The sequence below is a fragment of the Mixophyes fleayi genome, chromosome 4 (assembly GCF_038048845.1).
Source record: "Mixophyes fleayi isolate aMixFle1 chromosome 4, aMixFle1.hap1, whole genome shotgun sequence".
NCBI classification, from domain to species: Eukaryota; Metazoa; Chordata; class Amphibia; order Anura; family Limnodynastidae; genus Mixophyes; species Mixophyes fleayi.
Genome location: NC_134405.1, coordinates 124,819,274 through 125,067,481, shown reverse-complemented (window position 1 = coordinate 125,067,481; position 248,208 = coordinate 124,819,274). Strand labels below are relative to the sequence as shown.

General features: G+C 39.8%; 2 protein-coding genes and 1 long non-coding RNA gene across 3 annotated transcripts; 2 read left to right on the top strand and 1 right to left on the bottom strand.

Annotated features, from left to right (window-relative positions):
- The first annotated feature begins 38,839 nt into the window (after positions 1-38,839).
- Positions 38,840-50,789, top strand: LOC142149951 (uncharacterized). The gene is made up of 3 exons (XR_012690940.1): positions 38,840-38,903; positions 39,099-39,132; positions 50,507-50,789. It is a non-coding gene; the product is annotated as an uncharacterized LOC142149951 (long non-coding RNA).
- A 2,985-nt stretch (positions 50,790-53,774) lies between these two features.
- On the bottom strand, positions 53,775-110,075 carry LOC142151978 (dual oxidase maturation factor 1-like). Its single transcript, XM_075208135.1, has 7 exons — positions 109,919-110,075; positions 77,901-78,066; positions 69,588-69,645; positions 68,189-68,323; positions 62,334-62,547; positions 61,248-61,462; positions 53,775-56,085 (listed from the first exon to the last, which is right to left on the bottom strand). The coding sequence occupies exons 2-7, from the start codon at positions 78,039-78,041 to the stop codon at positions 55,910-55,912; spliced, it is 939 nt and encodes a 312-aa protein (XP_075064236.1). The 5' UTR covers positions 78,042-78,066; positions 109,919-110,075; the 3' UTR covers positions 53,775-55,909.
- On the top strand, positions 110,025-224,053 carry LOC142151976 (dual oxidase 1-like). Its single transcript, XM_075208132.1, has 33 exons — positions 110,025-110,285; positions 133,338-133,417; positions 134,299-134,382; positions 135,460-135,624; positions 138,323-138,510; positions 141,850-142,051; positions 143,085-143,251; positions 144,178-144,238; positions 147,008-147,101; positions 150,148-150,238; positions 153,733-153,835; positions 155,769-155,941; positions 163,864-164,039; positions 168,778-168,896; positions 175,996-176,133; positions 176,836-176,952; positions 178,197-178,399; positions 186,138-186,311; positions 191,602-191,827; positions 193,269-193,362; positions 194,205-194,380; positions 196,257-196,329; positions 197,100-197,284; positions 203,404-203,634; positions 203,996-204,095; positions 205,805-205,854; positions 211,037-211,164; positions 215,630-215,783; positions 216,551-216,783; positions 218,183-218,341; positions 219,495-219,650; positions 221,134-221,262; positions 223,686-224,053. Exons 2-33 carry the CDS (start codon positions 133,354-133,356, stop codon positions 223,806-223,808), a joined length of 4,536 nt encoding a protein of 1,511 aa, XP_075064233.1. The 5' UTR covers positions 110,025-110,285; positions 133,338-133,353; the 3' UTR covers positions 223,809-224,053.
- Positions 224,054-248,208: the final 24,155 nt, after the last annotated feature.

Below are 248,208 nucleotides of genomic sequence, written 5' to 3'. Positions count from 1 at the left end.
ATAGACTGAAGAGGGGCAAAACATGATTCGGGTAGGCCAGAAAGAAGGAGGTTACAGTAATCAGGGTGAAAGGTTACAAGGGAGTGAATAAGAGTTTTGGTTGTGTTCACTGTGAGAAAGGGCCAGATCTTAGACATATTCCACAGGTGGAAGCACCAGGAGTTGGAGAGAGACTGAATGGGAGGTTTGAAAGAGAAGGAGGAGTTGAGGAAGACCTTTAGGCAGTGGACTTGAGGGACAGAGAAGAGAGTAGTGTTATCAACAAATAGAAAATGGGAGGGGGGGGAGTTGAGGGAGTCCTGGAAGGGGAGGACATGGTTATTTCAGTCTATATCAGGAAAGTAATAAAGTGTTGAAACATCCAAGATGAGCTGGTCTAGAGATAGCAGGAGACACAAGACATAAGGGAAGGGGAGAGGTCAGGGGAGGAAAGACAGATGTGGGTCTCATTAGCATACAGATGGTACTGGAGGCCAAAGGAGTTGATGAAGTTCCCAAAAAAGGATGTGTAGAGGAAGAAGGGGGCCAATAACGTATCCTTCAAGAGAGTATATGTAAGAATATGTATACCAGAATCAGTTATGGCAAAATCCAACAAGATATACTATATAAGTAAAATGTTAAATCACCATTTAGGGAACTTTCATAGCTATATGCACACAGGCCTATATATCCTCTTTGTGTAGAAGATGTGAGTATTGCATACTGTGTGATATGGCACTAAACCATATCAATCAATTAGCCTTTATCTGTCATGTTCAGCTTAGATGATAAAAGTAAATTGTGCACCTGAATACAATATTAGCAAAATGAGCCTTACTGATAGAGCTGAAGCTTTAAAAGCTCACATATTAAAAGATTAATTTTGCCTTGGCTTTACTGAGAGTTTATGATATTCATATCTTTTCTCTTTGTTGGCCAATATTACACCATAAATTATTTAATTATATTGTATACACAGGTATATTAAAGTAACTAATTAGCTACTTTTTATGTCAATGAAAAGCTGAAAACTTTGTGCAATGCAGAATAGCATTAAGTGTGGTAGTGTTTGAGGGGCTGGTGCAAGTCCTGGGGGTGCCCCCACCCCCACTGCCTCTTATCTTGGCAGCCTTTGCTCCTCAGACTAGGAGTGTGGTGCTTTACTATGACATCATAGTCAAGTGACACATTCTCAGTGCAACACTGACATTGAGGAGCAGCAGCCAGCAGGCTGCTTCTCCTTCATGTCAGCTACTGGTTGTCTGTATGGGGACACGCATCATCATCATCAACATTTATTTCTATAGCGCCAGCAACTTCCGTAGCGCTTTAAAATTGGGAACAAACATTGATAAAACAATACTGGGTAATACATACAGACAGAGAGGTAAGAGAACCCTGCTCGCAAGCTTACAATCTATGGGACAATGGGAGTTAGAAACACAAGGGCACGTGCTACATCATATTGCACACTGGACCAGCTAGAATGCAAAGAAAAAAGTATTGAGTGGGCTGTGTGATCAGTCACACAGCAATGTTAGTCAGAGGGTTGTTGTCTTGTGTTAGCTGTATAGAGGTTGATAATATGGTAACCTAGTGAGATTAAGATGCTGGTTGAGGAATATCATAAGCTTTCCTGAAGAGGTGGGTTTTCAGAGAATGCTTGAACGTTTGAAGACTAGAGGAAATTCTTACTGTAAGAGGGAGGGAATTCCACAAATTGGGTGCAGCCCGAAAAAGTCCTGTAACCGGGAATGGGAGGATGTGATGAGAGTGGAAGAGAAATGCAGATCTTGTACAGAACGGAGGTGTCGAGTTGGGAGATATTTTGAGATAAGTGAGGAGATGTATGTCGGTACAATTTTGTTGATGGCCTTGTATGTTAGTAGAAGAATTTTATATTGAATTTGTTGAAATACAGTCAACCAATGTAGAGACTGACAAAGTGACTCAGCAGAGGAAGAACTGTTTGCAAGGAAAATCAATCTAGCCGCTGCATGCAAAAAAGATTGTAGGGGCTCAAGTTTGATTTTGGGAAGACCAGTAAGGAAGGAACTGCAATAGTCGATGCGGGAGATGATGACTGCATGAATTAAGGTTTTTGCAGTGTCTTGTGTGAGATATGTGTGTATACTGGAAATGTCCTTTAGGTGTATGTAAAATGATTTAGATATAGAGTCGATGTGGAGAATAAATAATAGTTGTGAGTCAAGGATTACACCTAGGCAGTGAGCTGGCAGGGTGGGATTTATGTTATCAAGAGAAATAGAAATGTCAGGAAGGAAGCTTCTGTTTTTGGGTGGGAATATTATTAATTCAGTTTTTGAAAGATTGAGTTTGAGTTGGCGAGAAGAAATCCAAGATGAAATGGCAGAAAGACAGTCAGTAACGCAAGACAACACAGATGGTGAAAGATCAGGAGAGGATAGATAGATTTGGGTATCATCCGCATAGAGATGATACTGAAATCCAAAGGAGCTTATTAGTTTTCCAAGAGAAGTGGTGTAGATAGAGAATAGCAGAGGACCTAGCACTGAGCCTTGTGGTACTCCAACTGATAAAGGAAACGGAGCAGAGATGTATCCAGAGAAATTAACACTGAAAGAGCGAATAGATAGGTAAGATGAGAACCAGGATAGGACAGTGCCTTTAAGACCTAGGGATTGTATCGTTTGTATGATGAGAAAGTGGTCAACAGGGACAAATGCAGCAGAGAGATCCAGGAGAATTAGAAGAGAGTAATGGCTTTTACTTTTTGCTGTGATCAAATCATTGACAACCTTGGTCAGCGCAGACTCTGTGGAGTGTTGAGAGAGAAAGCCTGACTGAAGAGAATCCAGTAGGTTGTTTGCTGTAAGAAAGTGTGTGAGGCGAGTATAGGCAATTCTCTTGAGAAGCCTGGAGGGGCATGGGAGCTGAGAGATGGGGCGGTAATTTGAGAGAGAGTTTGGATCAGAATTGTGTTTTTTTTAAAATCGGAGTAATCACTGCATTCTTGAATAGTGATGGAAAAATACTAGTAGAAAGAGATAGATTACAGATTTTAGTTAGAGGTGGAATGAGCACAGCATGGGCATTTAAATGACTGGATGAATGACATTACTCTTTCACTCTTTCAATGTTTTAGCCCACCCCCAAACCATTGGTGTACTAGTCCTGGATGTTTGCTCTTGTGAACACCTAGAGATGAATGGCTCCCCTAATAATCTGTTTAAATATTTAGTCCAGGTTCAGATGGCACTAAATGCATATTGAAACATATTGGACCTGTGTTAGGAACCCCTCCAGCTGGTACAACAAAACCCGGAGTCTGCTCCGAAAGCCTGGTGTTCACTGGAGCCCCTAGTGGTGGGGACAGACTTGGCCGCAGACTAACAGAGGGTCGTGAAATGTGCACCGGCTGGGGTGAACCTAGGATAGCGTAGGGAAGTCCAGGCAAGGGTCGAGGGCCGGCAGCAGACAGCGAATCCAATAAACAGGCCGAGGTCAGAGGTCACAGGCATGGTAGCAAGGTCCAAGATACAGGCAAGAAGGGTCAGGGTCACGAGCAAACAGGCAGGGTCCAAATCCAAGCAAGGGGTCATACACGAGAGAACAATCAGAGGTTAAACACCAACAGTGCTCAGAAGCAGGCAGCAGTACTGTGAACAGAACGCTATAACCGGCAGTGAGGCTGCAGACCTCACTGCCTTAAATACTGTTGGCCACCAATCAGAGCCTAGCTCTGAAAACACCAAGCCCCCTTACATTAATCAGCCCACAGGCTGTGTCTATTTGCGCGCATGCGCCCGGCTTCCAGCACTGCCGGGACGCGGCGCTATACAAGAGGCGTCCGGCTGTTGCCTTGGCAATGGGCAGGCAGGAACCGGAAATGACGTCCCTGTCGTCAAGGTGAAGGCCGGGACGCCAGGGGGCGGAGTAAGTGAGCCGCGGTGGCTGTGAGTACCACCGCGGCTCGTGACAGCCTGATTCATTAAGGAAAGTAAGACAAAAAAAATAGTAAGTTTTCTGCTGGACAAAAACCATGTTACAATGCAAGAGGTGCATATTAGTTTATTATTTTGCACATAAGTTAAATACTGGCTGTTTTTTCATGTAGCACACAAATACTTGATAACTTTATTTTTAAACTGAAATGTAAAGTTGATCTAGGACATGCCATACCCCAACTATAAATCTGTCTCCATATTTTAAATTTATCTCCCCCTCCAAAGCAACATGGTTTTGCCCAGATGCATAGTTACTAATTTTTTTGCTTTACTTTCCTTAATGAATCATGCTCATTCTGTAGTTATTTTTAATGAAATATTTTCAGTAGTTAGATGTAGGCTGAACTCTATGTAACTAGTTAGTTGATTACTTCAAGGAAGACATGGAAAAATCATTTTATTACACTTTGGTGCGAAACTACTGAGATTTTGTTCAACAACATAACTGTTTTTTATCTGTTACCTTTGCTACTTTTTAACAATAAAGATTATTTTTATTACTGTAACTTGGCACCAGTTCCCTTTGACCTAAGAAAGTGTTTATTCTATATGGTTGTTATCAACCATTGGGTAGCTGCAGTAGTGTTCTGCACCACAGACCACTGATTTATTAGGTTGAGCTAAAGATCTCCTACAGTAGCAGCACTAAGAAAAACTGATCCCTTAAAAGGCTGCCATTCTCTACATTTAAGGTGTTTATATGCCTAGCCTTCACTCAGCAAGGAATGACTCAATCTGCCCAGACCTTACTAACAAATTTGCAGCAGACATTGCCATTTTGGCCGGGAAATTCATGTGCTTCCATATTTGGGCAACAATTAGTGCAACGTGTTATAAAATTACATTTATGCTACAGGCCTACAGTTTATTGGGTCTGCTTAATAAATGTGATGCCGAAGTGAACCTTTCTTATATGGACTTTGATCACTGTTTATTTTCAGATCTTCTCCAATAATATTAGAAATTCATGTATGGACACATGTTTCTCGTAACAGTGCTATGAAAAAATATTCATCCACCATCCCTTTTTTCGTGCAAGAATCACACAGTCTGGATTTTTTAGAATGGGTATATTGTGAGTCACTTATTCATCTGCAAACTCTCCTCAACAAAGAAACATATTAAAACAAAATAAAGTAATTAAAAAAATGAAATACCTTTGGCCGCTATTACAGGCAGTAATATTTTTCTCTTTATTAAGTTGTACTCTGAGATTAATAACTATTTGCCCAGATCTCATTGCAAAATTTCTAAAACTGGGATATGCTAATAGTGAGGGTGATGAAGAGCAAGTTTGAAGTCGTGTCACATATTTTCAGTGGGATTAAGGTCAAGATTTTGACCTCAAAGACATATTTTTTTTCATTTTAAACCGCTACAGTATTGCTCTTGTAGTGTGCTTTAGATCAGAGTCCCATTGAAAGACAAACTTTCAATCCAGACAGAGCTTTTTGGCAGAGGGTAGCAGGTTTTTTTCCCATGATCCGTTTGTACCATTCATCTCCCCATTGATCCTGACAAGATTACTAATCCCTGCTGCTGAAAAGCATACCCATAACATGATGTTATGACCACCATACTTCACAATTGGATAGAGTTCCCTAGATGGTTAGCAGTGCATGATTTGTAAGTGTGGAAGAGACAACAGCCTACCCAACAGAATCAGCTTTTCTACAAGACCCGCAGAGAACTAATGGCAAAAAAATGTGCCAAAAAAGGTCTGATTGGCTGTTTGTGCACTTGTAAGGGGTGCAACGGGAGACAAAGCCACACAGACTACAATCCCCTCCCCTACACCCCAATGACACACCCGATCCCGAGGGAACACAATGATGTACACCGCCCTGTCCGCGACCTGTTCTAGCCGAGGATCAATTTTACGTTCCTCCATCACATGCAACGTCAACACACAACTTTCCACCTACACTAACCACGGGACTATAGTGTACCACCCACAAGATTCTATTAGCTCAACAACAGGTGCCCTGATCCTACAACAACTAATGACCAGTCAGCGCAACTCTGCTAGCAGCTGTATGTGGTGTACTGCCTAAGCCCCCACCCTCTTCCTGGGAAAGCACCAGCCGGTACTTACCCTCTACTCCGACATATAGGCTAAACCCAAATCCCAGGAATTACGAAGAAGACTGTCTCTTCACTAGGGGCACTTACACAATACCAAGGACCAGTTGCAGATGCTGGACTGGGGCCCACTCGAACAGTGTGCCACCTGGCAAGACGCCTCTGCCTGGAACCATTAGTGGCCACTGCCAAAACTCAGACTGGACACGCCCAACCCTGTGGTAACACCGCCTGTACTGGAGCCGCCAGGCAAATCTGCCGGAACTCAGGGTCAGGCACCCAAGTGGAACCAAAGGAAGAACCCCTGGAACTCAAATGGGCCGTGCTGCACTGCCATTGAGGTACTCTATCACTGCTTTGATAACTCTGCATGACCCAGGGAACTAGAGGTCAGGAAAAGTAACGTGTATCCTACACCTACCGTATGTGATGTGATTTAACTCTCTACTCACACAAAGGAACGGATAAACACAAGGGAGAGGACAGGAAACAAGAAGTGGAAAACTTACCAGCGCTGGAACGCAGGTCTGGTGAGCTGTCTTATTTCTTGTGGAGTTCCAGCTTTACCCTCTTCCAGGGCACGGCAGCGGGGCACACATCCACACACTGAACCCTTGAGGTCAATTAAGTTAAATAATTCTTGTGGCGGCTCTACTGGGGGAAAGTATCACTGCTTTGTTATGGTTTTTTTGTTTGTAATCCCAATTTACACCTCACTGCCCTGTGATTAAGCCCAGCCCAGAGAAGGCTCCAATAATTATTTTGAGAAAGTGAACTGCCCCTTGCCATGAAAGATTCATCCTACTCTGCCAAAAAGTCCACATCAGTTTCATCAGACCACAAGACTTTCTGACCAATCTCTGCATGCAAAGGTATGATTGTACAGGTATGATTTTTCAGCTATTGCTTTCTCCTATGAAGGCCCTGTTGTGGAAGGCCTTGGAGATTCCTGACCAATGTACATCAACTTCCATCACACCAACCAACTTCTGTAGCCTGTTCAATGTTATGATTGGCCGTACATTAGCTCTCTCATAAGTGCCCTTCTTGTTTAAGTTGGGTGGGTGTAGTTTCATTGTGCTTCCTCTTCTGGACAATGACCTGCAATGAGGTTTGAGGAAAATTCAGCCATTGAAATGGTTTTGTAATCTTCCCCAAATTTGTACCTCTTTTTAATCATATCTATGGCCTGTTTGGGATGCTGTTTTATCTTCAATTTCTATCTTTTTTTATGTACGTTCCTGCTATGCTGTTGTTACTCACAGACAAATGGATAAAAAGCTTAAATAAAAAAACAAAAACCTGTATGTCTCCAAAATAAGCAACCAGAACCATTGTTTTAGCTAGAGTTGGCTACAACTACATCAGGGGAAAACAAGCAGTAAGTACTCCTGCAAAAGTAATAACCAGCACCAGGTTGTGCTAGAGAAATTGGGCCACAAAAATATGTACTCATCCCTCTAGGCAGACCAACAACATGCTGAATAAAACTGTAGTTTATCCTTGATGCTGTGAGTTCTGAGGAAAAATCTAAAGTGAAAAAGAGATTACATACAATTGTGGAATTACAAGTCCCAACAAAACCTGGCATCCATTGACTGTACGTACATGCTAATGTTTGTGGAACAAAGCATCAGCATGCTTATGGCTTCTAATGGCTGAAAAAACATGCTAGTGTGTGTGGAACTACAAGAACTAGCATGACCTGGCAGCTATGACCGGCAGGAACATGTAGTTCCACAATAGTGCCTACGAAAATTGTAGAATGGCTGCAAGCCAGTGATGGCTGCATAGTTAGTGTGTATAGTTCTAAGTGTGTCAGTTACAAATGCAACAAATTTAAACAGCATAATTCGGAGTTATACCGGAGTTACACAGGAGGAAACAGGAGAAGAACATTCTGCCTATTATCACAGGAACACAAGGACAACAGTCAGTATTCACTGGAAACTCCATATTCTACCTCTGATGTTTTCAACTCACACTGGCTACAAGCTACATGCAGCATGAGGGCTGTTTTGGACTCTGATCTTATTTTCTTCTCATCTCATGAAAGATTGTTTTATCTGTCCGTTTGTTTTCACTGCAAAATCCCCTCTGTTTAATCAGCCTGCTGTACTACTTGTTCAGCCACTCCCTACCCATGCTACAGCTATTTCAGTCCCCTATCTCATCACTGTACTTCAATTCTACTTAATGCTATGTCTGCCATTACAAATAAGAAGAAATGATACTGAATTTGAAACACTCTCCTCTCTCATGACTCTGCAAAAACTCAGCTACTCAATCACCTGCTCTTTATTACTCTCCATTCAACACTTCCACCCATTCCCCCACATGGCTCCCACATCATTACTTTATACTATTCAGACATTCATGGATAAACTACATCTACTGCACCCTAGCTCTGCACTACTTATCTGATTACACTGAACATTGCAATTAGGTAATTCCTTTAATTCCCTCATTTTTGCTACTTGACTCATAAATCCCAATGCTTGCCGAAATATTTTTCTTTCTCTATTTACATGGCATTATCTTTAGGACTATATCATCCCTCACCCATCCTGCAACACACACCTCCTTCCACATTGCCCCTTCATTACTTCACTCACCTCTAGTGAACACTCATGAATTGTTTTCCTATTTAAATTCAATAACTTTAACAGCCGCACCCTGTCGCCAGAAACTAAAAGGACACACATCTTACAATCATCTTTCCTATCTTTCTTTCTCCCTGCTTCTATTAGCTGGTGATATATCACCTAATCCAAGTCAATTCTCCCACACTAATATATCTGAACACTACAGAAATCTAGCAAACCTCAAACGCATCACCTGTTGCTCCTCTCTTCCAAAGTCCTTTAAATGTGCCCTTTGGAATGCACATTCTGTTTGTAACAAACTTACCTCCATTCATGATCTCTTTCTCTCAAACAACCTCAACCTTCTAGCAATAACAGAATCATGGCTCACGCAATCAGACACTGCCTCACCTGCAGCCCTTTCACATAGTGGCCTCCATTTCACCCACACCCCCAGTCCGGGAGGCAGATAAGAAGGGGGGGGGGGGTGTTGGACTACTTCTCTCCCTACAGTGCACATTCAAAGTTCTACCAAATGTCCCATCACTCACGTTCACATCTTTTGAAGTACATGCTGTTAGGATTTTTAACCCGTTCTCTATGCGTGTTGCTGTCATCTATCACCCCCCTGGTCCACACCAACAATTTCTTGAACACTTCTCTGCATGGCTTCCTCACTTCTTATCTACTGACATCCCCACCATCATCATGGGTGATTTTAACATCCAATTTCTTATCCACGTTCCAATGCTGCTTCCAAACTACTCTTTCTAACATCCTCACTTGACCTCTCCCAATGGACTGAATCCGCTACTCATCAGGATGGCCACTGTCTTGATCTTGTTTTCTCTAGACTATGCTCAGTTTCTCATTTCCTTAACACTCCTTCCCCCCTCTCGGATCATCACCTTATTAGCTACTCGCTCACCACCAGTTCTTTACTCTCCCTAGTGTCAAACTCTTCCAAGCCTCCTCACAACTGCAGGAATTTCAACTCTATTAATTTTCAACAGTTTTCCACCTCTCTCCAACACCTTCTCTCCCCAATTTCTACATTCTCCTCCCCTGATCGAGCAGTACCCCATTTTCATCATACCCTAGCAACTGCCCTTGATCAAGTGGCTCCAGCGACACTACATACTTTGCGTAGAATCCGTTGCCAACCGTGGCACTCTACAGTAACACGATCTCTACAAAAACTTTCTCGTAATGCAGAACGTCACTGGCGTAAATCTTGTACCTATAATGATTTCATCACATATACTGATATCTACCACTCCTATAGAAATGCTCTGGACACTGCTAAACAAACCTACTTTCAATCTCTCATCTATGCTCAGGCTTCTAACCCCAAAGGCCTCTTTAACACATTTAAATCTCTTCTGAATCCTCCTGCCCCAAATCCTCCAACTACCATCAGTGCACAGGATCTTGCTTCCTATTTCAAGGACAAAATTGATAAGATCAGACTTGAAATGATATAATCTCCCTTGACAAGCAATCAGCTCAATTCCTTTGTAGTACCCTCTGACACTCTCTCTTCATTTGATTCCACAAATGAAGAAGAATGTTCTACTCTTTTCTCATCTTCCTACTCTACAACCTGTCCTCTTGATCCCATTCCCTCACAAATTGGTATGTCCCTGTCTCCCGTGCTCATTCCCCCTCTCACTAAAATCTGTAATCTATCTCTTTCTACTGGTATTTTTCCATCACTATTCAAGCATGCAGTGATTACTCCCATTTAAAAAAAACAGAATTCTGACCCTAACTCTCTCGTAAATTATCGCCCCATCTCCCAGCTCCCGTGCCCCTCCAAGCTTCTAGAGAGAATTGCCCACACTCGCCTCACACACTTTCTTACAGCAAACAACCTATTGGATCCTCTTCAGTCAGGCTTTCGCTCTCAAAACTCCACAGAGACTGCGCTGACCAAGGTTGTCAATGATTTGATCACAGCAAAAAATAATAACCATTACTCTCTTCTAATTTTCCTGGATCTCTCTGCTGCATTTGACACTGTTGACCACTCTCTCCTCATACAAACACTGCAATCCCTAGGTCTTGAAGGCACTGTCCTATCCTGGTTCTCATCCTACCTATCTAATCGCTCCTTCAGTGTTAATTCTCTGGATACACCTCTGCTCCGCTTCCTTTATCAGTTGGAGTAGCACAAGGCTCAGTCCTAGGTCCTCTGCTATTCTCTATCTACACCCCTTCTCTTGGAAAACTAATAAGCTCCTTTGGATTTCAGTATCATCTCTATGCGGATGATACCCAAATCTATCTATCCTCTCCTGATCTTTCACCATCTGTGCTGTCTCGCGTTACTGACTGTCTCTCTGCCATTTCATTTTGGATCTCCTCTCGCCAACTCAAACTCAATCTTTCAAAAACGTAATTAATAATATTACCACCCAAAAACAGGAGTTTCCTGCCTGACATTTCTATTTCTGTTGATAACATGACCATAAATCCCACCCTGCAAGCTCGTTGCCTAGGTGTAATCCTTGACTCACAACTGTCATATTCCCCACATCAACTCTATATCTAAATCATGTTACCTACATCTAAAGAACATTTCTAGAATACGCACATATCTGACTCAAGACACCGCAAAAGCATTAATTCATGCACTCAGCATCTCCTGCATTGACTATTGCAATTCCCTCCTAACTGGTCTTCGCAAAGTCAAACTTGAACCTCTACAATCTATTGTGCACGCAGCGGCTAGATTGATTTTCCTTGCAAACAGTTATTCCTCTGCTGAGCCACTCTGTCAGTCTCTACATTGGCTGCCTGTATTTCAACGAATCCAATATAAAATTCTTCTACTAACATATAAGGTCATCAACTAAATTGCACCGACATACATTTCCTCACTTGTCTCAAAATATCTCCCAACTCGACACCTCCGTTCTGCACAAGATCTACGTCTCTCTTCCACTCTCATCACATCCTCCCATTCTCAGTTACAGGATTTTTTTTGGGCTGCACCCACTTTGTGGAATTCCCTCCCTCGCACAGTAAGACTTTCCTCTAGTCTTCAAACCTTCAAGCGTTCACTGAAAACCCACCTCTTCAGACAAGGTTATGATATTCCTCAACCACCATCTTAATTTCCCTAGATTACCCTATTATTATCCTCTACACAGCTAACGCAAGACAACAACCCTCTGACCAACATTGCCACTCAATACTTTTACCTTTACATTCTAGCTGGTGAATTGTGAAATATGATGTAGCACATGCCCTTGCGTTTCAAACTCCCATTGTCCTATAGATTGTAAGCTTGCGAGCAGAGTTCTCTTACCTCTCTGTCTGTATGTATTACCCAGTAATATCTTATTAATGTTTGTTCCCAATTATAAAGCGCTACGGAATCTGCTGGCGCTATATAAATAAATGTTGATGATGATGATGATGATGATGATGACGACGACGACAAGAATGCCCCACAAATGCTTTAGAAAAATTATTAGATTAAAATAAAAACTCCACTAGATGCATTATTTACCTCTATATTGAACTCTTAAGTCAACAGGAAATCTTCAGTCTCTGTTCCTGAAGTAGTAAATTGGGATTACAAGCAAAAAAACCATAACAGAGTAGTGATACCGTCCCCTAGCAGAGCCTCCAAGAGAATTAGTTAACCTAATTGACCTCGAAGGGTCAGTGCACCAATAGCCAATCATAACTTTTTTGGCACACTTTTTGCCATTTGCGGGTCTTGTAGGAAAGCTGATTCTGTTAGATAGGCTGCAGTCTTGTGTAATGTGCACACATCAGTGCTAGAATAAACAGGATAAACAGAGAATAAGCACTGATAGCTTAAACAAACATTGAATATGAGACTGCACAGGTTACACATACCTAAATCTGATTTTCTTTTCATAGCACTGTTTGTATATTTAAGCGCTAAGGGGCCTATTTATTATAGTTCATTTACATGTAAACTCCCCGAAAACAGCTGTTTTTGGGGAATGGATGCAAATTGAAGTGTTTTTCTAATCTATCAACACTAGTTATCATAGATATCTGCTGCTTTGCATTTTTTGTCGAAATACATAGCAGTCCCCAAAGCTGTCTTTGGGGACTCCTATTCAAGAAAGTATGAAAATATCTTTACACATGTGGTACTGAACGCCAACTCAGGCTGGCGTACATTACCGTAATTAAAACTTTTCATTACTGTCAGATCTGCTCCGAAGAGCAGAGCTGGACAGCGCATACAGGGGCGGACTGGGCCGGACACAAAAAAGGCTATTTTGGGCCGGTATAGGGACCGGCCCAAATCTCTATTACTTTGTGGCTGGCAGCTCCTCTGGAACCAGCCACTTTACATCATTGGCCATGGATCCACGTCCCCTTCCCTCCCTCCCCTTGTGTGACCTATCATATGACCCGGAGTCACATGGGACGTGCACCACATGACAGGTGACGTCCCATGTGTGAAGATCAGTGCGCATGGATTGAATAAGCCAAGTGGTGTGTGTGTGTGTGCTGTCAATATAATGTGTGTGTGTGTGTGTGTGTTGTCAATACAGTATGCGTGTGTACTGTCAATAAACTGTCTGTGTGTGCTGTCAATACAGTATGTGTGTGTGCTGTCAATACAGTGTGTGGGTGCTGTCAATAAAGTGTGTGTGTGTGTGTGTGTGTGCTGTCAATACAGTGTGTGTTTACTGTCAATACAGTGTGTGTGAGATGTCAATACAGTGTGTGTGAGATGTCTATACAGTGTGTGTGTGTGCGCTATCAATACAGTGTGTGAATGTTTTGCCCCAAAATCTGAGTACCCTGGGGTGTATCTATATGTTTTTAATTTGTTAAATTAATTTGTTAATTGTTAAAAGTGTTTATAAAGATTTAAAAAAAATAAAAATAAAAATATATTTCTTGAGGGAGAAGTGACAGTTGGGAGTGGTTGGTGGTTGCCGGGAGTAGCAGGAAGGAGGAGTGTGTGGCATAGCAACAAGTCCACTGACTTTGGTAATAACTGTGAACTCCCAGAAGGCAGTGGTAAGAGGAAAGTTCTAGACTTCTGAGGGAGAGAGATCCCTGTGTCTGCATAGACTGAGAGAGAAAAATAGGAACAGAATGAAAATCGGACAAAGTGATATATAAGCAGATTAGAAGTGAAGTAAGTGTAAGAAGAGAAGAAGTGAGCCAAAGAGAGGTGTGAGTAAAAAGGAAAGTACTGAAAACAAATAAGCAGTATAGAGATCTGTGACATCACACCAAACAGACTGAGCTATGTACTGAGAACAGTGTGAGAGGAGAGAAAATAGAGAGGTCTGTGAATACACACAAAAGAGACTGTGCAATACAAAAGATCATCAGTTTATTTGGCGTGAAAAAGTAATTTATGGGCCCCAACCACGTGCAGCACTTCTACTAAATTCCTGTGCACAGTTCAACCCAGGACTGAGTGTAAAATATGGTAACGTTACCAAGATAATATTGGTGCACAAATGTTTTAGTTGAATATTAATGTTAAGTGATTTACCTGAAAATTGATTTATTGTTATTATATGTTAAATGCTATTGTGCTCTATGTTGATCAAATTAATATTTTGTCATTACCATTGAGTTGAAGGGGTCAGTGGCGCGCTTGCTTACCAAAATTATCTTTACCGCATTATTAATAAACCCAAGTTATTTGTCCATTCCATGTCCCTTTCATTGAAGAATTTATCTCCTGACCACAGGATATCCGACCAAAAAAGAACCTGACTCGTGTCTGGAGGACAAGGTAAGGGAAGGAACTCCCATCAAGTACTCGGCCACCACATAACTTTGGCGTCAAACCGAACAGGATCCGAGTGCATCAGGAGAGTAATACCTTCAGTGAAAAATGGATCAGCAACAAGGCGGGGGAACAGCGCAACCGGCAGGGCCACAAAACCCAGAACAGGCCACCCCAGCAGCAACACCTAATATGCCCATAACCTTACCGTACTATTTCGGGGCCCCATGGCTCCCGAAGTACAGCGGAGACGACGACAAGCTACAGAAGACTTCATTCACAGAATTCGAGAACAAACTGGAATCCATGTTCCGGCTATACCCGTTGAATGAACAGCAGAAAGTGGAGATCGTAATAGGGCAACTCACAGGGTCGGCGCTCAGAGAAGTAATCTCATGGCCGAGGGACGACAAGAAAGAAGCGGCACAAGTTTTAAAACAAATTTCCACAACGTTTGAGACAAGAACTCTTCCGGAGTTGAAGATGAAACTATATGCTCGCAAGCAACAACCAAATGAGACACTGCGGGACTATGCCCTGAGCCTACAAGAGATGCTAAGAGCCATTCAGGCAGTGGACAAAGAGGAATTACGAAACGCGGACGAAGCCCTGACCGTACAGTTCGTAGAAGGAGTCGCCCAAGAAAGCGTTAAGATTCAGCTACGACTGATGAAGGCACAGATGCCAGGCAAAACCTTCCGAGAGTTTAAAGAGACCGCCATCGCCATTGTCGGTAACCAACGGAGAAGGGAGGAAGAATACCCAGAATTGGTGGGCTACAGAGAAAGCGCAAGCTCGAGAAGAGCCATGGCAAGCAGCACAGAAAAATTAACACAGGCCCAAGAATCGGTAATACAGAGCAGTCAGTATCCCACCGAAGACCCAATACAAACGCTCAAGAAGCAAATGGAGGAGCTGGCCATCGGAATGGCAGAAATCCAGCAAGAGATGCGCCAAATGGCGAGGCCACCGGCACCCACCTACGGGGAACCAAAGTGGAGGCCCGAAAGACAAAGACCAGTCCAAGGCAGGTGGGAACCACCTCGCGAGTATGTACGGCGATCGTCTAACCAATTTGATGGTCAAGGGCGCCCGATATGCCGCCGGTGCCATGGGATAGGACACATAGAACGAAACTGCGACCAAAACGAACATTTAAACTCCGACACCCCGAGATTCGAGGGCCAAATCTCGGGTCAAGCCACGGGAATAGATCCGCATCCAGAAAATTGGAGGCCCCAGTTCATCGGACAATGTCCCACTTTACCCGTTACAAATAATGGAGTGGAGACCCTGGCTATGCTTGACACGGGGTCGCAGATTACGACCATCCGGCTCCCTACATTCCACAAGTATTGGGGCAAAGAGCAGCTGTTATCACCACCCCCAGCCTGGCTGCAGCTGATCGCCAGTAACGGCCTTGAGATTGCATGTGAAGGGTATTGGGAAGCGGACATCCAGATCGGAGCGACCTTGTTGCCAAGACAAGGCTGTCTTATCACCACCCCCTGTGAAGGGAAAATAGCCCCCATCATCCTGGGGATGAATGTGCTACAAAGATGCCCGGGTGAGCTAGTGGCGACATTGAAGGGTAAATTAACCCAAGCGGCTTTCCCCGGTCATCAGGCCTTACAGAAGACAATCAAGGTCCTACAAGGACATCAGCGTTTTCTACAAAAGACGGGAGAAATCGGCAAGGTCCGTCTGACGGACGGAAAACCCGTAAAACTCCAACCCAACGCAGAAACGATTGTGTGGGGAAAAGCCCACTGCGGACCCAGTGGCTGCAGATATGAAGCCCTGATTGAGTCATGTTTGCTCCCAGCTAGACAAGAGGTCGTGGTAGTCAGCGCCTTGGTGGCAGTGGAAAATGGGAGGGTCCCAGTGAGGGTGCTGAACCCACACAACCACGTGGTCAAGCTGTATCGGCACCAACCATTGGCCACCCTTTTATGGACCACGTTCCAAGATGTGTTGCATACATCCTGGCCCGCCCAGCAGGGCCACACGATGGCTGAAGAGAGCCACAAAACTGACACAGGCACCCCGTGGTGGGACGAAATACATATTGGTGATGGAGCAACTCATGAAGACCATAAAGAAGGAGTCCTAAAGGCCGTCCGAGAGAATGCCGAGGCCTTCAGCAGGAATCCATCCAAATTGGGGGTAGTAGAACGGATCCGACACCAGATCCCGACGGGAGATGCCCGCCCCATCAAAGAGCGACACCGGCCAATAGCCCCAGGACTGTATCAACCAGTCCGACAGATGCTGAAGGACATGAGGGCCAATGGGGTGATCAGGGAGAGCTACAGCCCCTGGGCGGCGCCCATGGTACTAGTAAAGAAATAGGACGGACAATTGCTCTTCTGTGTAGATTACTGGAAACTCAACAGCGTAACGCACAAAGACGCGTACCCGTTGACCCGCATTGAGGAGTCACTGACGGCTCTCAAGACGGCCAAGTACTTCTCCACCCTTGACTTGACCAGTGGCTATTGGCAAGTGCAGATGGCAGAGGAGGATAAGGAGAAGACGGCGTTCGTGACGCCCATGGGGCTATAGGAGTTCAACAGAATGCCCTTCGGGCTATGTAATGCCCCGGCCACGTTCCATCGAGTGATGGAACACTGCCTGGGGCACAGGAATTTCGAGACTGTACTCCTGTACCTGGACGATATTATTGTCTTCTCCCGAACATACCCCGAGCATATCCAACATCTGCAGGAAGTCTTCCAGCAACTAGCGAGATACGGGTTGAAACTGAAGCCAGGTAAATGCCACTTGCTGAAACCCGAAGTCCAGTACTTAGGACACATCGTAAACGCAAAAGGCATCTCCCCTGATCCAGAGAAAATACGAGCGGTGCTGGAATGGCCTGTGCCACGAACCGTTAAAGATGTTCGCCGGTTCCTCGGCTTCGTCGGTTATTACCGAAGGTTCGTCCGTGATTTTGCTAAAGTGGCCACCCCGTTAACAGAACTCCTTTGTGGGATCCCCAAGGACGGGTATAATCGCAAGATTCTGATTGAGTGGAGTGACGCCCGACAATCTTCGTTTGACCACCTGAAGAAAGTGCTCACAGAAGCCCCACTCCTGGCATACCCGGATTATAGCATCCCCTTCAAGTTGTACACGGACGCCAGCAAGCAGGGACTGGGGGCGGTACTGGCCCAAGTGCAAGGAGGGCAAGAACGCGTGATTGCCTATGCCAGCCGCAGCCTAAAAAAACCCGAACAAAATGACGCTAATTACAGTGCGTTCAAGTTAGAATTTCTGGCTCTGGTGTGGGCGGTGACTGAAAAATTCCGGGACTATCTGGCGGCCACCCCCTTCGTCGCGGTGACGGACTGCAACCCCATGGCTCACCAGGATACCGCCCGCCTAGGAGCATTAGAACAACGCTGGGCCTCTAGGCTCGCCAATTACCACTATACAGTCGAATATCGGAGCGGGCGCAGCAACATAAATGCTGATGCGTTGTCCGGGTTGCCGCTACCCGAAGAAGAGGAGTTAGAAAGCGATGCCAGAGACCAGGATGAGATCCCGGTTTTCCGGGGTCCTGTGCAGGCACCCATTCAGAATGTAATGGACGTCGGGGACATGACGAGGTCAGACCCAGTGGGCCACGAAGAATGGACCAAATGGCAACAAGGGTGCCCACACATCCAACGGGTGAAGACTTACCTGATAGCCCGACGCAAACTATCCCCGGTTGAGAGAGACGTGGCTCCCGCAGAATTTCTACAACTATGGAGACAGCGGGATCGATTAGTAATCCGTGTGGAACTGGTGTATTGCAGATGTATCGACCCAAAGACGCACCTGGCCAAGGAACAAATCCTCCTACCCAGAGTTGCAATAGACACAGTGCTGCAAGCCTACCATGACGAATCAGGGCACTTTGGGAGTAAGAAGACCGAAACTACCCTGCGGAACCGATTTTACTGGCATAACTTGCGCCAAGACACCGAAGATTGGTGTAAGGCCTGCATGGTTTGCACGGCCCGGAGACCAGCCACCGCCACAGAAAAGGCACCACTCCATCCCATTTGTATCCGCAGGCCCCTCGAGCTGGTGTCCCTCGACCACGTGAAGATGGAACCCAGTCCAATGGGATACACATACGTCCTCACCATGGTGGACCACTACACGAAATTCGCAGTGGCCGTGCCAGTAAGAGACCTAACAGCCCGAACCACCACCGAGGTCTTTTGGAGGGCATTTGTCCGACCCTATGGGTTCCCGCAGAAGATCCTGACCGATCAAGGTCCGTCTTTTGAATCTCAGCTATTCAAAGAATTGTGCGCTTTCTACGGGTGGAACAAACTATGCACGACCCCTTACCACCCCCAAGGGAATGGCGCTTGTGAGCATATGAACCAGACGCTTATCCACATGCTACGAGCACTGACCCAGAGTCAAAGATCTGAGTGGCCCAGGTTGCTTGCCGAACTGACCTTCATCTATAATAATACGTGTCACACCTCGACTGGATACTCACCCTACTACTTGCTGTTTGGACGAGCAGGGAAGCTTCCAGCAGACATGCAACTCGACCTCCCTGACACAGAAACCCCTTTGCCCCCACAAACCTCGTGGGTACGTGAGCATCAAGACAGGCTGCGGGAGGCCAGCCTGATCGTCCAGCAACGCCTGGAAGAGGTGCACAAATGGCAGAAGAAAGACTACGACCGGGATGCGCAGGCCTGCCGGCTGCCAGAAGGGAGCATCGTCCTCAAGAAGAATAATCGACCCCGGAGTAAGCTGGATCCCAAGTGGGAGTTGAACCCGTATGTGATTACGGCCGAACCCATATCAACGATGGCTGTTTACCAGATCTCGAGACCAGACGGCACCCGTCCACAGTGGATTCACCGAAACCAGTTCAAGCTCCGCCCAAGGCCAGATCAAGGGCCAGAAGAAATATCAAGGGATGACTGGGACGAAAAACCAGATGATGGCGAAGGGACTCTGCCTCAGCTGCCCACTGACCCTTTCGAGCTACTATTGGCGGTAGGCTGGGCTACTATGCCACTGCAGAGTCAGTCTCGGCCGCCAGTCGAGTTACCATTATCCCTTGCGCCTGTGGAGGTGGCCCCCTATCCCGAACTAAGACGCTCCACGAGGAGTATGAGGGGTACACTTCCACGGCGGTATCAGGATTAGAGATCTTTCTCACTGAAACTGTTGTATATAATGTATATAATGTATATTAAAACTGTTGTCATTGAAAATGTTTGCTATTATAAATGTTGTAGATATGTGATTTGAGTTGATAAAGAACAACCACCTTTATGTCTTAATGCTTGAGGACACGCACCTGAAAAAGCGGGGGTGAATGTGGTGCCCCAAAATCTGAGTACCCTGGGGTGTATCTATATGTTTTTAATTTGTTAATTTAATTTGTTAATTGTTAAAAGTGTTTATAAAGATTTAAAAAAAAATAATAAAAAAAAAATTATTTCTTGAGGGAGAAGTGACAGTTGGGAGTGGTTGTTGGTTGCCGGGAGTAGCAGGAAGGAGGAGTGTGTGGCATAGCAACAAGTCCACTGACTTTGGTAATAACTGTGAACTCCCAGAAGGCAGTGGGAAGAGGAAAGTTCTAGACTTCTGAGGGAGAGAGATCCCTGTGTCTGCATAGACTGAGAGAGAAAAATAGGAACAGAATGAAAATCGGACAAAGTGATATATAAGCAGATTAAAAGTGAAGTAAGTGTAAGAAGAGAAGAAGAGAAGAAGTGAGCCAAAGAGAGGTGTGAGTAAAAAGGAAAGTACTGAAAACAAATAAGCAGTATAGAGATCTGTGACATCACACCAAATAGACTGAGCTATGTACTGAGAACAGTGTGAGAGGAGAGAAAATAGAGAGGTCTGTGAATACACACAAAAGAGACTGTGCAATACAAAAGATCATCAGTTTATTTGGTGTGAAAAAGTAATTTATGGGCCCCAACCACGTGCAGCACTTCTACAAAATTCCTGTGCATAGTTCAACCCAGGACTGAGTGTAAAATATGGTAACGTTACCAAGATAATATTGGTGCACCAAATGTTTTAGTTGAATATTAATGTTAAGTGATTTACCTGAAAATTGATTTATTGTTATTATATGTTAAATGCTATTGTGCTCTATGTTAATCAAATTAATATTTTGTCATTACCATTGCGTTGAAGGGGTCAGTGGCGCGCTTGCTTACCAAAATAATCTTTACCGCATTATTAATAAACCCAAGTTATTTGTCCAATCCATGTCCCTTTCATTGAAGAATTTATCTCCTGACCACCGGATATCCGACCAAAAAAGAACCTGACTCGTGTCTGGAGGACAAGGTAAGGGAAGGAACTTCCATCAAGTACTCGGCCACCACATGTAAGATGTCAATACAGCATACTTGCCTACTTTCGGTAAGTTCTATCGGGGAGAGGGGCGTGACTGGAGGGTGGGAGGGCATGGGGCACGGTCAAACGCGTCATTTTGGCCCCGTCCCTGCGTCAAAAATACCGTTTTGGGGCCAACAATTTGACGAATCGCATAATTTTGGCCACGCCCCTAAACGATTGTCACCATTTTGGCCAATTACAGCAGGGGGCGGGGCTAAGATGACACAATATTTGCGTAATTAAGCCCCGCTTATATATTGCGGGGGGCGAGAACCGGGAGAATGCCCTGCTCTCCCGGGAGATCTTTCAGAAATGCGGGAGTCTCCCGGACATTCCGGGAGAGCAGGCAACTATGTGTTAAAGAAAAGCAGCTACTGAATCCCTAGAGACTGAAGTGTCTTTTACATTTCTGTCTCTATTTCTAAAGTCATGTTGTCACCCCTATTTCAGGGAGTCTCGGCAAGTACGGTGTGTGTGTGATGTCAATACAGTGTGTGTGTGTATGTGTGTGTGGAGAATGTCAATATCATGTGTGTGGAGCATGTGTGTGGAGCATGTCAATATAGTGTGTGTGTGTGTGTGGAGCCTGTCAATACAATGTGTGTGGGAATGGGGGTCTTAATTTAGTGTGGGAGATAGGCTATTTAATAGTGGAGTGCAGGAGGGGACTAGTTATTTTATGACTGCTATTTTATTTGTTGGGTGGTGGAGGGGCAATTTAGTTTATTGGTGGGGCTATTTGGAGGGAGGGAAATAGGTTTATATATTAAATGTGTTTTCTATTTAATGTCAGGATTGGTTGGAGGGAAATAGATCTATTTAGCCAATGTGAATATTATCATTTTAATGTTGGGGCTGGAGGGGGGCCTAATTATAAAACGTGGTTGCTATTAATTTAACAGCGGGACAGTTTGGAGTTTTTAAATTTGATGTACCCATTTTTTTTCCAAATAGGGCTTCCAACATTCCAGAATCCAGTGTACTGCAGCAAATGAGTTAAGGAACCAGCAGCCACAAGTGGCGGCAGTGACAAAAACTGGTAGGTGAGAGCAGGACAGTCTACCAACTGTCCTGAATCTGGTGGGAAAATCCAGAATTTTGGTGACTGTCTAGCTTAGAACAGTTGGGAGGTATGTCCTGCTTCACAGTATACTGCTGGTGAAGGCAGAACTGCGTGCACCTAACAGTAGGGCTAAAGTCTGCCAGCCAGCCCCTGAGCGCATGTGTGGAGGGATCATGTGATCCCTCATTGTCACATGACAAGTGTCCGTTCTTCACACTGCATAGTAGGGTTCTCTGTGCGCATGCCCAATTTTTCGTTGGTTGCATGCACTCAAGGATTCAAAGCAGGAAACCAGATCGCATTCAAAACAGCAAGTGAAGAGCCAGTGTAAAGGTAAGTGTTACACGTCACAGGAACAACCGTTTTTTCATAACGGCTGTTCCTGTGGAGATTTAATAAATATTTAATGAATAAATATTGGAGATTTAATAAATAAATTTAATAAATAAATATGGAGATTTAATACATATGAGAAATAGTTAAATCCTTATCAATGCCATAAGGATTGAAAACTATTTTTAATTTTTTGCGGTGCTTGTTAAATATGCCCCTTCGACAGAGTGAAGGTAGATACATGAATGAAAAAAACACTTGATACTGTGGGGGATATTCAATTACAAATTGTGGCCGCGAATACGCAACATCGCAACATCGTGGATTTGGAGTGCTCACAGAAATTCGCAATATTTCATCATAATGACGCTTTATACGCGCGGCGACGCTTAATCGCGGCTGCGAATTGTAATTGAATACCCCCCTGTATGTGCTCTGTATATCCAGACTAAAAGCTAATTTACTGCATGTAATACAGCACAATCATTATGCTGCATATAGTAATATAATTAGGTTTTTGTCATCCTATTTGCCTTGCTGCATCTTCCTTTTGTGGTTTTACCCTTCCTCTCACAATCTTGCTACTCTTCTTGCTTCTTTTTATTTTTAAGATTTAAACACTAACATGAAACTAGTCTTACCAATCTAATGTACAAAATCTAATGTTGTAACAAAACCACAGTATTGTGGTTATTTGGTGCCCTCTGCTGGTAATAATAATGTTTTGCAGTTTAAAATCAGACTGTTTTTTAATTATTAATAGAAATGAAAAAATGGTAATTGTATATTCTTGTGGTAAGAGCAAAACTATGCAATATTATATGCTTATAACCCATTTATCAATAACATATTGAACAGAGTGGAAGATTGGCTGGTTTGGAGGCTTTTTTTTTAACTAACACAAACAAGTAATGATAACACAGGTCTGCAAAAAAAATTTTTGGACAGCTGTTTTGATTTAGTTGACTGATTCTTACGTTTTTTGGTGCGCTGAATCCAAAAATCACAGCTGTTTTGTCCTGGGACGTCAGGTTTTCGAACAAACGGGTGGTCATCGTTTAAAAAAATCTCTTTACGCAAATATTTTATTTACATGAAAAATTTTAACTCATTTGCACAGGTGACGACAAAATTAACACCACACTCAAGTAGATTGCTTGTGAAATCCTCTTTTTTTAAACTATAAACTTCTTTTTGAGCTTTTCCTCTTGTAGGTGGCTTCCGGAAGATCCCTGTACAACATCCAGCAGTAGTCAACCATCATCGTAACACTCCATTTCCCTTGATACCATTTATTTTATATCTTGATAGAAATGTTCTCCCTGCTCTTCACTCACTGCTCTAAATATTCAGGAAAACAGTCAAGGTGTGAGTTGAGAAAATAGACTTTTAAGCTCATGGAGCAACCAAGCTTGTAGAACGCTTTCAACATTGTTTCCACCATTTCCTTGTAATTTGGGTCCTTTTGGTTTCCCGAAAAGTTTTTTATGGCCACAGTAAAGGCAACCCACGCTTCTTTTTGAGTTGGAGTCATTGAACTGATGAAGTCTTTGTCGGATATGAGTTTTCTAATATTGGGCCAACAAAAACCCCCTCTTTCAGTTTTGCCCCTGTTAAACCTGGAAACTTGGATCCCAAGTACCTGAAGCATTCGCTATCTTTGGGAAGTGCCTTAACAAATTGCTTCATTAATCCTAATTTTATATGGAGTGGTGGTAATAAAACCTTCTCAGGGGGTACCAATGTATCTCTGAGAACATTTTTTTCACCAACAACTAGACTTCTTGGTGGCCAATTTTTTTTGCTTCCAGTGATTTTGTTGGTCTCTACTGTCCCATAAACATAGAAAACAAGGGTATTTGGTGTACCCAGCCTGTTGTCCCAGCAGCATACAAAATACTTTTAAATCCACACATACCAACCAGTTTTGGTTTTGATAACCCACTTTCTTGAGTACCAACTCCAAGTTCTCATAAGTCTCCTTCAAGTACACCGATTGAGCAACAGGAATGGACGTATAACGGCCACCATTGTGAAGTAAAACTGCTTTTAAGATTCTTTTGGATGAATCAATGAAGAGCCTCCATTCAGAAGAATCATACTGAATGTAGAACTGAGCCATCAACCCCTCTAAATCACCATGAACTCTCCACATATGAAACCACACAGACAATAGCAGGATGACGACTGAAATGAAATACAAGATTGTGGAGTAATCAGAGAACAAGTTAATGCATGAAAGAACATGTCCGGGAAGGCCCTAGCAAGCACACTCAACAATGCAGTGATCACCATCAGGACCAATAAACATGTATTTTCATGTTTTGGGAGCACTGGCAGTGAAAATAAATTTGATTTTCCATATTCAGATTTTTTCCCCCAAGTATGATGAATTTGAAATTTAGCGATTTCCAGCTACCTGTTTGACCAGGGCACATTTCGATTGTGGAAAAAACTTGACGTCCCAGGAAAAAACGTTGATCATTTTCCAATTCAGCGCACCAAAAAACATAAGAATCAGATAAAATGATGAAAACAGCTTTTTGGTTGCAGACCTGTGTAATTATTGTTGATCCAGCTTCCAGAAAAGGCATAAAAACATCCTTTACCTTGACAAAACTTCTTCTGTAATGAGGCTGCAGCCCTAGCTTTTATCAAAAGCCATTCACACATGTGGATAAGAGGAGAATTATCTCACGTCTTTTTACTTATACCTCTTAGCAGCCGTAGCTCTGATTAATGGTAACTTGCTTACATGGAGTTTCCACACCCCTCTTCTCCGTCTCAGCTGCTTGTTGCTCAGCAACCAGGGCGCTACTTCTGAGCTCAGTGGTAGTCATATTACCACAATACATAATCATTGCGGTGGTCTAGTTCCTAAGGATCGTTCTGATTGATTTTTGGATATTTCAATAGCATGGGAAGACAGAAACTCTGTGCTGGAGATAGCGCTCTATTGCCACTCTGCACCTGCTTGCTGTGCATACTTGTTCTGCTGCTGCCTAGTCTGCTGTCTGGTACTTGTCCTGACTTTTGGCTACTTTATTGGATTATGCTGTTTGTTGCTTGTTCTGACCTTTGGCTACATTTTCTGGTTTATGCTTACTAACTGTTCGCCGAGAACCTTTTGGCTTGTCTTACTGGGTACCCTTTTTCCACTGCCTGCATTGAGTCTTTGCCTGTTACTGGTATTTCTCTTGTCCACCATAAGACTGATTCCATTGCCCCTCTCAGCTCACAGACGGTATGTACCTTGCTATAGTCTCCATACCCCTATGCTAGTTGCCACTTAGATAAATTCCTTCTATGTTGAGCTAAAGTCCTGTGGACAAGCAAGTACCTGTAAGTATATTATGCTCTATGGGAAGGTTGGCTTCTATTATCATTAGGGTAGATTTGTAAGGCGCCACAGTACTCCGCAGCACCGTACAGTAGGGAAAACAGTATATGCATAAAACAGGGACAAATAAATGCCGAAATGAAAACAAAGGGTATGAAGGACCCTGCTCATTAGTGAGCTTATATTGTAAGTAGAGGAGAGTACATCTGAAACAAGAGGAGCAAATGTGGTTCAGAGTGGAAATTAGGACAGTTGTGAGTGTTCATTAGTGTGAATAGTGTTGTCAGGGATAAGATCACCTCTAAAAAAAAAAAGAGATGAGTTTTCAAAGAGCACCTAAAGATTTGAAGGCTGTGGGAAAATCTGTTTAAGCCTGGTAGGGAATTCCATAAGTCGGGAGCATAAGTCAGGAGCAGCACAGGAGAAGTCTTGTAGGCGGGAGTGAGAGGTGGTTATCAGCGACGAGACAAGGTGCAGGTCAGAGCTAGATCTAAGAGGGTGGGAGGGAGAGTATTTTGATAGGAGATTTGAGATGTATGCAGGGGTAGTGTTGTTGAGGACATTGTAGGTAAGAGTGAGTAATTTGAATTGGATTCTGGAGAACACAGGCAGCCAGTGAAGAGATTTGTAAAGTGGTGCAGCAGATGTGGAGCGGTGAGAGAGGAAGATCAGTTTTGCAGCAGCTTTTAGGATGGATTGAAGTATGGATATATGGGTGTCAGGAATGCCAGATAGCAGGAGGTTGCAGTAGTCAAGACGGGAGATGATGAGAGAAAGGATAAGAGTTTTGATAGCATGTTGAGTAAGTAAAGAGTGTATTCTGGCAATGTTTTTAAGGCAGAGTCGACAGGACTGGTAGAGAGTCTGGGTGTGAAGAATAAGGCAAAGGGTGGAGAATAGTGTGACACCAAGGCAACAGGCTTGGGAGACTGAGGAAATTGTGGTGTTATTGACAATGAGGGAGATTGGAGGGCAGGTGGTGACTCTGGCAGGAGTGAAGATAATATGCTCTGTTTGGACATGTTGAGCTTTAGGTAGAATTGGAATATCCATGTGGAGATAGTAGAAAGACAGTTGGTTACACAAGATAGTACAGAATGGGAGAGGTCAGGGGAAAATATATAAAATTTGGGTGTTATAAGCATAGAGGTGGTACTGAGTGAATTAGTGCCCCAAAGAGATATATAAGGAAAGAAGTAAATGGCCAAGAACAGAGCCTTGTAGGACCCCAACAGATATTGGGAGTGGAGAGGAGTATGTGCCAGTGGTCGAAACACTTAATGAGCAGTTCGATAGATAGGAAGTGAACCAGGAAAACCTGTGTTATGAAGGCCAATGGAGTGAAGGGTGTGTAGGTGAAGAGGGTGATCAACAGTGTCAAAAGCAACAGGAGAATGAGTATGGAGAAATGACCCTTAGACTATGCAGTAAATAGATCATTAATAACTTCTGTGAGAGCAGTTTCAGATGATTATTGGGGCAAAAGCCTGATTGCAGAGAGTCAAGTTTCTTTAAAATTGGTGAGATGAGCACATGTTTAGAGGAGGATGGAAATGTGCCAGGGGAGAGAGACAGGTTGAAGAAGTGAGATAGAGGTGGGCATGCAATGGAGGAGAGGGAGTGGAGAAGTTGGGATGGAATAGGGTTGAGATGATGAGATGGGTGCAGAGACTTCGTCTTCAGTTACTGAACAGAATGAATTAAGGTTGGATTGGGGAGTCTAGGTAAAGATGGGTAGAGTGGGTGAAGTGAGTGGAATTTGACATGAGGAAATATCCTATTGAATAGTGCCGATTTTGTCTTTGAAATAGGTGGTAAAATCATGGGCTGTGTGGGAGGAAAGGGGAGGAGGTGCAGGTGGGCAGAGAAGCAACGTGGGTTAGAAGACTAGGTGGATATGGGAGATTTTAAGAATGTTTGTTTGGCCAAGGGCAGTGTTATAAGATGAAATGATGAATTTATAGTGGAGAAAATCAGGATAGGAATGGGATTTCCTCCAGTGGCTCTGTAGTGCGGTAGCACTTTTGCAGGCACCGTGTCTGTTTGGAGTGTTATGGTTGGGGTTTGGATCGCCAGAGTAGTAGCTGGAGCTGCATTGTCTAGGACTGAAGTGAATGTTTTGTTATAGAAAGAGGCAGCCTAATAAGAACAGAACAATACAGTCATTGGAGAAAATAGTTGTTTTATTGAAAATAGGAAGTGGATTGGGTTAAGAGTGCTTAGGTTTCATTGTGTACGTGTGAATTGGGTGCAGGAGGAAGGGCATGAAGTAAGGTGAGGCTGAAGGAAAGGTGAAGACCTCATAGACCTCATCATGTTGGTTCTAGGGATTTATCTAGGGTCTAACACTAGCACCTAACACTGCCAAGCTACTCATATTTTTTGTCAACACACTTATGGTCATATTGGGAATTTAGAGTGGCCCTAGAAAAAATTCTGAAATTGGCCTCATTTAGGCAGGAGCAAATAAACACAAACACAAAAGTAAGTGGGGTTAAGATGGAATTATCCCTAGCCACAACAGTATATTACAATAGATAGAAATGAGATGTACACACAATACAATACGGCAAACATTTTATAGTACAATATTGTATTCTGCAATACAAACTAAAATAAAATAGTAAAACTTCAAAAATATCTATAAACTACCAGTAACAGTGACAGAATGTGCTGTTCTCTCTTACCTGTTCTTGAGGTTTAATGCTACTTGAATGGCTACTGGAAATTTGAGGTCCTGTTTTGAAAAATTGACAAAATTGTATTGTAATAAAAAATGTTAACAAACGTTGAATGATTAGGCTCTTTAGTTGAAACATAACAGTCCATTGTGGCCAACTAAAACTACCCCCTAGCAAATGCATGTAAAAAATGTGGCCATACTTGCCAACTTTCCCGGAATGTCCGGAGTCTCCTGGATTCCGGGTAGGTCCATTTGGCCCTGCCTTCCGCTGTAAAATGATGCGTTTACATCATAACATCGCGGAGATTTGGGGCCAAAATGGTGCGATTTGCATAGCCCTGCCCCCAAAACGGCCACCTCCTCCAGGCGGCTCCTGGACGCAGACTTCAGGAAGTCGGCAAGTATGCATGTGGCCCATGGGTTAGGATACGCATTACTCACTGCTCTGCAGTCTGGAAATATAACCTCCTGATAGGCGAGCGGTGTCTGTCCCCTCCTCCCTCCTGGGACAGGATAGTAGCAGGGGAGCTTTACTTGCCAGTTAGTGCAGCTGCAGACAAAGGCACAGAGCAGTGGCCACTGATTGCATCTCCTATTTCTCCTCCAATCACATCACATGCTGGAGAAGGATATAGGCACAGCAGCTGCAGACCCTGCAGTACTATACCCCAGAAGATGCAGCAAAATCCTTATCTTCTCTCCACTATGGATTGAGCAGAAAGTAGTGAGCAAGAAAATCATATCTCCTCTCCTAGACCTCAGAGACGAGAGGTAATGCTCCTACTCACCTCACCTCACCCTACTGTGGAAAGAGGGTAAGATTGGAGAGGATGAAATGGAGAGGAGGATGGAGATAAGTGACTGAAAGGAGGGAGGATGGGAGTTAGATGAAAGGTAGAAACATAGCAGGGGATGGACTGTGAGAAAGGTGAAAGATGGATAGCGAAGGAGAGGGGGAGAAAACAAGGAGAAGAGAGAGCAAGGAAAAACTACATTAGGAGACCGAAAGGATGAGGCTGTTGGTGCATTGTGTTGCTCTCTCCTACTTGGTATAGCAGCATTCGCTACCTGCTGCTGGTTTGTTGTTTGGATCTTGAACGGTTGGGGCCTCTTTGGAAAATGTACAGATACAGGTAATGTGGGCAGCCTAGTAATAAGTGAACACTATAAGCCTCCACCCCCACCCCCCCCCCAACTAGCCACAACCTTAAATTAATAATATTCACATTTAATAAATAGGGCCATTTCTCAGCATCATTGTATAATTTGTCTTGGATCCTGAACACCTGTGCCTGATCTTTAAAAGTCTGCTTTTTCCAGCTGTTGCCAGTTCATCATTTATCGCTGATCCTGAATGCAGTATCTCAGCATTACCAAGTGCTCTGTTCCAGTCTTCAGTATTTCCTACCAGCATTACCAAGTACTCTGTTCCTGTCTGCAGTATCTTCCACCAGCATTTCCCTGCCATCCTCCATAGGGCCCTGACACCACTGTGATTAGTAGTAATGATGAAACAATAAGTGTATGCATTGCTCCAATGGTGAATGCCAGGTAGCAAGGTGTTGTCAGAAGGATAATAGAGGGCAGGAATTGGCCTGGTGTAACATAAATGGCAAGGTTGTTAAATATTGAAGAAAAAGAATTGAGTTGAGCAAGAGTTAACTTAGTATTATGGTCATGAGTTATTAGCCAATGGGTATAGAGAGTAAGGGAGAGATCCAGGAGATTCAAAAGATAGAGGGGCCTATTTGTCATGGAGAGATCTTTAGTGGCAATATGTAAGATTTTTTTAACACAACTTATCATTGCGAAATAAAAAAAATCCATTATTGACACAATTTATCAAACAATATCGCCAAGACAGCTTAGTAATACTCATACTCTGACATGTGCACAATGCTTGCAGATTTGAGCTTTATAGAGAAAAAAATATTGTTATTATTATTATGATTTATTGAAAAAATGTTTCAGAAGTTTAGAAATGGACACAATTTACTTAAAAGTTTAAAAAATATTTTATTTTATATTTTTAAAAAATGTTCTCCAGTAACTGAAGATGAAGCTTCTACAGTCATCTCATCATCTTGCCCTACAACCTGTCCCCTCGACCCTATTCCCTCCCAACTTCTCTGCTCCCTCTCCTCCACTGCATGCCCACCTCTATCATCACGTCTTCAGGCTGTTTCTTTCCACTGCCACAATTCCATCCTCCTTTAAACATACGCTCACCTCACCAATTCTAAAGAAACCATATATTGATCTAGCCTCTCGCTCCAAATACTGCCCAATTTCTCTCCCACCCTTTGCCTCCAATTAGTGTACAAAAGCCTGTCTCTCCTCTCACTCCATTCTCGACTTTCTGCAATCAAGCTCTCTGTTCCCAACATTCCACTGAAACTGCTCTTACAAAAGTACTTACTGCAAAGTCTAAGGGCCATTCCTCCATACTCCTGGACTTCTCGGCTGCTTTTGACACTGTTGTTCACCCTCTTCTCCTACACACCTTTCACTCCATTGGCCTACATGGCACAGTTCTTTCCTGGTTCACTTCCAACCCATCGAACCGCTCCTTTAGCGTTTCTACCTCTGGCACATCCTCCCCTTCACTCCCACTATCTATTGGGGTCCCACAAGGCTTTGTTCTTGGCCCTTTAATTTTTCATTGTATACCTCTTCTCTTGAGGCACTAATTCACTCATTCGGCCTCCAGTACCACCTCTATGCTGATGAAACCCCAATCTGTATCTCTTCCCCGACCTTTCCCATTCTGTACTATCTCGTGTAACTAACTGTCATTCAGCTATCTCCATATGGAAGTCCCAATGCTACCTAAGGCTCAAAATATCCAAAACAGAGCTTATTATCTCCCTCCTGCCAGAGTCACCACCTCCCCTCAAATCTTCCTCACTGTCAATAACACCACAATTTTCTCAGTCTCCCAAGCCCGCTGCCTTGGTGTCACACTTGTCTCCGCCGTCTGCTTTATTCCTCACATCCAGACTCTCTCCCAGTCCTGTCAATTCCACCTTAAAAAAGTTGCCAGAATACGCCCTTTTCTTACTCAACATGCTGCCAAAACTCTTATCCATTCTCTCACCATCTGCCGTCTTGACAACTGCAACCTCCTTATATCTGGGATTCCTGACACCCATATATCCATACTTAAATCCATCCTAAATGAGGCTACAAGGCTGATCTTTCTCTCTCACCACTCCATATCTGCTGCACCACTTTAAAATCCCTACACTGACTCAATGTGTCCTCCAGAATTCAATTCAAATTACTCACTCTTGCCTACAAAGTCTTCAACAGCACCACTCCTTCATACATCTCAAATCTCATTTCAAAGTACTCTCCTTCCCACTCTCTTACACCTCTGACCTGCACCTTGTCTCATCTCTGATAACTACCCCTCACTCGCGTCTACAAGACTTCTCCCGTGCTGCTCCCCACTTATGGATTTCCCTACCACACCAAATCCAGCTTTCACACAGTCTTCAACTCTTTAGATGTTCTCTAAAAACCCATCTCCTTTTTAAAGCTTACCTTATCCCTGATGATACTATTCACACTAATACACCCTCACAGCTGTTCCAATCTCCACTCTGAGCCACACTTGCTCCTCTTGTTTCAGCTGTGTCCTCTTCCACTTAGAATGTAAGCTCTCTAATGAGCAAGGTCCTCCATACCTTTTGTTTTCATGTCTGCATTTATTTTGTCTGCCTTGTATGTCCTTGTTTTATGTATGTACTGTTTTCCCTACTCTACGGTTCTGCGGAACACTGTGGCACCTTACAAATCTGTGATAATAATAATAGAGTGAAACAAAATAAGCTGTTTTCACTGGTAATAGAGCTTTTCACCATTTGATAAATGTAGAATGTATGTCTGACCAGCAGGGACTAAAAACCCAATTAGAGCGTGTGCTGAGCTTACTGAATTGGATTGTCTTCCATTTTGTTGGCAACATTGTAGTAATTTACTTTATTTAAAAAAGCATGAACAATAGTGTATTTCCACATCTCGACAGGCATCTGCCTCTACATCGGCAGCATATTCACCTTCCTTAAGACAAGTCACAGTCATCAGCATGTATTTGCAGCTGTGCTGTAGCAGGTATAAAATATATGATTCCGAACAGGCATATATGCATGTTTCTGCAGGTCTACATGAGCCACAATTGCTTAAACATGCCTTTACTATACTTGACCTACAGTAGCAGTGTCAAATTGGGGCACTGGGCAAATGCAATGGTAGGGGTCCAAGAAATAGTATGTGCCAGTGTGCTGCTGAAAGCACATGGCCAGTCACTAGAAAGGGGGTGTGGCCAGCTGTCAGAGGGGGTGTGATTAGCACATGGAGGATATGGCTAGCACCATAGTGTAGTACATAAAAACAATATTAAAATCAGAAGATTGTGCTTACCTGCCAACCTCAATCTTAATTCTGTGGTCTTGGACATGGTTGTACCTCCTTTCATCCACGTTGTTTCTGACCAGCAGCCACCAGGACACGAACAAACTTCAGCAGAGAAAAGGAGGAGGATGGTAAGACAGTTAGAAACAAAGAGGGAAAGAAAGAAAGGACACAGTTATGTTTCTATTAGTCCATGTTGCTTATGATTGGTAGCCACCAAGTTACCATCATAAACTTCAGCAGAAAAGTAGAAGGAAGGTAAGGGAAAAAAAGGGGAGAAGTGGAAGCAGGAGAATATGTCTGCCATATCAGCCTTTATTGGTTTGTACCAGTTGGTCTGTCAGGACTACACAGAAGAGATGGGCAACTCATTATATATATATATATATATATATATATATAGATATACCAACAATCGGTGCGTACAAGTCCAATAAAGTGGATAAGAAAGTCTCAGCGTGCTTTTTCGTGAACAGTCTTTGTTTTCACTCTTTTTCAAAACACCAGCAGGAGGAAATCTGCGCGTCCTTCCCTTCTATCTCCCGATCTCCACAGGGGAATAACCAACACTCCTAAAACTTTAAAAAGAAAAACCACATATGTGGTTTACTTGTTGGAATGTGGTTGTGGGAAAAAATATGTGGGTAAAACTAAAAGAGCAGTAAAAATACTAATTTTTGAACACTTACGTAACATCCAGCACAAGATTGATAACCATAGTGTACCGAGACATTTTTCAACCTGTCATAGTGCTAACCCCAAGTCATTACGTTATAAAGCAATTGAACATGTTCAAATAAATGCTAGAGGAGGAGATTTATTGTTAAAATTATCTCAAAGGAAAACCTTTTAGATTTATACGCTTAACACCTTTGTACCCTGGGGACTTAATGAAGGATGCGAAGTGACACCCTTTTTATAAGAAGTTGGAATATTATGTGCTTTCCATATCTGTGGTTTGCGGTTCCGCTTTTCTCCGTGGTCTGCTTTCCGTTTTATATTTAATGTTTTTTATTAATTACATTGTTTTTATATATTGTGCATGTATAAGGCGATATATACTGTATACATAAGAGTTTTTAAAGAGAATGTAAATTTGTGCAAGTACTGAGAACTATAGTGAACTGGTTGAATGTGATTCACCTGTGAAATAATTAACAATTCCCTAGAAATAGGTGAGTTGTGATGTAATAATACACGCCTCCTGATGAAGTCCTAAGTGATGAAACGCGTAGACGTGATTGTGGAGACTCTCTGATTTCGAGCTGCTTCAGATAGAGCTGTTCGTATGTGGATAACAGATTTGAGCTGTTGTACTATCTATGCCTGAATATTTCTACCATCTGGTACGTGCAATTTTATTGTTTGGAATAAAACTTTTAACTTAGATAACACACCATGGAAGCGCCCCTTCTCTTTTGATGTTTTAGATATATATATATATATATATATATATATATATATATTGTGGCAAGAGCCCGCTACTGCTGAAGCACACGCGAACAACTTCTTCCTTTTTATGTAGTTTTATTGTCAGGATGGTAAATGTTTTGACACCATACAGATTTCACAGCAATACTTGGAGACCCTAAACGCTAGCTAGACATAGCTCAGCTCTCTCAAGACCAGCCAGCTTACCCAGCGTTGATCTCCCTGCACAAATGATATAAACAAGCTTTTATACCTGATACTCCTCCCCCAGCCTTAGCTTGATGTACAGGCGACACACCCACCTTCTCTTTAAAAGTAAACGCCCATCATTGGCTCTGTAATTCAAACAGACACACCCTGTCTGTTTGCTGAGAGGAAGGATTTCAAGTCATGTAAGTTAAACCAAATTTAAACTATTGCTTTTCATACATAGGTCTTTACATTCAATCTAGGTGCATTACTGCACAAATGTTTTACTCTACTTCCCTGCTTTCTCTGCATATTGCCAGCTAAATGCCTCCTTTTGTTACAATATATATATATATATATATATATATATATATACACAGAAGTAGGATCTACAGCAGCCAGATTTCTTTACATGTTAATTACAGGTTACACATTGTAGGGGTTAGGTAAAATGAGCTACATCTGGGTATCTTAGTAGCCAAGTTAATTATTGTTTCCTAGGTATTGTAGGGGCCCAAGAAATAGTATGTGCCAGTGCGCCAGGCGCGGGCTGGCGAACGTCATTGATGACGTGGCCGCATTGCCTGTCATGTGATGCGGCCGCCTGTACGCTGTCGCAGCTGCATCGCTTGTTTTGTGATGCGGTCGCAGGTAAATATTAAAGAAAATGTGCATTCACGGGGGGTGGGGGCGACCCGAACAGGGGTCAGACGGAGCCCCCTGGGGGACCGATGCCCCCCTGCCCCCCGGCCCAGCCCGCCTTTGAAAGGACATGGCCAGCCACTAGAGAGGGGGTGTGGCCAGCTGTCTGAGTGGGTGTGACAATAATAACTTATTATGTTTTACTATAAAGTGTGACACAATAACTTATCAAATGCTGTGAGCTACCTTAGGCAAAGAATACATGGTTTGGCCACAGGAGCACATTGATGACCACTTACTGCACAGAGGCACATCGCCCTTTACCACTTCCTGTAACAGGGCTCAGCACACAGACTTAGATTTTAAATGCCATGGCACAAGCCCCCTAGCTCTCACACACTGGGACCCTTGGAAAACTGAACAGGCAAATACTCTTTATCCATCCCCCCACCACATCCCCTTATTCCCTTATGTATTAATGGAGTGTGAGTCAGCATGTAGGGCAGTTTGTGCCAGTGCAGAAAAAGTGAGAAAAAAGAGTTTGAGTGTATGCATGGATGAGATTGTAGCTTTTATGTCAGACTGTAGGCAATGGAGTTGGTATTGTGAAGTGCTGTGTTTCAATGTAGTGTATAGTTTATGATGTATGAGAAGTTGTGAGTGATTTGTCTGTGTGATTGCATGTGATATGAATCAAGTTATATACATTGATATAGGACTGTATGTACTAAATAGCAGCAAAGGATTAAGACTATCATCTGTATATGGGTTATGCTATATACTGGAATTACACTATGTCTGCCTATGGTGTTGTGTACTGGGAGACATTATGGGAATATATGTAGTATATATGAGCACCAGAGCCAGATTTAGACCTCATGGGGCCCTATGCAAGATACCGGTTGGGGGCCCCCCTCCCTGAAACAATCCATAGAATGTTAAGAGCCACTTATTGTTTCAACCTGATTCAACCGTCTGTTCATTTATTATATTTTTATGTTGTAAATATCCTTTCTAATTATTTGACCAATTGCATTCCTATTCTTGGTATTATAATTATTATTAGATTCATGTTTACCAGCCTGACTGGCAGAGCCGGATTTAGACCTCATGGGGCCCTAGGCAAGATACCAATTGGGGGCCCCCCTCCCTGAAACAATCCATAGCACTATGTTTTTTTTAGCATACCATATACCCTTATTGTTGAATCAAAGGAAAGCTATGTGCCGCTGCTCAGTGGTGGCGCGATGTCAAAGGAGGTGTGGCCATATCATTGGAGATGTACCTAGTAGTAACAACCTAGTGTACCTAACAGCAACAAACAATGTACCTAGTAACAACCTAGCAGTTGTTACGTTTGTCCCTCCCTCATTACATGTGCCCCTTCACATTAACACTTTGCATCTTTACAATATCATATGTGCCCTTTCACATCAACTCTGTGCCCCTGCACATCACTTCTGTCCCCCTTCACATCAACTCTGTGCCCCTGCACATCAACTCTGTCCCCTTTCACATCAACTCTGTGCCCCTGCACATCACCTCTGTGCCCCTTCATAATTTTTTTGGGAAAAATTTGTTTCCCCTTTTTCATAGTGTGCCATTGTGCCTCTGTTAGTTTGCTTACCTTTTTATTGCTTTCTTCTCTTCTGTTTTCTTCTGTTTTCTCATCTTCTGTTTTGTTTTCCTTCTTGCCCTATCGCACGAGCTGCTCCTCTCCGCTTCTTTGAGTCTCTTTAGTGATTGTGTTGTTGTTCTGCGTGATGACGTCACGCCCGACATTCAGTGGAACTCAACTGAGCAGGAAGGAGGAGAGTAGGCTGCCGTGGGCCGCTGCAATCATGGGATTTTTTTTGATTTTTTTTTCCTCCCTCGGGCACAATATGTTTTTTCCCGTGGGGACCACTAGGCCCTAGGCAAGTGCCTAGGTTGCCTAGCTGTAAATCCGGCCCTGATGAGCACAACGTGGAATGTGTGTATTGGCCGCTGTAATGTATTATGAAGATCATACTTTGGTCAACATGAAGTTTGGTTAAGATAGGTAGAAATAATGTGAGAAATAATAATGTGAGAATATAAGGTTTAAACCTAGTCTGTCTGGTTTTTATTTGCATAAAAAGTTTACAGTGCATTTTGAGCTGTGTTCAAACATTAACATAAACTCTGCTAGTCTGAGCTCTAATCTAGTGTATCCTACCAACACTGGTACATGTTTTATAAACTGATGCAAAGAAAGTAACCAGACAATATGCCTAATTTATTTTACCATACAACGTACAAAGAGCAGTACATATATAAAACATTAGTCTTCATGAACATGGAGCTTTTATGTAGTTTAAAAGGTAATTCCACCTACAGCTAAAGAGATTATATCCCTGTCTCACAGCTTACCCTCCAATGGCTTCTTCTGTCCACTTACAGCAAGGAAAAGGGATCATAAAAAGAAAAGTCAAGAGTTTACATTCATGTATACGTAGCTGGACTATGTGGTATCACGGTGGCTCAGTGGTTAGCAATTCTGCCTCACAGCGCTGGGGTCATGAGTTCAATTCCCGATCATGGCCTTATCTGTGTGGAGTTTGTATGTTCTCCCCGTGTTCGCGTGGGTTTTCTCCAGGTGCTCCGGTTTCCTCCCACACTCCCAAAAACATACTGGTAGGTTAATTGGCTGCTATCAATATTGACTCTAGTCTCTCTCTCTGTCTGTGTTTGTGTATGCTAGGGAATTTAGACTGTAAGCTCCAATGGGGCAGGGACTGAAGTGAGTGAGTTCTCTGTACAGCGCTGCAGAATCAGTGGTGCTATATAAATAAATGGTGATGATGATGATGATGATGGTAGTAGTATAGTACCTGACATCCATATGGAATAATATAGTACCTGATATTCCAGAAATCTTATTATCAGTGTTACTTCCAAATTGGGAGAGTCTCATGAGGGCGCAGGCTGTAAGTTGCAGAAAGGAAAACACTCCTGACCTGTCTGTGGGAAGACCCATTACCTTCGTTGCTGCCCATTATACACCTCATAAGCTGCCTGCATAAATTAAGAATGCGTAGGGGGAATAAGACAGTGTAATGAAGGCTAAGCCAGAGTTTTAATACTGACAGTGGTTAAGTCCCTGTCCAATCAGTGTTTATGTTAGGGGCACACATGGCCCAGTGGAGGAGGCATAGAGGTGAGGACATGGGGCATGCATGTAAACTGGGTACCTGCAGAAAGCAGAGGAATGGTGGTACTCCTGTTGCCAAGCTCTCCTGAGGAATATAAAATAAATACTTAGGAACTGAGTCAATAAGGGACGTATATCCATTTTCAGCGTGTATCATACGCAAAAGTCATGTGCGCATGCTCAGAAACCGAGCTAACGATCGGGTAAAAACGCCAAACCTGTACGGTTGCGAACGCAATTGGTATTTCCGACGGCCTATGACTTTGGGGTGTGAAAGGGCGGTGACGGGGTGTGGTGCCGTAGTCAATACACAATGAGGGCCTATCCATGTAGGGACGTAAAAGTCAGACTTGAGCGAACGTATGCAATCGCGTGTTTTTCAGCGTATAGTATGCACCTGCTCGGGGTCTAGTTTATCTGTCATTGCCAAACCACTAGTAGACACAATTTGGCATCCGGATCGCCATGTGATCGTGACGTATGCTGCTTCTCACCTGCATACTCTCTGCCAATTAAACAGTGCTATAAAGCTGTGATTATAGCCTGCGCCCTGTCTGCTGCTATGACTGATTTACTGGTATGTTTGCTTTTTATATTTTAAGCTATTACTAGGGTTTGTTTGGTTTCTACTTTTTAAAGTGTCTGTTTACTGGTAACCTATTGTTTATCATTTTATTATTTTTTGGTGGTCTTTCCCCCTGAGACATATGTATCTTTTTTTTTGTCATACTTTGTTTCATATTATAGTTTCCATGTTGGGGCTGTTTACTAGTTTTTTTATTTTTGCTATCTTTTCTTTAGTTTTCCATTGACATTACTGGTTCCCAGGACATTAACGGCACAGGATCACCCTCCATTTTGTGGTAAGTTACATGGCCCTAGGTCTGCAATCTGACATAGCATATAAGGAGAAGGAATAATTTCTTATCCCTCTGAGACATATGTATGTGTTCATTTGTTTTTTGTTTTTTCTTGCTTTGTTTAATGCCTAGTCATGTGGCACAATGGCAAATTGTGTTCTCTGTTTTTCGTTAAAATATTTTTTTCTCTTTTTTCAGCCCCATTATGAGTTTGGCCAACTCACTTGTCGGTGTAAGTATATTGTAAAATTTTCCTGTGCAAACAGTAGTGACATTTCCAAAATTATGTAATGTATTTTTTTTTTAACATCCTCCTCTCTCAAATATAGTGTTTCTTAGAAATGGCCGAGGCACATGTGGCAGGACAGGAGGGCAACCAGTGTCAACACCTCAAAAACCAGAAAATAGTCTATCGTCGCCAGCCCAGGGAGTGTGTCTTCAGGCCATGTGTCAGCCTCTTTGGGATGTCTGGTGCGGAGGTGGTTCGTCGTTATCGGCTCCCGCCTCCTGTCATCCTGGACACCCTGCGCATTGTGCTGAGTGACCTTGAGCCTGTTGAAATATGTACAACAGACTATGGGTCTGTTTATATGCATGTAGTTACCATGGAGGGTCAGCAGATGGCGCTGTATTCATACAAAGGTGTATTGTTTGTCTGCTGTATATGCATGTACTTGTTTGTATATTTCCTGTCTCAACTCTCTGTGTTCTAGAAGAAACTCTCTGGGAAAAGGAGGTGAGCTGAGCAGCTCATGTTACTGATATGTTATGTTAAGAAGCTATTACTGAAAGCTGTTGTTATACTGATCCTGGTACTTAGTACTATATAAAGAAGATATACATCTCATGACTCGTTCTGTCTGAATATAAGGTAACTCCTGAGGTGATTCTTTATCTATGAGACCTCCTGCTGCACACCTATGGTATCATCCATCGCAGAATGCCAATAGGTTATGGGCCCAGACTGGAGTCTATACAAGATAAAGTTATCAGGAGTGCATCCTAAGCAGCATCCAGATCACGAGCTGCACTGCAAGTCCCAGCAGGCACAGACAGCAGACTGTGTAACGTACACAAGAAATACCCAGGAGAACCTTGGAGAGAAAACTGTGAGTAAAACAAGTTTAATACCACAGAAGAATAGAGAGATTCATACAAGGAAGGGTTATGGCCAATTACACAGATCTCAGACTAGCTGCTAGCAAGCTTTCTAATGAGAACTATCAGATATGGAAGTTTAAAGTAGAAATGCTATTAACCAGAGATGATTAATGGGAAGTCATAAGTGCAGACAGACCTAAAGGAGAGGATCAGCAGTGGATTAAGAAGGACAAGCAGGCAAGAGCCACCATAAGTTTACTGGTGGAAGATGATCAGCTTATACACATAAGACAAGAGAGTACAGCTAAAGACATGTGGATTGCATTACAGAGGGTGCATGAAGGATCAAGTTTGAATAGCAAACTATTCCTATTAAGAAAACTATAACAAATGAGATTTAACAAAGGCAAGACAATGCAAGAACACATCATTGCACTACTAGAGATAACCATACAGCTCAGGTCAATGGGAGAAGAAATCAAAAGCAACCACATAGTAGCTATCCTCCTGTGCAGCTTACCAGATACATACAGTGCACTAATAAATGCACTAGAAATGAGACCTGAAGCAAAAATCACACTAGACTTTGTGAAGAACAGGCTTATAGAGGAGTATGAACGCAGAAAGGAGCTTGCAGAGTGCAATACTGAGAGTGACATAGAGAAAGCACTTAAAATGGTGGACACTAAGCCAGACACCAGGGAAACAAGAGCATGTTTCAGATGCAAGAAAGTGGGTCACCTGAAAAAAGATTGCACCATATGGAAGACAGAGCAGCACAAACCACCAGAAAGATTACACAAACAAAGAGCCAAAGCCACACTTACAGATACAGGAGCACACAATTGGAATGGAACATTTAAAGCGACAGTAACCCAATTGTCGGAAAAGTGGTTTGTAGACTCAGGAGCGACTAGTCATATGACAAACAACAAGGACTTCTTTACTGAACTTGATTTGAACCATAAAGAAACAATCTACCTGGAAGATGGAACAAATATCATTGCAGAAGGGAAAGGGAATGGTCAATTCCTATGCTCCAAGGGTAATGGCAGCTATGCAGAGATACCCGTAACAGATGTGCTATATGTTCCCAAGCTTGAAGGAGCACTGCTGTCAGTAAAGAATCTAGTAGAAAAAGGACTTACTGTAAAGTTTCAGAATAATAAGTGTTTTATCCAAAATGGAAGAGAAACGCTAGCTACAGCCAGAATAAGAGAACATTTATACTGTCTGGATATCGCAGAACAGCAGGCAAAGCTGAGCGCACAGAAACACGCTGACTGTATTCACAAGTGGCATAGAAGATTAGGACATAGACACCCAGATTGCAAAAAGGAAATGCAGAGGAGAGACCTAGCCAGGGATCTCACAGTGTCAGACTGTTCGGAAATGATGAAATGCCAATGCTGCATAAAAGCAAAAGCAACAAGGATAACAATTCCTAAGAAAAGTGAAAACAGAGCTTCCAGACCACTAGACCTGGTACATAGTGATGTATGTGGACCTATGAAAACGCGAACCGTAGGAGACAAAAGGTATATGCTGACATTCATTGACGACTATTCCAGGTTCACAGTCGCTTATATAATACAAAGTAAAGATGAAGTCTTAGAAAAAGCTGCAAGACTATGTGACCATGACCGGAAACAGGTTCAAGAGGAATATGCTAACTCTTCACAGTGACAATGGAGGCGAGTTCACAGGCCAGAAAATAGAACAGTACTTAAGAGGACTCGGTATTGAGCATCAGAAGACAGTACCATATACACCAGAGCAAAATGGTGTATCTGAGAGGAAAAACAGATCACTAACAGAAATGATAAGGTGCATGCTTACAGATTCAGGACTACCTGACAAATATTGGGGTGAAGCAGCAGCGACAGCCACCTATCTTCAAAATAGACTACTTTCCAAGGCAGTAAGGAAGACACCATACGAGCTGTGGTGTGGTAAGAAACCCAGCTTAAAGCACATTAGAGTTTTTGGATGCAGAGCCTTCGCCTACATTCCCGCTGAAAAACAAAGCAAGTTGCAATACCGAACAATAGAGCGCGTTCTAGTTGGCTACAGTGAACATTCAAAAGGCTACAGAATCTTAAATCCAAAAACTGGAAAAGTAATTATAAGCAACAGTGTGACATTCATAGAAGAAACACGAAATGATGTCATAATTCCAGTAGACTCTACTGAAGAAGAAAGTACAGAATCCAAAGAAACAGATGAAGTAGAGATCACTCAAGAAGTTGAAGTACAACACAAGACAGATACCAGCGACACTCGGGAAAGTACATCCGAGGGGGTGAGACGCTCTTCAAGAGAAAATAAGGGAAAACCACCTGCACGTTTATCTTACAAAGCAAAAGCTATTAACATACAAGAACCTACATCATGGGAAGAAATTGCCAATTTTTCAGAAAGAGAAGCACAGAAATGGTTAAGAGCCGCAAAGGAAGAAATGGAATCAATGGAAGACAACCAGACATGGACATTGACCAGACTACCAGTAGACAAAAAGGCCATAGGATGTAAATGGACTTTTAAGGTCAAGTATGATTCTGAAGGAAAAATAGAAAGATACAAGGCAAGACTGGTTGCTAAAGGATATTCACAGAAATTTGGAGAAGATTATGATGAAACGTTTGCTCCAGTTGTGAAGCACACTACCATTAGAACCTTACTCCTAACAGCAGCCATAAAAGGTATGCAAGTGAAACATTTCGATGTAAAGACGGCTTTCCTACATGGTGAACTAAAGGAAGATATATACATGGAACAACCACCAGGCTTTGTGAATTCTCAAAACCCAGATCATGTATGTAAGCTTAACAAGAGTATATATGGTCTTAAACAAGCAGCAAGAGCATGGAATACAAAGATAAATGGAGTTCTGACAGAGAAGGGATTCGTCAGAAGTAAAGCAGACCCATGTCTCTATACAAAGTTGGCAGAGGAAAGATGGTTCTATGTATTGATCTATGTGGATGATTTGCTAGTTTGTTTCGAACAAGAAGGGGACGAAATTGAATTGCTACAAGAACTAAACCGTCAGTTTGAAACAAAAGACCTCGGCCACATAACACATTACTTGGGAATGCAAATCTCAAGAGAAGATGATGGAACATTCACACTAAGTCAGAAATACAAGATTCAGGAAACCATTGAGGAATTTGGTATACAGGAAGCAAAGACAGCAAGCACTCCTATGGAGACAAGTTGTGTAAAGGAACCAAATGATCAGAGCAACCTGTTACAGGATAACCATCTATACAGAAAGGCCATAGGAAAATTGCTATATATTGCAACCGTCACTAGACCAGATATCTCCACAGCAGTCAGGATTTTAAGCAGAAAAGTTTCTAAACCAACCAAGATGGATTGGAATGCAGTTAAGAGGGTAATTCATTACTTAAAGGGAACGATTAACAAAAAGCTTAAGCTCTCAGCAAGCACGAGTGACAAGTTAACAGGATATGTTGACGCAGATTGGGCTGGAGACACAAGTGACAGAAAATCCACAAGTGGATATCTATTCTCTATCGGAGAAGGATTAATCAGCTGGACAAGCAAGAAGCAGTCTTCAGTGGCACTATCTTCTACAGAGGCTGAATATATCGCGGCAGCTCACGCCAGTCAAGAAGTGGTATGGTTAATGCAACTACTATCTGACCTAGGAATGCCTCAAGAAGAACCTATCAAGATATATGAGGATAATCAAGGATGCCTTGCATTAGCGCAAACAGAAAGAGTGAACCCAAGAACCAAGCACATTGATGTCAAGCATCACTTCCTGAGGGATCTACAGGAACAAGGTCTTATAGAGTTGAACTATTGCCCAACAGAAGATATGACAGCTGATATCCTGACTAAGCCTCTTGTCAGAGAGAGACATTGGAGACTTACGTCAAAGATGGGTCTAACTGAAGAAACCCAGTCTGTTGAGAAGGGGTGTTGAAATATGTACAATGGACTATGGGTTTGTTTATATGCATGTAGTTACCATGGAGGGTCAGCAGATGGCGCTGTATTCATACAGAGGTGTATTGTTTGTCTGCTGTATATGCATGTACTTGTTTGTATATTTCCAGTCTCAAATCTCTCTGTTCTAGAAGAAACTCTCTGGGAAAAGGAGGTGAGCTGAGCAGCTCATGTTACTGATATGTTATGTTAAGAAGCTATTACTGAATGCTGTTGTTATACTGATCCTGGTACTTAGTACTATATAAAGAAGATATACATCTCATGACTCGTTCTATCTGAATATAAGGTAACTCCTGAGGTGATTCTTTATCTATGAAACCTCCTGCTGCACACCTATGGTATCATCCATCGCAGAATGCCAATAGAGCCAACATCCCAACAGCAATTCCGCCATTGACAAAACTGTTGGCGGTATTGCACTTTTGCGCCACTGGGTCTTTTCAGACCACTGTGGGAGTTGTGGCAGGGATGTCCCAGAAGTCCTTCAGTCGTGTGCTGCAGGTTGTCCTGGGGGTGTTTCTGACGCAGCTCATGCAGGTCATACATCTGCCCATTGATTAGGAGTCTCTTGTGCAGATAAAACTGCAGTTTTCCACCATAGCCGGTTTTCTGCACGTCATAGGGGCAGTAGATGGTACTCATGTAGCCTTGGTCCCCTCAGGTGGGAATGCTGCCAATTATTTGAATCACAAGCATTTCCACTCGATAAACGTGCAGGGTATATGTGACGTGTCTCTCCAGATTCGTGACTTGGTAGATATGTGGCCAGGGAGTGTACATCCTTTGCGTTCCGGCAATCAGGGATGTGGCAAAGATTGCAACAGAGGCAAGGCCAAATGGTAACGTGTGGCTATTAGGTACTATGTTTTTTCTTTTTTAATAGACGTCATATATGTAGTACTTTAAAGTGGTAACATTCATGTCTTAAGTTTGATAGCCAAGTAGACATATTACAAAGGAGCATTGCAATATCTTTCCCAATTACTGTTGCGGCTAACTGTCTTATCATCAACCTGTAGAACCAGGTGGGAAGTTCTTCACCTATAGCAGCCGCCTTTCCCTTAGAGCTCGTTATGCTCACTGGTACTCGGATGCCCCCAGGTCTTATACTCACAGTAGTACAGGTGTATGAACATACTGCAGCGCAGAGTAGCAAGGTGTAGGGTCTAGTGAGGTCAGGAAACAAGCCGAGGTCTAGGTTCGAAGCAGGTATCGTGGTCGGAGTCAGGCAAGGTGTCAGGGCTGGCAGCAAACAAGGAGAATCCAGGAACGAAGCAAGGGTCAGGGCAACAGGTAATAATCAAATCCAATTTAAACGAAGCCAAGGGTCATACACGCAAAATCCAAATAAGCAACACAGGTATTAAGCACAGGAGAAGGCTAAGACAAAGGAACTGGAACTATAACCGGCAGGGAGGCTAAGCCCTCACTGCCTTATATACAGATACTGGCCAATGGGAGCAGGAATGTAATCAGCCACAGGGGCTGCTTCATGGATGACACCTGGAACATTTGTGCACGCGTCCAGCTGCACCTAATACCGGGACGCGGCGCTACCTACTACAGCGTCCCGACCGTTGCCTAGGCAATGGCTTGGACGAGACCCGGAAGTGACGTCCCAGTCGTAATAGCGACAGCTGGGACGCAGGTGAGAAAGGCCAGGCTTGCCTGAACGGTGACACTTTTGTGGAAGTTTTGCCATGTCCCCCAGGACAGCATTCCGGAATAGCAAGTTCCCATCACCAAGATTTACATGCTGTGAGTTCCCTGGCAGATCCTTTAAGACTGGGCGTCCGACCAGTGTTTCAATTGCCGGCATGTCCAGTCGGACCCGCTCACCGTGAACCTCTTTCCGATCCTGTTTATGGGGTTTGTTGCACCCGGCTTTAAGGTGTCCCCGTTGTCCACACCTAAAACACCACAACTTCACAGCTGGACCTTGAGCAATAGCAACACCACAAAGCATCCCTGACTGGACAGCGCTATGAGGTTCCACGGACATGACAGCGAATGAGGTTCCACGGACATGACAGCGCCATGAGGTTCCACGGGCTGAACAGTGACAAGCTCTTGTTTCATCGCAGCAATCTCTTTGTCTTTCTCGGCTACTGTCTCTTTAAGAGATTTCAATGTTTTTCCCTCTTTCCTCATTCTCTGCTTATGTCTCCTTAAGAGCTGCAACTGCCCTTTCTTTTGCTTCATAAAACTCTTGTAATTCTCTTCTCAGGGAATCAGAAACAGTCTTTTGGATTTTTAGCTTTTCAGCACAATGCTGCTTTGAGTCCCACAACTCTTTCCCCAGCCAGGAGATTTCTTCTCTAAAAGTTCTCTCCATGCGATCATACTCTGCCATGCCATGCCTACATAGTCTGATTCAGGTAACACCAGGCTTGCACAGAAAGTATGAGATTCTTCAACTTTTTTTCTCATTCTGCAAACTACCATGCATTTTTTTTTAAATTCACCCTGCTGGGAATCAATTCCAGTCCCACCTGTTTGTATACTTTCCTTCTGAAACAATTCTTTTTCCTGCCCATCTTGACTGGAGTAAGAAAATTTAGGCTGGCAGCAAATTATTATTGCAGTTTTTTTAAAAACATCAGACTTTGTTTTGCTTTTTTTTTAACACTACCAGCACATTCCACAGACAATTAATAAAACAGATGCTTTAGCCTGCACGCACAGGAAAACAGCAGACTTCTGAGCACCACACCTAAATCACATTTCAGAGAACAAACAGGGTGTGACCAGGGCTGCCAAGAGGAATTCAGGGCCCCGGTACAACAAATTCATGGGGCCCCCCTCATAGCTGAGCATGGTAAAAAAATTTGGGGTTGTGGTCGTGCATTTGGGGGCGTGACAAATTCGCCATTGGGGCGTGGCTAACACATCAAAATCACTCGGCTCTCAATTCGCACGAGCGTCACATATGTCTTAGCACTCCTGACTTTCAGGACGTCTAGCACCAAAGTGTAGTATAGAAAAAAATGCAGTGTGTACACAAAGAGTTCAGTCTTGGCCTCCACCTTACATTGGGCACAACACTCACCAAAAATTGACATTGTCCCTACTAGAATCACAACATTTCACATACTGTCCTGCTCTCTCCTACCTGTTCTTCTCACTTTCACCACCTGTTGCTGCATGTTTCTTTAGTTGCGGCTTGTCTGGATCCTGGAATGCTGGGGGCCCTATTTGGAAAAAAATAGCTACATTTAGATAATTCCAAACAACCCTGGCGTTAAATCAATACCATCCACGATTAAAAATTAGGCCTTCCTCCAGCTCCAATATTACAATAATGTGCCCCTTCATCATCGCCATGCCTTATGATCACACTGCGCCCTCCATGCTGCTTTTGCCCCCTTCATCTGGCTCCCCTTCATCACACTATACTATGCTGCTCCCCCCTCTTTTTCAATCCCACTGTGCCATGCCTCCCCCCCTTTTTAACCCCACTGTGCCATGCTGCCCACCATTTTTTAACCCCACTGTGCCTTGCTGACCCCTGTTTTTTAACCCCACTGTGCCATGCTGCCCCGTTTTTTAACCCCTCTGTGCCCCCCTCGTTTTTTAACCCCTGTCATGCTGCCCCCCCTTCATTTTTTAACTTCTCTGTCATGCTGCCCCTCTCCCCGTTTTTAAACCCTCTATGCCTCCCCTCGTTTTTTAACCCCTGTCATGCTACCCCCCCTCATTTTTTAACTTCTCTGTCATGCTGCCCCTCTCCCCATTTTTAAACCCTCTATGCCCCCCCTCGGTTTTTAACCCCTGTCATGCTGCCTCCCCGTTTTTTAACTTCTCCCTGCACTTACCTTTTCTCCTTTCTTGGTCTTCTCTGCTGCTCTGTGCTCCATTGCTCCAGACTGACTGAATGCTGGGCATGACATGATGACATCACACCTGGCATTCAGACAGTCTGAATGGAGCACAGAGCAGCAGAGACGGGGGATGCCGGCTCCGCAATCAGGTGAGTATGTTTTTGTTTTTTTTTAAACTAGCCTGCTCCCCCCACCAACGACCGAGCAGCAGTGCAAGGGCCCCCTGACATGCCCGGGTCCGGGTAATTAGTACCCGCTCCCCCCTCCCTCTTGGCGGCCCTGGGTGTGGCACTACAATGCCCAGCAATTTTTAAAACTTTTGGTTTCTTTTGCAAAACAACAGACACTGCACAGTTCCATTAACATTGCTCATATATTTCCCTCCATAGAAAAAAAAATATTTGCTTTCTCAGCAATCCAGCAATTTTCCTCTATAACTGACAGCTCAATACACAGTTTGGTGTGTGACAGTGGCAGTCAATATTTTCCACTCACCAACCTCTGGAGGTTGGGCGGACAGCTGTGCGTTGGCTGTCCTTGGCGATCCCACTTCTGACACCACTTGTAACAAACGCGTCCTTCTTGTGGTACTTTTGTCACCTTCTGTTGCAAGAACACCCAGCAGATATCAGCAACACGAAGAACTTCTTGTTGTAAATCAAAGATATTTATTGTTTGCATCGCAATAAATGGCAATACTTCTTGTCAGGATGACACCAGCAAGCAATACCATTTGCTTACACCTCCTAGTGACCCTAATGCTAACTATACAGAGTGCAGCTTTCTACTGACTGGCCAACTAGTTCAGCATCACTCACCCACATAAAATGAACAACTCAGGATTAAATACACAAGTCTCCTCCCTTTGGTCTAATTACTTCATTACACCTGTGTGTTTTTGTGGGAAAGACTGTGTGGGAAATAACTCTGCATGCAGCTTTCCCTTGCCGACTACCCAGGACCTCACCTGTCCCTATGCAGAAGAGCTGTGGCAAATAGGCCTCTTTGCTACAATATATATATATATATATATATATATATATATATATATATATATATACCTGGAGCTGTGATAGGCTCCATGACGGGTGGGCTGCATCCGGTGTCAATGCGGCCCACACCTTGCCCCGTCTCCGCATCCAAACAGGTCAATGCCCTGGTCTCCAATGAGGTTAGTTCTAGTTGGGCTGGGGGTCCGCCACCTGTCCTTTATGCATGCCTCCGGTGCTCTGGGAGTTTGTCCTTAAGGCGACGCTTAAAGTCTTTCCACTTGTGTGCAAAATAGACACATTAGAAGGATGCAATTATACATAAAACCTTGACACATTTTATATAAGAACAAAGAGCTAATTGTTTCACGATTCCATATTTACCTTTTCTGGACCTCATTCACCTTGTGTCTTATTGGAGCTACAGCATTGACCTCATTTGTTATTTCTTCCCATATTCTTGATTTGGATCCTGCCGAGAGCTGACACGGAGTGGAGTGGAGCCTGTCAACAGCCAATTCCACCAAAATGTCAATTTCGGCATTACTGAAATTGGCTGGCGTTTTCTTTTGGCCGCAACGGAGGATGACCCGGAAGGCTGACTTGCATCTTGTTCAGACATCTGTACAAATTCAAATAAAATAAGTTTAGTCCATCACTATACCAGAAAGGTGCATACCTAGGCCCATGTTGCTTACCACAAAATTGAGGGTGGTTCTTAGATGTAAATGTCCTGTAAGACAGCAAGCACTGTCATGCTATAGAACAGATAAGAAAGCACAATTATTCCTTTTCCTTATATGCTAGGTCAGGTTGTAGACCTAGGCCCATGTTACTTACCACAAAATCAACCGATGAAATCCTATTCCTAACAGCAAGAACTTTGTCATCCATGCATAAATTGTCAGGGCCAACTATTGAATACAGTGTACATTTTATAGTGGTACGAGCGCATTCTCTTACGTTGGTGCCAGCACGTAAGGCCCTCCCATTGGCAGGAAAGTCTATGTAATTGACAGGTGAGTCAGCCATCTTACTAATGGTTCCACACATGACGTGTAGACGCACCGACGTGCACTGAGAACCAAAAGCTAGGCAGGATATTAAAGTCAGTCATTTGTGAGACAAAATGAGAGCTGCGACTTTCTCACATACCGAACTGCGGGTCCTTACAGCAACACTGGACCGTTGTTTTCAACCCGCAGGTCAGTATGTGAGCAATGAGGAGAAAGTCGCTGGCTATTGAGCCATGCGCAGGCGTCTGCGTTTGCAATTGGGAAGGCGCCGCTCCATCGAACAATTGCAGCGCAGATGGAGCGATCTGTGGAGAAGGCAGCCCGACCTCCTCGCACAATTAAGGGCAGAAATCGATACTCTTAAGTCTGCCCAAAACACAGTATAATATGCAAATGGCTCAGAACACAGAAAATATGGAGACATGCTTGCAAAGGCCTCTTTTGGGTCCATTCCCCACGAATTATCATATCATTATTATTATTATTATTATTATTATTATTATTATTATTATTATTATATATTATTATATATTATACTTTCTACTGCTTATTATGGTTCTTTTGTTTCAAACGTTAACCATTTCATTTATCTAACATGACTGGTATTTACCATTGAAAGCTACCATTAGCTGCATGTTTGTGTATGTTGAAGAAAATAAAAAAATAAAAGTAATATAACACATCATGCTCTCCAACAGGACGCAAAAGCAGCTCCCGACACCACCACTGCAATGAACAACAAGGGGTGGTCCCACAGGAGGCGGCAGGGGTGAAGGCAGCAGTGGAAAGAGATCAGTCACAGAGGGAGCAAGCGGTGGAGGAGGAGTCAGCTGTTGGGGAAGACCTTACTATTTCACCAGTACTCTTCCAGAGTCAGCCTGAAGCCCCCTCTCAGCAGCTACAGGTGCTGGTGGAAGAAAGTAAGTACAGGGTAATTTTCATATAGTTTAAGTTTGACTTTTTTTGTTTTTTACAAGACATGACATGAGAAACAGTTTTCCCTGCCCATTCACAGTAGAGGCCATCCTAAGCTGCTCCCCCCCACTTCTTGTCTTGTGTGCAGCTGGCTGTCTTCGAAATTGCAGCCTAAAGGGTGAGAGAAAAAAAACAACCACACAATTATACTATATACTTCTTATTACTACTACATTCAGCAGAATTAAAAAAATTGGGCCAGTTTTTGGGTAACATCCCATTTCTGCACTATACCTCTTATTGTTCCTTGTGAGAATAGACTCATATTACTACTACTTTTTACTATATTACTATTACTGTGCACCCTGTCTAATTTTCTGAAGTACTGAATTATTTTTTTATACAAAATCTCAACCAAAAAATAATATTTAATAAAAGAGACCCTGATTGAATAACACACATTATTATATGCATTTACTTAGTAAATGAAAGTTAAACATCAAATGCCCGACATGTGAAAAAGTATTCACTAAGTGGTTATGGCAGTTATTGATTATTATCTCTCATATCTGTGGAGGAATGTTGGCTGACTTGGCTGAAATAAATCCAAAATTTACACAGGGGGCTCATAGTTTTGTGCACTACTTTATATAATTTTCTACTACCACAGTTTATACGTGGAAGAATCATATAAGATTCTTTAATGCACTCTCCTTTTTAAAGCCATATGCAATCATTAGGTTAAATTACTGCAAATCATAGACAGACCTTCTCAAATGATACTCAAAGGCATATACAGTACTATAGGCACATTCTATGTCTGGTCTTTTCTAACAATAGATGGCTGTCTGAATAATCATGAATGTCCAACTTCTAAGCTTCTCCACTGAGTTTGTTTTCTGGGCTGCGGTAATCACAGCCATGATCGTTGACAAAAGGCTTGCATAGGTGATGGATATAAATACATATCATAGCAAACACAAATAAACTAACACTCATAAGTGTAACACTCCCTGACTCTGGCTCTCTGAGTGGGGTGTTCCTGAATGTGTGTGGTGTGGGTTACGCATCTTCTCTCCTCTCTCAAGCATAGTGCCTCCACTATGCTGGGAAAAAAAAAAGGCCTTCACTCAAACAATAGCTAGCTAGCAGATTCTTTATGTAATTTATTGGTACACTTATCTAGTAACTAGTGTTTCTGAAATGTAGTGGACTCACATGTAGTGACTTTTACCAGGCCTCATCTTCTCACTCGCAATTCATTGAGGTCAGGAGTCTCCCTCTCTGACCAAGGACTAGCTTGAAAAGTCCACTGCAGCAAGAAGCCACAAGGATCACTTAGGGTCTCTCCAAGTTTGGTCACATATAAAACATCTCCCACATTTTCAGCTGTAATGCAGACTTCCTCTATGATACTCTCATAGTCACCTCAGCCATGGAAATGCTAACAATGTGCTCCACTTCTCTGCTGGGGCAGCAACATCACCAGCGGACCTCTGATAGCTCCTGCTGCTAACACTAGAGCCAAGGAGCTTAACGATTCTGAAGTAGACTCACTCTTTCCAATGTGTTCCCCCCCATCTCTCCAGCTTGACAACGCTCTCTCCTCTAATGTACTGCACTCATTCATCTCCAGCCTCCAACTCTTTGGAGCCGGTGGAAGCTCCGACTCTCCTCCTCTTTTAGGCACAATTGCTCCTACTCCTCCCTCATGGGGAGGGGCTGCCAGTATATGTAGTCTTGTCCACTGCTGTGGGACCATAAAACTCACTCCCCGCTTGATGGATAAAGAATTATCTTCAAAACTCCTGTTTGTGTATAGAACTATTCAACTAGTATTAATTAAACATATCTGTATAACAGACCACATTAAGAATTAAGCCAGATTTTGCCATCAATAATAATATAAATACCCCTGTACCCGAGAGAGAATTAGAACTACCTTAGTGTCATTTATCTACACTAAACTAAAGTAACACCTACTTAGCCCATCTAACAGTTAATGCACATTCATGTGACCTGAAATGCTATAGTTGGAACCATTGGACACCAGTTGAGCACAATATTGAATTAAAATAAAATACCTCACCACATTTTTTAAAACCATTTCCACCCTCCTCTGCTTATATTCAAAAGTGTCACTTCTGTTAACCATGAAAAAAAATCTCTCATAGGAGGCTCCAAGCATCAAACTACAAGAAAAATGTCTAATTATTCAGTTACATGTAAAAGAAAAAAGAAAAACCTGTTCTATAAAACAGCCCCAGCCCTTTCTATGGGAAAGATAACACAGGTGTTGAAGGTTTGTCGCTTAAAGTGTTTGCCCATGAAAATGTTTATTATATTAATTGCCTCATACTTATTCCATTATTTGTTCTTAATGTGTATTATATAAGCCAGTATTCTTTAAATTAACTATTTATAATTCAATATAATTGTATTATGAAGATATAACCAAGGCTGTATATAAAGCTGATGCTTCCCTAGTCATTGTGAATGAGTACACCTCACATTAGCAAATATGCACTGCCCATACTTATGCTTTCTTTATCCAACACCATTATTATTAAGATAAATAGGCGGTTGGTAAATAACAAGTAGCAACAAATTAAACTTACAAATAAAGTACAGTAATTATTATTATTAACAAAATGATCTTTGTGTTGCTCCCTGAACAATGCTGTCCTAGGCTAGTTTTCCTCTATGGTAAATAAACCCTGCATTTAATTGCAGACATTTACTTTCCCAAAAGTAAGATGTCCCTGTAAATTGTTTTTCTTAGTTGATATGATGGCAATTTTATTGTGGTTCAATAGTCTATAAATTTTACAGAACTCTTGCCCCCGCATCACTCTTGTTCCTTACTATGTAAGTATTTCATTTGTTAAACAGCCACTTACTATAACACTCCGTTGACTTTTGATTAGCACAATAATCTTTCTTGATGCTGCATTCTCTGTTGCTACCAGATGAATTCCCACAGTATTCTTTCTTTCTGTATGACAACACATTTATTACAAATATAAAAAGTCACCACATCAAAATATAACACAATTTTGCTAATCATTTTAATACAAACAATTGAACGGCATAATTACAGATGTAGCCATAAACTGCGGCTTGTGGTGCCTTTTCACAATCTCCAAGGACAACTGAGAATGTAATAATTATGATATCCTTTCAATTTGTATGATGAGTAAGCACAACTGACAAGCAGCACTTTGAAAGTCTGCATATATCATTCCTCTTTATAATAAAATGAATATTTTTTTATTTTAATATCTACACTTAATTTTCTTCATCATCCAGAATAAAGTTACAACCCCTTGATAACTTACAAATATACAACAGCTATATTACCTTAAAAGCGTCCTTCACTGTCCTACACCCATTGGTAGTCATTTATGAAGCAACCTCATTACACACCAGAAAACTCAATGGTTTTACATAGTTACGACTGGATAGTCCGTCCAGCTGACTTCAAGGGGCACATCTACTCTGCACTCTCAAGAGACATCACAGGACAAGCACTTGTGATTTGATATTCTGAATATATTCTGAATATTGGTTACCCCAGAGAAGGGATATCTCTACTGAATGTAGGTAACAGGTATACTTTGCAAGACAAATATGAGATAATCGTTTTATTAAACAAAATCCAAAACACTTTTCTAGTGACTAAGAGGGTATTCATTGAAATGTTAACACCACCTTTCCTGCGTTATTGCATCTGCTTCAGTATTGAAGGATTGTTTGGAACTTTGCTTAATCAAAATTGATAAATATTTGCAGTGATGTCATTAAAGTCTCACAGACAATAATAGGTGGTGACTTGGAAACATAGTTACATCAGATATGGTATTACAAAAGAATATCTAGGTAAGACAAGCATTTCCGGTCCTGTAGTACAAAAGCATAAGCCAACAGTATCTTATAGTGATATTTTTTTGTACAAAATTTTAATGGACAAGGAAATTTCTAGACGTAAATATACCAGGAGGAATTCTGATTAGAATTTTACAAAATCTACCTCTGTCAAATAGGCCGTTTCACAGAGTGAACTTCCAGCGACACAGTCCTACTTTTGCTATCATCCTGTAGAATGGAGTTCCACTGTATTGATCACTTCCGTCTGCTGTGCGGCATGACTAGTGTAGGACTAGGAGCACTTAAAGCCATATTCTGTAGCGTGCAAAATTTGCCACCAAATGCTGATCAAGGAAATACTTCACAGAATGGTTTTGAAAATTTAACTTATCTCTAATTGCAATCAGATGGGGGTTGTAAAATGCAGGAAAAATTATGCATTTGGCCTTAAATATTCAGAGCCAGAGATATCCGTTAGTAAGCAGGAAGCCATTCACATTATTCACTTGCAGTTTAGAAGATGTTTTCACCCTGAAACAACCATAGTTCATTATTGAAATACTTTCTTTCCAAATATGCATGTAAAACAGTAAAATACAACATATATGTTTATGTTAGTGCAGCGGACAATTCGGAAGAATGGGAAAAATGTGTATGTAAAATGATTCTATTGGTCTTGTGCAGACAATATTATTATAATATTTATAATATGCTTCCAACAAGTTTGTAGATTTTTTTTTTAGAAAACTAAGCCAATCATGCCTAATTGTGTGAAACAATAGTTTGATGTGTTTTAAATGTATTTGAATCTTCTGAAAATATACTAAAGACAAATATATTGTAGGAACACTAATAATGATAAATTGCAGACACAATATTTGGTGAAGGCATAAAGAACGAATTTCAAACTTGTCTTTTTTTTTTTGTCTTGTAGTGTGTACTGTTTTTTACTCTCTTTAGACTAGTTTACTTTTTAATCACAAGTTTAATTTTTTACTGGTGTTGCTCCGACCGATACACAATGCTGACTGGGCCAGGAACATGCAATACTGACAATAGGACATCATTCAGGAAAAGCCAGAAATCCAGGAAATTGGAGCGGGGCTGTGCATTGTATAATGTACATTAGAGAGTGTCTCTGCATTGTTGCATTGCAGTTTGCAGTGTTCCTTGCTTGACATTGCTGCAAAATGGGATCCCTCCTGGGACTCTTGTCCTGGGACTGATTCTTCTTTAAAATCAGCCCTGAATGAATGTTCATAAAATTGCAATATATGTCCTTCCAAAGATATGCAGGTTCAAAGAAGTAGCATCAAATTTCATAACATCGGGGAGAGAGCAACAGCTTTATCATCATCCACAATGCTGCCCTCCTCTGGCTCAGATTTAGTACATACATCTTCATTGTCTTTACAGTTGAATAAACGACGAAGGATATTTGGCTTCATTATGTGCAGCGTCAAAAGCACAATGCTAATAAAAATGCAAAGTAAACCTGCAACATTGAATAAAAATCAGTCAAATATAATTAACTTTCAAAATAAAACAACTTATTGTCAAATAAAAGAAGCATTAACTGTGAGTAATTGAACCATGAAGAAAGGAATAAACCTAATTAGCTAAGATCTGAATTTTGTAAAGTGAAAGTTACATTTTATGCTACCAGTGGAAAATTTACCATTTGCTTTGGAAATAAATAAATCTACATTTAAAATGGTTATGCTCTAAGCGAAGTGTTTTTTGTTCTGTAGTTTTCTTGTTAAAAAACTACAATGTTAAATTAGAAAAAATACCTAGCTAAAAATACCTAGCTGTGCTATTACTAGCGAATAGCCATGTTATTGCATATGTCCCAATAGACGCAATTTATATTGCACAGTCCTGGTTTCTGTGCCTTATGAAGAAGACAGCTACTTCATATTAAAGGGGCATGCTCGGGGTGGTTTGGAACAATTTTTTTTTACTCTGGAATACTGGGAGGTACGCCATCTAAATGTTTCTTTTATAATGGAGAGGCTAAGCCAAGGTCACTATTATAACAGGATACATATAGGATGGCAGCAATCTTTCCCTATAATAAAACAACCATGCGAGTTGGATGTATTAACTTTGTTTCATATAGAGTTCTTTAAAGTGCTCTTGAGTAAGCACTTCAGAAATGTTTCAGCTGTGTTTCAAACGTGTGCCTATTTCAGGCAATTGTCAGGATTTAATATTGGAATGGAGATCTGTTTAATGCTTGAAAAGCAGGCACCCCTGCGTATACACAATTCAATTAAAATAGGCTGTTGCACCTTAATGTAAAGCATCTAAAATTAATATATTTGGTGATTTCACTTTAAAAGCATACAGTTGTTACCATCATTTAAAATAATTTCCAGAGAAACTGTTAAGTAGATATCTATATATAAATATGCACTCTCGGATTTATGGAACTGCAAATCCAGGGGTGGTTGTCAGCCACCCCTGCATTTACCAGGGGTGGCAGAAGAGACGCGGCTCTCTCCTATTTGTCTCTGGCATCCCGGCCCTCACCATGACGACCGGGATGTCACTTCCGCCTGCAAGTCCCAACTGTTGCCAGGGCAACAGCTGGGACGCTTTTCTCTTATCACCGCGGCCCGGCTAATCTGACAGCCGGGTGCGTGCGCAACAGGAGGTCCATTGATTAATAGCCTGCTAGACTGATTCCTGCAGGTGTGGGGGCTGTGTTCCCATTGGCTCAACTGTGTATAAAAATCAGGGAGGGCTTAGCCTACCTGCCAGTTATAGTCTGCAGCTTCTGCTACCTGACCAGCTCCTGTGCTCTGTATCTTTATTATTGGAGTCCTGTGTTTGACCCTTGGCTTTGTTTCTGGACATTGATTCTCTGCCTGAGCCCCCTGACCTCTGCTACGTTTCCGGACTCTCCTTGTTTGCCACCAGCCCTGACATCTTGCCTGTCCCTGACCACGGTATCTGCCTCAGCCTGTTTCCTGACTACGCACCTTCCATCTCCCGCTACTCAGTGCTACAGTACGTTTCATACACTTGTACTACTCAGAGCATAAGACCTGGGGGCATCCGAGTACCTGTGAGCGCATCTAGCTCTAAGGGGAAGGCGGCTGCTATAGGTGAAGACCTCTCCACCTTGTTCTACAAGCTTATGATCATACTGATAGCCGTAACAGTGGTACATGGCATTATTGGGCTTTATAGCAAAATTTGGGGGAGAGCTAGGCGACACCGGTTCACCATCCTGGCGCATGTGCAGTGAATCCCAGAATGAGGGGCCTGAGAATGGTGGAGCGTGATTGCCAGCCACCTCTCACCTCTGTGCCCAGTAATGGCTGCACCTCTGGCTGTGACAGAAGTAGCACCACTGTGTAAACCCTGAACATGACATGATCATTGAACACTATTATATATATATCACAATACATTCCAATCTTGCTTCTCTATTACTTAATTTATACACTCCACATAATAACAAGAGCCGAAGCGGAAAATGTCATCCAACAGGCAAATGGATACAAGAAGAATGTTATAATTAGGTAAAATTAAGAGTCAGGGACTTTATTGAGAAAAGCATCCCGGAGGGAAGTATAAAGAAAGACAATCCTATTTTCAACTCCCATGATAATAATGTGGAATTAAACAAAGTTGATAAATATGTAAATATTTAACATGTGATAAATTATTGAAGAACATGATAATAATACATTACACACATTTCTAATTATATAGAAACATTTGTAATTGCACAATTTATAAAACATGGTATATAAAACACAGAGAAATCAAATTGCAAAACTGTATCTATCAATGTTTAGAATTGTAATAAAATCACTGAGACGGAGAAGGACTTAGGAATACTAAACTAACTGAAAGCTGAGTAGATGCATAACAAGAGGATAATTGCATGTGAGGAATACATAGTATTGCCATTGTTTAAGTCACTAGTTAGTCCGCATCTTGAATATGGAATATAGCTTTGGACGTCTCATTGTAAGAAGAAAGTAGGTCAACTCAGAAATCCTTGTTAATAAAGGGATAGAAGGATTAAATTATAAAGAGATGCTAGAAAAACTGTGCGTTACTTTGGAGTAAAGGCAGGTTAGAGGTGGCCTAATTAATATGTATAAATATGTTTAAGGTCAAAACAAAAATGTGTCTAATGAACTTTTTAGTGATAATCATCTGTGAATGGAAGAACTAGGGTTTCACTATCAGCATAGGAAGGGGTCCTTTAAGGTAGAATTCCTTACCACATGAGATGGTGACAGCAAATTCACTAGCATAATTTACAAGAAATGGTATCTGTGGCTATAATTATTAGAGAACATTGTTATTATAAACATTTCCTTAAATAGCACCAGAATACTACAGAATGCTTTACAATTGGGAGCAAACTCAGTAATAAAGCAATACTGGGGATTAGTAGACACACACAGAGGTAAAAAGGTGATTGATCCAGGGAATTTATCTGATGGTCGGCAAGGATTTTTTCCCCAAATGTGAGGATAACTTAGCAACAGCCATACTCAAGTTTTTCTTTTGCCTGCTTCTGGATCAACACAATCAGAGTTTGGTTGAACTGTGTCTTTTCTCAACCTTACTAAATACAGGTTGTATTAAAGGATCTACAATATGTATTAAGAATAAGTAAAATATGACATAAGCACTCACATCAACATGCATGAGTAGAGTTATTTTATTGACAAGGGACACATGGTATCAAATCTAGGAAACTACAGGGCTAAAACAGGCTATGTTCAGACAGGAAAGGAAAGGTCAAGTCAAGACAGGTTCAGTAATAGACTGGTAAATGGTGCAATAAATAAGAATCCAAAAGCAAGGTCAGAGTCAATCCAAGGTTAGCAACAGTTGGACAATGGCAGAACCAGAACAGCATTCCAAAACATAGTCCAAATACAAAGTCAATGTAAGGTCAGGCAGATAACAGAGTCAGAAGTCGGAAATGATCAAACACCAATGAAACATTAAGGATAAGCGCATGCTTATTATGGTCACCTAACTGGATTTATTAGTGTGTGTGTTGTCTATAAATTACTTCCAGGTGTACCCACATAAGCAATTTCCGGTAACAGAGGACAGTGCTGAAAGTGCACCTGCCAATCACTCTGATAGAGTAACCTGCCAAACCTGCAATGATGTTGCTATAATAGCATTTATTCGACTTGTTGATTTCACATGTAATACCCCCTCTGGTGTTGTTGGCTGGTATGACCTGAAGAGAACCAGTGTGGGGAGAGTGACAGGGACTGGGGAACTGGGGAGGAGGTCCAGGATCCCTCTGCGAATTTGGGAACTGATGTGTGGCCTGCTGCAATGAGGGGCCAAAGAACAGCATGACTGAGAGAATATGAGTGAAATGTGACTGATTTGAGGGAGAAATTACCTCATGCCTTCATATAAAGAGAGGAAAGAGTCCACAAGGTCAGAAAGCCACAAGAAGGGGAAGGCGCCCCATAATAGTAAAGAAAAGCTCCTGTGAGTAAAAAGGGGGACCCCAAAAAAGCAGTGTGGAGCCAATCAATAGTGGCAGCATTGAGGATCTGACCTATAGGGTCCCCATGTCTAGAGAGGAGAGAGCATGTAAAGAGACCCTATGGAAAAGGTTGCTGCAAAATGCAGTGTAGCATTATTTTTTGTGGCCCAGAGGGGTAGAGAAGATGTTATAGCCTAAGGGGTGAATAAAGCTGCAAGAGGACACTAGTTAGAGTGTCAGACCTACCAAACAAGGCTGAGAGTGCATCGGATGGAGAGGGTGTCAGAGTCTGCGCAAATTCCACTGTGGCTTAGTGGTTAGCACTTCTGCCTCACAGCACTGGATTCATGAGTTCGATTCCCAACCATGGCCTTATCTGTGTGGAGTTTGTATGTTCTCCCCGTGTTTGTGTGGGTTTCCTTTGGGTCCTCTGGTTTCCTCCCACACTCCACAAAACATACTAGTAGTTTAATTGACTGCTTACAAAAATAATACTAGTGTGTGTTAGGGAATTTAGACTGTAAGCTCCAATGAGGCAGTGACTGAAATGGATGACAAATATTCTCTGTACAGTGCTTCAAAATTGGTGGCGCTATATAAATAAATGGTGATGATGACTAGTGTGGGAATACTAGTAGGGGCACAGCGAGGATGTGTTATAGCCCAAGGGATGCTGACCCCACAGAGGAGAAGTGATTAACAGTGCTGGAGTGAGAAATGAGGTGTTTATATTCATTTTAGTGTTCTTTTTAACTCAAGCATTGTGCTGGAGTGCAGAGGTATGTAAATAAAGAGCTTATTTTTATACAGATTGTCTGGTGCCCAAATAATTGAGACATCTGTTTGCACAGCACCCTAAATTACCAAACCTGTTTTATAACATCTAAAAGAGATATCGCTGAAAACATGCTTGTACGGGGACCAGAGACCTAGCTAGGGAAGAGGAAAGTACAAGTGAGGAAGTGCATTACTGACCTCTGCATCCCAGGACTGAAGACAGTGACACATCATTTCTTGTACAATTATTATATAGCCTTACTGATACCTGTACTTTCTACACATATTTTTCAAACATTTGTTTGTAAAAATTATTTTTGGAAACACTTTCAGTAGATAAGTTGGGTTAATATGGTTGAACAACAATTTACAACATAATTTTTTTTTACCTGTTGCAAAACTTAACCAGAAGGAAAGTCCAAATCTTGTATGTAGAACAGAACTACCAAAATGAATGTTGCATGAAGGTACATGTCTAACAGTTGCAAATGATATGAGTGAGAGTGCCATACACACTGCAGTTGCAAACATCATACAGATTCCATAGAGCGGGACTGGTATTAAGAAGAGGACATTGCTGAGAATCCAGGAACAAAACGCAGCCCTACAATTAAAAGCAAATTTAGAGATAAATATAATACAAATACCATAATTTGCTTTCAGACTGATTGACATTTGATCTAAGGGAATGCAATGATGACAGTGATTTCTGATATACCGCACCCGCACCCCCCCCCCCCCCCCCCAAAAACACAAAACAAACATTTAAGCAGATCCTAATGGAAGCACTACACATTCAGGGAATTAAAGTATGTTTGGCCAGGACCCACATTAAGTCTAATAATCTGCTTCTGGACCAATGATTCAGTTTTGCATTAACAATATTTTCCTTCTACTTACAGCGGTTAGGAAAGATATGAAATTGCATATTTCATACAAAAGTTTATTAAATTCTGATAAATAATGTATGTGATTGATGGATAGATAGATTGCAATATGCTTACAGTAGACCTTCCTTTGAAGCAGGGAAAAAAAAAATCTTACTACATTTATAAATAAATCGCTTGCTCTCCCTATATCATATTTCAGCCTATCATATTTAAATTGAGGTACGCTTGCAAAATTGTTGTGTAAATCCAAAGGCAAACTTAGCATTACATGTTATAACTACTACGCATATTTGTTCTGGTAGCCTACGTAATTACTGTCAATGCTGATTTCTGGCCTGACATCTCACAGTCTGGACTGATTTAATAAAGTCCCTCCCATCTCACCAGTTGTTTCCTCAGGACTCCCACATCAATAACCAGTGAATGGCCACCTATATACGTAATAACTGGACCTAAATTATAACATAAGCTCAAGTTTACTTATGCTACATTTCTGAAACATTTACCAGGTTATATAAAAGCCTAATAAAACTAAATACAAAGTCATTATTTAGCGATAAGTGAATACAGTCTAAATCATCTTACCACATTAATGCGGAGGAGTAGTAGGTGGATATGCAGTATTGATGATGAAGTCTACATGGACTATCACTGTTGAATTTTTCAGCCACATATAATATTGGGTTGGGGAGACCTCTTTCTAAACCTTGATGATAATCTTTGTCATACTGTATCCTTGACTCCCAAGCAAATTTCTCATTGTAATTTATGGTCTCATTCAGTTGATGTACAGGATGCCCTGTGAAGAGAAGGAACAGATGTAGTGTTTCAAAGGGGAATTTATATGTCAGCACTGCTTTTATAATTATTTCGTGTACTAAACCTTTATCAACCAGTGTGCAGTGAACATCGCTAGTAAAAAGTGGCTTGGACTAAATATTTTTGGACTCCTCTTTAGATTTTTTTATACTCTGTTGTGAATTTTACCTCCTATAGTGAATCTGGTCTTCTGGGGGGAGATTTATCAAAGTGCTGTTTTATGAAGCCACAACATTTCTTGTTTTTGTGGTGGCTTCCAAACCGACAATATGCTGTTAAACTGCCAGAAAAGTGCCAGTTTACAAAGTGCCACTTTTTTTTTGCATGCAAAAAATACAAAATACTACATTTTTCAATATTCGCTTTGTCAAACTACCAGAAAAATGGACAATATACACTATATGGACAAAAGTATTTGTATGCTTGACCATTATACTAACAGGGACTGTAATGATATTGTATTCAAATACATATACTTTAATATGGAGTTGGTCCCCCTTTTGCAATGATAACAGCTTCCATTCTTCTTGGAGGTGTTATGGCTAATGACTACTATCATGAGCTTGTAGAACAGGATGTACAGGTCTTCACTTATAGCAGCCGCCTCTCCCGTAGAGCACATTGTGCTCACAGGTACTCAGATGCCCCCAAGTCTTACACTCAGAGTAGTACAAGCTTATGAATGTAGTGCAGAACTGGATAGCGGGTGATGACAAGTGAAGCGAGGTCAGGGACAGGCCGTGGTCTAGGGTCCGAAGCAGGTAATGTGGTGAGGTACAGGCAAAAGATCAGGGCTGGCAACAATCAAAGGCAAAGGGAGTTCAGATAACAAAGCAGAGATCAGGGTAATAAGCAAACAATCCAAAATCCGGGAAATCCAGCAGAGGGTCATACACAGAGAATGAATTCAAGGATTTCAACAAAATAGGCAGCTAACAGAAAACTGGAGGCTATAACCGGCAGAGAGGCCCTGTCTTATAAAGATAAGAGGGCCAATGAGGAGAGGAGAGCCACTGGGGTGGCAAAAAGGCTCAAATGATGATTAATTAATAAATACAGAGGGCACACGCGCCCAGCTGTCAAACTAGTTTGGCTGCAGCGGTGATATCAGAAGCGTCCCGGCTGTTGTCCTGGTGACTGCTGGGGTGCATGGCAGAAGTGACATGATAGTCGTCATGATGACGGCCAGGACACAAGGTGTGAGCAGAGAGCGAGCTGCGGTGGCTGCTGGAGAAGCCGCAGCTCATGACAAGAAAGCTTTCCACAAGATGTTGGAGTGATTGCATTGGCATTGATTTTGGACGAGAAGGCCTGACTCAGAACCTCCGTCCCAGTTCATCCCAAAGGTGTTCGATGGGGTTGAGGTCAGGGCTCTGTGCTGGCCAGTCAAGTTCTTTCCTTCCATGCTCATCGAACTATGTCTTTGTAGTCATTGCTTTGTGCACTGGGGCACAGTTATGTTGGACTAGAAAAGGGTCTTCACTAAACTGATGCCACAAAATTGGAAGCATGGCATTGTCCAAAATGACTAGGTATGCTGAAGCATTAATACTGCCTTTCACTGGAGATAAGGGTCTTAGCCCAAATCCTGAAAAACATACCATTATCCCTCCTCCACCACACTTCACAGTAACTGTGAATGGATCACTTATAAGTAACTTATGGTATAAATTTATTTAAAGGAAATAGCGCAGGGCACTTATTTATATAATTGCAATTGCACTTATTTTTGATGTTGTGTATATTGTGGTAAAGGAAATCTTTATTTCTGAGACCAGGGAAGAAACTAATTTTTTAAACCTTGCTAAAGGAAATTTATGAAGTATATATCTGATACAGTAAACCTTTGTGGAGGAAGTCTTTTGTGTATCGTGATGTGGGGGAAAAGACTTGTTTGGGGTTTTGTGACTCTCTTTGGGAATGTGTATTCTGCAACTGACTGAAGAAAGGACCCATGCTAATCTTATGTTAATTAGACCTTTTGATGTGTGAGGGTTCAACACCTGAAGTCACAGGAAGGTTTAATTTTGGATATGCTACTAGATTTCCTGTGTCTAAAAACAAGATGCAGGAAATCACAGCAAGTTTTAGGATATCACAGATAAGTGTAAATATTGTTAGCATTGCATTGCATGTAAATCCATGTTTGGGTAAACAAATTGAATCCTGATTCTAAAAATAGCTCAGACCACAGGGGGCTGGCTTACCCTGTTAGACTGTGTTCAAATCTGTATAAAAAGCACTGTCTTGTAATGAAAATTGTTCTTCTTGTTCCACCTGACCTGTTCACTGATACCTTCAATCAATGTGACTGCAAATAAACATCACTTGCCTCAAAGACCTGCTTGAAAACGTTTTCCATGCTGAAAATCCTGTGACCTACAGATTAGAGTCAAAATCTAATCCGTTTCTGGCTGTCTGAGGTTTGGACCCAGTTTCCCAGCACCACTGCTCTGCTCGCTACCCAGCATATCTGACCAGTGTGATAGGCCAGTGGGGATCTATCCACAGCAACCCGGATCTATAGGAAGAGGTCAGGAGTACCAGCCCAGGTACACCAGTAACAGGTTACATTAGCAGCCACAATTATCCAGAAGAAACCCAGTTCTAGATGCCGGTAAGGAGTCCAGTGGTGGCAGCATTTGTAAGCCCCTCCTACTGCAGTGAGGCAGAGGCAGAGCGGTGGTACTGGAAAGCTTGGGTCCAAACCTCAGAGACAGCCTGAGAACGGATTAGATTTAGGGTCTAATCTGCAGGTCACAGGAATACAGCAATACTGAAGATGTTTTCAAGCAGGTCTTTGAAGCAAGTGATGTTTATTTGCTCTCACACTGGTTGGAGGTACCAGTGATCAGGTCAGATGAAAATCAGAAGAACAAGTTTCCAATACAAGCTAGTGCTTTTTATACAGTTTAGACACAGGCTATTTTCAGCATCAGGATATAACCTGTTTACACAAACATGGATTTACATGCATGCAAAGCCAATAATATTTACACTTAGCTATGAAATTCTTAAAAACCTTGTGATATCCTACGTCTTATTTCAGATGCAGGATACATACTAACAAGTCAAAAGGCCTGTCTGACATGAATACCTTCTTCAGACATTTGCCGAATACACATTCCCAGAGAACAACAAAAACCCAGAACAAGCCACTTCCCCACATCACAATACACCAAACGCTTTGTAAACAAAGGCTCATTGTATCAGATATATACATCAGACATAATGCATTTCCTCAAGAAAGGCTAAACAAAAAAAAACACATTTTCTACCCTGGTCTCAGAAATAACGACTTCCTATCTCAAAATATACACAATATTAAAAATAAGTGCATTGGCAATTTATATAAATAAGCGCCCCGCACTATTTCCTTTAAATAAATCATACCATAAGTTATTTATATATGAACCAGTCACACCTACATATATACTTCATGTATGGATCACTATTTGTTTTATTTACTGGGCATGTCTTCTTTTAATTAGATCTAAGAGTCTAAGAGGACACTATTAGTTTTAATTATATCTCAGGGGGCACAAAATTCACTTTATTTCCCTGGAATCCACTCGATAGTGGTACCAGGAGGGACCCAATGCTGAGCTGGGAATCTGTAGGTGTGGGGGCCCATTACTGAAGAGGGGGGAGGTTTTTAATGGCTGTTTAACAGCATGTGAATTAAGGCTTTTAAAACTGCTCCACTTAAACATCGCTGATGTAAATGCTCCAAGCTGCTAGATAAAAATCTGGTGGTGTGGAAGGCAAAAACGCCATCGACGTGCGGCGGTTTTGGATCCACCAAAAACCTCTGTGCCACTGAGTGGTTTTGCAGTGGCACAGATAATTCACATGTTATCCTTGATTGGAGTGCTGTCTCACTTTGCTATATGAGAATGATTTCAGACTTTGAAGGTGATAATAGCTGAAAATAAGTTTTTATTTATTTATAACGTATTTTACCAGGAAGAAACACATTGAGAGTGGATACATCACAAAGATGCAAAGCTCATCCCAATTACCCATCCATATAAAAGATTAGTTAGGGATTGATTTTCCACCCATTTAAGTTCTGTATTTCTGAAGATAGAAAAACAAAAAATAGCTCAGCAAATAATGAACTATAACAGAAACAATGTCATAAGCTATGAATCAATATATTTAACAACACTGAACCAAACAGATAAATAAAGAGCACATACATTCTACTTGATCCACATGTACAAGTACATGTATGTATGCAAGACCTGTTTTCTTAGCAATACTGTTATCTGCAGTACAATTGTAGTCATCATGTGGCTTAATGGAGCTACAAAACACCATCAGAACTGGCCCAAAGGTGCATATTCAGCTCACATTATTATACAGTAATTGCATATAATTTTATTATTTAAGACAGTCATGGACAACCTGATGCACTTCATGGGTCACACATGGGGCCCTCCAACCCTTCAAAAGAGCCACATATTACCGTTAATTTGAGTAATAAACAAAAACCAGACCCACATTGACCTCCATATCCTCACATCTCTCATAGTACAGAATGCACTAAACTCTCTCCTCTGATTACATGTGGACCTCTGTGCGTTATGTAGAGCAGGTCGTCTGATGCTGAAGCCTAATCCTTTCTTTCATCCTTGTTTTCCGCTTGATGGTAATAAGCAGAGAATAAGTCAGACCAGGGCATAGAGTTTAGGGCCGCAGCTGAAGGCTCGTCGGGCCTGTTGGCAATAACTGATTAAACAATTTCTTTGTTCATCTTTTGATGGTATATACTGCCAATGATATAGATGAACTTTATTACTTTATATATGTTATTTAGCTGTTCTTGTCCTTGTGATTTCAAGTGTATATAATCTATACATTTTATCACTAAGCACCATCAAGATGTATGTATACCTAATGCTCATGTTATACTAACTTGGGTACAACATTATAATTTTATATAATTGCTCAAACTTGAGCCTGTTTCAGATAGAGCACATTTAACAGTGTAGAAGATTCAAAAGAAAACTAACTGCTGTAGGAATGATAGATCTTCTGAGAAGTAAGTTTTATTCAGGCTGGTAGTAAATCAGGAAACACAATATCTCAGTAACCAGGCCTATGAACCAGATGAATGTTAGTGACAATTCAGGCTGTAAACCTGGAAACACAATATCTTAGCAATCTTGATGAGTTTTAGAGTTTGTTGTTCTCATGTCCTGCTATAAAAAGAATATTAACGTGCAAATTTATTTCCCACGTTTATTGTAAAATCAATCACCAGGCAGACAGTAACATCTGCTCTACATATACACAGACATTGTCCACCATCTTCTACGTATATAATTGGGTAGGAAAATATACACTTTTTATAGATTAGGTTTTCGTTTGCATTATTTTTACTTACATATTTTCTGCACATAGAATATTTTTCTCTGTAAATACACATTTATTAATGATAAAAGGATCCAGATTGTTAGATTAAAGTATCAATTTGTCCTTAAACATGGAACACAACTGCTAATAAAACCTCTTTAAAATGCTGATATCATCATGAGGACTAATGAACACATACAGTCATTCAGTACAACCTTTCTGGTTGTTGAATGCTTAATACAAGGTGGTTGAAAAAGTACCTGCCAGGGTAATGTTTACACCCTTTAAGCCAACCCATAATCCAATACTGGCATTCACCATGGCATTGCTGAAAGATTTGTACGCAGTCTTGGTGTTTACGGATCCAACCTCCCAATCATGGGTGAAGTTAACAGCTACAGGGAATGATAAAGGAACATAAAATTATATATTTTACATTTAAAGAACATATTGCATATCCTATCACAGACCAAATTACTATTGAGTATTTGTGTGAGTTTGTTCATTTTCCAATTCTGAATCCATCACATGATCCTGTCAATATGCAGAATCATCAATAAACCCCCTTGTATACATTTATGATTACCTGTCCTGACTGCCTGTGTTTGACAGAATTGCATTGTATTTGTGTTTAACTGTCGCCTCATATGCCACAAAGACGGCAGCTATTGATCAATTCTCTACAACAATGGGAACTGCAGGATGTTAGCTAGATGCAATTAGTTTTCCTCTATTTTGGCACATAAAACTAGCTTAGCCAAACTACTGAATTCATTTTTAAGGTGCTTTGACAAAGCAAACATGAAGAATTTCTATGCTGTCCACACAATTCTACTTCTTCTACAACTGTCCGTTTCACTAGGGGAACTTTTTCACAGCAAGTTTGCAGTGTTTGTTACTTTCAGATAGACAAGCATACAATATTTAAAGAGCAATTGAAGCTGCTTTTTAAAAATACTATATTTCCAAGCCCATGCTTTAATTAGCTAAATAATATAACAGAAGTTAAAATTTAGGTTGTTGACTTGCAGTTTCCTAGGTAACAGAAATGATCTGCACAGACAGTAGCTTGGGGTATTCATACAAAGGGAATTGCCAGTGGATGTACAGAAAGCATAACTTTAATATTATGTTCTGTCATTTAAGCTTTTACCCTGCATCAGTACTGTAAGAGCTGTGATTGTAGCTGTTTGTTAATATGGGAGAAGGAACTATCTATCTTTAATATTTTAAATAAAAAAAAATTCATTCTAAGTCAGAATGAAATAACATTGTATTTCAACTTCATATATAAGCAGTGACATTTTTGGGTTTAGTGCTCTGACACATGAATACAGAACATCACCATACGTTTTATTTTACTTATATTTTTACAACACAGACCACTTTCATATTTTCACAGATTGAATTGATACATAATCCTAGTGAAGACACAATTTCAAATAAAAACATTTATTTTACAATCTCTTCTAATGACATTCTACCCTGGGTACGTTTCTGAAACTGAACCTCTTACAATTTACATGTTCAAGATAAACATTGGGAAAATGTTGATTTAGAAAGACGCCTTATACTTTATACTGTATAATAATTGGATTATAATATCACCAAAGTTTGTTCTAATCTGTCTATCAAATAACACTTCCAACAAAAACTTACCTAAGATAACAGTACCAATAAGGAGACTTGTCAGCACTCTCGCGAGCCAGAAGGTTCTCTGTGAATAGGGAGTGCTGTTTTATCAACTGTAATAAAATTACACATCTCCAAAAAAACAAATTATTACATTATTTCATTTAATTCCAGCTCAATAGTCAGTATGCATTTGAATTCTTACACATATAGTTATATAGGGCCTAATTTTGAGTTACACTTAAGTGCTCTTGTGTGATGAAAAAATGTGTCTTGGTTCAAAACTGTTGCACTGCATATGCACAAAACCTGCATCTATATTTAGAGTTGCATGTATGTTGTACTTTTGGCTCCTTGTGTTGGGAAAGACAGATCAGGGGGATTATCATGCAATTGTGGTATAGTACGGGCGTGCAAACGTAACCTAAATACATTCTTTTAAGATTCCTCTTAATTTGAGTTGCCCAGATCTTGAAACACGCTGGTTGTGAGATGTAAACAAGGCACAGAAAAGCAAGTTCACCTTTTGCAGTTGATAATGATAATTGTCACATATTTATTCTGGATGCATCCATGTACTAGATTAAGCCTGCAGTTTTCAATAAGATGTATGAAGATGAAAAAGCAGACTTGCGAACAGAAGTGTACAGATGCATTTTGACTCATACCCAAACATCGCATCTTTACATTCAATTGTAAATTAGACCTAAAGTTAGTGAGGTTGAAATAATACAAAAATCGATCAACCCTTCATAAATTCTAATTATATTGATTGTGTAGAAGACAAATACCCCAGTATTGCTGTACACTGATTTATGTTTTTTTTTCATATTACATGGAATTTAATTTAAAAACCTTGGGCCTGATTCATTAAGGATCTTAACTTAAGAAACTTCTTATTTAAGTCTCCTGGACAAAACCATGTTACAATGCAAGGGGTGCAAATGAGTATTCTGCTTTGCACATAAGTTAAATACTGACTGTTTTTTCATGTAGCACACAAATACTTGATAGCTTATTTATACACTGACATTTAAAGTTGATATTTGTGTGCTACATGAAAAAACAGTTAGTATTTAACTTATGCTACATCTTAGCTTCATTCTATGGGGAGACGTATGTGGGGTTAGACGTGTGTGATTTCTGCACTAAGTGGGATTTTCTCACAAAGTGGACGAAAATGCACAGTTAGACAACACAGCAACTAATCCTCATCTTTCTCTTCTCTTTTCATCTTCAGGTATGTTCATCCATGCTGCTACTACTACTACTCTGATCATTATTCTGTGAATTTCATCCCTGCAATCTGTGTTTAAGTATGTTCATCCATGCTGCTACTACTACTACTCTGATCATTATTCTGTGAATTTCATCCCTGCAATCTGTGTTTAAGTATGTTCATCCATGCTGCTACTACTACTACTCTGATCATTATTCTGTGAATTTCATCCCTGCAATCTGTGTTTAAGTATGTTCATCCATGCTGCTACTACTACTACTCTGATCATTATTCTGTGAATTTCATCCCTGCAATCTGTGTTTAAGTATGTTCATCCATGCTGCTACTACTACTACTCTGATCATTATTCTGTGAATTTCATCCCTGCAATCTGTGTTTAAGTATGTTCATCCATGCTGCTACTACTACTACTCTGATCATTATTCTGTGAATTTCATCCCTGCAATCTGTGTTTAAGTATGTTATAGGAAACTGTTATCTGTTTAAACTTAGGTTGGCACAGTCTTTTATTGCTGCCTAATTTATGATAGGTATCTGGCCTCTATCCTTTCCCACAAATGTTTTCTTTTCCTTTGATTAGCTGACCAATTAGCACATCTGTAGTGTATTCCTAAATTAGACTGACTACATCTTAGCTTCATTCTATGGGGAGACGTATGTGGGGTTAGACGTGTGTGATTTCTGCACTAAGTGGGATTTTCTCACAAAGTGGACGAAAATGCACAGTTAGACAAACATTGGACTACATTTGACTTGCTTTTACTCCCAGCAATAAGCAACATCTGCCACAGCCTATTTCTGCACTACTTGTCTATTTATATGGAATACTGCTAAGAGGTAATTCTTAAAATACCCTTGCTTTTTGCTTTTACCCCTTTTATCACAATGTTTCACAAATTGCTTTTCTTAGTCTCATTTCATGGCATGATCTTTAGGACTGTGTCATCTTTCACCCCTCCACCAACACACAAATTTGTTCATATTGCACCTGCATTACTCCACTCACCTCTATTTAACACCCATGAACTGTTGTCCTATTTATTATCTCTAACAAGTACAGCCTCCACCTGTCGCCAGAAAATAAAAGGCCACACATCTTACAATCCCCTTGCCTATCTTTCGCTCACTCTGCTTCTATTAGCTGGTGATATATCACCTAATCCAGGTCCCCCACACTCCTCACACACACATACATCGGAACACTACCGTTCTATAGCAAACCTCAAACACATCACCTGTCTACCCTCTCTTCCCAAGTCCTTTAAATGTGCCCTTTGGAATGCACGATCTGTTTGTAACAAACTTACCTCCGTTCATGATCTCTTCCTCTCAAAAAACCTCAACCTTCTGGCAATAACAGAAACATGGCTCATGCAATCAGACACTGCCTCACCTGCAGCACTTTCACATGGTGGCCTCCATCTCACCCACACCTCCAGACCTGAAGGCAGACAAGGAGGTGGGGTTGGACTACTTCTCTCCCCACAGTGCACATACACAGTTCTACCAAATGTCCCATCACTCACGTTCACATCTTTTGAAGTACATGCTATTCGCATTTTTAATCCATTCTCCCTACGTGTTGCGGTGATCTATCGTCCCCCTGGAGCACACCAACAATTTATTGAGGCTTTCTCTGCATGGCTCCCTCACTTCTTATCTTCAGACATCCCCACCATCATCATGGGTGACTTCAACATCCCCATTCATAACCCACCTTCCAAAGCTGCTTCCAAACTACTCTCTCTAACATCCTCACTTGACCTCTCCCAGTGGATTGAATCATCTACTCATAAGGATGGCCACTGCCTTGATCTTGTTTTCTCTAGACTATGCTCAGTTTCTAATTTTATTAATACACCCTTCCCCCTCTCGGATCATCACCTTATCAGCTACACTCTCACCCCCACTGCTCTAACCTCTCTACTGTCTAACTCTACCAAGCCTCCTCATACTCGTAGAAATCTTAATTCTATTAATCTTCAACAATTTTCCACCTCTCTCCAACACCTTCTCTCCCCTATCTCTACATTCTCATCCCCTGAGATGGCAGTACCTCATTTTCACCTAACCTTAGCAACGGCCCTTGATCAAGTGGCTCCAGTGACACTTCATACTACACGTCGACTTCGATGTCAACCGTGGCACACCAAAGCAACACGAAATCTTCAAAAACTGTCCCGTAAAGCAGAACGTCACTGGCGTAAATCTCGAAGCTCTAATGACTTCTTCACATATACTTCTGTCTACCACTCCTATCGAAATGCTCTGGACACTGCAAAACAAACATACTTTCAATCTCTTATCTATGCTCAGGCTTCTAACCCCAAACGCCTTTTCAATACATTTAATCATCTTCTCAATCCTCCCACCCCGAACCCTCCATCTACTATCAGTGCTCAGGATCTTGCTACCTACTTCAAGGACAAGATTGATAAGATCAGACTAGAAATGGTATCCTCCTCCTCAACAAGCCATCAGCTCATTTCCTTCCCACTACCCTCTGACACCCTTTCTTCATTTGACCCCACAAATGAAGAGGAAATTTCTACGCTCTTCTTATCTTCCTACTCTACTTCCTGTCCTCTTGATCCTATTCCCTCGCAAATTGGTAGATCCCTGTCTTCTGTGCTCATTTCACCTCTAACTCAAATCTGTAATCTCTCACTCTCTACTGGCATCTTTCCATCACTATACAAGCATGCAGTGATTACTCCTATTCTAAAAAAACAAAACTCCGACCCAAACTCTCTCTCAAATTACCGTCCCATCTCTCAGCTCCCTTGCCCCTCCAAGCTTCTAGAGAGATTTGCCTACACTCGCCTCACACACTTTCTTTCCGCAAACAACCTGTTGGATCCTCTTCAGTCTGGCTTTCGTTCTCAACACTCCACAGAGACTGCGCTGACCAAGGTTGTTAATGATCTGATCACTGCTAAGACTGAACGCCATTACTCTCTCCTAATTCTCCTGGATCTCTCGGCTGCATTTGACACCGTTGACCACTCTCTTCTCATACAAACGCTGCAATCCCTAGGTCTTCAAGACACAGTTCTATCCTGGTTCTCATCTTACCTCTCTAATCGCTCTTTCACTGTTAATTTCTCTGGAGCCACATCTGCTCCGCTTCCCCTATCAGTTGGAGTACCACAAGGCTCGGTGCTAGGTCCTCTGCTGTTCTCTATCTATACCGCTTCTCTTGGAAATCTAATAAGTTCCTTTGGCTTTCAGTATCATCTCTATGCGGATGATACCCAAATCTATCTATCCTCTCCTGATATCTCGACATCTGTGTTGTCCCGTGTAACTGACTGTCTTTCTGCCATTTCATCTTGGATGTCCTCTCGTCAACTCAAACTTAATCTTTCTAAAACAGAGTTAATAATATTCCCACCCGCCAACAAGAGCATACCTGACATTTCTATCTCTGTTGATAACATGACCATAAATCCCACCCCACAAGCTCGCTGCCTAGGTGTAATCCTTGATTCACGCCTATCCTTTGTTCCCCACATTGACTCTATATCTAAATCATGTTACATACATCTAAAGAACATTTCCAGAATCCGCACATATCTCACACAAGACACTGCTAAAACCTTAATTCATGCACTAATCATCTCCCGCATTGACTATTGCAATTCCCTCCTTACTGGTCTTCCCAAAAACAGACTCAAACCCCTAAAATCTATTTTGCATGCTTCGGCAAGACTGATTTTCCTTGCAAATAGCTATTCCTCTGTTGAATCACTCTGTATGTCTCTACACTGGCTGCCTGTCTTCTACCGAATCCAATATAAAATACTTTTACTAACCTACAAGGCCATCAACAAAGCTGCACCAACATACATCTCCTCTCTTGTCTCAAAATATCTCCCAACTCGGCAACTCCGTTCTGCAAAAGATCTGCGTCTCTCATCCACCCTCATTACATCCTCCCATTCCCGGTTACAGGACTTTTTTCGGGCTGCACCCACTCTATGGAACTCTCTCCCTCGCACAATAAGACTCTCCTCTGTTCTACAAACTTTCAAGCGTTCTCTGAAAACCTACCTATTCAGACAAGCTTATAATATTCCTCAACCACCATCTTAACCTCACTACCTTTAGCCTGTTACACAATTTCACACAAGACAACTACCCCCGGACCAACATTGTTGTGTGACAGGATCATTTAGCTTATGAGTCACCCTACCTTTGCAGTCTGGCTGGGCCAAGATGCAAAATGTATACTTAACCTCATGTGTCAATCTCCCATTGTCCCATAGATTGTAAGCTTGCGAGCAGGGCCTTCTCACCTCTTTGTCTGTTTTACCCAGTTTGTTTATTAGTTTATTACGTTTGTCCCCAATTGTAAAGCGCTACGGAATATGTTGGCGCTATATAAATAAATGATGATGATGATGATGATGATTATGTGCAAAACAGAATACTAATTTGCACCCCTTGCATTGTACCATGGTTTTGTTCAGGAGACTGAAATAAGAAGTTTCTCAAGTTAAGATCCTTAATGAATCAGGCCCCTTACTCTTATCTTTAATGAGCTGAACACGTGGGTATTGCTAAATTTTATCTTGGTTTGCCTATATAAAAAGTTCATATTTTTAACATGCTTTTTTAATATTGTTTTGTTTTTTGTACACTATTTTATTTTAGATGAAAATGCTTAATGCTGTAGCAAATGTAATATAACTGAGATCCATCACAGCATGTAGATGCGTTTGCTGTTCACTGAACAGGCACTGCTTAGGACCATTCAGGGGCAGACTGGCAATGGTGACAGGGGAGCAATTGTATGCATGTTTATCCCTAGTCTTCTACTGTGGATTGCTGGCAGCAGACTCTGGGCCATGCTGAAAGATTCATTAAAAAATTGGTACAATGTAAAATGTACCATGTAAAATGGACGTAAAGCGAATAAATTAACTCAAATGACCTGGAGGGGTCATTATGCACTCAGTCAAAATCAGAGCAGTTTATCAACGTTGCATCCAATCAGACATTAGACACTCTGATTGTCTGAATGTATGTTGTGGTCGTTTTTCCTTGGGGTTCAACGGATGTTTTTTCAAAATACACATATATAAACAACTAACTTTCTTGGATGAAAAAAAGACAACTGGGGAGCACTATTGGACTTTGTATTAATAAATATACCTTATATTATATCTAAGTGATGGAGGCATTTAGGTAATAGTAATTAAACCATGATGATAATTGTCAAGTTCTAATAACATCTTTTGTGTGGGGAATACAAAAACCATACATTTTGGAAAGGCTAAATTTAATGCGCTTAGAAAGCATTAAGGTTCATAGACTGGGGTTGTCAGAGGCAAAATGGAACATTTAATAAAATGATTAACAACTGATGTTGCAGTTATATAACTTATGGCAGCAAAACCTCTAGCAATAGAAAGAAAGTGATGTGGCTAAATAAAGTGTTAGAAGTGACAGTTTTAAATGTGTCAAAATTAAAAGGGACAGGAAGCTTTAGTTACATGCAGGGAAATCAGCATAGAAAATATAAAAACTGCAGAACAGACTGCAAAGAAAGTAGGTCTAATACTATAAAATATCAAAGTACATAATTATAACAAATTAAACCTTATAGTATTGGGCCACTAAACAAATAACTAGAGAGATTAGTTGGTGGAGATAAAGAGAAAGTTGTGTTCACAATGTTCACACAGAAGGAAACAATTCTATGTATAAATAACCCATTCACACTTGTTAGATACTCAGGTGGAAGTAGAAAAATGTCTAACCAAGCATAAAATAAATGATCACTTGGCCTGGATGGAATCCACATATAGGTTCTGAATGAATTATGTTCAGAAAGATAGACCACTGTTAATTATATTTATAGATACCTTACATAGGTTTCCAGAGTCCTCCCTCTATGCCAGACACACTGATTGTTGCATGGCCTTTTAGCATTAAAGCAAGTTCTTGTTCTGGCTCCTCTTCGTAGTGCAGTGTTAAATGTGGGATTTCAAGAGCAGAATTTATATATTATGTTGGCTATATATACTGTATTTGAATATGCATATATGTCAGGATGCACCAGCGCAGATGCAGCTAAAAACTTGCCAGATTCTAGATATCCCTCTTTGAAATTAAGGTACCACTGTATTTTCAGGAGCCAGGTTGAGGCTGATTAGAACTTCCCACCATTCCCCTTAGTGCTGGGGATGTTCAGAATGCTCTGTGGCATCATCGCACATGGGTTAAATGACTATTCCACTACAAGGATGAATTGGCAACTTCCTTATTGGAGTTTTATTATGCTGTCCTCTGGATAGACACTGCTAGCGCATATATTTAGGATAAACTTGATGAGCATTTGTCTTTTTTCAACCTTGGTAACTATTTTACTACATTGCACAGAACTTATGTATATGACTGTTGAGGTTATTTAATAATAAGATGCAAACCTACGTATGTGTAAAACTATGGCAACTAGTCAGACATTTGATTTCACTGCCAATTTGCACTAGAGCAATTAAACTGTTTGGTTGATTGATTGTTATGAGCTGTTGCACATTTTTTCTAGCCTCTCCCAAGAGCACAGTGGTTGAGGCCACAAGTATTCTGCTGAATCTGTCTCACACCCTCTCCCTTACTGTATCCACTGCCGTAAGTAAAGGTAAGAAGCAGAAAAGGGCAGTGATGCTCTTGCTTATTCTAAAGTGCTTTGTTTCAAACACTAGTGATTTAGCCACACACCAGTTTCTCCTCTGCGCATGAATGGTAAGGAAAATGCTTGTGTGTATCTGCAAAATCATGATCTTCTCATCCATTTAATTTATTTACAGAATAATTTGTTTTGGGCAGAGTTCGCTATGGTAAGCTGAAATACAAAATCCTACCTAACTTCTTTGTGGACTTACCCAGATCCGGCAGGACCATGTGTCAAGCACTGTGCTCTTCAGTCGGACCAGAAGAAAAACAAATAACGGTTTTGTTGATGACTCTCTTTTGTGAATTTCCACCCCAGACAATATTGTAGTTAATATCAAGCACATAAGTACTGTATAAAAGTTAGTGTGCCCTGATCTTATGTCTGTACTGTCTTTAACTTTAACAATAAAAATCCTTACCAATTTCCCTCTGATTCCAGGAAAAATGATGATAAAAGTGCTAGCAGTAACCAAGCATATAATGATGATTTCAATAATTTTGGTGTCAAACAGAAATGGTGTTCTGGATTGGGGATAAAATGGGAAAACACTGCCATCCATGATGATATTCTTTGGAGCAGAAAACCTGAAAATAACCAGATGGAAGATTTCATAACATTTTTACTTTACATTTATGTAAATTCAGACTTTCAGCAAATACTACAAAAACTAAAATTCGTTATTTTTAAATTACCACTTCAAGTCAGTTATTGCACATTTTTATTTTCCACTACACATAAAACAAAATAATTACCATAAGTTGCACAAAACATATTACTTCACGTGGGATATTCTGTTCTGCTGATGTAATTTTCTCTTCTAACTCATTATTTTTTGTTCAATGTCTGAAGAAGTATAACAATTACAGTTTAGCTCGACCATAATTAATCATCAATCACTTAGACTTGTGCTTTTGCAATGGCATCACTCCATTCCATACCCACTCTCAATGTTAATCATGTTGCATTGCTGTAAGCTGCACTTTTGAAAACGCTGCCTGTTCCATTCAATATATTTCACACAAGTTAAACGCATTGAGGTCAATGGAGTGGCCACAATTGACTTCACAAATGTAAGGAAAACACAGGTTAACAACCACGCTTTAAGTGCTTTTGCATTTGACATGTTGTTCATTGGTGTTTGAACATGCTTATTTAAATGCAAATCATAGTGGATACCAGGTTTACACTTGATAAATATGTGCATGTTTCATCACTTGCCGGAGCAGATACATCACAATAACATTACTGTTAAAAAAATATATGTAAATTATATTGTATGGTTTTATTTGCCAATGGTAAGGATCAACTATAATCCTTAGCTGGCCGGGCCCAGGACCATATACTCATGTGGCTGAAAATGGATTCTGAAAATAAAATGTACAACAGTTAGCAAAGACCAGTCCTGTACAGGTATACAGTATAGGTATATGGTCTGACTCCTAAAACCTGCTTTGCTAAATGTACTCTAACATTATTATCTAACATTATTATGTAACAACATTTTTCTAAAGATAAACAAAGTCATACTTTTTTCCTTAAAGAAAAAATAATACTTAAGCAAAATGAACCATGAAAGAGTGTTAACTGGCTGTTTGTACTGGACCACTTAGTTGTCCACTAAAGCAATATCTTATCCACTGTTGCATACATAAGAGGATGAAACAAATACATTATCAAGTTCCTCAGCATTTATCCATGATTTGTATTAAATACGGCAGTGCTAGGCTGATTTTGTAGGCCTTCACAATTTTATATTGGAAAACCTTAGAAAAACTGAAGCTAATATAATCTATATATCATATGATGATGTATTTCAATAAGCAGGGCTGGATTTACAGCTAGGCAACATAGGCACTTGCCTAGGGCCCAGCGGTCACCATGGGGCCCGGTGGGTGGTGAAAAAAATATTGTGCCCAAGGGAGGAAAAAAAAAAATCAAAAAAAAAATTACGTGATTGCAGCGGCCCCCGGCAGCCTCCTCTCCTCCTTCCTGCTCAGTTGCGTTCCACTGAATGTCGGGCGTGACGTCTTCACGTGGAACGGCATATTCACTGAAGATTTAAAGAAGCGGAGAGGAGCAGCGAGTGCGAGGGGGCAAGAAGGTAAACAGAACAGAAGATGAGAAAAAAGAAAGAAGATAACAGAAGAGAAGTAAGCAAACTAACAGAGGCACAATGGCACACTATGAAAAAGGGGAAACAAATTGTTCCAAAAAAAATTATGAAGTGGGACAGAGGTGATGTGAAGGGGCACAAAGGTGATGTGAAGGGGCACAGAGTTGATGTGAAGGGGAAGAGATGATGATGTGAAGGGGCACAGAGTTGATGTGAAGGGGGACAGAGTTGATGTGAAGGGGGATAGAGGTGATGTGAAGGGGGACAGAAGTGATGTGAAGGGGCACAGAGGTGATGTGAAGGGGCACAGAGGTGATGAGAAGGGGCACAGAGTTGATGTGAAAGGGGACAGAGTTGATGTGAAGGGGGACAGAGTGTCACGGTTGGCTTACAGGAAATTGATCCCTAGGCTCTGCTTAACATTGCTAGGCCCACCCACGAGTCTAACATACAGGTGGTTTTCACCAGGAACCCCCGCAAGAAGGTATGATCTTAGCTGCACCAAATCTGCAGGTCGCGGTCCCGTGAGTGGATGTACAGCAGAACGATGTGGGGGAGCCAGGTGAAGTGGATGGAGATGATGGAGTCCACAGACGAGTGGTATAAATACAGGCACAACAATAATATAGGCTGATAGTCAGCAGCCAATGAGTCACTAGGAGAATAGCTGCTCTGTGGTATACAACGAGAAGACAGAGGCTGTCACTATGAAGTACTCTGGAGATGGTAATGGAAGTACAGGAGCAGCAACTTGTGGAGGTAACTCATAGTAACAGCTGATGAGTCCCAGATGAAATAGCAGATCTCAACGGTAGTGATGAGAGAACTGGAGCTGTCACAATAGAGTACACTGGAGACGGTAATAGATGTACTGGAACAGCGATAGTTCAACACGGCCGCAGGCTGAGAGTGAACTGGAGTAGTGGAGGTAACTCGTAGTAACAGCTGATGAGTCACAGATGTAGTAGCGGCTCTGAGTGGTAGCGATGAGAGAACTGAAGCTGTCACGATGAAGTACACTGGAGATGGTAAGAGAGGTACTGGAGCAGCGATGGTTCAGCACAGGCCACGAACTGAGAGTAGACTGGAACACAGGCAAACCACGAGGAGAACAGGAACCAGAACCACAGGCCCAGGAAGAACAGGCATCAGACAGGTGAATCCAGGAGTTTTAAATAGTGCTCCAGAAGTGCTTAGCCAATGAAAAAGAGGGAGGAGGTCCTGAAGTGCAATAGGCTTGCACATGCACAGATCTGAATATAGCTGAATGAATGAACTGAAGAATGTCTGATGCTGGGACATGGCAGTTTCCAGATGAATGGAATGCAGATAACGAGACAGGTACTATGTGCGGGACCAGAGCATTACACAGAGTTGATGTGAAGGGGGACATAAGTGATGTGAAGGGGACAGAAGAAAGTGATGTGAAGGGGCACAGAGTTGATGTGAAGGGGTACAGAGGTGATCTGAAGGGGCACAGAGGTGATGTGAAGGGGTACAGAGGTGATGTGAAGGGGCACAGAGGTGATGTGAAGGGGCACAGAGGTGATGTGAAGGGGCACATGTGATATTGTGAAGAGACAATAGTGATAATGAAGGGACATAGTGTGATGATGGAGGGAGAAAAGTGACAATGAAGGGGCACATGTGATATTGTGAAGGGGCAAAAGTGATGATGGAGGGACAAAAGTGACAATGAAGGGGCACATGTGGTATTGTGAAGGGGCACAGTGTTAATGTGAAGGGGCACATGTGATGATGGGGCAAAAGTGACAACTTCTAGGTTGTTACTAGGTACATTGGTTGTTGCTGTTAGGTACACTAGGTTGTTACTACTAGGTACGCCCCCAATGATGCAAGCCACGTCCCCAATGATATGGCCACACCTCCTTTGACATTGCGCCGCCTCTGAGCAGCGGCACATAGCTTTCCTTCAACTCAACAATAGGGGTATACGGTAAAAAAACATAGTGCTATGGATTGTTTCAGGGAGTGGGGCCCCCAACCGGTATCTTGCCTAGGGCCCCATGAGGTCTAAATCCGGCTCTGCCAGTCAGGCTGGTAAACATGAATCTAATAATAATAATACCAAGAATAGGAATACAATTGGTCAAATAATTAGAAAGGATATTTACAACATAAAAATATAATAAATGAACAGACGGTTGAATCAATAAGTGGCACTTAATATATCACTAATCCAGTACTGTATTTCAGGCTGACACTATGGGCCTGATTCATCAAGGAATGTATCTGCTGTTTGTTGTGTGTATCGTCCGCAAAATCACTTTGCACATGCCCAGAACTGGGAGATACGGCCATGAAAGCAGTCCTGTCCGCTGCATCTTTGTACGCAAAGAAAACTTACTACAGACTACGATTTTGGGGATTGAATTGGGTGGGGAAGGGGCGTTTGGCGGTAGTAAATTTACAGTAGGGGCGTGCCAAACTCAAGTGCACATAGCACGTCCGAATCAAGCTCTGAACGTCTGAAAGTTACTTGTTTTTCTGCCGTATCTCTTGCTCCAGCTAAAGGGTTGGTCTAAGTCCTGAGCAGTAGTGTTTAAAATTTTCTATGCATACTAAAACATGTGTTTGCAATCAAGGCAATTGAAAACATTTTATGCTCCGTAGACAGTAAGATTTTCCTAATAAATGTATTTAATGGAACAATTTTTAAAAAAAAAAAAAAAAAAATAAATTTTTTTTTAACTGTTTTATCATTAATGCCTATATGCCAGGTGACATTAATTACATTTTTTCTTTGTTTCTTGTGCATTCTTTTGCAAATTTATTGATCCACATCCTGCAGCGCCTTGTGTAGTATAGCACAGCAGACTTGTTCCCGATTTCAAAAGCACACATTTCTTGAGAATTTTGGAGTACGCAAAGCCCAAATACATATGTATAATTCTGAACATGGGTTGCTCTCAGAATACGTGATGAATCAGGCCCTATAGCTTTAGAATTTCATTAAAGATCTATAAAACCATTAGTTATTCCCCAACAAACAAATAGATTCTGCCCTAATGAGTCAAGGTTTCCAATGAATCAGATAAATTGTTTTTGTGTAACAAATAAAGATTAATCAAGTGATAAGAAACAAAATGAATACTTTAATTGCTCTTGAATTTCAATAATGCAGTTTAAATCAAACTTTAATTGCACCGATAACAAAATGTACTCTCTAATATAGCCTTTACTACCTGGCTCCAACTGCAACCTTAGAAGTCATTGCCAATTTAAACTAATTTTGTGAGATGCTGCCAAAAAGGGCAGCTTCTCAGAATGTATATGTGCTATTCCTTGAACATGAAATGTGTATTCAAGGAAAAAAGGGTGCAAGCCATTTTGTGATCTTTAAAAATATTTTATCATAACTTAATAGCGTATGAAGTGCAGGTAGTGAATTTTCAGATTACCAACTCCACACACACACACACACACATACTTGTTTTTATTGCATCGTGAGGACCCATGTCTGGAAAATGGCGCTTAGGTTCACCCCTGTCAACAGAACAATCATATTGGTATGCGTAAAAGCTGTTTGTCACCACTTGAGATTTACAGTTTGAGTTTGCTTGAAGTACTGACATGGACTGCATGGTGGGGAAAGTTTAATGTATTTTGACCATCTGAGGACATCCACATGCCCACATACACCGACATCTAGCCATGGAAGTTACAGCCCTGTTCAACCAATGCATATAATTTCAACAAGTTTGATCCCTTTTTAAAGTTGTTATGTGGTTCTTTATGTAGAATTTCACCCCAGACCACTTCGGATCTCTCAGTATTGATGGTTTAGCCATGAGGCATGCGACACAATCATGCTTGCCGGGGACCCAGGATGTTTGGATAGATTTGATCATGTGTTTCTCCACAGCTTGGATCTCCCTTCTATCCCAGATTTTCTCCGCACTTTTTTACAACCTGAACGGAAGTACAACGGTCCATTAGAACTCTGTGAAATACAGAGAAGGCAAAGTGCTTTTGCCTAATGAAACTGTCTGCTACACCGATCTGTGGAGGCCTTGGCTGGACACTTTTCTGGTGTGTCCGAGTCCCGACACTAGCTCTTTTCTGACGTGGAAGTGTCGACCAAATGCTTGACCACTTGTCCCTCTGTCACAGGGGATTGCTCATCATCCGACCTGTCACTCTGAAGCTGGATCGGTTCTGAAAAGAAACAATTATGTAAATGACCAAGATAAAAGTCAAAAGCATACATCAGACGCAAGATTTCAAACTTACTGTCTGTATTAATGTGCATCTCATCCAAATTTTTGCCTTTCATTTCAGCCAGTCTGCCACTCTTGAGAGCCATTGATAGTTTGCTGAACTTGGCGAGTTGGAGGGTACCGTCTTGGAGGCGGTAGTACTGCTGGTTCACCCTGATGTTGTGCCCAATGAAGTCCACCAACTGATCTAGTTCTGTGTCATTTAGGTTGAGGACCTCTGAGAGAGTGGCAATGTTGCTTTTGAAGCTTTAAGGAAGTAACAGTGTGTGGGGATGTTTGGCCCCACATTCTCAGGCAAACAGTTGAATGCAATCGGAGCCTCTGAAGTACAACAAGGCAGCTGGTCTGGCAAACATGTAGAAATTTTGGTTATCCACCCCACATTCTTCTCACTTCTCTGTAAGAACTTCCATTGCTCCATGCATGGATGGTGCCAGCAGGATGGGGACTTTTCTCCATGGTTTTCCCTAGATTTCAATGCAAGAGAAGTACTGGTAGAGCTTCCTCTCAACCTCGGAAAGCACTAGGGCCATATCTTAGTGGAGATACGAAGTATCTCTTGAGGAGAAGGTATTCAGCAACATCTTGGAAACTTCCTCTTCCTTTCTTTGATTGAACAAGATCACCTGTGCCATGGTGACTTTTGCAAGGAGTGCCCAATAGTTAAACGTAGGCTCAGTGGACAGACCACATTGGTAGGCTTGCTGCTTCTCATCAAGGTACAAGTGCATCTTTTTCACATCTTCCATGAAAGGTAAGAGCTGAGGCATGTTCCATGACTCCTTAAGCATTTTCAAGGGTGCAGATGACATCAACTTGTTCCGTCTTGCAGCCCTTCATCATGGCTCAGAACGCCAAAAAGCTCGCTATCTTTTGCAGGCCATGCCCAACTTTGAGTGCCAATGATGGTGTCTTAAATGTACCTGTCTCCTCATTATAGTCAGCTACCAGCTTCACAGTGTCTACTACCTACAGAAAGTTCGATGGGGTGGTAAAGTCTTCCATCTTCTCTAAAGGGGCAGTTCTTCTGGTCTGTAGCAATAGCCTGCCCATTTCCTAAGCTTCTGACAAATGTATCCGTGCCTACATCTGATCCGACCCGGTTGAACAGATGCTGTCCCATCTGCATGAATCATTGGTCATTATTGACTGCGAGTAAGACTTCATCTAAAATCATGTCACTCAAGAGCTTTCAAAAGCCACCTATGATGTCGGCGGAACAGTCTGAGCAAAGGCGCAGAATGACTGGACTCTGTTTATGCTAGTTGTGGGCTTGTTGCTCAATTGGTTTAGCTTGGATCCTTTTATGTGTCACCACTGGTATTTTCTTGCAAACAAGTCTTCAGGCTGCACAGTGTATTAAGCCTTCGGCATCCATCTCTTTGCCTGGAAGTTTGCATGGGACCAGAACGCCATGTCCTATCCTCATTGCGTCAGCATTGTGAGCAAAGTTGCCCCTATTGCGATGATGTGCCAATTACATGCACCTTTCTTTCCAGAGCTTGGGGAACTTCATGGCCCAGGCTACTTCATTCTCATTGCAGTGAACATGCTCAATATGCCGGTCTATTTTTGAGAAGGCCTTCTCACAGTACAGGCAGTACTACTGTTTGTTATACGAATTGGAGCCATCACTGTTTCTGGATAGCGTTTGGACAGACACCGCACCATTTTTCCAATTCCCTGTATTTAAAACGTTGGCTGCCAGCAGGAAGAGAATGGTTATGCATAAAACACATCTCTGCACTTTGCTCCATTGTCGAGCAATGGGGCATCACTGCTGGTCTGAATCACTCTCCTCCAAAGTGTCAGGGGCATACTCATCTCCACTGCTCTCTGGGCTATAATCAGAGCCTACGGTGGGCTCTGTCATGCTTCACTGTCCCCACTTTACTTTCAGCAGCAGAGGGATGCGACCGAAACTGTATTGCCGTAGAGTGTAAAAAGCACAAGAACGCTGCACGTGCCTGCTTACATATGACCTCTAGTGGTGGAGTGTACACACTCACACTCTCCCCTTCACATTGGAGACACTCACACTTTTGGTCCGACAAAAGTGACTCATGGGGACATGCCATATTTTTAGCATATTAGCAAGGTCTCCTGCATTGATTAGCCTTGGTAACCTATGTGGGGACCTCAATTTTTGTCCCCACTACGACCAGGATCCCCACAGTGTTGATGTGTAAACAGGTCAACTTCCCCACAAGTATAAAAAATGTGAGTACACACACACTTACACACACACACACACACACACACACGCACAGACATACACACACACACACACTTACAAATAAAAAAATAAAACCAATAACTAAACATTAAAATCTTTTTCCAGGGAAGCATGAAAGTCAGACTAAAATATACCCAATCAGTCAATTTACTGTAGGTTTTCCCCTGTAACCTCAGCCCTCTAGCAGCCCCAGGCTTTTACACAACACACTTCTTCTCACAGGACCTTGTTTGGCCAAAAATAACTTAACCCTTCTGCCGGCTGTAATTTAGAAGGTTGACCAAATGTAAACTATCCCATCTCCAATAGCGACACATACACACCATGGATAAGCAACTTTGCTTTTCTACAGGCCTCCCACGAAACAGAGGCTTGGACACAGAAGATGCAGAAAACAAAAGGCTAATTCTAAACATAGTATGACTAGTCAGTCTATATCCTTACTGAAATCCCCTAAATTATGTACCGAATTAATATACTAGCCTGCCATGGGTGAGCTATCATTATGCAAAGCCGCAAATATTGAAAACATTGCAAAAAATAAAATCTGTAGCTGCTCCCTAACTTGAATATATTCAGCACAATCAGCACAATGATACTTTAGGAACATAAACATTCAAGCTAATTATTTTGTCTACAATTGTTTACTGACAACCACGGAGGACCCATAGCCAGTACCTGATGTATCTAGGAAGAGTTACAGAAAGGTAAGAAAGTAATGTACAATGACCCACGACTATAATTGCCTTTTCATTTGCAGAAAAATACTCACAGCAGTCCATGTCCCTTGAAACTTTTTGTTATTCAGCATGTACATGGAGCTTTCATGTGAGGTCAAACACCACCACTTTTCCTGGTTCTCTGCTTACTGGACTCACTAGCAATACTGTTCGTTAATTAATGTTCACATTGACTATACTTGCAACATTGTAACATTGCAATAAGTCATTTTGAAATCATAGCCTGTGTCGTTGAACAATATGCTGTAAACAGAAGGTATTGTTATGAAATACATGATTTTTTACAATTTTATTGCATTAATCTGGAGTATTTTATGAATGAAGGTTTGGCTGTGTATATTGAAATATAAGTAAATTAATCAATTATAATCAAGGTTTTATGAACAAATACCAACAATGATAACTAATGTAAAATAAATATAAAAACTAGCTTAGGAATGTGAGCTGTATACCACGCAGACACTCCAAAAGTGTTTCAAATGTTGCTATTTTAATGCTGGAAATTTAAGTTTATTGTATTTTATTTTCAACTGATAAGACAGATTATACAACTCTATAAAAAACACCATGTGCATGCTCATAAAAGCAGAGCAGGATCAGCATAGAGGGTTGATTGGCATCGCCCAGCCCCACTCAGCTCTGGACCCCATAGCCGTGGCACCTTATGAGAGCTATAGCTCTTCCCCTGCTAGCAAGTTAACCTATGTTGCCTGGACTCCTTCAAGACCCCTTCACTTTAGGTCTGTAGCAGCCCTGTGAGAACATTTGGAATTAATTTGTGCATGACAAACGACTTTCTTATTTTGTTTCCCTCTACCTTCATCTGTTTAGGCACCACACCAGAATTAGTTATTCTTATGTGTTTAATTTGGCTCATGTATGTGGGTGGAACTCTATCTCAATGGGGCCTACTTGCTCTATTGTAATGCTCATATATAATCGCGTATGATGGGTGCTTCAAGGTAGTCTGTCATCTGTCTAAGCTTATTTTTCTAATTAACTAATATTATTGAACATACATTTTAAACCTAGATTTCTTAGCCATTTTTATTGTATTACATATCATAGAAACTATAACATCCACCCAAACCCAGGCAGGCCTGGATTTATATACCCCCACTACAGGGGCGCACGCAGGATTTTTAGGGGGGGTTACCCCCCACCCAAAAAACAAAAAAAGCGAGAGAGCTGCTGCGCAGCTGCACATGCTAAAGACACTGAGATGAAAGTTAGACTGGCCGAGTAAACACAGTTTCCGCATCTGTGACCACAGTGCCACACAAGCCTTTTTATGTACCAAACCAACAATGAGGCCTTTCAATTTGCAGGGAAAATGTGGCAGAGAGCTGCTGCGCATGCAAAGTGCAAAGTGCCCCACATAGCGGCACTGTACTATACAGCAGCCGTGGCGATGTCAAAGAAGCGTCCGCGGCGGTGCTGTATACAATACAGTACCTCCGTGGATGCTTCTTCGACAGCGCCGCGGCTGCTGTATAGTACAGTGCCGCTATGTGGGGCACTTCGTTAGCGGAGGTGAGGGGTTTCTGGAGACCCAGAAACCCCCCCTGCGTGCACCCCTGTACTACTTTTTCATGCTTCACCACCCATTGTGTCTGCAGAGCTGCATCACCCCAAACCACAGAATATAGCTGCCATATAAATTAATTAAATGAAAATAGTTCAGCCATAATTCAATCCTTGATTAAATGTTTAATATATGAAAAAATACTTTATTAATGTACACACTCCTCTATGATCAGCTCATGGTTAAATTTGTACACTATTTCTCCTTTCTACTGATCCAGGTCTGAGCATAGGCTATACATTACAGTATCACAGTACAGCTAAGCAAGTTTACTGGCTCCCCTTTTGCTTCTATTAGCTGGAGGACAGATATTAATTTATATGCTTCATCTAAAGTGGCAGGGTTACTTTCATGGTGTCATAGCAGTCAGCAGGACCACCATCCTAATACACCTCCTGTTTCCACCTTTCTCCAATATAAGCTTCAGCTTCCATATTAATTACAAAATAAGGTGGTAAATAGTGTTCCTATGAAGTTTAGTATTAACACTGTTAAAAATATTCAATATATCCCCATTTGTTAAATTTCACTCTCTTCTCCCTCATATTTATTGCTTATATTTTTGTGTTTCTTTCTTTATATTTTCAAATAAAGTCTCTGTATTACACAGCAACTACAACAGAATTTGGATTTCACCTCTCTAAGACCCACTTTTCCCCTGCTAACTGCCTCATTGTTGGTTTGGTACAAAAAAAGGCTTGTGTGGCACTGTGGTCACAGATGCGGAAACTGTGTTTACTCGGCCAGTGTGACTTTCATCTCAGTGTCTTTAGCATGTGCAGCTGGTGGAGACATGTGGGAGACGTGATAATAGGAGCTGTCCCTTCTTCTGTACATTTTGTAATGTACAACATAAACAGGATCCAAAGTGGTTTTCTGCATAACCATTTTGTATTTTATGCTCTACATTCACAAAATATATCTGTGTCATTACCTTTGTGCTAAACAGAATTATTCTAGTTTGGTGACATTTGGTGTTAGCATTAGAGTGAGTAACACTGGCCCCCTTATATCCCTGTCTACCATAATCTACAGAAATGATTTTTTTTTATAAATCTGCATAGATGTTTAATTGATTTCTGCTGTAGTGGCAACAGTTTGGATAATGTGATGCTGGGCCTCAATATACCCTTGTTCACAAAAATATTATGTAAATATGTATATATTTAAGTGATATTTGAGTGCTGTAAGTACAGAGAGTCTGGATAATGTGATGCTGGGCCTCAATGTACCCTTGTTTACAACATACTTGCCAACTCTCCCGGAATGTCTGGGAGACTCCCGAAATTCGGGTCTCACGGACTCCCGGGAGACCAGGCAAGTCTCCCACATCCCGCAACTGCCTCTCCGAAATGACGCGATTCGCTGTGAATCGCGTCATTTTGGCCCCGCCCCCCTCGATAAAACTGCATTATCGGCGCGTGGGGCAAGGCCAAAATGACGCGTTTGGCCGCAGCATAACAAAAACTGGGTCTATATATTAGAGATGAGTGGCTCAGATTCGGGAAAATCTGACTGATCCGAGATTTTGGGTTCCGAGTAAAATCAAGTCATTTATTTCACGCCCCAATTTCAGATCTCAAAATGAGGCAAAATGTAATTTTAGGAAACATATTGATGCCAAACATGTGGGGGGTTTGATTCCTCATCATCATCTCCATTTATTTTTATAGTGCCACTGATTCCGCAGCGCTGTACAGAGAAGTTATTCACATCAGTCCCTGCCCCATTAGAGCTTACAGTCTAAATTCCCTAACATACACACAGACAGAGAGAGAGAGAGAGAGAGAGTGAATTTTGATAGCAGCCAATTAACCTACTAGTATGTTTTTGGAGTGTGGGAGGAAACCAGAGTGCCTGGAGGAAACCCACGCAAACACAGGGAGAACATACAAACTCCACACAGATAAGGCCATGGTCAGGAATTGAACTCATGACCCCAGTGCTGTGAGGCAGAAGTGCTAACCACTTAGCCACCGTGCTGCCCCAATTGATTCAATATCTTTTATATATAGCCCTCCATCGTTTGTCTCATATGCCATTTTGGAACAAGCAGCATATAGCGAGGAAATAGTTCTGCACTGAAAATATTGTTCAGGGTGAAAGAGGGACATAGAAAACAATAGATTATTAAAAATTGTGATTATTGTAAAGCAGTTCAGTAGAGATCAGTCAGCTACAATAGTTTACTGATCAATTGGTTTTAATTTCAATCTTTCAGAGAGTTTAGACGGAGTAGTGACTACTGGTTGTTCTTAATGCATATATACTAGTACTAATATATAGACTTAGTTAGATATTATTCTGAACTAAGTAGTATATTTAGTCAAAAAAGTTTGTTTTTGCTGTATGACTATTAGCAGCAGAATCCAAACAACAAATAGATTTATTTCTTTTAAAATTTAAAGTTTTTCTAGTGAAAGTAATCTTGTGTGAGGCAGTGACATTTGAATTAATTTTGTCAAAAATGGATGTTTGCTTTTAACTATTTTGCAACACTTGTCAAGTTTTAAAGGGTCATTCATCGCCATCTATATTAAGAAAGGGTGTTTGCGTGTGAGTGTCAGTGCAGCTGCACATCCCAGAAACACGATATATATTCTAATATTTTCTATTTTGAAATTTTTAAAGGGTCATTCAGTGACATCTACATTAAACAATGGTGTTTACATGTGAAAGTCAATGCAGCTGTACACTCCAAAAAAAAGTTATGCATTCTAAATTTTTTCTATTTTTCAGCACTTGTCAATTTTTAAAGGGTCGCTCATTGACATCTATACTGCAAAAGGGTGTTTCTGTGTGAGTGTCAACATAGCTGCACACCACAAATAAATGCTATATAATCTAATCCGTCTATTTTTCAATAGTTCACATTTTTTAATAGTCATTCAGTGACATCTATATTGAAAAAGGGTGTTTGTGTGTTAGGGCTTTTTCTGGACATCTTCAACATTCAGCGACCGCATGAAGAACATTGCAGCGACTGCAAAAGAAATGTCATCTGCCATGCCACTAACTGAAGCAAGCCCATTAGATAAATTAAAAAACAAAAGAGTTAATGTAAGGTGTAAGAGATAAAAATGGTGAAATGCTGCGCACACACTAAATTTGGAATGTTAGCATGCATCATGGAGAGTGAGGAAGCAGTAACAATCAGATGTCATTAGATGGACAGAGGCATCAGTAGATATATAGATAACGTGCTAGGTAATCTGCTGTCGCTATATAAATAAATGATGATGATAGACAAAAGTGCCCTGCAATCATAGCAAAAACTTTAAAGCCTGGTACTATGCATTTCTCAATGGGCAGAGCATTTATTGCCAAGAGTGGAGCTATGAGTAAGGTAGATCTGTGCCATAATACTGCCCTTCTACATCAAACAAGGGAACTTTTATATATTTATGGGGAGGGCTGAAGAATCAGTCCCCCAGGTGAAGCTTTGTCCAACCCTGGGGTAAAGGGGACTGACCGAGACTTGCAGGGAAGGTGGTCCCCAGGACCCATGTATATGAATATGGAATGTATATAAATATTATTTAAATGTTCTATTAGTGAAGTTCAAAATATATGTAAAACAGACAGTTCAGATAGGCCAATAGTTGCCATTCCCAAGTATGGATAATACCAACATTGATGCAGATTTGGTTGCCCAAAACCTGTCTTGACAGTACAATTGAAAGTCCACATTCTGAGAAATTAAGAGGACAGATTTTGGCCCTGGCAAAAAATAGATGTAGAGATGGAGATATGATGGCTGACATTTACACTAAGTGACGGAGTTAGAGAACCTTAAAGACTGATTAATTATTTTTGGAACTGAATGGGAGAAAGCAAATGCAATGATGGCAAAATGACAAGATCCTACATTAAGACAACTCGTTGCAGTTTTGGCCAAAATTGATGACATTCAGGACAGTTGTAAGGGCTCATTAAAAAATAGACTGGAAATGACTGTAAATCATATTGGTATGCGTAGAAGCTGTTTGTCACCACTTGAGATTTACAGTTTGAGTTTGCTTGAAGTACTGACATGGACTGCATGGTGGGGAAAGTTTAATGTATTTTGACCATCTGAGGACATCCACATGCCCGCATACACCGACACCTAGCCATGGAGGTTACAGCCCTGTTCAACCAATGCATATCATTTCAACAAGTTTGATCCCTTTTTAAAGTTGTTATGTGGTTCTTTATGTAGAATTTCACCCCTGACCACTTCTGATCTCTCAGTATTGATGGTTTAGCCATGAGGCATGCGACACAATCATGCTTGCCGGGGACCCAGCATGTTTGGATAGATTTGATCATGTGTTTCTCCACAGCTTGGATCTCCCCTCTATCCCAGATTTTCTCCGCACTTTTTTACAACCTGAACGGAAGTACAACGGTCTATTAGAATTCTGTGAAATACAGAGAAGGCAAAGTGCTTTTGCCTAATGAAACTGTCTGCTACACCGATCTGTGGAGGCCTTGGCTGGACACTTTTCTGGTGTGTCCGAGTCCCGACACTAGCTCTTTTCTGACGTGGAAGTGTCGACCAAATGCTTGACCACTTGTCCCTCTGTCACAGGGGATTGCTCATCATCTGACCTGTCGCTCTGTAGCTGAATCGGTTCTGAAAAGAAACAATTATGTAAATGACCGAGATAAAAGTCAAAAGCATACATCAGACGCAAGATTTCAAACTTACTGTCTGGATTAATGTGCATCTCATCCAAATTTTTGCCTTTCATTTCAGCCAGTCTGCCACTCTTGAGAGCCATTGATAGTTTGCTTAACTTGGCGAGTTGGAGGGTACCGTCTTGGAGGCGGTAATACTGCTGGTTAAACCCTGATGTTGTGCCCAATGAAGTCCACCAACTGATCTAGTTCTGTGTCATTTAGGTTGAGGACCTCTGAGAGAGTGGCAATGTTGCTTTTGAAGCTTCAAGGAAGTAACAGTGTGTGGGGATGTTTGGCCCCACATTCTCAGGCAAACAGTTGAATGCAATCGGAGCCTCTGAAGTACAACAAGGCAGCTGGTCTGGCAAACATGTAGACATTTTGGTTATCCACCCCACATTCTTCACACTTCTCTGTAAAAACTTCCATTGCTCCTTGCATAGATGGTGTCAGCAGGATGGGGACTTTTCTCCATGGTTTTCCCTAGATTTCAATGCACGTGAAGTACTGGTAGAGCTTCCTCTCAACCTCGGAAAGCGCTAGGGCCATATCTTAGTGGAGATACGAAGTATTTCTTGAGGAGAAGGTATTCAGCAACATCTTGGAAACTTCCTCTTCCTTTCTTTGATTGCACAAGATCACCTGTGCCATGGTGACTTTTGCAAGGAGTGCCCAATAGTTAAACGTAGGCTCAGTGGACAGACCACATTGGTAGGCTTGCTGCTTCTCATCAAGGTACAAGTGCATCTTTTTCACATCTTCCATGAAAGGTAAGAGCTGAGGCATGTTCCATGACTCCTTAAGCGTTTTCAAGGGTGCAGATGACATCAACTTGTTCCGTCTTGCAGCCCTCCATCATGGCTCGGCACGCCACAAAGCTCGCTATCTTTTGCAGGCCATGTCCAACTTTGAGTGCCAATGAGGGTGTCTTAAATGTACCTGTCTCCTCATTATAGTCAGCTACCAGCTTCACAGTGTCTACCACCTACAGAAAGTTCGATGGGGTGGTAAAGTTTTCCATCTTCTCTAAAGGGGCAGTTCTTCTGGTCTGTAGCAATAGCCTGCCCATTTCCTAAGCTTCTAACAAATGTACCCGTGCCTACATCTGATCTGACCCGGTTGATCAGATGCTGTCCAATCTGCATGAATCATTGGTCATTATTGACTGCGAGTAAGACTTCATCTAAGGTCATGTCACTCAAGAGCTTTCAAAAGCCACCTATGATGTCGGCGGAACAGTCTGAGCAAAGGCGCAGAATGACTGGACTCTGTTTATGCTAGTTGTGGGCTTGTTGCTCCTTTGGTTTAGCTTGGATCCTTTTATGTGTCACCACTGGTATTTTCTTGCAAACAAGTCTTCAGGCTGCACAGTGTATGAAGCCTTCGGCATCCATCTCTTTGCCTGGAAGTTTGCACGGGACTAGAACGCCATGTCCTATCCTCATTGCGTCAGCATTGTGAGCAAAGTTGCCCCTATTGCGATGATGTGCCAATTACATGCACCTTTCTTTCCAGAGCTTGGGGAACTTCATGGCCCAGGCTACTTCATTCTCATTGCAGTGAACATGCTTAATATGCCGGTCTATTTTTGAGAAGGCCTTCTCACAGTACAGGCAGTACTATTTTTTGTTATACGAATTGGAGCCATCACTGTTTCTGGATAGCGTTTGGACAGACACCGCACCATTTTTCCAATCCCCTGTATTTAAAACGTTGGCTGCCAGCAGGAAGAGAATGGTCATGCATAGAACACATCTCTGCACTTTGCTCCATTGTCGAGCAATGGGGCATCACTGCTGGTCTGAATCACTCTCCTCCAAAGTGTCAGGGGCATACTCATCTCCACTGCTCTCTGGGCTATAATCAGAGCCTACGGTGGGCTCTGTCATGCTTCACTGTCCCCACTTTACTTTCAGCAGCAGAGGGATGCGACCGAAACTTTATTGCCGTAGAGTATAAAAAGCACAAGAACGCTGCACGTGCCTGCTTACATATGACCTCTAGTGGTGGAGTGTACACACTCACACTCTCCCCTTCACATTGGAGACACTCACACTTTTGGTCCGACAAAAGTGACTCATGGGGACATGCCATATTTTTAGCATATTAGCAAGGTCTCCTGCATTGATTAGCCTTGGTAACCTTTGTGGGGACCTCAATTTTTGTCCCCACTACGACTAGGATCCCCACAGTGTTGATGTGTAAACAGGTCAACTTTCCCACAAGTATAAGAATGTGAGTACACACACACTTACACACATACACACGCACAGACATACACACACACACACACACTTACAAATAAAAAAATAAAACCAATAACTAAACATTAAAATCTTTTTCCAGGGAAGCATGAAAGTCAGACTAAAATATACCCAATCAGTCAATTTACTGTAGGTTTTCCCCTGTAACCTCAGCCCTCTAGCAGCCCCAGGCTTTTACACAACACATTTCTTCTCACAGGACCTTGTTTGGCCAAAAATAACTTAACCCTTCTGCCGGCTGTAATTTAGAAGGTTGACCAAATGTAAACTATCCCATCTCCAATGGCGACACATACACACCATGGATAAGCAACTTTGCTTTTCTACAGGCCTCCCACGAAACAGAGGCTTGGACACAGAAGATGCAGAAAACAAAAGGCTAATTCTAAACATAGTATGACTAGTCAGTCTATATCCTTACTGAAATCCCCTAAATGATGTACCGAATTAATATACTAGCCTGCCATGGGTGAGCTATCATTATGCAAAGCCGCAAATATTGAAAACATTACAAAAAATAGAATCTGTAGCTGCTCCCTAACTTGAATATATTCAGCACAATCAGCACAATGATACTTTAGGAACATTGACATTCAAGCTAATTATTTTGTCTACAATTGTTTACTGACAACCACGGAGAACCCATAGCCAGTACCTGATGTATCTAGGAAGAGTTACAGAAAGTTAAGAAAGTAATGTACAATGACCCACGACTATAATTGCCTTTTCATTTGCAGAAAAATACTCACAGCAGTCCATGTCCCTTGAAACTTTTTGTTATTCAGCATGTACATGGAGCTTTCATGTGAGGTCAAACACCACCACTTTTCCTGGTTCTCTGCTTACTGGACTCACTAGCAATACTGTTCGTTAATTAATGTTCACATTGGCTATACTTGCAACATTGTAACATTGCAATAAGTCATTTTGAAATCATAGCCTGTGTCGTTGAACAATATGCTGTAAACAGAAGGTATTGTTATGAAATACATGATTTTTTACAATTTTATTGCATTAATCTGGAGTATTTTATGAATGAAGGTTTGGCTGTGTATATTGAAATTAGAGATGGTCACTGACCCCCGTGTTTTGGTTTTGGATTCGGTTTTGGATCTGGATTACCGTCGTGTTTTGGTTTTGGTTTTGGTTTTGCAAAACCGCCATTGCGTGTTTTGGTTTTGGTTTTGGTTTTGTTTGGTTTTGTTTTGCAATTTGTTATAAAAATTACATTTATTGGTGCTAAAATAACATAATTTAGGTATTATTTTGTAGCTACATTATTATTAACCTCAGTAACACTAATTTCCAGTCATTTTTTATTCAATTTTGAACACCTCCTATGTCACAATATGATTTTCATACACTTGAAAAGAAAAATTGCTGCAGTTCTTGCCAGTGATAACAAAAAGGCCATTGTCATGCCTGGGCATAAGACCAAAAATCCACCTCTTAAGTGTGGAATTATTTTTACACGAATCCTGGCAAGAGTTGTCTATCCATTTGTAACATTTTGAAAGCCACACTCAGTAGAGGTAGGGACCTTAACCATCTGGGATCCTCATCCATGTTTCGTCATTTTTCAGCGAGTTATTGGCAAACTGTTGGGAAAATCAGAAACTTTGGTTAAAAAAAAATTAACAACAAGCATTCCAGCATAATCTACCTCCCTTCTCTCATCTACATCCCAGCACCTGCAATCTTCCCCCCCAACAATTGGCAAGTAAACAATCCTCTGCAAGAGGAAGCAAGAATGAAACCTGTCACCCAGTCGCAAAGCGGATCACAGACGCCCTGGGTACTATGCTAGCGTTAGATCTGTGTCCAATGTCCACTATTAATACAGTTGGTTTAAGACATTTAATTGAGGTGTTATGTCCCTGTTAGCAAATGTCATCACTATACCATTTTACTAGAAAAGCTTATTCTCTCCTGTACCGGAAAGTTCCTAAAAATGTCATTATTGGGTGACAAAATGGTATTCTACCCACTGTACACTTAACCACAGATATGTGTACAAGCGGAACTGGGCAAACAAAAGATTATATGACTGTGAAAGCCCACTGGGTTGGTCTTTCGCCTTCCCCAGCATGGACAGCAGCAGCATGTACCCAGGTGCATCACATTTTTGAGAAGTAGGCTACTCTGTGTATCAGCAGCTTCACTAAGAGGCATACAGCTGACAAACTGTTCCAAAAACTAAGGGATGTCATTGAAAGATGGCTAATCCTGCTTGGAGTCTCCTGAGGATATGTCATTTCTGATTACGACCCCAATATTGGTCCAGCATTACAGCGGGGCTGAATTCCATCACATTTCCTGTTTTGCACACACTATCAACTTGGTGTTACAGAACTTTTGAAAAATGACATGCAGGAGATGCTGTTTGTGTCCATAAACATTTAGGGTCAATTTGTGGTTTCTGCAACAGCATGTAGGAGAATACAGCAGCTGCAAGAAGACTAGCATTTGAGGGGAATATACTTTAGTCCAGCGAAGTAGTTACCTGTGAAGAAAGTGCAGACACAGTTAGCTTGAGTCAAGTGATTGCCTTAATAATAGATTTTGAAAAGGTGCTACATAAAATTATAGTGTGCAATAAAACAAAGTAAATGTGCTAACTATATTTTAATTGTAGATGAAATACTTAATTTTCTTTGCAAGGATCCCAGACTTATCAACATCTTGTTGGGACGTCTTCTCCTTCAGTTTCTCTGGCAACTGCTTGTAATAAAAGAAATTGCTTTACCAAGACACCCAGTGGTGATGCAGATGAGTCCGCTAAACATTTTGATATTTGCTGTGCTGTAAAAGAATTGCCCAAAAACCGTGACAGCTCTGCCCTAAAATCAACTAGTCATTCCCTTTGGAAGGCCATTATCAGCAATTACATCATACTACACAGACTTCTATGATATTGGGATATTGGGATGAATTAGTATTGTTGGAGGAAGATTATCACTAAACCCTGCCACCTCTCCAGTTTCGCAATGAGCTATGGTACAATAAAATGTAACTGCAGATTTAGACCAAGACTGTCAGCCCTATTATTTCTATTTCAGCAATTACAATTAGCAATGGAGCAATGGAGCTCTTCTCTTTGGGTGTTACCTATATAACGCAGCACAATTTGCCTGCAAATTCTACAGACAAGCCTGCTTGTCTTCCTCTCCATCAATGACTCTTAGCAATTGAGCACTCGTCTTTGGGTGTATATTACACCCAAACATTATTAGTGAAAATTATGAAAAATACAGTTTAATCCCTGATAGGCCCTCCACCATCCTTTGCATGTTAATAGTAGGATTGGTTGGAATTATGGTCAAGGTCACACATTTTTTTGACAAATCCTTCAAACCAGCCCAGATGTCAAACTGTTGTGGTCTGCCCCCTGCGTCATCCCTGCTTGTGTTTGGAAAGTGCATATTGGTGCCAGAACCTCACATGCCAGAACTGCTCCCACTGGTGCCACACTGCTGCAGGACTTACACAATCAACCGCATCCTCATCGTCGGATACCCAAATCTCCCCCACATCCTCTTCTAAAGACAAAGTGTCATCCTCACTTGGTGTATCACCGGCTACACTCGGGCTGTTCAGGCACACATCAGCAGAACTGCTGAAAGGGCCCTTCTTTATGGGTAGACTAACAGAATGGTCACGATTAGACATCCCACTGTTGGATGGACTCTCCACAGGGATTGTTGTCATTTGTGAATCAGAGCAAATATTCTCCTGTAATGCCTCACTGTTATCTTGCAGCTCGGCTTTGACGCGTAACAGTAGTTGTGCACCAATTGTAGGCTGGGTAACTTTTTGGGATCTGCCACTAATAGCCAAAGGTGAAGGCCTCATTCTCTCTTTGCCACTGCGTGTGTAGAATGGCATGCTTGCAATTTTTTTTTTATCGTCACTTAACTTTTGCTCAGTTACACTTCTTTTTCGCTTCAATACAGTAAAATTTTTTTGGGTTTTTGTTTTTTGCACTAATTTGAAAATACTCTGTTGTTTGACATCGCCTTGGCCAGATGACGTACTGGGAACACTAACATCAGGACTGGTGACAGAACCTGGTTGCTCATTTAGATCATATGTGGACTGCTTTGAATCCATTCTGAGCGCAAACCACTGGGGAGTGCTAAAAATTATTTAGTAGATTCTGCTGACAGTTATGACTTTTGACAGCCAGAAATATTAATGCACAATTAGGGAGGACACCCCAAAAACACTGAGGAGTGCTAAAAATTATTGAGTAGATACTGCTGACAGATATGACTTTTGACAGCCAGAAATATTAATGCACAATTAGGGAGGACACCCCAAAAACACTGAGGTGTGCTACAAATTATTTAGTAGATACTGCTGACAGATATGACTTTTGACAGCCAGAAATATTAATGCACAATTAGGGAGGACACCCCAAAAACACTGAGGAGTGCTAAAAATTATTGAGTAGATACTGCTGACAGATATGACTTTTGACAGCCAGAAATATTAATGCACAATTAGGGAGGACACCCCAAAAACACTGAGGTGTGCTACAAATTATTTAGTAGATACTGCTGACAGATATGACTTTTGACAGCCAGAAATATTAATGCACAATTAGGGAGGACACCCCAAAAACACTGAGGAGTGCTAAAAATTATTGAGTAGATACTGCTGACAGATATGACTTTTGACAGCCAGAAATATTAATGCACAATTAGGGAGGACACCCCAAAAACACTGAGGAGTGCTAAAAATTATTGAGTAGATACTGCTGACAGATATGACTTTTGACAGCCAGAAATATTAATGCACAATTAGGGAGGACACCCCAAAAACACTGAGGTGTGCTACAAATTATTTAGTAGATACTGCTGACAGATATGACTTTTGACAGCCAGAAATATTAATGCACAATTAGGGAGGACACCCCAAAAACACTGAGGAGTGCTAAAAATTATTGAGTAGATACTGCTGACAGATATGACTTTTGACAGCCAGAAATATTAATGCACAATTAGGGAGGACACCCCAAAAACACTGAGGAGTGCTAAAAATTATTGAGTAGATACTGCTGACAGATATGACTTTTGACAGCCAGAAATATTAATGCACAATTAGGGAGGACACCCCAAAAACACTGAGGTGTGCTAAAAATTATTGAGTAGATACTGCTGACAGATATGACTTTTGACAGCCAGAAATATTAATGCACAATTAGGGAGGACACCCCAAAAACACTGAGGTGTGCTACAAATTATTTAGTAGATACTGCTGACAGATATGACTTTTGACAGCCAGAAATATTAATGCACAATTAGGGAGGACACCCCAAAAACACTGAGGAGTGCTAAAAATTATTGAGTAGATACTGCTGACAGATATGACTTTTGACAGCCAGAAATATTAATGCACAATTAGGGAGGACACCCCAAAAACACTGAGGAGTGCTAAAAATTATTGAGTAGATACTGCTGACAGATATGACTTTTGACAGCCAGAAATATTAATGCACAATTAGGGAGAACACCCCAAAAACACTGAGGAGTGCTAAAAATTATTGAGTAGATACTGCTGACAGATATGACTTTTGACAGCCAGAAATATTAATGCACAATTAGGGAGGACACCCCAAAAACACTGAGGTGTGCTACAAATTATTTAGTAGATACTGCTGACAGATATGACTTTTGACAGCCAGAAATATTAATGCACAATTAGGGAGGACACCCCAAAAACACTGAGGTGTGCTACAAATTATTGAGTAGATACTGCTGACAGATATGACTTTTGACAGCCAGAAATATTAATGCACAATTAGGGAGGACACCCCAAAAACACTGAGGTGTGCTACAAATTATTGAGTAGATACTGCTGACAGATATGACTTTTGACAGCCAGAAATATTAATGCACAATTAGGGAGGACACCCCAAAAACACTGAGGTGTGCTACAAATTATTTAGTAGATACTGCTGACAGATATGACTTTTGACAGCCAGAAATATTAATGCACAATTATGGGGGACACCCCAAAAGCGCTGGGGAGTGCCAAATATGAAGAAAAAATAATAAACCTCTATCCTCCTCTCTGCACTAGCGATTTTGGTTAGAGCAATTGCAAGAACAATATGGTATTCTCTGTCCCTGCTCTAATTAGCCTATGACTACACCCTGCTCTCTCCCTCTGTCAAATGGCGATGGATTGCTGTGGAGGCGTGTATTTATAAAGTTGAAGTATCGCGAGAACCGAGTCCCGAGATCCGACGACGTCACAATGACGTTCGGCCTCGATTTGGATTCGGAATGGGCGGGAGAGTACCGAGCTGCTCAGCTCGGTACTCGGATACCCAAAGTTCGGGTGGGTTCGGTTCTCGGAGAACCGGACCCGCCCATCTCTAATTGAAATATAAGTAAATTAATCAATTATAATCAAGGTTTTATGAACAAATACCAACAATGATAACTAATGTAAAATAAATATAAAAACTAGCTTAGGAATGTGAGCTGTATACCACGCAGACACTCCAAAAGTGTTTCAAATGTTGCTATTATAATGCTGGAAATTTAAGTTTATTGTATTTTATTTTCAACTGATAAGACAGATTATACAACTCTATAAAAAACACCATATGCATGCTCATAAAAGCAGAGCAGGATCAGCATAGAGGGTTGATTGGCATCGCCCAGCCCCACTCAGCTCTGGACCCCATAGCCGTGGCACCTTATGAGAGCTATAGCTCTTCCCCTGCTAGGAAGTTAACCTATGTTGCCTGGACTCCTTCAAGACCCCTTCACTTTAGGTCTGTAGCAGCCCTGTGAGAACATTTGGAATTAATTTGTGCATGACAAACGACTTTCTTATTTTGTTTCCCTCTACCTTCATCTGTTTAGGCACCACACCAGAATTAGTTATTCTTATGTGTTTAATTTGGCTCATGTATGTGGGTGGAACTCTATCTCAATGGGGCCTACTTGCTCTATTGTAATGCTCATATATAATCGCGTATGATGGGTGCTTCAAGGTAGTCTGTCATCTGTCTAAGCTTATTTTTCAAATTAACTAATATTATTGAACATACATTTTAAACCTAGATTTCTTAGCCATTTTTATTGTATTACATATCATAGAAACTATAACATCCACCCAAACCCAGGCAGGCCTGGATTTATATACCCCCACTACAGGGGCGCACGCAGGATTTTTAGGGGGGGTTACCCCCCACCCAAAAAAAAAAAAGCTGAGACACTGAGATGAAAGTTAGACTGGCCGAGTAAACACAGTTTCCGCATCTGTGACCACAGTGCCACACAAGCCTTTTTATGTACCAAACCAACAATGAGGCCTTTCAGTTTGCAGGGAAAATGTGGCAGAGAGCTGCTGCGCATGCAAAGTGCAAAGTGCCCCACATAGCGGCACTGTACTATACAGCAGCCGCGGCGCTGTCAAAGAAGCGTCCGCGGCGGTGCTGTATACAATACAGTACCTCCGCGGATGCTTCTTCGACAGCGCCGCGGCTGCTATATAGTACAGTGCCGCTATGTGGGGCACTTCGTTAGCGGAGGTGAGGGGTTTCTGGAGACCCAGAAACCCCCCCTGCGTGCACCCCTGCACTACTTTTTCATGCTTCACCACCCATTGTGTCTGCAGAGCTGCATCACCCCAAACCACAGAATATAGCTGCCATATAAATTAATTAAATGAAAATAGTTCAGCCATAATTCAATCCTTGATTAAATGTTTAATATATGAAAAAATACTTTATTAATGTACACACTCCTCTATGATCAGCTCATGGTTAAATTTGTACACTATTTCTCCTTTCTACTGATCCAGGTCTGAGCATAGGCTATACATTACAGTATCACAGTACAGCTAAGCAAGTTTACTGGCTCCCCTTTTGCTTCTATTAGCTGGAGGACAGATATTAATTTATATGCTTCATCTAAAGTGGCAGGGTTACTTTCATGGTGTCATAGCAGTCAGCAGGACCACCATCCTAATACACCTCCTGTTTCCACCTTTCTCCAATATAAGCTTCAGCTTCCATATTAATTACAAAATAAGGTGGTAAATAGTGTTCCTATGAAGTTTAGTATTAACACTGTTAAAAATATTCAATATATCCCCATTTGTTAAATTTCACTCTCTTCTCCCTCATATTTATTGCTTATATTTTTGTGTTTCTTTCTTTATATTTTCAAATAAAGTCTCTGTGTATTACACATCATCTACAACAGAATTTGGATTTCACCTCTCTAAGACCCACTTTTCCCCTGCTAACTGCCTCATTGTTGGTTTGGTACAAAAAAAGGCTTGTGTGGCACTGTGGTCACAGATGCGGAAACTGTGTTTACTCGGCCAGTGTGACTTTCATCTCAGTGTCTTTAGCATGTGCAGCTGGTGGAGACATGTGGGAGACATGATAATAGGAGCTGTCCCTTCTTCTGTACATTTTGTAATGTACAACATAAACAGGATCCAAAGTGGTTTTCTGCATAACCATTTTGTATTTTATGCTCTACATTCACAAAATATATCTGTGTCATTACCTTTGTGCTAAACAGAATTATTCTAGTTTGGTGACATTTGGTGTTAGCATTAGAGTGAGTAACACTGGCCCCCTTATATCCTCTGTCTACAATATTCTACAGAAATGATTTTTTTTTTATAAATCTGCATAGATGCTTAATTGATTTCTGCTGTAGTGCCAACAGTTTGGATAATGTGATGCTGGGCCTCAATATACCCTTGTTTACAATGCTCTAAAGAGCACAAAAATATTATGTAAATATGTATATATTTAAGTGATATTTGAGTGCTGTAAGTACAGAGAGTCTGGATAATGTGATGCTGGGCCTCAATGTACCCTTGTTTACAACATACTTGCCAACTCTCCCGGAATGTCCGGGAGACTCCCGAAATTCGGGTCTCACGGACTCCCGGGAGACCAGGCAAGTCTCCCACATCCCGCAACTGCCTCCCCGAAATGACGCGATTCGCTGTGAATCGCGTCATTTTGGCCCCGCCCCCCTCGATAAAACTGCATTATCGGCGCGTGGGGCAAGGCCAAAATGACGCGTTTGGCCGCAGCATAACAAAAACTGGGTCTATATATTAGAGATGAGTGGCTCAGATTCGGGAAAATCTGACTGATCCGAGATTTTGGGTTCCGAGTAAAATCAAGTCATTTATTTCACGCCCCAATTTCAGATCTCAAAATGAGGCAAAATGTAATTTTAGGAAACATATTGATGCCAAACTTGTGGGGGGTTTGATTCCTCATCATCATCTCCATTTATTTTTATAGTGCCACTGATTCCGCAGCGCTGTACAGAGAAGTTATTCACATCAGTCCCTGCCCCATTAGAGCTTACAGTCTAAATTCCCTAACATACACACAGACAGAGAGAGAGAGAGAGAGAGAGTGAATTTTGATAGCAGCCAATTAACCTACTAGTATGTTTTTGGAGTGTGGGAGGAAACCAGAGTGCCTGGAGGAAACACACGCAAACACAGGCAGAACATACAAACTCCACACAGATAAGGCCATGGTCAGGAATTGAACTCATGACCCAAGTGCTGTGAGGCAGAAGTGCTAACCACTTAGCCACCGTGCTGCCCCAATTGATTCAATATCTTTTATATATAGCCCTCCATCGTTTGTCTCATATGCCATTTTGGAACAAGCAGCATATAGCGAGGAAATAGTTCTGCACTGAAAATAGTGTTCAGGGTAAAAGAGGGACATAGAAAACAATAGATTATTAAAAATTGTGATTATTGTAAAGCAGTTCAGTAGAGATCAGTCAGCTACAATAGTTTACTGATCAATTGGTTTTAATTTCAATCTTTCAGAGAGTTTAGACGGAGTAGTGACTACTGGTTGTTCTTAATGCATATATACTAGTACTAATATATAGACTTAGTTAGATATTATTCTGAACTAAGTAGTATATTTAGTCAAAAAAGTGTGTTTTTGCTGTATGACTATTAGCAGCAGAATCCAAACAACAAATAGATTTATTTCTTTTAAAATTTAAAGTTTTTCTACTGAAAGTAATCTTGTGTGAGGCAGTGATATTTGAATTAATTTTGTCAAAAATGGGTGTTTGCTTTTAACTATTTTGCAACACTTGTCAAGTTTTAAAGGGTCATTCATCGCCATCTATATTAAGAAAGGGTGTTTGCGTGTGAGTGTCAGTGCAGCTGCACATCCCAGAAACACGATATATATTCTAATATTCTCTATTTTGAAATTTTTAAAGGGTCATTCAGTGACATCTACATTAAACAATGGTGTTTACATGTGAAAGTCAATGCAGCTGTACACTCCAAAAAAAAGTTATGCATTCTAAATTTTTTCTATTTTTCAGCACTTGTCAATTTTTAAAGGGTCGCTCATTGACATCTATACTGCAAAAGGGTGTTTCTGTGTGAGTGTCAACATAGCTGCACACCACAAATAAATGCTATATAATCTAATCCGTCTATTTTTCAATAGTTCACATTTTTTAATAGTCATTCAGTGACATCTATATTGACAAAGGGTGTTTGTGTGTTAGGGCTTTTTCTGGACATCTTCAACATTCAGCGACCGCATGAAGAACATTGCAGCGACTGCAAAAGAAATGTCATCTGCCATGCCACTAACTGAAGCAAGCCCATTAGATAAATTAAAAAACAAAAGAGTTAATGTAAGGTGTAAGAGATAAAAATGGTGAAATGCTGCGCACACACTAAATTTGGAATGTTAGCATGCATCATGGAGAGTGAGGAAGCAGTAACAATCAGATGTCATTAGATGGACAGAGGCATCAGTAGATATATAGATAACGTGCTAGGTAATCTGCTGTCGCTATATAAATAAATGATGATGATAGACAAAAGTGCCCTGCAATCATAGCAAAAACTTTAAAGCCTGGTACTATGCATTTCTCAATGGGCAGAGCATTTATTGCCAAGAGTGGAGCTATGAGTAAGGTAGATCTGTGCCATAATACTGCCCTTCTACATCAAACAAGGGAACTTTTATATATTTATGGGGAGGGCTGAAGAATCAGTCCCCCAGGTGAAGCTTTGTCCAACCCTGGGGTAAAGGGGACTGACCGAGACTTGCAGGGAAGGTGGTCCCCAGGACCCATGTATATGAATATGGAATGTATATAAATATTATTTAAATGTTCTATTAGTGAAGTTCAAAATATATGTAAAACAGACAGTTCAGATAGGCCAATAGTTGCCATTCCCAAGTATGGATAATACCAACATTGATGCAGATTTGGTTGCCCAAAACCTGTCTTGACAGTACAATTGAAAGTCCACATTCTGAGAAATTAAGAGGACAGATTTTGGCCCTGGCAAAAAATAGATGTAGAGATGGAGATATGATGGCTGACATTTACACTAAGTGACGGAGTTAGAGAACCTTAAAGACTGATTAATTATTTTTGGAACTGAATGGGAGAAAGCAAATGCAATGATGGCAAAATGACAAGATCCTACATTAAGACAACTCGTTGCAGTTTTGGCCAAAATTGATGACATTCAGGACAGTTGTAAGGGCTCATTAAAAAATAGACTGGAAATGACTGTAAAGGAATGTTAATGCTATACACAGTAATATAGGAGCAAAAACAGCTCAAAATGACATTATTTTACATATTTTTCTGAACTTTTAATTAAATGATCCAACACCAAAACTTTTCTTTTTTTGTCAAAACTAGTTACAAAACCAAAACACGGGTGTCAGCGCACATCTCACTTTATGTTCTCTTCGTCTTCAGGGCTCAACAGACTACAAAATACTCAGGATTAGAATATGCTAAAAATATTAGAAGGCCAAGAGTTAATATATGTAGTGCATGACCAGAAGTATAATTAGAACAAACCTGAATCGCTTATACCTAAAATCAATACTTTTACTAATAATTCATAAAAAGTTATTGTTAGTAGTCAATTATTATTATTATTATTATTATCCTTTATTTGTTAGGCGCCACAAGGCTTCCGCAGCGCCGTACACAGTACAAACAGTAGACTATACAGGGTAAAACAGTACAGAACAATAAACAAAAAGTACCAATACTTCAGAAACTCCAGGCAGGCTGATGCAAAAAACACGGAGCAGAAGAACAGGTGAGGAGACCGGAGGGAAGAGGGCCCTGCTCATGCGAGCTTACATCCTAAGGGAGGGTTAAACAGACCAGGCACAAGAGGAGCCAGTTGAGGCAATGGGAGAGAGGGGAGAAAGAGCGGAGGAGATGGGGGTTAAGTGGATGGTTGGTAGGCTTTGAGAAAGAGGTGAGTTTTGAGTGCACGTTTGAAGGAGCACAGAGTAGGAGAGGGGCGGATGGATCGAGTGAGGTCATTCCAGTGAAGGGGGGCTGCACAGGAAAAGTCCTGGATTCTGGAATGGGAAGAGGTGATCAGAGTGGAGGAGAGGCGGCGGTCATTGGCCGAGCGCAGGGAGTGGGCGGGAGTGTCAATGGAGAGGAGGTTAGAGATATAAGGGGCAGTAGAGTGGGAGAGAGCCTTGTAAGTGGTGGTGAGGAGTTTGAAAAGAATTCTGTCAATATTTATAACAGAGACCAGCAAAATAATTAAAATATATTAGTGAAATAAAATATGCTGTCAGGCATTATACACTTTAATTATAATTATATCTTCCTTTATATATTTAGAACAGAAATAATTTAGCATCACTAAAGCTAAAGACCTTTAATTTTGTTGTGGATTGTTTGACACAGCGGGCAATGACCTTAAGTAGGCAAAAAAAGGTGACCTCAATAAAAAATTACTTTAATAAAAGATCTTCTTATACCCCTATCTATAGGTGGTTAATGCCAGTCATACTTATTACAATGAAATTAAAAGCACTGTACGTTACTGCCGCAGTGATTAAAAAAAAAGCAAACAGTACCTAGGGAACTTGGCAGTCTTTAAATCTTAGGTCATGTGATGTATCTGTGCATTCTGATTTGTTTTTTGTTTTTCAATGCAATATTCACAATCTGATCAGTTCCATATCATAGATATATGGAGAATTTAGGAATTTACAGAATTGATTTGCTCATCATTAATGGCATCCCATGAGTGCTAGGAGGCATGGATAGCATGCAGATAGTTCATTCAGCCTTGTATTCCTGACTAGGTAATTACAAAGCAGAAATCATTATGGGAGTGGGTGCTCTAACATTTTATGGACTGAAAGTTAAGAGTACACCTTAAGAATTCCTCAACACATGACCTGCTTTCCATTTTTGAACTATTAAAATAAGTTCCCTACAATTTACCAGTAAGCTGACTTGCACATCACATATAATCAAGGTAGAGAAATTTTGAAGACTGAATATTCACCTCATTCCACATTTGAGCACAGGATTGTGCAGGCTTCCTTTGCAGACTTTGGTATTAAGTGTTCCAGTGGCATTCCCTACTTATTCCCCAACCACACCACAGAATGAATTGATCCGTTCATCCCTGTTCTATAGATCATACATACCACAAATTGTGTAATTCAGTATTTACAAATACAGTACAGAGTGGCATTCCCTGGGACGGTGAAGCAAAAGCAGAATTTGAAAATTGTATCTTTGGAACTTGGCCTGACACAAAATTCAATTGGCTCTAAAGTCCACTGCAAATTTGCTCATCTCAAAATTAAACACACGTTGTAAAAATCATCTGACATACAATGTCTAAGATGTCAGAGATGCTACTATGCCATATGTAATATTCACAAATATTTTTATAAAAATGTCTCAGTTTTTCAAATAACTAATGACCATGGGACTAGACTTTCTAGCTGTAAGTTTATTGTAGGAAACCTAAAGTGGTATAGAAACGTGTATCCCAATTTCATATTTGTACTTGTTCTAAATTGTATTTTAAATAGTGCATAGTTTTGTATTTTCGGTTTACGGTCCCATCAGGTGTAGCACTATTCCATAGTAAAAGAGTGGTCGTTTTGGAGTAAGTTTATGTGGGGTTAAGAATAAAATCCTAAAATGTATATAAAAACAATCTCAATCTTATACACAGTTCTAAGAATAAAGAACATATGCTTAAATCAGGGCAGATCCTGATATTAATGAGAAATACAATTGTAGCTACAGTGGTGGATTATTGAAATTGTTACATAAAGTAGGTTCATTATAAAACAATGATAACATAACAACAATACACATGGGTTTCCTGTGTTACAATAATGATCCGATTATGGAAACGGTTTAAAAATACAGCACCGCAATGGATGTATTATACTCACATTTGCCAAACCCATTATTCTCCTGAACACAACCTGTTATTTTTCTAATTTGGATGATTAAATAATTGTGCCGCTTTGTTAAAGTAAACTCCACGTATATCTCCAGAAACTGAAAACTGTCCCAGAAGTTGCATGGAGAGCCTAGAGGGAGATTTTCTAGTATTCATTCACTAATGCAGCATCGTAAATAAACAAAACTAGAAAACTCTGCAATAGTTACATTCTTTCATAGAGATGGCAGAGCATTGTTGATAATACAACAGTGGCAAATAATGCCAGAGTAAAAAAAGCAAAAAACTAAATGATGTAGAGAAAAAAAGTCAAAGAAGTTGCCTTACCTTGTTTCTGTTTTGTGTGGTCCAGCAGTTTGAACTATTAAGCTTGTGATGAGTTGTACTGCTTTGTGTCTTTATTAGTGAATGCTGTGTTCACAGACCTCTGCACAATGACATCTTCACATCCTGTCTATGCAGGGAGGTGTAAAGCAGATACCAAAGGCTCAAACTTTGTATGTACATGTCTGGAGCTGTATATTTAAATGAGTATTTCTGCAGCCCTGCCCAACAACATCAACCCAAAGTTTTTATTCTAGGAATTTCTTGTCTCACAGTCATGCACACGGCTTTAAGATACACACACACAATGCTGCAAGCTTGAGGGAGGCAAGAGAGACAAGAAAAAAACCTCAAATATTCTTCAAAGGAGGTCAGTGATCGTATATTTACACCTCTGCAGCTATGCATTCCAAAAAATTGTATGTAAGAAATATTTATTTTGGTATTTTCTGGTGTTTTAACTTTTTTTGTGTGCAAATTATTACTTTTTAGATTTTGTTGAAATTGTATTTGCATGGGATTGGTAGTTATGCACCATAATGTTCTATCTATGTTTGTGTGTATGTCTATCTCTATTACTCACATATGAATAATGATTAGCAACATATCCACCTGCTGGTATCACTATCTGTAAAGTAGGCTACATGCACCCACAACATCCTAGTTCCTGCCATATGCCTTTCACACAAGGGGTTAAAGTCAGGTATTCTTTTAAAGCCTGGTAAACACCCTACAAAACTTTTAGTCCCAAAAAAATATGTAAGTGAATGGACCTGTACATGCAGACTTTATTTTTACAAGCGCTCACCTTTCCTAGCTTGCAGTAGTCATAGGCATTTAAACACTGTACAACATAATGGAGTTCTACAAGAGGTCTTATGAAGTACATACTAGATTATGCAGCAAGGACATTTGAAAACACACGTTGGTTGCTCTAAAGACAAAATAAAAGACTTCGTTTTTCAGCACCTTTATGTATGTGACCTTACTGGAGTACTATCATCAGATTATACACTTTAGTAGTATGTGTGTAAATTAATACACATGTCAATAAATATGAAACTATATTGCAATGTTTTGATTATATGCATTGTTTCTTGTTTCTAAACCTTTATTATATTCAATATTTTATTGAACAATCAATTGAAAATAATTATAGAGTATTGTATTAAAATAAGAGATGCTCACTGACCCCCGTGTTTTTGTTTTTGTATTTGTTTTGGATTTGGATTACCTTTGTGTTTTGGTTTTTGCAAAACCGCCCTTGCGTGTTTTGGTTGTGGTTTTGTTTGGTTTTGTTTTGCTGTTTATTTAAAAATTCAATTTTTTTGGATAAAATAACATCATTTAGGTATTATTTTGTACCTACATTATTATCACCTCACTAACAATAATTTCCAGTCATTTGCATTCAATTTTGACCACTTCATAGGTCACAATATTATTTTCATACACTTTCAAACAAAGATTGCAGCAGTTCTTGCCAGTGATTAGAAAAAGGCCATTGTCATGCCTGGGCATAAGACCAAAAATCCACCTCTTAAGTGTGGAATTATTTTTACACAAATCCTGACAACAGTTGTCTAGCCATTTGTAGCATTTGTAAAGTCACACTCGGTAGAGGTAGGGACCTTAACCATCTAGGATCCTCATGCATGTTACGACATTTGAAGTGAGTTCATGGGAAGCTGTTGGGAAAACCAGAAACTTATGTTAAAAAAATAACAACAAGCAGAAAAGCTATTCCTCACTTCTACCAGAAGGTTCATAAAAATGTAATTATTGGGATACAAAATGCCATTCTACCCACTGTACACTTAACCACAGATATGTGGAAAAGCGGAACTGGGCAAACGAAAGATTATATGACTGTGACAGCCCACTGGGTTGGTGATTTGCCTTCACCAGCAGGAACAGCAGCAGCATGTACCCAAGTATGTAACATTTTTCAGAAGTAGGCTACTCTTTGTATCAGCGCCTTCAGTAAGAGGCATACAGCTGAAAATCTGTTACAAAAAGTAAGGGATGTCATTGCAACATGCCTAATCCTGCTTGTACTCTCCTGAGGATATGTCATTTCTGATAATGACGCCAATACTGTTCAAGCATTACAGCAGGTGGGATTCCATCACATTTCCTGTTTTGCTCACACAATCAACTTAGTTTTACAGAACTTTTAAAAAATGACAATGACATTCAGGAGATGCTGTTTGTGTCCCGAAAAATTTAGGGTCATTTTCTGCAGCAGCATGTAGGAGAATGCAGCAGCTGCAAGAAAACTGGCATTTGAGGGGAATGTACTTTAGTCCAGTGAAGTAGTCACCTGTGAAGAGAGTGCAGACACGGTTAGCTTGAGTCAAGTGATTGCCTTAATTATTATTTTGAGAAGGAGCTACAGAAATTTAAAGGATGAAATAAAAGAAAGTAAATGTGCTAACTATATTTTAATTGTAGATTAACTACTTACTTCACTTTGCCAGGATCCAAGAGCTATCAACATATTGTAATGACCTCTACTCCTTCAGTTTCTCTGGCAACTGATTATCGGAAAAAAAAGTAGCTTTCCCAAGACACCCAGTGGTGATGCAGATGAGTCAGCACAACATTTTGATATTTGCTCTGCTGTAAAAGAATTCGCCAAAAATCGTGACAGCTCTGCCCTAAAATGAACTACTAATTCAATTCGGAAGGCCATTATCGACAATTACATCATAGTACACAGACTTCTATGATGGTGGGATGACTTAGTATTGTTTGAGGAAGATTAGCACTAAACCCTGCCACCTCTCATGTTTCTGAGTGAGCTATGGTACAATAAAATGTAAATGCAGATTTAGACCAAGCCAGGCCAGCCTATAATTTTTATTTCAGCTATTACAATTAGCAATGGAGCAATGGAGCTCTTCTCTTTTGGTGTTCCCGATATAAAGTTGTAGAATTTGCCTGCAAACTCTACAGACAAGCCTGCTTGTCTTCCTCTTCATCAATGACTCTTAGCAATTGAGCACTAGTCTTTGGGTGTATATTCCACACAAATCTTATTAGTGCAAATTAGGAAAAATACAGTTTAATCCCTGCTAGGCCCTCCACCATCCTTTGCATGTTGATAGTAGGATTGGTTGGAGTGATGGGCAAGGTCACACATTTTTTGGTAAAATCTTTCAAACCAGCCCGGATGTCAAACTGTTGTGGTCTGCCACCTGCGTCATCCCTGCTTCTGTTTGGAAAGTGCAATTTGGTGCCAAAACCTCATGTGCCAGAACTGCTGCCACTGGTGCCACACTGCTGCCACTGGTGCAGCACTTACACAATCAACCGCATCCACATCAGCGCCCTCGTCGGCTACACAAATCTCCCCCTCATCCTCTTCTAATTCTAAAGTGTCATCCTCACTTGGTGTATCACCGGCTACACTCGGGCTGTTCAGGCACACATCAGCAGAACTGCTGAAAGGGCCCTTCTTATGGGTACACTATCAGAATGGTCACAATTACATATACCACTTGTTGATGGACTCTCCTCAGGATTTGCTGTCATTTCTGATTCTGAGCATACATTTTCCTATAATGCCTTACTGTTTTCTTGCAGCTCGGCTTTCACACGTAACAGTAGTTGTGCACCACTTTTGGACTCCAAATTACTTGGTCTTGCTTGGTCACGAGTTACCTTACAAGAAGAATCCTCAGTAACATTTTTAGATCTCGCACTAATAGAGAAAGGCGACGGCCTCATTCTTTCCTTGCCGCTGCGTGTTTTTGTTTTTCTCCCTGACTAGCATCAGTACTGGTGCCAGCAGCTGCTTGCTGATCCTGCTCATATGTGGACTGCTGTGAATTCATTTTAATGTGACCCAAAGCAGTTGTAGTGCAAATTGAGAAAGATATAGTGTTGCTAGATAATAATTTCAGCACCAGAAAAATTGTTTTTTCTAAGAGGGGAATATCTGACACCCCAAGCACTTGTAGTGCAAATTCAAAAATATATACCGCTGGTATATATTAATTTCAACACCAGAAAAATTGTTTTTTTTAAAGAGGGGAATATCTGACACCCTAAGCACTTGTAGTGCAAATTCATAAATATATACTGCTGGTATCTAATAATTCCAGCACCAGAAAATAGATTTTTGGAAACAGGGCAATATGTCACACCCCAAATGCCTCATCTATCCTCCTCTTTTCCTGCTGTAATAAGTGCTGTAATAACTGTTCTCTCCCTGCTCTAATGCTGCAACCTAACCCTTCTCTCTCCCTCTGTCAAATGGCGATGGATTGCTATGGAGGCGGATATTTATGCATTTCAAACATCGCGAGAACCGAGCTTCGAGATCCGACGATGTCACGATGAAGTTTTGCCTCGATTTCGATTACGTATAGGCGGGAGAGTACTGAGCCTGCTCGGCTCGTTACTCGGATACCTCAAGTTCGGGCGGGTTCGGTTCTCGGGTAACCGAGCCTGCCTATCTCTAATTAAAACATAATAGGGGAAATAGAAAGTAAGTATGTAGACACAAAAGCATTTTTAAATATAAATTAGCCATTGTTAGACGGAGGGCTGCTATTGAAGCCCATAGACAGGTTTAGAACGGAGCAGACCTGTGCCTGTGTAGCATGGTGGGATTGCAGAGTGGTCCCTATTGTTACACCATTGTATGGGTGGTTGGTCACCAGGTGGACAGCTTTTATGTGCTAATAGCTCAGGACTTCTAACTACATTTCCACTTGATGAAAACATGTGACATGTACAGTAAATGCACCATACTTTCCCAGAGCATTCACAATACTTCACAGCTCCTTTATAGAATATGTGACAAGAAGTGCTACTTACTGATTTACATCGCTGATACCAAGGATATATTTGGTTTAGAAGGATACAATAAATATATGCTATACATCCTGTACTATATAACAATGTTAGACAAGTGTTCTATCTACTTTATAATATTTTCTCTTTGCTTGTGGGGGCGTAATATCATGTTTCACTTGGACCGGTCCTCATGCCCATCCTTCTTGGCTAGTTTCTCCTCTTTTGAATATGTAATTATTAGTATTGGTTGAGACATGCTGTATTTGCTCATCATTTCTCAGAGGTTACTCAGATAGGCATTTCCCAATCTGTTGTCCCCCCTCCCTCCCAATTAGACTCTTGCTGCCATAGCAATGAAAACAATCATACATCTGTACTTCAGAACGTGCAGAGAGAAGCCAGCGCAGTAATTGCAAGTTGCCTCTTTGTGATTTCCATCAGCACATTGGCCATTTTGGCTGCATCTACAAGAGAGGATATGCAGCCAAACACAGAGAAACTACTTTAGATTAAAATAAGGTCTGCCCCTCTTTGATTCCTAACAGCCAGTTGGCATTCATTTACACTGACTGGCACTTGGAGATGGCAGGGTGGCAGCCAGCATTTATACTGGATTTTTACCTTTCATTCACTGATAAAGCGCTAAATCTCCTCGATATGTATAACCATGTAAATTGTTAGTTTAGAAGCTCATTGCTATGGTTATGTCTACGTTTCTCCTTTATGGATTGTGGACAGTGTATGTCACTAACTACAGGCACTAGAATTGATTTTGTTTGAAGTACCTGCTACGGCTTGGAGCTGTTCACATAAAGTAAACATTACAACCACACAGCTTCAAATAGGTTTCAGTGGATGATATCCTGAAAATTATTTTGCTGTGTCTAAATTGCTAAAAAGATTGATATCAATTACTTTTTTTGTGGATAGTTGTAATAAAATCTTTCATTTATGAATTGTAGCTGTATATAACTATGCAAGCTGTAAAGTTTGACATTTTACAATTTCACTGCTGTGGCTTTATACAAGTCTATCATTTATCCCTCTATTGTGGTAATTGCTACAAAAATGTACTACAACATTGATCTAGAATAAGAGAAACTAAAGAAAGAGTGTGAAGTAATTACTGATTAATTGGTGTTAGTGTCAGGTTGCTTCTCCATGTAAGATTTGCTTGTTAGAGAGACCTTTTAAGATAATCACTATTAAGGTATTGAGGGTAAAGAAAATATTACACATCAGTTTTATTCTGAACAGGAATTAATTTATTCATTTTACTTATACCTAGTGCTCTAAACACAGCACACAACCGTTCAGACCTTCAGTTCCCACACTTATGCTACTGATTTAGATTTGAATTAATGAACACAGTGCCTAGAAACCAGCCAGGATGGAAGAGACAGTGCAAGAGGCAGATCACAATGAGAAGTAGTGTCCCAGCTGCATATCATTCAGCCAGGATATAAGAAGCAGCACGAGTCATCGTGAGTAGCACGGCAGCTCGTACCACTATGGAGGAAGGAAAGCAAAACCTAATTTGCATTAAAAAATAAAGCATTAATTTATAGCTAAATATACTTTTGAAAAATAAATATATTAAAATGATTATATTTTAATTAAATGTGTTAAGCCTTCACATTTAAAATGACATAAAAGTAGCTACGATCTGTGCTTTAAGACAGTTGGTAGTGTCAATCAAGATTGACTACTAATTTTTTGGTTCTAGACTAGAGATGGTCACTGACCCCCGTGTTTTGGTTTTGGATTCGGTTTTGGATCTGGATTACTGTTGTGTTTTGGTTTTGGTTTTGCAAAACCGCTATTGCGTGTTTTGGTTTTGTTTGGTTTTGTTTTGCTATTTTGTTGAAAAATCAATGTTTTTGGGCCTAAAATAACCCAATTTAGTGCTCCAACTGTTTTAGAGATAATTAATCTAACTGTAGAGGTAACAAATCATCAAAAAAACAGTTTAATTCTTCGTTGGTAGGCCTTCATTTATTCTACACACAAAACAGATTGTCTTTATCTCCATCTATGCATATTGGCAATGCAGCCATTGTCTTTGGATGTATATTACACCCTACACTTATAGTTAAATATGTAAAGAAATGGAAAAAGGCAGTTTGCTTTCTGTCTCTATAGGCCCCCCTACACTTGTTGAAAAAAAACAAAAAATTCAGCCGTTATAGACTGTACAATATTAATTGAAATGGACAAAGCCAGTTTGGTTTCTGGCTCTCTAGGCCCCCCTCCACTTTTATAAAATACCAACAAATTCAGCCGTTATAGACTGTACAATATTAAGAGAAATGGACAAAGGCAGTTTGGGGTCACTCTGTCTATGACACCCTACCCTTAAGGATAAATTGCCCAAACAGCAGCCTTTCAAGACGGTACGTGATATGAAAATGCCACAAGTCCCTTTCCTCTTTGGGGGTAGATTGCACCCTACACTTACATAGAAAGTTTTAAAAAGATGTTATCGTCATCATCTTCAGCTTCATCCTCACCCTCATCAGTGTGTACGTCATCATCACAGACTATCAATTCATCGCCGCTTGAATCCGCCATTAGAGAACAGTTAGTGCTTGGATGTCTTGGATGGTGAAGGCCTTCCTCGTGGAAGATGTAGTTCATTTTTATAAACATCATTTTCTTCACATTTTTGGGAAGTAACCTTCTACGGCGATCACTGACTAAGTTCCCTGCTGTGCTGAACACTCGTTCAGAGTACACACTGGAGGGTGGGCAGCTTAGGTATTGCAAAGCAAGTTTGTACATGGGGTTCCAAATGGCCTACTTTTCTTCCCAGTAAGGAAAGGGACTGTCTGACATTTCCATATCAACTACCTCTTGAAAGTAATCCTCCACGCGTGTTTGTGTGGGTATATATACATTAACACAGCAGTATCAGAGCCTTTTAAGAACAGAAAAGTGAGCAACTACCAACAGAGCAGCCCTCTGGCTGCTATTTGGCCCAGCAATGAGGGGTGCCCGGTATATATGTCCATCGACTACTGAGGTACCTGCCCTGCTTTCTGGGTATGTATGGGGGCCAGTTAAATTCACAGTAGAGCCCAGTTTTATAGTTATTTCCATTTCCATACCACCACTTCTACATTTCCACTTCGACCACTCTATGTATATAAATATATCTATATTTATGTTTATATATATATATATATTTATATATAGATATATATTTATATTTAATATATATATATATATATATATATATATATATATATTTATTTATTTATTTTTCCTCTAGCTGGTAATGCATACAGTAGCCAAGGTCTGCTGCATCTTCTCAATCCTCCACACATTTTATGTCTGGCAAATAGATCAAGCTTGACACGTAAAGCTGTGGCATTAGACCTCCATGTATAAGATTGTTCCAGAAAAATCAATTGCGGATTACCTTGTGGGGTCTGAGATAGAGCTGCAGGTTTGGTGGCTGAGTAAGCCAGTCATTTACTTTGAAGACATCGTGGGTCTGATTCATTAAGGCACGTTAAAACCGATATGTGCCATAATTTGTGTAAAATCGCACTGCACATGCTCAGAAACGAACCATACGCCAGAGAATGCAGCAACAATGCCCAATTCATCTGCAAGCGCAAAGGACCATTACCACAACCTGTAACGCTCCAATCCCTCAGATAGTACCTGTCTCGTTACCTGCAGTCCATTCATCTGGAAACTGCCATGTCCCAGCATCGGACATTCTCCAGTTCATTCATTCAGCTACATTCAGATCTGTGCAGGTGCAAGCTTATTGCACTTCAGGACCTCCTCCCTTTTTTTCATTGGCTAAGCACTTCTGGAGCACTATTTAAATTTCCTGGATTCACCTGTTCTTCAAGCTCACTTCCTGCAGCCTGTGGATCTGGTTCCTGTTCTCCTTGTGGTTTGCCTGTGTTCCAGTCTGCCCTCAGTTCGTGGTCTGTGCTAAACTATCGCTGCTCCAGTACCTCTCTTACCATCTCCAGTGTACTTCATCGTGACAGCTCCGGTTCTCTCATCGCTACCACTCAGAGCCACTATTACACCTGTGACTCCTCAGCTGTTACCACGGGTTACCTCCGCTACTCCAGCCTGCTCTCAGTCTCTGGCCGTATTGAACCTTTGCTGCTCTAGTACCTCACTTACCATCTCCAGTGTACTTCATCGTGACAGCTACGGTTCTCTTATCGTTACCACTCAGAGCCGCTAATACATCTGTGACTCATCAGCTGTTACCACGGGTTACCTCCGCTACTCCAGCCTGCTCTCAGTCTCTGGCCATGTTGAACCTTTGCTGCTCCAGTACCTCACTTACCATCTCCAGTGTACTTCATCGTGACAGCTCCGGTTCTCTCATCGCTACCACTCAGAGCCACTACTACATCTGTGACTCCTCAGCTGTTACCACGGGTTACCTCCATAACTCCAGTTTGCTCTCAGTCTCTGGCCGTGTTGAACTATCGCCACTCCAGTACCTCTATTATCATCTCCAGTGTACTTCATCGTGACAGCTTCAGTTCTCTCATTACTACCACTCAGAGCTGCTACTACATCTGTGACTCATCAGCTGTTACCACGGGTTACCTCCGTTACTCCAGTCTGCTCTCAGTCGCTGGCTGTGTTGAACTATCGCTGCTCCAGTACCTCTATTATCATCTCCAGTGTACTTCATCGTGACAGCTTCAGTTCTCACATCGCTACCACTCAGAGCTGCTACTACATCTGTGACTCATCAGCTGTTACCACGAGTTACCTCTGTTACTCCAGCCTGCTCTCAGTCTCTGGCCGTGTTGAACTATCGCTGCTCCAGTACCTCTATTACCATCTTCAGTGTACTTCATCGTGACAGCTTCAGTTCTCTCATCACTACCGTTCAGAGCTGCTATTTCATCTGGGACTCATCAGCTGTTACTACAAATTACCTCCATAACTCCAGTTTGCTCTCAGTCTCTAGCCGTGTTGAACTATTGCTGCTCCAGTACCTCTATTACCATCTCCAGTGTACATCATCGGGACAGCTCCGGTTTTCTCATCGCTACCACTCAGAGCCGCTACTACATCTGTGACTCATCAGCTGTTACCACGGGTTACCTCCGCTACTCCAGTCTGCTCTCAGTCTCTGGCTGTGTTGAACTATCGCTGCTCCAGTACCTCTATTATCATCTCCAGTGTACTTCATCGTGACCGCTTCAGTTCTCTCATTACTACCACTCAGAGCTGCTACTACATCTGTGACTCATCAGCTGTTACCACGGGTTACCTCTGTTACTCCAGTCTGCTCTCAGTCTCTGGCTGTGTTGAACTATCGCTGCTCCAGTACCTCTATTATCATCTCCAGTGTACTTCATCGGGACAGCTTCAGTTCTCACATCAGTACCACTCAGAGCTGCTACTACATCTGTGACTCATCAGCTGTTACTACGAGTTACTTCCACCACTCCTGTCAGTCTTCAGCCTCTGGCTGTGTTGAACTATTGCTGCTCCAGTACTTCCATTACCATCTCCAGAGTACTTCATCGTGACAGCCTCTGTCCTCTCGTTGTATACCACAGAGCACCTATTCTCCTAGTGACTCATTGGCTGCTGACTATCAGTCTATATTATTGTTGTGCCTGTATTTATACCACTCGTCTGTGGACTCCATCATCTCCATCCACTTCACCTGGCTCCCCCACATCATTCTGCTGTACACCCACTCACGGGACCGCGACCTGCAGATTTGGAGCAGCTAAGATCATACCTTCTTGCGGGGGTTCCTGGTGAAAACCACCTGTCTGTTAGACTCCGCGCCCGTGGGTGGGCTTAGCCATGTTCAGCAGAGGCTAGGGATCAATTTCCTGTAAGCCAACCGTGACACAACCTATGATTTCATGGCTGGAAACAGGGAGGGGGCATGGAGGGGACTGAGTTTATGCACCTAATGAATGTACATGAACATTTACATTTATTAAATTTACAATATCAGTAACCATTTATGTCAGTTTTCATCTACTATAGCATTTGTATTTAAGTCAATTAACATTACACATTTCAAACTTCAAATTCAAACTTCTATGTCAAAAATACTAAGACCAAGAACCATGTTTGCAAATATCTAACCCTTATTTCAGATAATCTTCGGTGTAAATAAAGTTTAGGCCATTGAAGCTTGTACATGTTGCAATACACAATTTACTATATGTGATATTTTGAAATAGAGCATAAGGTTAAAACCCTATTTACAAACCAAATGGATTTTAGAAGGGATCTGAGTGCCATACAAATGCAATACTGAATCAAGCTGGTATTTATTTAGAAGCTAAGTCTGCTTTTCATGTGCTATCATTATTTTGCTATGCTATGTTTTAGATTTCTCACTGTATATTGTTTTCATAGTTTTTCGTGTTACAATGCCTTCTACACTACTATTATATTTTAACCCTTTTGCTGGTAGCAATCCATGCTAATTTAACATGTCAAGAGTCCAAACAATTTTTCATTTCATTCATTTTGTTTTGCACTGCATCGACCTAGAATAACTTTTTTTTCTTAACTTCATCTAAGAACATTTTATACAGAATTTACATTACTGATAGGGCCTTTCCCATAGAAGACTCATATCTAAAGGCACTTGCCCAGGTGCCAAATTAAAAAATATAACAACAAATGTATAGGGTAGCACTAGTAGGACCTGTGCATTATGTGAAATCTGCAGTAATAGCTGTGCATTATTACCGCTGCTACGGTAATTTCAACGCTGATTTTTGCTTGCGGCTCTGTGAGCCACGAGTAAAAATCTGCATTAAAATTACCATAGTAATGGTAATAATTCACGCCCCGCATTGTTCTAAAGAACAACGCTGGGAATTGAATCTGCCCCATAGAAAGGAAATACATAAAACATAGGGTTAGTGTTTTTTAGACGTGACCTGTTTCTGAACACCTGTAGATAATCAAAAGCAGAACATTTTGATGACGCTTATTCTCTTCAGCAAATATATTTTGGAATATAGTTTCTTTTTTTACCATAAAAAAATGTAACAGTTTGAATTAGTCCTCTTTGTAAACATTAACAATAAAATAAAAAACAATGTATATTTTTATTGAAGTAAATTTCATATAAAACTTTTCCGATTTTTCGCACAAAGGAAACTGTATTAAAATGACGATAAATTAGTAATTTTTATTTATCATGTTAAGGAAGACTGTTCAGCCAGGCAAGAAGGATCGAAACATATTTAGCTACCGGACTGGCACTCCCATTCAGTAACTCACATTAAGATTTTTTTTACATTCATAAGGGCGTCATTTACAGTTATGAGCAAAGCAAAAAAATAGCAGAAAACTATGTTGCAATGCAAGGGATGCAAATGCATTTAGAATTTTTTGCGTGCTAGGAAAATACTAGCTGGTTTTCCATATAGCAAACAAATACTGGACAGCTTTATTTTTACACTGCAATTTAGAGTTGAGCTAGGAGAGGCCACCTTCCAACTCTAAGGGGTAAATTTAACAAACGGCGCGTTTCCGGCGAGTTTGAAAAGTGGAGATGCTGCCTATAGCAACCAATCAGATTCTAGCTATCATTTATTTAGTGCATTCTACAAAATGATAGCTAAAATCTCCACTTTTCAAACCCACCAGAAACTCACAGTTTGAGAAATTTACCCGTAAATCTTTTCCCACATTTTAACTTTGTCCGCCAACTCAGCAGATCAACATGGTTTTGCTAAAGTGCACATGTGCTCTTTTTTTCATTTTCTCCTAACTCTAAATGAGGTCCATAAGTGCTTAGTTTCAAGTAAAGAGGATTAATAAAACACCAAGTTTTGACATTACAAATATTAAACTGACACTGTCACTGTCAGGTTTTATGATATTGTATAGTGGGCTTATTTGGGGCATATCAGAACAGGTCTTCCAAAACCATATGGTAAGCTGATCACCTTTGTCAGATATGAAATCCTTTGAACACCCATGGAGTCTGTAAAGCTAGCTGGATGAACATGAGGAATCTTATTCTTGGCACAAGTGGAACAGGATGTAAGATATTCTCACACTGTGTGCTAGATAGCTGGCCAACAGTAATGTCAACTGATGAATTCCAGAGTTTTACAGACACATATGTGACTGGCAGTTAAAGCATTACCGTAAGACCTCTCTTTGTAATTTTTCAGTGGGAACAAACAATCTGTATCTATATGTGAGACATGCAGGCCCTAGCAGAGAGGAGGGGGAGGGGCTAGGGGAGAAATTTCCACGAGCCTCTGACTGGCAGGGTGGCTCAAAATTTTCTAACTTTTTTTCTCTACATTTATCCATTTGCTAATTTGGCAATTCCCAAGTAATAAAAATTCAAACATATCACCTAAAATGTTAACTGGTTAAATTGGCATAACGCGCTGTAGCACATGCACTTATTGCTCTCTCTTTGTATGATACCTCTATCCCCACAGACACATGATAATGTCACTTGTCCTTGCGATTTGCCAGGGTGAGTGATTCGCAGCTTTGCAAGGGAATAGGTTGTTTGTATATAGGAAACTGGACTGGACTCATAATGTACTTTCACCAGCTGTGGAAACCACACGCTAAACCTGTGTTTTAGTGTGTGCTGAATCTCGTAAGGAGGCTATTACTTACTTTGGAACTGTGCAACAAATGTACAATATTTTCAGTTCCTCTCCACAAAGGTGAGAAATTCTGAAAGAGTATCTCTCTGCTTCACTTCATAATACATCTACAACTAGATGGTCTGCACGCATTGATTCTATTAAACCAGTTGCACATAATTTGCATTCTATGGGAACGGCTTTATCAAATATTGAGGTCTTCAATCTCACTGAACAAACTCGATCAGCAATTCATTCCATTAAGAAGTCATTTTTGAAATTTGAACTTTTTCTAATGTCATCTTTATGGATAAAGCTACTTACAATGATCGACCAAACTACCTTCATTTTTTAAGCATGCAATACTACATTGGAGGTGGAGCTGGACAACTTGAAATGTTTTATCAAAGACATTGAACAAATGTGCGATAAATGGGATGAGATCGTCATAGAGTGCAAAATTGTAGCAAAAACATTGAGATTCAAACCGAGTTCTTTACTAGTTGTCACTTACCTACTTAATCAGGTGCCGAAAAGCACTATAGGGTCAACATTTTCTATGTAGTTGTAGACTCCATCCTGTCTGGTCTTTATTGTCGATTTACTTTATTGTAAGTAATTTGTAAATTGTTTACATTTCTTTGGGAGTTCAACAAAATGAGTAATGAAGACCTGTGCTCCGCATCTGAAAATTTTGGCAACAATACAAGAAAGATATTGTCCAAGATTTCACTGATTCTCTCTTGAAGTGAATTTATAGTACTAGAGCAAGCGAAAAGCAAGCCAAAGAAATTTCTTACAGAAATAATAGAACTAGTACCTTCGGGGGTGTTTCCCAACATCACAAATGCTTTGCACATTTTCCTCAGTTTGCCAGCATCTGTTGTTTCTGGTGAACGAGCATTCAGTGTGCTGAAGAACGTAAAAAACTATCATCGCTCAACTATGGGGCCAGATCGATTGAATAGACTGGCCATGCCCAATATTAACTGCGACACGAAAGTTGGATTTTTCCAAAATGTTTGCTGCATTTGTATAAAAAAAAGAAGCTAAAAAAGCACTTCTAATTTGAAATCTCCAATAGTCCTGTAAATCAGTATATGTATATAGTATTTATTTGTTAATTTTAAGAAAATTAAGCAATAAAATGAATGTAAAATACTTTTTGTTTAAGAAAAGGGGGTGGGTTCCCCCGGGCCTCTATGAACCTCTGAAAGGGCCTGGAGACATGTATCTGCTTGTATTATAATTCTAAGGTATCTATTTTGAATCTATGTAGCTGCCATGATAAATGTATGTAAAGGGCCAAAAACAACAGTGGAAAGAATAGATCATTTAGGAAAAATAGACTTTGGCGGTTGTGGTGAAGCTACTGATATTTCAGACTGACTTGACAGTGCATCTACTTTTGAATTTCAAGAACCTAAGATGAAACTGAAATTGGTAAACTCCTAGATCTTTACATTTGGATGCTATAACAGTACAATACATTATCAGTACTTCAGCAGGGTAGAATTATGCCCATCTACCTTTTCATAATGCTGGGGTTATAGTCTCTGTGATTTCAACTACTCTATTCTTCAGTGTCACAAAAGATTAAGAAGCACACATTCTACTAATATGTTTCTATCGCCTCTTTCTGCTTTTCAGTGAGAAAGAGGTGGAACATCGACTCCATTCATATCCACACTTTTCCCCACCTTACACACTGGGCCACCGAGAGGGTGGGGGGTGGGTACTAATTACCCGGGGCCGGGCATGCCAGGGGGCCCGGCCCGGGCCCTCGCGCCGAGGTTTTTTTTTGTTTTTTTTTTCAAAACTACTTTTTTTTGTTGTTTTTTTTTTTTTTTTGCGGAGGGGGCAGGGAGGGGGGGCTCGGTTGTTGGTGGGGGGAGCAGGGTAGTAAAAAAAATAATATTAACACTCACGTGATCGCGGCGCCGGCGTCCCTCCTCTCTGCTGCTCTGTGCTCCATTCAGACTGTCTGAATGCCGGGTGTGACGTCATCATGTCACTCCCAGCATTCAGTCAGTCTGGAGCAATGGAGCACAGAGCAGCAGAGAGGACCAAGAGAGAAGAAAAGGAAAAGGTAAGTAAAGGGAGGAAAATGGGGGGCTGTCATAGAGGGGTTAAAAAATGAGGGGGGGGCCTGTCATAGAGGGGTTAAAAAACGAGGGGGGGCTATCATAGAGGGGTTAAAAAATGAGGTGGGGCCTGTCAGAGGGGTTAAAAAACAAAGGGGGCCTGTCATAGAGGGGTTAAAAAATGAGGGGGGCCTGTCATAGAGGGGTTAAAAAATGATGGGGGCCTGTTATAGAGGGGTTTAAAAGGGGGGGAGGCATGGCACAGTGGGATTGAAAAAGGAAGGGGAGCCATATGAAGGGGGCAAAAGCAACATGGAGGGCGCAGTGTGATCATAAGGCATGGCGATGATGAAGGGGCACATTATTGTAATATTGGAGCTGGAGGAAGGCCTTATTATTAATCATGGGTGGTATTGATTTAACGCCAGGGTTGTTTGGAATTATCAAATGTAGCCATTTTTTCCCAAATAGGGCCCCCAGCATTCCAGGATCCAGACAAGTTGCAACTAAAGAAACATGCAGCCACAGGTGGTGAAAGTGAGAAGAACAGGTAGGAGAGAGCAGGACAGTATGTGAAATGTTGTGATTCTAGTAGGGACAATGGAAATTTTTGGTGAGTGTTGTGTCCAATGTAGGGTGCAGGCCAAGACTGAACTCTTTGTGTACACACTGCATTCTTTGTATACTACACTGTGGTGCTAGATGTCCTTAAAGTCAGGAGTGCTTGGACATATGTGACGCTCCGGCGAATTGAGAGACTAGTGATTTTGATGTGCTAGCCACGCCCTAATGGCGCATTTGCCACGCCCCCAAATGCATGACCACACATACTCAACTATAAGGCTGGCCCCATGAATTTGTTGTACCGGGGCCCTGAATTCCTCTTGGCAGCCCTGCTAACACATTACACATACTCACACATACAAGACGTGGTGACAAATGTGTAATCTGTTGTTTTCACCCCATTACACTTATCATGTCCGCATTATTTCTCTCTCTTTGTCTCTCTTCTTTAGCAGTCCGCATAATACGCTTATTCACCTCCTCTCGTTCATAATTCCACTCACTTGCAAAGTCTTAGAAAGTCTTGCTTTCTGGCGTCCACATAATTTCTTCTCTAAGATACACACTCACTTTATGGTGACTTTGATATCACCATTAATGAGCTCAAGATGCTCCAGCTCTGCAGCGTTTGCATCTGCTCCAGGTTGATGTGAGGAGTATAATTAAACATACTTGCATCAACCTCCAGCGCATGATACGGCTGTGTGAGGATTCAGAGCAGAAATGTCACAGAGCATATGTCATATTTCTAGATGAAAATAGATTATAGAACCTAGCTAAAGGTTGATCTATTATTGTAATTTATGTATTTAACTTTCCATTCAGGATGAATTCTACTAGTAGGGTAGTGTTATGTCAGCATTCTATAAGAATTGGATCTTACAGTACCGCTTTTCACCTGTGAAGGATTGTGTACTTTGCGTGACGTACTTAAAATTAATTAATGACCCAAAGCTCATTGCAATCAACCAGTCAGAAATGTGGATTTTTATTCTGTCTACAGTATTGTGTAAATTGTAGGAATAAAATTAATTAATGAGCCAACAACTCACTCTACAATCATCCAGTCAGTTGGATCTTTCTCAGAATTATTTTATTATACATTATATTTGCACATTTTCCTAATGTTATAACGACACTAAATTGTTATTTAATATATATAAAAAAATAAACTTTTATTAACCCAACAATAAAAAAAAATGCGTTCAGTTATCTAGCAAAACAAAAAATAGCCCTCCAGCAAGTTTCCTAGCTTCCTGTAGTTATTTCTTGAGTACAGCTTTAAGAAGAAAGAAAACCTTTCCTATAGAGTGTGTTTGCAATGTAAGTAAGAAAATATGCTGATAGCAGTATCCAACTCCCCCTCCCCCAAAGAAAACAAAATGCGTTCCCCTTCTGGGAGCCAATATTTCTTAAGAATAGCTTTAAGAAAAAATATTTTTCTTATAATGTGTACTTGCAGTTTTTGTAGGAAAATGTGTCAATTGCACTGAAGCAATAAAATAGTCATTAATTACAAACATGCCAACACCTGTTGCTTTATCTCCTATGTGTAAAATCTAAATATTCTACTCCTTTGGCACAGTGGTTGTAAAACTCATAAGGAGGAAATTCAAACACACAAATATCATAGCCAAAATGTAAATGAATTAAGCACAGTCAGCTGGAAAGGGCAATCCGTCATCATTAGTGCATATTTTGCACCAGGTGTCGAACATCCGCTAGAAATATGTGACAGGTGACAGGTGCATATATGTCCGTGTCCAGGTATTCCTCAGTCGCATTTTTGAGACACCCTTACTGTATTTGGCCTACACTTGCACTCCCTTTCCCTCTCATGTTCCACCGAAGGTAAGGAGTCATAAGCGGAAGATGCGACTGAATCTGCATATGGAAAAAAGGCTTTTTTTACACCATGTGTGGCATATAAATGTAAATTTATGTGAAAAAAGACACATATGTCCAACTAAACCATACTATCTAGCTAAATTTTCAAAGACCATCCCATTCTCTGACCATAACCTACTTACCTTAAACATCTCGGGCCTGATTCAGTAAGGAACTTAAATTAAGAAGTTTCTTATTTAAGTCTCCTGGACAAAACCATGTCACAATGCAAGGGGTGAAAATTAGTTTTTTATTTTGCACATAAGTTAAATACTGCCTGTTTTTTCATATAGCACACTAATACTTGATAGCTTATTTGTACACTGAAATTTAAAGTTGATATTTGTGTGCTACATGAAAAAACAGTCAGTATTTAACTTATGTGCAAAACAGAAAACTGATTTTAACCCTTTGCATTGTAACATGGTTTTGTCCAGGAGACTTAAATAAGAAACTTCTTAATTTAAGTTCCTTAATGAATCAGGACCCTCTTCTTTATACTTACCTTATTCTGAACATACATACCTACAGAGAGATCACTTTCTCTCTTATTACCCTTCTTTCTCGAATCTCTCTTGATATGACCAAGCATTCTTCCAGAGCACACCGCAGTGGATAAAGTTACCCCTGTCAAACTATATTGTCCACACTTCAACCATCCACAATCTTGGTTCACTTATCTGTCATAAGTCACAAATGTGGCTGATCGCAAGTGTAGGAAATTTGGTTTACCTATATTTTCTTCAATTATAAGTTACAACTTCATGTTTTTAATACAACTTGACTAAACACACTTCCTTCTTCTCTTTCGTACCCTCACATGCTTTAAATTTCTACCACCCATTTTCCCATTTGACTCCCTGAACAACAACCTATCTGCACCAACAACAACATTTTCTGCCTACTACATTGAGACTACTTAAAAGAACAAATTGACACAGCCATGCTTGATATTGCCTTGCACCAGACACCCCACAAACATCACCATCCCACACATACCTGCAATTCTTTCCTAAATGTTTTCAGCCCAATAACTGAAGATAAAATTGCCTCACTTCCTTCATCTACTCATCTCACAACTTGTCCACTTGATGCAATTTCTACAAGACTACTGCACACTCACTCAAGCACATTGATTTTAGTGTTGATCACATTATTCTACCTTTCTTTTTACACAGTTATTTTATCTTCTACCTCCAACGACATAGTCATCACTCCCATTCTCAATAAACTGTTTTTTGTCCCATTCCTGCTCTCTAGCTATTGAACCATTTATTTTCTCCCATGTGCCTTAAAACTACTGGAGTGATTTGTTTACGGACCATTTTTCTTGCCTCTAACTTCTGCTAGATTCCTTGCAAACTGGCTTCTGCCAAACACACTCCACAGAAGCTGTGCTTTAAAAAGTAGTTAACAACCCCCTTGTTGCAAAATCAAAGGTACGTTTTCCCTCCTACTCCTAGATTTCACTGCACATTCAACACTGACCTCCTGCAAATGCTACATTTCCTTTAAACCCATGACACTGCAGTTTTCTAGGTTTCATTATACTTTTTCAACTTATCAGTCACAGTTTCCTTTAAGGAAAGTTCATATTTCATCACTCTTTCTATTGGAGTATCCACAATCATTGGTCCCCTCAGCCTACTACTGTTCTTTCTCGGTAAATTAATATTTACATATGGGCTCTAATATCACTTGTATACACATGACATCCAGATTTACTTCTACACTACAGAACTTATCCATTCTATAAAGCCAACATCTAGCTGTCTTCCAACCATTTGCTCATGTATGTCTCAAATGCATTTAAAGCCAAATATAGAAAAAATGAATTAATTAGATTTCCTCAATTATCTTCTTTATCAGTTAATAGCACCATTATTCTGCCTACTTCTTAAATTCACTTTTAAAGTAACACCCTTGATGCCCCACTCTTCTTTATTCCTGATATTTAGACATTTCCAAGTCATGACACATTCACATGTGCAATATCACCAAAATAGTCCTTTCCTCAAGTTGCCACAGACTCTTGATCCATGACATTATAATTTCATAATTTGGCTGTTGCAATCCCTGACAATGAGAAAACCATCCCACCTTCAATCAATCATGAATCATCATCATCATTTATTTATATAGCGCCACTAATTCCGCAGCGCTGTACAGAGAACTCATTTACATCAGTCCCTGCCCCATTGGAGCTTACAGTCTAAATTCCCTAATATAGACACACACTCACACACATAGACATATACATACAGACAGACAGAGACTAGGGTCAGTTTTTGATAGCAGCCAATTGACCTACCAGTATGTTTTTGGAGTGTGGGAGGAAACCGGAGCACCCAGAGGAAACCCACACAAACACAGGAAGAACATACAAACTCCACACAGATAAGGCCATGGTCGGGAATCGAACTCATGACCCCAGTGCTGTGAAGCACAAGTGCTAACCACTAGGCCACTGTGCTCATAGGATGAATGCTGCTGGAAGACTCTTCTATACTTTCGGTCCTTTCTGATTCATTGCTCCTCACTATCAATCCCTTTGTTGGCTTCCCATAGGCTGAACCTTGCCTACAAGTTCTTCCATACTTCCTATTCCAGCTATATTTCCAACCTCACTCATAAACACTCTCACAGTCAATCTCTCAGTCACTTTATGTGCTCCTCAAGGGCCTCCTTGCCTGCCCTTCTCATATCCTCTTTTCGTGCACCACTGCAAAACGTCACCTGCACAGGTGTTTGTTTCTAATAATTTTTACCCACTCATATTATACTCTCCTTTATCTTCGAAATCTTTAACCTGTTCCTGTTGACTCCCTTTTTCAAAGAAGCCTATTCCACTTGCTTTTCTCTATAGCAGCCACTCACACTTTCCTTACCAGCAGCTACAATGTTTGTTCATCTTATGCATCAAGTGTTTCCCACGTGGGTGTGGTAGGATTTTGCGAATGTGATAACGCTGACAGCAGTTACAGCTACTGTAAAATTCCGATTGCCGAAATCACGAAATGCTGTCAATTCTGATTGGATGAAAAAGTGACTGTGAAGATTTCCGGCATTAGAAGATCCCGTCACTGACATGAACGTCACTTTAAATTGCGACTCTTACATATATGCTATTAAGGGGGCAATGCGAGCACCCGGTGGGTGTGTAATCTATTTTAGGAAGGGCTGGACAGTAGACACCCGCCGAGTCCTCGCATTGCCCCCTTAATAGCATAAATGTAAGAGTCACGATTTAAAGTGACATTCATGTCAGTGGCGGAATCTTCTAATGCTGAAAATATTCACAGTCACTTTTTCATTTATTCAGAATTGACAGCATTTCATTACAGTAACTGTAGCTGCTGTCAGTGTTATCGTCTTCACCGATGTGACTAAATGTATAGCAAATGACTGGATTGTTCAGGAATTGGTCAGATGGTTCAGTGTAAATTTTTATTAGACTGTTGATTTTGAAAGGTAGTTTGTAATGGGAAACTCTGAAATGATACAGTTTATTATCCATGTGAGATAAATAGAACTTTATATGTGGATAAATGGAAGATGTTTCCATGTAAGATGTTGTGAAATAGATAAAAGAGTCAAATGGGTTTTGAATGCTTAAAATGGAGTCTAACCTATGGATCTATCTCTCCCTCTTCCCCTCTCCCCTCTTCACACACACTATACAGTCACATACCTTTAGACAATAGGTGAAGCTCACACACACACACACACACACACACACACACACACAAACACACACACACACACACACACACACAATGTCTTGTACAGATGCAAAAATAACCTAACAGTGGACATAGATATTGCAGGTGACCATCTTGGTAGACATAGTGAGGAACAGATAATTGCATACAGTTTGTGAACATTTAACCACTCAATTTGTGTGTTGAGGAAAGTCAATATTTCAGCCTTTTTGACATTTATTTCGAAAGGACAAGATAAAAAAGACTCCGGACCTCCAACACAATAAATTTAATTGTGTTAAGTTGCATGCTGTTTTGCTGTGCTGTGAGTTGTAGGGCAGCTGCATATGTTTTAATACGATAGAGATATCACCCAAGGTAGATTGTTGCTCTCAGGTTAGACAATTTGCATTGAGTTACAATCCTGCAGTGTGTTAGTCTAAGTTTGTGCGCAGAAGTAAAGATATATACCCTGCTTAAGCAAATTATATATTGATGTATTGTTCAATTAAATTGATCGATTTGTTGGTTTGGTATTGCTATTTATTGATATACAGTATATTCATGGGTACCTACCCACGTGTTCCCATGGATATATATCAATGAATAGCTGTACCAAAGCAAAACATGTGTCAAGACTCAGGTGGAGTTTTCAGCTACAGAAAAAGTAAGAAGAGTATGCTATACATTTACACACACCATTCCCAGGGCATTGCAATATCACATTAATTTACATGAATATCATACATATCTATACATTGTTGCTCTTTGTTCCTAAAACGGTATGATGCAAATGCCATTTTGCATCTAATATAGACCATGGGGTAAGTTTACTAAAACTTCTAAAAATGAAAAGTGGAGGTGTTGCCCATAGCAATCAATCAGATTCTAGATATAATGTATCTAGTACATTCTAGAAAAGTATAGCTAGAATCTGGTTACTACAGGCAAAACAATAATTCAGAAATCCATCTCTCTGAATTCACTAATGATTTTTACTCATGTTTTTCTCTGGCTAAATAAGCTTAAATCTCTATCATGACCAAGTGTCTACAATATTGCAACCATGATAAATAATGATCTATAAAACGTTCTAAAACTCTGAGACCTGTAAAAAGCTGCGTGCTCTCAGGTATCTTGGGGATCCAAGATACTATAATATGAACACTTAAGGTGGCATATAATAATTATAATCACATTACTTGGAGGCCTGGGAAGATCAGAGCATCAATTGTCTTCAACAGATTCTGAGAATAAAATAAATGAGTATTCAGATAGCAGTATAAGATGTGTGTACAATTTTTTAAATATGCAATAAATGAATTGAAGTGTCAGGTGGAGCAGATTTTGCTGTGTAGCTGTGACTTTAACAAAGGAAAATTAGTAGGAGATTGGCTTGTAGGACTGGGGCCATTTTTCTAAATTATAAATATATTATACATGTCTAAAAAATGAAACACACTAATGAACCCTATTGTGTGCTTCTACCACTACAAAAACAGTCCCAACAGTAATAATGCAAAGGTGAGTCCACTGCTTCTCTTGCAAGGGCCCTCAGACACCAAAAAAGGACCTACAACAGCATATCACACTTTAGATAAGGCAATATTTTTCTGATTTACGTAAGCATAATTATTGGCATTACTAGAGCTGGTTGGCTAATTTTTACTACACTATATGCACTCTCTTGCTGTTCTTTTTCTATTCCTTATAGTCAGACTTCTGTTAAGTGTACTGCATTACTTTACTTTTTATCATTGATTATATTTATTTTTATTTTTAGTCTGTTTCATTTCGACATGAAGTCAAGGCTTGGACTGATTTTTGGTTTGCTTATTCACGCAGAGCTCTGGGGTCTCATAAGTAAGTTTATATGATGCTAGTTATATAATATTAAGAATGGGCTATGGTCAGTTTATTTTACTGTGCATGTAACTTTGAGTAAAACATAACTTGAACTTACTGTTCTCTATGCCTGGAGAGGCGACTCATGGGCGTGCAACCGCTAGTTGTTTACAGTAGGGACATGTAAGTGTAGCACGCCCCCATGAACTGTAGGCCACATCTCCAGATATGCCCTTTAGGTGTCGTATCTGTTGTGGCTCCTGTACGGCTGCTGTAAAGATATGCGCTGATGATGATCATAACCAAATATTTTTATTGTGCATAAAAATTAGCGATTAGAGAGTAACTTATCGTGGCCACATACTTGCACAGTATATTAAGTTGTATATAGTTGTAACTCAAAATACACACAGAATAGTGTTAGTGAATTCTCTTTCAGTCACTGTGAGGATCACTGATAAACATTTAACAATAAGGGTGTGGTGTGCAAAGTCTGGGAAAAGCAGGGGACATAATTTGTATGCAAATTTTATATATTGTATGCATGGTTCTCCAAATTATGGGAACAACCTGTATCCATAAAGCTACAAGTTCAGCACATTCCAGATAATGGATCCTGTACCTGTACACAACACTGTTATAGTACTTCATTTATAGTAGCATAAAATAGATGTAAACATAACATGTTGCCAACCTGCATCTAAAAGAAACCAAAGCAATAAAACTATACTTGCAATTTAACTTTAACTTGACTGTTAGTAATAATGACTTCTAAACTTTTAACATTTGGATACAATGCTATCAAATTTGGTCTAAACCAAAAAAAATTATGTTATTATTTCATAATTACAATAATACAATTGTTTTTCTATTTCTTTATCATTTGCTTTTTTCGGTAGGCATGCAAAATAATATTAATTGGGAAATTCAGCGCTATGATGGCTGGTATAACAACCTTGTTCATCACGAAAGAGGCTCTGCAGGTACACTTTATTTATAAACTTTCTCAAAGTAATCGCAAAGAAGAATGATAAACAAACATATGTTATGTAGCACTAATCAAAACATTCCAATATCTGTAATTAAAGGAAAATAAATGGTTTAATTATATGTGATATTTTGTTGTGAGGGCCTACTCTTCAGCTTGCTGGCTTCCTCTTGGAGACAAGCGTTTATCACCACCAATGTACATGGAGTACACATTGCACATTGAGTGGTACACATAAGATGTATCTCTCTCTAGAACGAATCCATTTAAAACAGTGCAATTCAAATACTATTTTGTGTTGTCATGAACTTCTTTTTCTGCAAATACGGGTATGAGCATGAATTTGCGAGCCAAAGCGGTGACTTTTAAAAGAATTGGGCACACCTTGTGTGAATTTGGAAAATAAATGCTCTTCATTTTGCACTGAGGTAGAAAAAAGATATTGTTTTGAGAAATGGGATTATTTAAATGAGCTAACAGCGGTACATTTAGGTGATGGTGCCTGTTTATGAGTGGGGGCAAACCATTCTTCACCATGCAAAAGAACTTAGTTCCTTACATTGGTCAGAAGTGGGATGTAGTCGAAAGGCTGTCAAAATGTCACCATTCAGAATGTTGACACAATAATGCAGACAATCAGAATGTTGACACAATTAAAAGGTCGACATTCAGAATGGTGACATGTTCATTATGTCGCCACAGTTAAAATGGCAATATTGTGGCTGTCAACAGGTTGTAATGTTGACAGTCACAATGCCGACAGAAAGAATTAAACTGAAAGCTTCGATGCCGGTACTACCGCCGGCACTAAATAAAAAAAATGAAAAAGCAAGCTTCCTACCCGCAGCTCTACCACTGGCATTACATTTAAAGTACATAACTAAACAAGCGGCCCGCCTCTGGCACTACTGCCAGCACAGGAAGAGGATGTGCACTTTGGAAAGTGCTTGGAGGTCAATTATACACATTTGGCAAATAAAGAAGCATTGTGGTTGTACATTTATCTAGATTCATAAGTTAGCCTTATTGTTACACATTTATATTTTTGTATGCAAATTATTTTTTTATTTAGGTTCTAGACTCCTGCGTCTCTTGCCATCTGCCTATTCTGATGGGGTATATAAAGCTATGCAGGAACCCCATCTTCCCAACCCACGAAAAATCAGCAATGTAGCTATGAAAGGCGAATCAGGTCAATCCTCACTACGGAATCGGACAGTCCTGGGCATCTTTTTTGGTAGGAATACCTGCATGGTTGGGGTGCTACTTTATACCAAGAATAATACAGTATTTTGGCTTATCTACATATCTGATACATACTGAAACACACTACATATAAGATATACAGTGATTTCTGAAATATCATTCAGTACACACACACATTTAAAAAAAAACTAAGAACCACCTATGGTGTAGTATTATTGAAAAACAAACAAGACAGTTAACTGTGTACATGAATAATAAAGGTCAAATCTGCATCAGACAGATTTTGGCTTAACTACAGATTGGTATAGATAAGGTATCAAGATATTCGCATACACAGATGTAGCACATCGCACTGTAAAAAAAAATCCAAGCTTTGGCAACCCCCAAAAGCGTGGATGGCTCACCAGATGGCATTGCCTAACCATGCTCCAAATGCAGAAAAGTATGCCCAATCCTGTAAGATATAAACACAGTGCGCCTGAGTCATTAAGGAGAGCAAAGCATAAAAAAGGAGTAACTTTGCACCTAGGCAAAACCATGTTGCATTGGAGGGGGAGGTAAATTTAAAATGTGATGGCAGATTTATAGTTGGGGTAGGGCATGTCCTAGATCAACTTTAAATTTCAGTGTAAAAATAAAGCTATCAAGTATTTGTGTGCTCCAGGAAAAAACAGCCAGTATTTACCTTATGCGCAAAATAATAAATTAATTTGCACCCCTTGTATTGTAACATGGTTTGTCCCGGAGAACATTTACTCTCTTTTTTTTTGCCTTACTTTCCTTAATGACTCAGGCTTATTGCCTTGGTTGGAGCTTAAGCCATATATCCCAATTCACATACATTTTTTGTGCCTCATCACCCATTAAAAATGTTCATAATTTCTAATATCAATCTGTACAAACCACATGGTTTTATATTATAACCCAGTGTGTTGTCATGTACACTATGCTGCAGAACAAAACTTTGCTGTATAGACACTAATTAGCTGACACTATATTAGACTGACAGAACCATATAATTAGAAGAGCAAAAGTCACACATACAAATATCATTTTTTTTTTATTATTGTGTCTTTAATGAGCATCACATAATGTGTATATGCAATGGATGAAACACATGTGACTTGTATATGAGGCACTCATTTTTCAAGCTTTTCTACGAAACAGATAGTGCATGTTATATGTGGTTGCACAATGAACAATTACGCTCATTTGTCTTTCTGTGTCACATTACTGATGTCTGGCATGACTACTGTATTTCAATTGTTTTTTAGGGTGTGTTTTGTACAGAAATAATGATGCAACCTGGAAAACATTTTATGATGTCTTCCAACAACAAGTGGAGGCAGAGAATAAATGTGAAGCTTTTTCGTCAGTTAAGATGGACTAAGAAAGTGCTTTTAGCATTAGATGGAATGTCTTTTACAGACCAGTCTCTAAACCAAGTCACATCCTCAGTGAAACAATCTACAGTGATATTTTCCTTTGAGTTAGGTTCAACAGACTTATGATTGATTTTGTATAATTTCCCAAAGCTGTGTCAGTTTATGTTTCTGATTGTACAGCATACTGACATATGATTACTGTATATAAATCAAATTTATTATAAAAAAATTCAACCTACATTTTTAAAGGAACTTGCTGTCTGCAACAGGGCCACCTTAACAACAGTATGGGCCCCCGGGGATAGCAGTGCACCAGGGCCCCTATATATAAATATATAAGTAAAAAAAACAAAAACAACTTACCTTTCAATCACGATAAGTTGAATCCTCTTCGCTGTGCTCCTCCATGCTGTGCTCGCAGTGAATGTCTGGCGTGATAACGTCATCACGCCCGACATTCACTGCGAGCGCATCACGGAAGAGACGTCCAGGGAGTGAGCCGGATCGTCACCTGACCTGAACGGTCAGGTGACTGCAAAAAGTACTGGTAAGTTTCTTTTTTCTTTTTTACAGGCTTTTTTACAGCAGCAGACCTGCCAGGGCCCCCTTTCCCCCGGGCCCCCAGGCACCTGCCCATCGTGCCCAATGGGAAAGACGGCCCTGGTCTGCAAATACAATTGTTTGATGTGTTGGATTCCGAAAAGTAGAAACGCCCAGTGTCAGAGTTATCTCCTGTCCAAGATTTATGCTTCACACATCTTTATTTGATAATTAGATATATTTGTTTGATTTTAACTGGCATCTTAAAGAAAATAAATTGCTTGGTCTAGTTCCAGATTGTTTCCTGTTTTGGGCACCCGTGTATCTTTCCCCAGCTCCACATGGAAAAGTGAATCTTTAGGTAAACAGGATAGAAACAAATCATGATAACTTGACACAGTTCAGAATATGTATTTATTTGCATTCTGAGGGGGAAATTCAATTAACAGCAAAGTGCTGCTCATATACTGACTTCCAGTTTTTACAGCAGAGGAAACTCTGCTCATCTTTGCTTGTACCTATCAGGAAAGTGCAAGAAAAAATGAGCAGAGATTGAAACCAGAATATTGCTGCACAGTCTCATCATGCGAGGGTCCAGAGGTTACGCTACACAAATTGTTCTGTTCCATTACAGTGTTTCTTAACCCTGGTCCTCAGCACCCCTAACAGTGCATGTTTTCCCTGTTTCCTTGCTTTAGCACAGGTGTATCCATTCCTGAGGATTGGGCTTGAGAAACACTGTTCTGGTGGATATATACAAATATCTATAAATAAATGTACAATATTAATAGATTTGTTTTACAGGATATCATGCAATGTCAGAGATTTTTGGCATTGAGGATCTGGGATGTCCAATTGAGTTTTTAAATATTGAAGTACCAGCTGGAGATGAGATTTTTGATCCAGAAAACAAAGGGAAATCATTTCTTCCATTCCAAAGAAGTAAATGGTGTAAACATAGTGGGAACAGTCCAAACAATCCACGGTACCAGGTAAGATGGACATACAGAGTCTGACGCAGTTTACAGTGAAATCATAAGTGTAAATTGCATCCCGTAATTTACAGAGTATTTAAAGTGGCACAGAGCTTTAGATCTTTAGATCTGTGTGACTTAGAATACTGTGCAAATTGCACAAACACGCCTCTTTGCTGGCGTGCAAGTGTATCATGCACAGCGCCCTGTAAAGCAGATAATTCAATTAATAAAAATAAATTTAAAAAAAAATGTTCTTTTTTCCCCCCAAACAGCACAAGGGTTGGTTATGCTGCTTGGGAGGGGTGCACACCTTTTTTTAAATGTAATTTTTTTTACTTTGCTTTTTAATACACCAAGGTCTCTTGCACCAGCTGAAAGCACCCGCAAAAGATATATCTCCTAGAGACCTATCTGCAGTTGCTTTCAACTCAAAATAGCATGGAAATGCCTTTACATTGCTAGGCTCACCCACTACCTTCCTCGTTCCGCCTCTCTAAGCGCAAAGAGGTGCAATGGTTAGATCTGTTGGACTGCAAACTGAGACAGATCTTTGGCCAAAAGTGCTTTTTGCGCTGATCAGAAGGACTTGTTTACAGTATTCACAGTAGTCATTTTTAGAAAGGGATATTTTGCCTGTGTATTCAATGCAATTTTTTCAATAACTTGGTTCTTCATCAAATATAAGAGAAGATTACAACTTGAGATAAAAAAGACTGAATGTTGAAATAACATCACTATTGTTGATTAATTGTGCATTTTAGGAAGTAAACAAAGCATGCAGTCTGAATACATAGAAACATAGAATTTGATGGCAGATAAGAACCGCTTGGCCCATCTAGTCTGCCCATTGTTTTATCAACCTATGGTAACCTTAAACCTTATTTGATCCCTTGATTTTTATAAGGATATTCTTATGTCTATCCCAAGCATGTTTATACTTATGTCTATCCCAAGCATGTTTAAACTGCTCTACTGTATTAGCCTCTATCACATCTGATGGGAGGATATTCCACTCTCCACTACCCATTCTGTGAAGTAGTTTTTCCTCAAATTTCCTCTGAACCTACTTCCCTCCAGTATCAGTGCACGTCCTCATGTTTTAGTACTTCTCTTCCTTTGAAAAATGTTTCCCTCATGTACCTTGTTCAAACCCTTTATATATTTGAAAGTTTCTACCATGTCCCCCTTTCCCTTCTCTGCTCCAAAATATATACATATTAAGTTTTTTAGTTTTTCTGGGTAAGTTTGTGCTGTAGGCCATGAATCATTTTAGTTGCCCTTCTTTGTACAGTTTCTAATGCATTTTTATCCTTCTGGAGATATGGCCTCCAGAATTGAACATAGTATTCTAGATGAGGCCGTACCAATGATCTATTGGGTGGCATTATTAATTCTCTCTTTCTTTAACTGATTCCTCTCCCTATGCAACCAAGCATGTGCTTTGCATTTCTCATTGCTTTGCTGCATTGCTTGCCTGCCTTCAAGTCACCTGCAATAGTGACTAGATCCCTTTCCTCCTCAGTAGTTTCCATTATAGTGCCATTAATACTATATTTAGCCTTTGGGTTTTTGAGACCCAGGGGCATGATTTTGCATTTTTAGCATTAAACTGTAGTTGCCACTCTCTTGACCATTCCTCTAGTCTGCCTAGATCATAAATCATTTGTTTTACCCCTCCTGGTGTATCTATCCTGTTGCATATCTTTGGGTCATCTGCAAAAAGGCATACTTTCCCTTCAATGCCATTTGCAATGTCTCCAAGTACAGATCCTTGAGGTACTCCACTGGTAACCTTTCCTTCCTGTGAATGTACTCCATTTACTATAACTCAATTTTTCAATATTGAGACTGTTCTTTCAATTAGCATAGCAAACTGTTATCATAAGTTTACTAAATACAGAGTAGACATTATGGTAAGCCAAGTATCACTGTTTTGTATTTACATCGATTTACATCGATTTATTATGTCATTTTAAAACAGCACTACAATCTAGATGCATGTATTTTTAGTGAAGCTCAGACAGTTCTGTATCAAATCACTTTATTTCACTAAATGAAAAAGAAATCATGAGGAGTGTGACCAGGAGGACCAATCACTGTTCCTCTCGTTTTTCGGCTGGGTCTGTACAATAAAAGGCGGAGCCGTATAAACAAAGTCTGCATGTAGCAGCCACCGAGGCTTCGGCATGGGCGGGCGTGCACTTAGGGGAGTTTTCAGCTGCCCAGAAACCCCCGCCCCTCCTGGACCAGCAGAATGAATCACCGCTACACAATCACGTCTTACGAGAGCTGCAGCTGCTACATACAGTAGAGTCCAAAACTGAGCTGCTGCACATGCCCAGGGACTGCAGCTCCTCCTACCTAGTCTTGTGCTTTGAAGATCTGATATTGATTAGTGCATTGAAGTGAAGAGCTGTATATCAGATTTATTAGCTCTGCCTCACTTTAGGTGTATTTATTACTGGATATGTTTTATATAATTCTTATGGGATGTTAATATTTTCCTGACCACTTTTGTTCTTTATTGGAGATAGAGATGCTTGATTGCAAATTATGTCATGGTTTGTCTTTATCATATATATACTGTAACATATTTACATATAAATATGGGATTATTTATTAAATTACCACATTGATTCATTAATGTTTGAAGCTAATTTTTCCTGCATATATGTAGTTGTGTATGTAATAATTTTGAACCAATCAGGAGCAGGTAGACTTCCTAAAGTTAGATGATGTCACCAAAAGCTTATGGACACATCTCCTCATACAGTGCATAATGTATATAACAAAGCAACAATACTTTAGATCAACTATGGTGTCATTGATTAATACAGTATTATATAAACCACACTCGACTACACTCCCAGAATTCCCGTGGGGGCTCCCAAATTTCGGGGAGTCCTCACGGACTCCCGGAAGAGTAGGCAAAGCTCCTGCAGTTGCCGAAATTCATACCGTGAATTTCGCCGTTTTATAGTGTGGTGACGCGATGAGACAATGTCACCACGCCCACCTCCTACCCCATGTCACATGACTTAAAAATTGATGACAAGTATGATATACACTATGCACTGTGTGAGGAGACCAATGGAAATATGTCTGTGGTATTACATACACTGTGCTCTGACTGAGGCAGACTATCATTTGCTAAATGCTGTTCATGTCACCTAAATGGGGTGGCCACACTTGTTTAAAAATCAAGCATTTGGAAACCCACCTCTAGAATTGCTGTGTTTGCCCTATAGGGGAAGGGGCATGTTATAAAATCTTTTCTGTAGGTGCTAGTACACTTTTAATGTGGTATTTTACATTTATATTGGTACTGTACCTTTAAGCCTTTGTGTTTTTCAGGTAAATTCTGTCACAGCATGGATTGATGGCAGTTACATATACGGCCATTCTCATTCCTGGTGTGATGCTTTGAGAAGTTTCACTTATGGGAAATTGGAATCTGGCTCAGATCCGTTATTTCCAAAAGAAGCGGATGACAGGGTTCCTATGTGGAGACCAGTGCACCCTTCTCAAGAGAATAAAGGATCTTGGGGCACTTATGGTAAGGTCATGTTTAGAGATGATTTGTCTATTTTAAGAATACAATAAAAGTCAGTGGTAGAAGTGGGTTGGTATACGGTGGTATATCATACCACCATTTCTCCTACTGCCTTCATTGTAAAACTATCAAATTCCATTCACGTGCCGGGCCTGGGTCTCTTACTTATTTATTAAAAAGTACAGGGTGACTAATTACTTTTAAAAAAAGTATTCTATCCAACACGCTCACACTAGCAGAGCATTATGGAGTAAGGCCGACTATATACTATTAAAAATTGGTCTGCACGCTTCCACTCCGCCACACTCTCTCCTATTCCACCACACTGCTTCAGGCACTAAAGAACAGTAAAGTTAACTAAGGATGGTGATGGGCATGAGGGTGGTTCACTGTACCCAACAACAACTAAAAATTGATTTTCATATATAATTTGTTGGTGGTCTGAACCGTGTCTTAGCTAGAGACCCCTGCACGAGGTGAGGGATTTTGTGCTGAAACACCCCCAGATTGTGCCCCTAAAGTGTGCCCCAGCTAGGTAGCAGCTGAAACAAGAAGGACCAGAAATCAATTGGACAAGAGAAAACATAGTCACAGACAAGTGAAAGGTCAGGGCAGGCAGCAAAAGGTCAGTGTCAGTACAGGGTTACAAACAGACAGAATTAAGTAATGTGCAATGCACTAAATATCAAGTACTCTCCATTGTGGTATTTTATCAATTCTCTCAGAATCACATACAAATGCACCAAAGCGGTCTCATAGGTATCAGTGACTGCTATTCCGCCTGATTTTTGATAATCACAGCATGATAATCAATTGCCATGTAAGTGAGCTCTAAATACTAAAAGGACAGATTGTTTTAAAACCTCAGTGTTATTACATATATTAGTGAGGAGACTAGCAGAATGCAAATGTTTGAGCACAGACAGCTCAAATCTTCACTGTTAATAGTATGTTAATAGATTGTCTTTCTGACACAATGCAAAATGTATAATTCTAAAGAATTAACTGTTTATATTGCAATTTTTTTTCTTATTAGGATTTGGTCATTCTAGAGCCAATGAAAATCCATTCCTTCAAGCTGAAAGCATTGTTTGGTTCAGATTCCATAACTATCTAGCTGATAAATTTGCCAGAGTACATCCTCAGTGGTCAGATGAAGACTTGTTTCACCATTCTAGGAAATGGGTAATCGCCACATACCAGGTAAAAACAATTTAACTTTGTAATGCTAAAATCATGGGCAAGTAATGGCACACAAGTAAGCAGGCCTATTAGACATAATGTGAAGGTTTGGGTGATGTGTCCATTGTCCAAGGTTTTGGACTAGCTAGTAATCATGTGGGAAGAGCAAGGAGAGACTTCATAATAGTTATGATTAAAAAACCTTTTTAAGAGACATGTAATAAATAATGGCACACTATTTCCATTTCCATTATGTCATTGTCTCTTAATCTGTTAAGTGGAGTCATATAACTAGTGTTTAAATCAAATCAGGTCTAGAAAAATCATGAAGAGTATGTCTCATTTGCATACATCAAGGACAGGAGTTGGAGATTTTAAATATGTACCATATTCAGTGTGCAGAATTTTGGTGGGTAATGTAATAAACACAGTAATGAGATTAACAAAATGATAACTAGCTTGGTATGCGTGTATCAACCCATGAGCCTTAGGTAAAGGATAATTACTTGACAGTGGTTATTTTCAGAAGACCACAGAGATTGCTTTTGCTGGGGCATTTAGTAAATAGGTGCGAAAAACATTTATTTTTTATTTTTCTTCATTTATTCTGTGACTTCTTTTAAACATTTTGCATGTTTTCAAAAGACCATAGAACCTGCTCCATAACCAAGTTTCCTACATGTTTAGCCATTTCTATCATGTACTTTTTGTAAAGTGACGTGTGCAACCAGTTTAAGAGGAAAATTCTGTTTACATTAGTACTAAAAGAATACATCAGTGTCAGTAGAGTGCATTAAATAAATTGCTGAAAGTCTATTTTAATAAGTGTTTTTCTTCTCAATAAATGTATTCAATAACAGTTAATACAAATACTATGCATTAAGGATGTGCCAGTCTATTTTTTTTTTGATTACTATAACTTGATTGTTATATTTTTCTTTCTTTAGAATATTCTAATGTATGAATGGTTACCTGCCTTCTTCCCAGAACAAGTACTCCCTTATCAGGGTAAGTCTTTAGTGCTGGAGATGAATGATTAAATAGTTTGACCTAAAGGTGAGTTATTCCGAATTTGTAAGTGATTGTGTCTTAGTATCAGGTATCAGGCCTAGCAATAAATATGCGGTGGAGATACTGAGCATCATAGTGCTACCAAAATATATAGAGAATTCCTGAGGAAGCTTTAAGCAACTAGATAAAGTAGTTAGGAATCAATGTCCAGCAAAATACAAGAGATTTATATGAAGCAAATCACTTATAACCTTAAATAAAGCAGAAACTGCAGCAGAACCTTGTCCTTGTGGATGGTTCTGTTCACAGCAGTGTTAGATCTAAAATTCTGACCCAAGTCTGCCTGTGGTGTCAAGTATATCTGGAAGTGCTTCAATCAGCTGGAGAGAATTGACACAGACCAAGTTCTGTATACAAGGAATATTCTCTAGTTTATTGATACCAAGATACAAGTTTTTATAACCTACTGAATAAATTAATTCTACTTCATGTGCATAAAATAGTTTATGAGAAGCACTACTGATTAACTTTCCCACGTATTCTTGAGGTGTTTATTTTTCTCCCCCTTCTAAGGACAGATGAGCCTATTATTTTTATCTCAAGGGGAGCTGGAGGTATGCTATGTGCAAAATCAAGGGCACAGCTCCCACACTACGAGCTGGATATGAAAATGCTCAGTGTTTCATATCTTGATACATTTATTTTGGTGTTCTCTATGTCAGCTTAACCTCAAGGCCATAGGCTCACATCTTGTACAACTGCAAATCAGCAGAAAAATTAATAATCTTTTTAGCAAATAATATTTCTATGCAAGTTACAATAAAATGGCTGAACAAAGGCCTTATGAGGCCTTAACAAAAAATCATATTTAACAGCAGATAATGTATAATGTAAGACAAAACAGTGAGCCAGCCACTTTAGTTTCAGTGCTTTATACTTTAAAATCAGTGGGAAACTAAGCTTTTATTCTCCAGACTATTTTAAAATAAATAAGATAAGGTAGTAGTAGGGCACTCTGATTGTCCAATATACTATATATTCTTTTGAGAACTCCTCCTTTTGCAATATTGAATAAATATTTAATTTATTCTACATTTATATGTGAACCATCTACTCCAGATTCAGATATAAATAGTATTTTGACTAGACATTTTGATGATAAAATAAGTTTTAATTTTGTTCTTTTTCGAGATTTTTTTTTTAAAGAATTATTTGTTTGACATGACATTTTAAACTACACTTTGTCCAATTAGCAAATAATCAAAAGCAATTTGGTTCTGAGGTTCATTTGGGATCATTGAATCAAAATCTGTCTAAATTTAGAACCATAATCAGCTCTATATCTCACAATTCTGTGCAACTGTCCCTCCGTTCCTCTCCCTATATTCTTTATTCAAAACACCATGGGCAGTATTCTGTAAAAGAGGAGAAATGAACATTGTCCTTTAAGCATACTTGCCAACTCTCCCTTAATGTCCGGGAGACTCCCGAAATTCGGTTCAGTCTCCCGGGCTCCCGTTCTCGTTGGCATTTCTCCCGCATCCTGGATTTCACCGAGAATCGCGTCAAATGACGCGATTCTCGGTGATTGACGCCATTTTGGAGAGCGGGAGGGGGCGGGACGAGGTCAATCGCGTCATTTTGGCCCCGCCCCCCGCGACATAAATTACGTTTTCGCGGGGGGCAGGACCAAAATGACACGTTTGCCCCCTCCCGCCCTCCAGTCAAGCCCCCTCTCCCGGAAACTTGTTTCCGAGAGTTGGCAAGTATGCCTTTAAATTGTCTTGGCTCTAATGGTTTAGTTAATGCCACTGTAAAACATCACTTTTATGGAATTCACATTTTTAGTCGTTTTTTTATGTATTCAAAAAATAGGGAATTATCTTGTGTAAAGAGAACAGAGAGCAACAACAAAAAGGTTTAAATTCATAAGAAAACTTTTTTAAGGAATAAGAAATGAAAAAATAAGGCATTTTTACAACTGAAACTACTTTCAATAGAACATGGTGAAAAATCAAAGACATTTTAATATTTTAAGATGCGTCCAGTTTTCTAGCGAATGTTTGAATTCCTTATTATTTATCAAAACTGGTGGTCTATTCACTCCATTTAAATAGTTCCTCTCTTATTTTACCCATTCATTTTCAGACACATGTAGGCAACTTTACATATGTTATTATATGTTTATTTGTTTTTTGGATGTTTTTATAGCAGAAAAACAATGGTATAGTTGCTTACATCAGATTAACAAATTAATTAGCACTAATGTCAAACCACTGTATACAATACTTTTGCTAATTAATCTATATGCTATTGTGATAATACAGGGGCGGATCTAGGCAACTGCTCTACCCGGGGCGATTTTAGGGGCGGCGATTTAGGCCACGCCCCCTTTCTAATTTCTAAGGCTGCTGACGGCTGCACAGTATGTGCAGGTCCGTTTAGCATTGGCAGTGTGCTGTCCTGCTGCTCTGATTGTGTTTAAAACACAATCAGAGCAGCCGGGCAGCACACTGTCAATGCTGAATGGACCTGCACAGTGTGCAGCCATCAGCAGCAAGCCCCTGCTAGGGGGGGGGGGGCGATCGCCCCGATCGCCCCCCCCCCCCCCCCCCCCCCCTGGATCCGCCACTGTGATAATATAGCTGTCTCTCTTCATTCCCCTAACCCTTAGTTTCTAATATGTGGTGTAACTCTATGCAGGCCAATTATTGTATTAACTGCAAATGTAAATGTATTTGTACTTACTTGATAATCTGTTAATAGGCTATAACCAACATGTGGACTCAAGTCTTACCAATGAATTTCAAGTTGTTCTACAATTCATATCAACTTTAGTGCCACCAGGTATTTATTCCAGGTAATTAATAATATTACTAATTCTGATCAAAATAATTATACTCAGGTTACAGTCCTTTAGGTCAAGTACATGGATATGAAGGTGCATGATGCACATTTCAGTCTGAGAAGTGACTACTTTGATCATGTAGGGTATCCAAAGCTTTTAGATTGGAGCCTGTGAGTAGAGAAGTGAAAAGTGGTGAAGAGTAAGAACTGATAGTAGACAGCAGAATGATATATTTATAGACTTATGAGACTATTACAAGGCTATTTTATTTCTGGTTCTGAAACATGCTCAAACCAGTGGTCAGTGCCCATGTATGAACATACCAGCACATAGCTGTTTAATATACATGTGCCTGACATACTATTACCTCATATTAATAAGAATTTCCACCTAAGACATTTACAAACACTTAAGCATTTGAAAATGTTTCTATTTAAAATGCTTACTGGTTACTACCATTTTGGAAATATTAAAGTTCATTGTTTTTTCTACTAATATTACCTGTCTGTACATGCTATAAATGCAGGTTCCCAGACAAAGCTAAATATATCTCAGACGTTTTGTCGGTTTGTAAAGTGTGTTGACAATTTACCATGGTCTTCTCTAATAGGGGAATTAATAATTAAATGATTTCAATCTAAATAAATGAATCTAGAAAACTGATTACAGCATAGGGTTTAATAATTTTGTAGATTATTCTCAATATTTAAAGCTGTACTACCAATTACAGATAAGATTTTGCTAACACGTCCCTTCCCCTAGCGTTAGCTCCTCTGTTCCTCTTACATCCCCAGTCAATAAAAATCAGCGGTGGAAAAGGTGCACAAGAGGACAAATAACAAGTCACAATCTCTGGAGGGATAAATTATCAAAATCTTTAAGTGGTAATGCAGCTTTAAAAGAAAGGGTGTGTCTGAAATTCAGCAGACTGTGGTAGCTGTAGCCAAAGGGCAAGAAAATGTAGGGTATTAATTAAAAGCATGCTGTTTTCTTGATTAAAAATCCTAATTGAATCATTTCTATTATAAAGCACACTAATATAATTGTTTATGGTGAGTCATTTAAGGGTTAAGAATGATATAATTTCTGTTGCTGCCTCAGCCCACAGAATTGTTAAGCACACCCACGTCAAAGGCTTATCAAAACGAATGCAGCCTACTCTTAGATGATTCTACGTGAGTAGGGATGAGTGGATTTTTCAAAACTGTTCTGCGGAATTTTTGTTTCACTCTGCATCTGGACATATGATTTTGCACGTTTTTCCTGAGGCATTTGAATGGAAGGTTTCCTGCATAATTCCCTCAATAATTTTTGTTCTGTCTGGAATTCTTAGTTTTAATCCTTAATCTGAAATAATTAGTTTAGTTCTGATCAAACTTCTCCCTTATTATAGCTCAACTACACCCTAGAGCAGAATGGATTCATATTGTTGGCAATGTGCGTAATTTCCAAATACAGTGTGGCAAGTGAGAACTGGTAATATTTGGCTTGGGTGAAAAACAAGTGGCCCAGGCTCTTCTACCAGTAAGCTACAATGAAGAAATTGTGCAGGCGTGGTTTGTCTAATATGGTTGTTATATCGGCAATGACATATCTGAAAAATTGTTAAAATCAAATACAACACTTACCAGTCCCTTCTGATTATTACTCAGTGTAGTGACTATTCTAGTGACAGATATACAATACACAGAACATTCTAGTGGCCTGTAAACACTACATAGAGGATTCTAGTAAAATCTATACAATACAGAGAGCATTCTATATACAATGTAGAAGCATTCTAGTTACCAATTTACAATTTACAAAGCATACTATCAATCTTTATAGAATACACAGAGCATCTTAATAAACAATATAAAAAAGAGAGACTATTCTAGTGACCTCTATATAAAATGGAGAGCATTTTAGTGACATCTGTACAATACAGATAGCATTCTACTGACCTTTATATAAGAGAGAGCACTTTTATAACTAATATATTCAATACAGAGAGCATCTTAATAAACAATATACAAAACCGAGAACATTCTAGTGACCTAAATAAAAAACAGAGCATTATATGACTTTTATACGATAGAAAGACCATTATGTGATCAATATATAATACAGAGAGTATCTTAATAAACAATATACAATATAGAGAACATTCTAGCGACCTCTATACAATATACAGTACTTTATATTTAATACAGAAAGCATTCTTGTGACCACTAGTCCAAACACATGGCATATTAGTGACTACTTTTAATGCCATCCCTGTTCTGGAAACAGACCACAAATATCTGGTGGTTTTACAATGAAGGTCGTTTAAATCTCTGGTGGTTGTACAATCCAGGTGCCCTAGAACTTTAGTGGCTTTATTATACGGATCCCAATCCTGTGGCAGCTTTATTATAGAAACCCCAGATCTCTGATAGTGCTATTATTCAGATGTCCTCCAATCTTTGTTGGCACCAAAATGTAGTCCCCCAGATCGCTGCCAATGACCCAAATTAATTGCTTACCCCCCTGTGGTCCCATGCTCTGACTGGTGGATATCTCCAGCCATTCACCAATCTGTGTGTAGGGACCTCTCTAACCAATCAGTGTGTTAGGAGCTGTCTACTGGGTATGACAGAAGTAATCATATCTGCTAACGGTGCACCTGTGAGACAGGTGGAGGATCCCAGCCATTCTGATTGTGCATATAATAAAACAGAATCAGAACAGCCGGGGAAAATCCTCAGTCTGCCTCTCAGTCGCGAGACATAGCTGTGAACTGTGCGGCACTGGTAGGGTGTTTCAAGAAAATGTAAATTGTTCAGGGCAAATGCCTCCCTACCCTCAGAACAGCACAGTCTGCCCCTGCATGGTGGAATAGTCATGCGAAAGTGGAACGTGGAGATTGTATTATTGGATCTTTACTTCTATGCAAAAGGCTTATTATGCCTCAAATTTGATTTGCACAAAATTCCACTGCAAATTTGCGCATCTCTACGCGTGTCATATTATGAATAAGCAGTATTTTCATTCTTATTTAATAGAATACTTTCATGACATTCTTTTCATTTCCCTTTAGAAATAAAACATGTAATTTTCAAAACGTTACTGACTCAGCTGGTGGCTCATGGCCAGTTTACCGCTTGTGTGACAACTACTGGAGACGAGAGGTAAGATATAAATGTATATTTAGGTATGAGTTACATCATGCTAGAGTCTATGAAAAACATGGTTCTAATTGTGATTTTACAGCTTACATTACATAGTTACCAAATAAAGGAGGGTGAACAGTGAGGGATAACTTATGTATCATAGGGTGTAAGCCTTTATTATGTTGCATAATTGCTTAGCAGCAAATTGCTTCTTCCAAAGCTTGTAAAACATGACTGACACGTGTATGAAGTTTTCAATGTTTTAAAATGAAAAACCAAGGACACCAAAGTGACCTGAAATTTGTTCAGAGGATATAATCCGCACATGCTTCCTCTTGGTTACCAAATAAATGAATTCAGTTCAAGGAATATATTGCACTTATTTTGTTAATTTGGATAAATCAGGAACTCATATTATGGAAAAACAAGCATTGTGAGTTAAAAATTTGTAGCATCGATAAAGTAGACTCTCCTGAGAAATCCAGGACACATGAATTAGCTGTTAACAGTGAAGCTATTAACAAATTTAGAGGAAGGTTTATGAAGTCCTGTGTTGGCCAACCCATGGTTCTCTGTACTTTTAAATGTGGCTATCAGCCAAAAGCAGGATGTCAGCGTGGTGCTCCAGGCACTGACAGGGGAATATTGGACCCCAGTTGGCTGCTCCCAATTTGACTTAAGTGTGACCTGGAGCAGATGACTTCTGAGGAGGTCACACTGTCACAACTCATCCAATCAGGGTAGGAGGAGGAGAAAGTGTTGTTCCTCTGTGCTGGCTCCAGTGGTAAAGGTATGTTTGGGAAGTGTGAGAAGGCATATGGGGGAAGTGTGAGAGGTATGAAAGGGGCATGTGGTGAGATCTGATGGGCATGTAAGGGCATGTGGGGAGGTCTGATGGCATGTGGAATGGTCTGATGGCATGTGAGGAGTCTGATTATATAATAATCCAACTGTGCTGTAACTTCTAGAAATCAATGAGCTATTTGCCTACTTTGTGTTAGTAGTTCAGATGGCCGCGGGCACTGCCGCGACTCTCTTTTCTTTCCCAGCCGTCGCTATGAGGACTGGGACGTCACTTCCGGTTTCTGCCTCCCGGTTGCCTGGGCAACAACCGAGGTCCCCTGCCGCCAGGTGGCTAACAGCTGGGTGCGTGTGCGCAGGATTCACTAAGGTGTAGCCAATCATGGCTAATTCAGTTTTAGTGGCAGCCACCTATGGCTGTGTAGGTGTTTCAGTAATTAGTATGCAGCTGAGCGCTGCATTCCCATTGGCCACCAGCACTGCTGCCATTAGGCAGAAGGAAACTTTAAGAGTCTAGTCCTGATTGGCTCCTAGGACTATTTAAGGCAGTGAGGTCTGATCTGCCGGTAATAGCATTCTGTCCCAGTACTGCTGCCTGCTCCTGTTCTTGTTTGGTGTTGAAACCTTGGATTGATTTACCTGTGTATGACCTCTGCCTGTCCCTGGATCCTGAACCATTGCCTGTGACTCTGAACTTTTGCCTGTACCTGGATTCTGAACCATTGCCTGTGACCCTGACCTTTTGCCTGTACCCTGACTCGGAACCATTGCCGGTGACCCTGATCCTGCTGGTACCTGACATCTTCTCCGGTGCTCTGTGCAGTCCGCAGATCTCTGGCCTGCCGCTACTCCATGTGCTATCTCCTGTACCTGTGTGCTGCCGAGTGAGCATAAACTTATACTAGTCTGAGCATAAGTCCTGGGGGCATCCGAGTACCTGTGAGCATAACCAGTCTCTACGGGAAAGGCGACTGCTAAAGGTGAAGACCTCTTCTACTAGTTCTATGAGTTTATGCCGCACTGGTTGCTGTAACACTTTGCTACATTGATAAACAACAAGCTAAATTTTAATTAGTTGCTGAAGAGCATTTGTATTTTCCCAAGAGGAACTAGTATACAGCTTTAAGGAGTATCTCAACTTAAAGATAAAAGGACATTATTTATTTGCATCCCAGCATTTGCATGATGGGTGGTGTAGGTGTATTCTCTCAATGACACCTACCTCTGGAACACTCTTTTGGTTTGCTATCTGGTCCTTGCTTAGTCTCTCTAACATCAGGCCTCCGTTGTTGAATCAGCCAACAGGTGTCCCTGCACATGTGGATTTGATAATAGTAAATGTAGTATAGGTATTATTATTAGCATTTATTTATAGGGTTCCACAAACTTATACAGAACCATATATAGCAGTAGTACAAACAAACAAAGGTTTAAAAATGTACATAGTACAGGTAGAACTAAAAAGGGGGGGTTAAAAATACTAATAGTAATACAATATGGGTAACAACAATAAAGCCATATCACAAAGACAAATAGACACCGTGCTGTCTATGGCAGAAAAACGAAGGAAGTCCGTTGATGAGAGATATGTAAAATGGTAAGTACTGCAATATAGCAATCCTGTGGAATGACAATCCTAATTCTGGTCCTCCCACATAAGTGGAGCTACAGAGCTGGGTTTAGAATTCTTGAAATCTTTTACTGATCAAAGTAGGGGTGGTGCAAATTCCACAAAATGAGTCCCTAATACTAGAAATTGCCTAAGTTATTTTCAGGTTCTTGGTTCTTTGGGCTATATAAGCATGAGAAAATTTGAAATAAAAACTTTATAAAATATATTTTAGCATGGAAAAGTGACAACATGGATCATTTTGTGTTTCTTAATTCAAGTTCTTGCACACCCTTAGCTCATGTTTTGAGGATTTCTGTCTGTGGAAATGTAGTAACCCAGACAAGTAGACTAAGGGGTCTATTTAACAAGTGGCGAAGAGCCAAAACCCAAACACAAAGCTTTTTTACCACTTTTCTTACTTATCAAATGATTAACACTGGAGAAAGGCATTAACCTAATTACCGGCACTTACCACTGTCCCCATACATGTCTTTGGAGGACAGCAGCATTAGGCAATTTGTTAAGCTGTGAAAAGCTTTACTTTTCCCAACAAAGTAACACCATCTGATGATATTACTGGTCTATTTAAGTGAGATGTAGCCCCTCTGGCTTCGCCGGATCTCTTCAGAGAGAAGACGCTATATGCATGCGGATAGCACTTTCTCCATTCGTCGGCAGTGTTAGGCTGCCAGTAAACAGAAAGAAGTCTTCATTGAGAAGGGGGGTCAACTCCGGGGGATCCCAGAGCAGCACTGGTATAGTAAATTGCACCTGTGCTCTAGTATGTAGCGCTGCAATTTGCAGTGTGTGTTACATATTGATGGCTACCACACTGGGGTCATAAATAGACCCCTAAGTCATCTGTGCAGGATTAAAAAATCCTGAAACATTGAACTGTTCGAGGTGCATGAGAATCAGAGTAAGAAACACTGACATAGGGCTGAACTGCTTTGTAGCTATAGATTTCTTTTGTATTTATAAAACCAGGAGTGAGAAAAACAGTTTAAATACACTTGTGTATGTCATAATTCAGAATAATGTTTATTTAAAGAAATTGGCTTGTGACATAATCCCAAATCTATATTTTTTTCTGTTGCAGAATCCAAACATACAGACACCACATGATGTTGATGCACTGCTTCTTGGGATGGCTTCCCAGATTGCTGAAAAAGAAGATAATGTTGTGGTTGAAGATTTAAGAGGTGCAACAGTTAATTTCTTTGTCAATTTGGGTTGAATAAGTTGAAGATAAAATAACCTCTACACACACACACACACACACACACACACACACACACACACACTACTTTGTTACAGAAAGGTTTTCCCCTTTTATATAAACAAATGCACATACACACACATGTTCATGTTTTTTGCTTATCCCCTCTGTGCATGCTCAGAAAAGGGAGATAATAAGCAATATCCACTGCGTAAGTGAAAATCCATCTTAACTTCACTCTTATCTCCCAGTTTCTTCTTAAAGTAAGCATCTTAACTTTTGCACAAGATAAGATCACTAATGAATCTTGCCTCCATTTTATTTTTTGGAAATCGCTCCATGTAACCATCTGTAGGATTCTGGGTCATGGTAAGAAAAGTAAAACCGTCACTTCAAAGTCTACTTTTACTTTTGGACCTTTACTCTAATTTATTGCTACTTTTTCATGTATCATATCTTAACATGTTATATGTACAAGTGGACATTGGGATTGTCTTTATGTTATATATTAGATTTCTACATATTAACCTTTTATTAACATTAGTATTTGCAAAGGATTTCCGGTATAAAGTTTGCTTGGATGACTCACAAGGCTTCCCATAAAAATGATTGGCCAAGATCCAATCTATGAAATCTCCATGGATGTTTAATATCCAAGGACTGAAAAGGCAAATTTCCCCATAAATGAAAATGTGCAATTTCAACTTCTACATCAATTTAAATATCTTGTCTTACAATATAAAATCTCGCTTGTTTTATTTGGTAGCAGCACCAGTTGCTTACTGTGGTTGGCTCATATTCAGAAAGAGCAGACGTTTGCTCCCCTGCATGAGAGTTTATTTTCTGAGGCAGGGTTATTTAAATGGGATAACCAGGTGGAGAGGGCACAATTACAGGGGTGCAATGCAGGAGGATGCAAAAGGACCATAGAGGTGCTGGACATCAGTTCTCATGCCTATGCATTTTGAGGAAAGCATTTTGCAGCTTCAAATTGCATAAATTTCACGAGAAAGCACATTTCTAGACTTATAGTATTGTGACTGATGTAGTAAAATGTTTAAACACTGTTAGAAATATAATACAGCTAGTCACTCCCTTGATTAATTTATGGAATAAATTAGGCTAAACCAAGCAGTAATTTAGACGAAAATAGAAATGTTTAGCTTACTGAAGGGGTGTTCTAAAAGTGGTAGTATCATCATCATCATCATCAACATGTATTTATTTATATATATAGCGCAACTAAGTGCGCAGCGTATGTGGAACTTCGTAGTGATGTTTATTCGGTTTCATCCTTGCGCCATTCTGGACTATCCACAAACTCATGCAGACCCAGACTGATTTTGCAGGGTATTTCCAATGGCTGTGGAGGTATGCACCATGAAATTATCTAGTTGGCACTTTTTGTAGTTTATTAATAAGCCTTACGGAAAGTTGCATTTTAGGAGTGATGTCTCCATGAGCAGACAGCACAACATACCATTAGGCACATACAGACATTAGATACCGCAAATAAACACATATAGGTTACAACAAGAAAATCATTTTAAGAGAACAAACCTGTATTACATACTTACCTGTACAGATGTAAAAATAGGTACATGACATCAAAAACAAAATAATTTTGCGTTCTGTGTCCCCAACTTTGCATGTTTGTAAATTACTCATATCTGGGATCAATATTGACTTTATATCATCTGAGAGAGTAGCACATTTAAGTTATTTTATATGGTAAAATTAACTATTAAAATGTGAATTATACAAGTACCAGAGTTAATCCATTTACACTTTCATCCCAGAGAGTCCTACAAAGTTTTTATAGACCCATAGGCAGTTTTACTAAAAATACAAAAAGTACAGTACATTTTATTTCACAATTGTTCTATATGGTTTTTAATCATCATTTCAAATGACAGATTATTGGTATGGATCTCTGAAATACTCTCGGACTGATTACATTTCCTTCAGCATTCAGCGCGGAAGAGACTTTGGGCTTTGTACCTATAACCATGCAAGAGAATACTTTGGACTTAAACCTTTTTCAAGCTGGAATGACATTAATCCAAAGCTCTATCAGATAAACACAAAGGTCAGTAATTTAAATGTTTTTGAATTTAATGCCATCAGTCTAATGATTTCTACAATAAAAAGCTCGACACATGCATGATGTTAATGAGTTAAACTAGTGTTACGCAGGCCTTTATTAGATCCATTTTGGGAAAAAAAAATATGCACATTAATCTTCAATAATATTGATGTTTTTCATTTGCTGTGAGACTACTGTTTAAAGTTGGCGCCAGTACAAATTAACACCTCATGCAGCAATTGCCTTACACTTTACAGAAAATAATTATTAAAATGATTGTAATGGATCCATGATTTGAGAGTTTTCACTGTGTGTGCAAAATTAGTATGCAGTAATTTTTCATCATGTGTTCTGCTAAAAAAAACATACAGGGGGCGTGGTTTGGCAGCCAAGATGGCTGGTTTAGTTATCTGAGAGCTGCCTCAGAAATTTTATTTTCTTGCTGCATCCACGCGTAGAGTTGTTGATAACTTGCACCAAATAAAACCCTGGGCTGCTGATTAACTCAGCTACATATCAAAGGCAATATTTTCACTGTATCTGGCGCCAGAACTGAGATATCTCTGTTTGGGGCTTTCTCCACGCTTTTGCTGCGAAAGTGCCGGGCCTATATCTCTCCAGTGTAGGGAGGCGCCGGTTCCCTGAAGCTCCCCTGTCGTCCTGTGGGTTCCGGCACAGCAGCGGAGTGGGCAACAGAAAGCTACAATCTGCATTGAAATACCCAACATCATGCTTAAGCTCTGGTACCCTCTTGTGGCCATCTCACAAAATGCACCATCCTTAATTTACCTGTCAGGAAGACAATGCCACCTTGTGTCTACTTTGTATATTGTATTGTACTTAGTCTTCAGTAAAACATTGCCATCTTGTGTCCGTTAATTATACTGCACAGATTGTTATTTTCTATCAAGACAGCATCTTAGAAGAACCCAACTCTTTTGATACTTCAAACTGACATTGCAACTCACCAACTTGTATAACCATTCATACCTTACCCATTTCACGGGACACTATGTAATATGGCTATAAAAATGCTATAAAACCATCCTTTGGTTTGGTGTGTGGACATCTCATCGGTGGACATTACCTGTATACCAATCTCATTATAGATACTCTCACCCCACTTCCGTATTGAACAAAAATGCCTAAGAACAAAAAGATCAACTCACAGTCCTCAGTCAGATATCTGACTTCAAGCCATCCCACTTCTTCTAGGGCGACATCTTCAACATCTGCTCATGGCAGTGACTCGGAATCGGAATCTGTATTGGAGGATCCCTCTGATCACTCTACTAAAGCAGACATTGGTACCCTCCTCTCTGAAAAGAAAAACATCAAAGAAACCATTAAGGAGAAGGTCACTAAGGCCATGTCTAATTTATCCTCAGAACTTGCGGATCTGGGCACCTGGGTGGACATATTGGAGAGATCGCAGGACAACAATCAACTGAGTAAGAGTTCACACATACACGTAATAGCCTCCTAGCTCTCGAAGATAAACAAGAGGATGCTGAAAACAGGGGCTGACACAACAACCTCAGAATTACAAACATCCCAGAAATCATTGAAGGGTCCCAAATGAAAGACTATCTTCTTCGCCTCTTTCGTATGTTGGCTCCTTCCATATCTGACGACATGTTTATCCTCGACAGAACGCATCAGGTGCTCCGCTCCTGCTCTCAAGATCCAAAAACTCCAAAAGATGTTATCCGACGTCTGCATTACTATAAGACGGAGGATCAAATACTTCGGGAGGCAAGACAACTCTCTGAGATTCTGATCGATGGCATTAAAATACTCATCTTCCAAGACCTAGCTTCCACCACCCTAAATAAGCATAGAGAACTGAAGGAAGTGACCCAAACTCTACGTTAAAATAGCATTAAATATAAGTGGGGATTTCCCTTTTCCCACCAAGTCCAGAAAGATGGCAGGATGCTATTGGCTAAATCCCTCGATGATGAACGATTGCTTCTACAGAAACTGAACTTACATGTTCCTATCTCTTTGTCATCTACAGGGGCATGCGTGGAATGACCCACAGCTCTACCTCAAAGGGCGCCAAAATCAATTTGGCGTACAGTTTCATCCATGTCAAGCTACCCTCCTATCACCTGAACAATCCTTAATGATCTACATCTACTCTATTCAAGATCTTGTGTTAACTTCTAATTGAGACGCCAGACAACTGCAACATACTTTGGGGCTACTTGTTTTTCTAAGGACTTCAGGGGAGGCATTTCAGCTTGCCAGAGCAAATATAGTTTTTGAACTTAATCCCCCTGTATTTACCGCATACTTTGCCTATGTTGTGCTCTTTGTCCGTGTCTTTTGTTCTTTGTTCTGCAGGTACAGGAGCCCTCTAATATCATGACCTTCGACTGTTATGATCTTCAACATTTGGCCCTCCTAACCAATTCTTCTGCTACCTGTTACTTGTTGATACCCTACCACAGCTATATACTATATTTAGTTTATATTATGTTTTACAGAGATCGGTATCATGATTTCTATACTACTATACCTGTTTTGCACTAATTTTCCACTTTTTATATACATGTATATTTGTTCACTCTTTTGGTCCTACCACGCACCTTGGACCATTGTTTTCGCTATACACATCTAACCACCTGGTGGCTGCCAATGCCACATCACCCAATTCTGGTTGCTAGGGTCAGCCTCGGACACTTTCGTCTTACTAGTCGTCCACTTACATGGGTCCGTTTCCTCGTGCTATTCACATTGATGACCCTAGCCCTTAATCTCCTACCCCACTACAACTTCCCTCCCCCACCCACTGAGACCAATTTCATGGGCTCCTGTGGCCCGAGACCTGCATATTTGTCTTGCCTCTGCATAATATCCCCATCTACCCTTTATGGCAATTCAAATTTTTATATCAAATGTAAAGGGACTGAATTTTCCACGTAAGAGAACTACCTTGTTTCATGCACGCTACCCTGAAGTCAAATCTAAATACTTCCTGTGTTCTTATCACGCTTGTGACTGAGTACGTAAAAAAAAAGGGAGTCGCAATTCTTTTTGAAAAATAACTTCTATTTAAACCATCTAAGGAAGTCAGGGACCCAGAGGGGCGCTACCTACTTCTAGTGGGGGAAATTGATAACATGCCTTATACTTTCCTTAATGTGTATGCCCCCAATTCAAACCAGTCTCACTTTTTTCAAACTAAAAGTGATCTCCTATCTTTACATCGCAAGGATAAAATGGTTGTGGCAGGAGACTTCAATGCCACATTAGATAACCATCTGGACAGATCACAGCCTCTCTCTAGATCTACCATTCACAGTGTGACAGCTAACTCCAAGGCTTTGAAAGCGCTTCACTCCCATCACCTCTTGACTGACACATGGAGGATTAAAGTACCAACTGCTAGAAATTACTCCATCTTTTCCCCAGTTCACGGGGTGTACATCTACCTACATCTGCCTGGACATGGTCTTTCTGTGTGTTGACCATATTCTCAATGTTGATTTACTCCTGAGCACTTGGTCGTACCATGGCCCAGCTGTGGTGGATGTTGTGGGCCCTCGGTCTGGACAACTGCAATTTACCTGGCACCTAAATGACAGGACCCTGCTTAGCCCTCACTTAAAATCACAACATGTTAATGAAATCCAAGATTAATACTCTATAAATGCTGACCAAACGATTTCTCCTATGCTTCTCTGTGATGCCCATGAGGCTGTGATTCGTGGTAGCCTAATAACAGTGACATCCTTCGCTAAAAAAATGAGAACTCAAAAATTTCTTGAGGTCTCTGAGCGAGTTGCCAACTTGGATGCTATCCACAAGTCCACAGGTCAACCAGAGGACTAAAATAAACTAGTGGCAGCTAGGGGTGAACTCAATCTTTTGCTCTCTACTAAAACTAAAAATACACTCAAATGCCTTAAGCAAACCTTTTATGAAAAGAGTGATAAGGCAGACAGGTTGCTGGCTTCCAGGCAAAGGGCCAAGATGTCCCGTAATAACGTTACTCGAATCAAATCACATTCAGGTGTCACCATACAGGACCCCGACCAAATTACTGAGGAATTCTGGAAATACTATAGTAAACTCTATAACATTTCGCCTAAGGGTAGCTCTACTCCTGTGCCTGTGGAATCTATTTGGAATTTCTTGTTTCAATGCCACATGCAAAGACTCCTATCTTGTTGAGGTGCTGGGTGCAGATTTCACTTCACAAGAAAGTTCCAGCGTCATAAAAAGCCTATAACAAAATAAAGTCCCGGGCTCGGATTGCTTTACCACCATGTACTATAAAACTTTTAATGTCTTGCTTTCGTCTTATCTTACTGATATGTTCAATAGTGTGGTGAGGGGGGATCCTTCTCCAAGGCAGCACTTGAAGCTAGAATTATTATCATTTCTAAGGAAGGTAAGGATTCTTTGATTGTGCCAATTACAGACGCATCTCACGGTCAAAAGTGAGATGCGTTAAAAAACTGACCTTAAAATATATGTGAAGGCACTGGTGGAGCATCTTAATACAGTGTCACCTCAGCTAATCCATAAAATTCAGGTCAGTTTCATACAGGGCAGACAGGCACACGATAATACTAGACGTACCGTCGATCTTATACACTGTATTAACACCTCCCAGACCCCGGCCATTGTACACTCATTAGATGCAGAAAAGGCCTTTGATTGAATTAGTTGGCCATTCATGCTGAAAACTCTTAAAAAATTTGGATTTGGTAATTTCCTGCATGGGATCCAGGCCCTTTTCTCTGGTCCCTTGGCGAGGGTCTCGGTTAATGGAGTACTCTCTTCCTCACTCACAATTTTAAACGGCACCCAACAGGAATGCCCACTATCACCGCTGTTTTTTGCTCTGGTAATAGAGCCCTTGGCAGCGAGGATACGTCTCTCCCCTGATATTGGAGGTGTCGTAGTTGGGTCTGATGAGTATAAACTCAGTTTATTTGCAGATGATATCCTGCTTACACTGATCTCACCTCACACCTCTATCTCAAACTTATTTGAGGTCCTTCCTTCCTATGGCTCTCTTTCGGGGTATTAAGTTAACTTTTCCAAGGCTGAGGCCCTTGCACTCCATTTTCCACCAACTACCCTGGATCTCCTTAAGAGTAATTTTAATTTTTCTTGGCAACGCTCCAAATTAAAATACTTGGGAGTCTATATTACTTCCAACTATGAGACTCTGCACTCAGCCAACTTTCCACATGTTATTAACACAATTAACCTGAATCTGCTCAGATGGCAAAAAAAATATTATTTCCTGGCTGGGTGGGATTGTTTCTCTTAAAATTAACATATTACCATGTTAACTTTACCCATTCCAAACACTCCTGGTGAAGGTACCTAAATCTACTCTCCTCACCGCTGGTTCTCCCAATTTGTCTGGCGTCACAAACCACCACATAGCAGCTTTGTGAATTTGCATAGAGCTACACACAATGGAGGTAGGGGATTCCCAGATATTAACCTTTATTATGCTGCTAACATTACATGGTTGTCAGGGGAACTTGGACCACAGTGAATAGATCTGGAATCCTCCGCTTGCAAGCTGTCATTTTTGGTCTCAGCATTTGGGATGCCAGCAATCGATAGACCTAGAACTATGAAAACCCACCCTGTCATAACCTGTACTTCCCACATATCGGACTATTGTAGATTGCATAGGAAAGTAATTGTACTTGTTTGTAAAGCTTAATGTTACTTTATGTGAAATTCCAGAATTCTTGGCATACTTTCTTTTGTTTTAAAGAAACAAGTGACCTTTTATTGATAGTAAAACTACAGTATATCTGATTGTTTTAGAAATATATCTGTGTAATGAAAAAGTAGTAGCTCTGTGGTTAAGGGATCTCACCATGAAACAAGGTCCCTGTGAAGCTTGTTGGAGGCCCCATTTCAAATTGGTGTCATGTCCTTGTGACCTAGATCAATTTCCTTTGTCTCTGTGTGTCACAAGCACATAATGAATATATTGTCAACTATATTTTGCTCAGAAACTGTGTCTCAATTATGCTAGTATTGTAGTCATGTGATATTGTATGTGCTCTAAAAACAGAGTATCGAAAAACACTGTAATTGCATATTTGCTAGTGACCACAAAGCCCTAGAGTGACTCACGTATGCTTTCAGGAAGAAAGCCAAAAAATGTTCTAGTGCCATCTCCCAACTCACAATCCGTTGCATACTTATAAATATTTGCTACAAAGGTTCTTAGTATATATGTCATAGTCCAAAGGTTTAGTCACCAAGCCATCCCAGCAGGGTCAATGTGATCCTTCTAAATTATAATTTTCTTTCACACAAACAGTTTCCTCTAATATGTGCTGTGATGTCATTGAATGTGTTGTTTCAACAACACTGACATACCTTGCACTAACAGCTGGCAGAGTTTAACCTTGAGTGAATAAGCATACTCTTTAGTTGTCACTTCCCAACCAAATTGCAACGTAACTACTCAATATAATCTAGGTCTTGGTCAAACAGTTGAAGTACAATTTATTTACAGTGTAAGAGAACGTCCACAAATATTTTCTTGCTGTGCATTTCAAACAGAAGTTCAAATCTTGTCTTGTCATCTATGCTGTCCACAGTAATATAGACTGTTCACATTGCATCATACGTCACAGTAACCTCCCAATGGTGTATTTCATTACTGTCCACATCAACAGCAAAGTGTGGCATAGAGATCACTGGGACTTTACATGACGTTATTTTCAAGGTGGTTTTTTCAAACGGCAACTGCTTGGAATGCAACTCAAGAAACTGCTTGGTGTCTGCTACTGTAGCCTAAGATCACAGGAGAATCATTAAACCTCATTTTTCCAGAGTTATGTAGTATTGATTCATTTGCATACAATAAAGGTAATTTATGAAATATACAACAACAAAGTGCTTTTCTATATGTGCAAATGCATCTACATGTCTTCCTCTTGCATAATAATGTAGCCTGTTCCCTGACACTGTGGTATAGGTGATTCCTATTAGAGGCGAACGCAGGATTAAGAAGGGGGGTTTCCGTCACCCCGGGAAAAAAAAAATAGAGCGAGAGAGAGCTGCTGCGCATGCGCAGCAGCTCCATTTCAGCGAGTCTGAATTCTACAGCAGCCGCGGCGCTGTCAAGAAGCATCCACGGCAGTGCTGTATTATACTACAATACAACACTGCCGCGGACGCTTCTTTGACAGCGCCGCAGCTGCTGTGGAGTACCATTGGTTCCTGGAGGGGAGGGGTTTCTGGGGAACCAGAAACCCTGCGCGCGCCACTGCATATCTAATGAACAGGTGCCTCTGCAGATTCAGGTTTAGTAACAAGTTAGTTGGTGAACTACTGTCACAGGTGTAATAGTAAATTCACAGTTGTTCAAAGGAATTGGTGTCAGACCATCTCTTTATATTAAATAAATGTACACCTCTTTGCATTGAGGTCCCCAAATAAATTTAGGATGCTCTCCTAAATGTGCCTTCTCAACCCATTGAATGTCATTTAAATAATCTTGTCTTGCAAAAACAAAAAATATTTTTGCAGGTGGGTGAATAATTAGTTTATTTTAACTTTTCATTTTCACTATGAGATTTTCAGTGTTTTTCATAACTCTACCATATTAACATCACATCACAGTTTGAACATTTTTTAAAACTGTCTTTTAACTTTGGACCCGAAGAAATTTATAGCACTATTCTCAAATCACCAAAACAAAAAATACATATGGATTATTTGTTAGACAGCCATATTGAAGTTCCCTGTTAGTGTAGTGCTTATATTTTATTTGAATAACTGTAGTTTATGCTCATCAAAGTTTGACAGTAGATTTAAATTTGGTTGTATGATCATAAGTAGATTTGTTTTTTTTATTGTATTATTATACATGATCATTTGAAAAGAAGGCAATGTCATTTTTAATCTCCTATCTTCTGTTGCAGTTGTTTGACGATTTAGCCTTGCTGTATGACAATGACATTAATAAACTAGAGCTTCTTCCGGGTACAATGTTGGAGAGTTATGGAGATCCTGGAGAGCTTCTCACTGCCATTACTTTGGATCAATTTCAGCGCTTACGAGATGGAGATCGATTTTGGTTTGAAAATGCAAGAAATGGGTAGATATAACTAAATACAACAGCCAGGTCTGCAAAGTGGAAACCACTGATAAATATCACCACAGAATGATATTCTTTTAAATTACAGATGAAAAAACTTTCATCAATGTGTATAAAACATTTTTCTTTATCTTATTAATTATTTAATATATATTAATGATAATATATTGACCTATTAATGAACTTTTATATATTTTATATATATATATATATATATATATATATATTGCCTTGTTTATTTATAAAACATAATATTTAAATTCTGCATACATATATTGTTTCTTTACTGCCATAATTAGCATTGTGCAATATCTTCTTAATACCTTAGACTACTAGTTATTACCTTAGACTACTCTACTTTGCAACTAAATTTATCCTCATACCTATGACAAAGAAACCCCAGAGCCGTAACGACGGCGGTGCGACCGCCCCGGGCGCAAGCCCAAGTGGGCGCAGCCGCCCGATACCCAAGCAACAATCGATTCCTCAATACTTGGAATAGCTTGGCGCTTCTGCCCGCAGTGGATCGCACCGAAAGCAGGAAGTCCGGCATTTAAATGCCGAACTTCCTGCTTGTTCCACTGAGGGCAGAAGCGCCAAGCTATTCCAGGTATTGAGGAATCGATTGTCAGTAACATCTGTTAATATAACGACTTGTGCCCAGATAAACACGTAGCACCCCCCCTGTGTGATGTCCGTCCCCCCCCCTCTGGAGAATGTAACATGTATCACAGTTGTATTTAGCCCTCCTTTGTATCTCTCATACCCCAGAGGTAGTTATACTTCACTGCGGTCCAGAGATACAGGAGCCTCATTGGCTGAGACATAATGACCCGCTTTAAATTATTTAATTAATCCCTTTAAATACATTATAGTAGAATTAAATTACTGACGATTGACAAATTTTTTATATGACACCTACAGGATTATTTCAGTATCTTTTTGATGGCATAGTTAATTTTAACAAAATGGCAATTGGTCTCAGTTTATAGATTCACTTTTGATTTGACCAAAATATATAGAGCCCAGATAAGCAGAAGTGTGCCGTAAAACATCACAACTGGTGTGGAGCAAGTCACGTAGCTTAGGTTGGTTGGTTAAAATAGCAGCAATAACTGCAATATGCCCTGATATAGTCATGTGTGTGACCAGGGCCACCTTAACTACTTTATGGGCCCCCGGGCAATGCAGTGTACCGGGCCCCTAAAAAAAAATATATATATATATATATATATATATATATATATATATAAATAGTGTGTGTGTGTGTAAAAAAAATATATATGTATGTAAAAAAAAACGTGATTATGTATATAATCACTTTTTTTTACATATATATATATATAGGGGCCCCCTTAACTTACCTTAAGTCCGATCCTCTTCTTTTTTCCGCGCCGCTGAGTCTCTTCTGCCCTCTCCCGTGCTGTGGTTGCAGTGAATGCTGGGCGTGACATCACGCCCAGCATTCACTGCGAGCACGGAAGAGGGGACCAGGGAGGGAGCCGGATCACCGCTGATGTGACCGCAAGGTAAGTATTTTAAAAGAAAAAAAAAATATATATATATTTTTTTTTATTTTTTTTTTAGGATTCGGAAGGGCCCCCCTTGCCTGCAGGGCCCCCGGGCACCTGCCCATCGTGCCCAATGGAAGAGACGGCCCTGTGTGTGACCCCAAAATGAGCTTGATTTCCCCCATAATCACATAAAAGTCAATCTGCTCATTGTGTACATGTTAGTTCTTTGCTCTGCTAGTACCACATGAAGAGGTTTTAGGCTGCCTGAATGTCTAACTTACTAAACTAAAGCTAATATTTGATTTGATGCCAAAAGCACTAGTTAAAGAGAGGTGAATGTTGTGACTTCCCCAAAAGTTGACTATCCTTTAAAATTTGCTGCACTAACTTACCTAGGTTCAAAGTACTATCCCTAATTTACAGATCTTAAAAAAGTTTGTCCCTTAAGCAGCAAACATTGGCCAAATTTACAGTACAATTGCTGTTATTCTGCAATGCTAACCACTGTGCCGCCCAGTAATGATAGTCTCTCTCTGTAAAGTGCTAGCCACACCCACACATTAGGTTGGCCACACCCACTTGTCAAATGCCACTCCCACTTAGATGGGGGGCGCCGGTGCCCTGTCTCGCACAGGGCACCAAAATGTCTAGTTACGGCACTGAGAAACCCTGATAATTGAGCGACCTGACTGTAGGTTTCTTCCTTATAAATCATGGAAAGTTAGCCAATAACTTAACATTTCCCTTTATCATCAAACACACAAGCAAAGAGCACATATTTGTGATAATTTGCTAAGGGTGTTCACAACAGCAGAAGTACTACCTTATTTGCTTCAAAACGCACCTCTGTGTCCATCAACAGCACATGTATGCTGATCTTATCTTTGAGCTCTGAATTAATGTGTTTAATTCAATGTTCAAGGTTGGGACCACTTTTGTGTGATCCCTGTTTCTTTGACCAGTTACTCAGCTGGTATCCCTCTCATTGAACTCCATCATTCATTTCAAAGAAACATCCCCCTAAACATTTGCTGGAACTGCTGGGTGGAGAGGCTGGCAGTCCTCTGTAAAAAGAGGTTGGGGATCTGGCACAGGACATGGACTGTGTAAATGGACTAAATACAATCGGGTGTCGACTTTCATTTACATAGTCCCAACCTTGTGGACCCATGCTTGTGCTGTTTATGGAAATGTAAATGCTTTTCTGCTATATACTGCTACCAATCAAAAAGTTACAGTCAAATATGATAATAATAATAATAATAATAATAATAATAATAATAATAATAATAATAATACTAGTAATAAAAATAATAATTTTATATAACACTTTCTCCCAATAGGACATAAAGGGGCATATTCAATTAGGCCTGGCAAACGCGATTATGTGCGGCTGCACGTGTAGTGACAGTATGGTACTACAACATCACGGATTTCCCTTCGCAACCCTATGGGGTGCACACTGATATCAACGATATTGCAGTAACGTGATGTCATTGGGAGAGCATATCCGCAATCTTTAGACCTAATTGAATATACACAAAGCACTTTACATTTTTTACATACATAGATTTTACATACAAAAAAAAATAACATACAATGATATGAATCAGAAGGTAAAGATGGCCCTGCCCAAATGAGCTTACATTCTAAGAGGTAAGGGGAACACTTGATACATAGCAGTATCTCCATGTGTCTGCTTTATTGGATTTGCACTGAGTCATGAGAAGCGCAAACAGTGAGTTAGTCCCACCCATGTCCACAACTGCAAGAATATACACTTTTTGGCTGTATATTCAAATGGAGATGAGATGCCCACATGAAGACACACACAGATATGCTTGTGCCTGCCTTTAGTTATTAATGATTACTAGGTCTTCTGTTTCAAAACAGTAGCAGTGCAAATAGGCATCATATTCTTAGTGAACAGCTGATATGTTTACTAATTCATAGATGTGGGGAAACCCTGCCTTATACTGAGGCTTCATTTCTTTTTCCCTACACAGAGCCAGTAACAGAAACCAATTTCATACTTTGATTAAGGCTACCAATTATATCACTAAGCCATTCCAATACCATCCTGTGTGAAATAAGTAAAGCCAGGTCACTTATGTTTTATTATGTATCTAACATTACTGCATTACTCAGAAACACAGGGGTGGGATATGGGTACCAATCCAGAAAAACAAGATATAAAATAAATGGGAGACACTCACAGTACTTATATAAACTATAAAACCAATAATGGTGAATGAACACCTTATTGGAATAAAGTGGATTATATGCACAGTAAACCAACGTGAAATTTAAAGTTCAGTGAAAGTTGCATTTGTGCACATTGAGGGCATACAAGCCAACTGAAGTACAGTAAGGGTGTGCAGGTGTAAGTGTGGCACACCCCCTGGAGATGCAGCCTATTCTGATTAGGCTGTATATCCAGTTACCTCTGTAAACGGAAGTACCTCCTGTGGCTACTCATACTGCAGTATAAAGATACATACCCTCCTGCCGATCTACAAGCGCCAGCATACTCAGGCAGTTGTTGGCTGCCAGGGTTTGCTGAGACTTGCAGTTCCTTAGCACTCGAACACCCACCATCCAGGGTGGTTGGGAAGAGCCCAAGTGCTATCAGCGGGGCTGGATTTCCCCGGGGAGTGTCTCTATTTTTTGAGGGCCTGATATCCCCTGGATATTCAGCCCTGTGCTGACCAGGCTTGGGTTGGTTCCTGAAATGACAGGGGGATACCATACTGTGGATCTCTCATTTATAGCGTGACCAGCCCAGCCTGTTACAGCCTGGCAGAGGTTGTGGCTTTTGCAGGCTACCCAACTCTGTTTGTCTCCCTGCATTAATGGTAACCAGCAGAGGCTAAGAGCACTTGTGCTTGTTTCATTATGTGGGGGGACACCATTTTTTTAAATGTATGTATTTATTTTTTTACTTAGTATAAGCCCCAGCTACCATTGCCATGTTAATAATGGTAACTGGAATATCTAGTATTCATACTAAAGTATCTTGATTCCCTTTAAGCGTAACTTGAGGTAGCTGTATTCTTATACAGTATTTTAAGATCAATGTATCTTTAGATTAGGCCACAATTATGAAGCTAAATATTTATGTGTACGATTGGGAAGCAGAATTGTGTCCAGCTGTCAATTAATGTTTTCTTTTGGATTATACAGAAGAATAACTTATGGTAATGTTTATAATGTCTCTGCTTTAGGCTTTTTAGCGTTGATGAAATAGCAAAGATCAGGAATACTTCATTTCATGATGTCATTTTAGCAGTTACCTCTGCGGAAGTTGGAGATATTCAGAAGGAAGTGTTCACTTGGGTTAATGGTGAGTCCATACGTAGAGCCTGGAATAACCTCTCTCTATCTACTGCACTTACTTTAAGTATACAAATTTATATATTTAGTTAAAATCAATTAGCAAAGCTGGTATGGTATAAAATGAATGTACATAACATAGTTGCCAGCATTTTAAAATAATTTCCATTGTTAAAGAGTTGCTAAGTAAGTATTTCATATGGGGTTTCGAGTAGTCGGACCTTGGTGCTCTGCACTATAACATGCCTACCGTACTTGGTAATGATATAATGTTTTGTTTTGCAAAAAAATCGCGCCCAGAGAGTGAGAATAGATAATTAAAAATGTGTTTAACATGAGGGGTTGGTACTGTGCATTTGATCAATCGTGAAAAATAGATATGTTTCACGGCTTTAAATTTCCCATCCCCAAATCTTGAACACCTGGAATGTTCCTGGAATTTGGGGATAGTTGGCAAGTCTGCTACAGTACAGTGCTTGTTTGTGATGTGTACACTGTACATTTACATGTTTGTGGTAGTCTTAGATAGTATAAAACCTGTTTGAGCTCAACCTATATGTACTCATGCACTCTGCACACATATGTAATGTCATGCCTAAGCACTGCCCACTTGTGTTCTTTTGAACCATCTTGATTCAATATTATCTTCATTCTAATCCTTAACTTCTTATTCAACATTGATTTCCTTATTAAACAATTGTGGAACTACGGGGATGGGGATGTGTTTAAGTCTTTGGGGCCTATTTATCAAGCATTAAACCATGTGTAAACGTCTGCTTCCATATGGCTTAGGCATATTTTAGTATCCTAGCAATTTAACAAAAAACTAATGTAGGAGATATTATTAGCCTAAATTTTGCAGAATACCTTAATCCCCATAATTCTCAACATCTGATAATGCCGTTAGCTGTTCTATGAAGAGAGCATCTCAGGAGTGGGACCTTCAAATCCCTTTGCTCTGATTGTGTTCTAAACACAATCAGAGCAGCGGGACAGCACATTATCACTGCCGAACGGACCTGTACATACTGTGCAGCCGCCGGCAGCCTTAGAAGTTAGAAAGGGGGCGGGGCTTAAATCCCCCCCCCCCCCCCCCCCTACATCGCCCGGGGTAGAAAAAATTTCTAGATCCGCCCCTGACTCTCATGTTGTTGCTCACTATGAACTGAATACTGGTATAGAAATGAACAAACAGATGATGACTGAGCAAACTTAGAGGTGTGCCCTTCAAGAAAATTATCTTCAGAGCTCAAGATCCTAAATCTAATTTCCAGTGGGAAGCCATGTGCATCATTAGGAGTGCTTGGTATGCAGTTGAAAAGCAATGCAAGTAAAAAGTTACATTGAAAAACAGAATACAATCTTGAGACACAGTCCCTTGTGTCTAATCATGCAGCTGTACAGCATTGCTTTGGAAAGTAGCTGTAACCAATGAAACACACTGCATTGTATAGTGCTTAGTCATGACCCCACACCTAGAGTGTGTGGGTAGGGCTCATTAACGTGTCGCAATCCATTCCTATTTAAATTCAACTGTAGATATCAGACATATTTACAGTCATGCCAGTTTATTTTCTAATGATATGTAAAACATATCAAAAGAAAAATGTTGTTTGGCGCTCAGAAACAAACAATATATAAAAATAGCTATGTTTCTGCATATACTTAAATAAAGGTGAATTTTGTGCATAATATAGTTATATTGGGGTTAAGCTCACCTGCCAACATCAAGGCATCTCCTGTAGTTGAATCCATAAGCTAGTGATGCAAATTTATATTCAGGGTGTCCCATTTAAAACCTTCCCCTGAACCTCCACCTTATAAAGCAGGGGTCCTCAACCCTTTTAAACAGGGGGCCAGTTCACTGTCCCTCAGACCGTTGGAGGGCCGGACTATAGTAAAAACAAAAACTATGAACAAATTCCTATGCACACTTCATATATCTTATTTTGAAGTGAAGAAACAAAACGGGAACAAATACAATATTTAAAATGAAGTAAAGTTAAATCAACAAATTTACCAGTATTTCAATGGGAACTATGGGCCTGCTTTTGGCTAATGAGATGGTCAGTGTCTGGTTCCATATTTGTCACTGCTAGTCGTAACAAGTGATGCAAGTGTGCATCCGTTAGTCTTGATCTGGTTGGAGATTTCAAATGTTTCATTCTAGAAAAATTATATTCTTTGAACACAGACACTATATTCTGGCATATCAGACATACAGCTCTTTCTTTGTACTGCATGAAAAAGTAATCATAAGTCCACTGTTCTTGAATATCCTACACTCCGAGTCAATTTTTCTTTTTCTTGACATCATTGTTTCCTAGGGATTCCAAATTGCTATTAGTAAAATACCAATATATATACAGCGCTACAAAAACATTATACCAGCAATAACTTTGCCCACACAGAGACATACGGACTGAAATGCCCATCATTGCAGTCTGATTGGTGAAACTCCGCTTTTACCTCAGGCTCACACTGAGGTAATAATGCTCCCAACTTCCTCCAAGCTGCCTCTGCGCTGTGATGCCTCCGTTTCTAGCACTCTCTCTCCCGCTCTTCGCGCTCCCGCTTCTGACCTTCACTGCCCACAAGTCACCGCTCAGGCGGCCCTCCCAAATGCCCTGGCTTCCTCTGAATCCTGGGAGATGAGAGTTGTTCGGTTCCTCTCACCGCCTGAAGCTAGATTGCAGCCGGACAACAATTCTCATGATCCAGCGATTCAGCCGGCCAGCCAATCGGCGGCGGCCGCCGCCCCCTCTCCCTCTTCCACCAATGACCGTCCTTCTCATGTAAAAAAAATGACAGACAGGCAGCGGCGGCATAAACACCCGGCGGGCCATATAAATGTCCTCAGCGGGTCGCATGTGGCCCGCGGGCCGTAGTTTGAGGACCCCTGTTATAAAACATGCAGCATCTAGAGGGAGTGGTCAACTCCCAGAAAAACAAACTAGCAAATAGTGAAAGAAAAAAAAGTGCGCTTCTTTAAATTAATGAAATGTGTACCAGTGAATACAATCATTTGAGATGGCAGCCAAGGACAAGTGAGACCAAAGTAATTGTGCAAACAAAAGAAGAATGTTGTCTGGCGCTCAGAAACAAACTATATATAAAAATCACTATGTGTCAGCATATACATAAAGGACAATTTTGTGCACAATATAGCTATATTGAGATTAAGCTCATCTGCCAAGGGCAAAGCATCTCCTGTAGGCGGGTCCCTAAGCTAATGATATAAATTTAAACATATCAAGGCAGAGAAACAATAAAGTTCCTTTACAAAGCTACTGCTCCTCAATGCAAATGGTTTTTTGTGATACCATAATCTTATGTTTACCCATTTGCACCTGTTTATACAGGTTCCTGCATGGCTTTATGCATTAAAATAGTGGGACCTGTAGGGAGCAAGGCCCTCTGATGGAAGGAGTTTTGCAGATCAAGAAGATTGTGATGAATGTGCTTCATACTCATTGTCGGTGCTACCATTAGGCAAACCTAGGTGGTTGTGGTGGGGAATGAGCGATATAATGTCACTCACTCCACATGGAGTGCTGGCTGCGAACATAAAAGAGAAGCAGTCAGCAGTTTCTTACACGTGAAATTGCTGGATGCTGGTCCTTCATGTCAGTGCTATGCTGGGAGTGTGGTGCTAAACTATGATGTCACAACAAAGAGTTGTGCTCCCAGTCCCAGGTGGAGAGAATTCCGCCCCACCTCCCAGCTGCAAAGGTAAGTTCAACATTATTTAAATAATTTCTGTAACATTGGTAACATAAAATAAGCATTCCCTCTTGCCGATAATAGTTATTCTTTGGATGGAAGCACTAGCTAGGGCAATCCATCAGAATGCTAGCATTATTTGCAGAAAATCTACTGGCAGTGGTTACAAATCCCATTGTATCCCTACCTAAATTAATGAGTGAATTTGTTCAGCCACCTGTCCCACTTCAAAATAAACTACTCAAAATCAGTTGCACTCAATATCTCCCTTCCAGACCCTATTGTAAGTACCATTAAAGTTTCCTTTTCCTTCAAGTGGCATCCATCGTTCATTCGATATCTGGGAATAACACTATCTGGTGACACCTCCAAGTTATATGATTTTAATTATTCACCTCTTTTAGCTAAAACACGGGGGGAGTTACAATCCGGGTCCAAACTAAATCTCTCCTGGTTGGTCAAAATAAGTGTCATAAAAATGAACATTAATCCTAGGGTACTATATGTCTTACAGGCGGTTCCTATCAGGGTACCCTGGAGTTTTTTTATAGATCTACAACGAGTGATCAGGGAATTTTGTCTGGGGGGGAGATGGCCCTGGTTCAAACATGACACTCTATAGACATCGTCTTCAAGGTGGCGAACAACTACCGCTCTTCTAGTGCTTCTACCAGGCCTCTATGCTCAGTTCTGAAGTGGACAAGATTGGTAATGAATAATCAGTAGATTCATATTGAAAGGCATGAACTGCCTTGAATATGTTACCGTGGCTCCTGAACCTACCTAAACTCACTCACCGCACTATATGTCCCACGCTAGATTGCTGGAAAGGGATTAGGGTGAGCAAGAGTATTTATACAGTCCTGTCCCCCAGATCTCTTTTTTGGGCAACTCAGAATTCCCACCTGGACACCAGTCCAGACAGTTTGCCACTTAGTCTACAAGAGGGATCCAAAGACTAGGCCACCTGATCAAGGATGGTTCAATCTGAGAGTTTGATGAACTCCAATCGGAGGCCTCCTTCCCCGCAAGACTTAGGAAAGAGACCTTATTGATCTCATTGGGCCAATCCAGTGGCCAAAAGTTTTCATGGCTATTCATGAATACTCACAAAACACAGCCATTGTTGAAACCCAGTATAAGATTCTAACACAATGGTACAGATATCCCGAACTGTTTCCATAATTTTTCAAAAGGTGTTCCTCTCCTTTGCTGGAGATGCGACTCTTCCATAGGTTTGCAGCTCCACATATGGCGATCATGCTGAAGAATTTCCCCTATTTTAATGAAATAATACATCTCTCCAAATTGATCAGGGGGGCGGATGTGCCGACTGACACTGGTTTCTGCCTTTTGTCCAACATTTCAAACTCATCCTATAAAAAAATTGCTCCTTAAACACTTGAATAATGTAGCCAAATCCCTGGTTCCGGTTCTTTGGAAGCCTCCTTCTCCTCCCACTGTGTCTGAGTGGTTCCACCGCATTGACTCATACATGTCCATGGAGGAATTATCCCTTTCTGCCTGTGACCGAACATCTGAGTTCAGGGCCACCTGGTGTAGCTGACTGGAATTTAAAGAAAAGGTAGAATACCGCTCAATACCCCATCACTCCCACCATGTTGATAGCGCTGCTATTGCAATATAACATACTGACCTATCTTATTGCCTTTTCTATATTCTACTCATCCATTCTCACTCCATAATGTGCACAATGGAGTCCTACCTCTTACAGTGACTGAGTATATCCCCCATCATTCTCTTGCACATTCTCTTGTGCACCTTATTTTCCTTCCTCCCACCTCCCTCTCCTCCCTCACTTTCCCTTGTATGTCTGTCTTCCCCCCTGTGATTAGTTATGTTCTCATATTTACTGAAATCTTCATTATGTTTCTGTCTTATTACATTTGTTTCAATTGAATTGTCACCGTAAACCAATGATGATTGTTCTGCAATATTTAAATAAAGAATATGTAAAAAAAGCATAATCATTAATATGGATTCAAGTTATAGAAAATTTGGCTTGTAATATCATACCCAGATGTAATAGAAGAAATAGTAACACAGCTGGAGAAGCATATGCTTAATATTAAGAAATTTAAATCACTACTCTTGCAGAAATGTCGCAAGGATTACCCTCAAAGTCTAAAGACTAAAGTCTCTTTGCATGTCGGATCTTGTGTGAAATAGCTCTGCACATGCTCAGAAATGGATTTACACCAATGAACTCATTAGCATGCAATTCATATCCGAACGCAAGCAGCACTTACAACTGCCTAGGGCTTCAAGGGCTGACCGTGGGTGGGAAGGGGAGAAAAAACATAGGCAATGTACAGTAAGGGTTTCTCTAAAGTATCATTTGCACCAGTGTAGGTGACAACTGATATTGTTGACTATCATTAAAACTACATGTATGTGTGCTGCTAGATAGCAAAGAACATTTGTATGCCAGTGGGAGAGAATATAAAAATGATTGTATGTACAGCACACATTAAGGACATCCTGATTTATGTATTTAATGTAAAATAGAAAAAGAAAGCAAACAATATTTTTTTAAAACACATATTTTTCTTAATGATTATAGTATTATGAGTTGTTAAAATATTTTATGTAATATTTATATTGCACATATGCATGTGCATATCCTGCACTGTGTTCTGTCTGTTAACATATGGCAAGTAACATTTAGGCAGAGTGTACTTACACCCAGATTCAAATTGAAAGTATCTTGAGATCGCTTGGATTTGAATATAGTCAGAACTATACTCAAGTTGTGATCAGGTTGTGGTCGAACATGAATCAGGCCCAAAATGTCTTGCTGAACTTCACAAAAATAAAATACAGTCAGTGGTTCCATTCAGCAATGAAGTGCAACAATATGAGACTGAGGAACTGAAAAAAATGATTTTTCTATCCGGGGTTGTGCAAAGAATTTTTTCAGGTGTATTTGACTAAAACCAGGGCGCATTTTATATTAATTTTTTAAAACTATTCACATAAGGACTCATAGGAAATTAAAAACATATAGCCAATCAGAACATTAGAATGTTGACATCACTACAGCTTATAGCAGCTCAGTTAACTAATGTATGTCCAATTGGAGCTAATTAAAATAAGCTATTCCAACATATAGCTAATCTGAGCATACAAAAATTAACAACAGCAGGAATAGCAATGTGAAGCTCCTGTCAAACCAGTGTAGAAACATTGTGGAGTCAAAAGCACATCTATATAAAAGAGAATACATAACTCTAACATTATTTCCCTCGCTTCTATTGAATGGAGGTGGTCCTCCATTCAATGGGCCTGCATTCTGTCAGAAGAGTAGTACAATTACATAGTAGTCCACTTTGTCACTTTAATTCTGACTTTTTTTTATCCCATAGGTGATCCATGCCCTCAACCAGAACAAATATCATCTGCAAAGCTCGCTCCTTGTGCTCCACTAACTGTTGTTGACTACTTTGAAGGCAGTGTGTTTGGCTACAGCATTGTAATTGTGACTATTTTTTCTTTTCCATTAGGTTTGTATACTTTCCTCTACACTATTTCCTATCAGAAAAGTGTAATAACAAATGTGACCATATTTAACTTATTACACTGTAGGGCTACCACTTGCATGATGTATCTGCACCCAAAGAAGAGTCCTGTCTATCTATAAACAAAACCAGACTAAAATTATATTCTTGCAACATGTAGCAAAACTTCAACCAATACACCTAGTACATAATGACTAATCAGTTCTGCACTTTAATATTGCCTATTCCACTATGTATGTCTACTATTACCTGTTTAGACTGTAAGTAGAACAGACACATACTTGTTTATGTATGCTCTCAAAATAAGATTCACAGAATGATACACTAATACCAGAGTACTGATTATAAGGCAAGATTTATCATTACTTTTTTGTGAACTTTCCAAAAATTAATCCTCCTCATTAAAGAGTTGTGTTTGAATGGTTGTTACAAATGTTTTGCTGTGCATTCAGATATCATTTTAAATACTGTAATTGTACCATTTATTTTGGGTGCTTTTGCTGTTTATGTCTAACACTATTAAAATTATTGTTAATTATTTTACTGTGTTCCTAAAATGTAAAGGGTCTCTTGTTATACATCAGCATTCATTAGAAACTTGAATTAGAACTATTGCATCTTGGCATTTAGCGAGCTATTTAGGTTACTGAATCTAACATGCTGTTTGTTTTATCCTTTCTCTCTTAGTTAGTTTTTTTATTGCCTTGGCTGTTGCAAAATCTCGCAAGAGGAAATTTAAAAAAATCCAGAGTACACGGGCTGCATCCAGCATGAAAAAGGTGTTATCTGCTGAAGGAATTGCAGGTAAATATTTTCCTCTCAGCATATATTGTTATAAAAAATATTAAAATTAACTTTTACAGCATGAGTTTAATGATGTTTTTTAAAAATAAATAAATCATATTGGTATATATTGTTGCTTGATAAATATTTGTATAGTGAAAGGTGGAAAGCAATAGCTGTTTGTCATTACTGATATGATTACCAATAGTGTATTGTGATAAGATGTGAAATGTTCTTCAAAGCGTTCTATGCTACTGTTTCTTTACTATTTATGTCTATCTAAGTTTTTATGCAGTAGTAAAGTTATAGCTGTTAAGAAAATGTTCTTTGAAAAGAGATAATTTCTCATTTACAAGAGTACAGTACAGTATAGCTGTTAAGAATAGTGTAACTAAAAGCACATGGGCTACTGTGTAAATTATGGGCCTGGGTCCCACTTTCACATTTGTACTTTAATAGACCCCACTTTGTGAGCTTCACTATACTCCTGTTGGTACATTGTATACCATGCAGACCCCAAATCTGATGACTAATATACATTGTCCACCCCAATGGGGGGGATAGTGAGTAAATCAGGCCAGTGGTCAGTGTAGACATCAATCTCCTGGCTAGTAAACAAAGCTGACCCCAGTGTGGAGGCTGTACTCACTGACCCTTGATGCATAGAATTCTTCTCACTTGAAGATGAAGTTTCTGCCACCGAGCAGCATTAGTGTCAGGTTTGTGGAAAAGCAAGCTTAACATAATGCCTTCATAATTATTTATGTATAAAAATCTTCCGGTTTCCTCTTTACATCTAATACACCAGTGCACATTATATGCAGATGCTGTGTGCCAGCTTAAATGATACAGGCTACATACAAATGCTAAACGCTTGTTTCAGTGTTGGAGACATGCTCTCTGCCAGACACCTTCCTCTAATAATTCCTATATGTTCACAAAGCAGTGATGTCAGCGCAAGCCATCTGGGAGCAAGCATGATTCCAACATTGAAGCTGATACAGTATTTACATATAGCGAGTCACTATATTATGCTCTCTTCTAGGTGGAGGGAAACTAGAGTTTTGATATTGTTCTGCTGTTTTGCTCCTTCCCTTTAGTATCTTGAGTAGTTTGTTAAAAAATCAATAAATATATATTCAAAACCTCATTTCATCTTCTTAAAATGAATATCCAAGTTTGTGTATTTGACATGTAATATTTTATGAAACTGATATGTAATAACTTACTGTATATTTGAGTACCACAACATCACATTGTTTCAGCTCACGAGTGGCAAGGACGAAAGGAGCCAATGCGTATAGTGCTATTGCAAATCCATCCACAACAAGTGATCAAACTTTTGGACAGTCGGTGCACAGTTATTCGAACCATCACTCTTCAGGACCATAGAATGTTAAATCTAATTCAGTCTAATAATCATGGTTGCAGAACATTGCTGTTCAAGGTGCCCAAGGAATATGATATGGTAAGAGGTGTTGCGAAATGCAACAGTGATATTTTATTTTGCATTACACAATATTGAACACTAGATAATTTAATATAAAGTAACTTGTTGCTCTCTGCTTAAACCTTGATAGTGAGATATACTTGTTTTCCTATCTGTGGATTACATTAATTGGGTATATACTATATGTTGTGTGCAACATTCTAGAATATTAGCTTTCAAAATCTTAAATGTGTGAAGGTTTGGAGGCTTATCATGGAGCTATGGGGATTTTAGTGGGCTGAATTCCTTGTGTCAGCTAACTTCTCAAGCATATTACTGGATTCCCTGATTTATTTCATGGCCAATGCTAGCAAAGAGAAGAACCATGAGGCAAACAAACCTCCTAAAGCATGATTTGGAGCAATGGTTCGGGCTTCCTATCTGCCTCTTACCACTTCCCAGACAACCGTGGTGATAAAGACTTTAAGACATACATCTGTTTCTTAATTTTTAAAAAAATCATTAAACAAGTGAGAATACACACAGAGCATACATTACAGCTTTGTGTAAAAAAATTGGAAGAGTTGCAGATATAATGACTTAGGCAGATCAGGTGCGTGCCTACTTGGAAGGAAAAGTGGCCTCCCTCCACAAAGCAATGGAGGAACAAGCATAATATATCATAGAGACAGTTAGATGACCTGTACCGGAGTATGCAACCTTCTGGAGATGGTGGACCCTGAACACTTCATCTTTTCCCAGCTGGAATTTATTACCACACTTTAAAGATACTTCATGGATGACAGACCATGAACCAGCACAGTAATATTGGGCCTCTCCTAGGAGTTCTGAAGACAAATGGCATCCAATATTACTATTACATATTATGTTTATTATTGTTAGCCTTTATTTCTAAAGCCTTGTCAACAAGACAGGATCCCCGAAAACTAAACTCCGTTTAGCTAATTGGAGGAAGGGGGTGGGGGGGGGGTTATTCTGAAAATAAGGCATATGTAAGTAGTTCTTTGAAATATTTTAAAAAATAAACTTATGAGTGAATATAGATAGTGTGTAACTAATCCCTTAATGTATATCAAACAGTCAGGGCAAGACTAAATATTGGTTCATAGATCAAATTGTTTCCTCTAGAATAAAAGCTGTCACAGTCAGGGTCCTCTCCTCCTTATGTTTCACGTCTGCCTCCCCAGTGCAACCTTGTAGTCGTGTCTTAAGCTGAAAGCTCTGCTATTTCTGTCACGAGCCGCGGCGTTACTCACAGCCGCCGCGGCTCGCTTCGTATGCTCCCCGGCGTCCAGGCCATCACCATGATGACCGGGACGTCACTTCCCCCCAACTCCCGACCGTTGCCAAGACAACGGTCGGACGCTTCTGCAGCACGGCGCCCCAGCAGTATAGGAAGCCGGGTTGTCCACACGCATTATTAGGCTCAGAGAGCCTTGCAGGACACTGGGGCTTAAATTCATCGGTCCCTTCCTTATTGTTAAACAGATTAATGCCGTGGCTTTTAGATTGAGAATTCCTAGTTCATTAAGGATGCCCAACACATTCCATTGCACCCTGCTTAAACCTGTGCTATACCCAAACCAATCCCACCTTCCAAGTTCACGTGTACTGAATCGGAACAAACATCAAAAATTTATAATTCAGAAGATTCTTGATTCTAAGAAGGTGCAGGGTCAGGTGCACTTCCTAGTACAGTGGAGGAATAGTGGTTTGGAAGAGCGCTCCTGGGTTCCACGAAGACAACTTCATGCTACAAGACATCTGAAGGAGTTCTTCAAAAAATTTCCTACGAAACCTGGGTTTCGGGGTTCCTTAACCCCTCCTCAAGGGGGGGGGGTACTGTCACGAGCCGCAGCGGTACTCACAGCGCCCCTCGCCCCGGCAGTATTGGAAGCCGGGCGCGCAATTGAGACCAGCAATTAGTTTTAGCTGGTACTGAATTACAGGCATTAGCCTGCAACGGTACACCTCAGGGATAAGCCCCGATTGGCCTGTTAGTATAGCAGGCAGTTAGCCTGCAGTTGTGTATTTCCCAGGGGCAAGCCCTGATTGGTCTATGTCTGTATTTAAGGCAGTGAGGTCTGCAACCTCACTGCCGGTTATAGCTTCTGTTACCAGTCTGCTGACCTGCTCTGCTCCTTGCTCCTGTCCTTTGGATATTGTGTTGGATTGCCCGTGTATGACCCCTTGCCTGGATTTGGACCCTGCCTGTGTTTCTTGTGACCCCGACCTTTGGCGTGTTTACCGACCTTCCTGTTTGCTCATGACCCTTGACCTCAGCTTGTGTTTTGGATTCCCTGTCTGCTACCAGCCCTCGACCCTTGCCTGGACTTCACTCCACTTTCCTGTGTTCTCCCTAGTCGGTACGGACTTCACGACCCTCTGCTAGTCTGCGGCCAAGTCTGTCCCCACCACTAGTGGCTCCAGTGAACACCTGACTGGCAGAGCAGACTCCGGGTTGTGCTGTACCGGCTAGAGGGGTTCCTAACATTTGAGCCGGCCCAAAAACAGATGTTACGGAGACGAAGTGAGGATGGAAGAAAGCGTAACCAAATCGTATCCTTTCCAAGCCCTAGCGGGTCATGTTGAGACCCTGTACCAAATGGTCCGGGGATTGTCCCAGCGGTTGTCCTCTCATGAGGAGGACTCCCGGACTACACTGCCCATTCCCGGTTCTGTTGATGAACCCAAGTTAAATTTGCCGGACCGGTTCTCCGGAAATAGAGCCCTGTTCCGGAATTTTAAAGAAAGCTGCAAACTCTATTTTCAGCTGAAACCTCGGTCTTCTGGTTCAGAACAGCAGAGAGTTGGAATTGTCATCTCCCTCCTGCAGGGTGACCCCCAGTCCTGGGCTTTCCCCCTACCACAGTCGAGTCCTATCATGCAATCGTTGGAAGCTTTCTTCAACGCGTTAGGTCTCCTCTGCGATGATCAAAATCGAGTTGCCTCTGCTGAGGCTCATCTACGGGCCTTAAAGCAAGGCCAGCGTCTGGCAGAAGAATACTGCGCTGAATTCCACAGATGGTCGTCTGACAGTGAATGGAATGACCCAGCATTACGCTGCCAGTTTCGCCTAGGACTGTCAGAGGAGATAAAGGATTCACTTGTGCAGTATCCTTCCCCCTCCTCGTTGGAGAGTCTTATGCAGCTCGCTATTAAAATTGACAGGAGTATCAAGGAAAGGAGGACAGAGAAAGAGTCATCTTCTTTTTCGTCTGCATTTATTCCAGCTTCCACGGATGTTGAGAAGCCTACGCAGTCAGGGGCGTTTCGCCTTCCTCCTGAGGAAAGAGACAAGAGACGGTCACAAGGCCTTTGTCTTTATTGTGGTAATAAAGGCCACTTCTCCCGCTCTTGTCCATACAAATCTGAAAAAGGAGCATGTCTGGGAAAGGTCCACTTAGGCTTCCAAATTGTTTCCCAAAAGAATGCTATCCTGATTCCCGCACAAGTCACTTTCGGTGCCAGTTCTGTGGCCCTGTCGGCCTTCATTGATAGTGGAGCTGCAGGCAACTTCCTTGACATCGGGTTTTCCCGTTCTGCTGGGATTCTTATGGTGAAGCTTCATTCCGCAGTTACAGTTTGTGGCCTAGATGGGAGTCCTTTGCCTGGAGGTAAAATTGTTTGGGAGACTCCATCACTACAACTGAACTTAGGAGCTCTTCATTCCGAGGCAAAAACCCTCTTCCTTATCGACTGTCCGCCAGTCCCGCTGATCCTGGGCCATCCGTGGCTTTCCCGTCATAACCCTGTCGTGGATTGGGTAAAAGGAGAAATTGTCCAGTGGAGCTCTTATTGTACACAGTCTTGCTTGACTCTGCCTCTGCGTGTGATCCAGTCTATTCCGGAGCAACTTCCCTCACAATATCATGAGTTCTTGGATGTGTTCTCCAAAAAGGCTGCTGACACTTGACCACCTCATCGAGACTTTGACTGTGCTATCGAGCTTATTCCTGGTTCCAACTTGCCCAAGGGACGCTTGTACTCTCTCTCTGGTCCAGAGACCAAATCAATGCAGGAATATATTGACGAGAATTTGGAGAAAGGCTTTATTAGGCCATCTAAATCTCCAGTGGGTGCTGGATGCTTTTTTGTTTCCAAAAAAGACGGAGGACTAAGACCCTGTATTGACTACAGAGGATTAAATTTTATCATAGTCAAGAACACCTATCCCCTACCTCTCATCTCCGTATTATTCGATCAATTAAGAGGTGCTACAGTTTTCACCAAAATCGATCTTCCTGGTGCATATAACCTCATCCATATCAGAGAAGGAGATGAATGGAAGACGGCATTCAATACGCATTCTGGGCACTACGAGTATCTGGTCATGCCGTTTGGTCTTAGCAACGCGCCTGCAGTGTTTCAAGATCTGATTAATGAAGTGCTACGGGAGTTCCTTGATTGTTTCGTGGTTGTCTATTTAGACGACATTTTCATCTATTCCAAGTCATTAACTATACTTCGGGGTCACGTCAAACAGGTCCTACAGAAATTGCGAGAACACCACCTTTACGCCAAATTAGAAAAGTGCGAGTTTGAGGTGCAGAAGGTATCCTTCTTAGGTTACGTAATTTCTTCGGAAGGGTTCTCCATGGATCCAACCAAGGTCCAAGCTATCCTGGATTGGGTGCAACCAAATAATCTCAAAGCGGTGCAGAGGTTCCTGGGCTTGGCCAATTATTATAGAAGATTCATTCGTGGCTTTGCTGATATTGTGGCTCCTATTGTCGCCCTGACCCGCAAAGGAATGGATTCCACTAATTGGTTGCCTCAAGCAATAGCTGCATTTGAAAGCTTGAAAAAGGCCTTTGTATCCGCTCAGGTCCTTAGACACCCGGATACTAAAAAAACATTTGTTCTTGAGGTCGACGCCTCTGATGTCGGTGCTGGTGCTATATTGTCTCAGAACGAGTCCCATACTCACCATCTGCACCCATGTGCCTACTTCTCGTGTAAGTTCTCTTCAGCCGAAGCCAACTACAATGTGGGCAATAGGGAACTACTGGCAATTAAATGGGCCTCTGAGGAGTGGCGACATTGGCTGGAGGGTGCAATACATCAAATCTCTGTTATCACGGACCATAAAAATTTACAATACATACAGACGGACAAACGTCTGAATCCCAGACAGGCCCGCTGGTCGTTGTTTTTCACTTGCTTCAATTTTGTGATTACCTACCGACCAGGTTCTAAAAATGTCCTGGCAGATGCCCTATCTAGAAGCTTCTTGGCACATCACGTTCCAGTTACTATTCCAGAGCCCATCATTCCTTCTTCCGTAATTCATGCTGGACTAACCCAAGTCTTGAGCACCACACTTCAGAGGTTTCAAAGACTAGCTCCTGATAATACTCCAGAAGGATGTTTATTTGTTCCTGTTCATTTAAGGAAGGCAGTTCTTGCAGGAACACATAATAGTAAGACTGCTGGACATCCTGGTATTCAGAAAACATTGAAAATCCTCTCCCGTACTGTCTGGTGGCCGTCATTGTCCGCTGACGTCAAGAGCTATGTCCTCTCTTGTGAGATTTGTGCCAGGAATAAAGTCCCCAGGAATCGTCCTACAGGCCAGTTGGTTCCATTGCCCATCCCTGCAAATCCCTGGACTCACTTGTCCATGGACTTTATAGTCGATCTGCCACTCTCTGCAGGACACAACACCATATGGGTTGTGGTAGACCGATTCAGCAAGATGTCACACTTCATACCATTAACCAGGCTCCCTAGTGCTCGAAATTTGGCTATCCTGTTCATCCAGCATATATTCCGTCTCCATGGATTTCCTATTGACATTGTTTCTGATCGTGGTTCCCAGTTCATAGCACAATTCTGGAAATCTTTCTGTACCCTTCTTGGCATCAAAATTAGTATTTCATCTGCTTACCCATCTCAGTTTAATGGGCAAACTGAAAGGGTTAACCAGTCATTAGAGCAGTTCCTACGTTGTTACACTTCATAATTTCACGACAACTGGTCCTCCTTGTTACCCTGGGCAGAGTTTGCCTACAATAATTCATGTAATTCATCTACGCAAACATCTCCATTCTACTGCAATTTTGGTTTTCATCCCACATCCAATTCCTTCTATTCTCTCAAGCCTGCTGGTATTCCGGAAATTCGTTCCACAGCCAAGGATCTCAAGCTCATCTGGAGAAAAGTGCAGTTATCATTGAGACTCATTTTTTGCTAAAAAAAAATTCGGACCATCACCGTACCACTTGCTCCCTCAAAGTGGGCCAGAAAATGTGGCTGTCCACACGCACTAGTAGGCTCAGACAGCCTTGCAGGAAACTGGGGCCTAAATTCATCGGTCCCTTCCTTATTGTTAAACAGATTAATGCCGTGGCTTTTAGATTGAGAATTCCAAGTTCATTAAGGATCCCCAACAGATTCCATTGCACCTTGCTTAAACCTGTCCTATACCCAAACCAATCCCACCTTCCAAGTTCACGTGTACTGAATCGGAACAAACATCAAAAATGTATAATTCAGAAGATTCTTGATTCTAAGAAGTTGCAGGGTCAGGTGCACTTCCTAGTACAGTGGAGGAATCGTGGTTTGGAAGAGTGCTCCTGGGTTCCGCGAAGACAACTTCATGCTACAAGACATCTGAAGGAGTTCTTGAAGAAATTTCCTACGAAACCTGGGTGTCGGGGTTCCTTAACCACTCCTCAAGGGGGGGGGTACTGTCACGAGCCGCGGCGGTACTCACAGCGCCCCGCGCCCTGGCAGTATAGGAAGCCGGGTGCTTCCTATGCTCCCCGGTGTCCTGGCCGTCACCATGACGACCGGGACGTCACTTCCCCCCAACTCCCGACCCTTGCCAAGGCAATGGTCGGACGCTTCTGCAGCGCGGCGCCCCGGCAGTATAGGAAGCCGGGCGCGCACGCGCATTCGTGAGACCAGCAATTAGTTTCAGCTGGTACTGAAATACAGGCATTAGCCTGCAACGGTACACCTCAGGGATAAGCGCTGATTGGCCTATTAGTATAGCAGGCAGTTAGCCTGCAGGTGTATATTTCCCAGGGGCAAGCCCTGATTGGTCTATGTCTGCATGTAAGGCAGTGAGGGCTGCAGCCTCACTGCCGGTTATAGCTTCTGTTACCAGTCTGCTGACCTGCTCTGCTCCTTGCTCCTGTCCTTTGGATATTGTGTTGGATTGCCCGTGTATGACCCCTTGCCTGGATTTGAACCCTGCCTGTGTTTCTTGTGACCCCGACCTCTGGCGTGTTTACCAACTTTCCTGTTTGCTCGTGACCCTTGACCTCGGCTTGTGTATTGGATTCCCTGTCTGCTACCGGCCCTCGACCCTTGCCTGGACTTCACTCCGCTTTCCTGGGTTCTCCCTAGTCGGTACGCACTTCACGACCCTCTGCTAGTCTGCGGCCAAGTCTGTCCCCACCACTAGGGGCTCCAGTGAACACCTGACTGGCAGAGCAGACTCCGGGTTGTGCTGTACCGGCTAGAGAGGTTCCTAACATTTTCATGCTATTATTGCTAGATCACCCATTGATGCATTATTATGCTTATTTTTCATGTCACTGTTATTATCTGTATCTGTCATTATAGTTCTTGTACTCATGTTTGTCGAATCTGTAAGTTCACTGTCTGGTGTTATGGAATCTGTGGTACCTTATAAATAAATAATGATGATGATGATGGTTTTGTATAAGCAATGTTAATAACAACTTGATACAGCTAATAGTTGTGACTGCTAAAATGAATATTGTACTTATCAATTTTTTCCTAGGTGCTGTACTTCGATAGCGAGGAAGAATGTACAAGTTTTATCAATCATCTACAAGAAAATGGATTTCCTGTTAGCGAAAGCAAAATGGATGAACACACCCTGCTTAATCAAGCTGTTACTAAAAAACAGAGAAGTCAGATACTGGAAACCTTCTTCAGATATTCCTTTGCTCAAGTAATGTACAAATGAATTATAATTATCCTTGACAACTAAGTAACACATATTATACATTATGCTTTTAGTAGAAATGAACATAAAAAAATCTTAAAACTGTGCAACCATATTGGGCTCAAAATCAATATCATAGATAAAACTGGCATTACGGCACTTTTAGATCCATTTGCTATTTGCGAACTCTGTGACAGTGCATAAAAAATCTATGTTACATTATCATTCTTCTTTATGTTTACACATGAAACAGGCACATTTATCGTGTTACATTCACCTATTCATACAGCACCATATGCAATGCAAATGATAAGCTAGTCACGCATAGTGACCACTCTGAAATGCTCATTGTACATCCTGTTTGAAACTCTAAAGTTAAACTTAAAGTTCAAGAAGATTTATGGGAGACATCCAGTGGTCGAAGGGGTCCGATAAATGGGGGTATGCCATACTGCCACTTCTCCTACTGCTTGGATTGTAAAACTATCTAATTCCATTTTACTTACATATTCCATACCGCCACTTCTAAATTTCCACTTCGACCACTGAAGACATCTATTAGTTACATACAAAAATACAAATACTTATGAGTGTGACTTGCTAAAATTGAAGATGTTTGAGAAGACGAAAGGTTGCTTTTAAGGCACATTTGTTCAAATTTGTATATTTTTTTCACAATTTTGTTTGGTTTGAAAAACTAATTTTTAAATGACAACTATATTCTGCAATGTAAAACTTTTCTTTAATATAACCTATGTAAACTGATCCACTGGCCACAAAACACTGAAATTCATAGAAAATGTAAATATGCTGAATCCTTTAACTAATCTCTACAAAACCCTTGCTGAACAGGGAACCATATTGTAGGCACACCATGAATGAGATATTACAGGGAGCTGGTCAGAACCTTCTATAGTTTATATCAGATAGCAAGGCTCATTTACTACAGTACCAAAGTGCTGGAAACCAAATCCTCTTTTGTGGTATCATTCACCTATTTTTCCTATGTTATGGAAATCTGCATGAGTGTGCTGGCCAAAATGATGGCATCTGTAGGGGGTGCAAACATGTGTGATGGGAGTAGTTCCCTACTATATTAGATTTGCTTGTGTTTTAAGAGTATGACTCTCCATTTCAGAAGCTGATACTTTGCTCTTCAACTAATATATTTTTATTTATTTATTATTTATTTTTGCCATACCTTATTTTTTTCATAATATGCAGTTTATTGTACCCTAAATAACAATTATAACAAACGAGTGCAGAAGTCATATTAGCCACAGCTGATACATGCAAAGTAAAATGGCTTTCAATGAATAATGCATAATAATACAAGCTAGCAAACACAATTATAGCATGAAACTAAAAGAGAGTGAGAGCAATGAAGTAGAGAACTGTAATACCAGAGGAGAGTTTAGCATGCTAAATGTCCTCTTTTATAGCCACAGTGTCCAGAAGTTTCAGCCAAGATTGATATCCTTTGTTAAGAATGTTTCTCGGTAGTTGCTGCTTTGAACTCCTTGGCCATGAATTGTCTCTTAGGGCAGTACTTGCTGGACTTGGCCAGAGTTGTGACAGTTCTTTTAAATGAATTCCTGGCTAGCTTTTAAGATCAACCTAAATTATGTAATGTATGCCCAATGGAATTCACTTATATATATTGCTCAGAGCAGAGGTAATATTGTTTTGATTTTGATCTTGGCCTTTTTTTGTTCATACCTCGCATAACTCTATTTAGATTCTTAAAATGTTTTCAATGTTTGAAAACATTTAAAATGTGTTAAAAATGATGTACCTAATATTGCTGCTCCTTGATAATCTTAGCAAGCAACGTGTTAGATCCTATTGAAATAACGTGTTTGATTTATGTATTTAGAAAAAATAAAATATACTGTAGAACACATTTATAACACACAAGTGGGGTGAATATATGATTCATATGTTTATCTTTATCAACCTCTATTGGTCTACACAATGCTTACCTCTTGTCTGCTTCATTTCTGTATTACTCCAGTTTACTCTTGTTACAATACAACCTGCACCTGTTTCTCCATCATGCAGCAGCCAGTTTTCCTTTATCTCATTAAAAATGAAGATAATAATATAAAAATAATAAAAAATCTAAACATAAAAACACACATTTAGGGGTATATTTACTAAACTACGGGTTTGAAAAAGTGGGGATTTTGGCTATAGCAACCAGTCAGATTCTAGCTTTCATTTATTTAGCACTTTCTACAAAATGACAGCTAGAATCTGATTGGTTGCTATTGGCAACATATCCCCTTTTTCAAACCCGCAATTTAGTAAATCTAGCCCTTAATGTCTTTTCCAAAAGCTTCTGCTTATGTTTTTTTAAAAAATCACACCTACTATTGTGATACATAAGAAGTCACTTTAACATTCAGTAACTTGTAAAAAAGTACTTGACCTGCAACCTCCATATTATGTATGTTAATGGACTTGTAAGATTTTTATATTCCACCATAAGGGGTACATTACCCATATAGATTAAAGACACTATAGTGTCAAATATAATTGGAATGCAAAAAGCTAAAAATATATAGTACTATACAAAATACCCCAAATTTGTTTCTCTTGTCAGCTTTGTCAGGCTTGTATTTGCTCTTGAATAAAATATTCATTAGACAAACATCTGGCAACCCATAAAGTATAATACTACTAGTACAAAGGCAATACATTATTGTATAATATTAACAATAACAATATTATAAAATTATGCTACAGCTATTTTGTTGATTCAAAATATAATATCATTAGGTTATTACAATTCCTTAAAAAAGAAAACAGTAATTTTACTTGATCCTTTCCTATATCTTTGATATAATACTTTTTTCTAATTGTATTTTGAACCATTCAGTATGTCTAATGTTACTAATGATCTTCTATCAGCTAAATCCAGGGGTCACTTCTCCCTACTCATCCTCCATGACCTCTCCGCGGCCTTTGACACTGTGGACCACCTCCTCCTGTCGCTAAGTCTTCTCTTTCGGCCTCGCCTGGTTCACCTCATATCTTGCCAACCGTTCCTTTGCTGTATCCATGTCTGGTTCTTCCTCCACCACTTCCCCTCTCCCTGTAGGATCCCTCAGGGCTCTGTCCTTGGCCCTCTACTCTTTTTGCTCTATACTACCTACCTTGATGCTCTCTTCTCCTCTTTCGGTATTCAGTATCGTATCACCTTTATGCTGATGACATTCAACGCTACATCTCTTCTCCTTATCTTTCCTAAACCCTCCTCTCTCGTGCATCTGTCCGCCATCTCCTCTTGGATATCCTCACGCTTTCTCAAAATTAACATTTCTAAAGCTGAACTCATTGTCTTTCCTCCTTCTAGATTCTCAACACCATCTCCTCTGTCACTCAACTCCGCTGCCTGGACGTCATCCTCGACACCTCTCTCTCCTTTGCCCCCCCACATTCAATCCCTTGCCCAAGCCTGTTGCTTCCAACTAACATTACCTGCATCTGGCCCTTCCTCTCTCAGGATGCCACCAAAACTATCATCCATACACTCACCATCTCCCATCTTGATTACTGCAACCTTCTCCTTACAGGCCTCCCCCACTCCCGTCTCGCCCCCCTTTGTTCTATACTCAATGCGGCTGCAAGACTCATCTTCCTTTTACCCCCCCCCCTCACTGCCTCCCCACTCTACCTTGCCTTACACTGGCTCCCCTTCCCCTTCAGAATATTTTTCAAACGCATCACCATCACCTACAAGGCTCTCTCCCACTCTACTGCCCCCTATATCTCTAACCTCCTCTCCATTCACACTCCTGCCCACTCCCTGCGCTCGGTCAATGACCGTCGCCTCTCCTCCACTCTTATCCCCTTATCCCACTCCAGAATCCAAGATTTCTCCTGTGCTGATCCCCTTCACTGGAACGACCTCCCTCGCACCATCCGTCTGTCCCCTAACCTGTGCTCCTTCAAACGGGCACTTAAAACTCACATGTTCCTTAAAGCCTACCATGCTATATCCCCATAACTGACTATCTTCTGTGCCTGATGTCTGTTTACCTTCCCTTAGGATGTAAGCTTTATGAGCAGGGCCCTCTTCCCTCCTGTCTCTATTCCTGTTCTTCTGCTCCATCTTTACTGCAATAGCCATACTTGGAGTTTCTGAAGTCTTTTTATTATTTGTTTATTGTTCACCCTGTATAGTCTACTGGTACGGCGCTAAAATAATGTGGCGCCTAACAAATAAAGAATAATAATAATAATAATAATAATAATAAAGACTGAATACACAACTGACCATACAACATGATTCAACTTTTTATTGATAGTACTGTTAATATTACAAGTGCAGTAACATGGGCTAAATTACTTAATTCATTATAAAAACATCTTTGCAATGAATCAAACAATGGGTAACTGCAATAGTAAAATAACCTGGAAGCTCTCGTAAGCAATTTCTACAGGATTAGATGGACCATATTGGAAGGTCTGAAACTTTTGTTAAGATATTTTATTAACATGGTCTAAGATGTATGCACATGCTATTCCTGTGCAATGTCATGTATAAGGTAATGTCATGTTTAAATGCTTAGCTATGCCTGATTTTCCCTCCACTTATCAAGTAATGAGACTTTAATTCATATGTAAGTTACATTGCTCTTAACTACACTTAATATTAAAGTACATGAGGAAGTTAGACACTGAAGCCGGTGTTATTTATTTGATGTGTTTATGTTGTTTTTACTTAATTGCTTTTCTGATATTTGTAATGTAGCCTGCAAAAACAGCAATAGAAAAATCTTTGTTATTTTGCAACACCTCTAAATCAGTCGACTATTAGCAAGAACATGTGCACAATTTTGCCCCGTTGGTCCCCAAGTTTACTAAAATAGGAAAACCATAGCACATTTGTCAATTTAGGTACACATATTTCAACACAGCATTAGCATATGCAAAGGATAATAAAAATGCACATAGCACAGCTTATCCCTGTGAGCAACTGAATGCCCACATCAATAACCTATAATCATAATAATAATATAATTATATTATTAAAGTTAATCATAATAATAATAATAATAATAATAATAATAATAATAATAAAGTCATAATTTAAAAACAAACATACATTTACATCAATATAGGAACATTAACTGCGTCAAAAGCTTTGAGAGCTTCCTTATCTGGACTTACAATCTAATTTGTTTGCAGATCTAATGGAGCTAAACATAGTAAATTATCATTGTTATGCTATTTCAAACATTGAAATCCTGTCTATGTATACCTTAAAGCACATATACCCTTTTTGCAGGTTCTTAACATTGATCAGTCAGGCATTGAAAGTTTCACCGCAGGAACCTCCTTGAAGGTCAGAGAGGCTCTTAAATGTGAACTGAGCAGGACAGAATTTGCAGAATCTCTAGGACTTAAACCTCATTCCATGTTTGTGGAGTCGATGTTCTCTCTTGCTGATCAAGATGGGAATGGATATCTTTCTTTCAGGGAGTTCCTAAACATACTATTGATTTTAATGAAAGGTTAGTCTATGTCACTGACAATAGCTTGTAACTGTACATATTTGACATTAGAGATGACTGAACAAACCAATATAAAAGAAAAATATATGGTTTTGGACAGTCCTGTATCACAAATCAATTGATCAATTTTATTTAATGTTATGTAGTATAATATTTAAATCCTAATCCAGCTGTAGAAAAAGTAATCACATGAATGCAATGACGGAACAATTATACTGTAAGATATATGGTACATATCAAAGTGGCCGGAGGCAGAATATTAGGCTTGAATATTGACCCAATGGCTGGTTCTAGTTTCATGTTGCCTTGTGGCATTAACCATTGCCATTTTACTGATTGATCCCTACATCATGCAGATCCCATTGCACCACCCATTACACAGTCCGCATATCTACGTTGAACCCCTCAATCAGAAGTCATTTCAAATCAGATCTTTTCCTTCAGTGCTTCATGATTTTTTTTTTAATCCTCTAATTTATGTATCAAGTGTTCCCCATACCTTTTAGAGTTAAGCTCATTTGGGCATGTCCATCTTTACCTTCTCTTTCATATCGTTGTATGTTGTTTGTTTCATGGTCCCCTTAATGTACAGTGGTTCTGATATGTCAGTACTTTATAAATATTAATATAAGATAATAATAATAATAATAATAATAATAATAATAATAATAATAATAATACTTTAACTGCAATTGGCAGAAAATAGGAATAAGGAATTAGGACTGGGGAAGAAGGGAGAAGTCTTCTGTAAGAGTGCTAACATTTAACGATTTGTGGCACACAAAAGTGTTCCAACTACTAGTGATGTATTTTCACTAGATTTGCCTCAGTATCACTCATGAAGGCGACAGATCTAGTGTCATCTATGCTACTGACACTTACAGTATCAGCATCTGTGGGTAATTGTAGCTAATTTCATCTTGCCTTGTTAACATCAGATTGGAGAGAGGAGAGCCTATTTATCATCTCCTCATCCATGTTTATTGCTCACCCCCTACAAGATATATTCAAGAAACGTGTTATAAATGTTCATTCGCAGATGCTTTTAAAATGGAAAGTGTTAAAAATGAAACTTCCCTTTCTTCCCACTCAAAAATATTCCTAGATCTATACCCAACTGATTGCTGCACTGTTTTTGCTGCAGAAGGTGGTACCTATCTGATAAATGGCAGCATCTGTGGGTTATTGAGATTTCAGATGGTAATTTCAGGGAGAAGTCCTACTTCAAATATGCAGAGATATTCATATAAATTATAGCTCCAATCCTAGTGGTTTTAATTAAATAAATAATTTTTGAGTGTTTACATTTAAAACACCGGTGAAACGCCCAGTCAGCTCTCTAGGTTAGTGTTATATTCATATATATCATGTACTTTTGCTTCTATATTGTCTCTTATTATATTATCCATTTATATCTTCCATTTCCATTAACTGATTGCAGGGTCACCTGAAGAGAAATCAAAATTGATGTTTACTATGTATGATATTGATGGCAATGGTTTTCTTTCGAAGGATGAGTTTTTTAAAATGCTAAAGTAAGCATCTTTTGGTTCACTTATTACAAATTAATTTAAGTAGCATTCATGTACATTTTAAACAATACAATATCTACAGGCAATCCCAGGTAGGCTGAAAAACTACCCGAGCTCTCGCTGCCCTCACTGGAGTTGTTGTTTGCCTCATAGCCCCGGCTGAAAGATGGGTGTGGCTGCATAGACCAATACAAAGCCCCAAACACAGGCTTTCTATTGTTACTTGTGCTCACACTTCTTTTCAGGTGCCACTTTGGATTAGCAAACAAGCAGCATTCCCACAGCTAACTCGGAATGCTCTTTAAATTGTTTTTAGTACAAATCTTAGGCAAAACAGTTTACACCAACAAGCTTATAAAGGGTGCAAATTGTGAATTCTGGGTAAGAAAATGAAACCCCTCCCAAAAAATGTACGTTAAATTAATTTGTAAATCATTGTTTTATCAATTGGAAGTATGATTTAAACAAATATGATGGTCCTTTTTAAAGTCTGAATATTATTATATAATAGGAAATGCTGTAATTTTATGTATAAGGTATAACTGTATACCCACTTGTAAAGCACTATGGAATATGTTGGTGCTATATAAATAAATGATGATGATGATGATAAATGTAAACATGGAAAGAGCCTAATCTACAGGTCAAGAATAATGTTTATATTGTAAAAAAAATGTTATAAATACATAAAAAAAAGGTTATTTACTTATAACAATAAATAAGGTATGTTGTGCGGAAGGAACACCGGTCCACTTACAAACCTGAGCCCACTTGAAAAATAAATTAGGATATAAAGCAAAAATTATATTATGCAGGTTTGTGTCTTATAATTATTTCTATTTTAGATCTTTCATTGAAATCTCTAACAACTGCCTTTCTAAAGACCAAGCAGAGCAAGTGATAGAAGTGATGTTTAAAGATGCAGGATTCCAAAATAAGATGGAGCTGACTTGGGAAGATTTCCATTACATGCTCAGAGACCATGACAAAGAACTGCGCTTTACAAAGCTACGGTTTAAAGGTCTGAATAACTTACATGCAAGTAATATCTTATAGAGTACATGTGTAACTCATCCTAGCCCTTTACACATTTTATATTTATATTTAACTAAATATGTCCACTTAGCCATATTTTCCCTCAGAATTTGACTTGACTTTATTAGTGCTAAAGGGTTCAGCTATGCCCTTTTCTAGCCTAGATGCACTGCAAACACAGTAATCCTCTACTTAGAAATAAGTGGAACGCTGGAGAACTGTGTTTGGAGTCACAATGTGTTGGGCTTCCTTGATCTGAATGTCCAGGGTGGTGTGCAATAAACTTGTACTATAGGTGATATGGGTGGTTGTGGTTACATATAGGGTCAGTAATAAAAAATAGGGATTACTATAGATTTTATATAGATATAGATATAATGATAGAAAAATATAGCTTAATAGTCAGTATGATTGGATGGTATTTAGATTAGAGAGAGAGGGGGAGATGAGAATTCTGTAGACAGTAATTGAAAAAGTGAATATGATAAAAAAATATAGTATACAAGGCAAAGGAAGACAATGTAGAATATGTGAAAATAATGTAAAGAATTAAAGTGATTGTGATGTATTGTAATATAGTGAGTTGTAATATATTCTGTGAACTATGGGGGTAGTCCCACGGGTGGCTAGTGAAATGTGGTGGGTGAAAAATATTAATGTATATGAAATGAGTATATATGAGATATGAATTAGAAGTAATGAAAAAGAATCAATAAAATAAATGTAACAAAGAAATGATTATGAATAGATAATACATGGGAATAATGAAATAAAAAAGTTACATAAAATAAATTAAATATATTCATAATTAAATAAAAAAAAACAGGAATTCTTTCTGTCCAAACGTGTTTCAACACGTGGCTTCTTCAGTGGGTTCTGGTATTCAGAATACATCTGGAAACCAGAAACCAACAAGACATAAAAGCACATTTAAAAATGTGATATAAATGCACCACTAAAGCGTACATTTGTTTTTATGCAGTTTAGGCAATTTTTCCTGCATATATATGTGAACATGCAATTAGCTATTGCCTAGGCAGAAGAATTTGAGGAGAACAAATCTGAAGTTATACATATGAATCATGTTAGTTGTATGAAAGTTCACAGTTCACCAATTGGGTTCGCCATTACCACTAAAATTTGTGTTTTAAAATATTTCTATCTATAACAATATTTAAAAAACATTTTTTGTAACTTGAAAACTTTTTTGGACTTTTTTTATTCAAACTGTGAACACTACTGTGTTGGAAGCTTGCTGTTTGAGTTAAAAAATTAGTGCAAATGTTTAAAAAAATTAAAATGTATCAATTTAGGCTGGAACACTTTCCAGCTGGTTTGTGCATCTGTCAAAAAAACAGACATTTTTTAATTTTGTATCAGGTAAACAAACTGGTTTGAGAAACGATATGCAGCCAGTTCGAGCTGCTCTACTGGTAAGCGCTGTCCAAAACTGTGTTTTTCTTGCAAGCATCATTATATTGCCACAGTAAGACATGTGGGGATAGTTAAAAACAAACACAACAATGCAAAAAAAGTTGCCAGACTTCACAAGACAGGAAGTAGCTTCACATTCTCCAATCTTTGTAAATGGTCCTTATATTGTGCACTACATCAATGTAAGTACCTATATATGTTTTGTTTCTTGTTCATTTTCTTGAATGGTGAGAGCCTTTTACTCTGTAGCTCCCTGAGATGATTTAGATAGATTTCTGTCCTTAGTCATAAATTATATTATATATTTGGTCCACCTCAATCAAACTTGGACAGACATTATCTATATTGAGTACAATACATATAATGTTTCAGTGATTACAAAAATGTTTTGCTTTTAATATGATGTTTGACAGATGTTTAATGTACAGGTATGGATGGCTCAGAGGTCTTCGATCAAATGTGCAGGAGAGTGTCTTGTTTTGAAATGGATGAAGAAAAGGAGTATGTATAATTTCATCAGCATCAATTCTAACAACATGTGTGAATAAAATAGACTTACCAGGAAGTGTTTCAATTTCATAAAACATTTGTAAAAGTTCAAAGCATATTCCACAGTGACTAACATGTGTGTTCACATTTCATCTGTATTTATACAAATACAGGGGCCAGACATGACATTGAAAACGTGTAGGGGTGTGCACTGAGCATGTACAGGCCCGCATGTATGTTTGGAAGAGCAGCGTGGGGGCCTTAGGAGGGTCGACCAGCATTTCTGAATCCCCACTGGGCCCCATAGCGGCTCTACCACCATCAATGGTGATAGTTCAGCAAGTTTTACTCAATCCTTTACTTTGTGAAGTATATGAATTAGCTATGAACATCCACATATATTATTGACCACAGTAACTGTACAATGTTTTGTCATGTCCTTAATTTATTTTGAAACAGATGCGAACTATCAGCTTCCAATGTGACTCTCTGGTATTATGCTGGATCCAACAGCTAGCTTGATTATTATACTGTAATAAATCTTCAGCAGGTATATGCAGACGCGGCTCTTTTGCCGTCAATAACAGTGCAAAAGACAAAAGAAGGTGCCAGGTGTATTAAATACTGGGGGAAATGTTACTTCATATCAAGAAACCATTATTCACATAAAGCCAAAGCAAAGTTGGAAGCTGACCGGCTGCATAACTATTTTCACACTAAATAAAGTACCTTGTCAGGAGCTCATATTTAATTTATTAACAAATCTTTCTTTTTCCCACAAGTTCTGGCAATATGTTAGAAGAACAGCATTTATACACAGAAGCCAAAAAAGAAAAATATCAAAGAAGCAAAATACATCAGAAAATACAGGAGTTTAAGCATTTCATTGAGAATTACCGACGTCATATTGTCTGTGTGGTGATATTCTATGGAATCTCTGCTTGGCTGTTTCTAGAGAGAGCTTACTGTAAGTACTGTAATAAGAAGAGGAATATAACAGTACAAAAGAATGGGGTATAATTTGGGGCATATTAGAAAAACCTTTGCCCCCTTTTATTTTGCCTGACCATTTCTTCTGCTTCCCCTACGTCATATCCCATATGCTGTCCCATTCTGTCTTCCTCACTCTATCAGCCACGTGTCATCTCTCTTTATTTCTAAAGCCAAACAGTATAGGACACATACATGGGACACATACATTTTACCCCTGCTCATTTGCATAAAATCATGTGCACACAAGGGTAGAGATGGAGCATTCCACCGAGACATTTAAAAAACAAAAGTCAATATGGTTAACTGTCCAATAAAGGTGCCGTAACCCATAGCAGCCAATTCAATGGTTCATTTTCTAAACTGTACTAGTAAAATGACAGAACCAATGGACATAATTTAACAAATGATGCTCCGGTGAAATCAAACTTCACAATAACGATTTAAATTCCCATTTAGGCAATTAATAATGTTGTTCATGTCTATATTTTCTACTTTGTTTTTACAAAACAAAAGCTAATGATTTTGTTTAAGAGGCTAACTGTATACACATGATATATATTTTGATAGCTATAGAAACAATGTACTATACATGCCTATCTAGAAAACCCCCCAGATATAAACCATTACATGAGTTAAGTTATAACTTAGTGAACTTTTGAAAATATAATTTTTATGTTATTGTGTTACTGTCACTTAGAAATATAAAATGTACCATATACATTATTTTGTAGTGAATTGAATGTTATGCACAGATGAGCATGTGTTCATCTGTGTATGCTTCTGTATAAAAACATTGAATGTAATGTACTCAATATAAAATAATCCCCATTTCTCTTACCATGGTATTGGGTAGTTCGGGATGGGTTCATTAAATCACCTAGGCAAATAGTGGGTGAAATAGTCTTAATCGCTTCAGAGTGCAATTCTGGCTGCTGAGCCATGCCCTTCACTCCTCTACTGATGGGACTAAGTGCAATGTCCTCCTGCTTTTGACAGGTACTCAAAGAAGTCACAGTCCACAGAGACTTTGTTATCTACACGGGTACAATCCTGGACCAGTCCAAAAGGATTAGATACCCTTAGTAAGCCCTGTCATGCAGCAGTTCTCCTTATGTACTGTGCCTCAGTTTAAAATCCTCCCATGTTCTCTTTTATGAGAGCTGCCTGTCACCATCCTCCAATTCTCAGCTCACTTGCAAATGCCCCTACCTTTGGAATTTTCTCTACAAGATTACACTTTCCCCTGCTGTGTAATTTATTTTTGGCATTAAACTGTAGTTGCCGATCTCTTGACCATTCCTATAGATTACCTAGATCATCAATTATTTGTTTTACCCCTCCTGGTTTGTCCACTCTGTTGCATATCTTTGTGTCAACTGCAAAAATGCCTACTTTCCCTTCAATGCCATTTGCAATGTTACCAATAAATATATTACAAAACACTGGTCAAAGTACAGATCCATGGGGTACTCCAATTGTCACCTTTCCCTCCTGTGAGTGCACTCCAGGAGGGAAAGGTTATCAGTGGAGTACCCCAAGGATCTATAAATTGACTTATTTTATGAAAACAAAAACTTTCTGCAAATTCTAGCTCCAGTCTTTCTACATATGTGGCCAAATGCATCTTGACATTTTTAACTGCTGACGGGGGGGTGGAGTGGGGCTGCTATTTTCACAGTACACTTGAGTAATGGTTAAATTATCTCATGTGTCCTGGCTCAGCTCTGGGCCTGTATGACACACAGTGGAGTTATCTCATTACCTTCTTAGCCTCCTTCTGTCTAGCAAGATACACCTCTTCATTATTCTGAGTCTGCTTACATTTCCCGGCTATCTTTTTTTCTTTCACAATACTTGTTACTTCTTTTGCAAACCACACTGGCTTCCTTTTCCTTGTACTTTTCTTAACCCTTTTGATACAAAGGTCTGTTGCTTTAAGTAATGCACTTTTTATTTTTTCCCACCTCTCCTGCACTCCTTTCAAGTTTTTCCACTCTGCCAAAGAGTCTCTTACACATTTATCCATCTCTACAAAGTCAGCCTTCCTAAAATTTAACACCTTTGTTGTTGACTGCTATGAGTTGATCTCTGTTTTTATACTAAACCTTACTGCTGCATGATCACTGGATCCTAGATTCTCACCCACATTTACATCAGATATTCTGTCACCATTTGTAAGAATTAAGTCTAATATTGCGTCTTTGTGAGTGGGCTCCCTCACCATTTGCTTGAGGGATGCTCCCTGCAAGGAATTCAGAATATCCCTACTTCTAGTGGAACTTGCAAAAGACACCTCCCAGTTCACATCAGGTAAATTAAAGTCTCCCATGATTATTACCGCTCCTTTTATTGACATCCTGCAATAATTTCCTGTCCAGTTCCTCTTTCTGACCTGGTGATCTATAGATCACCCCAGTATGAAGAACAGCCTTATCCCCCGTTTCTATGGTCACCCAAAGGGCCTCAGTTTTTATCTTCAATACTTTGTATTAAAGTAGTATTTATGCTTTTTTTCACATACATTGCCACTCCTTCTCCGATTCTTCCCATTCTGTTCTTCCTAAATAATGTATATCCCGGAATAGCTATCATCATCATCATCACCAGCTATTTAGCTATTTATATAGTGCCACTAATTCCGCAGTGCTGTACAGAGAACTCACTCACATCAGTCCCTGCCGCGCTATGTCCCAGTCATGATTTTCATTGCACCATGACTCCATAATAGCCACAATATCCAGATAATCCCTTGTCATTAAAGCATTTAGTTCTTGAATTTTATTTCTTAAGCTTCTAGCATCAGCACACATAGCTCTAAGAGTTTTGTTTGTGCATTTTCTGTTCCTATCTCCTATGTTCATCTCTCTCTCTATGTTTATTTTGCTTTGATCTCCATTGTCTTCTGTTGCTGTGGATATGTTTCCTGTACTACTAGCCTGCAAAAACGATACCTCTTGGTGGAGGCAGATTGTTTTATTCCTGTTTAGTTCACTGCTCCCCTCTGCTAGTTTATATAGTTCCTGATGAAGCATCCAAACTACTCACTTAGTATTCTGGTACCCTTGAAGATGGGTGCAGGCCATCTCTTTGGTATAGGCCCCTATCTTGACAGATGGCATGACTGTGGTCTATTAATCCATTTTCATAACAGTAGATATAATGTATCCCAGTTACACTGGCAGAAGTCTGGGTGCCACCTCTGAGAGTAATTTGAAGATTATTTTGCTGAGAAGAGAAGTGAGTTCGATAGATAAACAGATAATATTTCATCCATTATGTATGAAAGTTCACCAATTGGGTTCGCCATTACCACTAAAATTTGTGTTTTAAAATATTTCTATTTTTAAACAATATTTAAAAAACATTTTTTGCAATGTCACCAATAAACATATTACAAAACACTGGTCAAAGTACAGATCCATGGGGTACTCCAATTGTCACCTTTCCCTCCTGTGAGTGTACTCCAGGAGGGAAAGGTTATCAGTGGAGTACCCCAAGGATCTATAAATTGACTTATTTTATGAAAACAAAAACTTTCTGCAAATACTAGCTCCAGTCTTTCTACATATGTGGGCAAATGCATCTTGACATTTTTATGAACCTTTAACTGCTGATGGGGGGGTGGAGTGGGGCTGCTATTTTCACAGTACACTTGAGTAGCGGTTAACTTATCTCATGCGTCCTGGCTCAGCTCTGGGCCTGTATGAAACACTGTGGAGTTATCTCATTACCTTCTTAGCCTCCTTCTGTCTAGCAAAATACACCTCTTCATTATTCTGAGTCTGCTTACATTTTCCGGCTATCTTTTTTTCTTTCACAATACTTGCTACTTCTTTTGCAAACCACACTTGCTTCTTTTTCCTTGTACTTTTCTTAACCCTTTTGATACAAAGGTCTGTTGCTTTAAGTAATGCACTTTTATTTTTTCCTACCTCTCCTGCACTCCTTTCAAGTTTTTCCACTCTGCCAAAGAGTCTCTTACACATTTATCCATCTCTACAAAGTCAGCCTTCCTAAAATTTAACACCTTTGTTGTTGACTGCTATGAGTTGATCTCTGTTTTTATACTAAACCTTACTGCTGGATGATCACCGGATCCTAGATTCTCACCCACATTTACATCAGATATTCTGTCACCATTTGTAAGAATTAAGTCTAATATTGCGTCTTTGTGAGTGGACTCCCTCACCATTTGCTTGAGGGATGCTCCCTGCAAGGAATTCAGAATGTCCCTACTTCTAGTGGAACTTGCAAAAGACACCTCCCAGTTCACATCAGGTAAATTAAAGTCTCCCATGATTATTACCGCTCCTTTTATTGACATCCTGCAATAATTTCCTGTCCAGTTCCTCTTTCTGACCTGGTGATCTATAGATCACCCCAGTATGAAGAACAGCCTTATCCCCCGTTTCTATGGTCACCCAAAGGGCCTCAGTTTTTATCTTCAATACTTTGTATTAAAGTAGTATTTATGCTTTTTTTCACATACATTGCCACTCCTTCTCCGATTCTTCCCATTCTGTTCTTCCTAAATAATGTATATCCCGGAATAGCTATCATCATCATCATCACCAGCTATTTATATAGTGCCACTAATTCCGCAGTGCTGTACAGAGAACTCACTCACATCAGTCCCTGCCGCGCTATGTCCCAGTCATGATTTTCATTGCACCATGACTCCATAATAGCCACAATATCCAGATAATCCCTTGTCATTAAAGCATTTACTTCTGGAATTTTATTTCTTAAGCTTCTAGCATCAGCACACATAGCTCTAAGAGTTTTGTTTGTGCATTTTCTGTTCCTATATCCTATCTTCATCTCTCTCTCTATGTTTATTTTGCTTTGATCTCCATTGTCTTCTGTTGCTGTGGATATGTTTCCTGTACTACTAGCCTGCAAAAACGATACCTCTTGGTGGAGGCAGATTGTTTTATTCCTGTTTAGTTCACTGCTCCCCTCTGCTAGTTTATATAGTTCCTGATGAAGCATCCAAACTACTCACTTAGTATTCTGGTTCCCCTTGAAGATGGGTGCAGGCCATCCCTTTTGTATAGGCCTCTATCTTGACAGATGGCATGACTGTGGTCTATTAATCCATTTTCATAACAGTAGATATAATGTATCCCAGTTACACTGGCAGAAGTCTGGGTGCCACCTCTGAGAGTAATTTGAAGATTATTTTGCTGAGAAGAGAAGTGAGTTCGATAGATAAACAGATAATATTTCATCCATTATGTATGCACATATACAACCACTGGTTTATACATGAATATAAAGGACAGATTTTTATTACAAAATAATTAAATATGAATTAATGTTCATTATAAAATAGTGTATACATTGCCATAATATTAATTAACTGTCGGGGCATTGTGTTATAAATTATCATTTGTAAATGCCTTTCTAGATACCCCAGAATCATTTTTTATTTTTTATATATGAATATGTAAACAACCAGTAGAGGAAGAGTTAATTATATTAATTTGAATAAATGTAATTAATTTTTACATTTCCACTAACTGTGTTTATGAAGACTTAACAAAAACATGATCACCATTAAAGATGTTGAATGGTTGAAATGTATTTAAAATGGCCACCACTGTCATGAATATAATGTGTAGCTCACATATCTGATATAGATTTTTGCAAAATAATACTTCACAACTTTAGATTTGAATCTGTATTCTCTGAGAAGTAGCAATAATGCATCACGTTGAAATCCCATTTTCCTATGATGTAAGCTGAGTGGAGTTTGTGCTCACTTGCCAGACACCATGAGCAGAAGGGACGGGGATAAGAGATCCGTAAGATGCTAATCATATGCTGGTGTTTTGTGAATTTTAGTGGTATCTTATAGTAGCCATGATCAGCTATTAAAGGCCAAAGGTATGTACTTCCATTTAATAAACTGACCCATCCTGCATAATTATTTGAAGTGGGAATGCTATTAAAATTATTGATATTTATTTCTAATGTAGTGTACATATTTAAGTCTATCAAACAAATCATTAACTTTACCGTTATTCTTTTACATCCTTCCACTATAAGTGTGCTTTGTGAACTAATAAAACGTATCTAACTTCCTTACAGATTATGCTTTTGAGTCTCAGCACTCAGGCATTGCTGAAGTTACTCTTCCAGGTATCATTGTATCCCGAGGTGCAGCTGCAAGTATTTCTTTTATGTTTTCATACATCTTACTCACCATGTGTCGTAATCTTATCACGTTTCTGAGGGAGACCTTCTTGAATCAATATATCCCTTTTGATGCTGCAGTGGAATTTCACAGACTTATTGCAAAATCTGCTCTTCTATTAACAGGTTAGTATTATGTTGCATAGGATGTGTTTCTTTAACTGAGACAGGAAGAGTAGTCACAGTCAGTTACTGAGGAAAGAATGTTGTATATTGAAGGTTTGATTGTTTTATGACATAAGATACATTTTGTCATTTCACCACCAGGAGGACTGTGACATATTCTTTCTTCAAGACAATCTTATATAAATCTTTTATAAATCAGCAAAGGTTTACATCACTATAAACTGACCTGTAAGAGGCTTTGTGATGAAAGGAGTATTCTCCGCCCATACATTACTACAGTGGTACTTAGGCACAGGGATGGGAAACATAGATGTGCATTCTTGGATGTGTATCAATGCTATAATGTTTTTTTGTCTTGCAGTTTTCCATAGTGTGGCTCATGCAGTCAACATTTATATGTTTTCCATCACGCCTCTTAGTACCCTGTCCTGTATATTTCCCAAAGTTTTCATAGATGATGGGTAAGCTATGTTAATCAATTATAAACTTTAATTGTCGGACTTCAACATAGCACATAGACAACAACAATTATACTGTACATACATAATACTGTACATTACTATCTGTGCTAAAATAAAATCCATATATTGCAAATGGAGCAAAGAGAAAAACTACAAATGGTGTTTTCAGTTTTTGAATTTCTAGTTTTATTTCCGGTGTAAGTAATGTTTCAGACACAAAGTCCCCTGTTTCGTCCACAGAACTATTTATAATATTGGGCCAACAGTTTTACATTCAGCAAATTGATACTTGAATGTTCTGTTTCTGGTTCAACCAGAGAAAGTGAGTTAAAAAATATTTATACTGTACATCTGATCAATTTGTGTTATATTTGGCTTCTGTCATTTGTTGTTCAAAACAATATTTTAAACTACATTTTTAATAATCCACTTATCAAACAATGCATCTTGCATTGTCTACTGAAGGGGGACAGGACAGAGTAATGATCCTTTCCAGGCCTCGTAGAGGTGCTGGGCGATTTGGCAATCTAGATAACCACCAGTCTAGTTTATTGATTTCTGGGACCAGGAGGAATCCCACAAGGGATTCACTTTTTATCCCTGTATTTCAAAGCACTGTCAATTTTCAGAAGCTTGTTCACCATAACAAAGCAGCTTAGTATAAGACTTAGGGATATATTTAAGAAAGCACGGTAGTGCACTATCGTGCACTTACCGTGAAAATTAGGCCACGATGTGCTCTCCGCAAATTTATTAAAGGTGCATCACAGCAGATATCATTGATATCTGCTGCTTTGCACTCCTGGGGGTAAATGTATGAATCTCCGGATTCTTCATCTCCGGCGAGTTCAGCCTCTTCAGCGCTTAAATTTAAAGCGGCGCTGCCTTGTAAAGGGAAGTTTCCCTTTACAAAGCAGTGTCGCTTTAAATTTAAGGCTGAACTCGCCGGAGATGAAGAATCCGGAGATTCATACATTTACCCCCTGATCGTTTTTGCGAGCAGTCACCATTCAACAGAATGGTGACTGCTCCTGGCCGCAATCTAACAAGTCCCGAAAAAATGTTTTTTTCAGGAACTTGTTGTGTTAATTGGCGTACATCATCCGAAAAGCTGGTAAAACTTCTGTTCTTCGTTAGAATGTCCGGAGAGTAGAGCTGGACAGCGCATATGCAGGGAGTGATCTTGTGATCCCTCCCTGTCACAGCCTCAAGCTCTCCGGACGGCACATGCGCAGTAGCATGAAGAAGAGAAAGTACACCGAAGAGGAGGAGATCCAGAGGCAGCGCGACCGAAGAGGCAGTGGTGAGTATGTTTTTTTTTATCACAGAAACAGCAGTTTTTCGGAACTGCTGTTTCTGTGTTCCATTTTTAATAAATTTGAGAAATACATCAATCCTTATCCATGCGATAAGGATTGATAAGTATTTCTCGTTTTGCCCGATAAATGATAAATGTGCCCCTTTGCTTCCCTGGCTTTCGTCACTAGTTCTTCTGCTCATCACTAAATGCCGAGTATACTATTATAATAATTGGTGAAAAGGAGCAAAGAGAGAGATAGCAGTAAAAGCCGCTCTTTAGTAAGAGGACACCTTTATCTCTTGTCTAACCACCATCTCTCGGCTCTATCTTTTATGTTTTCTACTTCATGTAAGGTTTGTTTTCAATGGGTCACTTTTACTTATAATTATAATAATATTTCTCATTGCAGGTCTGAAATCCCACATAAATATTACTGGTGGTTTTTCCAGACGATACCTGGTAAGTTTATACAAAATTAGTATTAATGATAACCCATTTAAATTATGCCCATGCTGACTTATCCTTACAATATGATACATTGCTTTTGGTGCATAAATGTTGGTCACCACTGCATTTATTTTATACCACTGCAGAGCAAGACAGAATAGTGTCTCTGTTTATCCGCTGAGTTGTGTCTGCATAAAATCTCATGTCCATAGATATTTCCACGTGTAATACACACAAAAATACCTGTTCAAGTATGGCTGATCCAGAGGGCTTCTGTTTTCTACAAGTTCTGCTTAAGTAATGTAACATCTAAGCTCTACTAATGTCTAATTTCTCACCCCCTTACTAAAGAAACCTTAGCGTAGTATGTATGTCACATTTCTTCAGTTAAATAACTAATTTATTACAATGTACAGTGCAGACCTGCAAAACATGTGATGTTATGGTTCTGGTTTTTCTGTGTGTAAATGCACCTGTTTTTACTGGGAAGCGCATTGATTTGTAGGCCAAGATGGCATTGTCTGCTGGGTACAAACCGTTGCATGTTCTGATGGGAGTGGCTGGGCGGGTTGGGGCATGTCTTGCTGAGCGAGTGGTGGCTACATGAATTCAACTAGTCATGCATCCACCTGCAACAATAACATTTCAGATTATAAGCCAATATTTGTTTAATTAGATTGAAGAGGTAGAAAGGGCCCATTTACAGGAGAATTCTATGGTTTGTGGGTGGCTGTAGATTGTTCTCCCACAGAAGGACTTGTTTTATCTTCAGAGGTGGTAGAAACCAAGCCTCGGCCTGTACATTTATCATTTGCATCTTCAAATTGCACTTTATATGATTAAGTACACTTCATACAATATAATAAAAATATTCATACACATAAAAATGGCACATCGATAAAGATAGGCACAATGTCCAGTCACTCTCATGATTAATTACAAATAATACTAAGCTGAGTTGTATTTTATAAGGAAAATGGAAATGTTGTACTTATTGAATGTGTCGCCGTACTCTCATAATTAATTTACCATTCATGCTATTTACCATCATCCAGGCACTCACCTATAGCTGAGACCTGTGCCGAACATTTTCAGTGCTGTACAATAACTCCGTAACAGGAAAGATCTGACATAGACACTCTTTGGATACAATTAGAGAGGTTGTGTCAGATCTCTTCTGCTATGAAGAGCGGTGAAAAGCACCAAAGGTTTTCAGTAGGCATTTCGATAGGGGTAGAATACTGCATTGCCTGGCCCCATAGAAAAATTTGCTCCAGCACCCAGGGTGAAAGCTCTGCTGGACCCACACATGTTCAGAAGAGGCCCACATTCTGCTTTTCTGTGGCCAGGCCCTGCCAAATCTCCCTCACCTCCAGGCCCCTTAACCACCCCGCAGTTTGGGAATTAATGGAGACAATGGTGACTGTTCCAATGGAGGGCCTTATCAAAGTACTATTATTGGGAAACCTGTAGGGTTTGTGTTTTGTTTGATGAAGGTGATGTTCCTAAAGTAGTTTTAGATTGAACTTTAAAGATACATTTTTGCCTCAAGGCTATTTATTTTGCTGTTTGTAGATGACATTTGACATGTTGCCTTATGCTGTGCCTGATTGAGGATTTGGGGATGGAAGAATGCTGCCTATGTTTATTTATTATACTTTACTTTAAACAGTACTGACCATGTGAAATCAGGACTGGCGCTGGGGTCAGGGGTGGGGTTAATTTTATATAATCGTCCAAATTAGCACAACCTTTATATTGGTGGAGAAGAACCTTTCTGGGCACATGCCAATTAATGTATTAAAAGCTCTATAAGTATAAAAATGGCACATGAAATAAATAAAGTTCTGAAGCCCAGATGCACCCTCATCCACATAATATATTTACTCAAATAAATTAAAAAATAAATTGAAACCACAGTATCACAATCTGAAACAGCTGGCTGTGACTGGAGTTACCTTGGTCACTTACCAATGAATACACCTTTTCTGCCACCACAAAGCATTTACTATGGAGTCCTTATGTTCACCAAAAAAAACGTATTAATCTTACACACTTAAATCACATATACCTGTAGCATGAGCCTTACTTGGCTTCGTAAGTTCACAAAGAATCACAGAGAATACACTAGATTAAATGTTTTTAATCCGAAAAATATTTCCAAGGCTTAAACACAAAACAGTTAATAACAGACATACAAAATAAGTTGCACAAATAAGTTTCAGAAATAAAATAGGAAATAAAACCAGAGTGTCACACGGCGCTTATTCGACTCCCATAAACAAAGACTAAGACATTCACCTGTGTCTCATTAAGCAGACCTCAAACCCTTACTCTTGATCTGCACATGTGCAGACTGAGTACCTGTCTGCTTCTGGCAAGATTCCTATTGGTTCCTGGTTCTGGCTCTAAACTTGAAAAGGCACTTCCTCCCTTTCCTCTGGGCCTGTTGATCAAGTAACCTGTCTGATTCGGTTCCTACCTATTCTGTGAGCTTCACCTGGATCGTCAGTGCCTCTGTTGTGTTGCTGTTTCACGGGCTATACCGCTCAAACTTTACCTTTCTCCACTGTGGCTATTCCACGGGCTCAAGCTGCACCTGTCTCCGCTGTGTTGCTGTTCCACGGGCTATACGTCTCAAGCTTCACCTTTCTTCGCTGTGTTGCTGTTCCACGGGCTATATCGCTCAAGTTGCACCTGTCTCCGCTGTGTTGCTGTTCCACGGGCTATACCTCTCAAGCTTCACCTGGCTACGCTGTGTTGCTGTTCCACGGGCTATACTGCTCAAGGTTCACCTGTCTCAGCTGTGTTGCTGTTCCACGGGCTATACCGCTCAAGCTTCACCTGTCTCCGCTGTGTTGCTATTCCACTGGCTTTACTGCTCAAGCTGCACCTGTCTTCACTGTGTTGCTGTTCCACGGGCTATACTGCTCAAGCTGCACCTCACTCCGTCAAGTTGCTGTTCCACGGGCTACACTACTCAAGCTGCACCTGCCTCTGTTGTATTGCTGTTCCACGGGCTGGATCACTTAAGCTACACTTGTCTTCATTGTGCTGCTGCTACACGCGCCGTGCTGCTCGAGTTACATCTGACCCTATCGTGTCACCACTCCAGATTGCCTTACTCAAGCTTCATCTACTACGCATTTGCCTTTGTGGCTCAGTGGCATTACAAGTCATATCATCTAGCTGCTTGTTCTTATCTTCTCCTCCTGGCTGAACCGTCCCTATGTCATCTAAAGCATATTAAGGCATTACACGGTATCTTACCCTTGCTGCATTTTCTGTGACTACATTGCTGCCTTGGCTGTTACTCATACCTCCGAAGTTGTGCTGCCTTATTGTAGTTCCATATACCTGCTGCATTACCATATTTACTTTGTTGCTGGACTGTTCATGCTATTGCTATATTTGAATATATTGATTATATCTTTATTGTATTCATTTCATACGATATTGCCGGTGGCATTGCTCACCTTGTACTACATTCCTAGTGTCAATATACTGAGACTCTCCTGTTGATAATCCAGTCATCATTAATTCGCTGATTGTACTTTTATCCTGCATCTGTTGTCTATTCGCCCTCTGAGTGTAAAACGACAACTTTACCAGTGTGCCTACATTACACCAGTCACTATCACTCCCCGGGGACCCCGCCCAACACCCCTGGTAGGAAACGCGACCTGCGGGTGAATGCCACTGAGTCCAACTCACCTTGCAGTGACCGCTGGTGAAAAAAATTCACCCGTTAGACTCCGCGCCCTGCTAGGGGTAACGTCTGTTGGGCAGATTCAAGAGTCCAGAATACCAAACCGTGACACAGAGTCACTAACTTACTCGTTAAGATTTGGGGTGAGAGGAGTACACTTTGGGAAAGATGGCACACTTCAATCTAGATAGATCTCCTCAAAGAAATGAACAATTGTACGACGTAGGGCAGCTGATTTAAACTTTTCTCACATAACTCTCACCCCCACCTTTGGAGGTTAGTTGTCTGTCAGGACAGATTTATTCCCAGAATGATACATGGCTTTCGCAGTGAGTTATTTATCCCTGAAATATGTCTGATATCTCAGATGGCATAATTCTCACCTCTGCTCATCCTGCCTTGCTGGTCAGGTCCATATCCTCTGTATACACAAACATAAACAGTTCACAAGCAGTGACATTGCAAAGCTCATAATCTGCTCTTGAAGGACTGTAAAGTACAAATAATATAGGAAACACACAACATGAGGATATGGGGACTTCTACTAGCTATAGGAACAGGAAAATAAAATCTCCAAAAAGGACTACACTTCTCTTGGGGGATTCCATCATACGAGGCATACATCTGGGAAAAGCTACTGAATTAGAGAAACAAGTAAGGTGCTTCTGGAGGCCATATCTCCTGAAGGACATAAATACATTAGACACTGTACAAATAAGGGCAACTAAAATAGTGCCTGGGCTACAGCACAAAACATACCCGGAAAGACTCAAAGATCTTAATATGTATAGTTTGAAGCAGAGAAGGGAAAGGTGGGACATGATAGAAACTTTCAAATATTTCAAGGGTTTGAACAAGTTACAGGAGGAAAACATTCTTCAAAGGAAGAGAAATATTATAACACAAGGACATGCACTGAGACTGGAGGGAAGCAGGTTCAGAGGAAATTTGAGGAAAAACTACTTCACAGAAAGGGTAGTGGATAAGTGGTATAGCCTCCTATCAGAGGCGGTAAAGGCTAATACAGTAAAGCAGTTTAAACATGCTTGGGATAGACATTAGAATATCCTTATAAAGAATAAATGATCAAATAGGATTTAAGGTACCATAGGTTAATAAACAAAATGGACAGACTAGATGGGCCAAGCGGTTCTCATCTGCTGTCAAATTCTATGTTTCTATATACACATTGTCATACATCAATATTAAGGGAAAATAACAAGAATACATAATTGGCACATGTAGTATTTTAGGAAAATAAAGATTAAAACTTATTTCATGCGATGAAGAGCATGCCCTGGACAGGGAATCGAGGGACATCGGATAGAATTTGCTTCATTAGGTATAACACAATGGGTGAATAATAATAAAACTATCCATCTTTGGGTGAGTTTAAATAATTTATACACTAATGTAAAAATTGTATTTGTATTTGCAAATTGTATTTGATCAGTTCTGACCCAAGCGTTTGTGCTTTGTTCACAGGGTTTACCGGTATTCTTCTCTTGGCAGTCCTAGCTTTTATATATGTTTTCTCTTCCCATCGTTTCCGACGCAGCAGCTTTCGTGGATTTTGGTTGACTCATCATTTGTATATATTGATGTATATATTGGTAAGATAAATCTTGCAAATAACACTCTTGTTAATAGTCACAACAGTTTACACTTACTCATGCCATCAAACGTATTGTGCAACAACTGCTGCTAGTAGAGAATGCTACATACCTCCTAACTTTCTTGATTTAGTGCCATTTCTAATGTACCTCCAGTCAGGACTTTTGTCTTGGCTGCTTGTTGGGAGGTCTAGGACTTTGAAAGCACTAGACACATTCCTGTAGCTGTATAATGTCTCCAATGTGGATTTTTACCTCCCCCATCCAATGTGCACAACCATGCTCCCATTTTGCAGGGGGTGTACCCAATTTCCAAACATACAATTTTGCAAAGTATGTATTGGGAATTGTAGTTCAACATTAAAATAATAAATAATGAGAGCATGTTATTATAAAATGTGTTAACATACTAAATTATAGGCTTGAGTGTCAGAGGAGGTAATTTATAAAGCGCAAAACATTTGAGGCTAAGTGCAGGATTGGAATTTCCTGCCTGGATTTGCACAAGTATACATAGATTTCCACAAAGGTTTGTGGAGAAGCAAAAGTTCACACATGCTGATCGAGGGTTTAGGCAGAGTGAGCGTGTTACTTGTTAAGTACAGAGTAAGCATACTAATGCGTCTACTTTTGCTGAGCAGTGCAAATATGAAATTTATTTGCGCAGACCAAGATTACCAAAATAAGATAAAGAGGTAGAGGTTTTTTCTCCTGTACTGAGGGGTGTATAACCACGTTCACGTTGCAAAATTTTTCACCAGATTTGAGTTGGTGTTCTTTGGGTCTTTTATTGTTCCATGTTGCACTTTATTAATGCAGTGAATTCCTAGGAGCACTTTGTCCAGTTTAAAACAAGCTTTGGAACTAACAAAGTGTTATGTAATATAAATAGTTCAGAAGCATATTTGCAGACACACTCTAAACAATGTAATAAAAAGCTTCATACACAAAAAGTGACACAAAATAAAAAGAGAGTGGAGTATAGCTGGGCACATTTATGTGTGTATGTGTGTGTGTGTGTGTGTGTGTGTGTGTGGAGGGGGGCGGCCATTCAAGTTAACTGGCAAAAAATAAAGTTGTTTTGTGCTACACATCAAGTCTATGTTGAAGTATGTACACGCATGCTATACAAGTATAAGGACAGTGATAAAACGAGCCTTTTAATACCCAGAGGGGGAGATTTACTCGGTGGTAGTCGTAATTACGATTGCCACAATTCCGACAATTGCAATTACAGCAAAGGAATACCAATTGCAATAATCCCGACAGGATGGAAATCTAGACTTACTGTAAAAAAGACACCATCCCCGACAAGCCTCTTATACTTTCCAAATGGAGAAAATCCTGTCACTTGCAAATGAGGTCAATTAAAATGGTGATAGCGACATTTTCGGATTTAAATCGGCAATGTCAGGACCCCTCTCCTCTATAATGTATAACCTTTATTCCTAATTCTAATTGTAACCCTTACCCTAACCCTTATACTATTTGTAACACTAACCCTAACCCTAACCTTACATTACATTATAGAGGCGGCGGGTACTGCCATTGCAAAAGTGGCTGTGGGTGTGTTCATACGATTATCGGCGTGGCTATGCATCATTGGGGCGGGGCTAGCAGGTGAAAAACGCTAGGCCACCCTCCTACAGAAAAAACCCTGCATTGTTGTGCACTCCTGACTTTTAGGACATCTAGCACCATAGTGTAGTATATAAAGAATGCAGTGTGTATATAGAGAGTTAACAATACTGGCCTGACCCTTACATTAGGCAGAACACTCACCAAGAATTGGGATTGTTCCATTAGAATCACAACATTTCACAGACTGTCCTGCTCTCTCCTACCTGTTCTTGTCACTATCACCACCTGAGGCTGCTGGTTTCTATAGTTGCAGCTTGTGTGGATCCTAAAATGTTGGGGGCCCTATTTGGAAAAAAAATGGGTACATTTAGAAAATTCCAACCAGCCCCGGTGTTAAATCAATGGCACCCACTAGTAATAATTAGGCCTTCCTCCAGCCCCAACATTAAAATAATAGCATTCCCATTTAATAAATTAACCTATTTCCCTCCCTGTAAACAGCCCCAGCAATAAATTAATAGTATTTGCATTTCATAAATATACCTATTTCACGTAAGCATCACTGCCATTAAATAATTCATAGTCACATTTAATAAAGAGACCTCATTCTCCCCAAACTCACTCCAACATTCAATAGCCCCCAAACCACCCCATCTTAATTTAATAGTCCCCACTATTAAATTACCCCACCATCACCCCACAAACAAAATAATACCCATTAATTAGCCACCACCTACCTCACACACACTACATTGATACAAGGCCCCTGTGCCATCACACACACATTACTGTGCCCCTTCATCATCATCACGCAGTGCCTCCTTATGATCACACTGTGCTCCTTCATCACAACCAGCCTACGTTTCTTTACTTACCTTTGTATTGGCTTCTTTCATCTCTTTTCTTTTCTTTTCCTCTGTCTTCTGTCGACTTGCTTCTGTCTTGTCTGGGTCCTCTCTGTGCCGCTCCTTACTGATTGTCGGGCGTGACTTGATGAAGTCATGGCCGACATTCAGTGTGAACGGAGCAGAGAGGAGGGAAGAGGGACACCGGTGCCGCGACCACGTGAATATATGTTTTTTTTGTTTTGTTTTGTTTTTTAACTACTCTGCTTCCCCCACCAACGAACGGGGTGGAGTAACCTCCCAACAGAAAATAAAATAAATTAAAAATAAAAAAATGTAGTTTTAAAAACAAACAAATAAAAAAAAAAAATGTTGGCAGTGAGGACCCAGGCCGGGCCCCCTGGCATGCCCGTCCTGGGTAATTAGTACCACCCCCCCCCCCCCCTCTCGGCGGCCCTGCACACAACAGATACAGTTTTTAATGTAATTTGCAATTTGGACACTGAAATCTCAAACCACATCCAATGTGTGGCGGTTTGCAAACCCCTACACTGCATGTGGATAAGGCCAAACATCCAGTTATACTTTGCGTTTTGCCTATGTGGAAGTAGTGTCAGTAATATATATATTAGTTGTTTTCCATGTGATATATTTAATTATGTAATCAAATATATTTTTTTTAGGAATAATTACTATTATGATTTTTTATTTATAAGGCACCATAAGGCTTCTCCAGCGCCGTACATAGGTAGTTAGAACATACAACAAAAGTACAGAATTACTTAAATACATACCGATAAGAACAATGTGTACAGATAAGCAGAATAATAAATGTATGGATGCAATTAACAGAACTTGTTTCATGACATACAAAACGATTCAGATAAGACAAAACAGGGAAGACAAGGAGGAAGGAGAGTGCGCAGATGTGAGACATAGGGTAGACTGCCCTGCCCTTGAGAGCTTACATTCTAAAGAGAGGGGGTAATGAGAGACAAATGTAGGGCAATGACCAGGATGATGCAAGAGCCTAGAAAGTGCAAGGGCCATGATGATATCAGAGTCACAGTAGTGTAGAAGCCCAGATGGTGGCAAGTGAAGTTTGACAGTGACACTGTAATCAAAGTGGTACAACAGCAACGTCAATATAATACTATGACAGAGCAATATTTTGGCCCAGTAATGTCATGGTACAGCAGTACAATGGCAGAGGCAATACAGTACAATAATGGTAAAGTTAAGTGCAGTAAGTACATAGGCAATGGGAAAATAATGTGTGTGTGGATGGGTGATTAGTGGCATGATGGCAGGAGAGCAGAGAAGATAAAGGAAGGGGAGAGAGAGTTTGTGGGATAGGTTTCAGAGAATGAGCAGGAGTTGAGCAGCTGAATGGTGAGACTGATGAAAGAAAAGTAAAGAGAGAAAACCAAATATTTAATTACCAAGTGTCCAGGACAGGGATTTAAAAAAAATATATAGTGGCTGCAGCAGGTGAAGTTTGTTACTGGGAGGCATAAGATGTTCTTCTATGATTGTTAAACTGCATTATTTAACTGTGCATTTCCTAACAGTGTAGAAAAAACACAACATGTGTACACACCAACATATCTCCCTCTAGTTTGAGTGATAAGAAATAATTGGGAAGAATATAGACTAGCTACATCAGTGCTATATAGTTGGTCAGCTGATCCAAACAAAAATTCTGTTGGTATTGGTCAGGCTAGATGAGTTCCAAGCCAGAATGGGTTAATAAAATCTGCTCCTCTGATCAGGAGTTTAATATAGGTTAAAACAACAGAAAGAATTCCTGCTACATACGTTTAAAATACACAGTTTGCACAGATGTGAAACACAAGTTACAATGAGTTTATGATGACTGTTGTAGCAGGTGATGTACAAACTTTAAAATAACAGAGTTTGAGCATTATAATAGTAATAGCATATAACAGGACAAATCCACATTAATTGACACAAATACACAAGTCTTTTCAAGTAATCAAATCTTTTTAATCTAAACAAAATATCTATTTTAATTTCAGACTCTCCTTCATGGTAGTTTTGGACTTTTGCAGCAGCCCAAATTTCATGTCTATTTTTCAGTTCCAGCTATACTTTTTATTGGAGATAGTTTAATAAGTCTGAGCAGGAAGAAGAGAGAAATCGGTGTGATAAAAGCGGAACTCCTTCCATCAGGTAATTTTACAACATTATATAATTATTACAAATAACCTGTTCAACACTCATTAATTTTTTTTTAAAGAGTTAAAACCAAGATCTTGTCAAATAGCGATTCTATCAACTTTGAAATTCAATGCAAATTCCCTATTGAAGTATACAGTATAATGTAGATGTTGAGTAGACTTATTTTGTTATTATGAGGTCTACTTATTATGCAGGCATAAGTTGATTATGCTATGTGTGGGGAAGCTTATGTCTGGCAAAACCCAGTGAATATTTATTTTTCCAGAAAGCTCTAACAAATATTTTAAAATGATGTTTGAGAATGATGTCTGTTTTACACTCTCTTCAATTGTAAATTGTTAATAATTGTATTTGAAACCTTGCCGCTACTGATAATTGTTGTATTAGGCTACATACAGAGAAATATTGGATCAGCCTACACAATGATTACTGTGACAGGTGCACAAGTTATCAGTTCACTAACCAAAAAGAGATACTGGTGACTGAGATCCTGAAATGTGAAGACTGGAACCTGGTGTTGTGAATTTGTTTAAATTACATTATTTATACTATTATACTTTGTAGGTGGAAAGTCTACAATGCAAATGTGTTCTTCTGTATGTTATTTATCTACTGATACATTCACTTCACATGGGTGAACATTGAAGACTTGGAATGCAACACATGCTGGAACTTTAGTGGGGTCCAAGTATCATTTGTGCGACAGATGAACAAATATGTTATTTAAATATACTTAAGGTGCTGGTTTTCTTGTGCAGATGTCACTTTCCTCCGGTTCCAGCGCCCCAATGACTTTGAATATAAATCTGGACAGTGGGTGAGAATTGCCTGCTTAGCTCTAGGGACAAATGAATACCATCCATTCACATTAACCAGTGCTCCACATGAGGACACACTGAGCTTGCACATCAGAGCTGCAGGACCCTGGACCACTCGTCTGCGGGAGCTGTACTCTCAGCAGAGTGTCACTGAACTCAGTGGGTATCCAAAGGTAACGCAAGACTCTTTTTCTCGTCTGTACTTTATCTGCATTTATGATGATGTGACTCAAGGTATTAAGTAACTGGTCCATGCACTACAGCAGGTTTGTGCAACGCCGTCTTAAAGCCTTAATTTGTGTGGCAGGAGAGAATTCAGTTGGCTGACAGTTTGTGCCAATTATACACATGGGAAACGTTAGGAACTATTTGGTAGCCAGCCAATCAGAAGGGAGTCCAATATTTTTTCTGGCGTGATTAATTTAACCCCTGTACTACAACATCCAAACTTGTACCTCAGTAGCAACACCATTTTTCACATTTTCTCTATGCGCCAGCTTTAGGAATACCTTTTTTTTTATTTTTTGATCTACTCAAGTCTAAGTTCTTTTAGGACAATAATCAAATACTTTTACATTTATGAGAACTATATGGGGAGAAATAAACTACAGCAATTAAAACCAATAACAAAAAAACACAAAACATTTTCCAATGATTCTTCTTTAATTATTATAAACAAAATAAAATCTGAATGTGCATTTTTCAGCTTCTAACATTAATAAGGATGCCAGATATGTGTGCCCTATTAGAGATTAGTCTACACATATTTTGCTATTTTTTCAACTTTATTTTTGAATTTATTATAGCCATAGATGTAAACACATGCTGTAACATTAGCCGTTACTGTGAGAGTTGTTGTTAGTCTCACAAGCACCATCTCATGGGAAGAGTTGGGCAAATTGTGGACGTTCCCTGCTAAGAGTGTATTAGGGAATATGTCCACCTACTTTTTCACTTAAGTGAAAAAATTAGACTACATTTTTGGGCCAGGATTATTTAAATTGAAAGACAGTCCCTTTCTCTTTGCTAAATGACCATAATTCTCTAGCTAGTAAGAGGTGCAGGAAACCCAACTGCATTCTACACTTTTAGTGAAACCCATGATACACCTTCCAGTTGTTCTTTTGTAACAAAACAATTTCTAGGCACACTTTAATTAATGTGATAACAGCCTTCAAACTCATACCTGCCTTGTTTTCGTTATGCTCAAAATTATGTGCATGTCTACATTTTTGTGGTGTGTAAAAAGCATTTATGTCTCTGGGATCAATAAAGAATCAACTGTCAAGGACACTTAATTTCTTGGTTGTTCACTGAGAATAATTATACATGTGTTGGATTTAATTTGATACAATTCTTCAATGTCAAATTGCTCTAGTAAGTAAAGCATACAATATTCTGCACAGAAAAATTACAGTATAGACACATTGAAAGGCAGACTTTTAACTCATTAATTTATTATAATGTATTTATGTCTTTTATATTGAGTTCAGCAACATCTAATATTTATATAACTGTTTAATCAAATATTGTATTTGAAAACAGCTTAAGTAAAATCAAAGTTCTGTTTAGATATATTTAGATGGACCCTTTGGTGAAGGACACCAAGAATGGAACACATTTCAAGTTTCAGTCCTGGTTGGAGGAGGAATTGGAGTCACTCCCTTTGCCTCTATTCTCAAAGATTTGGTGTTCAAATCATCTGTGAATTCAAAGATAATGTGCAAAAAGGTAAGGCGGGATATCTTGTTATGACATTCTTCTCATTTAAGTTTATTTATTAAGTAATATGACAGAAGAGAGACATCTTAAGAAATGTAAATTGATAAGAGACAAAGGGAAAAACACTAATGCAGATTATTATGTACAAAAGAAACTGAAACACACGGAAAGGAGAAAATACTCCGGGCCTGATACATTAAAAAACTTGAATGCCGACACATGCTGTATTTTGCGTAAAATTGCTCTGTGCATGCACAGAAAAGGACCATACGTCAGTGAGCGCAGGCGCATGCAGATCATCTTTGAATGCCAAGGACAATTCAAACAGCCTACGATTTCACGGGCAAAAAGGGGGAGGGGCTTATGCATGTAGCAATGTACATGTTTCAGTGCATGCATCAGTGTCCGATTCAAGCTCTGGACATCTCTTAGGCAACTGATTTTCAGCCACTTCACTTGCACCAGCTAAAGGGCAGGTGTAAGTGCCGAGTGATAGTGGTGATGGCCGTGGCGTATGCATGCTGGCACATGTGTTTGCAATCAAGAACAACTGTAAAAATGCATCTTATGTACAGTAGGAATTAATAACATCCTGATGTACGTATTTCATGTAAAAAAAAAATGAAGAAAAATCCTGTTTTTTATTGTTTTTTTCATTAATGATTATATTAATAACAATGTATGTAATAATTTTATTTTTTTCTGTGCACTCTTATGGGACTTTATATGTACATATCCTGCGGTGTGCCAAGTCTGTCCGCATACAAGTGCTGTATAGGCAGAGGATACTTAGGCCCACATTCAACTTGAAACGTTTCTTGTTGAAACTCATCTTGTCGGGTGTTACATTTTCCATCTGGTTAAAAAATAACGCAAATTGCGTTCACTTTACGATCCTTAATGAATCAGACCTTCCATCTCTAGCATACTCTGTTTAAAATAATCAGTTTATTAATCATAAAATAGAAGAAACAGATCTCTGGTGTGTATAATTACCTTTGTCAAATATTACACCAATAGTTCCTGTAATATTGTACAATATTGTCATCATTTTTTTGCTGTGATATAGTTGTATTATGTCTGGCTTTTTTTTTAATCTAATTTGTTAGTGAAGCACATATGGAACCTACCACCTACTTAAATATTATAATTGTTCTATCAGGTATATTTTATCTGGGTTACTCGTACACAACGGCAATTCGAGTGGCTGGCAGATATCATAAGAGAAGTAGAGGAAAATGATAAAAATAACTTAGTGTCTGTTCACATCTACATAACTCAATTTGCTGAAAAATTTGACCTTCGCACAACCATGCTGGTAAGAAACAATTTACAATTGCAACATATCATTTTTACAACATAGAGATGGGACAGAGTTGTGTGCAGTGAATGGTGTTCCCTGGCACAGAATGTTTTTTGCAACTCATTTAAATAACCCAAGGTATAAAAATATTTGCAAGTCACCTACATTTTCTATTCTAGAAAACTCTGCTAGAGTTTAAAGTCAGGACTTTGCTTCCCAGATTAATTTTGTGACCCCTTAGAATCTTATTTGAGCATGTGTATATTAATGTACTTGTTATGTTAATCAAGTTGAAATAATCCCTTATGTCGTTGTGCCTTATTGACATTCAGTTTAAAGATCTACCTATTTAAACCATGTGCTAAATTCAGTCTTTCTTCCTTCTGGTTGCTGAACATGTACAATTAGTGAGTTGTTGCAGCTGCTGAGCCAGACAATGATTACTACTATATACATTTTGTGAAATATAATATAGTTTGGTAATTCTATGAAATATAGTTCCAGGAATATAATGTATTTTCATAACTGCAGCCCTTATTCATGAATAAGATATTTGCACTTTAAAATATATTTTTTTAACTCTCCCCAGTCTCCTCAACTGCCAAAACCGCTGAGGTATCATTCCCAAAAATCCCCCCTCTTCCCCCTAAGATCAGAATAACTGACCCCCGTTAGAGCTCCAACAGCTGCTAGCCATCAAATGGGCTGATGCAAATAGTGCTGTACTCTTTCTAGGAGTAACACAGTGCTGCTCTCCAGGGTCGCGAAGCAGCACTGAAGCCCCTTTGTAGGAGTTCTCCTGAACTACAGGGGGCGCTTGCATAAGACCCCCATAGTTCTGTTAGTTAAAAACAGGCACTTGTTAACAAAACTGTGAAATTGTCTTTTAGTCCCTTTTTTTAGGACCCCTAATGTACATTTCTATTCCAGTCTCAATCCCTAAATAAAATGGCCTTACTTACATGTCATTTTATGGCAATTTTTTCCATAGAAAAATAGCATTACTTATGGTCTATCAAGGACACTTTTACTCAATCATTTCCTCTGCTATTTGAGATTATGTAGAAAAGTGGATTATTTTGATATGTCAGTTTTATATTGTAAAGTAACATTATACTTAAATTGCATATAAGTACACATATTAGGAGATTTTATAAATAATCATTGTCTTTTGGCAAAAATAAGCCAATAATGTATGTCTTTATATAAATTGCAGAACTGTACTTTTTAGATGTTACATACCCAGGGATGTTGTATTTCAAAGTTTAACATAATTTTTTACAGAGATGTTTCCAATAATGTTGTTAAAAATTATTTACATTTTTTTATTCTCCATTGGCTAGTTACAGCTCACTGCTATTAGCTGACAGTTGCTGAAAAGCTCTGATTATTATTAAGAACACCTGAACTAATAGTCTCAAGAAATAAGTATCTAAAAGGATGAATCTAGACATGTCTATTATCATTATCCTTTGTTAATTCTCTTTTTCAATTTTAGTATATATGTGAGCGACACTTTCAGAAAGTTCTGAATCGCAGCTTATTTACTGGTTTGCGATCTATCACCCATTTTGGCAGACCACAGTTTGAGCCATTTTTCCTCTCTCTGCAGGAAGTTCACCCAGAGGTGAGAGATTTTAGTGTTTTCATTTACGGGGATAAGATTGAAATGTATCATTACAGTCATTACCAGTCCCATTAACACAATTTGCTATATAAAACTAACACATTATTACCAGTGATATTAAAAATGAAAGCTAATAAACTCCCAGTGTATTTATTGTTATATTTTAACAGCCAATAATGAAATAAAATATAATATGATTCCACAGCATTGCTGCTGAAAACTGTTTCTTTATTACAGCTGATTGCAGAGAACTAAGAGCTTCTCTAGATAATTAACTGTTGTAACTAATCCTTTGGTGTTATTTGTGAAAGTGCAGGGTTATATAATGGTGGAGTGACGGAGACAGGGAGCCCTCCACTGTAGATAATGCAGTAAGAGCCTTTTTAATAAGGCCAATTTTGAATGTGTTTCTTTAGGCTGTGATTTTCTGACCAAATAATGATGCCGATAGTGAGTGAATCATGGAAGTTAATGGGGAACTCGTTAACACAATTTCCCTACATATCTGGACCACGATGTGTTGAAATATATAAAGAAATGAAGAAATTAGTGCTCTAAGGGGCATATTCAATTCCGATCCGATCCGCGGTAACGCGAGTTACCGCGGAAAATGCGCACTACTGGCGGTAATACGGTATCGCAATAACGCGGATTTTTGTACGCAGCCCTATGGGCTGCGAACGAAAATCCACGTTATTGCGGTATCGCGGACTACGTTTGCGGCCGTTCCGGCGTGATCCCGCGAATCGGGATCGGAATTGAATATGCCCCTAAGTATTTAAAACCTGTCAGAGGGGCCAATGTATTGTAATATTTATTTATACATATTGTTGCGGCTAGTGTCTAAATGCACAATTAGATATTCTCAGGATCTCATATAAATTATTGGTTCCAGGTAAAGTTGTATTTTTTCTCACCAAAATATTGCTAAACATGCAACCCAAATAGTACTGCTCCTATTCCTTTACACCTGAGAAGAAGACCTGAGAAGAAGACCTATTGTGGCTCATCTGGAGGTTCAAAACCATCCAACCTTTATAGATACTAGATTGTGGGACTTCATTGACATGTGTCAGGAAAAATTCAGATTAGAGAGGAAGTGTGGGGACATAGGCACTATTTTCACTTGAAACACAATTAGAGTTTCTTGGGACATAAACGTAAGTGGCACAAAATTAGAAGCACAGTATTGCACTGCATCTCTCAATCATAAATAATGATTGTTTGGAGCCATTCACAAACTGGTGCACCACACAAGTGCATCTGTGTATACTATTAGAGTCCTAACTCCCAACTATAGGGCTCATTTAGAGAAAGTGGTGATTCAAAAAGCGGAGACAAGCTGTACTTAAATGATTTATTGTTAACAAGAATAACAAAGCATATACAGATATGATAACACACTCCACAGTATAACACACAAGTATAATATCTGAAAACATAACAAAACACTTTAGCAGCAATTAAATGTTCGAGGATATTTAAATAAACTTAAGAATTCGTCTATATAAGTAAAACAGCTAAATCTAATTCAAATATGGATATAATATGAGAACACTGGTGAATTAGTTTAGATCAGAAACAATCTTTTCTGGTTACTCAACTTTACTTTCACAGTCCACATAAGTTTGGCCTCTATACCCAGGTGAACCCCAGTCAGCAGTCAGACCAGCTGATAACTTGTAAGCCATTTTTAAAGGATATACCAGGCACAGCACTCACTCATTGTCCAAGGTGAGGTTCAGTCTGGGTGTGGTCATAGTCAGTTCTTATAACCCTAAACATTTACATATAACCAATGGGCACAAAATAATAATACACAATATACTGTATACAGTGATTTACACCTAATTATGTTTAGTTTATGCAATTTACCAAGCCTGAATGGCCCCTTGGCTTCCTTATCGGAACTGCTTGTGTGTGGTCATTTAGCACACAATTATTACTTATAATCAAGCTTTGGGGAACTCAAAAAATATGTACAGTAGCTTGAGTTCCACCTTGGACATGTAGTTGTTTTCTAAATGGGTTGTGCACTTGCATGGTTTGCACATACACTGTGCACATACACTGTATGTGCAGACCTGTAAGAATATGCCAGTTTCTGCATATATGAGATACACTTTGCAACCCAAACACATGTCCTTGTATATAAGCACATTAAAGGAGGATATTCAGAACCCTTTCAATTTATTTTACAACCACTGACATAAATTCAAGCTGATTAGTTACCTTGTTATGTACCTCTGAACTCTGTTGATAACTGATGTAAGTAAGAAATCTGTACATTTCTATTTATTCATATTTCTAATTGGATAAATGGTTTGTAATAAAATAACAAATCAAAAATTAAGTTCAATACAGAAGATTTGTTGAATGTTTGCCCAATAAAATAAAATAAATTGTAATGTTTTCCTTTCAAGGTTAAAAAAATTGGAGTTTTCAGCTGTGGGCCTCCAGGAATGACAAAAAATGTGGATAAAGCTTGCCAGATCCTCAACAAGAGAGACCAGACACATTTTTCCCACCATTTTGAAAATTTCTAGACAGAAGTACAGTTATTGAATTAGTTGAGTACTTAAAAAAAAACCAAAAAAACCTTGTGCTTTACATATGATTCTGACAGTATATTTAAAATGTGCTATACTGGTTAATATCAGAATAATGCATAATCACATTTAGGGTAAAGACTAGACTACAGTAAACTTTATTGAATTGTTTTTGTGTTGCACAGATAGAAATTTGCATTCTGTTATGACATATTTCCTTGAAATAAAAGCATCCCAAAGCTGGTATATTTCTTATTTCACGGATGACAAGTGTTGGGGCTATCCAGCCATAATGACCATATATGGGAAAACTTTTCTGAACATTTACAGCTAAAATAATTTAAGTTGTATAAGGGGAGTATATTATTAACACTGATAATCCACTTCTGGCTTTGGGTCTTTGCAAACAACAGCAATTGTCCATTATGCATTAAAAAGGAGCCACAATAACTTTCTTTGAGCGTTGATAGAAATTAATAAAGCCGTTAAAGTATTATTGAGGTCCAGATTAATAGAGGCGTTAACTGGTCTTTGTTAAGAAGAGACATCTCAGCAGGAGTTCTTGTTGGGAGAGATTTTATATCACATTGTAATCTCCCATACTTTTCCAATAGGTCCAAGATATTTTTCACTGCTTCCTTTTCTATGTCGACATTGGAGAACTTTGCTAAACATCTGAGTGTGCCTAGAGCATGCTAAACAAAATAAAAAAAATATGCTATCTCGGTTTTTCCACAGGGTGCTCAGGGTCTGCAGAGTTCGACAACTTGTCTGAAATTAGGTCTGCAAATTGTGTTCATAGATACATAGGAGGAGGAATGGTTTGTCTTGGGACTCGCATAAAGCCTAGACAAACTCATCCAATTTGTTTATTTTAATTCAAATCAACAGTTTGGGGCATATTCAATTGTCGGCGGGATTGCCAAAAATCCTGCGGTCCGCACACGATTACAGTTAATACGGTAATTTACTCGCTGGATTTCAGCTCGCAGCTCCCTGAGCCGCGAGCTGAAATCCAGCTACAAATTACCGTATTAGTTTTTCCGCGGCGGGATTTCCCGACAATTGAATATGCCCCTTTGAATGAGAAAATATTATATACGTATACTTGCTTTTTGCAGCTGTATTTTGCAACTACTTTTTTTCTTTTTCTTTTTTTTCCAGGTAGTTCTGAGACACATTACCTCAATGTTATATATAGTCATATATAACTTCACAAATTTTCATGAAATTGATTGCTTACCTAAATATTATGCTAACTATAATTCTGCTAGAATAGACTTTATTTTCTGCCTGATAATAGTCTTGTTTTGTTTCAGTCTTGAGTTTATGCTAGTAATTCCTGTGCCCAAACTTGTTATTACCTTCACATCTCTGTGTGCCCACAGAGCTTCCATTACTGAAGTCCCCTAAGAGTGACCTAAGCTCACCCACATATCAATCATAAGTATCCCACACATGTTCTAAGTGTTAACAAGGTCAGAGGAAACACTCAAAATATTTTTTATTAAGAAATTGTCATGTTAAAAAACAGACTTCCACAGTAAACACTCACAAGATGTTTTATTAAGAATTGGTAGGTGCAGACACGCTCCCCCACAAAACTGTTCCTCCACCATCTGGTCTTATACTGTGGATGCATTTGAGCAGCTGGACAGTAGTTGTACTGTGATCACACAGCATTAATCCTGCTGAGGATCTTGGCTCTCTAGAAGGGTTCTGCTTGGCTTCCTGCAATTTATAGTTACCTTGGATCATGCGCCCATTTTGCAGCTTGATTCTTGTCTGGTTCTGGCTCTTATTTTGACATTGCCAGAATATTGACCATTCCTTGGATTGCTGCCTCTCCTGACCTTGTGTTTGGATGCTTACATTCTCTGGATTGCTCTGACCTGGATTGCTCTCACCTATTGCCTAGACTGGGACCATTCACTTAATAGCCACCTGCCTGAACTTGCCAGGAACTTGACCATTCCTGGATTTTCGGCTGCCTTGGACTCAGCTCGGATTCTTCCTGTTTTACAGTCCTCCCTATATTTTAATTGGTGCCAGTGTCTATCTCAGAATAAGTCTCTGCTATTGCATATAGTAAACCTGGGGCAACTGGAGTACTGGGGAGCTCTAAGTTAAAGTGGACTGCTGTAGGCCAAGACCACATCTAGCCAGATTATAGAGGTTTAATTCTGGGAATTCTGGGTCTGGCATCACAGAAACAATCTTGCAAATGCAGTTTAAAAAAGAAGGTGATTAAAAAGAAAATAGTCACCATTAGAGCAAAAGTGGTGGAAACATGTCACCCCTGAACTCGTCTTCAAGTATGGGAGTAATGTGTATTTCAAAAATAATCTGAGGCACACTAAAAAATTAAATAGCATATACCTAGTTTCTTGCATTTTAGTGCATCTTATAAAACACATACTTTTCAAGTAACAGACAGAGGTTGTGCAAACTTATTACTCTGTGCTGCTGGCTATTTTTGTTGTTTATTATTATTCAGTGGGGTCATACCTGGATAGTGTGGAAGTCAAATAATTGGATGAAGTCAGCTAAATTAATTAATATTGGTTTACCGTATGATTGCGATTAGTACACCATGTGCAATGACGCAATCGCACAGATTAATCATACACACACTTACATTCACATTTTAACTTGTAAATAGTACTCATTTTCTAAACGTTCCAAATTTACACTCAAATATTTAATAAATTAATTAAAGGTTATTTATACAGATAATATTATAGTAAAGGTATTTACGGTTCAGATCCTCTAAAATATATAGAGATTGGTCTCATATTAATCCAAATTTCACTGTCGTTAACCCAGTTTTGTCAGAGTAGCGATTGCATCTAGCAGTCGCTAGTAACGAGCAATATGAGATTAATATTTAAAAGCACTCTGTTTATGGGTCAGTTTAAAGTGGTTCTTCGGCGTAAAGACACGTAGACAACAGTTGGAATGAGTTGCCCCCTCTTTTGGGAGAAGATCAAATGAACTGACCTATGACCTGCAGTCTACTGGACCATCATAAACCCTGGACCAATGAAGAATTCTCTTAGTGTTATCTGTTCATATTTTGTGACATCTTCAGTGTTTTTTTCTAAACTTAGCATCATATAAACAGCCTCTGATTCAGGAACGGTCTCTCTTTGCCAACAGACATCAGGATTGATGGACTGTTTCTGGATCCAGGGGCTGCGCAGCGTATGTAACAATTCTACTTTGCATTATTGTTGTGTTCTGCTTAATTTTGCTATTAAATCTCTTTTGTGCTTTGGCACCACATTAATTGAATCGGACAATATTTATAGGTAGCGGCAATACGGACATAACAATAGGTTAGGTTTTGTTTAATTATGTTACAACCTCCCTTTTTGTTTATTTAAACTACAAAATGTCTTCAAATAGTTGATTTCTTCCATGTGTAGCTCCTTTTAATAGCCTGTCCACATAATGAAATATTACTTTAGCAATAAAGTAATAGAGATAGTGTAGCTTAACCATTTATAATAGCTTTTGTGGACGTTTTGCACTTTGTCAACAAAGTATTTAATCTTAAAATATAGCAGTGTTTTTATATTTTCACTAGGTGGCACCAAAGGATCAATTTGTATCATACAGTTAGTAAGTGTAATGATTCAGTAAGGATAATTTACAAACCTGCCCAATGTTTGTCTTGCAAATATTGTCCCTTCTAGTAAGTGGTGCTGGCCAGTTTGGTTGCTTTTGGACCCACATGCAAAAATTTTATTTTTTGGGGGGGAGAATTTATTTAAGATTGAAGGTGTAGACTATGCACTGTTTCAGGGATATTACTGTACATGTTTAGCTGAGTGAAACAAAACATCTTTCTTTCTGCAAAAATACTTGTAGTTTCCTCTTCCACTGAAATTATGAAAACTTGGCATCAGTTTATACTTTCAATGAGGCGTTTTTTTACAGACACGTTATTACAGGAAGAAAACCTGTGCTCGGTTATTACCATACTGCCATCAAAACTTGTCAATACCATTGTCTATCTGTGTGTATTTAGCAAAATGAAAGTATGAGGTATTTGTTCATATTTTGATCAAAACATTTAAGCCTGTATCCCCGCATCAAGGGCACCTCATTTAATGCAGGTCATATATATGCTTCAAAGACCTTTAAAATGCAGTTAAAATCAAATGCATTGACCTCCCAGCTATAGGGGGGAAATCAATTCCCCCCAAATTTGCGTGGCATTATAACTATTACCGTTATTACGGAAGTTTTAACCCGGCTTTCTGCTGCGAGCAGAAAGCGGGGTTAAAACTACCGTAATAACGGTAATAAAGCGCATTATTACCGTAATAACGGTAAAAATGCACAGTACTTTTACCCGTAACGCGACCAATTGAATTCCCCGCATAGAGGCATATATTTAACAAGAGATGGCTTGTAAACCTCACCCAAGAGGGTCTTATATAAGCTAGACAGACAACAGCCAAGACAACATTAGGCAGTATTTTGAAACAAAAACAGTGAAGAAACAAACCCATGCCTCCATATTATACATTGTATCAATTGCATGGCAATGTGAATGCCCTATTGCAGTTGTTGTCAGCACTTATCCTTACCACTTCATATCTGTGCGTGTCTTGTAAAATGAAAACATTCATAGTTCATATTTGGATCAAAAACAATTTTGTTTCAAAGTAATGTCTAATGTTGTCTTGGTTAATTTTCCCCACAACGCCAATGATATCCCCACCCCATTATTAAATTATCTAGCAGTGCTCCTGACTGTGATTGCAGGTGGATGCACAAGGTGATCTCTCTCTGTCCCTTTCTCTCTAGTTCTTTCTCATTAAGGGGCACATTTATCAATATTCACATAAAGTGAAGAATAGTTTTCAATCCTTATCGCAATGATAAGGATTGAACTATTTCTCCCATTTATGTACAACCCAGCACAGAAACTGCTGTTTCTGTGATAAAAAAATCATACTTACCCCGCCTCTTCGGAACGCGCTGTCTCCGGATCTCCTCTTCGTCCTCTTCACATTTCTTCTTACAGCAATTGCGCATGTGCAGTTCAAACTATAGTGGCAGAGACAGAACGGTGAGTGACAGGAAGGGATCATGTGATCCCTCCACACATGCGCTGTCCAGCTCTGCTCTACGGAGCAGAGCTGACAGCACTAAAATTTTTCATTTATGATAATGTACGCCAGCTTCAGCTTATCAAGACAAGTTACCGAAAAACTTTTTTTCGGAACTTGTTAGATTGCGGATGGCAGCAGTCACCATACTGTAGAATGGTGACTGCTCCCATAAACGAAAAGGAATGCAAAGCAGCAGATATCCATGATATCTGCTGCGATGCACCTTTCTTAAATATGCGGGACACAAAGAGGGATATGTAATTTACGGTAAGTGCACGATAGTGCACTATCTCAACTTGTTAAATATGCCCCTAACAATCATCTAGTCCTCACATAATCCCAAACATTTGATAAATTGAATCATGTGATAAATAACATGTTAATGTGTCATTATTTTCCCCACAAAAATAAGCAAACTTGAAGAAGATGTGTGAGTGGCTTGTAGAACCACCTTTAATAGCAGTAACTTGAAATAATTGATTTTTAGATCAGATAATCAGTCACTTACAACATATTTGTGGAATTTTGTCTTTCCAGACACCCCATCTGCCACACTCCTCTCTGTGCTTTTGGACTCCACCAACTTCCCACTCCCTGTGAGAAAATGAAGGGTAACTTTTTCCATACTTTGTTGTACCCCATTTCTCACAAGGAATGAACTTTTTACTCCTTCTCTTCCCGGAGCCCAAGATATAGGGTAGGTGAGTATTGGCATGTTCCAATAGAGGTTATTCCCGCCGAGCCCCACTCTCCTAGGGATATCATCGGCAGCACGGTAGCTAAGTGGTTAGCACTTCTGCCTTACAGCACTGGGGTCATGAGTTCAATCCCGACCATAGCCTTTTCTGTGAAGAGTTTGTATGTTCTCCCCGTTTTTGTGTGGGTTTCCTCCAGGTGCTCCGGTTTCCTCCCATACTCCAAAAACATACTGGTAGGTTAATTGGCTGCTTTCAAATTGACCCTAGTCTTTTTTTGTCTGTCTGTGTGTGTGTGTGTGTGTGTGTGTGTATGTTAGGGAAATTAGACTGTAAGCCCCAATGGGGCAGAGACTGATGTGAGTGAGTTCTCTGTACAGCGCTGTAGAATTAGTGGCGCTTTATAAATAAATGGTAATAATAATAATAATAAATAATAATAATTGTGTTTAACTGCTGCCTTTTAATATATTTAATGTGTACTTTAATTTAAAATAGAGATGCTCAGGATCGGTTTCCTGAAAACCGAGCCCAACAGAACTTAGGGGATCCGAGTAGGTTCGCGATCTTCATGCATCTTTGGATCTGAATCTAGGCAAAACGTCATTGTTTGGATGTCGGATATCGCAGGTTTTGGATTCCATAAGGACCTCCCTCCCCAGGAGATCCAGCGCCATTGCTTACAGAGAAACAGGGGTAGCAGTGTTCTTGTCACACTCCATTCTCCAGTGACATTGCTCAGTGCCATTGCCCACACAGAAACAGGGGTAGCAGTGTTCTTGTCACTCTCCAGTCTCCAGTGCCATTGCTCATACAGAAACAGGAGGGGTAGCAGTGTTCTTGTCACTTGACAAAAATTGACTGGAAATGATTGGAATTTAATGTTTTTGAGGTTAATAATAACGTAGAGATAAAAAAGAGCCCCTCCTGGTCACCTGCAGCATTCCTGTCAATCACATCTTTGTTTGTAAACAAACACATACTGTTTGTTCTGGTGCATGGTTGTGGCCATCTTAAATGCAGTCAGGTGATCATTCCAGATCAACCAGATTCAGCAGCTGTGATCACATGAACAATGCAGCCAATAGGTATTTGGTACACCCTATTTAAACCTGCTGATGAGATCTGTTCATTGCCAGAACAACACACCTCTCTCCAGGTGATAGTTTTTGGATCCATGTTCCAGTTGTTTCAGCACTGTTTCTGATTATCCTTCGTTTCCAAAGTGATCATCTTTCTGTGAACATCCTGCATTACCAACTAATCATCACTTTGAAAGTATCCTACATTTTCAAGTGCACATCTTACTACAAATACCAGCATTTCCATAGTGCGTATCTTTCTACAAGAATCCTGCTTTACCCAGAGTTCATCACTCTGTAAATTCTCTGCACTTCCAAGCTACTCATCTTCCTGCAAATATTCAGCATTCATCAAGAGTGCTTACCTCAGCAAGAACTATGCACTATCTAGTGTTTATTCTGCAGTACCTGTGGTTTTACAGATATCACCATTTCTGTTGCTGGGGCTGCTTGTGAGTCTCTAGGGCTTATTTCCAATTCCGTGTATCTGTATGTGGGTTTCAGGTCTGTGACTGTCTCACAGTCCTGAATTTGCCATTCCATGTCACAGTTCTGAGTTCCTGTCTCCAGTTCCAGCTCATTCTTTCCTGAGTTCTCATGTGTTTACATTCTGAGTTCATAATAGTGGTTTCCAGTCCCATGTGCCTGGTTACAGGTGCCGGGATTGAGTTTCCATGAACAGTTCCAGAGTGTTATTATGTCAGATTCCAGTCCTGTACTCTGGCGCAGACTTTGGATCTAGACTCCCATACTGCTAGTGCTACTCTGAGTACTCTAGTTGAGCAGAGAGTTCATCTATGCCGCCAGGTTCTGTTTCACTCCTGCTTCAGCCAGACGCAAGGGTCCCAAATTGGATCAAGAAATACAGACTACCATGACAAGTAGTACTCAGTCAGAGAACAATAATGTGAATCCAACAATTCAGGAATTAACCCAGGAACAATTACCTTGCTTATTGCATCTCCAGTATTTAGACTATTTATAGGACAATGCCTTACTATTGACATCACCAGCGACTGATTTTCCTTGCTTGAGATCCAGTTACAGGATACTCCACCGTGAATGATGGTGGTAGAAGACTGGAAAAAAAAGGCTACATTGGAGACCAGAGCGACCGAGTTACCTGGATTAACTGCTTGTCATGTATACTATAAATGGAACTATTAAACTAAAGAAAAAGACAACTGCACATATGGTGGTAAATGTATGAACATGCAGATTCCTCAACACCCGCGTGTTCAGCGTGTTTGGCGATTAAATTTCAAGCGGCGCTGCATTGTAAAGGGAAGTTTCCCTTTACAATGCAGCGCCGCTTGAAATTTAATCGCCGAACACGCGGGTGTTGAAGAACCCGCATGTTCATACATTTACCCCATGGTCTCAAATGAATCACACAGGAGGATGGCTGAGAAGTTGAAAAACAAAATCTCAGAAGGAATTTAATAGGGGGAGGGCTGGCAAATTTTAGCCCGGGGGGCAAGTCTCGACTCAGCAGCCTATTAGGAACATTTTAAAGGAAAAATAATGCAGGTGACCCAGCACAGCCTGCCCCCCCAGCCCAGCCTGCCCCTGAGTTTGATTACAGCAGATTATGATTAAGACAGTTTGAAGCTCTGGAGGATTTATCAAGAGTAAAAAAGGGCTACACATGATAGCCCTCTTTTAGTATTCGAGGTTAGGGATTTGGTTTTGAGCCAGCTAATATAGGAGGGAATTTATCATTTTTAGGGGTATCCATCTCTTTTACAGATACAAATTTAATTTATTTATGAAATCACTTGCACTTATATGGAGAGATACTGAAAACCTACACTGATCTCAGGTCTTTTGGTTTCAATGAATATCTGGGGCCTGAATCATTAGCAAACACAAAACGAGCACATGTGTGGTTTTTTTAAAAAAACACGTACATCGGGCATACGCACAACTTAGGAGCAGAGCTGAAGATACATCTGTTGATGAATACAGGTCTAGGTCCGCTCTGCTCTAACAGATAGGACACTGCTGGATACATCGAATACATTTGTGGAATATAAAGTTCCAAAAGAACGCACAGAAAAAAAACCTATTCAATTAATGTAACCTGTTAATGACATAATGATGAATAATAAACCTTTGAAAAATAATAATATATATATTTTAATGATTGTCTACTGTACCTAAAATGCATTTTTACAGTTGCTTCTGACTGCAAACACATGCATTCACAGCCATCATCACTAGTAATTAACACTTACACCAGACCTGTAACTGGTGCAAGTGATAAGACAGAAGAACACGCACCATAGAGATGCCAAAAGCTTGAATCGAATGCTGCTCTGTGCGTTCGAGCTTGGCACGCCCTTACTCCACCCCATTCCGCCGCTGAAATCGTAGGCTGCAATAAGAGTCCATTGCGCTTGAAAATTATTTGACATTGCTGCCTTCTCTGGCATACGGTTCATTTCTGGGCGTGCACAGTGTGATTTTAAGTGAAATATGGCACGTATTGACATTTACGTCCCTTAATGAATCAGGCCCCTGATGCGTAAACAACTAGATGACAAGATGGTCCTATTTTAATTAAGTACATGCAGCCAAGTTGGTAAGTAACCACTCATACTTTGGGTCTCTGTATTCCCTATATAGCTGTCAGATGACAAACTCAGAAACAATTATTTTCTATTCAACAATGACATAAAATGTTTGATGGTTCTGTAGTAGTAACTTATGCATTATCCACAAGAAGGTGCTCAGCGACTGCTGATTAAATATAAACATTGAGAATAAAAACCTCACACACATTCTTAATACTGAATTATTAACAGCTGAAGTATCTTTTATGATTGTGTTAGATCCTTTTATGACAGTTGAAATATGGATAATTGTCATGATTGTAACACCGTAGGAGCCACTGGCTGGTATTTACGCAACTAAACAGAGTGTCACGGAGTCTAACGTACCCCCGGTCTTCTCCACGGACCCCCGCAAGAAGGTATGGACTTCGCTGCATGGGATGCACAGGTCCCAGTTCTCCAGGTTAGTCACCAGCGCAGTAGGATGTTGAACAGGAATGGTCGACAGTAGTGCAGTACACAGGGATATTCAGAAGGAGCAACAGGAACAAGCAGAAGGTCAGACCAAACGGGCTTTGCAGTACCAAATCGGAATCCAGGAGAATAGGCCAAGGAATAAGTCAAAAGTCAGCAAACACTGGGAGACAGGAGAAGCACAGGAAGTGCTGGAGCTAGTATGAACCAATACTCTGGAACCCTAATGGTGCCAGAGTGTTCCTTATATAGAGGAGAGTGAGAGCTGATTCGGCGGTCAGAATACAGCTGACCGCCGACAGAAGCAGCAGAAAAGCGTCGCATTGCCTAGCAATGGAAAGCGATAGCTACTGCGCATGCTTGCGCAGCGAGCCGGCACAGAGCCGGAAGAGTGTCCCGTCCCGTTTCCTAATGACAAAAGTGAATGAGTACTGCTGTTCAAGTCATCAATACATTTCAACAATCTCATACTCAACTACAGAGAGATAACCCCAGCTAACAGATTCCCTCACTACTTCTGTCCCAAGTGTATTATTACAAACTCTAACTGACCACAATGTAAAACAAAATTTCATGGTTGTGGTATGCGATATTGTAATGAGCCTCAAGGGGTGGAAATTGTGCATACTGGGTTAGTTTTTTGGACGTTTGCCTTTCGCACCTTCTTGGCATATTGCATGCAAGAATGCACATTTTTATGTGCCAGATACCAATGTAGTAGAAAGATAAACAAGTGCAAATGTTACACATGTAATATATAAAGTCCTTTGCACTTTTGTCTCATTTAAAGTGAACCTATCACCTAGGCACAATGGAGGTAGCTATTTTGTGAGTTGAACTAATATTTATGAAAATGTAGGCTATTAATCACTAGAAACCAGGATCTCCAGAATATAATTCAGACAGTGCCTAAGTGATGTCATTAGTATAATTATAGTCTGCAAATTGGTTATGTGCATAGAATGCATGTATCCATTTGGCCTGATTTAGACTAAGGAGTATATTCAGCTAGAAGGTGCAATTTTGCACCTTAACAAAACCGACTGGACAGCCACCTCATGGGTGTGTTTGAAAAGCTGCTTAGTTGCTAATTATTTTTAAAATGTTGACAGATATATCAAACTTATTGATAACTTAATAATTTGAAAATGTAATAATCCCAGGCAATGCCAGGCACTTCAGCTAGTGTTATAATCAATATAAACTTTTATCAAACAGTTAATAAATATATGACTCCTTTTTGTAATGATCTTGTTCTGCATTAAGAAGTATGATGTATAAGAGGATGTTACAAACAGCACTCACATTAGTCTGTGTGATGTGTGTGCTGCAAATTGTAAATCACAAAAGAAATATCTTGATTGGCATAAAATGATTAATATCCCCAAGATGTTATTTCGCATTCACTATCTTTGTCCAAAAACTGCCACCACCAAGAGTAATTATCAAAGTTAGCACATTAGTTTCTCCCTAAATTTAAATTTCACTACAATCACATTTGAAATTACTCATAGTTATCATTAGCTAAACATTGTTTTATTTAGTTATTTATAGTTTTTTAGTTATCTTGTATTAAAAATGACCAAGCTTAACTTACACGTGAATATGTTAAGAACACAAAGACAGACTATTAATAAATCAAATTTAATATGACAAAACAGAAACAATGCTCAAGGTATACAAAGATTTTTTTTTAATAATATGACAGAGTATTAAAATTCAAACATGTTCCTTAAAACAAAAAGTAATAAAAACAGAAACAGAAAACTCTCACAGAGTATTAAAATTCAAACATGCTCCTTAAAACAAAAAGTAATAAAAACAGAAACAGAAAACTATTCTGTGTGTACGGTGGCTTAGTAAATAGCACTTCTGCCTCTCAGCACTGAGGTCATGAGTTTGTTTTCCAACCATGGCCTTATCTGTGTGGAGTTTGTATGTTCTCCCCTTGCTTTCCTCCCACACTCCAAAAACATACTGGTATGTTAATTGGCTGCTATCAAAAATTGACCCTAGTCTGTGTTTCTGTATGTGTGTGTTAAGGAATTTAGACTGTAAGCTCCATTGGGACAGGGACTGATGTGAGTGAGTTCTCTGTACAGTGCTGCGGAATTAGTGGCGCTATATAAATAAATGATGATGATGATGATGCAGTGTGTAACTGCACCTGAGTGAGGTTAAATTGCAGCAACTGACACCAGGGCCCTCTTAAGAACATCTTGGGCCCCTATTTATACAAAAAAAAAAAAATATTATATATATGGGCCCTGCAGCCCAGGGGGGCCCGTCGGAGGCAGGGGAAAAAAAAACCCTGAAAAAAAAGAAGAAAATACTTACCTTGCAGTCAGCTGGCGATCCGGCTCCCTCCATGATCTCCTCCTCCGTCGCGCTCCGCAATGGATGTTGGGCGGGCGTGATGACGTCACACCCGACATGCACTGCGAGCGCGACGGAGGAGGAGACCAGGGAGGGAGCCGGATCGCCAGCTGACCGCAAGGTAAGTATTTTCTTCTTTTTTTTTAGGTTTTTTTTTTTCCCTGCCTCCGACGGGCCCCCCTGGGCTGCAGGGCCCCCGGGCACCTGCCCATTGTGCCCAATGAGAAAGACGGCCCTGACTGACACTAAGCTTGTCTCTCTGCATTGTTTTCAAAGATGCATTGGAGACATCTGACAAGACAAGACGGCAGAGAGATAACAGAAAAGAAAGAAATAATTTATTAACTTTAATATAAAAGTACATGCATATTGCTGCAATTATAAATATATGATTGTTTTTATTATTTTAGGATTAAAAAATAGCCTTTCAGGTGCAAATGTATTTTAAAAATATAACTTATATTATATAAAGTGTTGTTATTTTAATGTAAACAGTTAAATAAAGTTTATTTTTTAATTTTGCTACTTGTTAATTATACAATGCCACTTATACTTTATCTTAAGCCGCTGATCTTAAATAGTTCTCTACCTGTATGTGTGGTAATTTATTCACTAACTTGAGGCTGGAAGCAGGGATTTGAAAAAAGCATTTAATCAGTGGCACCGTATAATGAGATAATTCAAAAGAAAATAATGATTTATTTGTAGTAGGGTAGCTAAGAAAAATTACTGTCAGATGCAATGCTTAAAAAGATATTTAATCACTGCTAAATCTAACGGCCATTACTCTCTTCTCATTTTTCTTTAGTTTTCTGCTGCATTCGACACTGTTGACCACTCTATTCTCATACAAAAGTCACAATCCCTAGGTATTCAGAACACTGTCTAATCCTTTTTGTCATTCTGTCAAATTGCCCTTTTAGTGGTAGTTTCTCTGGATCCACCTTCTTTCCATTTCCTTTATCAATTGGAGTACCATACTAGGTACTCTTCTCTCCTCTATCTTTACCACTTATTTTGGAAAACTAATACTTTGGATTTCAGTATCATCTCTATGCCAGTGATACCCAAATTTATCTATCCTCTCTGGAACTCACATCACTTTTGGCCCTCGTTACAAAAACAGAGCTAATAATATTTCCACCAGCCAACCAAAGTTACCTACCTGACATATCTATTTCTGTTAACACCATGACAATTACTCTTCTCCCACACGATCACTCCATAGATGTGATCCTTGACTCAGATATATCCTTTGTTCCACACATCCAATCTATAGCTAAATCCTGTTACACATATCTAAAAAACATTTCCATAATACACACATACCTCACATAAGACGCTGCAAAATCTTTTTTTCATACACTCATCATCCTCCCCAATGCCTATAGCAATACCATACTTACTGGTCTTTACTAAATCAGACTCTCACCCCTACAATCTATTTTGCATGCAGTGGCTAGACTGATTTTCCTTTGAAATCTTTCTTCCACAGCTCCTGAATACCTCAGGAGACAAAGATGAAATTTAAAAAGGCTACTACTGCTAAGTGCACATTATGGGCCATAACAAGGCCCATGAAACAATGAAGTAACGAAAAGTATTAGGGGCCACATTTAAATTAATATTGAAGAGTGCAATAATTTTGTAGAATAACATAAGAAGACAACTGTCAATATGAAGAAGACAATGATGATGGGAGTTGTAGTCCCAATAAAAGTAGAAGACAATAATGAGGTGGGTAGTATAACCAGTACATGTAACAACTGGAGTATTGTCACACACCAACAAACATTGTCCCTTGGGTAAGCAATAAGTGCAATGAAAAAAGGGTGGAGTAAGCACTTAAGTAATAAGCACTTTCAAATATTAAGGACTAAGGTAAGAGTAGTCCTGGCAGTGTGAGGCAGCTCAAAGCTACACTTTGCCTCAAATAGTCTGCAATACTGGCGATTGCTCCTGGTGTGGTGTGGGTCAGTATTTTGTAGGTTACACACATATGCAGCAGACACTGCAAAACAAGATGACGCTTTAAACAGGTATAAAATGCAGGGAAGGATCTCCAATGATTTGAATAGCAAAATGGCAAAGGTGTTAGCAATAGCTGCAGCAGGAACCTGAAACAATGGTAAAGAAACAGTACAAACAGCAGACAACTGGAACTATTTTGGACTCTTCATGGACCACTCTACTTGACCTGGACTCCCTCTGGATTGATATGGACACCTGCTGTTGCTCTGTAAGGTTGGCAGCTTTCTCTGTTACAAGTGCAACTTTCTCTTTAAAAGTGAATCTTTCTCATACAGTGTGTCTATGCAGTGGACACCCTCTGCTTTTATTCCTGGCTCAGTAGCACTTGTTCCCACTCTACTCAGTTTCCAGGAGGTGTGCCTCTCCATTGGTAGGTTCAATTACTGTAACTGAAATGCATCTCAAGCGTATGCAGTTCCTCAGGGTATGGTGCTGATCCCAGCTGTGAACATACCAACCTCCTCTCCTAATCCATTGCCGCACTTCTTCTTCTTCATCATTCTCTCTGGCTCCAAAAACATCTCTAATGGCAGGCTCTGATATCAGTTCATGCAACATCACTCCTTGGGTGTGCTGGGAAATGTATTTTTTGACTCTCAAGACAGCATTGAGCAACCCCAACTGCTGATGTCTCCCTTTCCCCTCTCACTCAACTCCCAGGACCTGACCCTCCTACACAAATGAGGTTATCCATGTGTATCTGTGAAGCACTGTATGCATTCTATTGATGTTCTGTAAGATGATTGCTTCAGTTATGTTATATGGGGGCCTGGCGTCGGCAGTGTTGTTGTCGAAGATGAGGAGGGGAGTAATGGAGATGTATCCTGCTATGGAGCAGAAGAAAATAGAGTCTATGATAGAAAGAAAAAAATGTTGAAAAAACTAGTGACTGTAAATAAAAAATATATTGGGAAATATCATTAGGGAGGGAAAATATAAAGGGAAATATATAAGGAAAGAAATAGCAAGAAAAAGAGAAGAAGAGTAAGTATACAGTAAGTAGAATAAAAGGGTTAATATGGGAAAAGCTATGATAAGAAAAGTAGGCAAGTAAGGAGGTAAGAGTATGTAAGAATCTTTTGAGCTGTTTTGAACCTATAGTAATCAATGTAAAAACTGTTAGCATATTAAAATTATAGATAGTATAGGTTGTGTAAGTGTCACTATGTCACTGTTTATTGATATGGTTACAGGTTTGAAGCCCAGTAACTGGAGACTAAATGGGAAACCAGAGGCATAGTCAAGGAGGTACCCAAAAAATTTAGAACCAAATTGGACACATACCCTCCAGGGAAGCCATCTGGGAGAGTGGTTTTACAAAGCCAGGAGACTACACACAGGTAGTCAGGCAAAGAAAGGCAGCAATGCAATGTATAGGCACAATAATCGAGTTTGTTCATTTGACTGCCAGATTTATATGCCCCCAGAAGGCAAGGGATTGACTTCAGACAGAGAGGGCCTAATTCATTAAGGAACTTAAATTAAGAAGTTTCTTATTTAAGTCTCCTGGACAAAACCATGTTACAATGCAAGGGGTGCAGGCCCGGCGCTCCCATTAGGCAAGGTCAGGCACTTGCCTAGGGCGCCGGGCTGTGGAGGGCACCTGGAGGGCGCCACAGAACTGGAAATTAATTTTAAAACTGTGCGGCGACCGCTGACCATACCTGTCACGGCCTCCGCACAGCATTCAGATGCATGGGGAGGGGGGGAAGAGGCTATTGCTCACCACCGCCGCCTCTCTGCTCCGTCTCCTCCCCTCCACTCACTAGTGTCAGTGAGTGGAGGGGAGGAGACGGAGCAGAGAGGCGGCGGTGGGGAGACAAGGTAAGAAAAGACGGGGTGAGGGGGGAGGAGGGCGCCGATTTTGCCTAGGGCGCCTAGGACCCTAGCACCGGCCCTGAAGGGGTGCAATTGAGTTTTCTGTTTTGCACATAAGTTAAATACTGACTGTTTTTTCATGTAGCACACAAATATCAACTTTAAATTTCAGTGTACAAATAAGCTATCAAGTATTTGTGTGCTACATGAAAAAACAGTCAGTATTTAACTTATGTGCAAAACAGAAAACTAATTTAAACCATGTTACAATGCAAGGGGTGAAAATTAGTATATACAATAAATACTAAATAACACATAGGGGGGTATTCAATTGTCGGCGAGATTGCCGAAAATCCCGCGGTCCGCGCGCGATTACCGATATTACGGTAATCGTGCGCGGAAAAACATGCAATACGGTAATTTACTCGCTGGATTTCAGCTCGCAGCTCCCTGAGCCGCGAGCTGAAATCCAGCTACAAATTACCGTATTCCATGTGTTCGTTTTTCTGCGGCGGGATTTTCGGCGATCCCGCCGGCAATTGAATATGCCCCATAGTGTTATTTTTTGTTTATGTTTGTATTATCATCTACACTTAATTATTCCTAAACTACAATCGTTCTCCCTTGTTGGGACAAACATTTTCACTAATGGTTTAGAAGTACATTTGGAACAGACAGATAGTTGTATGTAACCACAGCACTTTAAATGTGGGACAGTGGTGGACGATGGTTAGTTGCTGTACTTGATCAAGTGATACAGTAATATTTACAGAATAATATGGCTGCCTTTTTTGTGAGATAAAAAAACAGTTCACACTGTAGCTTTTTATTGTTTGCATGGTGTGCTCATGCTATCGTAATCATCATTTATTTAAATAGTGCCAGCAAATTCCACAGAGCTTTACAATGTGGAACAAACACAGTAATAAAGCAATACTGTGTAATACAGACAGACATAGAGATAAGAAGGCACATTAGGTAAGATGGTACTGTGTTTAGCATCTGACTTTGCTTTTACATTATGGTATTGCTGAAAATGTTGTCATCTCTTAATGAACCTAAGGTTTTGTAATGCTGTCCGGGGATTTCAAAGTTCTGCATTGTAATTAATTAACTGTCATTGTTGATTAAACTCATCCTTATTGTAATAGTCCAGCAATTTCCAAATACATTATGTGGATTTGAGTCACCTTGATTATTAACTGAAAATCAGGGTTCTTTGTTTTTTCTCTCTTTTAGAATAAGCTTTCATAGTGGATCCATTAATTATAGTCAAATAGAAATCATTTAGCTGCCGAATTTTATTTTTTTCATAAGATAAAAGGTTTCTATGATCTTTGTGGATGAAATTGTTAATGACCTATGCATAAGTGACTACCTCTTTTTACTACAAGGGAGAGACAAGGGTAGATATGGTCAACTACATTTAGGCATTAGAAAAAAACTATTATATAAAAAGCCAATATAGACATACCACATTCCCCACATGCTTTATGGGTGACACATGTAAATTGCAACTCTATAAAATCTCTCCAGTCAGAATGACGTCACTTCCAATGGACAGAGTAAGATTGCTCATTTTAAGGCAGCAATGGTCGGACCTGCCGCCTGGATTACATTATAAAGGCAGCGGGTCCGACTATTGCTGCCTTTAAAATCGGCAATCTTACTCTGTCCATTTCGTGTGATGTCCATAAGGCGTGTGGGAATTGTGGTATGTCTATTATTTAGTAAGTCAATATTTATTCCTTGGCACTTTCATAATATTCAGAATTTTTACTTCCCTAACTTTTGTAGGCATTATTGTTGCCAAAAAATATACCCAACCCTGTAAAAAGCACCAACTGCACTGGATTAATTATTGCCCACTCTCTGCATATACTTCAACTAATAATTTCTATATAATTTCCTTCTATGAATCAATAATGTAATAATATAATTTTGAACCCCTAAACTGCATTATAATATAATTTTGTTAACATAATCTTACACACAGTACATCATCATCATCATCATCATCAACATTTATTTATATAGCGCCAGCAAATTCCGTAGCGCTTTACAATTGGGAACAAACATTGATAAGACAATACTGGGTAATACATACAGACAGAGAGGTAAGAGAACCCTGCTCGCAAGCTCACAATCTATAGGACAATGGGAATTAGAAACACAAGGGTATGTGCTACATCATATTGCACAATGGACCAGCTAGAACACAAAGGTAAAAGTATTGAGCAGGCTCTGTGTGTGTTGCAATGTTGGTCAGAGGGTTTTTGTCTTGCGTTAGCAGTGTAGAGGATGGTAATAGGGTAATCTAGGGAAATTAAGATGGTGGTTGAGGAATATCATAACCTTGTCTGAAGAGGTGGGTTTTCAGTGAACGTTTGAAGGTTTGAAGACTAGAGGAAAGTCTTATTGTGCGTGGGAGGGAATTCCACAAAGTGGGTGCAGCCCGGAAGAAATCCTGTAACCAAGAATGGGAGGATGTGATGAGAGTGGAGGAGAGACGTAGATCTTGTGCAGAACGGAGGTGTCGAGTGGGGAGATATTTCGAGACCAGTGAGGAAATGTATGTCAGTGCAATTTTGTTGATGGCCTTGTATGTTAGTAGAAGAATTTTATATTGGATTTGTTGAAATACAGGCAGCCAATGTAGAGACTGACAGAGTGGCTCAGCAGAGGAATAATGGTTTGTAAGGAAAATCAATCTAGCCGCTGCATGCAAAATAGATTGTAGGGGTTCAAGTCTGACTTTGGGAAGACCAGTAAGGAGGGAATTGCAATAGTCGATGCGGGAGATAATGAATGCATGAATTAATGTTTTTGCGGTATCTTGTGTGAGATATGTGCGTATTCTGAAAAAGTTCTTTAGGTGTATGTAACATGATTTAGATATAGAGTTGATGTTGGGAATAAACGACAGTTGTGAATCAAGGATTACACCTAGGCAACAAGCTTGCGGGGTAGGATTTATGGTCATGTTATCAACAGAAATAGAAATGTCAGGCTGGAAGCTTCTGTTTTTGGGTGGGAATATTATTAATTCAGTTTTTGAAAGATTGAGTTTGAGTTGGCGAGAAGACATCCAAGATGAAATTACAGAAAGACAATCAGTAATGCGAGACAACACAGATGGTGAAATATCAGCAGAGGATAGATAATTTGTGTATCATCCGCACATATAATACATATAATACATGGCATTCTGTGTGTAGGTACAATATCTTATTAATTTCTTGCTAATTATGCATGAGTGTGTACATGCATGTGACTGTGTGTATGTTTCTCAGATCATAATGAAAATTCTTATTACAATGCAAAGTCACCATCCAAAATGGCTTGCTTACAATGCTTAGTTACAAGCACATGTTGGCTCAACGGCCTCACTTACTAGCAATGTAAAGTCAGCAACAGGCCCTTAACTCATTACAACCAGTTTTAGCCAGTCCACTACAAATTGCTCTCTATTCAGCAGTTATCACACAAAGTCCACTAATATTTCTTGTCTAACAAGGGAGGATATAGCTACAAACTTCCCAGCAACATCCAAAAAAGTCTTTCCATCTTATCACACATCTGTTTAACTAGTAGCCATTGCACACATAGGGGGAGGGGATGAGAGCACACACCAGTCAGACAAGCTACCAAATTGTCAGTATTAAAATCAACAACCAGAACTTCAATATATATTTACAGTGTTACACCATACAGTATGAATCTTTATCTAAGCCACACTATAGCTACATCAAATACAATACTATTCAAGTATGAGGTCAATTGTATTGGCACAATCAAACTCCTAAGGTATTACTAATTTTAAAACCCTTAAACTGCATTACTTCTTAAGCACACTAACATTTACTACCATAACAACATCTAATTCTATAACTATCCCGTGCAACTTCACTTTCTATGTTTACAGTATTACGCTAAACAAAACACTTCTTAAAAGCTACACCACATGGTCTGTGACTCTATAACAAAGCTTACAACACAGCCTATTGTAGCTCCTATAGTATATAGCTTAACCATTTAACGCAATAACAATACACAGTGTACATTTTACTCATATTATGTTATGATTCCCAGTGCATTCACGAAGAGCAACGGAAGTATAAAGCAAAGCGTCTTTATTCAGGTCAATACAGAAACAAGGATAACTCAAATCCACGGATAAGAACAGGTTCCAAAAGAGACTGTATAGTAAAATGGCAGAAACAGGTATTATAAGTTTACCCCAGTCCAGAAGGCACAAGGCTGTCCAGGGAAGCAGACATAGTCCAGGGATCAAGCTGAGATCAGATAAACAAAATCCAAATAGCCAGGCAGAGATCAAGGTCACAAGCGAATAAGCGAGGTCCAGAATTCGAGCCAAATGTCAGGGCAACAGGCAAACGAGCAGGGTCCAGGAATCAAGCCGAAGATCAAGCAATGGAGCAAACACAGGAACAGGGCAGCAGCAGCCAGGAATAATAGGATGAACTGCACAGAGCACAGCATGAGGCAGGTATTTGAAGCAGTGCGACAGGTGCAGTTCTAATTAGGCATCAGACAAGGAGATTAACTCCTTCAGGCATGTTGCAGAGTTCAGGAGCAGAAGAGCAGTACCTCTGGTGGATTATAGGTACTGCTGCCAGATACAAAACATAGGCAGTCATAACATATTTAAGTCTATTTCCTCATGTTCAAAACATTACCGGTGCCCCGAAGGGCACACATAGCAAAATCATTGTGTCTGTCTGTTTCCAAATTGGGAGAGAAGACCTGTATGTTTGTCTATTTCCAAGTCCAGTTTTCAAGAAACTTTAATCTTCACAAAGGATAATTACAAAACTTCTGTGGGATGGGCTGGTGTATCTGATAGGAGGCCAATTGTTTTGATCTGTAATTGTACCTAGCATCACACTTCTCTTCAGACAAAAGCTATGCACCTTGACATAGTGGGGGGGGGAGAATATAGTTATTTAAGGAAGGAAAATGGTATATATATAATAATCAATTATACATATCTTCTTCAACCCCAATTAATGCTTGTTGTAAGTTAATATTCTTCTAATCTGAAATTACATAGTGTCATAGTTTCTTAATACTAACATCTCATTGCTATACCAAACATATCATACAGAAGATATCTTAATATATTAATCTATCTGTATCAATGATTCATAAGTATAATGAGGTATAAGAAAATCTTCTTTCAATCCAGAATCTGTGGCAGAACTATTTCATACTCATGTAATCTTCACCATCAGCATTCTTATTGTTAGTGGATAAATTATTAAGATAATTAAATAACAGTTTTCAGATTTCCCTTCTATTATTTGTTTCTATGGAATGATATTCTTTATTTACCTCATGCTCATTAGTTCAATTTATTGAACCAATTGTATCCATATCCCAAGCTAGTGGTTTATTGTATAATTTACCCTGGTCACATCTCAGTATAGAAAATCATGTAACTAATATCCAGGAAGATTAGTCGGGTACTCCTATCTGTTCTTTCTAACAGAAAATTGATCTCTTTATTTCCTCAATAAACACTTCATTAGCAACACTGTCTCATGGCTTCTCTATGATGAGTATTAAAATGTAACTCCTTTTAATACCCAGTAATAGTCTGTCTTCTTGTGACAATATATTTATTGGAGCTTCGTAATCCAATGAGCAGTATTGACTGTTGGATATTAAGCATTTGTACTCCTATTACTTTAGTCTAATCAATTATTTGATGATATTGACCACCAAACATAAAGAGTCAGACCTCATTCTTTTTTATTGCTACCTGGTTACTAAGATAACTCATCCTGCCATGATATTTACTTATTAACTGTGATAACACATTCATTCAATGTTGGTTTTGTTGAGCAGCTTTGTCAAGGAAAAAATGTGTATGATGGGATACCAATCCCATTAAGTAACATTACCACAACAACCATCCAATCAGAAAGCAGGCATTTGAATGGCAGATTATTATGCCTATTATAGGCATAATATCCTTGCAACAATCCATGCTACTAAACTGAAAATTCCTCCACCCCATAGAAATTAATTTCACTGTTATTGTTCATCTGCATTTACTGGTGAACAGTTTACATCTCATTTTGATTAAAAAAAACCACCCAGGATGATAGAGGTATTGTATCCATTCTAAGAATGGATGATAATGTAATCCTTTACACTTTAAGGCAGCAGTTAATTATATGTGCTCTAATCAATAGACTCACCCTGATACCTTAAAATCACTACTCTTATGATAATCATTCTAACTTAACAAGTCAAGATTAAATATTCATTTATTTATTATATCATATGTATTAAATAAATCAAAGTACTCAAAATAATGCAATCATTATCAAATTAAATAAGTATAATCCTGAGTATCAAAATGACTTTTTAAAAGCAAATTATTACAAACAAGTGCCAATTAATATAATTCCTACTAAATGAGCTCACAAAACCATCACCATAAATATGTCAATAAATAGTTTATTAGTCTAGTGTCATCATAATTAATTTAAGAACACTATTGTAGTGACTATAGTCACAAAGTAGCCACAAGTAGAGCATGTGACTTGGCTCTCACATTATAATATTTCTGAAATGTTGTCATATTTATTTTGGCTCTTAAAGAACTTAAGGTTTTGTAACACTGTCCAGGGATTACAAAGACCTGCATTGTAATTAATTAACTGTCATTGTTGATTAAACTGATCCTTATTATCATACTACAGTAATTTCTAAAGTCCTTGTGTGGATTTGAGTCACCTTGTTTCTTAACTGAAAAGCAGGGTTCTTTGGGTTTTTTTCCTCCCTTTTGGAATTATTATGTTTTCTTAATGGGTCTATTCATTTAACTCAAGTCCAATAGAAATCATTGTAGTTGTTGAGATTTCATTTTGTCTGAAGATAAAAGGTTATTATGATTTTTTAGAATCGATTTGTTAATGATCTAAGCATAGGGGACCATTTCTACAAGGAAGAAAGAAGGCTAGACATGGTCAACTACATCTAGGCATTAGAAAAAAATCTGCAAGACATTGGGTTTCATTGGATGAAGTGAGGGAAGAAAAAAAATGAAATAGTTTTACATATTTTCGTTAAAATGTCGTATATCTGGTGATTTTGTTGCCCAATTTAAATGTAGTTTTCGAGAAAATTGCATATATGTTGTATCCAGTTGGCTCTAATTAGAACATTATTCCTTTATGATTCCAAAACAGCAATCAAATTGTACCCAGAATCAATAAACCAGTACAGTACAATATAAATAGTTAACTTTGCATAATATTTAACTAAAATAACATTGACGCTAATTCTAAAATTCTAAAGCTTTCTATTATATCTAACGATTCTCAATCTTGACTACTATTACTAGAAAGAACTCTTTACATAACGTAAGACAAAAGTATTTTCCTTACAATATCCACTGTGTCCTCTTTGAAGTTTTGTTAAATGATAATTTTCCCAATATTGAAATATGTACAATCACTAATTTCACAGCAATTAGGAGGAGGAATTTTAAATAGATGAGGTCTGTATTGTGAAAAATAGTCCTCAATAGCTATCTGGGGCTCCAGTGCAATGAGCAGTCTAATAAGGAGCTATTATTGGATATTCAGCCTTAAGTAGGCATAAATTACTTCCCGTAGTTTACACAGTATTCAGCTTTAGGTGTGTAATAAATATTAAACGCTTTGTGCCGCTCTTAGCGGCCCTAGTACTCTGACATCACGTATTGTATTTTATTTTACCAAGAGATGGATCTGTAGTTGCAGAAGAATTTGCTAGTGGTGTCAGTCTGGATCTAGGTGAGCTAATAAAGAGGGTACATGAGGAATGTCTATGGCAGTTTGTATTTCAATTTAAATATTTTTTTAAAACAGTGTGTGTATTATTTACATTTCTTCCCTGATGCACTACAGGTCCCAGCTTGTGCTTCACCAAGAAAACAGAGAAAGGACTAGATTATTTAGGTCATTTAGATTACCTTTCTCTATTTATTTGCATGTGATAATATATTTTGTAAATGTAAAATTAATTATAGCAACAAAGGAGTGCCAAGTAGTGGGCAAATACTTTAAAAAAATACTGTACTACGCCTACGCCTGCCCACATAGAGAGGCAAAACGTGGATATATGTCTCAGTATGCTCACGGACTGAAATATAAATCTTCCTACTATGCATGCACAGTAAATAAAAGCAATTTTGCACTTACAATTTGGACTTACATGACCCT

Bases quoted from the DNA above. Each gene is read 5' to 3' on its own strand.
- LOC142151976 (XM_075208132.1), top strand. From the start codon at position 133,354: ATGAAGTCAAGGCTTGGACTGATTTTTGGTTTGCTTATTCACGCAGAG. The intron at 138,511-141,849 runs GTAAGATGGACA...TGTGTTTTTCAG, and splicing joins CAAACAATCCACGGTACCAG to GTAAATTCTGTCACAGCATG. The intron at 193,363-194,204 runs GTAAGCATCTTT...TTTCTATTTTAG, and splicing joins GAGTTTTTTAAAATGCTAAA to ATCTTTCATTGAAATCTCTA.
- LOC142151978 (XM_075208135.1), bottom strand. From the start codon at position 78,041: ATGGATGGCAGTGTTTTCCCATTTTATCCCCAATCCAGAACACCATTT. The intron at 69,646-77,900 runs GTAAGGATTTTT...CCCTATTCACAG, and splicing joins CTGGAATCAGAGGGAAATTG to AGAACCTTCTGGCTCGCGAG. The intron at 62,548-68,188 runs GTACTTTTTCAA...TTCTCTTCACAG, and splicing joins TGTAAACATTACCCTGGCAG to GGCATCCTGTACATCAACTG.